This window comes from Procambarus clarkii, chromosome 1 (assembly GCF_040958095.1).
Source record: "Procambarus clarkii isolate CNS0578487 chromosome 1, FALCON_Pclarkii_2.0, whole genome shotgun sequence".
NCBI lineage: Eukaryota > Metazoa > Arthropoda > Malacostraca > Decapoda > Cambaridae > Procambarus > Procambarus clarkii.
Window position 1 is genome coordinate 18,566,584 of NC_091150.1, and position 288,358 is coordinate 18,854,941.

General features: G+C 47.2%; 4 protein-coding genes across 4 annotated transcripts; 3 read left to right on the top strand and 1 right to left on the bottom strand.

Moving 5' to 3' along the window:
* The first annotated feature begins 16,334 nt into the window (after nt 1-16,334).
* On the top strand, nt 16,335-55,462 carry LOC123758057 (salivary peroxidase/catechol oxidase). The gene is made up of 18 exons (XM_069320910.1): nt 16,335-16,360; nt 16,499-16,631; nt 19,117-19,306; nt 23,013-23,177; nt 28,450-28,577; nt 30,209-30,354; nt 31,321-31,535; nt 33,676-33,849; nt 39,036-39,235; nt 39,352-39,535; nt 41,123-41,320; nt 43,102-43,249; nt 43,733-43,913; nt 51,125-51,277; nt 51,817-51,926; nt 52,620-52,708; nt 53,961-54,066; nt 54,851-55,462. The coding sequence occupies exons 1-18, from the start codon at nt 16,335-16,337 to the stop codon at nt 54,924-54,926; spliced, it is 2,622 nt and encodes an 873-aa protein (XP_069177011.1). The 3' UTR covers nt 54,927-55,462.
* Nucleotides 55,463-55,492: 30 nt separating this feature from the next.
* On the bottom strand, nt 55,493-60,445 carry LOC123758187 (uncharacterized PPE family protein PPE24-like). Its single transcript, XM_069320940.1, has 3 exons — nt 60,366-60,445; nt 59,364-59,389; nt 55,493-56,838 (listed from the first exon to the last, which is right to left on the bottom strand). Exons 1-3 carry the CDS (start codon nt 60,443-60,445, stop codon nt 55,493-55,495), a joined length of 1,452 nt encoding a protein of 483 aa, XP_069177041.1.
* Nucleotides 60,446-61,958: 1,513 nt separating this feature from the next.
* LOC123758260 (chorion peroxidase) lies at nt 61,959-141,836 on the top strand. The gene is made up of 24 exons (XM_069320967.1): nt 61,959-61,995; nt 62,406-63,017; nt 65,705-65,809; nt 65,903-66,047; nt 102,412-102,552; nt 102,758-102,938; nt 103,768-103,951; nt 104,417-104,539; nt 104,794-104,893; nt 105,419-105,642; nt 106,391-106,518; nt 106,741-106,886; nt 110,296-110,510; nt 115,233-115,406; nt 116,185-116,384; nt 116,505-116,688; nt 119,850-120,047; nt 120,573-120,720; nt 123,156-123,336; nt 133,350-133,502; nt 134,230-134,339; nt 134,542-134,630; nt 137,142-137,247; nt 141,271-141,836. Exons 1-24 carry the CDS (start codon nt 61,959-61,961, stop codon nt 141,347-141,349), a joined length of 3,963 nt encoding a protein of 1,320 aa, XP_069177068.1. The 3' UTR covers nt 141,350-141,836.
* Nucleotides 141,837-235,219: 93,383 nt separating this feature from the next.
* Nucleotides 235,220-278,455, top strand: LOC123753946 (salivary peroxidase/catechol oxidase-like). Its single transcript, XM_069321000.1, has 13 exons — nt 235,220-235,791; nt 236,464-236,719; nt 239,097-239,296; nt 240,353-240,536; nt 242,052-242,249; nt 243,965-244,112; nt 252,045-252,497; nt 252,584-252,741; nt 254,236-254,423; nt 257,006-257,115; nt 257,570-257,658; nt 273,976-274,081; nt 278,263-278,455. Exons 1-13 carry the CDS (start codon nt 235,375-235,377, stop codon nt 278,333-278,335), a joined length of 2,580 nt encoding a protein of 859 aa, XP_069177101.1. The 5' UTR covers nt 235,220-235,374; the 3' UTR covers nt 278,336-278,455.
* Nucleotides 278,456-288,358: the final 9,903 nt, after the last annotated feature.

Sequence of the window (288,358 nt, forward strand, 5' to 3'; positions counted from 1 at the left end):
CTACCATCCCTAGGATGGTGGGCTACCATCCCTAGGATGGTCGGCTACCATCCCTAGGATGGTGGGCTACCATCCCTAGGATGGTCGGCTACCATCCCTAGGATGGTGGGCTACCATCCCTAGGATGGTCGGCTACCATCCCTAGGATGGTCGGCTACCATCCTAGGATGGTGGGCTACCATCCCTAGGATGGTCGGCTACCATCCCTAGGATGGTGGGCTACCATCCCTAGGATGGTGGGCTACCATCCCTAGGATGGTGGGCTACCATCCCTAGGATGGTCGGCTACCATCCCTAGGATGGTGGGCTACCATCCCTAGGATGGTGGGCTACCATCCCTAGGATGGTGGGCTACCATCCCTAGGATGGTGGGCTACCATCCCTAGGATGGTGGGCTACCATCCCTAGGATGGTCGGCTACCATCCCTAGGATGGTGGGCTACCATCCTAGGATGGTCGGCTACCATCCCTAGGATGGTCGGCTACCATCCTAGGATGGTCGGCTACCATCCTAGGATGGTCGGCTACCATCCCTAGGATGGTCGGCTACCATCACTAGGATGGTCGGCTACCATCCCTAGGATGGTCGGCTACCATCCCTAGGATGGTCGGCTACCATCCCTAGGATGGTGGGCTACCATCCCTAGGATGGTGGGCTACCATCCCTAGGATGGTCGGCTACCATCCCTAGGATGGTCGGCTACCATCCCTAGGATGGTCGGCTACCATCCCTAGGATGGTGGGCTACCATCCCTAGGATGGTCGGCTACCATCCCTAGGATGGTGGGCTACCATCCTGCTCCACCTTGACCACCACGAGCCTCGCCACACAGGAACACTGCTGGCATGGTCATCGCCACACAGGAACACTGCTGGCATGGTCATCGCCACACAGGAACACTGCTGGCATGGTCATCGCCACACAGGAACACTGCTGGCATGGTCATCGCCACACAGGAACACTGCTGGCATGGTCATCGCCACACAGGAACACTGCTGGCATGGTCATCGCCACACAGGAACACTGCTGGCATGGTCATCGCCACACAGGAACACTGCTGGCATGGTCATCGCCACACAGGAACACTGCTGGCATGGTCATCGCCACACAGGAACACTGCTGGCATGGTCATCACTAAACCTCTGCACGTTGCTCTACAACTCGCTAGTCATCGCCCGGAGCTTTTTCCCGCTGCTAAGTTGGTCAGAGGCAAACACTTACAGCATCACCCAGGTATACACAGGTAGACTTACAGCATCACCCAGGTATACCCAGGTAGACTTACAGCATCACCCAGGTATACACAGGTAGACTTACAGCATCACCCAGGTATACCCAGGTAGACTTACAGCATCACCCAGGTATACACAGGTAGACTTACAGCATCACCCAGGTATACCCAGGTAGACTTACAGCATCACCCAGGTATACCCAGGTAGACTTACAGCATCACCCAGGTATACCCAGGTAGACTTACAGCATCATCCAGGTATACCCAGGTAGACTTACAGCATCACCCAGGTATACCCAGGTAGACTTACAGCATCACCCAGGTATACCCAGGTAGACTTACAGCATCACCCAGGTATACCCAGGTAGACTTACAGCATCACCCAGGTATACACAGGTAGACTTACAGCATCACCCAGGTATACCCAGGTAGACTTACAGCATCACCCAGGTATACACAGGTAGACTTACAGCATCACCCAGGTATACCCAGGTAGACTTACAGCATCACCCAGGTATACCCAGGTAGACTTACAGCATCACCCAGGTATACCCAGGTAGACTTACAGCATCATCCAGGTATACCCAGGTAGACTTACAGCATCACCCAGGTATACCCAGGTAGACTTACAGCATCACCCAGGTATACCCAGGTAGACTTACAGCATCACCCAGGTATACCCAGGTAGACTTACAGCATCACCCAGGTATACCCAGGTAGACTTACAGCATCATCCAGGTATACCCAGGTAGACTTACAGCATCACCCAGGTATACCCAGGTAGACTTACAGCATCATCCAGGTATACCCAGGTAGACTTACAGCATCACCCAGGTATACCCAGGTAGACTTACAGCATCACCCAGGTATACCCAGGTAGACTTACAGCATCATCCAGGTATACCCAGGTAGACTTACAGCATCACCCAGGTATACCCAGGTAGACTTACAGCATCACCCAGGTATACACAGGTAGACTTACAGCATCACCCAGGTATACCCAGGTAGACTTACAGCATCACCCAGGTATACACAGGTAGACTTACAGCATCACCCAGGTATACACAGGTAGTCTTACAGCATCACCCAGGTATACACAGGTAGACTTACAGCATCACCCAGGTATACACAGGTAGACTTACAGCATCACCCAGGTATACACAGGTAGACTTACAGCATCACCCAGGTATACACAGGTAGTCTTACAGCATCACCCAGGTATACACAGGTAGACTTACAGCATCACCCAGGTATACACAGGTAGACTTACAGCATCACCCAGGTATACACAGGTAGTCTTACAGCATCACCCAGGTATACACAGGTAGACTTACAGCATCACCCAGGTATACACAGGTAGACTTACAGCATCACCCAGGTATACACAAGTAGACTTACAGCATCACCCAGGTATACCCAGGTAGACTTACAGCATCACCCAGGTATACACAGGTAGACTTACAGCATCACCCAGGTATACACAAGTAGACTTACAGCATCACCCAGGTATACACTGACTGCAGAGGTCGAGAGGAAACGCACCGCGCGCTAGGCTGGAGCAACCCGTCACCTCTGCACCAGCCGTCACCTCTGCAGCAGCCGGCACCTCTGCATCAGCCGTCACCTCTGCAGCAGCCGGCACCTCTGCAGCAGCCGTCACCTCTGTAGCAGCCGGCACCTCTGCAGCAGCCGTCACCTCTGCAGCAGCCGGCACCTCTGCAGCAGCCGGCACCTCTGCAGCAGCCGGCACCTCTGCAGCAGCCGCCACCTCTGCAGCAGCCGTCACCTCTGCAGCACCTGCCACCTCTGCAGCAGCCGCCACCTCTGCAGCAGCCGGCACCTCTGCAGCAGCCGGCACCTCTGCAGCAGCCGCCACCTCTGCAGCAGCCGCCACCTCTGCAGCAGCCGCCACCTCTGCAGCAGCCGCCACCTCTGCAGCAGCCGCCACCTCTGCAGCAGCCGCCACCTCTGCAGCAGCCGCCACCTCTGCAGCAGCCGCCACCTCTGCAGCATCCGGCACCTCTGCAGCAGCCGCCACCTCTGCAGCAGCCGCCACCTCTGCAGCAGCCGCCACCTCTGCAGCACCTGCCACCTCTGCAGCAGCCGCCACCTCTGCAGCACCTGCCACCTCTGCAGCAGCCGGCACCTCTGCAGCACCTGCCACCTCTGCAGCAGCCGGCACCTCTGCAGCACCTGCCACCTCTGCAGCAGCCGCCACCTCTGCAGCACCTGCCACCTCTGCAGCAGCCGGCACCTCTGCAGCACCTGCCACCTCTGCAGCAGCCGCCACCTCTGCAGCAGCCGCCACCTCTGCAGCAGCCGCCACCTCTGCAGCACCTGCCACCTCTGCAGCAGCCGCCACCTCTGCAGCACCTGCAACCTCTGCAGCAGCCGGCACCTCTGCAGCAGCCGGCACCTCTGCAGCAGCCGCCACCTCTGCAGCACCTGCCACCTCTGCAGGAGCCGCCACCCCGTGTGTGTGTGTAGAGCCGCCGGCACCTCTGCACCAGCCGCCACCTCTGCAGCAGCCGCCACCTCTGCAGCAGCCGCCACCTCTGCAGCAGCCGGCACCTCTGCAGCAGCCGCCACCTCTGCAGCAGCCGCCACCTCTGCAGCAGCCGCCACCTCTGCAGCAGCCGCCACCTCTGCAGCAGCCGCTACCTCTGCAGCAGCCGCTACCTCTGCAGCAGCCGCCACCTCTGCAGCAGCCGCTACCTCTGCAGCAGCCGCCACCTCTGCAGCAGCCGCCACCTCTGCAGCAGCCGCCACCTCTGCAGCACCTGCCACCTCTGCAGCAGCCGCCACCTCTGCACCAGCCGCCACCTCTGCAGCAGCCGCCACCTCTGCAGCAGCCGCCACCTCTGCAGCACCTGCCACCTCTGCAGCAGCCGCCACCTCTGCAGCAGCCGCCACCTCTGCAGCACCTGCCACCTCTGCAGCAGCTGGCACCTCTGCAGGAGCCACCACCCCGTGTGTGTGTGTGTGGAGCCGCCTGACCCAGACTGGTCCCATCACCTGACACACACCACCAGCCGCCACCTGGTATACTGTAGTGATGGTCATCTCCGCACCCCGAGGACCAACATCAGGAAGAAACACATGACGCTTCCTGACTCTTGGTGATGTGTGGTACATCTTCCTGCGTGACAACACATCTTCCTGCGTGACAACACATCTTCCTGCGTGACAACACATCTTCCTGCGTGACAACACATCTTCCTGCGTGACAACACATCTTCCTGCGTGACAACACATCTTCCTGCGTGACAACACATCTTCTTGCGTGACAACACATCTTCCTGCGTGACAACACATCTTCCTGCGTGACAACACATCTTCCTGTGTGCCAACACAGACACTACCAAAGCCAGTTACAGTTAACGCTAATTACAGAAGGCCAGACTGAGGGAACCCCCAAGGAAACTGACCTTTACGTCATCATATATAAAGCAAGAAGAAGCTTCTGGGAATTCAACTGACGTTTGTGTAATTTTATATGAACTATAGAATCCTTAGATCATTATTGGAAGATCTAGCTATAATTATTACATCTTTTGGGTGATTAAATTTTAATGCATGTCTTAACCACTGACTGAAGTAGTTGAACTAGTGGGAGGGGTGGGGGGGGGGGAGGGGCTGTTTGTCACACCTCTTTCTTCACAAATTCTAATACTTTAGGTCCAGCTGTAGGTAGAGATCATAAAGATAAACTGGTGATCAGTCTGTCGGTCAGACGTCTTCCACTCTATATAAACGTTCAAAATTTATATTCATCATTTTTAATTCCAACTTTGATTGACATTTTCAGGACCCAATATTTATGTACAGAACTGTTTACCTTTCAACAACCCGTGTATATAACGCGACCATTTGTAATGACAGGTGTGTGACCGTCCTGAACCTTATGGAGTCTCACCGGTGACACAGGAGCCATGTAATGGCTTCCTTCTCTCTGTAATTCAGTCCCAACCTTTCATATGAACGGTTAGGCTCCGTGTGTTCAGCCAGGTTGTTGTGACGTGTTCTCTGCATATATCTCCCTAACCACAGTCTCTCTTAGGGGAGTAAATTAGAATTGTTCGTCTTATCATAAGGAATGTTCCCGATGCCAGGGACCACCTTAGTTCCTTCCCTGGATATAAGTCATTATATATTATATAGCTGATCTATATAATCCAATTTGGATTTCACATTAACAGGATAAATTTGAATAACTCACCACCCAACACATCACCACCCAACTCATCACCACCCAACTCATCACCACCCAACTCATCACCACCCAACTCATCCCCACCCAACACATCACCCAACTCATCACCACCCAACACATCACCACCCAACTCATCACCACCCAACTCATCCCCACCCAACACATCACCACCCAACTCATCACCACCCAACTCATCACCACCCAACTCATCACCACCCAACTCATCACCACCCAACTCATCACCCAACACATCACCACCCAACACACCACCCAACTCATCACCACCCAACTCATCACCACCCAACTCATCACCACCCAACACATCACCACCCAACACATCACCCAACTCATCACCACCCAACTCATCACCACCCAACTCATCACCACCCAACTCATCACCCAACACATCACCACCCAACACATCACCACCCAACTCATCACCACCCAACTCATCCCCACCCAACACATCACCACCCAACACATCACCACCCAACACATCACCCAACTCATCACCACCCAACTCATCACCACCCAACTCATCACCACCCAACTCATCACCACCCAACTCATCACCCAACACATCACCACCCAACACACCACCCAACTCATCACCACCCAACTCATCACCACCCAACTCATCACCACCCAACACATCACCACCCAACACATCACCCAACTCATCACCACCCAACTCATCACCACCCAACTCATCACCACCCAACACATCACCACCCAACACATCACCCAACTCATCACCACCCAACTCATCACCACCCAACTCATCACCACCCAACACATCACCACCCAACACATCACCCAACTCATCACCACCCAACTCATCACCACCCAACTCATCACCACCCAACTCATCACCACCCAACACATCACCACCCAACACATCACCCAACTCATCACCACCCAACTCATCACCACCCAACTCATCACCACCCAACTCATCACCACCCAACACATCACCACCCAACACATCACCCAACTCATCACCACCCAACTCATCACCACCCAACTCATCACCACCCAACTCATCACCACCCAACTCATCACCACCCAACTCATCACCGCCCAACTCATCACCACTCAACACAGATCAACTATCACACAGATAACGAATCCTGTCTTCACAAAACACACTTCTATTACACAAATGGGTAAATGTGCTGAACCTTCACTCCAAACATTCTCTTGTATTATTTACATATACATATTTATATATACATATACATATACATATTTATATATACATATACATATACATATTTACACATACAACGTCACTCCTCAATACCGTCCAAGAACTGCAACTCATGCAAGAGGGACGTCAGGAGCCGTTAACGTCATACAAGACGTAAATATATCTATAGTTACGATATATCAGATATATTTACTATATCAGAAAGAGGTAAATATATCTATATTTACGTCAACATGTTCCCCAAGTCCAGTTAGTCACCAAAGTCTGAACTATGACAACCTATTCTGACGTCTTGTTTATATATAATAAAGTAAAATAAAAATAACAGAAATTCTCATCAGACTTTAATTGTCATCTTGCTCTCTGACACCAGTGACGTCACTCTCTGACACCAGTGACGTCACTCTGACACCAGTGACGTCACTCTCTGACACCAGTGACGTCACTCTCTGACACCAGTGACGTCACTCTCTGACACCAGTGACGTCACTTTCTGACACCAGTGACGTCACTCTCTGACACCAGTGACGTCACTCTCTGACACCAGTGACGTCACTAAGAAACAAATGACATCACTTTTACTTTATGATAAAAGGGACGTCACTTTTACTTCTGAAACTAGTAGCGTCGCTAATACTTCCTGATCCGAGTGACGTCACTTGTACTGTATGAAATCAGTGATGTCACTTGTACTTTCATATCAGTGACGTCACTTGTACCGTGTGAAGTCAGTGACGTCATACAAAGAAGAGTTCACGTGCACAAACAAACAAACAAAAGAGTCAGAGTGTATAATAAAAACAATAACAAATTATAAACTCAACAACAGATTTTTATCAACAAAAGACAACAGTTATCAGCCCTCAAGTGTGTCATTGTATACACACTTCGCTCGAGTGCCTCACATACGGCCAGAAATTGTCGTACAACGAAGTGGAGGCTGGTCGCGAGTGACGGAGTGTCCCGTTTTCTATGTTGTGTCCTCTGGTGGGTTAGGAGAGACCACTTTAAAGTGATCGTTTTCTGGAGGTTGGGAGACCACACGTTTTCTATTCATAGATTGGTTAGGTTAGGTGGGTTGGGTTCGTGTGTTTAAGTACCCTGTATGTTGTACGTTGTGAATGACTTGGCTTCGTATGTCTATGGTTAGGTTAGGACGTCGTAGTCTGAACGTTGCGACAAATCAAGAGAGACGGCGGACCTCCTCGGTCCATAACGGATTGGCAACGTTTCCTTTCACCTGATGCGTCTGTTCACCTAGCAGTAAAAGGAGGTCACTTCACTGAGGAAGATGTCGATTTTATTCATATATTATATCAACATCACATGTTGGCACATATCAACACATGTTGATATAAGATATCAACATGTGTTGATATCTTGCGTTGATATCAACACATGTTGCAAGGATCAGTGTGTACTAACACACACCTGGACCGATAATACAATCCTGAACCAAGAACAGAAACCACAACACCTTATATAAAATTATATTATAAATCCATCATGCACAGTGAACATAAAATAAGAGAAACGAATAATGAAAGAAATAATCCGTAAAGGAGTAAAAAGCATAACTGCTAACCAAAACATAGGCCTAATCATATTCTATAAAACAAAGAAGACTATACCGACCTCCTTATTAAAAACAGGCGGAAGCCGACGGAGAACCCTCTACAGCAGTCAAGCGTTGTATACATGTACACTTGCCCCCTGTATACATGTACACTTGCCCCCTGTATACATGTACACTTGCCCCCTGTATACATGTACACTTGCCCCCACGAAGGATGTAACCTTCACTCTAAGTACATAGGTATGACGTCGACCAAGCTGACGAGGCGATTGACCTGTCATCTTCAATCCGGTGCCCCCAGGAATCACATGAGACAAGCCCATGACATCACTCTAACAAGAGAAATGTTAAATATAAGCACCTGGATAACAGACAAAACCCAAGATGTAAGAAGATTAAAATTTCTTGAAGCAATTCATATAAAAGCCGAACAACCCGCCATAAATACCCAAATAAGGGAACTATTCACTCCAGCCACCATGAGAACAAGTGGGTAGTGAGAACAGGACCGGAACGTGAAGACGCCACCGTAGACGACACTGCTCAAGACACCCGTCCACTACACCTGATTAATCTCTGTATGTGCTTCCTCCCTCTTTTCTGCTTCATCCCTCCCCCATTTATGCCCTATTCTTCTCCCCGCTTATGCCATACTCCTCACCTATTTGTATTATGTACCTCACCTCCCTATTGCTATAAATCCAATTCGCCCAGCACAGTCCCAGTCACGGGAGATGTCACGGGAGACATCTCCCGTCACGCAGGGTGCAGTCGCACCTCCACAGATCTCCAGTATCATCTATTGATACTGGTGATGGCTCAAAAGGGCCACCACTTACGAGCTATTCATGCCCGTGCCACCTTTTGGGTGGCTTCATCTTCATCTTAAACACATTCACAAGGGAGACATCTCCCGTCACGCAGGGTGCATTCGCACCTCCACAGATCTCCAGTATCAGCTCTTGATACTGGTAATGGCTTAAAATGGCCACCACTTACGGGCTATTTATGCCCGTGCCACCTTTTGGGTTGCTTCATCTTCATCTTAACACATTCATAAGGGAGACATCTCCCGTCATGCAGGGTGCATTCGCACCTCCACAGATCTCCAGTATCAGCTCTTGATACTGGTAATGGCTTAAAAGAGCCACCACTTACCGGCTATTCATGCCCGTGCTACCTTTTGGGTGGCTTAATCTTCATCAATCAATCATCACAGTCCCAGACCATTTGGTCACCATTTGGTCCGGGAGACATCTCCCGTCACGCAGGGTGCAATTGCGGCTCCACAGATCTCCAGTGTCATCTTTTGATACTGGTAATGGCTCAAAAGGGCCACCACTTACGGGCTATTCATGCCCGTGCCACCTTTTGGGTGGCTTAATCTTCATCAATCGATCACAGTCCCATCACTTGAGAATAAACCATGTAGGTTCGAAACGTTGTGTAAATTTATAATTAGTGTAATGCATTCTACAGTTAATTATTCTTATAGTTTATCTCGAAAAGAGATGACTTTTGGAGAACTTGTCTTCCAGTTACACCCGGATGCATGAACACTGGTCAGAGGGGTAGAAGCCCTAAACAAGAAAATAATCAAGACAGAACATGCAGCCATATTAATGAAACATGTATCAATGAAAACCTGCTGCCAGTTTACACCAAAAGAAAAATAGAACACCAAACCGCAGCACTAAACTGAACAGGTTTAGATTTGTGAAACACTTGGGTAAATACTGGTAAATATTGCTTAACTCTTATGTTAAACAATAAAACCATTAACTGGAATCATTGTGTACATTTACTAAGAATAATTAATGGTGCTGGTAAGGACCGTGAGAGGGGGGGGGGAGGGCAGACAGATGGGTGAAAGTGTTGAGGGAGTGAAAGTTGGCTCCCCACAGGAACATATGGGGGGGGGGGAGTGAATGTATTTATGTGAGAACATTGAAGGAGGAGTTGCTGGCTGATGGACCTCTCTGAGGGACAACGACTGAGGTCCCGGGTTCAATTCCCGCGGCAGGGCGGAGACGTTTGAGAGCACGCGTGCTTTCACCTGGTGCACCTGTTCTCTCAGCAGTGTTAATTAACAATGATGCGGGAGGAAATTAAGTGACTCCAGGGTCGAAGGAACTGGAATGTTAGTGGCACAGTAGGCTTTGTTCTCGACTCCAACTCGGGGATCCCGAGTTCGATTCCTTTGCAGAACAGAAATAATTGAGCACGTTTCCTTTCACCTAATGCATCTATTGAGGCATACCCATGAGTCAGGCAACTGTTGTGGGTTGCATCCTGCAAGATCACCAGGTCGATCTTAGAGGGACCTTGATTTAAGCCTAAAGTATATATGTCAGGGTATGAAGTATATATATAAGGGCTCCCGGTACGTACAGTCGGGATTATTCTCGACGAACAATCGGGAATTCCGGGTTCGAATCCCATGTGGGACAGAAACAGTTGGGCACATTTCGTTTCACCTAATGCTTCTGTTGACCTAGCAGTAAGTAGGTACTGAGGAGTTAGTCAACCCATTGGTGGTGGCAGTTGTGGTGTTGGCTACTGGCTGTAAGTGTAAGTGTAAGTTAATGAGGAGTGTATTGTTTAAGTTGTATAAGTTCGCGAGTGTAATTGTGTGTGTAAATGATCACGTGACGTACATATTGTTGGTAAATATTTATGCAATTTATGTAAAAGTGAAGGAGTCATGGGTATTTTAAGTTCGTATTTGTATAAGTTTGAAAATGTAATATGAATGTTCTAGTGTAAAAGTTTAAGTGTAAAAGTGGAAGTGTAAAAGTTTAAGTGTAAAAGTGTCTGAGTGTAAATGTGTTGTCTGAGTGTAAATAATGAAGAGTTGATGTTTCAGAGACTAAGACTATGCTTTAAGTAAGGTTTGTTAGGTAAGTTATGTAAGCTAAGTCAGGTCACGATGGGTAAGTTACGTCAGGTTGGGTAGGTTAGGTTAGCTAAGTTAGGTTATGTAAGTTACATAATGTAGAAGAGGACAGGTAAGTTGGGTTAGGTAAGTTATGTCAGCTAAGTTAGTAAGATATGTAAGTTAGGTTACAGAAGTCATGTTATGTTCCATCAGGCAGGAGAGGATAGGTATGTTTGGCTAGGTAAGTTACATTAGGATAGGTTAACTCAGGTGAGTCAGGTTAGGTCGGTTAGGTCGTTAGTGGGAGCTGGTCGGCCGAGCGGACAGCACGCTGGACTTGTGATCCTGTGGTCCCGGGTTCGATCCAGGGCGCCGGCGAGAAACAATGGGCAGAGTTTCTTTCACCCTATGCCCCTGTTACCTAGCAGTAAAATAGGTACCTGGGTGTTAGTCAGCTGTCACGGGCTGCTTCCTGGGGGTGGAGGCCTGGTGGAAGACCGGGCCGCGGGGACACTAAAGCCCCGAAATCATCTCAATATAACCTCAAGATAGGTAAGGGAAGGGACGTTAGGATAGGCAAGTATGGGTAACTTAGGTTATGTTGGATAATCCACTGTTGCTTCAGCCAACAGTCTAAGATAAAGTTAATGAGAAAAACATTTTTAACAGAATAATTAATAAACAGAAATGTAAGTTTGTTAAGAAAATGTTAACTATTTACTTGAAGAATCGTGTTTTGTCACTTACATAATAAATGTTATTAACAAGTTTTGACTGTAAAATGTTTTACTGAAACTTTTACTGCTACATAAAGATAGGTATTTTTACTCATTTTACATGACGCGTAAGTTTATTAGTACATACAGTTACACATGTTTACTTTGATATAATACATATAGTTCTTTGAGACTACATAATGCTATGTCTTAGGTTACATATGTCTTGAAAAGTTTCCATTGACTACTTTATTGAATATAAGAATAACGTTTGTCTCGTTTGAGAGTTTATCTGATGCTTGAAGAAGTCCTAGAGATTAATTCTTTTATATAAATGAACAACTCCACAAGGGCCGTGATGAGGATTCGAACCTGCGTCCGAGAGCATCCCAGACGCTGCCTATATAAAGTCTTTTATATAAAGTCGCGTTAAGGAGTGCAAATGACAGTTAAAATGATCTAGGAACTTATTATTGTTGTCTTAGAGGGATTCTTAAAATGGCGAAGATGACTTAGAGAACAACTTTGGTGCTCGAAGATGACTTAGAGAACAACTTTGGTGCTCGAAGATGACTTAGAGAACAACTTTGGTGCTCGAAGATGACTTAGAATGTTTCTTTGATGAACAAAAGTGAGTTTGATATTACCTTTGATGACTCTGAGAATATATTTTGTTGTCTCTTGAGAATAACTTTGATGGAATGAATAGTATTGTTAATGTTTCCGAGGTTACCTTTGATGACTCTGAGAATAACTTGTGAAGGCAAGAATAGTATTTGTTGTCTCTGAAAATAACTTTGATAACTTGAATAGTATTTTGATCTCTATGAGTGAGTGTCATTGATGAATAAAGATCACATGAGAGCAACATTTCACGCTCAAAGACTTTCGGAGAGTAACTATAGTTAAGAAATGATGTAAAGATGATGTGCTCGACAATTTTTAAGTTGAATGAAGCATAATAATAGTTAAGAAAGTGTTGAAAGAAGTTACACTTGACTATTTTCAGTTGATGGACGAATAATTTTAGTTAAGAAACGACAAGAAAAGAATGTCTGGGTAAATCTGTTACTATATAAAGTGCAGATTTGTTTAAGATCACTATTTTCACTATTTTTATATATTTCACTATTTTCATTATTCACATAAATAGAAAACACTGTTTTATTTTCTTACTACGTTTAAAATGGGACTGTTTTAAATTGGGATAAAATTGGGCTATTAGTAGCAAACTACACTTATAAACGTCTAGCGCCGGTCAACGACCTAATTTCTGAGGAAATTTTAAAAAATATCTGCTTAAATCCGTAGAATTTAATTACATCTATAATTTGTTATCTCTTTTTAAGACCGCAGGTGTTAATAAAACTGAAAATAAATAAAGCCGGGTCCAAGAACTAACGTCTGTTATTGTGGATTACTTAAAAAAAACTTAAGTCCGAAGAGTTTATCTTTCTCCATAAGAACTGTTTAAGACCGAAGGTGTAAGTAAAACTCTGACAAAAATTGGTCTTAAACTGGAATCTGTCACTTACTCTGACAGAGGAAAAGACAGTGAATTTACAACGAATGTTACAAATTCACATCATGGAGCAGACGTAACGCATGACCCGGGAATCGTCTTGAGCACACGCACGAGCACACACACACACACACACACACACACACACACACACACACACACACGCACACGCACACACACACACACGCACACACACACACACACGCACACGCACACACACACCCACGCACGCACACGCACACACACCCACGCACACCGCCAGACGCAGGGATCACACCGACGATCACACAACATTAATCACTCAACGCCTGAGGAACTCTGATGAACTTTGTGCACCACGAGTGAAGGTCAGACGTCACTCACTGACTGTCCTGGGCCCTCAGGTGGCCACTTACCTGGGCCCTCAAGTGGCCTGGGCCCTGGGCCCTGAAGGCATGGGCCCTGAGGGACTCGGGGCCCACTTACCTGGGCCCTGAGGCCCTCAGCCCAGTGAAGGCCAGCCTGCACTAGGCCACAGCAGGCCACACCTGAGACAGGGGCCATGGCCCTGGTGGCACCAGAGGGATTTAGGGTGTGGCACTCACTTTCATCGACTCTCGTGACACACTCAGACCCTGAGGGCCACACCACAGCCTCACGTGATGGCCTCAGGCACTTGCACTTGGCTTTACAACACTCGACTGTGTAGGTCTAGCAGCTGGTGTATGTATAAACTTTGTCGCGCCAGCACGGTGCTGCTAACTTAATTTATAAGATGACAGACAAAGTTTGGTTTAACATTATCTCCATGTATTACACCAACCTCACAGGAGGAACTGTTATACACGGGGCGGTAGATTATGACCACTAAGTGTCCACTCACACTTGTGAAGAACTTCAGTACTTACAAATCTTCACATATTTGGCACAACCAACATTATCTCTAATATGCCACCTTCTTATCCCATAATCGCTGACACCTGCACTCATATTCACTAGCCATTAGTGGCATCTGTAATTACATAAACACAAGTCCCCACCAAGTTCTAATAACCAGGAAACTTTCCCACCAGCCGGCTTAAACCAGCCGGCTTACGCCAGCCGGCTTACACCAGCCGGCTGGGCCAGGAGGCAAGGCAGACGAGGTCTGGGGTGTAACACATCAGGAACATAGCAGCATCAGCTCTTTCAAGCTTGGCAAAAAGATATCCAGAGACATTGCAGTAGCCATACACAGACTCAGACTTGGTTACAAGTGCTGCTGGGAGGTAATGAACCCAATAGTTAAAGAGTGACACATCTGTGGAACAGAAGCAGAGGCGCCACTGTTGCACTACTTACTGGAATGTGAAGCTACTGAAGCCCTGACCATCAAACTAAACATTAACCCAACGACAGCAGCTGCATTAGATGCACATTCCACAGCCACTACAATGATTAGAAAAACAGTTAAAGAATGGGACTCACTAGTGAACATTCTGCATCTACATCCGCCACCAAGATAATGTTATTAAAACACGACTAAAACAGAAGCGAAAAAGAAATAGGGAAAAAGGAGGAAACCCCACCTCCACTTAAAACCTTGACCCAAATATCACAGTAACAAGGTTATCGCAAATAACCGAACCCAATTACGGGCTCACTAAAGCCAGTGGTACACGGACACTTCGTGCTGAGCTCTGGCCCAGCCCTCACTCAAGCTTTCTTCCTCCGACCTCGCTCAAGCTCTCGGTCTCCGGCTTCCTGTAGCACAGCGTCCTACCTGACTCCGCCAGCAGCGTTGACTGCGTCAGTAACTTTAACAGTCATATTATGCTGAAGACTCCTAGCTCCAGGACACCTGGAGTGTCCAGGGGTGGGGGGCGTGTTACCTGGCTACCACTGGTACGGAGCACCAGGTAACACCTGGAGTGTCCAGGGGTGGGGGGCGTGTTACCTGGTGTTCCGTACCACTGGTACGGAGCACCAGGTAACACCTGGAGTGTCCAGTGGTGGGAGGCGTGTTACCTGGTGTTCCATACCACTGGTACGGAGCACCAGGTAACACCTGGAGTGTCCAGTGGTGGGAGGCGTGTTACTTGGTGTTCCGTACCACTGGTACGGAGCACCAGGTAACACCTGGAGTGTCCAAGGGTGGGGGGGCGTGTTACCTGGTGCTGCCTACCTCTGGTACGGAACACCAGGTAACAAATCTCTCCGTCAGTGTTATCGACCCAACCTCAGTAACGATACAACGTCGAAAGTTTTGATTCAATGTTTGAAAAGAACCTGAGAGATAAATGGAGTGAGAGAAAATTGGAGAGAGGGAGGGAGAAAGGAAGGGGGGGGGGAAAGAAGGAATTGCCAGGGGAAAGCGCAAAGCCATTACGACTACGTAGCACTGGGAAGGGGTCATGATAAGGATTAGGGATGGGACGGAGGGATGGAATGGTGCCCAACCACTTGGACGGTCGGGGATTGAACGCCGACCTGCATGACGCGAGAACGTCGCTCTACCGTCTAGCCCAAGTGGTTCACACATAGAGAGAGAGAGAAACAGCTCTATTATCGACCAATGTTTAGGGACAGTACACTTCGTCAATGTATCAGACTGACCGCGCCCGGCATTATTCTCTATGTAACAGACAATATATCTGAAGTGATAAGTCTATGTGATTTCCTGGTAATATCAGTAACCAAATGTCTCAAATGTTTGTCAGAATGTTACAGTTAACATGATGGTATATACTTTTCCTCTGGTGTTTCAGGGTTACAGCGGCCGCCTTGTTACTGCTCCTGGCTGGCCTGGCTGCTGCTGCTGCTGCTGCTACTGCTGACGACGACGACGCCTCCACGGAGGTGCAGGAGGAGGAGGACGACGGTGGTGCCAACTCTACCGTGGTGGGTGAGGCTGAGAGGGGGAGACGTCAGGCCTACCACCAGCGGCTCCAGGCTTACAGGCGAGTCACTCGGGACACACTTGGTGGTGGAGGAGACGACGGGTGTTAAAGACCAAGGTGCTGTAGCACATGTCCTACACAGGTGCTCTACAGGTGTAATACACACCTGTTGTACAGACGTGGGTGTCAAATATAGAGGGCAAAGAGCGCAGTTAGATACATATATTATACGTCCAGTTGTAAGTTTGGTAGAGCTCTTGTGTACCTCTGACCTCCGCCCTCCTCCCTGGCAGGCCCTACAGCGACCTGTCCGCCCACACGCCCACAGCGTCCTACTCCATCTTCGCCGCCCGCCCCACCTTCTCCAACGCCCACGCCCTGGCCGGGGTCCCCGCCTCACCGCTCCTGCCGGAGGTCAGGCCGGAGGTAAGAGTCACGATGTATACTAGATCATTTTAATTTTGCCCCGAGAGGCGAGTTTATTAGGCAGCGCCACTCATCCTGTGAGTGGACACACCGCCATAGTGACAGTATTAGGCAGCGCCACTCATCCTGTGAGTGGACACACCGCCATAGTGACAGTATTGGGCAGCGCCACTCATCCTGTGAGTGGACACTCCGCCATAGTGACAGTATTGGGCAGTGCCACTCATCCTGTGAGTGGACACACCGCCATAGTGACAGTATTGGGCAGCGTCACTCATCCTGTGAGTGGACACACCACCATAGTGACAGTATTGGGCAGCGCCACTCATCCTGTGAGTGGACACACCGCCATAGTGACAGTATTGGGCAGCGCCACTCATCCTGTGAGTGGACACACCGCCATAGTGGCAGTATTGGGCAGCGCCACTCATCTTGTGAGTGGACACACCGCCATAGTGACAGTATTGGGCAGCGGCACTCATCCTGTGAGTGGACACACCGCCATAGTGACAGTATTGGGCAGCGCCACTCATCCTGTGAGTGGACACACCGCCATAGTGACAGTATTGGGCAGCGTCACTCATCCTGTGAGTCGACACACCGCCATAGTAACAGTATTGGGCAGCGTCACTCATCCTGTGAGTGGACACACCGCCATAGCAGCATGTACAACACTCCCCAATAGGAAGAAAACCCGCTGGGTTGTTCATCCTGTCACTTGTACCCAGACACAGCTGGGACTTGCTTAAATGTCAAGTGAACAGCTCCTCAAACAAGAAGATTAACATTTGTCAACCCTTAAAATCATACGTTATCTTGCGAGTGTAAAATGGGGGACTCTTTAAGAACAGCATCAATATTTGACATAGAGTATTTTCCTTAATCAGTATTGGGTTTAATATTCTACACACATTTCTAATGACTCTTAGATGTTCACATTCTCTCAGGTAGTGGTCAAGGCGGCGTCCGTCACTCTCACCACAGACTCTGTAACTGTTCTCCATAATGTTACTTTTACTGATGTTACCTCTAAGCGGGACACTCGAGGCTCATATGTGTTCCATCATGTCCCTGAATATTAGGTCCTCATCCAATTTTGCCTCTTCCTCCATTCTCAAAAAATATATTGCTTTTACAGTCACTTGGTACTGAGTTATATAGTCAACTGCACAGGCCTCCTTGTCCGGGGACACTTTCGCTTCATATTGACAGACACACTCACTAGGTAGAGTGGTTAATAACCCATCTTCATCTTCAATTGACGGAACCAGCAAATTTAAATTCACAATTGAGAAGGCAGAACGGTGTTCTGCCATTTTCTACACATCATGAGTCATAGAGTCGGTAGGAATTTCAAATTCACTGTATATAGGAAAGCTACCAATGTGTGCTCGTATGTTCAGGTTAAGAGGGCAGTATTGTCTGGAATGGTTCCTCAGAGTCCTCAGAGTTTGCAGTTTGGAATTTTCTGATGATGAAATAAAAAAAAAAAAATATTTGAAATTGGGAAGAAGTTAAAATACCCAAAATCGGTCTTGGATTTCGTGTTTGGTCAAGCAATAAAGACGTTCTACAAACAAGCTCCCAAGTCTAAGCCAGAAATAAAAATTTCGTTGGTATTACCATATTTTGATGGACTAGTACATCTTGCCCCAGCCCTGAAAAAAATTAATATTAACCCAGTGTTCAAAAATTATAATACAGTTAAGTCGAAGTTAATTATGAACTCTCCCTCGTCTGTACCAGGTGTGTACTCCACCCGTGTAATGAGTGTGCATGTGTTTACATCGGCCAGACTGGTAAATCTCTTGCCTCACGTTTAAAACAACATTCATATGCTATTCGTACAGCCCAGCACTCCAGTGCATTGTATTTACATTCCAGTTTACGTGATCATGCTATCGACTTCAAAGAGGGGCGAAATGTTTTGTTAAAAGTAAGGGTTTCGTTGAACGAAATGTGATCGAGTCTCCTCTGATCAAATACTGTAACAACAGCCTTAATGTGAGCCCTGGCATGTACAAATTAGATCCCCATATAAGCTTCAATATAGCACGTCAATACAATATAGTGTAACCCCTTTTAACCATTTAACCCCTTTTTCGTCCCCTTTTATCTATATGTTTCATTCCCCCTTTTTTTTACTTGTATATAGGTCAATAGGTCTATATTCTTATTGGTGGTGAGGTGACCTGCCCTCGCGGGTATGATAAGTCTGCCTTCCACGTTTCTTTCTTCATTCTAAAACTGCTCTCAAGAAGGCCAATTGAGCCGAAACTACACCTGACATCCTTACATGTTAATACAGGTAAAGTTCTGGTATTTGTCTTGAGGAAGCTTCATGTGAGGTGCACAACATGTCACTAAACCTAACCTGGGTTTAACTGTTCACAACCTTTTGTATAACGAGTCCGAGTATAATGTGGAGCTGTTGTCAACGTTTCTAATGTCATGGATTTATTAATTATTATTCACTCTTGGTTAGTTCTACAAGCCGTCCGTGAAGCCAACGGTGACGAAGGTGCCGCCGAGCCACAAGTATGTACAGAGGTACAGCCCGAGCCGCACCCCTGCGGCGGCCAGGCTGCCCTTCCTGCACCCCGGCCACCACAAGAAGGTCACCCCCGTGCCTCACCACCTCCGGCCAGTGCAGCCTCCAACTCACACTTACGGAGGTAATCAGAGTTCCACTGTTTAGTTGGGTTCCAAATCTAAAATTTGTGTCTACACCAGAATAGCCAGATGCCACAGACAGTGGCATCTGTCCATACAAATATTGGAATGGGTTTCAAGGGCGTTACAAGGGAAGGATAAAGGCAACATCATGACTGTGACACACGTCAGTTGACTTATAACGGTAAACCATATTTGACGTTAATTTACAACAGCCATATACAGCCCATCCTCCTGCTCTGTAGCACTTATGGTAACGGTGTTAGGACCATTGTGTATATACTGACGTAAAACGAAATTAGAAAGTAGAAATCTGAACTATTGAGTTGTACAAACCGGAAAACTATTTTTAACTTGAGTTACTTTGACAAACTAAACTAACCTCTCCTAACCTCCCTAGGCCTAATACACGATAGCTAAGGCCTAATATAGTACACATGTGGGCTATACTAGGCCTGGGAGTATTTAAGTTTGTCTTTTAGCTTCATTTATTTTAAAAGAATTCCCTTCTAATCAGTAGACTACTATCTAAAAGTCAAGAACGTATGAATTCTGACTATTGACGATCGTCACAATAGTTACTATCTAAACAAGAGGATTTGTGGCAATATAATAACTCATTAGAGGATGGGTTTCTAATTTCTTTCTTCACTGAAGCAGGAAGTTGAAAAATTAACTCTCCAAAGTTCATTTTTACTTTTTATTGAGTCTGATGCCTAGTGATGTGTTTCACAAGGTCACTCCTCACATTCTCAAAGACAAATTCTACCATGCTTAGCACCTAACCACCATGTTACCTAACCACCTCATATATATATATATATATGAGGCACCCTCCCAAAGACAGCATCAATCAACGTCCCCACATCAGCAGTCGGTGAAAACTCCAACAGCTTCATTTCGACTGAGAACCTACTAGAAGCCATCAAAGCGATATCGGTTGAAACCTTGCGGCACATCCCCAAAGCTGCCCGGCCCCAGGCAGCAGCCAAACTATCCAGCCTCTTGAAAAAGGTTAATGACTCTCCCGGAACCATCCAAGCGTGGCGCAACCTTCTCCTGTTTGGTAACATATGCCTAGCTGTCCCTGCAAGGAGAGACAAATCACTAGCTTCCTCAGTCATTAGGGTTATAAATAGTATTCCTAGAGAGGACAACCAGGTACCCCTCCCCACCCGTGCCAAAAACACCCACCACAGATATGGTATTAAAAACAAAACCGAGGCATCCAAAAACAGAGCAACAGTCAGCAAGAAATTAGAAGAAGGGAACATAGTAGAGGCAATCAGAGTCATCACCAGCGAGGACACAGTTGCCACCAGAGACGCCAATACAACACAAGCCCTGAGAGAAAAACACCCATCCAGAGCCCCACGTGACAACAGTGTTCCACTAGTTGGTGTCATCAGAGCAGAACCCCTGTGTGTGGTCGAATCCGTGGTGCTTAAAGCAGCTTTATCCTTCCCACCACGATCAGCAGGCGGGTTCACAGGACTAACACCCAACCACATCAAACAAATGCTGAACCCTGCACTGGGAGACATTGCACAGGGCCTCCTGGTGAAACTAACAAGATTTTCCAACACATGTCTAGCTGGCAACATACCAGAGACCATACGGCCTCTCTTTTTTGTCGCTACCCTCTGTGCCCTGAGGAAAAAGGATAGAGGAATTAGACCAATAGCTGTGGGCAATTTACTCCAGTGCCTCGTCGCTAAGGCTGCTGCTAGAGCAGTTAGCCAGGCAGCAGCCGACATGCTGAAGCCAAAACAGCTTGGGTTTGGCATTCCCCAAGGGTGTGAGGCAGCGGCTCATGTAGCTAGAGCCTACATTACAGAAGAAAAAACCCTGATAAAACTGGATTTCAAAAACGCTGTCAATCTGGAAAGAAGGGATGCAGTAATCAGTGCGGTTCATTGGCTTTTTCCTTCACTCTACCCGTTTGTAAACTTATGTTACAGCAAGAATCTAACTCTGTTATTTGTGGAACATGAAATCGAATCACAAGGTGTCCAACAGGGTGACCCCCTTGCTCCTTTTCTTTTCTGCCTAGTCATCAAGGAAGTCACCGATAACCTGTCCAGTGAGCTCAACATTTGGTTTTTGGACGATGGTACTCTAGCCGGCTCCCCAGACTCTCTCCTGGATGACATAAGAATAATTCAGGAGCAAGTCTAGGCCTCACCCTGAACTTTTCCAAGTGCGAAATAACCTCCACCAACCAGCACTTAATAGAGCGAATAAAGGATGTTTTGCCTGATATCCATATAACCAACCCTGAGGACAACACACTCCTAGGCGCTGTTCTTGGAAGGAATGCCATCGACGGGGTCCTTGGTAAGAAGATCTCTAACCTGAGGAGGATGAATGAGAGGATTGAAGACACTGATGCTCATGATGCACTTTACCTCATCACCAGATGCTTGTCCCTCCCCAGGCTGACCTATTTTCTTAAATGTTCGCCATCTTTCAATAATATTAAATTAAAAGAGAAAGACAGTTTGCTGAAATCTATGTTAGAAAAGGCCCTCAACCTTTCTCTCAGTGGAAACAGGCCTCCCTTCCTGTCAGACTCGGGGGCCTCGGCGTTCGCACAACAACGCAAATTGCTGTACCAGCGTTCCTGTCCTCTTCAGTGGCCTCTGACAACCTGGTGAAGGAAATCCTACCTGATTACCTAGGTCAACAGGCAGTGGTACAAGATCCCATCTCTATGGTCTGCACCACCAAATGGGTCTCTGTTGCAGGACCAGCACCCCAACCACCACCTTCCTAAGTTCACAAGCAAATCAGCTGCGATCGCGCCATTGTCGACCAAGCAGCTGCGACATACCTAGAAGCTGAGACAACACCACATGACACTGCCCGACTTAGAGCTGTAGCAGCTCCCCATGCAGGTGACTTCCTATTAGCAACCCCAATGTCAGCACCCGGCACATGTCTCACACCACAGGCCGTCCGCCTCGCTGCCCCAATCCACACTGAATATAGGTGTATTTGCAGCGAGGCAGTGGTCGACAGGTACGGCTGGCATGGCCTTCTCTGCCAAAGCACAGGAGGAGCAGAAAAACACGACGAGGTTAATGACATTATTAAAAGGAGCCTTACCACTAATAAGCCTTATGGCTAATTGAAACAACTAGAGACCCTAGAGCTGCCCGTTTCCTCTTGCAGCGCCTCAGCGTGGCAACCCAGAGCGGAAATACACATTGCATCCATGGTTCTTGCCCGCTTTCTGAGGAGCTGGAGGAACTCGACAACCTGTGACACGTAGCCTTGTACCTTGCATGTAACCAATGTTGTAGCCGCTTTTTCTAGAATAAAATTTTAAATAAAAATAATATATATATATATATATATATATATATATATTATCAAGAGCAAAAATTTATTAATTAAACACATGGACAGATGGTGCTGCTCCCCTTTCACTTAAGTCTCTCAGACCTGACACATGTTGGGACACCATCATTCTGAATGAGTTGATGACCAACTTACCCAACAGTCCTGGCTCGTTCGCTCTGTGGTTGACCATTCCTGGCCACCAGCAGCCGGCTTCCTGTACATCGGTGTCTATGCAGTTCCCAGAGTGCTACCAATACATTTTGAGTCACTGAGACTATGTCCATTTTGCATTTTTAAACTGTGAATAAGATTCTCAAACTAATGAGATATATTAATAAATGTTAACCTGACACGTTCCGCCAGCTCCGCCTCCCTACCCTGGACCAGGAGAGTGCCCGGACGGCCTGCAGTGTGTGCCGCTGGTGAGCTGTGCTCCCTGCTACCACCAGGTGGAGAACCAGCCCCAGCTCTCCTGCTCCATCTACGGTGGTGCTGTTGGCGTCTGCTGCCCCGGACAACCCAATAACAGTACGTGTTTATGTCTTCATGTTCTCTGCTGTCTCTTGTTCCAGTGTACTGTGTTCTGCGGGAGTCTGCTGCCCCGGACAACCCAATAACAGTACGTGTTTATGTCTTCATGTTCTCTGCTGTTTCTTCTTCCAGTGTACTGTGTTCTGCGGGAGTCTGCTGCCCCGGACAACCCAATAACAGTACGTGTTTATGTCTTCATGTTCTCTGCTGTTTCTTCTTCCAGTGTATTGTGTTCTGCGGGAGTCTGCTGCCCCGGACAACCCAATAACAGTACGTGTTTATGTCTTCATGTTCTTTGCTGTTTCTTCTTCCAGTGTATTGTGTTCTGCGGGAGTCTGCTGCCCCGGACAACCCAACAAAAGTCCAGTAGATGCTTGTCTTCATGCTTCAAGCTTCATTTTCTCATGCCTGTGTATTTATGCTACGTATATATGTATATATTATCGGTGCGCACGCGAGCGTACGCGAGCGAGGGTGTCAGTCGTAATATAATTTTCTTATCTTTACTTATGCTATCAGCAGATATGTATAATTTATGCACCTATGAGTATAATTGATTAGCATTTCCATATTGTGTGTGTGTGCGGGTTCTTGTAAAGCTGCAAGTATTTGTACTGAATTACAGTAACATTGATCAATTCCCAGACACCTTTGAGTGTTTAAGGAAACAGAACACAGGTAAGATACTGTAAGGACAAATTAGGTGGAGTCAGACGGGTCACAGGAGGGAAGCTGTAGCAGAATGTTGGAGCCAGTCTACTCCATTAATGGATGTGTATTATTGCCGCCAATGTGAGTAGCTTCACAGCCACGGTGGAAGTGGCTAAGAAGCCATTTTGTTCAGCAGGAACCTTTGAGTTAGCTTTCTCTTCTAGAGACATTAATTGATCCACATTATATTCACCTAGTTGTGCTTGCGGGGGTTGAGCTCTGCTCCTTCGGCCCGCCTCTCAACTGCCAATCAATCAACTGTTACTAACTACTAATTATTTTTTTCACACACACCCAGGAAGCAGCTGTCTAACTCCTAGGTACCTGTTTACTGCTAGGTAACAGGGGCATTAGGGTGAAAGAAACTCTGCCCATTTTGTTTCTGCCATCACCTGGGATCGAACTCGGACCCTAGGATTACGAGTCCAGAGCGGTGTCCACTCAGTTATTCGGCCCCCAGATTGTAGGATGTGTGGGTCGTGTTCACGGAGGCTGTGTACACGTGACTCTGTAGCTCTGACAGTCAGGACACTGGTGTAGCCACACTGGGGTCGTGTTCATGGAGGCTGTGTACACGTGACTCTGTAGCTCTGGCAGTCAGGACACTGGTGTAGCCACACTGGGGTCGTGTTCATGGAGGCTGTACACGTGACTCTGTAGCTCTGACAGTCAGGACACTGGTGTAGCCACACTGGGGTCGTGTTCATGGAGGCTGTGTACACGTGACTCTGTAGCTCTGACAGTCAGGACACTGGTGTAGCCACACTGGGGTCGTGTTCATGGAGGCTGTGTACACGTGACTCTGTAGCTCTGACAGTCAGAACACTGGTGTAGCCACACTGGGGTCGTGTTCATGGAGGCTGTGAACACGTGACTCTGTAGCTGTGAGAGTCAGGACACTGGTGTAGCCACACTGGGGTCGTGTTCATGGAGGCTGTGTACACGTGACTCTGTAGCTCTGACAGTCAGAACACTGGTGTAGCCACACTGGGGTCGTGTTCATGGAGGCTGTGAACACGTGACTCTGTAGCTGTGAGAGTCAGGACACTGGTGTAGCCACACTGGGGTCGTGTTCATGGAGGCTGTGTACACGTGACTCTGTAGCTGTGAGAGTCAGGACACTGGTGTAGCCACACGGGGGTCGTGTTCATGGAGGCTGTGTACACGTGACTCTGTAGCTGTGAGAGTCAGGACACTGGTGTAGCCACACTGGGGTCGTGTTCACGGAGGCTGTGTACACGTGACTCTGTAGCTGTGAGAGTCAGGACACTGGTGTAGCCACACTGGGGTCGTGTTCATGGAGGCTGTGTACACGTGACTCTGTAGCTCTGACAGTCAGAACACTGGTGTAGCCACACTGGGGTCGTGTTCATGGAGGCTGTGTACACGTGACTCTGTAGCTGTGAGAGTCAGGACACTGGTGTAGCCACACGGGGAGTCCCGGGAGACAATGGGGCGTCCGTCGCTAATCTTCGCCGCCAGTAACTCGGCTCCGTATCTTCAGGCACGACCAGGCAGCCAGTCACACAATGATGCCTCACATCACACCATTGTTTGAAACTGCAGTTGTCTGGCGGACCGGCGGGTTGTTCCTGTCGGTAGAGCGACGGTCTCGCTTCATGCAGGTCGGTGTTCAATCCCCGACCGTCCAAGTGGTTGGGCACCATTCCTTCCCCCCCCCCCCCCGTCCCATCCCAAATCCTTATCCTGATCCCCTCTAAGTGCTATATAGTCGTAATATAGTCGTATATATAGTGTTATATAGTCGTATAGCCCTGATAATTCCCTTCCCGGCACCACCGTCCCGGACAAGGGATGGATGGAAAGGTCCAGTTGCTATCCTGACAATTTGATATCGCCGCTGTTTAAATATTTTATTCCGATTGACACAAGAGGGAAGACACGAGGAAGGGAAGTATGAGGAGAAAGTGCCCAGCCATTACCACTATATAGCACTGGGAAGGGGTCAGGATAAGAGTTCGGGATGGGACTGGGGGAAGGAATGGTGCCCAACCATTAGGACAGTCGGGGATTGAACACCGACCTGCATGCAGCGAGACTGACGCTCTACCGTCCAGCCCAAGTGGTTGGGCACTTAGGCTGTACAAGACATTTTACTGCAGCGACAAGTGAGAGCTGCGGGGAAACAACCTTTACACATAGACAAAAAGAACCTTCGACTGCAAGAAAGAAAGTTGTTATTGAAGTGTGCAAGTGTCAGGTGCCTCTGGCCTACGGTGTCTACGGTGTCTACGGTGTCCTCGGTGAGGGGGTCTGACAGCTGGGTGGACAGCGCTCGCGATTCGTAGTCCTGAGGTTCAGGGTTCGATCCCCGGTGGAGGCGGAGACAAATGGGCAAAATGTTTCTTTCACCCTGATGCCCCTGTTACCAAGCAGTAAATAGGTACCTGGGAGTTAGTCAGCTGCTACGGGCTGCTTCCTGTGGGTGGAGGCCTGGTCGGGGACCGGGCCTCGGGGACACTAAGCCCCGAAATCAATCATCATCATCTCCAGATAACTCCCCAACCTCTCCTCTTACACATTTACCCGTATGGCCGAACACTGACGTAATTTGAAAATGGAAAAAAGATAAAATAAATTTGGGATTTTTCCCCCTAAAACAGTAAGTTAAGGTCCTGTGGTTGGTTAGGAGAGCAGGAAATTCTTCTAAAGTTTCAAAACATCATGTATTAAAAGTGTCCCTTCCTAACCTAACAGACTAAGATGGAGACCAAAACAGAAAACGGGACAGTACATCACTTTCGTCAGCCGATTTCATCTCAAATTACGTCAGTTTTTGGCCATAGCGCGAGCGCATACGAGCGAAAAGCGACGTTATTTAGAGAGGATGGGATGTCTAAGTATAGAGACGTTATCTCCAAAAAGATATATATGCTTTTGGGAAATTTCAACACAGAGCGACAAAAATCATCCGAGAACTATGTCGAATCTGACATAGGAACACTTGAGGGCCGCAGGGCTAACACCACCACAAACCAGATATGACAAGGCTGATCTCGTCGATACCTTCAAAATAGTGAACAATTTGGAGGATATTAATCCAGACCTCTTGTTTAACAGGTCAAGTGTTACACATACAAGGGGGGGAGGGGGGGGGGGTTGGGGGAGGGGACGAGCTCAACCAGCCACAGTGAAGGACTGAACACTGGGGACGCTGGTCACCCACTCGGGTATAAACCCACGGAACCGCTTACCCGCAGAAGACATAAGCGCCATGACATTACTTCTGTATAAAATTTAGCTGGACAAAATTATCAGGAATGGAGGAGCCATAAACAAGTCAACCTGTCCTCTTAAAAAGACCGTCGCTTTTGGCGGTTTACCCGTATGGCCGAATATGGACGTAATTTGAAAATGAAATAAAAATGAAAATAAATTTTGGATTTTTTTTTCAACAACAGTAAGTTAAGGGTAAACTGGTAGATTAGGTGGGCAGGAAATTCTCCTATAGTTTCAAAACGGTATGAAAAACGTTAATGAAAACTTTCCTCTCCTAACCTTACTGAGTAAGCCGGACGACTCAAACAGAAAACGGAACAGAACGTCACTTTTGTGAGTCGATTTCATTTCAAATTACGTCCAAATTTGGCCACAGCGCCGCGCATACGGGAGGAAAGTGACATTATTTTTCAGAGGACGGGTTGTAGCCCCCGGCTTCCTGTCCCGTCGTGGTCAATGGAGAGAGGAGCCGTTAGGTAAATTTAGGTAAAAACGTGATGTAAATGTATACATCTTAACTCGTACTCTGGCAGCCGTTATCTTGAGATGATTTCAGGGCTTAGCGTCCCCGCGGCCCGGTCCTCGACCAGGCCTCCTTTTTGTTATACATCCCCTGAAAGCACCCGGACACAGCTGTCTAACTGCCAGGTACCTATTTACTGAAAGGTGAACAGGAGCATCAGGGTGAAAGGAACTCTGCCCATTTGTTTCAGCCTCCACCGGGGATCGAACCCGGAACCTCAGGACTACGAATTCCGAGCGCTGTCCACTCAGTTGTCAAGCCCTTTTCCGTTCAGGGCGTTTAATTTCTTCGAAATTATCCCCCCCGTGTGACGCCCCCCCCCCCGTGTGACCCCCCCCCCCCGTGTGACGCCCCCACCCCCGTGTGACGCCCCCCCCCCCCCGTGTGACGCCCCCTCCGTGTGACGCCCCCCCCCCGTGTGACGCCCCCCCCGTGTGACGCCCCACCCCCGTGTGACACCTCTTGTGTGACGCCCCCCCCCCGTGTGACGTCCCCCGTGTGACGCCCCCCCCGTGTGACGCCGCCCCGTGTGACCCCCCCTGTGACGCCCCCCCGTGTGACGCCTCCCGTGTGGCCCCCCTCCCCGTGTGACGCCTCCCGTGTAACCCCCCTCCCACAGAAGATGTTAAGATCGATCACATTATTATAACAAATTAATTTATAACAAATGTTTTTGTCCATATATCCTAGTGAGGTGATGTATGTGTTGAGTGTCGTGAATAATGAGGTAAAGAGTGTGTGACTCTCGGAGTTATATAGTGAGTGTGTACTGAGGGCCGCCTCCTCCTCCACCAGGGAACCTCCGCCAGCTGTTCACGGCGCCGGTCATCGAGGTCCCTCAACTGGGCTTCAGCGAGAACATCATCGACGAGGCTGCGAGGGTCGGCCTCTGGCAGCTGGCCGAGAAGGACCTCCTCGAGCGGGTACACTTCTCCCTTCACGTCCTCCTAAGACACTTCCCCCGTAGTGTGAAGATAATAAGATAGGAACAAATCCACAAAGGCCGTGACGAGGGTTCGAACTTGCGTCCGGGAGCATCCCAGACGCTGCCTTAATTGACTGAGCTACGACATGGTCAAAAGAATGGCAACTAGGATTTTACACAATTTCCCCATGGGAATTACTCCCTTTAAAATCTTGGTTTGTGTCTCGGAGAGGCTGCAGGATCCATGTAGGGTCAGTAGAACTTCTGGTTGCAATTCTTTTGACCATGTCGTAGCTCAGTTGATTAAGGCAGCGTCTGGGATGCTCTCGGACGCAAGTTCGAACCCTCGTCACAGCCCTTACGGATTTGTTCATTTGATGCATCACGCTATTGTGATTTCTGTGTGTAATAAGACAGGATCATTGTAATGATATTCCGCCCCTCTGGGAGACCTGACTTAAAGTTACCTCTGCTAATGTCAGCCAAGTTTTTCCTCATTTTGGAATGTCTCTGTTTCTGTATTGTTACTTAAGAGTTTGTGAATGTGCTACTGTATATATATATATATATATATATATATATATATATATATATATATATATATATATATATATATATATATATATATATATATATATATATATATGCAGGTGTGGCTGGAGTAAACAGGTGTGGCGGAAGTAAACAGGTGTGAGCTGGAGTATGCAGGTGTGGCCGCCAAGGGTGAGACAAGTATTGTGGGCAATATTCTGGGAAAGTTCACCAGCTGGCCAACGGTGTCTTCGCCTGCAGGCTTCCTGTCCCCATCTATTGGAAGCATAAGATGAAGCAAAATATTCCTGGTAGAAAGGGCTACTATGAGCTTACTAAAGTCACCCATATATATAAACTTTTCAGTTTTCTTCTATAACAAGCTCAAGCTTTTGATGGTAGACTCCAGTAAAATTCTCTCGTACATTAAAATGTTTACATAATAATTTAATAATGATAATTTGAATTGATACAAAATACATCTCAAACATGATACAATGGACTATGTGTTGGTAATATTGTACATTGTATACATTATTTAAGGCCACTAATTGGCTCGTTCAAGACTACTCCTTATTGTAGTCACCTAAACTCATAATATTAAACGTTAATAATTAATTTTGCTAGGAGCAGGAAGCCTGTGTATATACATATATATTTTAACGTATGTATCGAGGTTCCCCTCAGGTCGCACTAGTGACCCTCCTCAAGGGTGCAGCCTCACAACAATTTAACTCCCGGGGACCTATTTACTACTAGGTGGAGAGATGCATTAGGTGAAAGAATGCATGCCCAACTATATCTGCCCGAAAATCGAGCCCGGGGTCCCGAATTGTGATTCGAGAACAAAGTCAGCTGTAGCAAGAGAGGCCATAACCACGTCTAACCTACACTTGAAACACTCCAGATACCCCCCCACGTCAATTACTCCGTAATGTGTTCCAAAACTCAACGGCTCTGTTGCTTAAGCAATGTATACTCAGGTCTTTCAAACACACCAACATTGAAGGATGAACTAAATTAGTTAAAAGTATTAACTTTTTCTTTATAATTAGGATTATGTTTAGAGTAATAAGTTGTAGCGTGACCCGCCCACAGGAGCTGCGGGCCCGAGGCATCCAGGTGGCCAACTACACGGACCCGGCCTTCGCTCACCTTCAGTTCTTCAAGACCTCGCCCCTGGCCATCCACCTGGCCCGCGGCGCCTTCGTCAACGCTGAGGCTGGAGACTTTCTCATGACCAAGTGAGTCTTCCTTAACTCGCCGCTTACTCATCTAATTCCACTCAACAAATTATTAATTTGCGTGTGCGACATGTGAAGTTAGATGGTGACAGACGATGGGAGAGGCCTCATCCACTGATGAGGATTGCAGCTTTATGGATAAAAATGATGAATTTAATGATGTAAACGCACATCACGATGGCTACTTCACCATGACGACGCTGAGGAAGCTTTACTGTGGAATAAAGCTGTGAAGACCAAACTCAATACATGGATGTAAAATTAGAAATGAGAGCCTAGCGGCACCACACGAAAAACTTATATATATTTTGATATTTCTCGAGCGCAACCTAACCATAGTAGGAGTATCTTGCAAATTACAGGTTTTAAACTGTGGAATGACTTCCCTAATGAGATTAAAATCTGAACTTCTCTCAACCTGTCTACAAGAGAGAGTAAGAAATGCTTTACAACCATCATGAAACCAATTCTACCTGCACGTTAACCTTTGATCAACTCTTATTGTGAACATTAATTGTGCACCGGTTCTGTTGCTAAACTGCAGTCTCTAAATATCACTTAAGACTGTAAATTATTTGATAAATCTCTTTAGCAACTCTCATATGTTAAGTTACTTCTCGTTTGTTTTTAAGTGTAAGTTAATCTCCAATTATGTTTACATTTTGCCCAAAACATGAAGGTATTAGTGGGTTGATGTAGCGAGGAGTCCTCAGTATCACGTAACAAATGTATGTTCTTTATATAGATAAAATATTGTTATTATTACTATAATTACATGGGGGGGGGGTTAAGTAACAAGAACACCATTCAATTAAATGCCAAAACTCGGATCCCAGGAGTCAAAGCTCGATAATTACATGACTAGATTGTAATTATAATTACGCGGACACAACACAATACAGTGGAAGAAACCACTTCCTTGCTTAACCAAGTTAAAAAAGGAAATTATTTTTCTCCGGTGAACAGGTTTCGTCTGAGTGGTTTACAGGCTGGCTTTGGTCTGCAGCAGTTTGACCTGTCCAACACCATCATCGCCGACACCTGCCCGAGGGAGCCCGTGTGCCGGGAGAGGGACAGGTTCTACCGCACCATCGACGGCTCCTGCAACAACCTGGACAACCCCATGTGGGGCCAGGCCAGGACCACCTTCCAGAGGCTCCGTCCCCCACACTACAGTGACGGTGAGTGTTGTCACAGTCCTCACTACAGTGACGGTGAGTGTTGTCACAGTCCTCACTACAGTGACGGTGAGTGTTGTCACAGTCCTCACTATACTACAGCGACGGTGATTATAGCAATTATCAGCACAGACAAACATAGTAAACTTGATCAACACAAATTACAAGTCTAACAACTCACATCAGATCAATGAGGATGAAACACAGGCCGTCATCCCCAGGGAACACCCAGACACTGACCAGCATCAACATGTCAAGATACAAGAACACAACACATGTGTGGGATATCTGGGGCTTCACTCATACATTCAGTTATTTACTTATTGGATTTAATAAATCGAAGGACCACCCACTTTTGAGAAAAGAGGGGAAACTAATAGAAGTGATCATTAGAATAACACTAGGGAACCAGTGTCTACGGATAATCATTAAAAGAATAATCACTTGAAATAATGAATGGACTGTATTATTAATTAATTAAAGTCAGAGCCTCAGAGACCTACATTGGGGGGGGGGGTATTTCTAGAAATTCATATACATCTAGGAACCAGTGTGGTTCGCCACCAGTTCATTGTTGAGTAAATGATATAATAAATCTAAACTACTATAGATTCAAAATATGAGAACTCAAATTGTGAATATTAAAGATCATGAATTACTGAGCAACAGTCAGAGCAAACACATTAATTACCAATCATCATTTATGGTAACAATCTATTCAATGCAAAGATTCTACAGGAATTATAAAAGAATCAAAATTCATATTAAATAAATTTGTACGAAAAATGTCTTAGCTTTAAGACGATTTCTGTAACATCATTCCCGCCAAACACACACCGAAACTACGACGTTAGTACAACGTTCGAACAAGTTTTAACACCTCCTAACCAGTTATAACAACCAATATAACAAGTTGTAACTACGTTCTAATACGTCATAAACACGTTAAGCCAAGATGTAACAACTTTATTACAAGTTGCCACAAGCGGAAAATAGAGACAGTTTCGGCTTGTGTTTCCAGGGTTTCGTCATTCGTCCTCGTGTTCACAGGATCTCCACAAAGAAAGAACTCGAGGTGAATATCACGAATGATGAGAAATAACTTGATGACTCCTCGCATACACGCTGAAATCGGAGAAATTTAAGTAGCATTTGAATAGGCTACGTTTTATTTTCAATATTCATGAAAACGGAGGAAATTGTCGAAATTTTACTAACGTTGTATATTGGGTATCCTCGCTATATGATGACAAACTACTCACAAATATATAATCTAGGATGATGCATCAAACGAGAAACATATACTTATCGTGAGCGTATTGAATACTGAGGTCTGCCGGAACCGCGTCAGCCAGTCCCTGGCGTCCACTGCTGTGTACGTGTAGTTACGGGTCTTGGCTTCAATTGTTGACGCGTTATTAACTTGCTGGGCACTATAGAACACGTGGATGAGTAATTATTAACTGTTGACCGAGTATCAGCGTAATTCTTGCCGATAAATTCCCCAGTCACTACCACGTGTCTCGCCACTCTTCACGCCAGGGCTGCCTCCTCTCGCACAATGGCGTCGCCGCCTCCCTCAACCCGTCTCTCGCATTCACCACAGAAATTATTAATCACGAATAATTCTTTTCCACGCAATTATGGATGTAATACGTTAATGAGAACTGGGTTGCAATTATAGGGATTTAAATATTATCATATTCTCGTTTTATGGTGTTAAACGAGAAATGGAGAAGATTTTATTTTCTCCATGACATTCGTGCGTAACAGAAAGGACTGCTAATACATAACAATTTAGTTAATAACTCTCGGTTTGTGATTATTGGGAGTTATATTATCCGTGAGTAATTATTACACGGAATACTGATAATTTTAGAGAACCACATTCAATTCTCTAACACATTGGTAATAAATGTGTCTAACTGGACATTATCTGACGCAATGTTGCTACTTGATTTCATGAGAATTCTAGCATTAATACGCAGATGCAATGGTTAATTTATGTTGACACTACTGTTAGTGAAATTAGTAACTACTGCAGTTAGTATATAATGATAATGATTTATTATAATACAATAGTAGTTTATTAGTGTTGGAAATTTCCAACAACATGTGTAAACAAACGATGGTGTTGTTACAGGTCTGTCCCGGCCGCGCGAGAGTGTCGGGGGAGGGAGCCTGCCCTCCGCCAGGCTGGTGTCGACCAGTGTTGTGGGCGACCAGGACCGACCCAGCCCTGACCTGACCCTCTCCGTCATGCAGTGGGGGCAGTTCATCGACCATGACCTCACTCACACCCCCATCAACAGGCTCGGTGAGTATTGACCAGTCTTCATTGTGTACTGTAACACAAGCGTGTCCCCTCGTGCTATTTCTCACAACGGTTGTGCGCTGTTGGGGACAGGAAGTGTGTACTGGGTACACTGAGGTCTCTTCTTGTCCACTGCTGACCTGTCCCAAGATGCAAGCCACAATAACTGTAACTCCCAAACACATATTTACGGCTACCTCAGCCGAGGCATACAGTTAAGGAAGACATTGCCCAAATACTTCTGCCACCTCGAAAATTTAACTGTGATCCTCCGTTGTAGACCACTGTGGTAGCCAAGTTGTTAATATGTCAGTATCATGAATGTGGCGATTGTCTTTGCTAGTGTTGTCACGTCCATTTATTTTCACTTGCTGTTGTTGTGGCTTAATATAGGTCTTGTATTTGCAGCGTGAGACTCGCGGTAACTCTCCTGGGCTGCACAAAGTGTGGCTCCAGGTCCGCGGCACCAACTCTACCACTGGTCTAAGACTGGTTGAGCAGTGCAGTGTTCTTTGTTTAGGTTCAGAAAGGCTGTTCTTATGCCTTCTAACTTTGTGAGTGGTTTCTAATTTGATACTATTTATATGTGTGTTTCTGTCATGAGCTCTGAATGATGTTCAGCATTAGGTTTTCTGTTCTGCTGAATTCTCTTAAGCTGTGATTTACTGTTGTAGTCCTGCAGCAGTCTACAGTCCTCTCGTAATTCAGTTTCTAAGTGCAGGCGATGAGTCATAATAACGTGGCTGAAGATATGATGACCATATCAAACCACAAGATGGTGAGACGGCGACGTTTCGGTCCGTCCTGGATCATTATCAAGCCGATGGACTATTATCAAAATCGACTTCATAATGGTCCAGGACGGACCAAAACGTCGTCGTCTCTTCACCTTAAGTTTCTAAACGTAGTATATCTACATGGATCTGAAACATAAGGGGACCCATTATTGATCCTCGCGGAACCCCGCTCATCAGTTCTCTTCTGATAATGTTTATCTCATGATGACTGTGTTTTCCATCAAGATATTTCAGATCTAGTCTGGTGCCGTTCTTATTATGGCAGATTGTTTCTCTTCAATCCCATGTTGCCCAACTGGTTGCGAACCGTTCCTTCCTTATCCTCTTATTTCCCAGCTCCTTGTCCCCATTTTCCAAGCGTTTCTGACTATTGTGTTCAGGCGTTGCAAGGGATGATTGTCTTCGTCAGTTTAGAGTTAAATTCTCTAGTTAGTGACTAATACAGTCTCCACACCGCCTTCTTTAGTATCCGTGGCTAAATCTGGTCCGAGACCGCTGGGTCTGATACATACAGGTGGACCAGTTAGGTCTTCTGTATTCTTCCAGCTGTGACACGAGAGTCTCGCCTGCACTTACCCCTGTCAGTACTGTAGCTGACAGCTCTTAAAGTCTCACTTTCATACTGCTTTAAATTTTCCGATTAGTTCTCAGCAAATTTCCTGTTTTTGTTAGTTAATTATCTTCCTTCATAGTGAACAAATCCACAAGGGCCGTGACGAGGGTTCGAACCTACGTCTGAGAGCATCATTCTCTCAACCCTTTTCAGAATTAATTTGGTACCATTGTCATGGAAAGAACTCTCGTGGGCCATGGCTCCCGTGGGCCATGGCTCCCGTGGCCATGGCTCCCGTGGGCCATGGCTCCCGTGGGCCATGGCTCCCGTGGGCCAGCCTTAATCTGACTAACCAAATAACGCGTACATTCTCTACCAGGCGAGGAACAGACTCTACCATGTCAATAAACAAGTGGGCCTGTTCGTCATGGGGACCTGGAGAGCAGATATGCAGGGAAATTACTCAGACACACAGGTGTCAGCTGATCACAATTTAGATGGCCATTACATTGAGTTACATTACATAGATGTGTAGCAACTAAGTTCAACTGGGGAAGCCTATTAATTATCTGATATTTTCTATTTGTTTTTAATTATAAAACATAATCGAAAATTTCAATGCTCATTGACGCTTAGTTGTCTGATTTTGGTAAATTTTATATTGTCAAGTAAGCATCAGTCTGAGCTGCATCCTAACAGACCAGATCATTGTTGTAGTGTAGTGAATGTATTTATGTACTAATGATGCATTCCATCAACGTTATTTATCAGGTCAAAGATAATTACATGAACATAATACATATTGAGTTTGAGGTATATTAAGGAGCATCCAGTACTAACCAGCCTAGTGTATGGCAGACTGGCGAGCACTGTGTTACGGCCTCACTCAGGCAGCACCCGGACTCTCTTCACTCAACTTTCTATAGGGCCTTAGTGCCTCTTCTGACCAGACTTATCCCCGAGTCTGGATTACGTTATTAAGAACTTATCAGTAACAGACAATCCAACGAGAATGGAGGTAAACAACATTAAACAAAACTATCACTACACGTACTTCAATCTTATTTACACCTATCTTGAGACGATTTCGGGGCTTAACGTCCCCCGCGGCCCGGTCTTCAACCAGGTCTCGTTTCTGTTACACCTCCCCACCCCCCAGGAAGCAGCCCGTAGCAGCTGTCTAACTCCCAAGTACCTGTTTACTGCTAAGTAACAGGGGCATCAGGGTGAAAGAAACATTTTGCCCATTAGTCTCCGCCTCCACCGAGGATCGAACCCGGAACCTCAGGACTACGAATCCGAAGCGATATCCCCGCAGCTGTCAGGCGCTATTACACATATTATACATATACAGCACAGATAGCACCGTATGTATCACTTTCACGCAAGACACTACAAAAGAAATTCTGCAATCTTGTATTACGTTAAGTCCTCCTTCGTCCAACACTCAAGGTTCCATCCCTGAACCTGTCTTCTGAGACACCCACACTGGCCAGTCCACTTTTCTTGGCAATTGACGGGTCAGTCCTCCACAGTATCATCACAGGGTCTAAACACAGCCTCGAAACACAAGCACTACACTGGCTGGCGTCCTCTAAAGGCTTCAAGTCTAACAAGCCTCAACTTAGAGAACAGACAGACGCGAATTCCATCTATTAACACAACTGGGCCACCCCGGGATGCATCACTCCAGTCACCAACAGCTGCTGGCTACCACAGAGAAGTCACCGCCTCCACCGACCAGGCCCTAATTGTTCCCACGGAAACATGTGTTGCATTAAGGTCTGTCCTTGCTGGCCACTCCTGGTGGACTGTCCTTGCTGGCCACTCCTGGTGGTCTGTCCTTGCTGGCCACTCCTGGTGGTCTGTCCTTGCTGGCCACTCCTGGTGGTCTGTCCTTGCTGGCCACTCCTGGTGGTCTGTCCTTGCTGGCCACTCCTGGTGGACTGTCCTTGCTGGCCACTCCTGGTGGACTGTCCTTGCTGGCCACTCCTGGTGGTCTGTCCTTGCTGGCCACTCCTGGTGGTCTGTCCTTGCTGGCCACTCCTGGTGGTCTGTCCTTGCTGGCCACTCCTGGTGGTCTGTCCTTGCTGGCCACTCCTGGTGGTCTGTCCTTGCTGGCCACTCCTGGTGGTCTGTCCTTGCTGGCCACTCCTGGTGGTCTGTCCTTGCTGGCCACTCCTGGTGGTCTGTCCTTGCTGGCCACTCCTGGTGGACTGTCCTTGCTGGCCACTCCTGGTGGTCTGTCCTTACTGGCCACTCCTGGTGGTCTGTCCTTGCTGGCCACTCCTGGTGGTCTGTCCTTGCTGGCCACTCCTGGTGGTCTGTCCTTGCTGGCCACTCCTGGTGGTCTGTCCTTGCTGGCCACTCCTGGTGGTCTGTCCTTGCTGGCCACTCCTGGTGGTCTGTCCTTGCTGGCCACTCCTGGTGGACTGTCCTTACTGGCCACTCCTGGTGGTCTGTCCTTGCTGGCCACTCCTGGTAGTCTGTCCTTGCTGGCCACTCCTGGTGGTCTGTCCTTGCTGGCCACTCCTGGTGGTCTGTCCTTGCTGGCCACTCCTGGTGGTCTGTCCTTGCTGGCCACTCCTGGTGGTCTGTCCTTGCTGGCCACTCCTGGTGGTCTGTCCTTGCTGGCCACTCCTGGTGGTCTGTCCTTGCTGGCCACTCCTGGTGGTCTGTCCTTGCTGGCCACTCCTGGTGGTCTATCCTTGCTGGCCACTCCTGGTGGTCTATCCTTGCTGGCCACTCCTGGTGGTCTATCCTTGCTGGCCACTCCTGGTGGACTGTCCTTGCTGGCCACTCCTGGTGGACTGTCCTTGCTGGCCACTCCTGGTGGACTGTCCTTGCTGGCCACTCCTGGTGGACTGTCCTTGCTGGCCACTCCTGGTGGACTGTCCTTGCTGGCCACTCCTGGTGGACTGTCCTTGCTGGCCACTCCTGGTGGACTGTCCTTGCTGGCCACTCCTGGTGGACTGTCCTTGCTGGCCACTCCTGGTGGACTGTCCTTGCTGGCCACTCCTGGTGGACTGTCCTTGCTGGCCACTCCTGGTGGACTGTCCTTGCTGGCCACTCCTGGTGGACTGTCCTTGCTGGCCAATCCTGGTGGACTGTCCTTGCTGGCCACTCCTGGTGGTCTGCTCTTGCTGGCCACTCCTGGTGGACTGTCCTTGCTGGCCACTCCTGGTGGACTGTCCTTGCTGGCCACTCCTGGTGGACTGTCCTTGCTGGCCACTCCTGGTGGACTGTCCTTGCTGGCCACTCCTGGTGGTCTGCTCTTGCTGGCCACTCCTGGTGGACTGTCCTTGCTGGCCACTCCTGGTGGTCTGTCCTTGCTGGCCACTCCTGGTGGTCTGTCCTTGCTGGCCACTCCTGGTGGTCTGTCCTTGCTGGCCACGGTACCCCCCCCCCCATCCCCCCACATCACTTCTGAGGAACCAAAAGTGTATAGTAAGAAGGACACAACACAGGTGTCAGATCACAGCCTTCCACCGGGGAACAGAAAATGGGGTCAGGTGTGGTCAATAGATGGCGTTAGCATCGTCACAGTAGGCAGTAATGGCAAGGTTGTTGTTCTAGGCAGAAAGGTTAATATAGAGTATGGAATGTGATCATCACTCATGTGTAGAGCATGTGTAGAGTTCATTTCCATTATTTTCATAATATGGTCGCAGTCTATTAACTCTCCGGGAGAGATGGAAGTATTGTTGGCATTGTTCATTGGGGTGGATGACCATAGATTCTATAACATTCATTATTATCAATTAACTTTACTTGTTACATGTTTGTGTGAGTGAACGCAAGCTTTCTGGTGATAACAAGTGTGTTTGTTGGTTGGCCAGGGAACATGAGCGGCATCCAGTGTTGCAGTACCAACGGCCGCGGGCTGGTGGACGCCACCTTCCGCCACCCCGCCTGCTTCCCCATCGAGATCCCCGCCGACGACCCCTTCTTCGGCCCGAGTGGCCGCCGCTGTATGAACTTCGTCAGGTCCATGTTCGCACCCCGCGCCAACCCCTGTAACTTAGGATACGCTGAGCAGGTGAGTTATGTGGGGGCTGGAGTTACTTACACTGACTCACACATCTATAATCTCCCTTAACACATCACAATTATACCCCAAAACCTAGCTACATTTAGAGCACCTCTCCCCGCCAGATGAACCAGGTCACGCACTACCTGGACGGGTCCAACATCTACGGGTCGAGCCGCCAGGAGGAGCAGCAGTTGAGACTGTTCCGTGGCGGCCTCCTGAGGGTGCAGGAGAAGGACCTCCTCCCTCCTGACTTTGAGGCCATGGAGTGTGAGTCTGCCAGGGACGGAATTCCTTGTTTCATAGCCGGTAAGTGTGGCTTGTCTTCCTTGCCCTCGTGCTCAATTGTCCTCTCATGAAGAAATTCTGTGTTTTACAGAACAAATATATTTCTTTATACCTGTCCTCCGTCATTCATCCTCCAGTTTATCACTATGTTCTTCGTCTTTATCCAATCATTTGCTTCTATATCTTTCCATTTTCCAATTCGTCTGCTCAAACTTTCTCTTAGTTTCTGGGTTTATTGCAAATATGTACCAAAGAAACTTTTGGTTAAATAAATTACAATCACTGTGAATGGAGGACAGATTACACTGTCCTCTCAGTAGGGAAGCTACAGCACATCCCTTCCCAGCACACCCCTTCCCCGCACATCCCTTCCCAGCACACCCCTTCCCAGCACATCCCTTCCCAGCACATCCCTTCTCAGCACACCCCTTCTCAGCACACCCCTTCCCAGCACACCCCTTCCCAGCACACCCCTTCCCAGCACACCCCTTCCCAGCACACCCCTTCCCAGCACACCCCTTCCCAGCACATCCCTTCCCAGCACACCCCTTCCCAGCACACCCCTTCCCAGCACATCCCTTCTCAGCATACCCCTTCCCAGCACACCCCTTCCCAGCACACCCCTTCCCAGCACATTCCTTCCCAGCACATCCCTTCTCAGCACACCCCTTCCCAGCACACCCCTTCCCAGCACACCCCTTCCCAGTACATCCCTTCCCAGCACACCCCTTCCCAGCACATCCCTTCCCAGCACATCCCTTCCCAGCACACCCCTTCCCAGCACACCCCTTCCCAGCACACCCCTTCCCAGCACACCCCTTCCCAGCACACCCCTTCCCAGCACATCCCTTCCCAGCACACCCCTTCCCAGCACACCCCATCTCAGCACACCCCATCTCAGCAAGTAAGGTCTCAGAGTTTCCTAGTGACATAAAGTCCAGTGTCCTCGTGTGTGGCACCTTTGGGGATCAAACACCAACGGTTACGAGGAGTTGAACAGAGGTTACAGGGAGGAATCAAACGGTGAAGATCAGAGCCGTTAATTAACGACCAACATTTACCAGTTAAGTGAGGTTAAGGCGCAGGGAGCGTTGCAATGGTGGCAGCGATGGGATATCACTGCTGCCACCATTTATAATGTATCTCAGGTATATCATTACTGATATCACCACCAAGCGAGTTGTTTACTAATTATGTAGTTTTACATATATTACATATATACAGCACAGATAACACCATATGTATCACTTTCACGCAAGACACTACAAAAAAATTATGCAATCTTCTATTACAGAAAGTCCTTCGTACAACACTCAAGGTTCCATCCGCAAACCTTTATTCTGAGGTTCAGGGATGGGCTGGTGGTTCAGGTTCAGGGATGGGCTGGTGGTTCAGGTTCAGGGATGGGCTGGTGGTTCAGGTTCAGGGATGGGCTGGTGGTTTAGGTTCAGGGATGGGCTGGTGGTTCAGGTTCAGGGATGGGCTGGTTCATGTTCTGCTGTAACAGCAGAACATGAACAGTTCTGCTGTTACTCATTCACTCATCTATCCATGGGAATTAGTTACGACTCAATCTTATCTGCTATTTAATTTGCATCACTTCACCAGGTGACAATCGTGTGAACGAACAAGTTGACCTGTCCGTCATCCACACCGTGTGGGTGAGGATGCACAACCGCATCGCCCGGGAGCTGGCCCGTCTCAACCCCCACTGGTCAGACGAGACCATCTACCAGGAGACCAGGAGGATAGTGGTGGCCATCTACCAGCACATCATCTACAACGAGTGGCTCCCTCTTGTCATTGGTAATCATTACTTTCTTTGTCTTGGTTCGGTACTAGAATTAGAAATAGTTCTGAATATTAGTAGCAGTCGAAAGCCCTAAGCCTGCTGAATTAGATGACTGAATTAATCGATTAAACTGGAGAGTGTTTTTTCCATACGGACTTCGTTTAAGGTCATTAAAACCTTAATGACCTTAAACGAAGAAATCTCTTCGTTTCTCTTCGAAGAAATCTCTGCAAATCTTTTCTTGAAGAGATTTGCAGAAATCTCTTTTGATTGGTTTGTTGAGCTCACCAACAGCTCAGGTTTGTAAGTCGACCAATGGATGATTAAAGGACAAAACATATGTACATTTTTCTCAACTATACGACACAACTTTAGGTTTAAGGGTGTGATTATAGATACGAACGACTCGACCTTAACTGACAAGGTCGTTTGTTGTCACAAACAGTGACAACAATACAAACAGTGGCCACAGTGTAGACAGTGGCAGCAGTATAAACAATGGCAATAGTAGTAGTAGTTATAATAGTTCACCGCACGTGGAATATAGTGGGAGAGGTAGTTGACTACAGTAGTTGACCACAGTAGTAGTTGTAGTTGACTAAAGTGTAGAAATAGTTAGATGGAACATTACTAATGACTGGAGCAGTTGAATAGAAGTCGCAAGATTTTATTTGCAGTAATATAAGCAGGAAGAGAGAGAGAGAGAGAGAGAGAGAGAGAGAGAGAGGGGAAGAGAGAGAGAGAGAGAGGGGGAGAGAGAGAGAGAGAGAGGGGGAGAGAGAGAGAGAGAGAGAGAGAGAGGGGAGAGAGAGAGAGAGAGAGAGGGGGAGAGAGAGAGAGAGAGAGAGAGGGGAGAGAGAGAGAGAGAGAGAGAGGGGGAGAGAGAGAGAGAGAGAGAGAGGGGAGAGAGAGAGAGAGAGAGAGAGAGAGAGAGAGAGAGAGAGAGAGAGAGAGAGAGAGAGGGGGAGAGAGAGAGAGAGAGAGAGAGGGGAGAGAGAGAGAGAGAGAGAGAGAGAGAGAGAGAGAGAGAGAGAGAGACAGAGAGACAGAGAGACAGAGAGACAGAGAGACAGAGAGACAGAGAGAGAGAGAGAGAGAGAGAGAGAGAGAGAGAGAGAGAGAGAGAGAGAGAGAGAGAGAGAGACAGAGAGACAGAGAGACAGAGACAGAGACAGAGACAGAGAGAGAGAGAGAGAGAGAGAGAGAGAGAGAGAGAGACAGAGAGACAGAGAGACAGAGAGAGACAGAGAGAGACAGACAGAGAGAGAGAGAGAGACAGAGAGACAGAGAGAGAGAGAGACAGAGAGACAGAGAGACAGAGAGACAGAGAGACAGAGAGAGAGAGAGAGAGAGAGAGAGACAGAGAGACAGAGAGACAGAGAGACAGAGAGACAGAGACAGAGAGACAGAGAGACAGAGAGACAGAGAGACAGAGAGACAGAGAGACAGAGAGAGAGAGAGAGACAGAGAGACAGAGAGACAGAGAGACAGAGAGACAGAGACAGAGAGACAGAGAGACAGAGAGACAGAGAGACAGAGAGACAGAGAGACAGAGAGAGAGAGAGAGAGAGAGAGAGAGAGAGAGAGAGAGAGAGAGAGAGAGAGAGAGAGAGAGAGAGAGAGAAGAATGACTGAGTGTTCTCTTCTATCTAGTATCAAGCTACGGAATTTTAAGTATCATAATTAGTGCCAGCCTCTGTGGTTGGGTCACCGTGAGTGTGTCCTCAGGCCGCCACTGTCCTGCCATGACTGGTCTGCCATGATAGTCGCTGCCATAATATTATCAACCTCACAGGCAAGGACTACATGGCCGAGAACGGACTACTGCCGCTGCGATACGGCTACTCCAGGGACTACGACGGCGGCCTCAGTGCGGCTATATTGAACGAGTTCGCAACAGTGGCCTTCCGCTTCGGCCACACCCTCGTCCAGGGCATGATTCAGTAAGTGACGAATAAGATTATTTTCCCAGAAGACTAAACCTTGTTGCAGTCTTTTTCTTTATGCCCGGTTCCAACACCCTGTTGTGGTAAGACAGGAGCCATATCTAATAGCAGTCATTTTCTTGAAATAACACTGTTAAAATATTTAAACTTCATATCCATGTCTTCAAATTCATGTTTATTTTTTCTGCATGTTGAAAGTCTTAAAGTCTTTACTGTGGTAGTTTAACTGTAACCATCTGATCTGTGCTTGAAACTTTCCCGGGAGTTTGCTTCTATAATCTAATTTCATAACTTGTTCCAAAAGAATTACAGTCTAATTTTTGAGGGAGTTTCTAGTTTTAATTTATCTGAACCTAAATGTCTCCAATTTGAACATATTGCATCAAGTTCAGTATCTGATTGATATACAATGAACAGTGCAATCAGTATTAACTTTTCGGTGGAGTTATCATTCGCGTGATCTGGTGCGTCCTCCGGCAGGCTGGTGGGGAAGAAGGGGATGAAGGACGGAGGAACGCTGCTGCTGCACGACAACTTCAACAACCCGCGACAAATCTACACCCCGGGCAGACTGGACCAGTTCCTCCGGGGCCTGGCCACACAGCCCATCCAGCAGTTTGACAACTTTGTCACTTCTTCACTCACTAACAGGCTCTTCCAGGTGAGGTTTCCCTCTCGTCATTATGGCCGTTGGTTAGTGCGTCCGTCACCTGAGTTTGTAGTCACCTTTCCCTTCTAAGCCCACGACCCAATATGAGGCTGTCGACCGCCAGAGGGTGCAGACGTTCTCGGCCCTGCTCTGCAGTTTGCGCCCAGCTAGTGTTGCTGGTTGTTGGTGGTCGTGGGCGTTGCTGGTGCGGGGTGGGCCTGCGATATGGGGTCTCCCATGCCCCCGGTGAAGAGGACTACATCGGTGAGGCTGGATTTTTCTACCTCTGTGGACTATACGGCTCTCGGGGTGGCGTTAGTGGACGTGCTACATGTTGCCATTATGGATTTAATTGGTGTCCAGCTCCTCAGTGACCCCCGGGCGGTGGTTAAGTTCTAGTCGCAGTGTGTCTTCCTGGATTTTATTCGTCGTTATGAAGGGTGCTCTTTCCTGATGTTGGACGCGTTCTAGTAAATTTATATCCATTTTACAGTAAGACGACCAAAACTGAACTGCATAATCTAAATGGGGCCTAACCAGAGCAAGATATAGCTGAAGAACAACACCAGGTGTCTTGTTACTAACGCTTCGATTAATAAATCCCAGTGTCCTATTTGCCTTATTACGAACATTTATGCACTGATTTTTTAGTTTTATATTCTTACTAATTATAACTTCCAGATCCCTTTTGCAATCCGGCTTTGCAATCTCAACAATATCTAGCTCGTATATTGTAACTATCATCATGACCTAGCCTCAAAATCTTACATTTGTCAGCATTAAACTGCATTTGCCAATCTTTTGGCCATTTAAAAACCCTATTTAGATCGTCTTGAAGTGATAGTGAGTCTTTTCGTGTTAATTTCCCTGCCGATTTTTGTATCATCGGCAAATTTGCAAACGTTGCTACACAAACCTGAATCTAAATCATTTATATATATTATAAACAACAGAGGTTCCAGGACAGAGCCTTGAGGCACTCACTTACAACACTTTCCCACTCTGACTTAACCCCATTTATACTAACTCTTTGTTTCCTTTGGTATAGACATGCCCTAATCCAACTTTATATAGCACTCTCAATACCATGAGCCTCTATCTTTTCAACCAGTCTTTTATGTGGCACTGTATCAAAAGCTTAGCTATAGTTAAGGTACACAACATCACAAACCTTACCACTATCAACTGCCTCAACTATGCTGGAACAAAATGATAGCAAGTTTGTTAAACATGAACGGCCATTTGTAAAACTCTGTTGCGACTCATTTAATAATTTATGTTTAAGATGAAGATGAAGACGTTTTGAATTTATGTTTAGATGAAGACGAATGGTATTTGCAGTTATCGATTCAAGTAACTTTCCCACAATAGACGTTAAGCAAATTGGCCGATAGTTTGAAGCAAATGATCTATCTCCTTTCTTGAAAATTGGTACCACATTAGCAACCCTCCACGACTCTGGCACTCTGCCTGACTCAAATGAGTTATTAAATATGGTAGACAGTGGCTCGCAAAGCTCCTCTTTGCATTCTTTAAGCACCCTGGCAAACACTTCACCCGGCCCTGGGGATTTGTTTGGTTTGAGTTTTACTATTTGTTTAAGAACATCCTCCCTGGTAACTGCTAAAGTAGTCAACCTGTCCTCTTCCCCACCCACACAGACTTGTACGGCTGAAGGCATAATGTTAAGTTCGTTAGTAAATACAGAGATAACATATTTATTAAAAATATTACACATCTCTTCGTCATTATCCGCTATCTGACCTGTCTCAGTTTTTAATGGACCTATCCTTTCCCTAATCTTTGTTCAATATAACTCGAAAAACCCTTTAGGATTTGTCTTTGCTTGCTCTGCTATGCGAACTTCATAGTTTCTTTTTGCTTTCCTTATCTCTTTTTTAACACTTCTAACCAGTTGTATGAATTCCTGTTCTAAACTGACTTCCCCATTCTTAATCCTTTTGTATCACGCTCTCTTTTTACCTATAAGGTTCTTCAGACCCTTTGTTATCCATTTCGGGTCATTATTATTCGATCTATTCAATTTGTATGGTATACTAAGTTCCTGTGCTTTGCTTAAAACATTTGTAAATAAGTTATATTTTAAATCCACTTCGAAATCCCTTTTCATATCACACATCGCTGGGTTCATGTCTCGCTACAAGACCGGCCCACACCCCATGCCCAAGACTTTACAATCTATTTCACCCCAAAAATTTATTAGGCCATTAAAATCAGCTTTTCGAAAATCTGGCACTTCAACAGAATTTTCTCCTTCAAATCTGTTCCATTCTATGCTAAATCTGATTTCTTTGTGATCACTGTACCCTAGCTTACTCCCTTTTTATTTATTTATTTATATATACAAGAGTTGTTACATTCTTGTGCAGCCATTAGTACGCACAGCGTTTTGGGTTATTAAAGACGGAGGTTATTCGGGTTTATTAACTTCGGGTTATTAATAACATTTCGATGTTATTAATTTGTATTTCCTTGTTTGTTAACACTAAGTCTAAAATGCTATTTTCCCACGTTGGTTCCTTAATGTGTTGCGTAAGAAAGGGATCGTCAATTAATTCTAGAAAATCTTCTGCTTCATTATTCCCTGTTTTGTTAATCCAGTTTATTCCACTAAAATTAAAGTCACCCATGACACAAATACTGCTAGACCTAGATGCTTTAGATATTTCATTCCATAGGTGCTTTGCTTCCATTCTAAGTTTGGTGGCCTATATATAACTCCTATTTTAAGATTTTTAGCTTTTTCGTTTAATTCAATCCACATAGTTTCAGTGTGTGGCTCAGTTTTGATTCCCTCTTTGAGACTACATTTCAAATTTTCCCTAACATATATGGCTACTTCCCCTCCTTGTCTAATATATCTATCTGTGTGAAACAGTTTAAATCCATATATTTGATATTCAGCTAATAGTTCTCTATTTTCTACATTCATCAACGTTTCGATAAGTGCAATAATATATATTTTTTTTCTGTACAGACAAGAGCATTTAAGTCGTGTATTTTGTTTCTTAGACGTCTACTATTAGTGTAATATACCCTAAGTGTATTGTTATTTTGAGGCCCTTCTCTTTCCCTGATCATTTTGCCAATTCCTTTCTCCCACAAACACATACTTTTATTACCTCCTTCCTCCAAATCAATTCCCATACTACTATCTACTAACAGTTTAAACCCAAACAAACGCCTCCAATCACTGGTTCCAACGAGTTCGCAACAGCAACAACCCCAGCCCTCGATAGATGCACCCCATCACGAGCATACATTTCATTTCTTCCATAGAAGTGTTCCCAGTTATCATGGCAATTGACACCAAGTGCTCTTGACAACCATTGATTTCCAACTCCCTTTCTTGGAAGAATGTGACATATGATCGGGATTCCTCCATTGCTCCTAACCAATTCTATGGCTGTCTTAAACCTCTATCAGTGCCTCACTCCTAACTCATCCAACATCATTTCCACCGGCACTGATACAAATAATGGGTTTGTTCCCATTTCCCATCATAATATCATTAATGTTTCCAACAATATCACCAATTCCAGCTCCGGGATAGCAAACCCTTAACCTGTTCCCCCTATCTCTGGCACTAAACGTTCTGTCTAAATACCTCACCTGGGAATCTCTCACAACCAAAATTCGCTTGGTACTTCCTTTACGTTCTGAGCACCTTGAAGTACCTGCGCTACCTTCGTTGCCTTCCCTTTGGAACGTACTGCAGGCTCCCCACCGTACTCGTCTTCCAACACGGCGAAGGAGTTAGAAGTCCTTAGGACATCAGTAGGCGGCCTAGTCACAGTCTTCTTAAGACTCCTGTCTACAACATTCCAAGACGAAGAATTTCTACTGCTGCTCTCCCCCTCTTCTTCCTCTTGACATTGTTTCATATATTTTAGCTCCTGCATCTGTCGTAGCTCCTCCTGCAGGGACTCCACCTCTGCCCTCAGAGCTCCCCACAGCTCCCTCACCAGCACCAGTTCACTCACTACACCTTCCATTTTCAGAATCAAGACAATTGGAGCTCAGCCAACACACCCTCTCACTGTGATTCTCGCGAGGTGCAAGTCTAAGTGCAATTAGACTTGAGCCTAGTTATGAAGCCAGATAGGTGGTGTACGTAATAATCCTTCCAATGGCTCCTCATTTGATGTGTACTTCTGTGTATACGAATTGGGGTCCTGTTTTGCCCTTTTTTGTGTGTTGTTTCAGGTTTCTGTGAGTGTGTGTGGGTTCCTGTGGTTATATTTTTACCTTCTTTTGTGTTTCATTATTCTTTTGATAATTTTACCATTTTGTGTTACCTTGTGTTATTTACCATTAAGGTTCTTATTGTTATGTATTCCCTTCTGATTTCCTTTGTGTTTCCTTTGGGGAAGGGTCACGCTGTGTTTTAGGGGCAGGGTGTTTTTGGGTGTGTGTATGGTGTTTTATTTGGTTTTGATACACTGTCATTGCATTACTCTTCTTTCGCTCCTGTTCTAGAACTGTGTTATGTGTGACATTGTATATAGTATAGTTTTGGGGATTTTAAGTTTTTGAGTTTTGTGTACTTGGTTGTGTTCCTATGCTGAACCCAGCAGCTATATTTCCTTTATGGGTTTTCTTTTTATCTTTTCTTGGGGTTTTCTTACTAACAAACCCTAAATTGCCCACGACCTAACAACTATCAACCATCTTGTGGTGGCCTTAATCACCCTCTAGAGAGAGGGTGATCAACCTCAACACCAAACTGACAAGGTCTTCTTCTTCTTCTTGAGAGTAGGTGCAGTTTGCATGAAGTGTTTACCCTGCCGATGACTGCACCAGGACAGATGTTGGGAGACATGTTTGACGTTGAGGAGGATAATAATGTCAAAAGAGCTAGTTACGTTGTGCCGTAGAGAGAGGAGCGGCGACGAAAACAGAGGTGGATGGTAGAGGGAGACTTGCCGCAGCATAGGGCGGGACGACGAGTATATGGCGTCAGCTGATCCAAGGCGTAGCGTTGTGCAGAAGATGTCCACTAATATTTCTCCGGGAACTTGTATATCGGAAGGCGCAAGCAGTACGCTTCCCAAATCATCCACGTGTCAAAGGACACCCATCCACCAGGCGGCGCCTTTGGCCGAGACATCCTATCCGGTACCCTATAAAGAAACTCCGTTACCCATGGCACCCAGATAGTAGAAGAGCACCACGGGATCGGAAGCACCCGGGCATCCCGATAAGGGCCCAACACCGGACCTTCACAGGTCACAATCCTGGCAGCCAGGACAAGGATCCCCCCAGACTGGAGCAACAAAGGAGGGGAAACCGCAGGAGACACAGGCGCGGCAACGATCCTGGCACTGGGCACAGGAGCCGAGGCCCCCTGGCGTGCATTTTTCCGCAGCACCTCGACGAGGTCCCGATCATCAGAGGCAACCCCCACAGCGGGGATCCAACAGCAGGAGGCGCAGGGGGGGGGGACACAGAAAGCAATTCAGAGCCCCTCACAGCCCCGACATCTACGGCGGGGGACGTCAGAGCACCATACTCCCCCATTTTCTCCCAAGGCACACCATGAAGGGGAGACACACTCCGAGTCCGCCGCGAACGCTTCAAGACAGGCCGCACGACACCACTCCTACCAGGCCCCTCTGCAGGCACAGCCAGCATCTTCACATCCACACGGTCCATGCCCGCACCATCCGAAGAATCCACAGAGGCCACATCACCCACACTGTCCAGATCATCCAGAGGAAACAGCCTCAGAACACGATGCGCACGTTTCTGCAAAGGGACGGAAGCATCAGAACTACAGTCGCCGACACACACAGGCAAGGCAGGCACCTCCCCCTGCTGAAGCATCCCCTCCAAAACATCAAACAAAAACCCACATCCCCGAGAGCCACACTGGGACATCCTGCACTACACGCAGCGCAGGCGACAGCCCGACACCCACACACACCGGCTCAACAACCCCAGGGGCCACAGCAGTTACCAGATGTGTTGCACAGGACATAAAACTCGCCTCAACAGGTAGAGTAGCAGACAGGCAATCAGGCGCCGCAGGCACAGTACCCACCCCATCCTCAGTACCGTCTGAAAGCAACAGGGGCGGAAAATCATCCGCACAAAAAATATGCACCCGACCAGTTGGTCCCACGTCGCACGCTGCAGCCAGATGACCCTCAAGACCACACCTATAACAGGTGCATGGTTGCCACAGATACAGGCAGCGTAGCGTGTCACCCAACACGGACATCGACGACGGGACACTACACTTCAGTGACATCGTCAGGGGTGCGGGAGCCATCAAGCATACCAGAACAGTGTCCAGCAAGGACCTTGTTCCAACGAACACTTAACACTGTCCCAAACCGTTTAAAACAGGAGGTGAGAAATTCGTCTTGAAATTCGAAGGGGGCACCGTGCACTGCCACATACATCAAGGCGACACTAAGATTCACCACTTGAACAGAACCAGTAGTATCAGGGAGAGGGTAAACACGCCCTTCACACCGCTCGAGAAACGCCTGAACGGCAGCCTGAAGGCGAAACTAGACCACAGCACCGTTTCTCTGAAGCAGCTGAGCGCCCACTAGGTCCGACAGCTGCACATGTTGCACGTCCACCAGGGCGACACCAACCAACGGATGGTCCACCGGCACCGTAAATGCCAAACCAGCCGACAATGTCCTCTTCACTGGAGGTCGAGAAGTCCCCATGGCAAATCCAAACGCCACTCTGCCAGTGGCAAACCACCACCAGCAGGGCAACCAGCAATCGTCCAACATAAACACTAGCCAGGAGCAGAGACACCTCAGTAGCGTCCAACCCGGTCGGTGGTTGCCACTCAACTCCTCGGGATACAAGCTGACGAGGTCTGGCTGCTGGCTCATCGGATTCTATTGTGTAGTTAGTGCTGCCATCTAGTGATGGTCAGGTGGTGGGGAATTCACTAACAGGTAATTAGCATAACGATAATTGCCAATCCTGGTGACCCCCAATGATCGTTTGATGCATTTATTTAGTGGGTTGATTAAGTTTATTAATATGATAGAGAGCGGTTGCTGTGTGCAGGAATGAGTTAACTCCTCACTGTCTGGCCACTTAAAATGATTGACTTATCCAGATCAATTATATATGTGGCGTGTGTCAACATGGTTTGTGCAGGTAAGTATATTAGATTATTTGGCAACGCAGTCCATGAACAGTTTCAGCAGCAACTGTTGGTGTTTCAGACTCCACAGATGCCCTTCGGGATGGACCTGGTGGCCCTCAACACCCAGCGGGGCCGCGACCACGGCATCGCTCCTTATAATGAACTGAGAGAAGCTTGCGGACTTCCAAGGGCCAGGACCTTTGAGGACCTGCTCGACGTTATTCGGCCGGAGGTAAGGCTTGAAAATAAAGAGAGAGCAACAGTAGCTTATAATGAATATATCGTTTCCACCGAACATACAACAAATGCTTCATGTTGTCTGTAATAGTTACGCTCTACATATTAATCTTTTGGTTAGCTGAACACATTACAATGTAGCGATGTAAGGAACAACTGCCACCAACACCTCACCACCACTACAGTGCCCACCTGCATCCACCACCCTCTGTACACTGTGCACATAGAGAGACCTCCCACCAAACACGCAACACCACCAAGTATTCCCCTTTTATACCACGAATTAAGTTAGGTCACCATTACAATCATCAGTATATATGGCCTGGCAGAGCCCACTGAAACACCCTCCCACCGACACTACTAAAACAGCTATAACCATCTTCTCCTTTAATATACTCAACACTCCAGTCATTGCTCTCCCACATCACTTACCCCTAACAAGGACCTCCCACACCTAACACCAGGTGCAAGGGACTCACTAATCATCTCCCACCTGCAGCCTCCACTAAGATGAGATCACTGCTCCCTGTACAGGTGGTGAACGTGTTCCAGCAGCTCTACGCCTCTGTTGATGACATCGACCCCTTCGTGGCCGGTATCTCTGAGCGGCCCGCACCGGGGGCTCTCCTGGGACCCACCTTCAGGTGAGTGGGCATGGGAGGAGGGACCCACCTTCAGGTGAGTGGGCATGGGAGGAGGGACCCACCTTCAGGTGAGTGGGCATGGGAGGAGGGACCCACCTTCAGGGGAGTGGGCATGGGAGGAGGGACCCACCTTCAGGTGAGTGGGCATGGGAGGAGGGACCCACCTTCAGGGGAGTGGGCATGGGAGGAGGGACCCACCTTCAGGGGAGTGGGCATGGGAGGAGGGACCCACCTTCAGGTGAGTGGCAACAGGAGGGACCCACCTTCAGGTGAGTTGCAACAGGTGGGGACCCACTTTCAGGGGAGTGGGCATGGGAGGAGGGACCCACCTCCAGGTGTGGTGGGTCCTGATAAGCAGCATTATGGGAGACCTCTGGCAGGGGAAGCAGTGTCATGGCTTCCACTGCCAGTGGTCTGGCAGAGGAAGCAACCGAAAGAACTCTACACAAAAATTTTGTTATCCCTGGAACATAGGAATTATTGACAATTCATATTATTCCATTACAAAGGAGTTCATCACAAACGCATCTTTTCCCATCAAGCACAGGATTGTCTGACCACACACATGTTCTCACGTGATTGGTCAGTCGTCCCTCTGTGTGTGGCGACACACAGAGGGACGACTGACCAATCACGTGTTCTCCCGCCACACACAGAGGGATGACTGACCAATCATATGTTCTCCCGCCACAGGTGCATCGTCGGTGACCAGTTCATCCGCCTGAAGCGAGGAGACAGGTTCTTCTACGACCTGGCGGACATGCCCGCCTCGTTTTCTGAAGGTATGTTTACATCTTAATTCAGCTGACACATAAAGCAACTATAAGAAAAATATTAATTTATGTTAAGTTTACCAGACACGTATGTTACTGGCCATTTTGGATATAATATAACTGTTTTATAAACTAGTGCATCCACATTAATGAAACACAATAGTTATCCTTGATGTCATTTTCTATATACTAATAGAAGCACGACCTAATGTCTGACCTAATAGCCCAGACTAACCTAACCAACCATCAACAATGATGCATATCACACTTACAGTAACAACTCTACTATATTATCAAAATTCTTTTTTTTTTTTAGATATATACAAGAGTTGTTACATTCTTGTACAGCCACTTGTACGCGTAGCGTTTCGGGCAGGTCCCTGGAATACGATCCCCGCCGCGAAGAATTTACTGGGCGCAATTCCTTAACTGTAGCCTCTGTTTAACGCAACAGTAAAATGTGTACTTGGATGAAAAAACGATTCTTCGCGGCAGGGGATCGTATTCCAGGGACCTGCCCGAAACGCTACGCGTACTAGTGGCTGTACAAGAATGTAACAACTCTTGTATATATCTCAAAAAAAAAAAAAAAAAAACGGTTGTTACAACCAAGTACCCATTTTGCTGTTGAGTTAAACAGAGGCTACAGTTAAGGATTGACGCCCAGTATACACATACAACAATGATCACAAAAACACTGATCCAAGAACAAATCCACAAGGGCCGTGACGAGGACGACGGCCCTTGTGGATTTGTTCATTTGATGCATCACGCAATTGTGATTTGTGTGTGTACTGATCCAAGTATGCGGAAAAACCACATGTGAAAAATAGAGAATGCTTAACGCGTTTTCGGCTTAAATCGCCTTATATATATATATATATATATATATATATATATATATATATATATATATATATATATAGAAGGGAGTACCACCTCTAGCTGGAAGAAGGGGGACCCATAGCCTCGGAGGAAACCACGCATAACGCATTAGAGGGAATGTTTAGATCCCCTCCAATACAGATATATATATATATATATATATATATATATATATATATATATATATATATATATATATATATATATATATATATATATATATATATATTTATATTCCACAACAGAAACTGTCCATGTTGTGGAACACTACTTGAACTATGCTGTTAGGGTAGATACCATCTCTGGTATCTCTGCTGGAATTCAAAGTTATTGCATTATTTCCTTAGTAAGTGTATAATGCATATCACACTTGCAGCACAACTCTACTCTATCCGGCTGATGTCATGGGCGCGCGTCCTTTGTGAGACTGGGGACATGTTGGGCTACGTCCAGCCCCTCGCCTTCCGTCGGCCTCGAGGACTGTGAGTTACTTTGTATACATTACATTCAAATTAATTTTATTCGCTTAACCTTTTGTTTCTGACCAGACTGGCACCAAGAATTAAGTGTCTGTCTCTAAACATCTATTAAAATTAAGTGTTTTGGCCGAGAGCTATAATTGGTTTCCAAGATAATTTCGTGGTTTTGATTTTTTTAACCCCCTTGACTTACAAATGTGTTGACCTAAATGCCGTATGTAAATCTTTTTATGAGTTACATAATATTTGCGCACACTCTATATACTGCCATAAACATTTAATTTTGTTATCAAACAGCATAAGTTAGTTATTTCATAAATTTTTTTATTAAGAAAAACCTTGGATAAATTATGTTACTTTTTCTTGAATATTTAAATTATGCTATTAAAACTTGGTTGCCATGATGTAGATTAATATTATTTTATTTCTTAGCATTTTTAAATGTTAAATTTATCAATAAAACAAGATTTGATCATTCATCACTTCCTCTTTTTGGTTAAAAGTTTATTGGGAATATCAAATTTATTTGTATTATAGAATTTCCCCACAAAGAAAATCAATATATCTGAGGTGTAGATCATGTACTATACGCCGAGGGCATAATGCTAATGTTAGTGTTGCTTCACACCCACGACCCAGGCGGCCATGCCCTGGTGGCTGCTCTCTGCATTAATCATCAAGCACTTCAAGTATAGACACACAGTGGGAATGATTATATATTTTTACTTTTCCAGTTTTGAAGACAATTGGTGCTTATGTGTTGAAGTGTTGACTTTGTTTCTTTCAGGAACGAGAGAATTCCTTGTGACAGTCCCGGCATCCCGGGGCTCGACCTCTCACCATGGATCTCCCGGGCTGAGTGATAATGGCTTCGACACCCGACACCCGCTCCAAGTGTTGTGACACCCGACATCCGCTCCAAGTGTTGTGACACCCGACACCCGCTCCAAGTGTTGTGACACCCGACACCCGCTCCAAGTGCTGTGACACCCGACACCCGCTCCAAGTGCTGTGACACCCGACACCCGCTCCAAGTGCTGTGACACCCGACACCCGCTCCAAGTGCTGTGACACCTGACACCCGCTCCAACTGTTGTGACACCCGACACCCGCTCCAAGTGTAGGTCATGTGTAACACATTCACAGAGTGAAGTCGTTTATTTTGACAAATATATTAACAAAAAGTATGCTTACAGAACCAGTAACATTGTGTAACAATATTACTCACTTTAAAATGCTGTAATTATTAGACATAAATAAGGAAAACTGCTTATTAATAAGTGTAAACATTCAGCAAGAACATACATAAAGCTTATACAAAATTTTAAATTATATTTCAACTGATATATATTATGGAAGAGGGAGTCAGCTGGAGCAGTTAGCAGCAAAGTCAGCGGAGAGTCATATATGAGTCAGGTGACGAGGAATGTCAACAAGACGAGAGAACTGAGGCGGGAGGAGGGCGTTGGTCTGTGAGAGCTGGGTCTGTGAGAGCTGGGTCTGTGAGAGCAGGGTCTGTGAGAGCAGGGTCTGTGAGAGCTGGGTCTGTGAGAGCTGGGTCTGTGAGAGCTTGGTCTGTGAGAGCTGGGTCTGTGAGAGCTTGGTCTGTGAGAGCTGGGTCTGTGAGAGCTGGGTCTGTGAGAGCTGGGTCTGTGAGAGCTGGGTCTGTGAGAGCTGGGTCTGTGAGAGCTGGGTCTGTGAGAGCTTGGTCTGTGAGAGCTGGGTCTGTGAGAGCTGGGTCTGTGAGAGCTGGGTCTGTGAGAGCTTGGTCTGTGAGAGCTGGGTCTGTGAGAGCTGGGTCTGTGAGAGCTAGGTCTGTGAGAGCTGGGTCTGTGAGAGCTGGGTCTGTGAGAGCTGGGTCTGTGAGAGCTGGGTCTGTGAGAGCAAGGTCAGTGAGAGCTTGGTCTGTGAGAGCTGGGTCTGTGAGAGCTTGGTCTGTGAGAGCTAGGTCTGTGAGAGCTAGGTCTGTGAGAGCTTGGTCTGTGAGAGCTGGGTCTGTGAGAGCTGGGTCTGTGAGAGCTAGGCCTGTGAGAGCTTGGTCTGTGAGAGCTGGGTCTGTGAGAGCTGGGTCTGTGAGAGCTGGGTCTGTGAGAGCTGGGTCTGTGAGAGCTGGGTCTGTGAGAGCTGGGTCTGTGAGAGCTGGGTCTGTGAGAGCTGGGTCTGTGAGAGCTATGTCTGTGAGAGCTGGGTCTGTGAGAGCTGGGTCTGTGAGAGCTGGGTCTGTGAGAGCTGGGTCTGTGAGAGCTGGGTCTGTGAGAGCTAGGTCTGTAAGAGCTAGGTCTGTGAGAGCTAGGTCTGTGAGAGCTGGGTCTGTGAGAGCTGGGTCTGTGAGAGCTGGGTCTGTGAGAGCTGGGTCTGTGAGAGCTGGGTCTGTGAGAGCTGGGTCTGTGAGAGCTGGGTCTGTGAGAGCTTGGTCTGTGAGAGCTAGGTCTGTGAGAGCTAGGTCTGTGAGAGCTTGGTCTGTGAGAGCTGGGTCTGTGAGAGCTGGGTCTGTGAGAGCTGGGTCTGTGAGAGCTGGGTCTGTGAGAGCTTGGTCTGTGAGAGCTGGGTCTGTGAGAGCTTGGTCTGTGAGAGCTAGGTCTGTGAGAGCTGGGTCTGTGAGAGCTTGGTCTGTGAGAGCTGGGTCTGTGAGAGCTTGGTCTGTGAGAGCTGGGTCTGTGAGAGCTGGGTCTGTGAGAGCTGGGTCTGTGAGAGCTAGGTCTGTGAGAGCTAGGTCTGTGAGAGCTGGGTCTGTGAGAGCTGGGTCTGTGAGAGCTAGGTCTGTGAGAGCTGGATCTGTGGGTTATCTAGTGCTGTTATTCACTCCAGGTCTTGGAGCTTCGTGGGAATCTAAGCCTTATGACACCTTCACGCAAAGACTTTATTGCTATTGTGTTTGTATTTTTTTATACGTGTTCATATGTTACTTTGAAATCCAAAGAATATAATTTAATTTTGTAAATGTAATAAAACTAAGAATATATTGTATTTTAATACATGTTTATTATCCTTTTAATTGTGAACAAACATGACAATGTTTAACATTAAATGACAAAAACTTTAAAAAAGATAAAACAATAAAAGTATACAACTGATTACATACTATTATAAGGCCTAGGGTCTGGGTCGGTGCCTGAGATGAGAACCACACCACGACCACCACCGCGGGTCTTTGCTCCCGCACACTCGGGTGCCTCTGATCGCCCTGGGAGCCGCTACTCGCGATCCGGCCTTGTACCCGCGGTAGAGTGAAAACTCCATATTAACCTCCAGTCGTTGTTTCTGCAGCTACAGCACTTCCTCGTAGTCTTGCACGCCATAACAAAGCGTCACAGGTTACCTGTCACACACCTGTGTCACTCAACTAATAAGGTCGCCAGCTGGGTTTGAAACTCTGCCTCCCAGCAATGCAGCTCAGTGGTTAGACTCAGCGTTACCAGACAGTGGTACGTTGGTTAGACTCAGCGTTACCAGACAGTGGTACGTTGGTTAGACTCAGCGTTACCAGACAGTGGTACGTTGGTTAGACTCAGCGTTACCAGACAGTGGTACGTTGGTTAGACTCAGCGTTACCAGACAGTGGTACGTTTCCATTAATAACAATGTTACTCAGCGTTTCCAGTCACCAGAATATTAATAATAATAGTGTGGTGCAAAATATAGTATCACTGATGTTAATGCTCAAAGAGATGGAGGGCTCACTTAAACTCTGCAGTAAAGTTAAATATAAAGTTTACTGTACTAAGATCTACATTAAAAATGTAAGAAAATAAGTATATAGATATATATAAGTAAATGAACTGGAGAACGTTGGCAGCTCTCCTCTCGCCGCCTCTGGCAACTCGGACAAGAGGGTAAATTTAAAGGGGTGTTCGGGGCGCTCACTTGCCCCGCTCCTGTGCCAGGTAAGTCCACTACGGGCTCACTTGCCCCGCTCCTGTGCCAGGTAAGTCCACTACGGGCTCACTTGTCCCGCTCCTGTGCCAGGTAAGTCCACTACGGGCTCACTTGCCCCGCTCCTGTGCCAGGTAAGTCCACTACGGGCTCACTTGCCCCGCTCCTGTGCCAGGTAAGTCCACTACGGGCTCACTTGCCCCGCTCCTGTGCCAGGTAAGTCCACTACGGGCTCACTTGCACCGCTCCTGTGCCAGGTAAGTCCACTACGGGCTCACTTGCCCCGCTCCTGTGCCAGGTAAGTTACGGGCTCACCATAGCCCGTGCTACTTGGAACTTGTTCCGAGTAGCTGAATCTATAACAAGAACAACAACAACCCTCATAAGGCGGGAGGTCACGACCTCTCCGTAGGGTGCAGTCGCACCTCCACAGATCTCCAGTATCAACTAATGATACTGGTAATGACTCCAAAGGACCACCACTTACGGGCTATTCATGTCCGTGCCACCTTTTGGGTGGCTAAATCTTCATCAATTAATCACCTCACAAGAGGAGCTCCTCTGTCTGTGTAGACCTCTCGTCCACCAACTCTGCTACGCTCGTCCCACGCTGTCTTCTTTAGGTAGTAGGTAATATATGAGCTGATCTACAGCCTAGTCTACTCCTAACATAATACGTAATACACTAATAGAAATATATACTGGGCCTACCTAGCCTAGTATCAAGGGACAATGGGAGGGAAATAATGATCTACCTTAAGCAATCATGTCCACCGACGTCTGGCCTCCGATGGTTGAAGGGGCACACAGTTCCCACGTCGCTCCTCGGCGTTCCGGTTGTGCGACACTGGACCTCCGGGCGTCGTGGTGTCGCGTCGCCGCTATGCCTAGTTCCTGAATTCACTTCTTCCAAGCTTGTCCAGCCAGTGGCCACTGAGCACGTCGCTACCCTCACTCGCTCCTTCGCCGAGACGTTTCCTTATGGATCCAGACGCGAAGTTTCCCCTCCGAATCTTCAGTAGATGTGACCCGGTCACCGTAGCCCGCACGTCGTACCTGGGGGTGACCCGCAGGGCTTCCGACTGCCCTCCCAGCGTCGCCGCTCACCTCCGTCAAAGACTAACAGCACTTGGCGCTCCTTTCGCCCACTAAACTCTGCTTCTTCGTACTCCCCGGGAGTACACTAATCTTCTATGACGATGGTAGCCTGCTTTAGGCTGCACAATCCACTGAGCGAGGCTTCAAAAACCTCCAATCTTGAGAGCTCACTGATGCACTTCCGCTCGGGTCAAAGGTCCGTGAATCTCTGATGGCTCAGTGACCTGCAGGTCCTGAGCCAGGCCTCCCAGTGACGTCACAGCCTCCAGGAGCAGATTCTGATTGGTCACTTACGTCACGTGACCTCAACCAGCCAATCGCCAGCTTACTGGCGTCCTCACGATCTTGGCGCCTCCTGAAAGAGACGTCGCCATTTTGTATGTACAAGGGGCGTAAGCCCCCCCCCCCCCTCCTTATCTGCAAAACTTAGAATTGACAATTTCTACGCAATCATGTAATCTTCCCAGTTGCCTCCTATATCAAACGATTCCCTGTGTCTCAGGAAACCTGCAAGGTAAGAAGATATGACTCTTAACGCTGAGACTGAGGAGAAATTAGGAGAGGACACCATAACAATACTGAGGTGTGAGACTGCTTGATCTTACGTGATCAGGAGATGGACGATTGTGAGAATGTGACAACTACTTACTATCAAGTTTTCTTACCAGATAATATTTTATTGTGCATATTTGTCAATACATAAAATGGATGCTTTTGGTCCCCACCTCCCCAATATATTTACATGCCTCTAAAAAGATCTGAAAAATCACTTCAGTAGCATTTCCGAAGGTAGTGTTCCCCAAGGTAGTGTTCCCCAAGGTAGTGTTCCCCAAGGTAGTGTTCCCCAAGGTAGTGTTCCCCAAGGTAGTGTTCCCCAAGGTAGTGTTTTAAGCACTACTCCTCTTATCGAGGACCTTACTGATTTTCGCTCCTGCCATCCCACTGGAGCATTCTCAGCGCTTGATATAGACGACCTCACTCTCTGCTGTCACCATGATGACTTCTCCTTCATCCACCGCGTCGCCATCTTACAATGTTGTGTCGTCCTGGCTACCAGTCACGGCTTCTAGTACTCTTCGACTAAGCGTTGTTTTATGATCAAAAACTCAGAAATGCCTCATGTGGCGCACGTTATTACACTTCTTGCTGGCAATCGGACTGTCCTCAAGCTGTACACTGTAAGTGTACAGTCTGGAAAAGAAAATGACTCCTGCAAACACTGGAATCTTTTATTTTGTTTTGTAAGGCAAGTGTGGTGGCCCATAGGACCATCAGCACAGCTGAACGTGTGAGCTCACACTCCTACATCTTCACCGTTATTATTCTCTTACCTCCTCCTTTTATCTAGAAGAAGATCCGTAACTTTGCGGATAAATTTGTCCCAGGCAGAGAGCCCGTCCTTCACCTCCATGGTTCTATTATCCTGGATCCAGTGTTGGTCGTGAATGAACCAAGATCGCATCCTTCAGCCGTTAGTTCAGGTTCTCCTCCCTCCTAAGTTCTTTACTCGCCCATATTGAACTTCGCACCAGTATGGACTTTCACACTCGCCTCCACATGTGCCTATAATGATCTCTTCTCCCTCTTTGAATTCCAGTCCACTTCGTCTCATTGTAACTCTACAACGACGGACTCGGACGGTTTACACTCTGACATACTCTGTCATCTCCCTTTAGATGCCTCTCAGTATCTATTGCATATTTATAACAGTACTAGCTGTACCCTGCTACGCGTTGCTGTGGCTCAACAATGCGTGCGCATTGCCGAGCCACAGCAACCTTCCCCTGGCCCACAGTACTCCCCCACCACCCCCTCTCCCCGTCCCCTCGTCCTTCCCACCATCTCCCACTCCCGTCCCATCGGGAGTGGGAGATGCATTCCCAAATGATTTGATGTTCCCATCAGAAAATTGGGAACATCAAATGATCTGGTGTTCCCATCACTGAAAAATAAGAACAGTTAAAAAAATTAATGAAAAAATATGAATAATTAAATAAAAATAAAACTATACCCACGAAATAAACGGTGTGGTAAACAACACAGCTCAATTCCAACGCAATGTCACACAAAATAATGAAATCAAAATGAAAATAAATCGAAACCTATGAAATTCAATTTATCAATGCATTCGGAAACATTGAAATGGAATCGTAACATATTTAGTATAGCGTGTGTTGCTTTTACATGCAACAGATGGCGCTGTTTTTCAAAAAACGCACGTTTTTATCTATCACAGGTATGGCATCTATATAGTATGTATATAAAAACATGAGTGTATTCGAATGGAGCGTTGTGTCAAAATTTCAAAGCAATCAGTGAAGAACTTTCAGAGATTAGAGCGTGTGTTGCTTTTATGTCCAACAGATGGCGCTGTTTTTTTTTTTTTTTAAAGTATATTTTTACCTGGCACACGTTCGGCATGTATATAGTAGGTATATAAAAACACGTGTGTATTCGAATGCAACGTTGTGTCAAAAATTCATAGCAATCGGTAAAGAGGTTTTAGAGATTTCCCTCACATGAAAAACAGTTTAAAAAAAGCATGTTTTTATCTGTTACAGACGTGACATCTATATAATATGTATATAAAAACACGCTCATATGCGAATGGAACGTTGTGTCAAAAATTTCAAAGCAATCAGTGAAGAACTTTCGGAGATTAGCGATTTTGAACAAACGAACATTTCCATTTTCATTTATATAGATTAGGGTAACGACGTTGCCTGGTTCCCGAGGACTGGCTCAAGGAACATGTTCTTCCCATTAAGAGACCCAAGGCACTTTCCCTAAAGATTTTCTCCCTGTTGTCATCATGAATTGTGTCTGCGAACATTTTGAACTTATTGTTAATGTATGGCTTTTGTAGTGTTTGGAACACTGTTGATGCCTCTACCCCTCCTAATTTGCCTTGTGCAAGTTGCATCATGACCGACAACCTGGAGGACTTGGAGGTTTACATTGGTACTGCATTTCAAATGAATACCTCCATTGTAGCCATTCTTTTTACCTGGGAAAGGTTTATGATATGGTCCGGAGACAATGGTCAGACTACATTATTTTCACCTTCGTGGTGATCCACTTTTCCTTCAATGTTGTTTCAGGCACCGAGTGACTGTCTCAGGCAGGAAAAGGGAACGAGGGCGATCACAATGAAGACTGTCCGGAGGTTACTTTAGTGGGAAAGATTACAACGCTAAAGAAAGTGCTCAGGAACTGAGTCCTAAATTCCATCTAAATTAATAAGTTAAAGTCCTAAGCTAGTTACACAGTTTAATGAATTATTATATCAACAATGAGTTCGAGAATGACTATAATTACAGTCTCTAAGCTAAACAACTTACATATGTGGTAAGCTAGTGTCATAATTTAAGATGACATAATTTTTGACATAAGGGGTCAGCAGGGAGGACCTGTTCAAGATCCTGCACGAGATCGGATGTCCACCCAAGTTCCTCAGCATCACCAGATCTTTCCACGAGAGCATAAGGATACCGTGGTCTTTGACGACTCAACATCAGACGCCTTCGACATCCGAAGTGGAGTAAAGCAGGGCTGCATCTTGGCTCCAACCCTATTCGGGATTTTCTTCACAGTTATGCTGCAGCACGCCTTCGGATCTGGCAGAGAAGTTATCTACCTCCGGACCAGGTCGGATAGAAAGCTCTTCAACCTCGCCAGGCTGAGAGCTGAGTCAAAAGTTCAGCTGAGGTGTCTGCATGACTTCCTTTTTGCCGACGAAGCAGCAATGACCGCCCACTCAGCTGAAGACCTCCAACAGGTCATGACCCGCTTAAGCGAGGCCTCTCAGGCTTTCGGACACAACATTATCCTGAAGAAAACACAGGTCAAGGGACATGGAGTGGACTCCCCACCTAACATTGGCATCTCTGATTACAAACTGGAAGTTGTGGACGACTTCGTGTACCTGGGCTCCACAATTTCTGACTCCCTCGCTCTTGACATGGAGCTAAACATATGCATCGGTAAGGCATCTACATCCATGTCCAGACTGACAAAAGAGAGTGTGGGCCAACAATAAACTGACCGAGTACATAAAGAGCCTGCGTCCTGAGCACTCTCTTATATGGTGGTAAGTCCTGGACACACTACGTCTGACAGAAAAAACAGCTGAACGCTTACTTCATGCGCTGCCTCCGATACATCTTGGACATCACCTGACAGGACAAGGTGACAGCGTCCTGTGAAGAGCTGGAATCACCAGCATGTACACAATGTTGAATCAGACATGAATGCACTGGCTCGGGCACGTGGTGCAAAGGGGAAACGGCAAGCCATGGACGTCGATCTTGCTTTGTGGGAAACACTGGCCACAGACCGATCAGCCTAGAGCCAGTCTGTTCAAAGAGGTCTCTCCAAGTTCGAGGAGTCACTTGTCAAGCAATCGGAAGCAAAGAGACAGAGAAGGAAAGACGGTAGCCAGGAAAACAGATCAGAATACAACTTCGTTTGTGCTCAGTGTGGGATGGATTGCCATTCTGGGATTGGCCTCATCAGTCACACCAGACGCTGCACCAGGATTGACAACCAGAGCGCGACTCCATAGTCTCCCGATACTGAAGGATGCCTACTACTAATAGTGTCATAATTTGATTACTTATCATGCATAACTCCTTCCCCCGTCCCATCTAATGGGCGGTGATGGAACGGTTACAATTGGTTGGGAAGATGATGGACATCATCCCAGACGGCCTTTGTCTGGGAAAGGCCGAAAGTCAGAGAGGAATATAGGTCCTATCTTCGTCGTGAGGAGGAAGATAAGACTGGAAATCAGGAGGGTTAACAACAGATACAGAAAAACGAGAGGGTTTAGAAGTGAAACAAATATGGCAGACATGGGAAGGGTTGAAACATGGGAAGGGTGTAAGCAGAGTAACACCTCCGACTTTAGACCGCAGAGGGGCGTTACGACGCATTACGACGTAACTCGACGTAACACACAAGCATAAGACAAGTCAGAGAAGTGGGAAAGATATGAAACCAGGCATCCTGCCTCGGGGGGGGGGGGGAGTAAACGGTCTCCATATTTCAGGTTGAGGAAGCCCTGCTCAACATATCATTGCATAAATGACGGAGAGAAGACAGGGAGCGCATCAGCGCAGTTGATGCAATAAGAATGGGACGAAGAACAGTCCAACAAAGAATGGCGGGATCACCACACAAAGGTCAAAAAGGCTCCTGGCTATTGCACCGCGAGGTTCCATGCCCATATGCCCAGCACTTATCGTGGAGGCGCGGAGAGAGAATGTACTCCTGTACTGTGCATCTGGAACCAGCAAGAATTATTGCAGATGGGAGATCTCGACTTTGAAAGTGATCATTAACATGAACGGGTTTATGACGTCGACCGCGAGGTGCTTGTTGTAAACATATGAAGCAAGTGATAGAATGGCTTTGGACTTTGAGGATATAATTAATATCTTCATGGCATTCTTTAAGATCCCTGTCTTTTTTCAGCATGGGGCAGGAGGCACCAGAAAGGCTGACAACATAACTCTCCTGCCAGTAATTGAAATGGCAGTTAGGTGGTCAACCTCAGAAAGGGCCTCAACAATGCATGTGCCAGTTCGAGTGGATTTTCAGATAATATGTGACTCTACTGACTGAGCAAGGTGTTTATGCATGTGTAATCATCAATAATCATCATTCAGTTACGAGGAATGATGCAGGATCGAGTGCGTTTACGGCTACGAGCGTTTACGGTAAAAGGCAGAGCTGTAACAATCAGAAGGGAGTCACCCCAGATGGCGGATCAGTCACTACTGTGGACTTGGGATATGTCCACTAGCAAGAAAGCGGAGAGTATGGAGAGGATCACGAGGGTGGGACAACAACCTGTCCTCTTCAAAATAGCGTCGCCTTTCTCCCGTAAGAGCACTATGGCCAAAAATGGACGTAATTTTAAATTAAATTGGCTCACGAAAGTGGCATACTGTTCCTTTTCTGTTTGGGTCCTCTGGCCTACTCGGTTAGGTTAGGAGAGGAAACTTTCACTTAACGGTTTTCATGACGTTTTGAAACGTTAGAATGATTTCTTGCACTCCTAACCTACCAGAGGACCCTCAACTTGCAGTTGTACCAACAAAAAATCCAAAAAAGTGGTTGTGCAGTCCTTGGGTGGGTGTCCTGCTGCTGATGGCGTTCCTTGTGCTGTTGCTGTTCTTCCAGGTGCTCCTTCCCCGTCTTCAGCTTCTCCGTCTGCTACGCCTCCCCCCTCCGTCTCCTGCGTCTGTCCCTCTGCCTTGTCCTGCGGCTACTGTTTCTTCGTCCCTGCTGCTTGTCCCAGCTGTGGTGGGAGGTGATGTGGAGGCGGGGTCTCCTGCTGTGGTGGGTTCGGTCGCCCCTGTTGTTGAGGCTGCTGACGTCTTGCGCTGGGCGAAAGTGTGCAACAATCCCCCCCCCCCCCCCCCTGCGCTTCCCGTGCTTCTGGTTACATCTCCGATTCTGAAGATGTGAGGCCGGGTCCCAAGCGCTCGAGGCGTTCTTCTCCTTCTGCCTGGGCCGACGTGGGTGAATTTGATGCCTGCGAGTGTAGGTGAGGTGGTCCCTGGGGTGGCGGTGTCGACTACGACGGTGGTGGCAGAGGTGCACGTGCCTGTTGCTGCAGCAGATGGCCATGTATCTAAGTTAACTTCTGTTTCTTCTCCTGCAGGGGGTTCCTCGCAGTGGGCGGTGGTCCCTCCTCCTGTGGCGAGTGGTGCAGATGGTGATGAGGGCCAGGGCCTTGTGGTGGTCCTGAGGAAGGATGTACGACGTGGTGATGAGGGCCGGGACCTTGTGGTGGTACTGAGGAAGGATGTATGACGTGGTGATTCTGTGCCGGTGCCCGAACCTGTGGATGTTGTTACAGATGTGGCCCCTGTGGTGTTGCCTCCTGTGGCGGCGCCTCCCGTGGTACAACCAGCGGCGGCCGTGTCTGGTGATGTTGAACGGGACATTCAGTCTCTTAGTGATGCTGTTTTCCAAGAAATTTGTGCTCGAGACGAACCTTCGATGTGAGAGCGGGTGTTGACGAACCCCGTATGCCCAGATATTGTTTGGGTGCCTGATTCCCCATACAGTTATGGCCGGAATTCCGGATATGATGGCGCGTCCTCGTACGCCTGTTAATCCTGCTATAGCGGTTCTTTGGGAGGGGTATGGCATCCGGTTTCCAGTGGTGGACTTTCTGGAAAAGTTTGGATAGGTTTGGCGTTGCTTGCTCCCGACTCCCGCTTGTTATGTCTGCTGTAGGCCTTTCAAGCTTATGGTTGTGTGCCTTACGTTTCTTAATGTTCCATAGGTTTGTATTTTGTTTTTGTTTTTATACCTGAACTGTATTTTTATGTTTTGCTTTAACTTTTTTTATTTGTATTGTTTTGTTTAGTTCCGTTGTGGACAGACTACTGTCATGTGTTTTATGTGTTCCCTTTCATTGTTTACTGTAGGCCCTTCAGGCCTGTCATTGTTGTACCCTTGTGTTCTGTGACCCTTCAGGCGTATGGTTTTGTTCCTTTAGAATACAATACAATTTTATTTAGGTAAGGTACATACATACAATAAATTTATACAAGGATTGGTTGACTTATAGGTAGAGCTAGTACATACAATGCCTAAAGCCACTATTACGCAAAGCGTTTCGGGCATGATAAACTTAAATGACAAGCTTAATACTAATTGAGCATAATGAGTAGAATGAAAACAAGAAATGAAAACATAGATGAAAAAGCAGCACAAATATAATTATGTCGACAAACAGCGCTCTTTAAAGAAAAAACAGACATTGGTTGACAATAGAAGGGTAAGGTAGGTTACAGGGAATTTATTAGGTATAGCTTCGCTTTTAACTTAAACTGGTTGAGAGAGGTACAGTCTTTAACATGGTTGGGAAGGTCATTCCACATTCTGGGCCCCTTGATTTGTAGAGCATTTCTAGTTTGATTAAGTCGTACTCTAGGAATATCAAAACTGTATTTATTTCTAGTGTGGTGCTCATGGGTTCTGTTACAACCTTCTATGAAGCTTTTGAGATCAGGATTGGCATTATAGTTTAGCGTTTTATATATGTATAATACACATGAGAGAATGTGCAGTGACTTAATGTCTAACATATTCAGAGATTTGAGTAGGGGTACCGAGTGATGTCTGGGGCCAGAATTGGATATTGTTCTAATAGCAGCTTTGTGTTGAGTAATTAGAGGACGTAAGTGATTTTGGGTAGTAGAGCCCCAAGCACAAATACCATAGTTGAGATATGGATAGATAAGGGAGTAATAGTCACCAGGGCAGGGCGTGGTACATAATATCTGATCTTAGAAAGAATGCCCACAGTTTTTGAAACTTTTTTTGATGTTTAGAATGTGTCCCTGGAAATTCAGCTTGTGGTCAATGAGAATGCCAAGGAATTTGCCATCTAATTTGTTACAAATTTGGGTATTGTTTATTTTGAGATTTATTTGTTTGTTTTCATGCCCTTTGGGGTTCATTTTATATATATAATTATGTTATTTCTTCGCATGCAAAAATAACAAAAAAATCGATTACACAATTTGGCAACTTTGTGAAAGAGAAAACATGCATTCCCTTGAACATTATATTATAGAACGTCCCATATTGGTTAACTCTCACCCACCTGGGCTGAGGTATGCTGAACTCTGTAACTACTACATGAATACTGGAACACTTGATATATTGGACTTCTACCCAAGATTGACTATGTAATGCATCAGTTATACAATGTATGTGATGTATCTATAACCTGAACTTGTAAAAGCATCTTAATCACTGTCACGTAATCCCCTGCATAGCAGTGAAAGCTGCCTCTTCCTCCTACCTTCAACGCCCGTATGCTACAGTACACCTCTGTGACAGCAAAACCAGACAGCGGCCCCAGACAGACATCTGGATACCCTCCGCCTGGGTCGCCCTACCAGGCCCCGGGAGCCCACGCCAGATGTGTTCACCGGTGACCTGTTAGCTCCCGCTAATTGCTTGTCACCTCGCCGGCTCCTTACCAACTGCACCTTGCCACCAGACATGATGTCACCTGCACATATATATATATATTATATTATATTATATTATATATATATTATATATATATTATATATATATATATATATATATATATATATATATATATATATATATATATATATATTGTGACGATAATCTCTTTCAAGAGAGCCTGCTCTTTCCTACCTAAAGTTACATTAAGTCTACAAGTATAGATGCTACATTCAAGATACGTCCACCGGTAGCACAAAACGTTTTGACCAGGAGGCAAAACGTACCCTAAACCCCCCTACTCCACACACCCTCCATGCCGGCTCGTCATCAACCAGCCAACTACCCATCCCAGCCTGCCTGCTCCTGATTGGTGACTCGCCAACTGCACACCTGCACCCTGCACCTCAGCGCCATCTACTTGAGTCAACATCTGAGCCTGGACCAGCCATCAACTTCAGAATATTCTTTGTGCTCTAAAATTTGACATCTCTCTCTGGCATACTAGCTCTCTGGCGTTTGTATACTAAGGGAGGTCTCAGCCGTAGCCAATATTCTCAGCACCATTTCACTATTATTACTATTTGATCTATTGTGTTTTTGCATTTATCTTTGTTATTTTAATTGCACTTTTCATTGCCACGGAACTTGTCTTTATTTTCATTTATGTTTTAAGTAAATATTAAAGTTTCATTGTTCATACTTTGTGTTTTACGTGTTCCTCCCTCTCACTTGCCCCAGACAACAGGCAAGCAGTCTATATTTTTTTTGGTAAGTGTGACCAGGCATTGACACCTGCCATTGGAGGACTGCCGAACATCTACACTCCAACACTTTCCCGTCACAATATATATACACACACACCTGCCGGTGGCCTGGAACCCCCCTAGTTACAGCCCCGCTCCTGTGCCAGGTGAGTCCACAACGGGCTCACCATAGCCCGTGCTACTTGGAACTTTTTGTTCCCAGTAGCTGAATCTAAAACAACAACAACAGCCTGGAACAACAGACTACTTTTGGTGCTCCTGGGATCTACCTCTGCCTCCTTCACTCGCTGTGGTCTTGCTACGATGCTTGACGATGGTCGTGTGCACTTTATATATGATAATTTAGTCACCATTATTGTCTTTTCAAGTAGAGTAACCTACTCATTTGCGCTTTTATTTTGTAAGTATTTAAATCGCCAAATATTGTTTAATAAGCATAAACTAATATTTTCTGAATATTTAAGGTTACAGTAAATTATGTTAATTTTTCATCTGTTTATTGTTTAATCCTGCAACTTTCACACCGCCAGGCAAAGCAGCATTTTTTGTTACCTTTTTTATGTGAGTGAGAGCAGTCTGCCGCCTGGCCGGGATAAGCGGCGCTACTCAAACACCTCACGATCACCTTCAGTAGTTAACTGCTTAATAACACACTAATTTCTATAACAACTATAGCTGTATGTGTGTGTGTGTGTGTGTGTGTGTGTGTGTGTGTGTGTGTGTGTGTGTGTGTGTGTTTACTAGTTGTGTTTTTGCGGGGGTTGAGCTTTGCTCTTTCGGCCCGCCTCTCAACTGTCAATCAACTGTTTACTAACTACTTTTTTTTTTTCCACACCACACACACACACCCCAGGAAGCAGCCCGTGACAGCTGACTAACTCCCAGGTACCTATTTACTGCTAGGTAACAGGGGCACTTAGGGTGAAAGAAACTTTGCCCATTTGTTTCTGCCTCGTGCGGGAATCGAACCCGCGCCACAGAATTACGAGTCCTGCGCGCTATCCACCAGGCTACGAGGCCCCTAGAGGAGCCTAGGGTGTGTGTGTGTGTGTGTGTGTGTGTGTGTGTGTGTGTGTGTGTGTGTGTGTGTATACAGAATATGTGGAAGCACCCTATCTCAAGAACGGCGAAGGTTAGGTAGAGAAATAGAAACAATTGAACTCAAGCTACAAGAATCATACAAAACCCAGGACAGGCAAAGAGAGCAAAAGGCCATCAGTGAAATAGAAAGAAATCCGAAATATTTTTTCTCCTATGCAAAATCAAGATCAAAAACCACATCTAGTATCGGGCCCCTGCGAAAGGGAGATGGAACTTTCACCGATGACAACAAAGAAATGAGCGAGCTACTGAGGAAGCAGTACGACTGTTTTCAGCGAGCCATTAAACACACTAAAGATTGATAACCCAAATGAATTTTTTATTGATATGATACCAACATCAAATCATATATCAGACGTCACCCTGTCCTCACTGGATTTTGAAGAAGCCATAAACAGTAGGCCTATGCACTCTGCACCAGGCCCGGATTCTTGGAACTCCATATTCATCAAGAACTGTAAAAAACCACTATCGCAGGCCTTTCACATTCTGTGGAGACAAAGCCTAGATACTGGCGTTATCCCTGACATACTAAAAAACAGCAGAGATAACACCACTCCATAAAGGAGGAAATAAGGCAGAGGCAAAAAATTACAGACCGATAGCACTAACATCGCACATCATAAAAAATTTTGAGAGTGCGCTAAGAAGTAAGATCACAAAATACATGGAATCACAGCATCTCCATAACCCCGGACAACATGGTTTCAGAACAGGGCGCTCTTGCCTGTCGCAGTTGCTGGACCACTATGATATGGCATTAGATGCTATGGAAGACAAACAAAACGCTGATGTAATTTACACAGATTTCGCAAAAGCTTTTAATAAATGTGACCATGGTGTTATTGCACATAAAATGCGTTCAAAAGAAATTACCGGAAAAATAGGCAAATGGATCTACAATTTCCTGACTAACAGAACCCAATGTGTAATAGTCAACAAAATAAAATCCATCCCATCAACCGTGAAGAGCTCAGTCCCCCAGGGTACTGTGCTTGCTCCAGTACTTTTTCTCATCCTCATATCGGACATAGACAAGAACACAACCTATAGCACTGTATCATCCTTTGCAGATGACACTAGGATCTTCATGAGAGTAGGCAACATAGAGGACACGGCGAACCTCCAGTCAGATGTAGATCAGGTCTTTCTATGGGCTACAGAAAATAATATGGTGTTTAACGTAGATAAGTTCCAGCTCATGCGCTATGGAAAAAATGAAAATATATAAACGGAAACCACGTACAAAACTCAGGCAAATCATAACAGAACGAAAAGGCAATGTAAAGGATCTGGGTGTACTCATGTCGGAAGACCTTACCTTTAAAGAACACAATAAAGTAGCCGTCACAACTGCAAGAAAAATGACAGGTTGGATAACAAGAACTTTTCACACTAGAGATGCTGTACCGATGATGACATTTTTCAAAACGCTTGTGCTCTCTAGAGTGGAGTACTGCTGCACAATGACAGCCCCTTTCAAAGCTGGAGAAATTGCTGACCTGGAGAGCGTGCAGAGATTCTTTACTGCTAGAATTCACTCAGTAAAACATCTAAACTACTGGGACCGACTAAAGAGCCTAAATCTGTATTCCCTTGAGCGCAGGCGGGAGAGATACATAATAATCTATACGTGGAAATTAATTGAGGGGCTGGTCCCAAACCTGCACACAGAAATTACAGCACACGAGACCAGAAGGCATGGCAGGATGTGCAGAATACCCCTGTTGAAAAGCAGAGGTGCAACAGGTACTCTGAGAGAGAACTATCAACATCAGAGGCCCGAGACTGTTCAACACGCTTCCACTACACATAAGGGGCATAACTGGCAGACCCTTCACAGTGTTCAAGATAGAATTGGATAAGCACCTCCAAAGGATACCTGATCAACCAGGCTGTGTCTCATACTTCAGGCTGCGAGCAGCCGCGTCCAACAGCCTGGTTGATCAGTCCAGCAAACAGGAGGCCTGGTCGACGACCGGGCCGCGGGGACACTAAGCCCCGGAAGTACCTCAAGGTAACCTCAATGTAAGCAGGTCAGAATTGCACTTCACCTTTGTAAACGCACAGTAATAACATTATGTAAAAGACACCTCCAACACTGTTTATGAAGGACGTAATTCTGTATAGTGGTGTATTTACGCATATAGGTTAAATTAGCATTTTAAGAACACTACAATCATCTTCTGTGGTTCATTATTTCATAAATCACTGAATTATATGTTCAACATATCTCTTAACAAGAGGACAGAAGAAACTGTATATATGCTTGTTAGCACTGTAATTGTGTGGCCGCGTCTGTGGCAGGAGAGTAAGAGTGAGAGAGGGAGAAGGGATGTGACGAGGGAAAGGTAACGTGTCAAAATATAACAAAATTAAACTTCTCTGGCCTTGACGACACACACCACAGGGTCTAACGAGGGGAGGTACAAGCACCTGGGCAGCCTCACGGGTAACAAGCCTATATGAAGGGAAACAATGAAAGATCTGACTGGCAGCTCAGGGACCAATAGGGATACCGATACGTGACCCAATATTTGACCAGATCCACTTGCCAAACCAGCCGATTGATTCAGGCTGGTCTAACTGAGCCTCCTGGTGTACCCTGTCACCACTACGGCAGAGGTATGGTCCCCCCCACCAGGGCCACACCCACTGGGTAGATCACTACGACAGAGGTATGGTCCCCCCCACCAGGGCCACACCCACTGGGTAGACCACTACGACAGAGGTATGGTCCCCCCCACCAGGGCCACACCCACTGTGTAGACCACTACGGCAGAAGTATGGTCCTCCCCCCACCAGGGCCACACCCACTGGGTAGACCACTACGGCAGAAGTATGGTCCCCCCCCCCACCAGGGCCACACCCACTGGGTAGACCACTACGGCAGAGGTGTGACCCCCCCCCCCCACCAGGGCCACACCCACTGGGTAGATCACTGCAGCAGAGGTGTGGTCCCCCCCCCACCAGGGCCACACCCACTGGGTAGACCACTACGACAGAGGTATGGTCCCCCCCCCACCAGGGCCACACCCACTGTGTAGACCACTGCAGCAGAGGTGTCGTCCCCCCCCACCAGGGCCACACCCACTGGGTAGACCACTGCAACAGAGGTGTGGTCCCCCCCCCACCCACCAGGGCCACACCCACTGGGTAGACCACTACGACAGAGGTATGGTTCCCCCCACCAGGGCCACACCCACTGGGTAGACCACTGCAGCAGAGGTGTGTTCGCTCCAGTTCATTGCTAATAATGGACTAACTTCAAGAACGGACTCTTAGAATACTTCTCAATGGAACAGAACCCGGAACCACTTAACTGATGCCTGTGTACAGCCCGGCACTGTGCTTGGTCCTTTGGTGAGGAGAGTCTACTTCTCTGACTTACAACTCCTCATACCTGAAACTCATGTCTATGCTAATGACTACATTCTAACATTTATATATGACAAAGAAGAAATGCCAACTGCTATGAACCTCATTAATCACCAACTTGCAGCAATAGCTACCTGGAGAAGACGACGGCAAGTCACATACATTTGGGGAAGAAAAAGCACAAGTGTTGGCGGTAACTAGACCGCATGATACTACACATGATCAGGTATACAAATGAGTGGAAAAAGCCTAGTGTTCAGTGACGAAGTTGGCATCTTGAGAATAAAGTTTGAATCTTCAATGACCATTGAAACGGCCACTATGGGCCAGTAACGGGGTTCTTGCTGTTATGACCTCTTACTATACCCAACCCCAAGTCCGTGGTAAGCTTTCAAAACTGGCTGTGAAATGAATAAAAAAGGATGGAAGGGATAAGTAATACAGGGTTGCCAGATCCAAATTGCTAAAAGTAGCGAGCTGACGGTCAAAAAGTAGCGAATTTGCAAGTAGAGTAGCCCAATTTTTTGTTTAGTCAAATCGAATCATATCAAATGTTTATTCAGGTAAAAGTACATACATACAAGATGAGTTACAAACATAATGTTAGAGTTCTAGATAGCGACAGTACATACAGACAGACGACATTCAAATTTAGTAAGTTTATCTTCCTTCTTTGATAGAACAAACGATGCTCATCTGCTGATGACTTATCTCCGATATATTTTGTCTGTGTTTTAATGTTTCACTGTGTTTCTTTAAATCACTTCTATGAGCTCTTCTACAAACTTTACAATATGCCTTATTTCCATCTTCTTTCACTTCAGCCAACCACTTTCCAAACACGGGATCCTTAAGCCAGGACATCTGCCACGCTTCCTGGTATTTAGACCACTTCCCCATTTTACACTTCTTTATCTTAACACTTAAGCAAATTCTAAAAGTAACAGCGGTAACTTCTTTTCTATATGCGGTAACTTGTGTCGAACTATCCTTCTGGAGGTCAGAGCCACACAAACAATGCAAGCACAGATGAAGCTGCCAAGTTCACTGTATGCTAATCCGCTCTAACGACAGTCATTTGATTCTTGGAAACACCTAAAGGGAAACCTAATATTTACAGTAGGCAACAGTGGGAGGTCACTTAACATAGACAGTACCCGGGATGAAGTAGTAATGGCAATTAAGGTTGGGAAATCTATAGCCCCTGGGGAGGATTATCTTGCCTTGCGGTTACTTTTTCTTTCGGAAGTTCCTAGGATCAACGTCCCCAGGGGGTCGGTCTCTGACCTGGCCTCCTGCGGTAAGTGGTCTATTCAATCAAGCTGTTGGACGCGGCTGTGATTTGTACACATGACATTATAAAAAAAGCATAAAAATCATCATTGAGTTTCTTAACATTAATAGCCCAACATGTTTTTAAAGTAGCCCAAAAAGTCGCAAGTAGCGAAATTAAAAATTTGGGAGCGTAGGGCTCTGAAAAGTAGCCCAATTCGCTACTTGTAGCCCAATCTGGCATCCCTGAAGTAATACACATTTCCCTTCACCAATATATATATTATAATATTAAAGTATAACTGCAGCTATTTACAATGGTGTCTCATTCAAGCAGGACACAACACAACGACAGTGTTCATCAATCCCAGTGAATCCACATTCCAGGTACACCTTGTCCACTTATACTGGGCAACACTGGCGAGTTCACCTTCTACGTGGGCCAGTCCACCCACACAGTCTCATGATGTACCTACGCCCCACCTTCACTCTCCAGATACTCACTGGCAGAGGGCTTCAGCAACACGCTGACAGGGGGCCCAAACTAACACATACAGGGATAGCTAACACCCTGGCAGAAGCCTCTAGCAGCTTGATAGCAGCACTTCACAATAGACACATCACTGTCTTCCGTAACTCTTACGAGCCAACCTCGGGTACATCGATCTTTAAAAGCACTGCATATATCAGCAGCTAACACACTGCTCGGATCGACGGCAGCTACTTAGTCCTCTTGCAGGACCAAGCTAAGAGTTCGTGGACTGCCCAAGGTGAATTGCCCTCCTCAGCTCAATTGCCTCCATATGTCACCTCTGTGGACATAAAACGTCATTAGCCAGATTGACAGTACCCTGGGCAACCCTGGGATAACACTCGTCCACCCGGGAATTGACATTGTGACTTGCAGCTACAACCTAGATGGCGCTGATCTTGATACACCACCCACCAGAGGTCATCATCATCGACCTCACATTCTGACAGACAGGAAACCGGAGCCATTCATCTCTGCCGCGCCACCACCAACAGATGGCGTCGTCTGAGTTGCACCAAATACCTGGGAGTTGGAGTGCAGACCCATAGATGGCGCCGAAATCGCCACTCCACACTCCGCAACCCGTTCTCGCAAATTTAATAAGTCAATATTGACTTATTAAATTTGCGAGAACGGGTTGCACTCCGATGATGGTGTCGTTACCGTAACACCATGGAAAGGTAACTCCATAGTCTCCTGAGACCGATGGATGCCTACTATGGAAAGTTAAATGTTTACCCTGGCAAGCAAGGTAGCCTAGAAACTAACTGCCTTAAGGTGAATCTTGTACCTTCTTGACAGTAGGGGCTGCACAACCTTACATGAGTCCCACATTTCCTCGCACCTGAGCATGGTCCACACTCCTGGAGGGCTTCCTCCGTTGGTACCACAGTTCTGGACAAGGTGGAGGACCAAGAAGACTCACTTCAAGTCTTGACCCACTCAAGATGGATAGGTCAGCGCATCAGAGCCTCAAGACATGTCAGCGGACACCGTTACATACCAGGCAAATGTTCTCCAGCTTCCCCATCAATCCCAAGTTTATAGACAACCAGTAGTTGGCACTCACAATACAAGGTACTCAAACACCCTTATGTTGGTAGTGCCTTTCTTAACTTCCCTCCATCAGCGACCTTTCATTCCACGGGCGAGTCGTAGAACAACAGCCCTTAGCGTCCAGTTTCCTTATGAATCTTAGTAAATTCTTAATGAACCGTAGTATTAGTTTGAACAAGAGAGAGTGAGACAATGAGAGACAGACAAAGAAAGTATTCATTTTGACTACCGCGGGCATAACCCGTGTGGTATTTTCGAACTTTCTCACCCTGGGCTGACTGGTGCCAGGAAGAGCAGACTCTATATAAGGGCGGCAGCGGTGAAGAGCAGCCAGTCAGTGTGTGGATCTTGTGCATGAAACTGGTCGTGCCCACCTGTCTGCTGGCTTATTACCCGGTGCGTCCGTGTCTGCTGGCGTCCTACCCGGTGCGTCCGTGTCTGCTGGCGTCCTACCCGGTGCGTCCGTGTCTGTTGGCGTCGTACCCGGTCCGTCCGTGTCTGCTGGCGTCCTACCCGGTCCGTCCGTGTCTGCTGGCGCCCTACCCGGTGCGTCCGTGTCTGCTGGCGCCGTATACCCGGTGGGCGAGACCTAGACGCCACCTGAGGCACCAGGACCCAGAAAGATGACGGAGCGACGCTGGAGAAGTTGTACAATGTTGTGAGTCTTGTTGTTGTTGTTGTGTAGTACCCACAACACCGTCCGGGTTAACACCATAAACTCTTCACTGGTGATGGACTCACAACCTCGTCGGTCCAACATAATCACTGCGCCAGGTTTTGCTTTCCATCTTCAGCCTACAAACATAAATTAATTCGTATTGCCACATAAGTACAAGTTTTTTTTCGTGGAGAGAAGGATGGGGGGGATTATCAAGGGGAAAGCGCCAAGCCATTACGACTATATAGCACTGGAAGGGGTCAGGATAAGGATTTGGGATGGGACGGGAGGAAGGAATGGTGCCCAACCACTTGTGGACCGTCGGGAATTGAACGCCGACCTGCACGAAGCGTGACCGTCGCTCTACCGTCCAGCCCAAGTGGTTGAGAATGCTTGGAGTGGTTATCATCAATACAGGCTCGTTTATCCAACGTTAGTTCACAAATCCGTATATTGATATTTTTCTCGCCATAAATATAAATGGTTAACCCTGAAGACTTAACCTTGACATTGATAAAACTATTAACTTGTACACATTGGTAAAATTATTGTGATTTAGACATTGATAAAACCACGATGATTTAGACATTGATTAAACCACGATGATTTAGACATTGATAAAACCACGATGATTTAGACATTGATTAAACCACGATGATTTAGACATTGATAAAACCACGATGATTTAGACATTGATTAAACCACGATGATTTAGACATTGATTAAACCACGATGATTTAGACATTGATTAAACCACGATGATTTAGACATTGATAAAACCACGATGATTTAGACATTGGTAAAACCGTTGTGGTTTAGCCATTGATAAAATTATGACAGTTAGACATAGATAAACCACGATGGCTTAGACATGGTAATCTGTTGAGTCAGATTATCCAAGAGTTGGTGTTATACCTAATGACTGTACACTCGTTACAGTTATATAAGCTTACGTATAACTTAAGCTTTTGGGCAGAAGTGCAAATAATTTATGACATAATTTTTGTAATATAATGTTCCCAACTTTTTGAGTAGGGAAATGTTGGAGGTGTGGTGGGGAAATTTTGGCGGTGTTATAGGGAAAATTTGAAGGTATGGTGAGGCTATTTTGGTGTGGTTGGGGAAATTTTGGAGGTTTGGTGGGGAAATTTTGGAGCAGTCGTGGGGAAATTTAGAAGGTATGGTGGGGAAGTTTTAGAGGTGTGAGGGAGAAATGTTTGAGTTGAGGTGTGAGAAGGTAGAGGGCGGGTGAGGGAAGTACTGGAAGTAGGGTGAAAGTAAGGAAGCAGAGCTCAGCTCGGGTGAGAGAGGACGAGACTGGACCAGTTTTTAGTGATATAATTCAGCCATTGTTGACGGTCCTGTGATGCCAGCAGATGGCTGCTCCCCCCCCCCCCGGGGCCGCCTCCTGCTCCCCAGGGCCGCCTCCTGCTCCCCGGGCCACCTCCTGCTCCCCCGGGCCACCTCCTGCTCCCCCGGGCCACATCCTGCTCCCCCCGGGCCACCTCCTGCTCCCCCGGGCCACTTCCTGCTCCCCCGGGCCACCTCCTGCTCCCCCGGGCCGCCTCTTGCTCCCCCGGGCCGCCTCCTGCTCCCCCGGGCCACCTCCTGCTCCCCCGGGCCGCCTCCTGCTCCCCCGGGCCACCTCCTGCTCCCCCGGGCCACCTCCTGCTCCCCCGGGCCACCTCCTGCTCCCCCGGGCCACCTCCTGCTCCCCCGGGCCACCTCCTGCTCCCCCGGGCCACCTCCTGCTCCCCCCCGGGCCGCCTCCTGCTCCCCCCCGGGCCGCCTCCTGCTCCCCGGGCCACCTCCTGCTCCCCCGGGCCACCTCCTGCTCCCCCGGGCCACATCCTGCTCCCCCCGGGCCACCTCCTGCTCCCCCGGGCCGCCTCCTGCTCCCCCGGGCCACCTCCTGCTCCCCCGGGCCGCCTCCTGCTCCCCCGGGCCACCTCCTGCTCCCCCGGGCCACCTCCTGCTCCCCCGGGCCACCTCCTGCTCCCCCGGGCCACCTCCTGCTCCCCCGGGCCACCTCCTGCTCCCCCGGGCCACCTCCTGCTCCCCCCCGGGCCGCCTCCTGCTCCCCCGGGCCACCTCCTGCTCCCCCGGGCCACCTCCTGCTCCCCCGGGCCACCTCCTGCTCCCCTGAGCCGCCGCCTGCTCCCCCGGGCCACCTCCTGCTCCCCCGGGCCACCTCCTGCTCCCCCGGGCCACCTCCTGCTCCCCCGGGCCACCTCCTGCTCCCCCGGGCCACCTCCTGCTCCCCCGGGCCACCTCCTCCTCCCCCAGGGCCGCCTCCTGCTCCTCCGGGCCACCTCCTGCTCCCCCCAGGCCACCACCTGCTCCCCCCAGGCCACCTCCTGCTCCCCCGGGCCACCTCCTGCTCCCCCGGGCCACCTCCTGCTCCCCCCGGGCCGCCTCCTGCTCCTCCGGGCCACCTCCTGCTCCCCCGGGCCACCTCCTGCTCCCCCGGGCCACCTCCTGCTCCCCCGGGCCACCTCCTCCTCCCCACGGGCCGCCTCATGCTCCTCCGGGCCGCCTCCTGCTCCCCCGGGCCACCTCCTGCTCCCCTGGGCCACCTCCTGCTCCCCCGGGCCGCCTCCTGCTCCCCCGGGCCACCTCCTGCTCCCCCGGGCTACCTCCTGCTCCCCCGGGCCGCCTCCTGCTCCCCCGGGCCACCTCCTACTCCCCCGGGCCACCTCCTGCTCCCCCCGGGCCACCTCCTGCTTCCCCGGGCCACCTCCTGCTCCCCCACGGGCCACCTCCTGCTCCCCCCCGGGCCACCTCCTGCTCCCCCCCGGGCCACCTCCTGCTCCCCCCCGGGCCACCTCCTGCTCCCCCCCCGGGCCACCTCCTGCTCCCCCCGGGCCACCTCCTACTCCCCCGGGCCACCGCCTCCCATCCCCCAGGGCCGCCTCCTCCCCCCCCCCCCTGGCCGCCTCCTCCCCCCCCCCTGGCCGCCTCCTCCCCCCCCCTCCGGGACACCTCACTTTAACGGATATTTGTTCAACTTTTTGAGTGAACACTTTGCGTGTTAAATCACTTACGTCATGTGAGGCAGGGCCTGGGGGGGGCTCGAACCCAGTTCTCAAGCGGGGCGTTCCAGATTCCTGAGGAGATCAGGTTTGTGAAAGTGTCTTCGGAGGTTTTCTTGCAGTGTCATCCTCAGGGTGCGCTGTAATCACACTTTAGCAAGGGGGGGGTGATGACCAATTGGACTTCTGAAGTCAAGATGCCTTTTGTTCCTAAGGTGATTATCTCCCTCATCTTGCACAGTTGATGTCTGCTGAGGTCGCGGAGATGTCTGTTGAGCAGCGACGATGGTGGCGGGGGAAGTTTCCTGTACTTTCCCTGCCATACGGGATATTGGTACATGTATGTTGTCGCTACTGGCGTGATTGATGAAGGCTTCACCATAGTGTGGTGGTCGTGGCACTTTGTCTTCACTACACCCACCACCACCACTAGTAGTGTCCTACACCAGGCAACACTCTGCCAGTAGTGTCCTACACCAGGCAACACTCTGCCAGTAGTGTCCTACACCAGGCAACACCTCTGCCAGTAGTGTCCTACACCAGGCAACACTCTGCCAGTAGTGTCCTACACAAGGCAACACCTCTGTCAGTAGTGTCCTACACCAGGCAACACCTCTGTCAGTAGTGTCCTACACCAGGCAACACCTCTGCCAGTAGTGTCCTACACCAGGCAACACCTCTGCCAGTAGTGTCCTACACCAGGCAACACCTCTGCCAGTAGTGTCCTACACCAGGCAACACCTCTGTCAGTAGTGTCCTACACCAGGCAACACCTCTGCCAGTAGTGTCCTACACCAGGCAACACCTCTGTCAGTAGTGTTCTACACCAGGCAACACCTCTGCCAGTAGTGTCCTACACCAGGCAACACCTCTGCCAGTAGTGTCCTACACCAGGCAACACCTCTGCCAGTAGTGTCCTACACCAGGCAACACCTCTGCCAGTAGTGTCCTACACCAGGCAACACCTCTGCCAGTAGTGTCCTACACCAGGCAACACCTCTGTCAGTAGTGTTCTACACCAGGCAACACCTCTGCCAGTAGTGTCCTACACCAGGCAACACCTCTGCCAGTAGTGTCCTACACCAGGCAACACCTCTGCCAGTAGTGTCCTACACCAGGCAACACCTCTGCCAGTAGTGTCCTACACCAGGCAACACCTCTGCCAGTAGTGTCCTACACCAGGCAACACCTCTGCCAGTAGTGTCCTACACCAGGCAACACCTCTGCCAGTAGTGTCCTACACCAGGCAACACCTCTGCCAGTAGTGTCCTACACCAGGCAACACCTCTGTCAGTAGTGTTCTACACCAGGCAACACCTCTGCCAGTAGTATCCTACACCAGGCAACACCTCTGCCAGTAGTGTCCTACACCAGGCAACACCTCTGCCAGTAGTGTCCTACACCAGGCAACACCTCTGTCAGTAGTGTTCTACACCAGGCAACACCTCTGTCAGTAGTGTTCTACACCAGGCAACACCTCTGCCAGTAGTGTCCTACACCAGGCAACACCTCTGCCAGTAGTGTCCTACACCAGGCAACACCTCTGCCAGTAGTGTTCTACACCAGGCAACACCTCTGTCAGTAGTGTTCTACACCAGGCAACACCTCTGTCAGTAGTGTTCTACACCAGGCAACACCTCTGTCAGTAGTGTTCTACACCAGGCAACACCTCTGCTGGTAATGAACTGTCTCTTCATCCCTTTAATTTGGCAGTTTGTCCAACACACAAGACAAGGGGGCCATGGTTCACCTAGTAAGACAAGGGGGCCATGGTTCACCTAGTAAGACAAGGGGGCCATGGTTCACCTGGTAAGACAAGGGGACCATGGTTCACCTAGTAAGACAAGGGGGCCATGGTTCACCTGGTAAGACAAGGGGACCATGGTTCACCTAGTAAGACAAGGGGGCCATGGTTCACCTGGTAAGACAAGGGGACCATGGTTCACCTAGTAAGACAAGGGGGCCATGGTTCACCTAGTAAGACAAGGGGGCCATGGTTCACCTAGTAAGACACGGGGGCCATGGTTCACCTAGTAAGACAAGGGGGCCATGGTTCACCTAGTAAGACACGGGGGCCATGGTTCACCTGGTAAGACAAGGGGACATGGTTCACCTGGTAAGACAAGGGGGCCATGGTTCACCTAGTAAGACAAGGGGGCCATGGTTCACCTAGTAAGACAAGGGGGCCATGGTTCACCTAGTAAGACAAGGGGGCCATGGTTCACCTAGTAAGACAAGGGGGCCATGGTTCACCTGGTAAGACAAGGGGGCCATGGTTCACCTAGTAAGACAAGGGGGCCATGGTTCACCTAGTAAGACAAGGGGGCCATGGTTCACCTAGTAAGACAAGGGGGCCATGGTTCACCTGGTAAGACAAGGGGGCCATGGTTCACCTAGTAAGACAAGGGGGCCATGGTTCACCTGGTAAGACAAGGGGGCCATGGTTCACCTGGTAAGACAAGGGGGCCATGGTTCACCTAGTAAGACAAGGGGGCCATGGTTCACCTGGTAAGACAAGGGGGCCATGGTTCACCTAGTAAGACAAGGGGGCCATGGTTCACCTGGTAAGACAAGGGGGCCATGGTTCACCTAGTAAGACAAGGGGGCCATGGTTCACCTAGTAAGACAAGGTGAACCGCGCCTTGTTCCATCGCGGAGAGGTCATTAACCCTCCGGGTATGAACTGTCTGAGGTGATTAGGGCTCAACAACCACAGTGATTGTCTTCCCTCTCACCACCACCACCACCAGCACCACCACCACCACCACCACCACCACCACCACCACCAGCACCACCACCACCACCACCACCACCACCACCACCACCACCAGCACCACCACCACCACCACCACCACCAGCACCACCACCACCACCACCAGCACCACCACCACCACCACCACCACCACCACCACCACCACCACCACCACCACCACCACCACCAGCACCACCACCACCACCACCACCACCACCACCAGCACCACCACCACCACCACCACCACCACCAGCACCACCACCACCACCACCACCACCAGCACCACCACCACCACCACCACCACCACCACCACCACCACCACCAGCAGCAGCAGCAGGAAGTCTTCATGACCACCTCGCTCTCCAGGGCACAGTGATGGGTAGAGGGAGTCGAACCCCGTGAGGTTTCCCTTTTTATCGAACCCCATATTCACTATACCAAACGATATCTTAATAAATATATTAACAGGTAAGTTAGATGAAAGTTAATAATAAGAGAGAGGCGGGAAGGTGGTGCTGAGGAAGGGCAGGTGCGGCACACATAACAGGATGCGCTACTTGCAGAGTCATAGTTCAACTGCTATGACCAGTTCACTCTTCTATGGTCTACTTGGTCGACTTTCTTTTTTTTTCGTCTGGTGGTTGTTCAACTTTCACCGGTCGTCAGTAATGGCTGGCAGCCGTCCCAGCACGAGCCCTCACTGCTCCACACACAGACATAATACGTGGAGTTTCTTAATGCAAATTACATAGCTTAAGTTAGACTATATAGGGTTAGGTTAGGTTACTTTGCCGTGTTCTCGAGGATCAATATCAACCGGGCCCGGCCTCTTAGTAAGCTGTAAGACGCCGCTGCTAACACTGTGTCACAGCCCAGTTGGTCAAGTATCCTTTTGAACGCCGTGAGAGGTCAACTAGTTATGCCCATTATGTACAGCTGGAGGATGTTTAAATGTCTTGGAGCCTTAGTGTTTATCCAACCTGCCTCTCAGTGTGTCAACACTTGTACAAACTGGATCTCAGCTTATCAAAAGGTGTTTTCGTATATTCTCTCATGCTTTCTGATCTCGTTACGAATGATTTTGGTGCGCACATTTGGAACCATTGTTTCCAATATTTTAAAGGTGTAAATTATTATATATTTTTTAAGCAGTTCCAATAATTTGGATGTTTTTAATTGACTGATTCGGGCAATAAATTCTCTACCACGTCCTAAAGATCAGCAATTGCTCCAACTTTGAATGGGGCTGTTAGTGTGGTATAATATTCTCTCCTATACAGCACTCGTGTCTTTGTAAGTACTGTAGTTGGTTTAACATCTCGTGTTTTAAAGGTTCTTGTTATCAAGTCTCTTATTATTATTGCAGATAGGACAGCAAATATATTATATTATTTAAAGTTGAGTACTCAGTACTCAGTTGAGTATCAGTTAGGTACTCCTGAGACTCATCCTTGTCTTGTACATGCTGGCCTGGTTAGTAGGTGGACTCTCATGTTTCTCAAGCTACCAACTGGGGCTGTGGACGAACACTGGGACGAACCATCACCGGGGTGCCAACTCACGCTCCTCTAATGTTATTACTTCGTGACACGCTGTGCCTCCCGGCACCCCCCTCCCCCCACAGGGCACCAGCAGGGCCTCAGGCAAGAGAATGGCTGTCAATAAGAGCTGAAGGCCTCGAGGTGTGGCACTTGCTTGTAGTGCCTCACCTGGCAGGTCTTGGCACTGACACACGCCTCTTTGTGGCCAAAGTTTATGGTGATTGTTCTGGCAGGTTACGGTGGTGGCGTGCAGGCACGGTATGGTGGTGGCGTGCAGGCACGGTATGGTGGTGGCGTGCAGGCAAGGTATGGTGGTGGCGTGCAGGCAAGGTATGGTGGTGACGTGCAGGCAAGGTATGGTGGTGGCGTGCAGGCAAGGTATGGTGGTGACGTGCAGGCACGGTATGGTGGTGGCGTGCAGGCAAGGTATGGTGGTGGCGTGCAGGCAAGGTATGGTGGTGGCGTGCAGGCACGGTATGGTGGTGGCGTGCAGGCAAGGTATGGTGGTGACGTGCAGGCAAGGTATGGTGGTGGCGTGCAGGCAAGGTATGGTGGTGACGTGCAGGCAAGGTATGGGAGAGACGGGTGGAGAGGGAGGAGGAGGAAGGACGGGTGCAGAGAGCGAGGAGGAAGAGAGGTGGAAGAGAGGTGGAAGAGAGGGAGGAAAGGGAGGGGGGGGGGGAAGAGAGGGAGGAAAGGGAGGGGGGGGGAAGAGAGGGGGGGTAAAAAGACGAGGAATGTGAGACAGGTCGTGTTGCTGAGGAAGCATTACCCGTCAGGTCACTCCGCTCTGCCAAGGAAGCAGATATTTTTTTTCCGACACTCAAAATTAATATATTTTCAGCCAACTTGTAATGCCTCTTTGTGTGAATGTTGATAAAAATCATTTTTGTATTATGATTATTGTTACCACCTTTGTAATGATCACATACATATTTTACATGGAAACAATGCTAAACTCGGCGTTTGTTGCCTGTGTTGAGCAACCTTCTTACTTGATGGGGTGAAGGCGTCGGGTCCGGCGGCCGGTGATGGAGCTCCTCCGGTCCTCACTTTCTCTTTCCTGCCTCCTATTGTCTATGTGGAGTTACCTTGCTTTACCTTTGGAAAGACTTATCTGATGGGAACTTTGTGACGTGGTCACATGTGATGGGGACTTTGTGTAGTTAGGTACACAGAGAACTCTACCACCATCAAGGGCCCAAGACCTCAACTCTCCCCCACTACACATGAAGGGCATAACTGGCCTCTCACAGTGTTGAAGAGAGAACAATAAACACCTCCATAGGATACCTGATCAACCAGGCTGTGATTCATACGTCAAGCTGCGAGCAGCCGCGTCCAACAGCCTGGTTGATAGACGATCAACCAGGAGACCTTGTCAGAGACCGGGCCGCGGGGACATTAAATCCTTAGAGGGCACATCACGCCCTCCAAGTATAAGAGGTACGGCCTCGCCCTCCAAGTATAAGAGGTACGGCCCCGCCCTCCAAGTATAAGAGGTACGGCCCCGCCCTCCAAGTATAAGAGGTACGGCCCCGCCCTCCAAGTATAAGAGGTACGGCCCCGCCCTCCAAGTATAAGAGGTACGGCCCCGCCCTCCAAGTATAAGAGGTACGGCCTCGCCCTCCAAGTATAAGAGGTACGGCCCCGCCCTCCAAGTATAAGAGGTACGGCCTCGCCCTCCAAGTATAAGAGGTACGGCCTCGCCCTCCAAGTATAAGAGGTACGGCCCCGCCCTCCAAGTATAAGAGGTACGGCCCCGCCCTCCAAGTATAAGAGGTACGGCCCCGCCCTCCAAGTATAAGAGGTACGGCCCCGCCCTCCAAGTATAAGAGGTACGACCCCGCCCTCCAAGAATAAGAGGCACGGCCCCGCCCTCCAAGTATAAGAGGCACGGCCCCGCCCTCCAAGTATAAGAGGTACGGCCCCGCCCTCCAAGTATAAGAGGTACGGCCCCGCCCTCCAAGTATAAGAGGTACGGCCCCACCCTCCAAGTATAAGAGGTACGGCCCCGCCCTCCAAGTATAAGAGGCACGGCCCCGCCCTCCAAGTATAAGAGGTACGACCCCGCCCCCTCGGAACGTTCTCCCAGAATTAATTAATAGTTTTATAACTTGTTTATAACTTATAATCGTATAACTTAAACTAATTATGAGAGGTATGATGAGCCCTTATACCTAGAACACAGGATTCGAACACCGTATGCGAGTATTATCATTTATTTATAAATGTAATCCCTCCGAACATAGCAAGTGGCAGTATCTTTACATTTACTTTATATTCCAGAACTTCTTTTGATAGACAAATTGGCTGACGAACTTAAGCAAAGTCGCCCAGGAACTTCAGATGAACTTCAGCCCAGAGTAACCCGCACGCGTACACGATCCTCTCTAAGGATACTTTATAAATGTTCCAACGACGCATTGAAGCCAGCACGGGACTTAACTGGGGACTTATATACAAGTTGCTGCCTCGACCAGCAGGGAACAGCCGCATCAACCAGTCTGGCCCCAGTGACCCCCACAGTCACCAGCTCCAGGAGCAGCCGCATCAACCAGTCTGGCCCAGTGACCCCCACAGTCACCAGCTCCAGGAGCAGCCGCATCAACCAGTCTGCCCCCAGTGACCCCCACAGTCACCAGCTCCAGGAGCAGCCGCATCAACCAGTGACCCCCACAGTCACCAGCTCCAGGAGCAGCCGCATCAACCAGTCTGGCCCCAGTGACCCCCACAGCCACCAGCTCCAGGAGCAGCCGCATCAACCAGTCTGGCCCCAGTGACCCCCACAGTCACCAGCTCCAGGAGCAGCCGCTTCAACCAGTCTGGCCCCAGTGACCCCCACAGTCACCAGCTCCAGGAGCAGCCGCTTCAACCAGTCTGGCCCCAGTGACCCCCACAGTCACCATCTCCAGGAGCTGCCGCACCAACCAGTCTGGTCCAGTGACCCCCACAGTCACCAGCTCCAGGAGCAGCCGCATCAACCAGTCTGGTCCCAGTGACCCCCACAGTCACCAGCTCCAGGAGCAGCCGCATCAACCAGTCTGGTCCCAGTGACCCCCACAGTCACCAGCTCCAGGAGCAGCCGCATCAACCAGTCTGGTCCCAGTGACCCCCACAGTCACCAGCTCCAGGAGCAGCCGCATCAACCAGTCTGGCCCCAGTGACCCCCACAGTCACCAGCTCCAGGAGCAGCCGCATCAACCAGTCTGCCCCAGTGACCCCCACAGTCACCAGCTCCAGGAGCAGCCGCATCAACCAGTCTGCCCCAGTGACCCCCACAGTCACCAGCTCCAGGAGCAGCCGCATCAACCAGTCTGCCCCAGTGACCCCCACAGTCACCAGCTCCAGGAGCAGCCGCATCAACCAGTCTGGCCCCAGTGACCCCCACAGTCACCAGCTCCAGGAGCAGCCGCATCAACCAGTCTGGCCCCAGTGACCCCCACAGTCACCAGCTCCAGGAGCAGCCGCATCAACCAGTCTGGCCCCAGTGACCCCCACAGTCACCAGCTCCAGGAGCAGCCGCATCAACCAGTCTGGCCCCAGTGACCCCCACAGTCACCAGCTCCAGGAGCAGCCGCATCAACCAGTCTGGTCCCAGTGACCCCCACAGTCACCAGCTCCAGGAGCAGCCGCATCAACCAGTCTGGCCCCAGTGACCCCCACAGTCACCAGCTCCAGGAGCAGCCGCATCAACCAGTCTGCCCCAGTGACCCCCACAGTCACCAGCTCCAGGAGCAGCCGCATCAACCAGTCTGCCCCAGTGACCCCCACAGTCACCAGCTCCAGGAGCAGCCGCATCAACCAGTCTGGCCCAGTGACCCCCACAGTCACCAGCTCCAGGAGCAGCCGCATCAACCAGTCTGGCCCAGTGACCCCCACAGTCACCAGCTCCAGGAGCAGCCGCATCAACCAGTCTGGTCTCAGTGACCCCCACAGTCACCAGCTCCAGGAGCAGCCGCATCAACCAGTCTGGCCCAGTGACCCCCACAGCCACCAGCTCCAGGAGCAGCCGCATCAACCAGTCTGGCCCCAGTGACCCCCACAGTCACCAGCTCCAGGAGCAGCCGCATCAACCAGTCTGGCCCCAGTGACCCCCACAGTCACCAGCTCCAGGAGCAGCCGCATCAACCAGTCTGGCCCCAGTGACCCCCACAGCCACCAGCTCCAGGAGCAGCCGCATCAACCAGTCTGGCCCCAGTGACCCCCACAGTCACCAGCTCTGGCAACGACAGCGGCACGTCGTCCCGTTACCATCTTTAACAAATATCACTCTATATTATATATATTAACTTATTTATATTATTAACATCTTTATTGACAAAATTAATTACAATTTTGCCTAATCTGAGAATTTTGATAGTCTTATTAAAGTGAGGGTAATACTGGTATTCACTGTCACGCAGGACAGAGGGTCATACACAAGACAATAGGTCTAAACTGTAGGCTGAAGCACATATATATCATGGTTACAATCAATGTTTTAATGTATGGATATGTGAAAACAACTTTCTACTGTGCACTGCCACACAAGGGCAGGGATGGGTTCATAAGTGATGCAGCTTAGAAGTAATATAAATAAAAATTGTTCTTCATTCTTTAAAATGGACAAGCAAATTTTGGATAAATTGTTAGGATGTCGTCCAGAACACCTGAGTCAATGACATAGTTACACAGTTGGTGGTACAAGAGGCCAGGAGGTCTACAGTCCTTTACGGCTTCACATTCATCAATATAGTGTTCTAGTGAATGCATTAAAGGTTTATCACAGAGTTTACACTCTGAGTATTCTGGTAGTGGCTCAGCCTCACTAACCTGCCAGATGTGTCTATAGCCAAGGCGAATTACCGCAATGACTACATCACATTGCCTGGTCCGGTTACTGTGCTGACCATACAAATACCTATTATTACAAAACTTGTCATAACTTTTAATACTGCAGCTTGGGGATAACGTACTGGCTCCTCAATACTTAATTTCTGGTTTTCTTTCAAACTTCACACCAGCCAGCCAGTAGTTTACACCAGCCAGCCAGTAGTTTACACCAGCCAGCCAGTAGTTTACACCAGCCAGTCAGTAGTTTACACCAGCCAGCCAGTAGTTTACACCAACCAGCCAGCCAGTAGTTTATACTAACCAGCCAGCCAGTAGTTTACACCAACCAGCCAGCCAGTAGTTTACACCAACCAACCAGCCAGTCAGTAGTTTACACCAGCCAGCCAGTAGTTTACACAAACCAGCCAGCCAGTAATTTACATCAGCCAGCTAGTAGTTTACACCAACCAGGCAGCAAGTAGTTTACACCAACCAGCCAGCCAGTAGTTTACACCAGCCAGCCGGAAGCTTACGCCAGCCAGTAGTCTACAACAGCCAGTCGGTAGTTTACACCAGCCAGCCGGTAGTTTACACCAATCAGCCAGGCAGTAGTTTACACCAACCAGCCAGCCAGTAGTTTACACCAACCAGCCAGCCAGTAGTTTACACCAACCAGTCGGAAGTTCACACCAACCAGCCGGCAGTTTACACCAGCCAGCCAGTAGTTTACACCAGCCAGCCGGTAGTTTACACCAGCCAGCCAGTAGTTTACACCAGCCAGCCGGCAGTTTACACCAGTCAGCCAGCAATTTACACCAGCCAGCCGGTAGTTTACACCAGTCAGCCGGTAGTTTACACCAGCCAGCCGGTAGTTTACACCAGCCAGCCGATAGTTTACACCAGGCAGCCAGTAGTTTGCACCAGGCAGCCAGTAGTTTACACCAGCCAACCGGCAGTTTACACCAGCCAGCCATTAGTTTACACCAGCCAGTAGTTTACACAAGCCAAACGGCAGTTTACACCAGCCAGCCAGTAGTTTACACCAGCCAGCCAGCCAGTAGTTTACACCAGCCAGCCGGTAGTTTACACCAGCCAGTCGGTAGTTTACACCAACCAGCTGCCAGTTTACACCGGCCAGCCAGTAGTTTACACCAGCCAGTCAAACGTTTACACCAGCCAGCCGACAGTTTACACCAGCCAGCCGACAGTTTACACCAGCCAGTCAAACGTTTACACCAGCCAGCCGACAGTTTACACCAGCCAGCCGACAGTTTACACCAGCCAGCCGACAGTTTACACCAGCCAGAAGTTTACACCAGCCAGCCCGTAATTTATACAAGCCAGTCAGAAGTTTACACCAACCAATCGGTAGTTTACACCAGCCAGCCAGTAGTTTACACCAACCAGCTAGTAGTTTACACCAGCCAGCCAGTAGTTTACACCAGCCAGCTGGCAGTTTACACCAGCCAGTCAATAGTTTACACCAACCAGCCAGTAGTTTACACCAACCAGCCAGTAGTTTACACCAACCAGCCAGTAGTTTACACCAACCAGCCAGTAGTTTACATCAACCAGCCAGTAGTTTACACCAACCAGCCAGTAGTTTACACCAGTAGTTTATAAAGACCAAATCTGGTCATAACAGTAACAAGGATTTGATTGTTGCCGCTGGAGGCCGCTACATTATTGTGCACCCCATACTCATCCTGTGAGCCGTAGCGCAAAAAGGATTAGGGAGGGCACAAAAGGTTTTATAACCTCAACGGGGATTATTGCATTAACAATTTCATCTGTCCTTCACACCTTATAATTACAACGTCCGCCAGTTACAGAGAATGTTCTATTTTAAGAGCTATATATATATACAGTAAGTCATTATATACATTAATGGTAGATATTATCGCTAATACGTAAGTGTTGACCAATGGAGATATTACAGTCATAAGGGAGCTGGTGTTTGTTATTATTGGTCTTCACAATACACTACTTGCTTCTTAGTCTCGTATGTCGTTATCTACTGGAGATGAAGTATGGATACATTGTAAGGATTTCAAGTAGTTTATCTACTTATTACTTAGTATGAGTAGATAATAAGTTTATCTACTTATTACTTAGTAGTAATAATATGGTTTGTCACTTCATGCAACGTGAGTTTACCACCAAGGTTGGTACACAACATTTTGGTGATCATCATACAACGTCCCTCATATTATTTACCTGAATTTGCCTGAAGGTCCTCCAAGACTAGTGGCCTTGACGAGGACAGGAAGCCGGCGGCTTGTCGAAAGTTCCCTCATTTGATTTCATGATCTTTTCCAGGTGGATTTTAACATTTAACAGTTTTGGTCTTTACGGCTTCGGCGGGTAGGCCGTTCCTCGGGTTTATAACCCTGTGGATGGAAAAACATCTCCAGTTTTTAGTGCTACATTGTGGCTTGTTGAGCTTAATTCTGTTGCTCCTTGTTCGTTTATATCTGACCTTCTGAAGAAGTTGTCCGGATCAACATCCTCCAAATTGGTCAGTTTTTGTAAGTTTCAATGAGATCCGCCCTGTCATGCCTGGTCTGCAGTGTTGTAAGCCTTGTGGCCCTCAACCGTTCTTCATACGTGAGATGTCTTAGCTCTGGAAGGATTTTTTTTATGCCTAGTGTTGCACTTTCTCCAGAGCAGCCATGTCCTTCTGAAGATGGTCTCCATGCTTGCATACAGTTATCCAATGGGGCGCACCAGAGATTTATACAGTTGACTCATTACCTCCTTTTTCTGAAAGTCAAAATTATTCCAATTAATTATTTTAAATCAAAACAAGTATTTCAAGGGTTTGGTGTGTTTTTTTTACTGCTGCTCCCACTTGTTGTGCAACTTTCAGTGAGTTTTGGATTTTGACTCCAAGGTCCTTTTCTTCATCAATCTGCTACACTGTAATGTTATTAATTTGGTAGTCGTGGCGTGGGTTGCTATGGCGCACATGCATCGTCTTGCGTTTGTCGATATTACAAAGCATTTGCCAGTCTTCTGACCATTTGTGGAGTTCATGTAGATCTCTTTGTAAAGCTTCAATATCATTATTATTTCCCACATTACCATAAATCTTTGCCATAAATAAATATTTGTTCCATAAATTATAACACACACATTTGTCAGACTTTCCTAAGACTTAGTCACTTCATGCACTCAATTAAATAACAACAGCTACGTTGAAAGCTCTGAAAGGAACAGGTGGTAATGAGGCTCTCGGGCTCATCACCCTGGTAATAAATTAGTAGAAAATGATGCATGTTGAAGGTAAATAAAACACAAATCATGTGTGAGATCAGTCTCGTGAACCTTGGACATTACATTGAACATTTCACGTTTGTAAATATCAACAAAAAAGGCGCCAAGCCCGGGAGGTCGTGTATCACCGTCTGTGTCGCGGTATATTCTAAAGGAAGTACATATCAGTGTAAGGTTTAGGGTTCTCTTAGAAGACCTGCAATTCCTCCTGGCACTTGCAACAGTTCACTCTGAATTCCCCAAAAAGCTAACCACAAGACAACAACCTTCCAGTGGCAGAGATGATAGTCAGAAGATATAATCTCTTCCAGTTTTATGTACCAACCTTGTGGTCAGGTGTCGTTCTTCCCTAACGGAGTTCACTAGACGGCATAGAATGCTGCGGGTTATACATCAAATTTATATATGTGTCAGGCTCTAGTGCACTAGAGCCTCTGAGATGTGTCAAGAAATCAATTAGTGAATAATGGAGTTGAATAAGTTACTTGCGAGAGTGGTACTGGGAAAAGGATTTAATTGAAAGCGTGGGTAACTTAACACTAATTTATTAAAATAAATTACCACTGTTACACACTTGATGTTCGCAAGTTTGTCTGAGATAACACTAAATACGACCGGCTGCCCAGTAGAATTAGAAAGTTTTAAAGATGTTAATGTGACGATGTTAACTCCATCTGTTGAGCGCACTCGACCACGTTTTCTGTTGCCAGGTGGAAATCTGTGCAGTTTCCTTCTTAATATACAATTTTTACTCCTCAGAAGTGATGTGGATGGTACCTTGGTCGACAGGACTCAGCTCACAGAGGACAGTCCTGGACTCAAAACGTGTTCCACCGGGAACAATTGGGCCGAGTTGGTGTAAACTGTGATAACCAGAGATGTTTTGGCCAAGTTGAGCTACGAAACGGAATTAATCCGTCAGTTAAGGCTTGTTATAGTTGAAGCCTGTGTGTTGCTGGAGACCCCTGCCAGTGTTGCTGGAGACCCCTGCCAGTGTGTTGCTGGAGACCCCTGCCAGTGTGTTGCTGGAGACCTCTGCCAGTGTGTTGCTGGAGACCCCTGCCAGTGTGTTGCTGGAGACCTCTGCCAGTGTGTTGCTAGAGACCCCTGACAGTGTGTTGCTGGAGACCTCTGCCAGTGTGTTGCTGGAGACCTCTGCCAGTGTGTTGCTAGAGACCCCTGACAGTGTGTTGCTGGAGACCTCTGCCAGTGTGTTGCTGGAGACCCCTGCCAGTGTGTTGCTGGAGACCTCTGCCAGTGTGTTGCTGGAGACCCTCTGCCAGTGTGTTGCTGGAGACCCTCTGCCAGTGTGTTGCTGGAGACCTCTGCCAGTGTTGCTGGAGACCCCTGCCAGTGTGTTGCTGGAGACCTCTGCCAGTGTGTTGCTGGAGACCCCTGCCAGTGTGTTGCTGGAGACCCCTGCCAGTGTTGCTGGAGACCCCTGCCAGTGTGTTGCTGGAGACCCCTGCCAGTGTGTTGCTGGAGACCCCTGCCAGTGTGTTGCTGGAAACCCCTGCCAGTGTTGCTGGAGACCCCTGCCAGTGTTGCTGGAGACCCCTGCCAGTGTGTTGCTGGAGACCCCTGCCAGTGTTGCTGGAGACCCCTGCCAGTGTTGCTGGAGACCCCTGCCAGTGTGTTGCTGGAGACCCCTGCCAGTGTGTTGCTGGAGACCCCTGCCAGTGTGTTGCTGGAAACCCCTGCCAGTGTGTTGCTGGAGACCCCTGCCAGTGTGTTGCTGGAGACCTCTGCCAGTGTTGCTGGAGACCCCTGCCAGTGTTGCTGGAGAGTAGCAGGGGGTGTTTTGACACCGTGATGATACTGTAGAGGACTGGCCCATTATTTACTGATAAAGGTGGACTCGCCGGCGTGAGTACCATAGAAGACAGCCTCAAGGAAGGTACCTTGACTGTTGTATGAAAGAAGTGAACTCGCATGGAAAGAAGATTGCAGAATATCACTGTTTCACCCTTTTCAACTTGTGTAGTTAGGGTTATTCCCGCGAGTCTTCGTCCCCTCCGTGCCTGGGCGCGACCGCTCGCCCCGGGGCCCCTCAGTCAACCAAGGGCTGGCCCTGAATTGCACCCCTGGTGAGTGGGGAACCCCAACCTCACCTGTCCCTGGGTTGAATCTGCCCGCCGTCATACCGGAACTCTCTATCAAGGTCGCCAACTGGCTGTTTATATTCGTGTCCCAGCAGCACTTCTCAGTGGTCTCATTTGTTATCTCAAACCAAGGATTAAATATATATATATTATATATATATATATATATATATTGTCGTACCTAGTAGCCAGAATGCACTTCTTGGCCTACTATGCAAGGCCCGATTTGCCTAATAAGCCAAGTTTTCCTGAAATAATATATTTTCTCTAATTTTTTTCTTATGAAATGATAAAGCTATCCATTTCATTATGTATGAGGTCAATTTTTTTTTTATTGGAGTTAAAATTAACATAGATATATGACCGAACCTAACCAGCCCTACCTAACCTAACCTAACCTATCTTTATAGGTTAGGTTTGGTTAGGTAGCCGAAAAAGTTAGGTTAGGTTAGGTAGGTTAGGTAGTCGAAAAACAATTCATGAAAACTTGGCTTATTAGGCAAATTGGGCCTTGCATAGTAGGCTGAGAAGTGCGTTCTGGTTACTAGGTACGACATATATATATATATACATACACATACAGCCAGGGTAGGTTGATTCTCCCCTGAATCAACCTACCCTGGCTTTGAGCCCTGGTGAGGCCGACACCAGAGCGCAACTCCATAGTCTCCTGAGACTGATGGATGCCTACTACCACTACTACTATATATATATATATATATATATTATTAAATATGACCGAAAAAGTAAGAATAATAATTCTAACACGAATTTTCTCAATCTTTCGTACATTACGCTTCACTGTTGGAGGTAAATCAAAAATCACTTCTCCAAAATTCATTTTTATTTCTAGTCTGACGCGACACGGGCGCGTTTCGTAAAACTTATTACATTTTCAAAGACTTCACAAATACACAACTGATTAGAACTTACGTCTCTCTGATATTATATCTACATTTGGTGAGGTGGGAAGGATGATGTGGCATTAACACAAGACAGAACAGGGGATATTAATAGGGTATTAAAAGTATCAACACAAGACAGAACAGAAAACAATGGGTATTGAATAGAAGTGTTTGTAGAAAGCCTATTGGTCCATATTTCTTGATGCTTCTATATTGGAGCGGAGTCTTGAGGTGGGTAGAATATAGTTGTGCAATAATTGGCTGTTGATTGCTGGTGTTGACTTCTTGATGTGTAGTGCCTCGCAAACGTCAAGCCGCCTGCTATCGCTGTATCTATCGATGATTTCTGTGTTGTTTACTAGGATTTCTCTGGCGATGGTTTGGTTATGGGAAGAGATTATATGTTCCTTAATGGAGCCCTGTTGCTTATGCATCGTTAAACGCCTAGAAAGAGATGTTGTTGTCTTGCCTATATACTGGGTTTTTTGGAGCTTACAGTCCCCAAGTGGGCATTTGAAGGCATAGACGACGTTAGTCTCTTTTAAAGCGTTCTGTTTTGTGTCTGGAGAGTTTCTCATGAGTAGGCTGGCCGTTTTTCTGGTTTTATAGTAAATCGTCAGTTGTATCCTCTGATTTTTGTCTGTAGGGATAACGTTTCTATTAACAATATCTTTCAGGACCCTTTCCTCCGTTTTATGAGCTGTGGAAAAGAAGTTCCTGTAAAATAGTCTAATAGGGGGTATAGGTGTTGTGTTAGTTGTCTCTTCAGAGGTTGCATGGCTTTTCACTTTCCTTCTTATGATGTCTTCGATGAAACCATTGGAGAAGCCGTTATTGACTAGAACCTGCCTTACCCTACAGAGTTCTTCGTCGACTTGCTTCCATTCTGAGCTGTGGCTGAGAGCACGGTCGACGTATGCGTGAACAACACTCCTCTTGTACCTGTCGGGGCAGTCGCTGTTGGCATTTAGGCACATTCCTATGTTTGTTTCCTTAGTGTAGACTGCAGTGTGGAAACCTCCGCCCTTTTCCATGACTGTTACATCTAGAAAAGGCAGCTTCCCATCCTTTTCCGTCTCGTAAGTGAAACGCAGCACGGAACTCTGCTCAAATGCCTCCTTCAGCTCCTGCAGATGTCTGACATCAGGTACCTGTGTAAAAATGTCGTCAACATACCTGCAGTATATGGCCGGTTTCAAGTTCATGTCGACTAAGACTTTTTGCTCGATGGTACCCATGTAGAAGTTTGCAAACAGGACACCTAGGGGAGAACCCATGGCGACCCCATCTACTTGCTTATACATGTGCCCATCCGGGCTCAAGAAGGGTGCCTCTTTAGTACAAGCTTGGAGTAGTTTCCTCAGAATACTTTCTGGCATGTCAAGAGGAGTACAGGCTGGATCACGATACACTCTGTCGGCTATCATTCCGATTGTCTCGTCCACAGGTACGTTGGTAAACAGCGATTCTACGTCCAACGAGGCTCTTATCCCTGTGGCCCGTGTGCCCCGCAGTAAGTCCACAAATTCCTTTGGAGACTTCAGGCTGAAGGCGCAAGGAACATAAGGAGTCAGCAGGCCGTTGAGTCGCTTCGCCAGTCTGTACGTGGGTGTGGGTATCTGGCTAATGATTGGCCGAAGTGGGTTTCCAGGCTTGTGTGTCTTGACATTTCCATACGCATATCCAGGTTTATATTCCCCAATGATCTTTGGCAGGTGGAGTCCGGATTTCTTGGCGTTCACAGTTTCGATCAGTTTGTTGACCTTTGCTTTTAATTCGGCTGTAGTGTCCTTCGTTACCCTTTGGAACTTAGTTTGGTCAGAGAGTATGATGTTCATTTTCGCCAGATATTCGTCTTTTTTAAGAATGACATATATTGGCGACTTGTCACCTCTCCTGACAACTATCTCCTTGTTCTCACGAAGGCTTTTAGCTGCCGCTTTAAGCTCGGGGGACAGTATGGTGCTTCTGTAGTTGCCTCGATTCTTTCCTCCTTCTGCAATAAGTTCTGCTTGTAAGGTATCTTTGGTAGTGACCTTCTTTTGTGTCTCGAGGTCGAATATGTCGTCCAACAGAATTTCCAACTCTAATTGGAAACTAGTCTACAACTCTAATAATTAGAGTTGGAAATTCTGTTGGACGACATATTCGACCTCGAGACACAAAAGAAGGTCACTACCAAAGATACCTTACAAGCAGAACTTATTGCAGAAGGAGGAAAGAATCGAGGCAACTACAGAAGCACCATACTGTCCCCCGAGCTTAAAGCGGCAGCTAAAAGCCTTCGTGAGAACAAGGAGATAGTTGTCAGGAGAGGCGACAAGTCGCCAATATATGTCATTCTTAAAAAAGACGAATATCTGGCGAAAATGAACATCATACTCTCTGACCAAACTAAGTTCCAAAGGGTAACGAAGGACACTACAGACGAATTAAAAGCAAAGGTCAACAAACTGATCGAAACTGTGAACGCCAAGAAATCCGGACTCCACCTGCCAAAGATCATTGGGGAATATAAACCTGGATATGCGTATGGAAATGTCAAGACGCACAAGCCTGGAAACCCACTTCGGCCAATCATTAGCCAGATACCCACACCCACGTACAGATTGGCGAAGCGACTCAACGGCCTGCTGACTCCTTATGTTCCTTGCGCCTTCAGCCTGAAGTCTCCAAAGGAATTTGTGGACTTACTGCGGGGCGCACGGGCCACAGGGATAAGAGCCTCGTTGGACGTAGAATCGCTGTTTACCAACGTACCTGTGGACGAGACAATCGGAATGATAGCCGACAGAGTGTATCGTGATCCAGCCTGTACTCCTCTTGACATGCCAGAAAGTATTCTGAGGAAACTACTCCAAGCTTGTACTAAAGAGGCACCCTTCTTGAGCCCGGATGGGCACATGTATAAGCAAGTAGATGGGGTCGCCATGGGTTCTCCCCTAGGTGTCCTGTTTGCAAACTTCTACATGGGTACCATCGAGCAAAAAGTCTTAGTCGACATGAACTTGAAACCGGCCATATACTGCAGGTATGTTGACGACATTTTCACACAGGTACCTGATGTCAGACATCTGCAGGAGCTGAAGGAGGCATTTGAGCAGAGTTCCGTGCTGCGTTTCACTTACGAGACGGAAAAGGATGGGAAGCTGCCTTTTCTAGATGTAACAGTCATGGAAAAGGGCGGAGGTTTCCACACTGCAGTCTACACAAAGGAAACAAACATAGGAATGTGCCTAAATGCCAACAGCGACTGCCCTGACAGGTACAAGAGGAGTGTTGTTAACGCATACGTCGACCGTGCTCTCAGCCACAGCTCAGAATGGAAGCAAGTCGACGAAGAACTCTGTAGGGTAAGGCAGGTTCTAGTCAATAACGGCTTCTCCAATGGTTTCATCGAAGACATCATAAGAAGGAAAGTGAAAAGCCATGCAACCTCCGAAGAGACAACTAACACAACACCTATACCCCCTATTAGACTATTTTACAGGAACTTCTTTTCCACAGCTCATAAAACAGAGGAAAGGGTCCTGAAAGATATTGTTAATAGAAACGTTATCCCTACAGACAAAAATCAGAGGATACAACTGACGATTTACTATAAAACCAGAAAAACGGCCAGCCTACTCATGAGAAACTCTCCAGACACGAAACAGAACGCTTTAAAAGAGACTAACGTCGTCTATGCCTTCAAATGCCCACTTGGGGACTGTAAGCTCCAAAAAACCCAGTATATAGGCAAGACAACAACATCTCTTTCTAGGCGTTTAACGATGCATAAACAACAGGGCTCCATTAAGGAACATATAATCTCTTCCCATAACCAAACCATCGCCAGAGAAATCCTAGTAAACAACACAGAAATCATCGATAGATACAGCGATAGCAGGCGGCTTGACGTTTGCGAGGCACTACACATCAAGAAGTCAACACCAGCAATCAACAGCCAATTATTGCACAACTATATTCTACCCACCTCAAGACTCCGCTCCAATATAGAAGCATCAAGAAATATGGACCAATAGGCTTTCTACAAACACTTCTATTCAATACCCATTGTTTCTGTTCTGTCTTGTGTTGATACTTTTAATACCCTATTAATATCCTCTAGTGTTCTGTCTTGTGTTAATGCCACATCATCCTTCCCACCTCACTCAAATGTAATGCCACATCACCCTTCCCACCTCACTCAAATGTAGATATAAAATCAGGGAAACGCAAGTTCTAATCAGTTGTGTATTTGTGAAGTCTTTGAAAATGTAATAAGTTTTACGAAACGCGCCCGTGTCGCGTCAGACTAAAAATAAAAATGAATTTTGGAGAAGTGATTTTTGATTTACCTCCAACAGTGAAGCATAATGTACGAAAGATTGAGAAAATTTGTGTTAGAATTATTAATCTTACTTTTTCGGTCATATTTAATAATATATATATATATATATATATATATATATTAAACACATTGGTAAAATCAATAAGTTTACTGAAGAAAACTACATTGGATGTGCATGTTGAAATGATATATGTGGAGCTGTCAGACGGCGGCACTACTCACCCGCGTCTGGAACACTGTCAGCTGGGCGACCCACAAGCTCGCTCTGGGCCACTTGCACCCAGCCACTTCCTCCAGCTGCCCATAAGTCACCGCACCCACATATATATTTATACATCAACTCACGCCTACATGAGTAACCTGGCTCCTAGCCTAACTCTCTAGCACACTGGTAGTAATAATAAAAGACAATGTTCACGATATGAAAGATCACCTAGCTCACCTAGATCAAGGGGGGTTCGAAATTTATCTACCTTAATTCTTTCTGCTACGCAGCCGACCCATCCTCATGCGAGGGTTGCCGAGGTCCCCGGTCCTGGCGTTTGGTCCTTCGCTGATCAGGTCCCACACACAAGGTCCTCAGTCGACTGGTAGATGCGCGTCTTCGCCGTTCTCACTCTGCAGGCAGGTCCTCCTCCTCCTCCTCTCGAGGTACTGGAGACAGGTCCCTGAGCACGTCGCCTTCCTCCTCCCACACTGACACTGTAGACAACTTGCAGTCTGGTCCAGTGTCCCTTCTCGGTCTGCCAGTGGACTTGGCCGCAGCCGCAGCAGCTCGCCTGACGCGTTTGAACGTGGCCCGCTGGGCGTCCCAGACGTCCCAGCCCAACGTTCGTCTCTGCCGCAGACTATCAGTAATGGAGCTCGTGGCGCTCCAACACCAGCCACGCCCGGTTTCCGTGTACTCTACGGGAGTCGGGTGATGTCTGTCCCACGATGTCTGGAGTATCAATGTGGCTGCTTGGGTCCACTGGTTGGGGCTTCCTAGCCTCTAGATCGGGAGCTCACTTGAGCGCGGCCACCCTCTATGACGGGCCGTGACGTATTGAGCCCGCCAGGGCGCCTGGAGCCCTCTGCCTTGTGACGTTACACCGCCCGAGGGCTCCTCCCCATTGGTCCATGATGTCACGTGACCCTACCTGGCCAATCAACAGCCTGCAGGCATCACGCTCCTCTGGCGGGAAACTGAGCGCCTCGGCGCCATCTTGTAACTCAAGAGGGCGTAAGCCGCTTGTATAACCAAACTAAAACGGCAAATTCGCTGCCAACACGATAACGTTCCATACTCTCATATATGTCAAAATGTTCCCTGAACATCAGAGAACGTTCAGGTTGCAGATATGACTCTTGATGCCGGGAGAGTAAAGACATACGGGTGGGACACCATCACAAGAAGTAGTGTCTTTTGAAGTGTTCTGTGAGAAAGTGATACCTGAGGTGTTATGTACATATGTAAAAAGTGAATATAGTTAAGTACACATGGCGATGGGTTCGCTTAGTGTTGTTTATCCCTATTCCCGTTTAATTGACTATTACTGCTAGCTCTTAATAACTTACCTGTGACTCGGGGTTGGATCTGGTAAGAAGAGGCACCGAGGCCCCATATAAAGTTTGAAATGAAAAGAATCTGGTGACAGGCTTAGTGAAGCCGTAACACTAATGATGAAAAAAGCAAGTATTTGATTTCAACCAGCACAGGATGCAGAGGGCTTCAAGACTCCAGAACCACGAGAGCACTGCGAGAGTCAACCAGAAAGGCAAACGAACGTTGACACATAAAAAGTAGCAATGAAGAGGACACAAAACTAAATAAAGTTCTGCCATAAAGATGTTGGTCAGAGAATCATATCAATGGTTCATCCTTATTTATATCTATAGAAGAGAATGTCTGTCTGTTCAAAGTTGGATGCCAGACGCTGTGCGCGAGCCTCACTCAACCTTCACACATGACACATGTTGGGTATGGGAGAAACATAGGCCAGTCGGGATAGATTTTATTGCCCTACTTTAAGGAAAATAGTTGTCAAGATGATTACAGTGATGAGGATAGTCGAGTGTAGTATAAATAGTTTAGAAGGTTGTCTGTAGTGACGGTTAATGATGAAGATAGTATGAAGTAAAGATGACATCCTTCACCAGAACTTATCAGTACTCTTCTCTTACCTGCTCCTCACTTCTCATCTTACTCTTACCTTATATAATTGCTTGTACCTTCCTCTCTTCTCTCACACGACTTGATAGTGGTCCAGGATGGACCGAAAAGTTCTCCATCTTCTGAGTTGTGGTTTGGTCATTATCAGTATCATTATACAGAAGGGAACTTCCATAGAGCGGTGGGTGGAGGGGTGACACGCTTGCGAGTAAAAATAATAGAACAAGTCTTAGTCGATGAGTACTAGAAGCCGTGACTGTAGCCAGGACGACACGGTGGCGATTGCAAGTTGGCGTCGCGGTGGATGAAGGAGAAGTCACCGTGGTGACAGCAGAGAGTGAGGTCGTCTATATAATGTGCCGAGAATGCTCCAATGGTAATAGAGGGAGGTCACAGAAGCAACCAAGAAAATAGTATCACTTTAAGGCACTATCACAGGGAACACGTTCATGTTAAAAGTAGTACAAATGTCAAAGAGATGCGGAAAATGTGAAAAGCGGAGATGGCAGACAGAAAAACTAGCGCAGTGAAGTAAAATAGAATGTTGTAGAATAAAATAAATGACATCAAACTTATTACAATTGCAACCCATCCTTGACCCTGCTCTCCCAAGCTGCGGTCCACCCCAAAGATACATTCCAAAACATTTTGTCTTGAAGAAAATGATCATGGTTAAGTTTCACAGTTTGTGTGGTGTTTCAGGTGTGCAGTGGCCACAGTGGTGGTGCTCCTGGCTGGCCTCGGTGCTGCCGACGTGACCAGTGAAGGTGGCGCCAACTCTGCAGAAGCAGATGACACAGAGAGGGAGAGACGCCACTCGTTGCCGCTGACGCAGTCTTTGAGGTGAGTGGCTTGGACCGTCAGTCGGGACACACTTGGTCAGCCGGGGTTGACTCTAACATAAGAGGGGCAGAGATCTACCAAACTCTGTAGCAGAATAGATAAAGGTGGTGTCAGGGAGCCCAATTACAGACGAGTTAGCGATGGTGCACACAGTCATCAAGTTGTATAAGAGACGGATGATAACACTGCCTGTCCTCCCTAACAGACCCTACGGTGTCCTGCCACCCCACACGCCTGCAGCGTTCCTCACGCCCTACTCTATCTTCGCCTCCCACCCCACCTTGGTCAGCTCCCAAGTGTCCAACTCCCTCAACCTGGGCGGGGTCCTAGACAGGCCTGTCTCCACACCCGTCATCACCCCATTCATCAGGGAGAACAAGCTGACGGTAAGGATCCTGAGCGACACTGAACGTGTTGTCCGTAAGCCAGACACAGAGCGGAGCACCGCGCCTCCACTACTCGTTCTCGACACCACAACCTCTCTTGTCTGCCAGGAAATTTTCGGCCCTAAACCCGTTTTTCCTCTCCCTCGGCCCTAAAAATGTATATTGCTTACTAGTCACAAGATGCTTAGTTGTGACCAGTCAGTTGTGCATAACTACACCGGACACTCGGGCAACCTTTGGGTTCACAATCACCTTCCTGTCATATAATGACTTCATGACCAATGTTATCTCCAAAGCACAAATTATGCGAAGACCTTCTCTCTTTAATTTCCTCGCATCACACCTTTGTATAATCTGCACATATTCCAAAATTCTGCGATCCCATATGCTCTCTGATCCTATCAAATATGTCCTTTAATCTTATGTTTTAAAGCATCTTCCATAACCAGACAACAAATCTTCCAACACTTATGAAGTTCTGGCAGTTATTTTGAGTCCCTCTCAACCCGTCTCAGGTGAGCGGTCTCTCACTTGACCCTTGGAGTGGAACCTTTGTGTCCTCAGCCTCGAGTAGCTCGAGTCTCTGCGTGTGTGATACACATATAACCTCCAGGACACATACTGACTAATGAAAGTCAAATTAGTGTCAACTAATGAAAGCACAATTATAAATGGTAAAAGTTTAACAAAAAACTTTGTTATTTACCAGCTGAGTTGACATAGTTAACATCTTCTTCACCACACTTCTCAGCACCACCACACTTCTCCTCAGCTCCACCACACTTCATAATTCATAATAAGTAACTATAACAAAAATAATCCTCCTCAGATCAACCAGGCATCATTTAATCAACTGGCGGGAGGTCCCCTGTTAAACCAGGCCGTCTACACCCCCAGCCGCACCCCGGCGGTCACCCAGCCCTTCCTGGGCCCCGCCTCCGGCCTGGGTCCTCGGGTCACCCCCGTCCCTCACCACCTCCGACCTCTCCAACCTTCCATAAACACATACGGAGGTAAGCTGCATGTTTCGTGTTTAAAAATAAATCTTAATTTGCTTTTCCAAATTTCATACAAATCCGTAATATATCCGCCTAGCCAGACGCTATAAAAAATATTAAATGGGTGACACATGTTAAGACGCTATCAGTTAGTGTTCTTCGTGTCTTGAGGACTGAGGAGAGTCTCCTGCAAGAGTTGGTGACTTGAGGACAGTCAGACGAGTCGCGGAGTGAGGCGAGGAAGTTAAGGAATTGTCACAACATTATAATGTTAAAGTGGATGGTATCCATAAATAATCGTGTAATAAGATTTTCACGAAAAATAAAGGCTTTAGGAAAGGACCTTCGATACCTACTGTGAAGACCTCCGAGACATTTTCTGTATTAGAAGACAACTTACAAGAATGTAAGAACTCCTGTATATATAAATAAAACAAAATATAAAAATGTGATGAAGAGACGTATTTGTTTGCTCCTCAGTCAAGACATCCAACCAGTTCTTTATCTTTTCTCTGGTAAGACATCTAACCCAGTTCCCTAGCTATGCCCCAGTAAGAGATCACAGCTTGGATACATCAGACGATGAAGCGTCTCACAAGACAGGTCAGAGCTTGTTTGAAAGACAGGAATCAGCAGTTTGCACAACGGAGTGAAGTCCGAGAGGAGAATGTCATTGGTGGTATGATCCGGAATGTTTATTACGGCCCTTAGTTGTCCATAATGTCAATAACTTAGTTTTCCTTCTTCTCATATTTGTATATGAGAAGAAAGTGAGGTGAATAGTAAACTCGAATGAAAACTGCAGGATTCCTGAAAGCTCTCATTACATTGGAGAATTGTTTACAAAAATGTGGTAGCTGAAGTTGATAAATGCAAAGTCCTAAACTTGGGAGACTCCAGTGACATCATCTACTCGATGATAAACCATATTTGTGCACATTTAGTTGTGAAAGGCGTGTGGGTGATGACTGACAGTGACCCGAGACCCGGGCAGCAGTTTACAAATAAACATCACAAAGCAAACAGAACTCTTCGGTTTATAAACAGAAACATCTGCAATAAATTCAATAACATCGTAACATAAATTCACCAACTATGCTTGTCCCTGGCAAGTTCTTACTTTGACAACGCCCTCAAATTTTGGTCACCATATTGTCGAGTGGATACCAATTCCATCGAGAAATTCCAGTGTAGGACAGCCAGACAGATCCCTGGTATTTGGGCCTCGAGGAGAGAGTAAGGTCGCTCAGCCTTGATGCCTCGGAGAGGCGTACAGTGAGTGGGGGCGGTAGGACAGACATGAGCCAGGTCTTCAAACTATCAGACAAAGTCAGATCTTGTTATAATTACTATGAGCTATACAAGTTCAGATTTAGGAAGGATATAAAGAAAAATTGGTTTCCCAATAGTGGTAGAGGAGTGAAGTAAACTACCTGGTCGAGCCACATTATTTAAACTTAAGTTTCTTTTAAAATATGACAGATACTTGAATGAAACAGTTGAGAGAAAATATGACCTGGTATTATCTTATATTCGTACAGTAACGCCTCACTTCCCTGGGCAAACACATTGCCCGAATGGCCTGCAGTGTGTGCCGCTGGTGAGCTGTGCTCCCTGCTACCACCAGGTGGAGAACCAGCCCCAGCTCTCCTGCTCCATCTACGGTGGTGCTGTTGGCGTCTGCTGCCCCGGACAACCCAATAACAGTACGTGTTTATGTCTTCATGTTCTTTGCTGTTTCTTCTTCCAGTGTATTGTGTTCTGCGGGAGTCTGCTGCCCCGGACAACCCAATAACAGTACGTGTTTATGTCTTCATGTTCTTTGCTGTTTCTTCTTCCAGTGTACTGTGTTCTGCGGGAGTCTGCTGCCCCGGACAACCCAATAACAGTACGTGTTTATGTCTTCATGTTCTCTGCTGTTTCTTCTTCCAGTGTATTGTGTTCTGCGGGAGTCTGCTGCCCCGGACAATCCAACATAAGTTCGTGTTTTTCTTACACTTTTTTTCTTATATATTTCTGCAAATATTTTAGATGTTTCTCTCTTGTATACTTTCTCATTACTGTAATGAATTACGTAAGACTCCACAATATCATTTTTTTGTGCTGTAACTTCCTGAATATCGAATACCAACACTTGCAGAGTACACATTCCTGGTGGCCATAGGCACAACCTGCTGGCATATGTCACAGCAACGTTTCCTCTCACTAATTCTTGAGAATATATAAGAGGAATGAAATTTACACCAAATGTTTACTGAACAATATTTTCTAGTGATACTTGATTTCATCTGAAAAGGCTCATTGTTTCCAAATTTTTAAAGGTACTCCATAATTACCTATTAATTGTTCTCTCTAAGACATTTAAATGCTATCTACATTGCTCTTTAAACCTAATCACTTCGTGTGATGTAGTTGGCACCTCGTAGCTGTATACCCGACACGTATTATTTCCAGTTAACCTGCGACAGCTGTTCATAGAGCCGGAGATTGTGGTTCCTCAACTGGGCTTCAGTAATGATCTGATCAACGGGGCTGTTAGGGTCGGCCTCGGGCTGCTGGCGGAGGTGGACCTCTTGGAAGCGGTACATATTTTTCATCCTATATTTACATAAATTATTTTGATTATTATTTTTACTTATTGCCTATAGTAGTTTGTCTAAATTGGTATAATTTGACTCCATTGTTACCAGTTCTGTCTTCATGAGATATTGAACATCATGTTTTAGCTGAGGTTCCGGCAAAATAGCTGAGGTTCCAGTTAAAACAGATTTTACCCACATTGATGTGTCATTATCCTGCCTCAGGAACTGCAAGCAAGGGACTTCGAGGTGACGGACTTCAGAGACCCAGCTTTCGGTCATCTCCAGTTCTTCAAGACATCACCCCTCGCCATTCGACTTTCCAGAGGCGCCTTTGTCAGCGCTTTAGCCAGTGACCAACTCATGACCCAGTGAGTCACTTTCCTCATTACCTAACTCACTCATTATTTATTTATTTTATCCTCTATCCCAACGCAAATTTAAGAAGTAATTCCTATCAAATTCTACATAATGCAAGGTAAGGCTACTAGGGAAAACTTTGGCTTTACCCTTCGATTAAATGCTGCAACATCTCTCTCACTATCTCCCCAGATTACATTCTTTCATGTAACTCATTATATTCCTTTTCTCCATGCTAAATAAGCTGCTTTAATGTCGCTTTAGTGTCTAGCCTCCAACTCTGGACAGACAAACATATATGTATGTTATATATATGTAGGCATCCCTCAATCCCATAGGGTTATGGAGTTGTGCCCTGGGTTGGGTGTAAAGTCTGCTGTGGCTGTGAAGTTCAACCTGAGAACGGCAGTCCTGACTATTTTGAGGTTATCTTGAGATGATTTCGGGGCTTTCAGTGTCCCCGCGGCCCGGTCTTCAACCAGGCCTCCACCCCCAGGAAGCAGCCCGTGACAGCTGACTAACACCCAGGTACCTATTTTACTGCTAGGTAACAGGGGCATAGGGTGAAAGAAACTCTGCCCATTGTTTCTCGCTGGCGCCTGGGATCGAACCCAGGACCACAGGATCACAAGTCCAGCGTGCTGTCTGCTCGGCCGACTGCAGTAAACGCAGATAAACGCCGAAGCGGTTTTGTTTGTCAGTGGTCAAAATTTCCTCTGAAGCCTCTTTTCCTCCGCCCGCCTCTTCAGTTTGCCTTCGAATTGCTGGAGTCCATTCCTCACTTTGCATCTTCAGACAGATCTGTCCGCAGCTGATGCCTTCCAAGTGTTGATGTCGATGTTCAGCTACTTGAGGTCGCGTTTGCAGGCGTCTTTAAAATGCAGCTGGGGTCTTCTGGTGGGCCTCTTTCCTGATGCAAGTTCTCCATATAAGAGGTCCTTCGGTATGCGGCCTTCTTCCATGCGTGTGACATGTCCTAGCCACCGCATCTGTCTCTGCTTCAGGAGAGTGAACGTTGAAGGGTTCCTGTTCTCTCAAGCACTGTGTTGTTGGGGACGTGGTCTCTCCACGTAATGTCAAGGATGCATCACAGGTTCAGCATATGAAAGGTATTGAGCCGTCTCTCCTGGCGAGAGCGCACATGCCATGTAGACCTGCACCTTGGTGCGTACTGTCAGTTTGAATATTTGCTCAAACGCACTTTGTGAGTCTGGTCAGTGTTGTTGCGGCCTTCCCGATACTCCTGTTGAACTCAGTGTCCAGGAAAAGGGTGTCTGAAATTGTGGAGCCCAGGTACACAAACTCATGAACTGCCTCCAGCTCGCAGTCCGTGATGTTTATACAGGGTAGCTCATTCACATCTTGTCCCATCACCTGTGTCATCTTCAGGCTGATTTTCAGCCCGAATACAGAGCAGGCTGTGGCAAAGCACTTAAGTAGCTGCTACAGGACTTCTGCTGTGTGTGTGGTGATCGCTGTATTGTCGGCGAAGACGAAGTTCTTGAGGAGTTGCATCTGTACTTTCGTCTCTTCCCGGAGTCTGGATAGCTTTAGGAGTTTTCTTTCAGATCTTGTACGGAGATAGATGCCCTCTGTGGTTGTTCCAAAGGCATGCTTGACGAGGATCGCGAAGAAGATGCCGAACAGGGTTGGAGCAAGAACACACCCCTGTTTAACACTACAGTTGATGTTGAATGGTTCAGAAGTTGAGCTGTCGTACACGACTGTTCCCTTCATGTCCTCGTTGACCGATTGTATCATGCTGAGTAGGGTGGGTGGGCAGCCAATTTTGGCCAAGATCTTGAAGAGTCCGTCCCTACTCCCGAGGTCGAAGGCCTTTGTAAGGTCAATGAAGGCGATGTTCAAGGCTTTTCTCTGCTCCCTGCACTTTCTTGAAGCTGTCTCAGGGAGAACACCATGTCAGTGGTCGGCCTCTCAGCTCGGAAACCACACTGTGACTCGGGGTACACTCTTTCAGCAAGAATCTTTAGCCTTACCAAGATGACCCTGGCGAAGAGTTTGCCAACGACGCTGAGGAGGGATATGCCGCGATAGTTGTTGCAATCGCTTCTGTCACCTTTATTTGTGTAGAGAGTGATGATGTTTGCATCTCTCCTGCCTTGTGGCACCGAGCCCTCCCTCCAGCACTGGCACAGAAGTTCATGAAGCTCAGTTTTAAGTGTTCCTCGAGCGAACTTGAGAACTTCAGGCGGAATCCCGTCGTCTCCTGGGGCCTTCCCTGAAAAAAGTGAATCCACAGCTTTCTCAACTTCTTCTACAGTCGGTTCAAGGTAAAGTTCTTCCATGATGGGCAGGCACTCGATTGTATCCAAAGCCTCTACACTGACCAAGTTCTCTCTGGAGTATAGTTTAGAGTAATGTTCCACCCAGCGATTCAACGACTGATCACAATCTTTAATGATCTCTCCAATGGCTGACTTCAGAGGAGCTGTCCTGTTTTGTGTAGGGCCTGTTGCCTGTTTGATCCCTTCGTACATGCCTCTTATGTTGCCGACAGTGGCCGCAGTCTGGATTGTGAAACAGAGTCGAAGCCAGTAATCGTTAGCACAGCGCCTCGCAGTTTGTTGAACTCTACTGCAGGCAGTACGGAGGGCCTGTAGGTTCTTTTCTGAGGGCAGGTTCTTATAGATTGAGAGAGCTCGTCTCTTTCCTTTACGAAGGGCAACAGTTCCACTGCACTGGCCTCGCACCAGTCTGCTGACTTGTTCTGCCTCATACCAAAATTGGATATGGCAGTGATGAAAACGGTAGCCCTGAGGTGTGACCACCTCTCACTCGCGCTATTGCAGGGTTGTCCAGGAAGGGCGTTTTCCAGCGCAGCATTGAACTCTTCCACCTTGTGAGGATCACGGGTCTTGTTTACATTAATGCATGGTCTTCCCTCTTTTGCTCTGTTCATTTTCCGGGGTTGAAACTTTACTCTGCAAACGACGAGAGAGTAGTCGGTGTCACAATCTGCTCTCTGGAAACTGCGGGTCAGTTTGACGTTTCTTAGATTGCTACGCCCCGTAAGCACCAGGTCGAGTTGGTGCCAATGCTTAGACCTTGGATGTCTCCAGGAAACCTTGTGCTCCTGCTTGATGTCGAAGAAGAAATTGGTGACTCAGAGATCATGACGACAGCAGAAATCCAAATTCGGGATTTTCCTTTCCCTAGATGAGCTGCCTTCCCAGGCTTATGAGTCCCATATGCACAAAAAAAATATAATTATATTGACGTGCTATATTGAGACTTATATGGGGATTTTTATACGTAAACACACGTAACATAACAGACATACGTAAACACACAACTTTATTTATGTAACACTATTCGACGGAAGAGACCACTTATTTGTCTAACACAACCAGACATTTTGAAATCTGAAGTGTTATTTAGCTTTTTTTTCCTTGTGAACAGGTTTCGCCTGAGTCCCTTGCAGGCTGGCTTTGGTCTGCAGCAGTTTGATCTGTCCAACACCATCATCGCCGAATCCTGCCCGAGGAATCCTGCGTGCAGGGAGAGAGACGTACTCTACCGCACCATCGACGGCTCCTGCAACAACCTGGACAACCCCATGTGGGGCCAGGCTAGGACCACCTTCCAGAGACTATGTCCCCCATCCTACAGTGACGGTGAGTGTTGTCCCAGTCCTACTTATACTACAGTGATGGTGAGTGCTGCCAGAGTCCTACTTATACTACAGTGATGGCGAATGCTGCCAGAGTCCTACTTATACTACAGCGATGGTGAGTGCTGCCAGTCTTCTCCAAAGCCTTGTGGTAGTCATTCCAATATAAGTGGATCGAAGGTGACGTTTTTTATTGGGGCATGCAGAATGATATTCCACGTTTGATTGTTGGAGAGGGTTGTATTGTTTATTGGGGCTGTTCTGAACTATTATATCGGCAGTCCTTTTTTGTAGTAAATAATGAATTCTAATATTCAGTTTGGGGCTATCGCTTTTACTCCATTTGAAATAGTTTTTTAATATTCTTTCTTCAGTTTTGTATTGTGAGCGCATAGTGGATTTGCAATAGTTTTCTGGAAGGGGTTGTTAGTTGTTGCGGTTATTCTGTTATACCATTTTCCTAAATATCTCTGATATGGGTGTTGAGTTCACTGTTCGTGTACCCGTTGTTTATTAATACTTGAAGGCTTCTCTAGTTCCTTGTCGATGTTATGCCAGTCACAACAATGAGTTTAAGGGCTCTGCATAGAAATGAGTTTATTACACAAAGTTTATGTATGTCTGGGCATTCTGAGTGACCATTCAAACACATTCCAATGTTGGTGAGTTTAGTATAAACTTCTGTAGTAAAAGTGTTGTCTTTGGTAATGACGTAGACATCGAGGAAGGGGAGTGTACCATCGACGCCGAGTTATTGGGTAAAGTTAAGCACTGAGTTACAGGTAAGTTGATCCTTTAATAGTACCAGTTCCTGAAGGTCTCTCACACACACGAATATATCATCGATGTATCTGGAATAGATGCTAGGTTTCCTTGTGAGTTTCAAGAAGGTGTCTTCTAGTGTTTCCCATAGAGAAGAAAGCAGAGAGGACTTCTAGTCGGGAACCCCCCATGGCTGCTCCGTCCACCTGCGTATACATGTCGCTCCACGAGGTTGTGAATTGTGAAATCTCCAAGGGAATATGGAGGCCAGAGTCTGGAAGTTGGTGCCCTACGTAATCTAGGCCAAGAATAATCACAATATTGAAGCTCAAGGGGGCAATTCAAAGCAAATTTCAAATTTTGGATCTGAAATTTAATCTCAACTCCGGACAAGCACTATTAGACATGGTGCTGAGTGTCTCTCTGGGAAGGACAGAACACCAGGGGACGACAGAACAGCAGGGAAGGAGGGACAGAACACCAGGGAAGGAAGGACAGAACACCAGGGGAGGACAGAACACCAGGGGAGGAAGGACAGAACACCAGGGAAGGAAGGACAGAACACCAGGGAAGGAAGGACAGAACACCAGGGAAGGAAGGACAGAACACCAGGGAAGGAAGGACAGAACACCAGGGGAGGAAGGACAGAACACCAGGGGAGGACAGAACACCAGGGAAGGAAGGACAGAACGCCAGGGGAGGAAGGACAGAACACCAGGGGAAGACAGAACACCAGGGGAAGACAGAACACCAGGGGAAGACAGAACACCAGGGGAGGAAGGACAGAACACCAGGGGAGCACAGAACACCAGGGGAGGACAGAACACCAGGGAAGGACAGAACACCAGGGGAGGAAGGACAGAACACCAGGGGAGGACAGAACACCAGGGAAGGACAGAACACCAGGGGAGGAAGGACAGAACACCAGGGGAGGAAGGAGATAACACCAGGGAAGGAAGGACAGAACACCAGGGGAGGAAGGACAGAACACCAGGGGAGGAAGGACAGAACACCAGGGGAGGAAGGACAGAACACCAGGGGAGGAAGGAGATAACACCAGGGGAGGAAGGACAGAACACCAAGGGAGGACAGAACACCAGGGGAGGAAGGATAGAACACCAGGGAAGGAAGGACAGAACACCAGGGGAGGAAGGACAGAACACCAGGGGAGGACAGAACACCAGGGGAGGACATAACACCAGGGGAGGAAGGACAGAACACCAGGGGAGGGCAGAACACCAGGGGAGGAAGGACAGAACACCAGGGGAGGACAGAACACCAGGGAAGGACAGAACACCAGGGGAGGAAGGACAGAACACCAGGGGAGGAAGGATAGAACACCAGGGGAGGACAGAACACCAGGGGAGGAGGGACAGAACACCAGGGGAGGACAGAACACCAGGGGAGGAAGGACAGAACACCAGGGAAGGACAGAACACCAGGGGAGGACAGAACACCAGGGGAGGACAGAACACCAGGGGAGGAAGGACAGAACACCAGGGAAGGACAGAACACCAGGGGAGGAAGGAGAGAACACCAGGGAAGGACAGAACACCAGGGGAGGAAGGACAGAACACCAGGGGAGGAAGGATAGAACACCAGGGGAGGACAGAACACCAGGGGAGGAGGGACAGAACACCAGGGGAGGACAGAACACCAGGGGAGGAAGGACAGAACACCAGGGAAGGACAGAACACCAGGGGAGGACAGAACACCAGGGGAGGACAGAACACCAGGGGAGGAAGGACAGAACACCAGGGAAGGACAGAACACCAGGGAAGGAAGGACAGAACACCAGGGAAGGAAGGACAGAACACCAGGGGAGGACAGAACACCAGGGAAGGAAGGACAGAACACCAGGGAAGGAAGGACAGAACACCAGGGAAGGAAGGACAGAACACCAGGGGAGGAAGGACAGAACACCAGGGGAGGAAGGACAGAACACCAGGGAAGGACAGAACACCAGGGGAGGAGGGACAGAACACCAGGGAAGGAAGGACAGAACACCAGGGGAGGAAGGACAGAACACCAGGGGAGGAAGGACAGAACACCAGGGAAGGAAGAACAGAACATCAGGGGGAGGACAGAACACCAGGGGAGGACAGAACACCAGGGGAGGAAGGACAGAACACCAGGGGAGGACAGAACACCAGGGGAGGAAGGACAGAACACCAGGGGGAGGACAGAACACCAGGGGAGGACAGAACACCAGGGGATGAAGGACAGAACACCAGGGGAGGAAGGACAGAACACCAGGGGAGGAAGGACAGAACACCAGGGGAGGAAGGACAGAACACCAGGGGAGGACAGACAGAACACCAGGGGAGGACAGACAGAACACCAGGGGAGGACAAAACACCAGGGGAGGACAGACAGAACACCAGGGGAGGACAAAACACCAGGGGAGGACAGACAGAACACCAGGGGAGGACAGAACACCAGGGGAAGAAGGACAGAACACCAGGGGATGAAGGACAGAACACCAAGGGAGGACAAGACACCAGGGGAGGAAGGACAGAACACCAGGGGAGGAAGGACAGAACACCAGGGGAGGACAGAACACCAGGGGAGGAAGGACAGAACACCAGGGGGAGGACAGAACACCAGGGGAGGAAGGACAGAACACCAGGGGAGGAAGGACAGAACACCAGGGGAGGAAGGACAGAACACCAGGGGAGGAAGGACAGAACACCAGGGGAGGACAGACAGAACACCAGGGGAAGACAAACAGAACACCAGGGGAGGACAGACAGAACTCCAGGGGAGGAAGGACAGAACACCAGGGAAGGACAGAACACCAGGGGAGGACATACAGAACACTAGGGGAGGAAGGACAAAACACCAGGGAAGGACAGAACACCAGGGGAGGACAGAACACCAGGGAAGGACAGACAGAACACCAGGGGAGGACAGACAGAACACCAGGGAAGGACAGACAGAACACCAGGGGAAGACAGACAGAACACCAGGGGAGGACAGAACACCAGGGGAGGACAGACAGAACACCAGGGGAGGACAGACAGAACACCAGGGGAGGACAGAACACCAGGGGAGGACAGACAGAACACCAGGGGAAGACAGACAACACCAGGGGAGGACAGACAGAACACCAGGGGAGGACAGACAGGCTAGTCACGCAAGAACCGTAAAATACTGTCTTTTGAGATCTAATAAAAATAAAGCTTTCCATTATCATTGCCTCAAGTACAGGAGGTTCAGGAGTTACGACATGAATGCAGGCGATGAGTCACAATAACGTGTCTAAAGTACTTAGCCACGTTATTTAGTACTTAGTACCACGAACTTAGTACTTAGTTCCATCTAGTTAAGAAATGAATTTACGTGCATGTTGTTAAATAAAAGTGATCTAGTGTTCCTTGTGTTTAGACAATTTCCCTCAATATATTTCTGAGTCCTTGTTTTGAAGCGTTTTGGGAACTCCTGTGATCCACGTTTTGTCTTTATGAATTAAATACTTCCCCTTGTCTTGAGTAAGCAGTTTTAAAGGAATTACATCCATCATTTCAAGTAATTAAAGATCAAAATTCCTGCTAAATCCATACTAATTGACTGATCTTCTCCTGAGTCAATTAGCTTAATTGCCCCGAATTAGAAGTGATGGCAGTGTTATTATTAACTTGAGCACTCTTTGGTTACGATACTTTGTTGTAAGTATTGTGAGTGATAGTGATAACATTGTACACGTGGCACTTGGTGGTCGAACACCAAGGAGTACATGGGTGCCGGGTTAAGGCTTCAATGGTATTAGTGGTGTTCCATTGGTAAGTTACAATGGTAGCAACGGTGCACCATACTACCATTACATGGAGTTGAAGGTCACAGAAACAAAGGCCTACGTTTGAGGCCTGTGTTTTCTGTAATTAATCTTTAACAATAACGTCACATTTATAAATACAGCTTGGGTCAACTTATCTATAAACAAAGAATATTCTTATCATTATAGGTTTGTTCCGGCCTCGTCGGAGTGTGCTCGGCGGCCCGCTGCCCTCCGCCAGGCTGGTGTCCACCAGCATATCAGGAGACGTGGACAATCCCAGCCCAGACTACACCCTCTCCCTCATGCAGTGGGGTCAGTTCATCGACCACGACCTCGCTCACACCCCCATCAACAGGCTAAGTGAGTATTGAACAGTCCGTAGTGTATATTATTATACTAGCATCTAGAACATCTTTGGTAATGGATGTTTACCTTTCAGCGTTTTCATGAAGAGAAGATGAGCTCTTGGGTTAACTTCTTCACTTTCGGGCGCCTGGTATAGCAGTTTTACAGTTTCCTTTGACTACCGTATAGTCAAAGTCGTGGTTTCAATTGTCCTTAAACACTTGTTCCTTTGGTTTATTTCATACCGACACTCCTTACACGAGATCTCATGGAGAACTCTTTTTAAATTCGCCTTCTTCTATTTCTCAGAGTTTTTTCACATTATATCTGAGTGTGTTGTACTAAAGTACATATCATGTTTGGTACGTGATCCCTCAAGTGTGTGCAGTTCCATATGTTTAGCCCGACCATGTTGCTCAGGTCTCATGTTCCAATGTCTGTCAATTGATAAATGTTTGTTTGAATCTTCTAAATTCTAAATTTTACTTTTGTTTCGCGAAGTGCTGGTTAGACGCGAGTGTCGCATACTCGGGGCATGATCTAAGTGAGGCTCTCTAAAGTGCTCTGTAAGCGTTCTTTGTTTAGATCTTGAAATATTATTTTTGCCTGCTAATTGTTGGTCCCTTGTTGTTGACATGCTGTTTATGTGATTAATCTTCCTCCTTTTCATACCGGTTTAACCTTTCCATTGCTTCTGTACAACTTTAAGTGATGTAATACTTATCGTTGTCGCTGTGGGATGTGAAGCAATGTACACTTTACAAGGGTAACATGGCCACATTTCATTTACCAGGTAACACGAGTGGTATTCAGTGTTGTGGTAACAACGGAACGACTGTGGCTGAAGCAGCCTTCCTTCATCCCGCTTGCTTCCCCATCGACATCCCCGAGAACGACCCTTTCTTCGGCGGGACGGGCGACATCTGTATGAACTTCGTCAGGTCCATGTTCGCACCCCGCACCAACCCCTGCAGTTTAGGATACGCTGAACAGGTGAGCCATGTGGAGTCTGCTGTCACTTACCTTCTGTCTCATAAACAGCTTCACCTTTCTGGAAGCCTCACCACCATCCCCACAGCTTCCTCACACTCAACCCGCACCTCTCCTCGCCAGATGAACCAGATCACTCACTACCTGGACGGGTCCAACATCTACGGGTCGAGCCGCCAGGAGGAGCAGCAGTTGAGACTGTTCCGGGGCGGCCTCCTGACGGTGCAGGAGACAGACCTCCTCCCAGCTGACCCTGAGGCCATGGAGTGCGTGACTAGCAGGGACGGAATTCCTTGTTTTATGGCCGGTAGGTATGGCTGTGACATTTATTTACTTATGCAACCTATTCAAGTTGTTTTTACGATGAATTACCTTGCTTAAGAATGGGTTCTTTATCTACTGAATATTTGAGAAAAAGAATTTTGAGAAACACAAGAAAGATCGTGGCCTATGTCGATCTGCTGTTGATGTCTCGGAGAGGGTTGGAAGCACATATTATATTTCGCCTGTCAAATGTGGTAGACTTGTAACTAATATATCAATAATTATTTATTTCTTGGTATAATTATATATATATATATATATATATATATATATATATATATATATATATATATATATATATATATATATATATATATATATATATGAACATTTCATTCACCTGGACACTAGGAGCATTGAACACCCGACCTCCCACTTGGGAGACGAACGCTCTCCTAACTATGAGTTAGCCTCAATAGAGAAGGATTCCAGAGGCACTCTACGCCTTCCCCCGCCTGTCACTTGAACACAGATTAGGTGACCGACGCCGGAGTCCTAAACACTGACTTTTATTGACAGCAACACAACATAGATCTGTCAATGACTCCACACAAAGCAGCCGAGTTAAAACTCTCATAATGTCAGCTTGCTAAACCAAACGACCTTTTAAATTGGTCTGACATATTTTAGATATTTAATTAATGCTGAAAAAATATGAAGTGCTACAGACTGGAAATATTAATAAAAAAATTAAGCTATTAGTTGAGCACTAAAATACTAATAAGAGAAAACGAGAAGATGGCTGGAGAGGGTAGGACTCTGTACAATATTCATGTGCGATTTAATCTTGAGTATTCCATATAGTTTTGACCTCTGCATTTGAGAAAATATATTGACAATTAGGAACAAATTTATTGTTGTTTAGTAAATAAATCATAATAAAACTTCCTAATAGAACTAAAGTTATTCAGTCTCTTGTGAGTTGACTGAGTTTCTAACTCAAGTCTAGCACTGTACTGGGCAACAAGTGAGACTTGTTACCCCCCCCCCCCCCTCCCTCACAGACTCTCTAGCCCCACGCTGGGCGCCAGATGTGAGATTTCTAGTTATTGGGATGTGGATACGAATGTTTGCCTTCGACAAACAAATGAATACACTCCAGAGGCGTGATCAAGACGCCAAACATCTAAGTATTCCAGGTGGAGATGAAGGCCAGGGCGGTCTTCTATTACACAAGCAATACCAGATCTTCCACACTTTGGTCCTTCACAATGCAAGTTGCTTGCAAGCAAATCTAGCAGGTAGCAGATGGGTTCTAACACCGAATTTTATGTTTAGTGTTTGAGGCTCTGGGCTGGATCCTGAACCAACTCAAATTAATAGCAATGTTAAGTAGCAATTGATGAAATATTGGGGGGGGGGGAGTACTGCAGAATGATGAATAACAACAATCTCGACCCACTGGACAGGTCATGAACAAAAGTGAACTAACTGAACACTCTCTGAACACTATTGGCAATTACTGCACTCGCCGCTGGCAGTATCAAAACCCTTTACCATCACAACACATTTACACACGCACGTAAATAAATACAAAATAACACTGTCACCAAGACAGTCACCACATCAACAAGTAACTACTTTACTTTAACAATGTCACCAAGACATTAAATCACAACAAAGTAATTAACACACAATTAATCTACGATAATCACTGTCACCCCGACAGTGAACAATCAAAGACAATTAATTAACAACCTTACATTACCAGAGTCACTCTGACAGTGAACAATCAATTAGTTACGTTAACCACGTTGTCACTAAGTCAACAATCAATGATAATTAACGCTTCAATAATTATAATAATTAACAACACTAATTATTGCTCATGACACAGAGGAAGCAATAACAAGGTGTCACTCGACGCCACAACAGAGATAATCACACAATAATAATATAATATTACTATAATTACACCAGTTACTTAAGAGTCATCAAGATGACCGTAGTAATTAATCACTCCCAACACTTCCTGTAACAGATCTTAATCTTAAATGTGTTTAATAATATTGTTCACACACACAAAGGTCGTCAGTCACTCACCAGTGACACGACACTCCGAAGGTTAGAGACTTGTCACTCCTCAGTGAGTCTAGAGACTTGTCACTCATCAGTGAGTCTGTCAGCTTAACACTTCCACTCTCACTGGACTCCCACACAGAGTAAGCTCGCTCTGAGAGATACTCTGACCGAGTCCAAGATTGGGTGATCACAGATTACCAAAATTAACATGTGCACTTAACACAATCCAAGCCCGGGTATGAGTACTTACATTCATACTGCTGTTAGTGACGATCCAGGTGACAGTCAGACTGCGGGTTTAAGCGAGGGAGCCTAGCACTGTATCTACAACAATGCTGGAATAAAGCTCAGCCTGTAACTTCCAGATGGTAAGCCTATGGGGATAACTGGGATGCATCACGCCAGCTGGTCAATCACCTCAACACGACCATCAATAGTTCTAGTGTAAATTACTGCCCTCACTCAACGGTCTTCACAATGGTTATACTTTGACCCCACTTCTGGCGCCTGACAGCTGGGTGGACAGCGCTTCGGATTCGACAACAGTTCTTTGTCTACAATTTAATTTAAAGAAACTGATAAAGGCTAAACTTGAGTTTTAATATATTTTGTGGACTATTATTAAGATCCACAAACATTATGGATTATTCAGTATTAATTGTCTATGTTAGTATTATTATATATCTGGGAGAATCTTAATTATCCTTATCCCAGCTGCCTCGACGAGCATAGAGTATGTTTATATCTGAGAACAGTCTTTCCGTACGCACAGTCCCACTCCATATTACTGTGGGTACACACACACACACACACACACACACACACACACACACACACACACACACACACACACACACACACACACACACACACACACAAACACACACACACACACACACACACACACACACACACACACACCTGTGTATGGCTTCCAATCTTTAGAAAGGGATTGAGATGCATTCCTAATTTAAAGTAATACTTCCTTAAGTTCAGTATTAAGGACATAGATTGGATTAGTATTTTATGAAGTTTTCCCATATAATTTTGGTCATTTCTGGGGAATATCTCACAAGCTCTGACCAATACCTATTTGACCTTGATCTTGCTTCACTCCCGCAGGCGACAACCGGGTGAATGAGCAGATACTCCTCTCTGTCATCCACACCGTGTGGGTGAGGATGCACAACCGCATCGCCCGGGAGCTGGCCCGACTCAACCCCCACTGGTCAGACGAGACCATCTACCAGGAGACCAGGAGGATAGTGGTGGCCATCTACCAGCACATCATCTACAACGAGTGGCTCCCTATTATCCTAGGTTAATATCCGGTTCTTGGCCTCAATCCACTGATTGTTTAAGAAGTAGTTCCTAATTATTGCTGATTAGAAGTGATAGTTAATGCTGAATATAACAGATGTTGTAGCTGATTAGTAGTTGTACCTGTGTGCCCTACCCTGCCCCCCCGTGACCTTACCCAGGCATGACCTGGTGTGCCCTACCCTGCCCCCCGTGACCTTACCCAGGCATGACCTGGTGTGCCCTACCCTGCCCCCCCGTGACCTTACCCAGGCATGACCTGGTGTGCCCTACCCTGCCCCCCGTGACCTTACCCAGGCATGACCTGGTGTGCCCTACCCTGCCCCTCCGTGACCTTACCCAGGCATGACCTGGTGTGCCCTACCCTGCCCCTCCGTGACCCTTGGTGTGACCTACCCTGCCCCTCCGTGACCCCTGGTGTGACCTACCCTGCCCCTCCGTGACCCCTGGTGTGACCTACCCTGCCCCTCCGTGACCCCGGTGTGCCCTACCCTGCCCCTCCGTGACCCCGGTGTGACCTTGCAGGCAAGGACTACATGGCTGCCAACGGGCTCCTGCCACAGCGAGAGGGCTTCTCCAGGGACTATGACAGTGGTCTTAACGCAGCTGTTCTGAACGAGTTCGCAACCGCTGCCTTCCGCTTCGGCCACAGCCTCGTCCAGGGCATGATACGGTGAGTGACCAGCCTCGTCCAGGGCATGATACGGTGAGTGACCAGCCTCGTCCAGGGCATGATACGGTGAGTGACCAATACGAGTCTTCTTACAGAAGAGTATAGCCAACAAGAGTCTCTCCTTGTATGCTGGGTTCCAAAAGCATTCTTTTATTGTAAGTAGTTCTAGTAATTTATTTTTTCTGAGGTCACATTCTATTATTCTTAAAATGAGAATCCTGATGTAACGCGGGGGGGGGGGGGAAATAGCTCTATCTTGTCCATTATTCCAACCCCCAGTTAACTAACGAGGCCGGGGGGAAACAGCTCTCTCTAGTCCGTTATCCCGTCCCCAGTTAGCTAACTATTCTAGAGCACCTTTAGAGTTCCTAAGGCAACCTCTCTCGTTCAACACCTCGTAACCTAGGTATTTGACTACCTAGGCGCTAAGACTACAAGGCGACGTAACTGGATCAGTTACCCGAAACCCTAGAGAGAACTCTAGAATATATAATCATTGCCACAAACGTATAAGAGGAAACGAAAGGAAAGAAATGAATAGAGAAGTAATTAGTGAGGGTTTGGGGTGAGAGGTAGAGAGGTGGGAGGAGCGAGGAGGGTCATTAGTTGAAAGTGAGAGTTCCAAGAGAGGGGTGGAGGGAGAGGTGTAGATAGATAGTAGTAGAAGAGTAGATAGTAGAAGTAGAAGAGTAGATAGTAGAAGTAGAAGAGTAGATAGTAGAAGACGAAATGCTGCCACCATCCATTCATGATCATTACATACAAGACAAGGAATGGAACTTGTCCGTATCACAAAATTCTCAAAAGATGTTATCAAGGTCATTATTAGTATGTCCCATCTTTATCATGTACTCAGTAAAATCAGGGAACCAATAATCCCAGAGGCTTTCTCACCTCAACTCAACTCTAGGGGACACAGTTAAAGGCAATGTAAATAATAAATTCAATTATATTTCACATACTAAGTATCATAATTTAGGCAATGTTCAAGATATATATATGTAAAGTGAGTCATCCTCCAAGAATCTGAGAACACTACAACTGACTGCCCCTGATCATCACACAACACTTGTAAAACACGACCAAGTCACCTTAATGTTCAACTCACCAAGTGTCTGCCTATAGCTGGATAGAGGGGGGGGTCTATAGTTGACAGAGACTGTCCCGCCCTGCCGGCCGACAGCCTCCCTGCTAGGCCGTCTTCTCTGCTCTGCTGGCTCGTCTGCTGTTCTTCTCTTAATGCTCTCGAATCTATCGCTCTCCGAGTATATATTGGGGAACCTAGTAACTAACTCCGCCCACAAGTAGATAGCCTCAGGCACTCTACCAAGCCACTCCTTAAACGTCGGCATGTTTGAAGGCTACCAGGCTCCAATTATAAGATTAGTAGAAGTAAGGTGAAATTCGCATGATCTGACCTCAGGTCACTTGGTGGTCATTAACTCTTAGAGGTGTGAAACTCCGGCCGACAACTTGGCGCCTTCTCAAATCCCTGTCTGTGACTCATGTACTCTATGTATATATTAAATACAACTAAACCAAACACTTTTTACAGTGTTACACTGAGTCCTTAGTAAGAATTGTGAAAAGGAAAAGAAATTATCATTGGAAAGCACTAGAACAGTGTGGCTTTACCAGCACTTGGAAAGCAGAAGTAGGACGAGGAACTGGGATAGGAGGAGGGAGTGAAGGAACGGTGCCCAACCACCAAACATCCAGGTAGGAACGACATGCAGCTAATATGATTGTTCAAACATTGGTGCAGGATCACATTCGTTCTTGGGAGTAAGTGGAGAATACTTTATCCTGTTGATGACTACTGAAGGTTAATACAAAGTATCAAAAATCTTCCAAGACTTCTTTTTGTATCAGCGGTGACTGCCATCGATGGCTCTCGTTAACTCCCAGATGGACGACCCGTCCAGCACCACAGATTATCACAAAGTGGCAGAACTGTGGCTACCTCAGCGACCACTTACTCCTACCACTTTGCATCCTCACTGACCTTTACCCAGTGCAGTCGTAGGCTGGAATTGTACTGAAGCGTTACACGTGTTTACGTCAAGCCACCTTATTAAGTACTGCTACTCGCACTATGTTCTAGGCATTGTAATGCTCCCGTGTCTTCAACACTCACTAAAGCTTATCAAATCACATACAAGCAAATTCATGAGAACGCAATGAGAATTTTTTTAAGTTCTTCATTCGCATTAAAGATATTCTCACGACCAAAGTCAATCTTGACCTGATGAACACCTCTGAGATGGAATACCCTTCATGACTAATATACCAAGATTTTGTACCCATTGTTCTCATAGTTACTGAATTTCAACAGCTTTTCTTGAGCCTCGTGGCATATGCAAATTGGTGACGTTGCAGATAATTGGTTAGAAAAAAAGTAATATTCTACTGTAATGTGGTGCGTCCTCCGGCAGGCTGGTGGGGAAGAAGGGGATGAAGGACGGAGGAACGCTGCTGCTGCACGACAACTTCAACAACCCGCGACACATCTACACCCCGGGCAGACTGGACCAGTTCCTCCGGGGCCTGGCCACACAACCCATCCAGCAGTTTGACAACTTTGTCACTTCTTCACTCACTAACAGGCTCTTCCAGGTCAGTTGCTTTATCTTATATCTTATTATTGTATTACATCGTTAGTGTCAGTCACCAGTCCTTGGCGACCCTTCCACCATCCTCGACTCTAATAGCCCTCAAGATATTAGGGTTCAGAATTAGGGACATATTAAATAATCAGGGTCATATCTTGCTTATGTTTTCAGTGATACATTAACAATATTAATTGTATATGTTACTGCCTTTCCGATCAAACATAAAGACATATTGAAGAAACCTTACATGAATGATATACCACAGAATTGTAAGTGAAACAAACGTTCACTTTTAAACTAATTCAAAGATTAAAGCAATTTAGAAATAACGGTAAATTTTCCGGGTCTGCCATCTCTCTCACTAGTTCCATTTTCTACATAAAGGAAACGACACGGGTACCATTACACGCCCTTTTTATTCATTTTCTGTCAGCTAATCTTGTCAATGATTTGCAAAAACTAAAGGTCTCTAAACGTTTCATTCTCGATGCTCATTATTGGAAGACTATTAAGATAATCTTCTATCCCAACCAATCTTCAGACCTTGTCCATTCCATCCAGCGGTCAGCCCTAAAGACACATTCATACATGTTAACATGCTGTTCTTTCAAAATAGGCATTTTCTCAAATATAAATAAATAGTGTTATAAACTAGCATACTGTGCATATTTAGGCATTGGTTATGTTAGGTGTTGTTGTTGATTTAGGGGCGACGACGATCGTGGGATCGGATACGCCCCAGCGTAGCCACGAAGAGTGAAGAGTCAATCGCAAACCCAGCAAGGTGAAACGCCAAGCCTAATCGCGAAATGAGTGATGCCAATCACTGGAAACTAATATGCCTCGTGGCAAAGAAACGCAGACAGGCAGATGATTGGGGAGCTCCAGGAGTCCCTCAGGGTGACAAGCACCGGCCCCGCCCCACACAGAGAACACTGGGTAGCAAAACCAAAAACTCGGCTCCCAACTAAAACACAAAAGTTATCCAGTGATTTCCCCCCCCCCCCCCCCCGACAGAGCATAAGCCATCTGCCTACCACTGCTGAGGGCACGCCCAAAGCCCACCAAGACCCACCAACTCCCGGCACCTCTCGGCCAAGACGGCGCCGGACACTGTCACCCCGCCAGGAGAACCAGCCAGAACACGTAAAAGAAATCTATCAATAACCCGGTGACCAAAGCGGTATATGCGCCACTCCACAAGTGATCATTTGAATTTCATCATGGAATTCCAATTGACTTATAATCGATCCAGCAATGCTGCTCAGTGTAGGAAAAGACCATCGATACTGGATACTAGTTCTGAAAGTGACGGCGAGTGGCATCACGTGAATAAGGCAAACAGGACAAGCCATTCCATGACGACCCATCGCCCATTAATCTCTCCAGCTTCTCCAGCTCTCCCAGCGCCTCAGACTAGATCTACGCTTCCAATCTTCAAAGTGCAGCACACGGAAGGTAAGTCTTCCTACGCTACTGTAGTGGACCTGGAAAAAGAGTACCCCCAGCTCCAGGTCAGAGCAAAACCTAATCTCAAAGGAGAATACATTCTGAGGCCTAAAGCCGAGTCGGCCGCTACGATTCTAAAAAATTACGCAAAATGTGAGGAACTGAAACCAGAGGATAAAATAAGTAAAATCATTGTCCTCCACTATCCCTTGCATATGACCCTTGGCCATCTCGAAAAGCTGAACTATGTGGTGTCAGCAGAGAGATGCCAAGTACGAACCACAAAACAGGAAACTCGACACGTCCTTCTCACAGTAAGAGGACGCATCCCGGAGAAACTTGACCTTGGAATCTGGGGCGTGTTCCAACACAGGCCTTACACCCCAGAACCCCTAAGATGCTTTAGATGTCAGAGATTTGGGCATCACAAAGATGGCTGCCAACGCCCAGTGAGGTGCGGAGTTTGCAGCCAGCCCCATGATACAAAAACATGTATTGATAAATTCAAGGCAAACCACCCTATTCAGGCAAAATGCCCAAATTGTTCCAAGGCACATTATGCCTGGAACTTAAAATGCCCTGAAAGGCTCAAAAGGCTTCAAACGAACCCCACCACGCCTACAGCGGAACCGAAACCCCCACCAAAACGAATACCAGCTCCCATGCCCACTAAAACCGCATGGGGTCTACCCATTCAGGAAGAGGGGGCACACGGCCCTTCACCATCGGCCATGGTGAAGGGTGAGAAGACAGTACAGGACAAAAAGAAAGATGGAGGACACAAGAATCATGTTCAAAGCAGTCGGCCTCCCATTTCATCCAGCAAGCACACTGGGGCCAATAGGAGTAGCAATTCCAGTGTCAAAGTTACCACCGAGAAGGATCTAAAAGCTACTAGGCCCCAAACCTGCACAACATTAAATAGTTCTCCCACTGAACTGGACGCTCTCTGGCCAATGCTCAAAACTTTGGTCACTGAGTTGATCGAAAGTCTGCTGTCTTCACATGGAATCAAGCAAACCACTGAGACTCGGAAGACAATTGAGCACAAGCTCAAAAAATTCGAAGATGTAATATCCACACCGTCAAGACAGCAGGGCAGGAGACACCCCCATAAAAAACAGATAGAGTCCAGCTCGTCGGAAAGCGACATTGATGAGACAATTTCAGGTCCATTAAGAACCTATACACCAATTGCAACTTCCATGGCGTGTTCACCAGCTTCCATGGATACCACGGAATTATCAGCAAATTCCAAGAACCTAGAGGTCTAAAGATCCTGCAATGGAATGCGCAAGGACTGCGCACTAAATTGCAACACTTGCAATGCATTGCAGCAACCAAGGGCATAGACATCCTGATACTACAGGAGAGCTTGCTTCGAGCCGGATTAGAACCTAAAATCTCAGGCTATCGAGGCTTCTTCCTTCCATGGATCAATGGGCAATCCAGGGGATGTGCAATCTATGTAAAATGTGACCTGATCTCCAAATCCATAACCAGCCCACCCAATTGTGGAGCAGGGACAGAGGTAATGGGAGTCACCATTGAGCTAAGACACGACAAACTTGAAGTATTCAATGTGTACAGGTCTCCACAAGCCGAAATGGATCTCTCTGTGTTATTTGGACACGCGACAACAACAAACACAATCATTTGTGGAGATTTTAATGCCCATCATCGATTGGCACTGGGCTCGAACAGAACAAATGAAGCCGGCATACACATTACACATCTACTGGACCAGCTTCCAGAAATACAAATCCTAAACAAGAATGAACCTACCCACATCCTAGGAGGCAGATTAGACCTAACCTTCGTTTCAGCCTCCCTAAGAGATGCAGCAACATGGTCAGTTGAGCCCACACTCACAAGCGACCACTATGGGGTCCAAATTGATCTTCAGTTAGACCTACCCACCCCACCTCCGCCTCCATCTGAAGCCTGGAACTTTGCTTTAGCAAACTGGGACCTATTTCAAAACCTCATTTCAGAGTGGCAAAGAAACTATGATCTTCCCGAAGACATTAATCAGGCAGAACAAGAATTTGTCAAAGCTATTCAAAGTGCAGCCAACCACTCAATCCCACTGAAAAAACAGTCCACCGGACACCATAAAGATCATTGGTACTATTGCAAACGTGTCAAAGAACTCAACCATAGACTCAATAGAACAAGAAAGCTATACAAAAAGCAGCCAAGTGACCGCAACAGGATCTTACTTTGTGAGGTCAAGGAACATGTACATCGAGAGACCAGACAAATAAAAGAACAAAAGTGGCTGGAATGGTGTTCACACCTGAATGAACACACCTCTCTCGGAGAGATGTGGCAGCAAATTCACCGAGCCAAAGGGAATAAAACACCTAAAGCTCCACACCCCAAGGATCCTCAACAGGAAGCCGAAGTACTGGCAACCAGGTTTGCAGAGAGAGCAGCCAGCAATCAACTTCCACCAGATGTATTAGCAGTACAAACCGGACTAGAGGAAGAAAAGTGGCACAGAATCCTTACAGCATGTGAAGAAGTCTCTGACACTAATGCCCCCTTCACACTGGATGAGCTCAATCGGGCTAAGAAAAACTCCAAGGATACATCCCCTGGAGCCGACAAATTAACCTATAAAATGATTAGAAACCTCGGCCCAGAGGGAGACGCTGCATACCTAAGGTTAATTAATTTAGCCTGGACTTCTCAAACTAGACCTTCTGCTTGGAATAGAGCAGACATAGTGCCGATCCCAAAACCCAAAGATCCAGCTAATCCCAGGCCCATCTCTCTCCAAAGCTGTGCAGCCAAAACGGCCGACAGAATGGCACTCAACAGACTGGAATGGAAAATGCCTAAACTGTACCATGATATGTATGCCTATAGAAGAGGGGTTGGCACAGTGGAATGTATTACAACTCTGTTAGCCCACTTGAATGACAGACCAGGAATGCTGATATTCCTGGACCTCGAAAAAGCCTTTGAACTGGCTAGCGTCCCAGCTATTCTCTGCTGCCTCATTGACAAAGAGGTCAGAGGCAACCTGCTCTCCTGGACCAAAAACTGTCTCATAAACAGAGAAGCAAGAGTAAAACTTCATGGCACAGTCTCTGAGTACAAAAGACATGAAAATGGTACACCGCAAGGAGGTATTCTCAGCCCTCTTCTCTTCAACTGTTTAATGGAAAGAATAATGAGGTTGAAACTCCCACATCACTGCAGGCTGCTAAACTACGCGGACGACTTTGTCATCATCATAAAAGGAAGGGATGCGGCGCGCCTTGCACCCAAATGCTTAGACTGCATCAGTAAGGAGGCAAAACAGATTGGGATCAAACTCAACCCCTCAAAGTCAAAGGCCATGCCCATAAAAATAGCGAAGCCCAATATCCAACTCACAGTACAGGGTCAACCAATAGAATGGGTCGACACATATCAGTATCTAGGAATCATCCTGGACACACACATGAATTTTAATGCTGAGGTCACTTACTTGAGAGAGCGAACTGCGGCCCGGACGGCAATCCTCAGGTCGCTAACCTCCCTTTCTGGAGGAGCCAATCTGCAAGTCCTTCGCACATACTATGTACAGGCAGTCAGATCAGTGATCGATTATGCCGCACCTGCACTCACAAATCTATCACACCAACAGTGGAAAAAGCTTGAAGTTGCCCAAAACAATGCTATGAGAGCTGCACTGGGAGCCCCCATGTGGACCAGGCTTGAAACTCTTAGACTGGAGACGGGTTTGCCCTCTCTACAAGAAAGAATATCACAAAGGACAGCAACAAGTATCAGTAAGATAATTATTTCTTCTGATCCAATCCCAGTACGGCAGGCCTTGGTGGTTGGACTAGGCCAAAACAATGGAAACTCTTGGGTTGCAAGAGCAGGAAAAGTCCTAAACAGACTACATTTAAAAAACATGATTCTTGATAGAGAGGGTGATCATCCACACCCAAATTACACTCCTTCCGCGCCGTGGGAAGAGCCTACTTTCAAAATAGTAATAGAAAGTCTCCCAATGAAAAAGGCTGCCTATGATCCGACAATCCTAAGGCGCATAATAGAAGAGCAAATGTATAGCATAGCAGTAGCAGGAGCCACCCACATCTTCACAGACGGATCGGTGGACACAGAATATGAGAGTGCTGGCGCTGCTCTTTGCACGACCAGCGTACAGGCATATTGGAGACTGGGAGGACTAGTATCATCAACCCAAACTGAGCTGTTTGCCATACAACAGGCATTCGCATATGTGATTGCACAAAACACTCAAAATGCAATCATACACACAGACTCAAAAGCTGCACTTCAAATACTAGGACAAAAACAGTGGAAAGATAATGTGGAAATAATTACCACCATTTTGTATCTTGGAGCAGTCGCTAAAGGCAAAGGACTCGACATAACTTTAAACTGGATCCCATCCCATATTGGAATCCCATTAAATGAAAAAGCTGATGAAATTGCTAAATTGGCAACTCGTCATCCAGTGATACATAAAACAATTCAACCCAGCCTAGAGAACATAAAAAACATCATCACCAAAAAACTCTCACATCTCAACAAAGCCTACCTGCACCAGAGAATAGCTGAAGGTTCGCCATCTGCAACATGGTATCTTTAGGCTACCAAATTACAAAGGTTAAATATCCCAAAAGGAATCCACAGGGAAATAGCAGTTAGGTTATATAGACTACGTCTAGGTTACAGATGCAACTGGGAGATTGGTGAACCCCGACAGAGAGAGTGCATCTTCTGCCAAACTGTCACAGAAAAGCCATTACTTCACTATCTTCTGGAATGTGAAGCAACCAATGACCTTAGAAGAGCTTTAAGAGTTCCTGAATCATGCAGTGGCCACCCTGAAGCCATCAACACAGCCACTCTCCTGGTCAACAAAGGTGTCCAGCAGCTGGACACCCTCATAAAGACTGTGGAGCAGTGTCCTCCCCCGCGATAACAGCTTGATGGTTAAATGCAACCTCAGAATACTGAGAAAAAAAAATTGTACCACTTACGGGCTATTCATGCCCGTGCCACCTCTTGGGTGGCTTAATCTTTATCAATCATCAATCTCCTTATCATAATCGACTTGAGAATGGTCCAGGACGGACCGAAACGTCGTCGTCCCTTCAACTTCTAGTGTGTGGTCTGGTCAACACCCCAGAAAATACCTTCTTCTAGTTTTCAGCCTCAACACTGACAAAGATATCCTATATTGGCTTGTCAGTGATCCATCGGCTGGTTTCGTTAATGAAGACCGTTCTTGCGACCCGGAATTAGCGTGGGAAGTGGGTCTTGAGGTGCACTTCCTTGATGGCGTTGTAGAGGGTCAGAAGCCTTTCAAGGTCCTTCTCATACTCAAAGTAGAGTACATAATTCCGAGTGTAGTGGTCGTACAAAACAAAGTACGACCATTACACTCAGAACTGTGAGCTAACCGAGGACAAATGCAGCATCTGCACACAGGAGCATCACTACAAGGACTGTCAGTCGACCATCCAACTGCATCACTTGCGGTGGGTCCCACACCGCTATTTCCATGGATTGCCCATCAAGAACAGAAGTAGGCACCTACGAGGCCAACCACCAATCAGCCTGCGAGCTTCAACATCCAGGCCGCGACGTTCCCAACACTTCCAAACTCAGCTGCTACGAGCTTCTCCGCACCAGCTCCTGGTCCCCCCCCCCCCTCCACGTCATCGCCAGCACACAGGCGATGACGGCCCAGATCACCAGCCAATCAGCAGCGCCGGCCGCCATCACTTTGGTCCCTGTACTGATCCACCTTGCGAAGAAACTGTCGTAAACAGATATCACCAAGTACGTGAAAGTACTCAACAGAATGCCCTCTGCAAACGGGCTATCCATGATGTCAGTTCCGGCGGACCTACTGCAGACTCCACACGCTACCCCCAACCCAACCAGAACGGACCCCATCACCAGAAGCTGTAGCAACGACATCGACTAACACCACTTCGGACCTGGAGGATCATCATCCAGTGGCAACCTCAACTCCCTCCGCCAGCACACGACCGAAATCCAAGAAGACAAAACAGGAGTCTTCAACTGTAGCAACACCAGTAACCGAACCAACCAACAACGAGGACTTAGAAGTCACCTACACCGATCCGACGACGAGGAATCCAACGAAGGATAAAGAAGTCCCTGTTATGCCCACTATGTTCATACGGGAAGGGGGGGTTTCAGGCATAACCGCACGACCAGACAGCAACTCGGTGTTCGTCCACTCCACCGCCATGCACTTCTTTCTGGTCCTCACTATCCTGAAGAAGGAGTACTACAACCTGGACTTCAATAGAAGATGCCCTGATGAACCATTCGATTTCCAGGAAGAGGAAGAGGCTTCGGAAGGAACCAAACTGCCAAAGTTATGGTGCGTACTAATCAAGCGCCACCTGGAGCATGAACGCCGATCATCAAAACAAATGCAGTAGAACAGCAAGACGTGTACCACCTCACATGGGAAGACATACACCTCCTCCAAGCCAGACACAGCACCTCACCTACACCACCATCGACACCAACCGCAAGCCCACAAGCCCCCTGCCACAGAAGTAGAACTCAACAACAAACTCCACTCCGAGATCTATACTTGATGCCAACCTATGGTGGATAGGCCTTCGAACTTTCAAGCCTCCTCGTTTCCCATCTAAATCCTCCTCAAAAATTTTAATTCCTCATCCTCCTTCCTCTCCCCATTTTTTCCAAGCCCTTTGGATACCGACGTCAGAAGTCGGCTCGCGAAACTGACATACTGTCTCGTTTTCTGTTTTGAGTTCTCTGACAGATTAGGATAAGGGCACTTTAGTACGAGGGTTTCTTGACGCTGAGAATGTTCTTGACAATGTTGGTGATAGGGAATGCAATAATGAACGATGTGAAAACACTTTAATCAGAAATAAGCTATTTTTGAACAAGATAAAAATAGGTTGCACAAAACATTAAATGATTTAGAAAAGACAAAGCCTGCAGCTCAACTTATTTTATTATAAGATGAGCTGATTTCTGATTAAAAGGAAGTTTTCATGTTTTACGTTGCACATTCATTATCATTTCAACAGCAAAAATAAGTAGGTTTGGGTACGTATTGGAACCATTATGTTGGAGCTGGCTAACCCTACGGACCCAACACTAGGAGTTTATATATATTTATTATTTTGTGTATACTTTTTATTTTTATAGATATGTTTTCTCTGCAATGTGCCACATTTAATTATTTATTACAACAATTAGCACCTCTGAGTAAAAAAAATAAATTTAACACTTAGGATTAAAATATTCTCAATGTTTTATTTGCTAAACAATTTATCACTTTTATCTATCTAGTTTCTTGAAAAGGTCTAGATAATTAACCCAGTCTTATCTTTATAATCCGCCTATATATAAGCTGAAAAGTTAATTGTCTTAACTATTTAGTACAAACACAAAATGACAAAGAGGAAACCTTTATAGGGAGGAAAATTCAAATTAAGTCATTGTGACCTAATCTAGACCTAGGCTAGCATAACCGAAGCTTAATATAATCTGATAGACGCCTACCTAAGCTTAGGTGAAGTTATTTTAGGCATAGGCTATACTAGGTTAGGCTAGATTGGGTTTTGATTTTCGTTTTGACCACTTATAATATTTTCTTTCTCTATTTCATTTTTTTTTTAACCGAGTTGTTTAGTTAAAAAAAATAAAATCAACGCAGTATGTTACCAAAATGAAGATGGGTTCTTATAACATATACTTAACATAAACGTTATATACATAACATTATATGCATAACGTTTCCTTTACATAAGAGTAAGGGAAACTGTAGGAAGCCTATATTAACCTATACAAGGCTAGTAGCAACCAAACCTGAATGCAGCAATCAGTATATCCTAGGCTTCAAACAATCATGAGATCTGTTATGTTTCCTGGTAATCTACCCAACCATTTCACGGGAGACATCTCCCGTCACGCAGGGTGCAGTCGCACCTCCACAGATCTCCAGTATCATCTCTTGATACTGATAAATGGCTCAAAAGGGCCACCACTTACGGGCTATTCATGCCCGTGCCACCTTTTGGGTGGCTTAATCTTCATCAATCAATCAATCACCAACTATTTGGGCTGGACGGTAGAGCGACGGTCTCGCTTCATGCAGGTCGGCGTTCAATCCCCGACCGTCCAGGTGGTTGGGTACTGTTCCTTCTTTCCCCCGTCCCGTCCCCAAATCCTTATCCTGACCCCTTTCCCAGTGCTATATAGTCGTAATGGCTTGGTACTTTCCCTTGAAAACTTCCTCCCTCCCTTCACGGTAATCAGTTCCACAAATCAACAACCTTGCTCTCAAATCAGTATTGACCCAAATCTTTCCAAAATCTAAACTTATGAATGCATTAAATCACTATTTTACTCCTGGAGATGTAAGCTACAAATTAAATATCACATCTAAATGACAATCAGACTTGTTGCTTATGTTCCTCCGTGGTGTTAACATAGGGGTATAAAGGTATGTATATTAGGTTGTTTGGCAACGCAGTCCATGAACAGTTTCAGCAGCAACTGTTGGTGTTTCAGACTCCACAGATGCCCTTCGGGATGGACCTGGTGGCACTCAACACCCAGCGGGGCCGCGACCACGGCATCGCTCCCTATAATAAACTGAGAGAAGCTTGCGGACTTCCAAGGGCCAGGACCTTTGCAGACCTGCTCGACGTTATCCGGCCGGAGGTAAGGTTTGGAAATAAAGAGATAGAGATGCACACATATATTTCAAGAAAATAATTCATTATTATATCCACTTATCTATTTCTATACAAGAGAGAATGTCTGTGTGGCCACGTTGAGGGCCAGACACTTGGAGCTAACCTCAGTCAACTTTGCTTGATGGTGATAGTGTACATAGGCTGGTCAGGGTCTGCCGCAGTATAACGGGTTCGGCCTTCGTGTCGACCTCTACGAAATCGGTGGAAGGTTGCTGACCGAGACCCTGGTTTTATTACTTTACTTCACCTTAAGTCATATAAATATAGATCAAGGTTTGTCATAGGTGGGTCGAGGTCGGCCCTTATGGCAACAACCTTTTGCTGCCCTCCGCTTAAATGGCGCAACGTTTTGGAATCAATCCGGGCAATGCCCGGTACACCATTTAGTAAAAACATAAAATGAATGAGTTCTGTCATCATTGACACCATCTACACCCTATGATGTTGTTACTACAATCACTAAGGTAACGAACACCACCATATTCGACATCCCAGAACTCTCCTACAAACCTCACCTCAAACATGGCTCTCCAGCCACTAACATGGATGTCACCCATGGGCCTCCAAGCGTTAACATTGGCCTCCCACCTAACTTATGGTGTGTGAGACCCACTAGACATACCAGGGAGGCCCGGGCCACACATCTCCCACCTGCAGCCTCCACTAAGATGAGATCACCGCTCCCTGTACAGGTGGTGAACGTGTTCCAGCAGCTCTACGCCTCTGTCGATGACATCGACCCCTTCGTGGCCGGTATCTCTGAGCGGCCCGCACCGGGGGCTCTTGTTGGACCCACCTTCAGGTGAGAGGGCATGGGAGGAGGGTTTTATTTATATATATAGAATTTGTTGTTTAATCCATCTGACTAGTGCGCTTGCACTTGGTTTAATTGGAAGAGGGTTAAAGTATTCTCCCGCCACACACACAGAGATGTTTGACCAATCACGTGTTCTCCCGCCACACACAGATGGATGACTGACCAATCACATGTTCTCCCGCCACAGGTGCATCATCGGCGACCAGTTCACCCGCCTAAAGCGAGGAGACAGGTTCTTCTACGACCTGGCAGGCATGCCGTCTTCATTTTCTGAAGGTCTGTTTACATTTTATTTCTTGTGACACATCACGCAATTACAAATAAAATTAATAGTTTATTTTTATTTTAACTGTTGTACAATAGAGGCCCTTTTCATTACGGTGTAAGGACTCGCTGAAAACAAAATTTTAATCTGCCAACCACCAATTTCTATACATAGAATGAGTGAAAATATTGTCTGGTGCTAAGATGAACAATTGCTGAATCCTGCCACACGTAACGTGTGGCAGGATTGTGATACAAGTGTGACGTGTGGTGGAGTTACTAAAGTAATGTTGCCTTAACGCACATTTGTGGTACATATGGCGTGGAAAAAATGCCAGGATAAATTAAAGAAGAGAATTATATGGACCGGAAATTAATTAATAATTACTCTACATTAAGCATGCAAGATATGACTAAATACTTTAGCTTTTACAAAAGTCCTTAGATGGGTTGTAAATCCATCTCCTCTATCCAAGGAAGGAAAGTGGGCTGTAGGGGGCAGGAAGAGTTCCTTAAGGGTGATCTTTGTTTCTGATTGGAAAAACAAAATCTACTGAAGGCATTTCAGCATTGTATTTTATACAATGAATGAAATGATGTACGCAGTTCTATGACTAAAGACTGGTTCTGCTCTATAATGAAAAGATCTGAACACTGTACACAGTCTAGCCTAGCTCTGAGATCTTACAACAATAATGAAATACTAGTAATTATCACAACAAGTAGTTGAATTATACAAGCAAGAAATTATATGCAAAAATGCTAAACTACTACAATAAATTGATGTTAACTATGATAGAAATTGATAAACTGCTGAATCTGATAAATTATATATATGCAGATATTTATATATATATAATCAGATTAGTTACCCCGCTTTGTTACTATTAACAATTTATATGGACATTAAGGATTTAAGCAGGCAATTGGCCAATTTACACTACAAAACAATTACTTATTCAAAAATTGAGAACTGAAGCCTATCTGAAAAGTTGTCAGATTATATAGATTTTTTGATGAGAAGATTCTGCATTTTGATGAAATATGGCAGCTTTGCTGTTGGATATATTCACTTATAGCAGTTGCAGTGATAAGATTATGATGATGATGGAAGCGTGGCAAGTCCCTTTACACATGGACTCGTCCTCACTCCTCTTAAGATGAGTTATTATGATTGATTTATAGATTAGATTATAGTTCAGGAACTCCCAGATTATCTAGGAAGCTATCACAGGATTAAGATCAGTTTGTGCAGTATTGTCTCGTGGAAGTTGTCTTGAGCACTGCACACGTGTACACACTGTTGAGTGTAAACACAGATCTTGTGCTCCAGGCGGTGGGGGACGCTTGCTCTCTGAAGCGGCTCTTCCCTCTTTCCAGGAGGAAAATCCTTCAATGATTATTGATTGGTTATTTTTATTGTCTAGACAGATTATTGAGGTAAATATATATTGGATTCAATTATTATAGGTAGCACTTATAGTATCTGGTTGATGGGGTTCTGGGAGTTCTTCTATTCCCCAAGTCCGGCTCGAGGCCAGGCTTGACTTGTGAGTTTGGTCCACCAGGCTTGGAGCGGCTCGCAGGCCCACATACCCACCACAGCCCGGTTGGTCCGGCACTCCTTGGAGGAAACAATCTAGTTTCCTCTTGAAGATGTCCACGGTTATTCTGGCAATATTTCTTATGCTCGCTGAGAGGATGTTGAACAACCGTGGACCTCTGATGTTTATACAGTGTTCTTTGATTGCGCCTATGGCACCTCTGCTCTTCATTGGTTCTATTCTGCATTTTCTTCCATATTGTTCACTCCAGTACGTTGTTATTTTACTGTGTAGATTTGGTACTTGGCCCTCCAGTATCTTCCACGTGTATATTATTTGGTATCTCTCTCGTCTTCTTTCTAGATAGTACATTTGGAGAGCTTTGAGACGATCCCAATAATTTAGGTGCTTTATCACGTCTATGCGTGCCGTATATGTTCTCTGTATTTCCTCTATTTCAGGAATCACTCCTTCTCTGAAGGGGGAAGTGAGTACTGAGCAGTACTCAAGACAGGACAACACAAGTGACTTGAAAAGTACAACCATTGTGATGGGATCCCTGGATTTGAAAGTTCTCGTAATCCATCCGATCAATCGTACAAATCGATTCCTTGTAATAGATTTGGAATATCCATCACCGAAAGTCAATTGATGTTACAATAATTTTTTAATTAGGATACGATTCTTCTCGAAGCTACCAGAGCCTTGAAGCCACACGGACAAAGTCACGTAGGCACCTATGGGCCCAACGGTGGATGTGACCATGTAGTATTCATTTAGGATTTATGTATGATCAATAGATGTAGAATTTTGATTCTGATGTAGGATATAGATGTGATATATAAATAATTATTTCTTAAATTATGATATTGAAATAGTGGGTGGAATTTCCCACATATAAAGTCACACTTGTACCACAACTGTGTCAAGGCAATATTACCTTAGTAACTGACATATATATTCTGTAACATTCTTGCAGCACAACTCAACTCTATCCGGATGATGTCATGGGCGCGCGTCCTGTGTGAGACTGGCGATATGATTGGCTACGTCCAGCCCCTCGCCTTCCGTCAGCCTCGGGGACTGTAAGTTACTCTCTATATTGTGTCTGGTTACGTCCAGTAGTCGGATTTTTGTATAAAAGTTGTATCTGGCCTGTTATAGACTCGTATATATTGTCACGGGGGAGTGGGCCGGGGCTCCGCTAGCACTCGGCTGCTAGGGGCTCAGAAGGCAGAATACACAGCCCCTCCGACTCCCGGGATTCACCGGAGTCTCCTTGGTCCCACAGGAGAGGACCAGCAATGCCCACCACCGCAGGTCTTTGCTTCCACCACTAAAGGGGGTGCCACTGATTCACCCTGGAAGCCCTTCAGTCAACCACGGGGAAACTGCTATCAGCAGTTCCGACCTAGACCCGTGGAGAAGTGAAGGAAGACTCAGGCTTACCTTATAACAATAAATTCCCCTGAGTCTTGCCTGCCAGACAAAAAGGTTGCAGGAACTCCTTTCCCGCCTGCCTTCTCTATCTTCTTCTTAACAAGGTCGCCAGCTGGGTTAGTATATCTGCACCCCAGCGATGCAGTTCAGTGGGTGTATTCTATACTGTTTGTTGCCAGAGTGTTGCTACTCCCATAGATCTGCTATTGGACTGTCGGCCCAGGGTACTCTCCCATAAAAGTCTGTGTGGCTTTACCTCTCTCCAGCCACTACGTTACCTGTTGCCACCAGTCAGGCTCTGATACTAGCCGGATGGCTAAGGGCAGCACACTCTTATATAAGTCTGTGCTGCTTTACCACTCTCCAGGTGATAAGAACTTCTATAGAAAACACGACGTTCCCTCGGTGGTACTATGATAACCCACATGTATGCTCATAGAGAATGTTATAATGGAGGCACACTTAAACACAATGGTAAAATGTGTGAATTTACCGACACAATTACATGATCAAACATACAATCACACGCAATACATGAAAATGAAAATAAGGATAATAAAACTGGAGATCTTCAGCAACTCTTCTTTCACAACCTCCAACCACTCCTTCAACTGGGCGGATTAGACAGGAGACACACTCTCTCACAGAAGGGGCCTCTTCGCCACGTGGGCACCTCTTCTTCAACTGTCCTGCCGTCCACACACACTGTCCTCTCCAACAGTCCTGTACACAAGCTGCCCTGCAGCCTATTCTACTACTAAAGTATTAATGTCCTATTGCCACATACATAAGTAAATATTGTGGCCTAACTAGCCTACTCACACAAGGGGTAATGGGAGGGAAAATTGATCTACCTTACATTCCTGGCTCACGACGCCTGTCCCTCGATGGTGTGAGGTTCCCACGCTTCCTGAGTCGATCCTTGACGATCCAGGAACGTTCCACAGGTCCTCAGGTGACGTGAAGCCTTCGCGTCGTCGCCGTTCCAATCCCAGAGATTCAGCTATCCCAATCCTGGTTCACCAATGGGCACTGAGCTAATCACTATATTCACACACTCGTCCCTTTCACAAGGCGTTGATCCTCGTCCTAGGAACGGTGTCGTCCTTCCAAAACCCTCAGTGGATGTGACCCGGTCACAGCTAAGCCTGCCCGCCGCACCTTCCAGACCTCAACGTCCAGCGGCGCCGCCCAGCGTCGTCGCCGACTATTTTCCAAGTTTGGCACTCCTTTGCTCAATGAACTTGATTCCTTTTTGCTTCCCAGAAGCACAGGGTCTCCAATAACTCATGGTGGACTACGATGGCTAGTTTAATCCACTGAATAAGGCTTGTAGAGCCTCAAATCCTCGAGAGCTGACCGAGGCGCATCCTCTGACCTCCACAGTCAGGTCAACTCTGACGTTGGCGCCGCTCGGGGCACTCGGTGACGTCACGGCGGGCTCTGATTGGTCGCCAGCGACCTAAGTCGGCCAATCCACAATCGGCTAGTGTCCCTTACAAAACGTCATATCTGCAGTAGGGTTGTTGTTGTTAAAGATTTAGCTACTCAGGACGAAGTGTCCATGTAGCACGGGCTATGGTGAGCCCGTAAAAAAAGTGCAGTAGGGGATACTCTTTCATTTTATATCAGGGCGCCACTTTCCCCTTACCTACAACTTATAATGTAAATTTCTCCCTTATATGTGGCGATCAGACCGGCCGCCAGATATCAACAGATTCCCTGTACCTCAGAGAATCAGTAGGGAGAGCTGATATGACTCTTAAAGCAGGCAAACGAAAGAAATAGGAGAGGGCACCGTAACAATATCGGGTCGTAATCGTTTAGTGCTGAAGGTCCCACGCGTTCTCCGTGCAGAGAGAAAAAACGGCGAATCAGGACAATTAAAGAGTAACTCAACTAAAACCAGTAATATATTCCACGGCCCATAATACAATTAATCTTCAAACATACACTCTCATTAGAACACGTAACCGGTCCAGTATTTAGGGCCAAATCAGGTGAACATAAAGTAACAAGAAAGGCCGACTAGCGCTCCACAGTAGCTACACATTTGAATAACACCTACTTCTATCCTAGTTATACTGAAACAAAACCAACTTAAATGAGCAACTGCTCTCAAGAGATCACTAGACTATCTTTCCTCGCTTCACGCCGTCCCGAGTACAACTGGCGAAAAACGCGCGCTCTGAATCCAGGCGTTTGAAGGTAACTGTGTCCGGACAAATGCGTTCGGGTGCTTAGGCCTAGGTAACTCACTACTAACATATCTCTCAACTCCCCATTCATAGATACTGCTAAGATACACAATATATTTGTAATTTATTTAAGATGTTTTAAAAACTATACAGCTCATCCTCCTGTTTAGGTAGTACTTGTAGTAACGATGAGGACCCTCGCGAATATATTGACGTAAAATGCAATTAAAAAGTTGAAATTGGTCCTATTGAATTTGGACAAACCGGAAAATGTTTTGTATTTATGTTGCTAAGAAAATTTAAACTAAACTAACCTAACCTTCCTAGGCCTAATACCGCTATCTGAGGCCTAATATATATATATATATATATATATATATATATATATATATATATATATATATATATATATATATATATATGTCGTACCTAGTAGCCAGAACTCACTTCTCAGCCTATTATGCAAGGCCCGATTTGCCTAATAAGCCAAGTTTTCATGAATTAATAGTTTTTCGACTACCTAACCTACCTAACCTAACCTAACCTAACATTTTCTGCTACCTAACCCAACCTAACCTATAAAGATAGGTTAGGTTAGGTTAGGTAGGGTTGGTTATGTTCGGTCATATATCTACGTTAATTTTAACGCCAATAAAAAAAAATTGACCTCATACATAATGAAATGGGTAGCTTTATCATTTCATAAGAAAAAAAATTGAGAAAATATATTAATTCAGGAAAACTTGGCTTATTAGGCAAATCGGGCCTTGCATAGTAGGCTGAGAAGTGAGTTCTGGCTACTAGGTACGACATATATATATATATATATATATATATATATATATATATATATATATATATATATATTATACTAGGCCTAGGAATATTTAAGTTTGTTTTTTAGCTTTATTTTTTCGGACTGTAAAATGAATAGTACCAAATTCTACTATCTAATTGCATTTTACGTCAATATATGTACAATAGTCCATATTCTCACAAAAAATACTATCTGACCATGAGGCTGTGATGTATTATAGTAACACATACTCGGTTGATATAGACGTTCTGTGTTTGTTAATAGTTGGTTGTCTTAATGGGCTTTGAGAAAATCTCAGTTACTAATTTGTTATGTTACTTTCCTCTTTTTTTTCCATTTCATAGTAATTTAGAGTTTCTCACGAAGTATAAACAATATAAATGCATAAAGTAAAGCCCTCAGTGCATGCCTGGAGTTAGTGATGTGTGGGGATCACGTTGTCTGAAAAAAATAATATTGGTGTTGTCTGACACACCGTGAAAGTCTTACTCCCATGATGTCTGTTAATAGCCTAGTCAAATTAATCAATTGTGATTTCAAGGTTCAGGAATCGGGGCACAAGTTGGACGGATTATATATTTTAGATTAATTTATATATTTTGGTTTATTTATGCGTAGGACGTGCGTTAAACTGTTGACTTTGTTTATTTCAGGAACGAGAGAGTTCCTTGTGACAGTCCCGGCATCCCGGGGCTCGACCTCTCGCCCTGGATCTCCCGGGCTAAGAAATAATAGTTTATACCGACACCCCGACACCTGCTCCAGGTCTTGCAACACCCGGTACTCTGACACCGCTCCTAGTGTTGTGACACCCCCGACACCGCTCCTAGTGTTGTGACACCCCGACACCGCTCCTAGTGTTGTGACACCCCGACACCGCTCCTAGTGTTGTGACACCCCGACACCGCTCCTAGTGTTGTGACACCCCGACACCGCTCCTAGTGTTGTGACACCCCGACACCGCTCCTAGTGTTGTGACACCCCGACACTGCTCCTAGTGTTGTGACACCCCGACACTGCTCCTAGTGTTGTGACACCCGACGTCCCAACACCCAAGTGTTGTAAACAAAAGACAAACACGTTGCCAATATCGACAGGAAGTGCTATCAGAGTTGTCCTCAGTGATATTGTACAGTGTCGCAACTAGCTCATTTCGTGTTAAGTGTTATCAAAGTTTTCACTTAGTGATAATGTTCACTAATGCCCCCACGCAAGGCATTCTTCAGGTGTAGTAAAGGTCTACTTCCTTACCTTGTGAGATAAACGCTCGACCAACACCAGACAAACACTCTACCACACAACCCACTCAAATGCCAGTTAAAATAAGGAGACAGCAGTCATTTTGCTTCTATCATAGCACCATCTCCACCATGTTAGTTTCTATCCTTTAACATCCTTAGAATGTGAATCAAGGTTTAAATTTTATCTGTGATATAAAGCTGTATATTTTCCTACTCTAAACTCTCACTCTAATCTTCAGAATTAAAATTAATAACTTAATCTTCTCAGTATATAATACCATTCAGAGGACATATACATGATACTTGCAAAATTCCAAAATAAGTCCAAGCTATTAAATTGCTTTCAAATAAAGAGTGGGACAGCGATCAAGAAAATATTTTTTGCAAAGCAAAACGTTAATTACCATCACCACAAATGATGTAACAGTGACCAAAAAGATGATGTTCATGTGGCTGACATATATATCTCCACACCATAGAGACCTATATAATTATAAGTTATTTTATAAGAAATGTATAAATGTGTCACAGATGTGTGTGTGTATATATATATATATGTGTGTGTGTGTGTGTGTAAATCACGAAAATTAACACGTGATGAAAAATGTGACAGTGTCAGACCACGGAAAAAGAATTGAAACAGGAATTTCCTTAAGTACTTTCGTATATTAATACATCTTCAGAAGGAAATGAAGTTTTTCCTGTTTCAATTCTTCCTCCGTGGTCTGACACGGTCACATTTTTCATCACGTGTTAATTTTCGTGATTTACACACGTATATATATATATATATATATATATATATATATATATATATATATATATATATATATATATCAATACAGAGGTATAACAGATGTTTTGATACACATTAAACATACAATATTGCAAATATTTTTATTATCCCATTAAATAAACAATACCAAGTCAAAATATGTTACAAAGCAATGTGAAGAAAAGCTTAGTAATCAGCCTATGTTAGTGGTCAGTTGATGGGTACTGCCTGTGTTAGTGGTCAGTTGATGGGCACTGCCTGTGTTAGTGGTCAGTTGATGGGTACTGCCTGTGTTAGTGGTCAGTTGATGGGCACTGCCTGTGTTAGTGGTCAGTTGATGGGTACTGCCTGTGTTAGTGGTCAGTTGATGGGCACTGCCTGTGTTAGTGGTCAGTTGATGGGCACTGCCTGTGTTAGTGGTCAGTTGATGGGTACTGCCTGTGTTAGTGGTCAGTTGATGGGCACTGCCTGTGTTAGTGGTCAGTTGATGGGCACTGCCTGTGTTAGTGGTCAGTTGATGGGCACTGCCTGTGTTAGTGGTCAGTTGATGGGTACTGCCTGTGTTAGTGGTCAGTTGATGGGCACTGCCTGTGTTAGTGGTCAGTTGATGGGTACTGCCTGTGTTAGTGGTCAGTTGATGGGCACTGCCTGTGTTAGTGGTCAGTTGATGGGCACTGCCTGTGTTAGTGGTCAGTTGATGGGCACTGCCTGTGTTAGTGGTCAGTTGATGGGCACTACCTATGTTAGTGGTCAGTTGATGGGCACTACCTATGTTAGTGGTCAGTTGATGGGCACTGCCTGTGTTAGTGGTCAGTTGATGGGCACTGCCTGTGTTAGTGGTCAGTTGATGGGCACTGCCTGTGTTAGTGGTCAGTTGATGGGTACTGCCTGTGTTAGTGGTCAGTTGATGGGTACTGCCTGTGTTAGTGGTCAGTTGATGGGCACTGCCTGTGTTAGTGGTCAGTTGATGGGTACTGCCTGTGTTAGTGGTCAGTTGATGGGCACTGCCTATGTTAGTGGTCAGTTGATGGGTACTGCCTGTGTTAGTGGTCAGTTGATGGGCACTGCCTGTGTTAGTGGTCAGTTGATGGGCACTGTCTGTGTTAGTGGTCAGTTGATGGGTACTGCCTGTGTTAGTGGTCAGTTGATGGGCACTGCCTATGTTAGTGGTCAGTTGATGGGTACTGCCTGTGTTAGTGGTCAGTTGATGGGTACTGCCTATGTTAGTGGTCAGTTGATGGGCACTGCCTATGTTAGTGGTCAGTTGATGGGTACTGCCTGTGTTAGTGGTCAGTTGATGGGCACTGCCTATGTTAGTGGTCAGTTGATGGGTACTGCCTGTGTTAGTGGTCAGTTGATGGGTACTGCCTGTGTTAGTGGTCAGTTGATGGGTACTGCTGGTGTTAGTGGTCAGTTGATGGGTACTGCTGGTGTTAGTGGTCAGTTGTAAGAACCAAAGAATGGTCGTGTGTGGTGTAGATGGTTACAGTGAAGATGGTCGTGTGTAGTGTAGATGGTTACAGTGAAGATGGTCGTGTGTAGTGTAGATGGTTACAGTGAAGATGGTCGTGTGTGGTATAATCTGTTATGTCGCTGTGGTCGTGCTACCTTCATAGACATTATAATCTCCCAAGAAATATTATACTGCAAGCCTATCTAGGGATATGGGGGGGGGGGACACTACTATATTAACGATAGCAACAATTTACTTATAAGGATCAACACAAAATATTATAATGCATTTTATTTCTTAATGAAATTGGCAGACTGATTAAACACACTGAAGCTAAGAACACCACCATACAATACTTTACTGACAAGATATGTTGACACCAGCCGCCCCCAGATGCTACTGAAGGTCACCCTTCCAAGCTGCCTCTCACACACACACACACACACACACACACACACACACACACACACACACACACACACACACACACCCAGGTCACTGGAGACGGGAGACCTACCAGAAATATGGAAGACGGCGAATGTGGTCCCAATATACAAAAAGGGCGACAGGCAAGAGGCACTGAACTACAGGCCAGTGTCCTTGACTTGTATCCCATGCAAGGTGATGGAGAAGATCGTGAGAAAAAACCTGGTATCACATCTGGAGAGAAGGGACTTCGTGACAAATCGCCAACATGGGTTCAGGGAGGGTAAATCTTGCCTGACAGGCTTAATAGAATTCTAGGACCAGGTGACAAAGATTAAGCAAGAAAGAGAGAGCTGGGCGGACTGCATTTTCTTGGATTGTCGGAAAGCCTTTGACACAGTACCGCATAAGAGGCTGGTACATAAGCTGGAGAGACAGGCAGGTGTAGCTGGTAAGGTTCTCCAGTGGATAAGGGAGTATCTAAGCAATAGGAAGCAGAGAGTTACGGTGAGGGGTGAGACCTCCGATTGGCGTGAAGTCACCAGTGGAGTCCCACAGGGCTCTGTACTCGGTCCTATCTTGTTTCTGATATATGTAAATGATCTCCCAGAGGGTATCGATTCATTTCTCTCAATGTTTGCGGACGATGCTAAAATTATGAGAAGGATTAAAACAGAAGAGGACTGTTTGAGGCTTCAAGAAGACCTATACAAGCTGAAGGAATGGTCGACAAATGGTTGTTAGAGTTTAACCCAACCAAATGTAATGTAATGAAGATAGGTGTAGGGAGCAGGAGGCAAGATACAAGGTATCATCTGGGAGAGGAAATTCTTCAGGAGTCAGAGAAAGAAAAAGACTTGGGAGTTGATATCACGCCAGACCTGTCTCCTGCAGCCCATATCAAGAGGATAAGATCAGCGGCATATGCCAGGCTGGCCAACATACAGAAACTTGTGTAAAGAATCATTCAGAACTTTGTATACCACATATGTCAGGCCAATCCTGGAGTATGCAGCCCCAGCATGGAGTCCATATCTAGTCAAGGATAAGACTAAACTGGAAAAGGTTCAAAAGTTTGCCACCAGACTAGTACCCGAGCTGAGAGGTATGAGCTACGAGGAGAGACTACGGAAATTAAACCTCACTTCGCTGGAAGACAGAAGTTAAGGGGGACATGATCACCACATTCAAGATTCTAAAGGGAATTGATACGGTAGATAAAGACAGGCTATTTAACACAAGGGGAACACGCACAAGGGGACACAGGTGGAAACTGAGCGCCCAAATGAGCCACAGAGATATTAGAAATAACTTTTTTAGTGTCAGAGTGGTTGACATATGGAATGCATTAGGAAGTGATGTGGTGGAGGCTGACTCCATACACAGATTCAAGTGTAGATATGATAGAGCCCAATAGGCTCAGGAACCTGTACACCTGTTGATTGACGGTTGAGAGACGGGACCAAAGAGCCAGAGCTCAACCCCCGCAAGCACAACTAGGTGAGTACACACACTATGTGTGTGTGTGTGTGTGATGCTAAGATAATAGGAAGGATAAGAAACTTAGATGATTGTCATGCCCTTCAAGATGACCTGGACAAAATAAGTATATGGAGCACCACTTGGCAAATGGAATTTAATGTTAATAAATGCCATGTTATGAAATGTGGAATAGGAGAACATAGACATCACACAACCTATATATTATGTGAGAAATCTTTAAAGAATTCTGATAAAGAAAGAGATCTAGGGGTGGTTCTAGGTAGAAAACTGTCACCTGAGGACCACATAAAGAATGTTGTGCGAGGAGCCTATGTCACACTTTCTAACTTTAAAATTGCTTTTAAATACATGGATGGCGATACTAAAGAAATTGTTCACGACTTTTGTTAGGCCAAAGCTAGAATATGCAGCGGTTGTGTGGTGCCCATATCTTAAGAAGCACATCAACAAACTGGAAAAGGTGCAAAGACATGCTACTAAGTGGCTCCCAGAACTGAAGGGCAAGAGCTACGAGGAGAGGTTAGAGGCATTAAATGTGGGAACCGACCTGTGAGATTTATATTTATTTAATTTATATGAATTTATATTTACGTTAATTTATATACTTCGATAGCAATTTGTATAATGTTAAGTGGACTGTATTTCTGCAATAATCTCAATCTCACAAATCGATCCTCTACACATTAGGGGGGGTTTATATTACACATATGCAGCCAATCAAATTACAGTTACTACATACATTGAAGAGGTTCCTTATCTTATAGTACAGCAGGTTAGTCCACCAGGTATAACTAGGGTGTAGACACCAAATTATCCTCTTTGAGGTAGCTTCCATATCACCCAGTAACTGGTGCACAAATCTTGCATCCTCGTCTTGACCTGTCAAAAGTGCGCTAGCTGTGAAGCCAGAATCCTATATATGACAAGTATATCAGAGAAAACACTATACAGTACATGGAACATGAAGACCTGGCTTAATTACCTTTAGTTTGAGGCGATTTCGCGATCTAACCGGGTCACCCTATATCCTGACATTAATGGCCATAAATGAATGATAAACGGGTTTCGGATAGACACTTAACTTGAATTTGTAGACAGCGTGTTGACAATGGTACACTTCTGGTTTCCATAACACTACGTCCAAGTAAAATTAACAGGAGCCGAATTTGCTCCCGTGTGAGCCTCTGGTCTCTATATAAACAACAATGGCTGCCCTCCTTCCCCACTCTGACGCCTGGCCTACTTTGTCCAGATTTCAGAAAGTGATAGAAGGGTCACATTTACTCTACTTTAATATTGATAATTAAGTTAATTTATATAAGATGTTTTTATGATGGTAAAGTCCAAAGACTAATGTATTTAAGAATAATTCCCAGCAGAATAGCTGGTGAATTATAATAGTATGTGGTGATGATATCCCGTTTTCTTTAGACGGTAATTCCACTACAAGTTACGTTTTCTATGGGTAACTTGTTTATACAATACAGCTATTATCTGTATGATTATTAAATGGTGTCGGATTTTCCGACATAATTCCCCAGGGGGCTGCTCACGGGTCGAAGTCCTATTTAGAACAGACGAACACCGATACTCCTCCTTCGAATTATTAGATTAATTTGATGTTAGTAGTTAATAATCACACGTTTGTGTGTCTGTTCGTACAGGACGGATGTCCCGTACTAGAGTTGCAGGGGTTAGAAGTCTAATGCGATTTCATTTCCCTGTCAACTTTTGAAAGGCTAATATTCAAGCCTTATTACATATTATTTAACCCAGAAGACTGGATGTGATCAAGTACTACAGTCAAGTATGATTCAGGGACTGCAGTGAGATCAGTGACATTAGATATAACTTGAAGTTTCTTCAGGTAACTGGTCACTGATATATAAACACTGAGGCCCATGGAATACATCTTGATTAAATAATAAATGTATCAAATCAGTCATCAGATTTATTGGGGTTTTAATTTAGTTAATTGATTCAGAAGATTGAATAGCTCATCATTAAAGTAAAGTATAGTTCTGAGACTGCAGTGGGTTCAGTGACATTGGTCGCAGTGACTTGTAGCTGTTTTAGGCTACTGTTCACTGATTTGCCACTGAGGCCTCATGAACTCATCTTCAGCTTCAAATGATGATACTAACATCAAGCTCTGTTGGTATAGTCAGCTGTAATCTCCTTAGTATAATGCTACTGGAGAAATATAATCAGCTGACAAATTTAGATTTCTATTGGTATTGTTTATCTGCAGGCATAGGTCTCCTCAGGCTTGATACTGGGCCTGAGAGTAATTTACCTCCTGCAGAGTTTAACATGGTTATGCCCTGATATTTAGTAGGGCTACCGATGAATCGATGGCAATAGTCTGTCCCAACAAGGAGACCGAAGTCAGTGAGGTGATCAGACTTAATATTATCTGCCAATTTTATTCCTCTATTTCTCAGGAATTTGGCTGTTGCTCTCAGACCTTGAACTTGTAGGTCTACTGGTATTTTGTCCACCACAATGGCTTGTACTCGACAGATGTACCTGCCTAAACGTACTGATGGTTGTACCACCTGGTAGACTTCAGGTCCTGCATCTGTTACAAACCCTGAGATGTTGAATGACATCTGGGCTACAGGCCTTAATTGTAGTTCATCTGCCAACTTTTGAGTGATATATGTTCTCTGGGATCCTTGGTCAAACAACCCACGGGTATGGACCTTGGCCCTCTTATTCAGGATGGTAATTTGGGCAGTAGGCAAAGTCGTATTACCTTTAGACTTTGCCGATTGGACACTCTTTGTTTGTTGCACCTTGCAGTACTGTACTGTGGTGGGAATGCTATCTTCCACCTTGGGGTTTGGAGACGTTGTTTTGGTGTCTCTGCACAATGCTGCATGGTGCTGACCTTTGTTACACCTATTACAAGGGTGTAATTGGGTATCACAATCCTTGATGTTATGTTTCCTGAGGCACCTCGTGCAATGTTGCAAATCTTTGAGTCGCTCAACACGGGCGTCACTATCAGGAAAATTAGAGCAGTGGTACATTGAATGTTTCTCATTGCAGAACAAACATGTTCCATAGCTTCCAGTACCCTTTGGTGTCACGTTCTTGGGTGATACAGTAACTATAGGCTTGGAGGGTCCCACTGCATATACGCCCACACTGCTACTGTTCCACTTTGGTGTTGAATTATATTGTCTAGATTGATTTGGAGTACCTTTGGTACTCTGTGGTTTACTATTATTGGTTTCTGAGGGTTTACTTGGTGGTTTTAATTTGTCATGTGTTCGTAATTGATGAACTACTGACTTTAAACCTTCAGATATTTCATTCATGGATAAGATGCTTTTATTGTAATGAGCACTTATTTGTCTCAATATGTCCCTAGGTATTTTCTCCTGGACAATTATTTTCAAGACCCACTCAGCCCCGTTTGTATCTGCTGTCAGGCTGAGGGCATTGATCAATGATTCTACCTCCAGCTTGAAGACTTGGAGTGAATCAGCTGAAGCCTCCGGTGGGGGTAAATGCAACAGCTCATGAACTAAATGTGATGTTCTTACTTCTGGATCAGCATAATTATCCTTGAGGAGTTTTACTGCCAGATCATAACCGTCATTAGTTAATCTCAGATGGGATACTACTGTTTTAGCCTCACCTGATAATTGGCCTTGTAAATAAGAGAATTTACTACTCTTTGGTAAAGATTGTTTTGAGTCTACAAGGTCAACGAATTTGTTCCAAAATTCATCCCAATCTTCCTCATCTTTTCCTGAGAAAGTGGGTAAATTAATTGGAGGGAGTCGAGCTTCTGCTTGACTCGTATTAGATGCAACTGTTGTTGTTGTTGCTGTTGCCTTGTTCTGGGCAATTAATTTGACATAAGGCTGTAACGTGGCCTGAGTGTGATCTTCATAATTCGCAAGATCAACCATAATGTCGTCTATTTCTGTTTCTGATAAATTGGTATTGGCAAGTTCAGCCACATATGTTGCTATTTGACATTTGATTTGCTCAAATTTACCTGCAGCTGCTTGATAATAGCTTTCCAGGTCAGCATAATCAACTGTTGATTGTTGTGACAAATCTTCACATTTCTTGATCTGTCTTGTTAAGTGGCCTTTAAGACCTGCAAGGGTTCTTTTCATTCTCCCTGCATTATCCATACTGGCTAGTTGGTAAAGCCTTGTGGGGCTTGTACTTGGGCTGCTCATAATACTGAACAAGCACTAATGGTAGCCTAGGGTAAATTCTGCACTCATTAGGCAATAATCCTACCTCTACTAGAGGTTAGCACTTAAAATTAATACACATTATATATATACAATCATACACACTAATGATTTGAGTGAAAAACCAGTGTCACTGGAAGTACCTTTAGGTTAGCTCTTCTATATCACCCTAGGATGGTAGAGACACTAATTAATCACTCAAAGGTGTAATGATCATAAGTAAATTATTATATATACAACTCAATTCGAGTTGATAAAAATTACACCCAAAATAGGGTCTGGACCATTCATTAATGGTGTTAGGTTGTTCAATATAGTACAACTGACTATAGTAATAATGGGACTAGGATGAACAATAATAGTTCAACTAGTCAATGGTTAATATCCTACCCTGTTGTGGGTTGGCAATTAGTAAATATTATACTGTGATCACTAGTGCAATATATATTAAATAATTCTCTATTTTGGAGAAATAATATACACAATTATTGATAATAGCCTCTTAATTAGCCTCTATGAAACTTCTAATATTATCTAGAAGTATTAAATGTTATTAGTGACCTCGCGAAATAAACTCCACAAAATTCGTAGATAATCTCTCGCGAAATGTAACACCACGAAATCCGTGAACAATCTTGCGACAGTCACTAATTGGCTGGCTTCTATATTAGCGCTGTCATTTCACGAAATAACACGCCACCAAATATCTGTGGGTGTGCATGAAACCGCTGACGAAGCTGAACTGGGCTGAGGGAGGCTCCTGAGCTCCCTCGAGGCTAGGCTGCCGTCTTGACTGCTGGCCTTTGTTTAAATCACACTGCACTAGTATATTTAATGAATCCACTGGATAACTGGTTCATCCGGTACTAAGATGACCAAATGTGGGTTCATAGGACCGAATATTCCGGTTCCGAAGGTCCAAATAATGTGGGAACCGACCTGTGAGATTTATATTTATTTAATTTATATGAATTTATATTTACGTTAATTTATATACTTCGATAGCAATTTGTATAATGTTAAGTGGACTGTATTTCTGCAATAATCTCAATCTCACAAATCGATCCTCTACACATTAGGGGGGGTTTATATTACACATATGCAGCCAATCAAATTACAGTTACTACATACATTGAAGAGGTTCCTTATCTTATAGTACAGCAGGTTAGTCCACCAGGTATAACTAGGGTGTAGACACCAAATTATCCTCTTTGAGGTAGCTTCCATATCACCCAGTAACTGGTGCACAAATCTTGCATCCTCGTCTTGACCTGTCAAAAGTGCGCTAGCTGTGAAGCCAGAATCCTATATATGACAAGTATATCAGAGAAAACACTATACAGTACATGGAACATGAAGACCTGGCTTAATTACCTTTAGTTTGAGGCGATTTCGCGATCTAACCGGGTCACCCTATATCCTGACATTAATGGCCATAAATGAATGATAAACGGGTTTCGGATAGACACTTAACTTGAATTTGTAGACAGCGTGTTGACAATGGTACACTTCTGGTTTCCATAACACTACGTCCAAGTAAAATTAACAGGAGCCGAATTTGCTCCCGTGTGAGCCTCTGGTCTCTATATAAACAACAATGGCTGCCCTCCTTCCCCACTCTGACGCCTGGCCTACTTTGTCCAGATTTCAGAAAGTGATAGAAGGGTCACATTTACTCTACTTTAATATTGATAATTAAGTTAATTTATATAAGATGTTTTTATGATGGTAAAGTCCAAAGACTAATGTATTTAAGAATAATTCCCAGCAGAATAGCTGGTGAATTATAATAGTATGTGGTGATGATATCCCGTTTTCTTTAGACGGTAATTCCACTACAAGTTACGTTTTCTATGGGTAACTTGTTTATACAATACAGCTATTATCTGTATGATTATTAAATGGTGTCGGATTTTCCGACATTAAATATGCCAAAACTAGAAGACAGAAGAAAAAGAGGTGATATGATCACTACATACAAAATGGTAACAGGAATTGATAAAATCGATAGGGAAGATTTCCTGAGACCTGGAACTTTAAGAACAAGAGGTCATAGATTTAAACTAGCTAAACACAGATGCCGAAGAAATATAAGAAAATTCACTTTCGCAAACAGAGTGGTAGACGGTTGGAACAAGTTAGGTGAGAAGGTGGTGGAGGCCAAGACCGTCAGTAGTTTCAAAGCGTTATATGACAAAGAGTGCTGGGAAGACGGGACACCACGAGCGTAGCTCTCATCCTGTAACTACACTTAGATAATTACACACACACACAGTTACCAACACTTGACATAACTCTTATCTAACACACAACATACGGAACACTAAGGGTGCAGTGATTTGCACCGATTCGAAAGCAGCACTGCAAAGCCTAAGTAAAAATCAGGCAGAAAATCTTGCAATAGTCGCTGAAATTAAGAGCTGTGAGAGTACTTACCAATCAGGGAAGAGTCATCAAGTTTCTGTGGATCCCATCCCATGTTGGAATATGTGGGAATGAACGAGCAGATGTGCTGGCTGCTGAAGGCGCTGAAGGAGACCATATTGAATACTTCATACCCAAGACTTTACTACAAATTAGAGGTATTGTCAGGCAACATCACCGTGACAAGGTAACTGAGGAAAGGAGGATAGAAGCACAAACCAGTGAATCTGTACGATGGTACAACATGGTTGCAGCTGGCAATCCCAATCATTATGGCCGAAGAGGAGGACGACGAGGGAGAGAATCAGTAATAGCGAGAATCCGTCTTGGGTACAAATATCCATGGAGATTTGGAATGGAAACAACAGTTGATCAGCAAAGTTGCAGAATCTGTGGTGAGAGTGATGGACACCGCCTTGACCGCTATCTACGTGAATGTGAACACCTGAGAGACATTAGGAATATGTGTAGAATAATAAACCCCACATTGTTTGAGTTAGGAAAACACTATTTGTCAAATATTGATACTGTTCTTAAAAGATTTCCCCATTTTGCACCCGCAAGATAACGTAAGGTTTTAAGGGTTGATAAATGTTAATCTTCTTGTTTGAGGAGCTGTTCACTTGAGACAGTTAAGCAAGTCCCAGCTGTGTCTGGGTACAAGTGACAGGATGAACAACCCAGCGGGTTTTCTTCCTATTGGGGAGTGTTGTACATTCTGCTATGGCGGTGTGTTCACTCACAGGATGAGTGGCGCTGCCCAATACTGTCACTATGGCGGTGTGTCCACTCACAAGATGAGTGGCGCTGCCCAATACTGTCACTATGGCGGTGTGTCCACTCACAGGATGAGTGGCGCTGCCCAATACTGTCACTATGGCGGTGTGTCCACTCACAGGATGAGTGGCGCTGCCCAATACTGTCACTATGGCGGTGTGTCCACTCACAAGATGAGTGGCGCTGCCCAATACTGTCACTATGGCGGTGTGTCCACTCACAGGATGAGTGACGCTGCCCAATACTGTCACTATGGGGGTGTGTCCACTCACAGGATGAGTGGCGCTGCCCAATACTGTCACTATGGCGGTGTGTGTCCACTCACAGGATGAGTGGCGCTGCCCAATACTGTCACTATGGCGGTGTGTCCACTCACAGGATGAGTGACGCTGCCCAATAAACTCGCCCCTCGGGGCAAAATTTAAAAATTTATACGGAATTATCCACTCTCGAAACGACTCAATCACACTAACATATTATTCCATACATTCTAAAAAGTTAACTAAAATCATAAACATTCTTATAAGCACATAGTTGTCTGAATTATGAAACAAGGTGACAACACGGCCCAACCGGCCTCGTCCTCACCTCACAAGAACGGGACACGTCCACAACACACGACACCCACACCCGCTCTCATACAAACATACTATACTGCCACACCCTATCACAAAACATAATACAGCAGCCACACCATAATCCAGAGATTATAATCATAATCTCTGTGAGAATCAGGTGTTCTGAGTGGTAATAGTGTAGAGGGTTACAGTGAAGATGGCCGCGAGGAGTGTGTACGTGGCTTGTGTCACGGAGCGTGTCGGGAGATAATTCAGAGTGAGAGATCCTTGCCGGGTAATGTGTGTGAGTAAGGTAGTTCTACACGGTGAGTGGTGAGGGCACGGTGAGTGGTGAGGGCACGGTGAGTGGTGAGGTCACGGTGAGTGGTGAGGTCACGGTGAGTGGTGAGGGCACGGTGAGTAGTGAGGGCATAATGAGGGGGAAGAGTTAAGGAGGGTGAGTCAGTGTGGCAGCTGCCTGTCATGTTAGAAACAGTCAAGATTCCGAGAGTAAATTCTGCGAAGACCAGGACCCGGATTCACGAATCAGTTACACAGGTACTTACGAACGTGTCCATCTTTCCTCAATCTTCGACGGCTAAACAGTTTACAAGCATGAAAAATTCACCAATCAACGGTTGTTATTGTTATAAACAGTCTCCTGGTGCTTCGGAGCTCATTAACTGCTTAATAATTGTAAACAAAGCCGCCAAAGATTGAGAAAAGATGTACAAAATCGTTATTTCTTGCGCAACTGCTTCGTGAATCTGGGGGTCTGTCTATCCAGCATAATTGACTGTCCCGTCATTAGACCTCCAGTCGCCCCGGCCCGAGATATCTGGAGCTGTATAATAATTGTTCCTCGCATGATCTTGGCAATATGATAAAAATAAATGTAAAGTTTGCCAGTTAATACAATAAACATAAATATAACTCTGTTGCTCGGGCAGAAATATTGCTGTCGGGTCGGCCACATCCCCAGAGGTCGGGTCGGCCACATCACCAGAGGTCGGGTCGGCCACATCCCCAGAGGTCGGTTCGGCCACATCACCAGAGGTCGGGTCGGCCACATCACCAGAGGTCGGGTCGGCCACATCACCAGAGGTCGGGTCGGCCACATCACCAGAGGTCGGGTCGGCCACATTACCAGAGGTCGGGTCGGCCACATCCCCAGAGGTCGGGTCGGCCACATCACCAGAGGTCGGGTCGGCCACATCACCAGAGGTCGGGTCGGCCACATCACCAGAGGTCGGGTCGGCCACATCACCAGAGGTCGGGTCGGCCAAATTACCAGAGGTCGGGTCGGCCACATCACCAGGCAACACCAGAGGTCGGGTCGGACACATCACCAGACAACACCAGAGGTCGCGTCGGCCACATCACCAGAGGTCGGGTCGGCCACATCACCAGAGGTCGGGTCGGCCACATCACCAGAGGTCGCGTCGGCCACATCACCAGACAACACCAGAGGTCGCGTCGGCCACATCCCCAGACAACACCAGAGGTCGCGTCGGCCACATCACCAGACAACACCAGAGGTCGCGTCGGCCACATCACCAGACAACACCAGAGGTCGCGTCGGCCACATCACCAGACAACACCAGAGGTCGCGTCGGCCACATCACCAGACAACACCAGAGGTCGCGTCGGCCACATCACCAGACAACACCAGAGGTCGCGTCGGCCACATCACCAGACAACACCAGAGGTCGCGTCGGCCACATTACCAGACAACACCAGAGGTCGGGTCGGCCACATCACCAGACAACACCAGAGGTCGCGTCGGACACATTACCAGAGGTCGGGTCGGCCACATCACCAGGCAACACCAGAGGTCGGGTCGGCCACATCACCAGGCAACACCAGAGGTCGCGTCGGCCACATTACCAGAGGTCGGGTCGGCCACATCACCAGACAACACCAGAGGTCGGGTCGGCCACATTACCAGAGGTCGGGTCGGCCACATCACCAGACAACACCAGAGGTCGGGTCGGCCACATCACCAGGCAACACCAGAGGTCGGGTCGGCCACATTACCAGAGGTCGGGTCGGCCACATCACCAGAGGTCGCGTCGGCCACATCACCAGAGGTCGCGTCGGCCACATCACCAGACAACACCAGAGGTCGGGTCGGCCACATCACCAGAGGTCGGGTCGGCCACATCACCAGAGGTCGCGTCGGCCACATCACCAGAGGTCGCGTCGGCCACATCACCAGAGGTCGCGTCGGCCACATTACCAGAGGTCGGGTCGGCCACATCACCAGAGGTCGCGTCGGCCACATCACCAGAGGTCGCGTCGGACACATCACCAGACAACACCAGAGGTCGGGTCGGCCACATCACCAGAGGTCGCGTCGGCCACATCACCAGAGGTCGCGTCGGCCACATCACCAGAGGTCGCGTCGGCCACATCACCAGACAACACCAGAGGTCGCGTCGGACACATCACCAGACAACACCAGAGGTCGCGTCAGCCACATCACCAGGCAACACCAGAGGTCGCGTCGGCCACATCACCAGACAACACCAGAGGTCGGGTCGGCCACATCACCAGACAACACCAGAGGTCGCGTCGGCCACATCACCAGACAACACCAGAGGTCGGGTCGGCCACATCACCAGACAACACCAGAGGTCGCGTCGGCCACATCACCAGACAACACCAGAGGTCGGGTCGGCCACATCACCAGACAACACCAGAGGTCGCGTTGGCCACATCCCCAGACAACACCAGAGGTCGCGTCAGCCACATCACCAGACAACACCAGAGGTCGCGTCGGCCACATCCCCAGACAACACCAGAGGTCGCGTCGGCCACATCACCAGACAACACCAGAGGTCGCGTCGGCCACATCACGCCACAACAGAGGTCGGGTCGCTTGCCTCGTGTGCCAAGTGTTGCCTGTAACCTTCAACGTGGCGTCAACGTGGCGTCAACCTGCCTCAACAATAGTCTCCAACGCCTGCCCTCTCACTGCTCACTTTCCCAACACTCAGCTCCTCGTGTTCCTCTTGCTACCGGGAGCTGCTCACTCGCTAGCTGAAGGTTTTTATGTCCGTCTGGGTCGAGATATTATCTCCATTCCTCGTGTCGTTCCCACCCCTCCTCCTCCTCCCTCCCGACTCTCGCTTTCAACCATTCTAACCGGTTTCCTGGCTTTCACTTCTCAATCCCCCTCTCTCTTCCACCCCTTGTAATCTCTCTCTGCATTCCCATTTTCCCTCTCAATCAACGCTTCCCAGTCACAATTATTCGAGCGGCTGGAAAGTGTTTCTTCCTGCCAGCGTCGGCGGCGACAACCGCCACCACACACCTGCAGGCGGAGGTGTGGCCGCCTCGCGAGTCCATCATACCGTCGTGGACTACTGCCACATGTGCTGCTACAGCCGCCCCAGCACACACCTGGTCCCTCCAGGCGGTCATCTGCCCTCATGGTGGAGGCCGCCCCAGCACACACCTGGTCCCTCCTGGCGGTCATCTGCCCTCATGGTGGGGGCCGCCCCAGCACACACCTGGTCCCTCCAGGCGGTCATCTGCCCTCATGGTGGAGGCCGCCCCAGCACACACCTGGTCCCTCCAGGCGGTCATCTGCCCTCATGGTGGAGGCCGCCCCAGCACATACCTGGTCCCTCCAGGCGGTCATCTGCCCTCATGGTGGAGGCCGCCCCAGCACATACCTGGTCCCTCCAGGCGGTCGTCTGCCCTCATGGTGGAGGCCGCCCCAGCACATACCTGGTCCACCAGGCGGTCATCTGCCCTCATGGTGGAGGCCGCCCCAGCACACACCTGGTCCACCAGGCGGTCATCTGCCCTCATGATGGAGGCCGCCCCAGCACACACCTGGTCCCTCCAGGCGGTCATCTGCCCTCATGGTGGAGGCCGCCCCAGCACATACCTGGTCCACCAGGCGGTCGTCTGCCCTCATGGTGGAGGCCGCCCCAGCACACACCTGGTCCCTCCAGGCGGTCATCTGCCCTCATGGTGGAGGCCGCCCCAGCACACACACCTGGTCCCTCCAGGCGGTCATCTGCCCTCATGGTGGAGGCCGCCCCAGCACACACCTGGTCCCTCCAGGCGGTCATCTGCCCTCATGGTGGAGGCCGCCCCAGCACACACCTGGTCCCTCCAGGCGGTCATCTGCTCACCTCAAGAATGCTCTTCTTACAACAAATGTTCGAACGGGAAAAACTAAGTCTGTCACGACAGGTCGTGATGCACCGGTTATCTTCTTCATCAGGGAAGAAGATATTCTGGTTTACTTGCTTAATAGTCTGCTTGGGGGGGGGGGGGTGTTATCTGGCGTAACCTGGGTCCATCTGTCCATCTATCTATCTATCTGTCCATCACTATGCCCATCTTTCCGTATACCTATCCAGCCATGTCGCTTTCTGTCCGTCTATCTGTGCATCCATCTATCCATCCATCTATCCACGTAGCTTTCTATCCATCTAGCTTTTCATCCATCTACCTTTCTATTCACCTATCTATCCCTCTAACTTTGTATCCATTTATCAATCCACGCACCTACTCATCTTTCTATCCATATGTTTATTCAACGATGCATCTAACTATCCATTTATCTATTCATCTACCTATCCATTCACCTTTCCATCGATCTACTAACCTGTCTATCCATCTATCTCCCTCACTTGGGCTAGATGGTTGAGCGACGGTCTGGCTTCATGCAGGTCGGCGTTCAATCCCCGACAGTCCAAGTGGTTGGGCACCAATCCTTCCCGTGTCCCACCCCAAATCTTTATCCTGATCTTTTCCTAATGTGATATAGTCGTTTGCATTTATCTTTCATCGATCTATGTAGTGTACGCCCTCTGTGTCTCCTCTGCCAGTCTGTCTTTGTCTATCTCTAGTTCATTGTGTCTCTCTCTGTGTCTCTGTCTTTAGCTCTCTCTGTCTTGTCTGTATGTCCTCTCTTGTAACAAATATAATGGTTTAATGTGTGTGGGTCGCCGGTGAGAACGGCTCAGTGGTGTTGAAAGGAGGATAAAAACAGCAGTTACCTCTTACTCTGAAGAAGCAACAGCACTTGAGAAACCTTTGAAGCTGTGGAAGGATTGCTGTTGTATGCTAAAATTGGGGAAATTATTGATAGCAGGGAAATTTATTAATTTTCCCAAGATCGGTGAATAATGGTGCATATTAATACTATAAGATTTTATTTTTAATATATAGCTGTGTAGCCGGTGGGCAGTAAAAAAAATCGTCGCGGGGGTCCGAATGAGACCCTGGCACGCTGTTCTCTTTAGAATTCTGACAACAGCATCCAGCCTATGTTCATCCCGCACACCAGACCATTCCCACTGCCAATTTGGGTGATGTTCGCACCAACCATGTGTCCTCCAACATTAAAAAGACAGACAGACACTGTCTATTAGAATATAGATGATTAGCTGTTTTGTTTTGGGCCCAGAAACACGTCCTCAGACACACGACATTTATCACGTGGAAGGACGTGTCTCCTAGGGCAGTCAAGGTGTCTCAGCACGTGGAGGACGCCAGGATAATATAGCAGGTGGAGGACGCCAGGATAATATAGCAGGTGGAGGACGCCAGGATAATATAGCAGGTGGAGGACGCCAGGATAATATAGCAGGTGGAGGACGCCAGGATAATATAGCAGGTGGAGGACGCCAGGATAATATAGCAGGTGGAGGACGACAGGATAATATAGCAGGTGGAGGACGCCAGGATAATATAGCAGGTGGAGGACGCCAGGATAATATAGCAGGTGGAGGACGCCAGGATAATATAGCAGGTGGAGGACGCCAGGATAATATAGCAGGTGGAGGACGCCAGGATAATATAGCAGGTGGAGGACGCCAGGATAATATAGCAGGTGGAGGACGCCAGGATAATATAGCAGGTGGAGGACGCCATAGTGATGATGTTTGTGAGGCTGTGTTTAGTGAAGATGCTGAGTACTGAAGACCGTGGATAGTGAAGATCCTGTGTAGTGAAGATCGTGGATAGTGAAGATCCTGTGTAGTGAAGATCGTGGATAGTGAAGATCGTGGATAGTGAAGATCCTGTGTAGTGAAGATCGTGGATAGTGAAGATCGTGGATAGTGAAGATCGTGGATAGTGAAGATCCTGTGTAGTGAAGATCGTGGGGAGTGAAGATCGTGGGGAGTGAAGATCCTGTGTAGTGAAGATCCTGTGTAGTGAAGATCGTAGAGAGTGAAGATCCTGTGTAGTGAAGATCGTGGGGGAGTGAAGATCCTGTGTAGTGAAGATCGTGGAGAGTGAAGATCCTGTGTAGTGAAGATCGTGGAGAGTGAAGATCCTGTGTAGTGAAGATCGTGGAGAGTGAAGATCCTGTGTAGTGAAGATCCTGTGTAGTGAAGATCGTGGAGAGTGAAGATCCTGTGTAGTGAAGATCGTGGGGAGTGAAGATCGTGGGGAGTGAAGATCGTGGGGAGTGAAGATCGTGGGGAGTGAAGATCGTGGGGAGTGAAGATCGTGGGGAGTGAAGATCCTGTGTAGTGAAGATCGTGGAGAGTGAAGATCCTGTGTAGTGAAGATCGTGGGGAGTGAAGATCGTGGGGAGTGAAGATCGTGGGGAGTGAAGATCGTGGGGAGTGAAGATCGTGGGGAGTGAAGATCCTGTGTAGTGAAGATCGTGGAGAGTGAAGATCCTGTGTAGTGAAGATCGTGGAGAGTGAAGATCCTGTGTAGTGAAGATCCTGTGTAGTGAAGATCCTGTGTAGTGAAGATCGTGGGGAGTGAAGATCCTGTGTAGTGAAGATCGTGGGGAGTGAAGATCGTGGGGAGTGAAGATCCTGTGTAGTGAAGATCGTGGGGAGTGAAGATCGTGGGGAGTGAAGATCGTGGGGAGTGAAGATCGTGGGGAGTGAAGATCGTGGGGAGTGAAGATCGTGGGGAGTGCAGCTACGCCCAGTGACTAAGGAAGGGTCCACCCAGCAGCAGCACAGTGCGGGGAGAGGGTTGGAGACGGAGCCTTGGACGGTGACCTCACGCCCCTCACCTCCACAACACCGCACACTTATCCTAACAATGGTCGGCTTACTTCTCCCGTCCTACCCGACACGTTGGGGGGGGGAGGGAGGGAGGGAGGGGGGGGGAGGGAGGGGGGAGGGAGGGGGGAGAGAGAGAGAGAGAGAGAGAGAGAGAGAGAGAGAGAGAGAGAGAGAGAGAGAGAGAGAGAGAGAGAGAGAGAGAGAGAGAGAGAGAGAGAGAGAGAGAGAGAGATAGAGAGAGAGAGAGAGAGAGAGAGAGAGAGAGAGAGAGAGAGAGAGAGAGAGAGAGAGAGAGAGAGAGAGAGAGAGAGAGAGATAGAGAGAGATAGAGAGAGATAGAGAGAGATAGAGAGAGAGAGAGAGAGAGAGAGAGAGAGAGAGAGATAGAGAGAGATAGAGAGAGATAGAGAGAGATAGAGAGAGAGAGAGAGAGAGAGAGAGAGATAGAGAGAGATAGAGAGAGATAGAGATAGAGAGAGATAGAGAGAGATAGAGAGAGATAGAGAGAGATAGAGAGAGATAGAGAGAGATAGAGAGAGAGAGAGAGAGACCGACCCAACGACCCTAATGAACCCATGGTTGTAGTATGAACAAAAACAGAGAGGGTCAAACTACTATCAGAGTCCTCGCTGGTCAAGTTCTTGTTCTAGGTCTCCTGGTTCTTCAACTTTCACTTCCCTTAATCAACAAAAAATCCTCCATAGTCGAACAACCAAAATTTATTCGGTAATATTAAATATAATGTGTACAAAAATGCAGCTTTTTATTGGGGTAAAATTAGGGGTTTGTGGGTAATTAGACCTAGATAAGATATGATGTTTTTGTTACGTTGATTTAAGGCATATTTACTGTACAAGCTGGTTGTACGAAGCCTCTCCTCAGTGTCATGTACGAATAATGGTTCTGCGGATGCTACGTTACGTACTAACTTACGTAGATTTTAAAGTCTGTTTTTAACAAATACGTCATGAAACTATCCTTGTTTTGATAATGGTCTGACGTGTGGATAGTAAGGCAGGAGAGAACGCGCGTCGCATGTCATCAACACGGTTCCGGGTCCGTAAGTCCAAAGTGGACCATAATAGAAAGGGAAAGTGTGTATCCGACTCTTAAGTGTGGTAGAAGCGGCGAGGGTCTGGTGTCTCCCTTACTGTATATTCTGCACGCTATACAGTAAGCCAGCATGTTGTTGTTGTTTAAGATTCGCTACTGGGAACAAAAAGTTCCAAGTAGCACAGGCTATGGTGAGCCCGTTGTGGACTCACCTGGCACAGGAGCGGGGCTGTGAAGCCAGTATGTTTGTTGTTTTAAATTTAGCTACTCAGAACGAAGTGCCCATGTAGCACAGGCTATGGCGAGCCCGTAAGAAGCCAGTATGTATATACTGTACGTATATACTAGTGGGAGGCTACAAGAGGGGTGGGGGTAATGAGAGGTTGTGGGGGGGGGGGGATGTTGGAGGTTCAGGGTTGTAGTAAACTAACAATGACAAAGGGGGAAGACAGACACGTTATGTTCACTTAGGTTATTATGAACGCCACCGTCCGGGCGGGGGTGACCATAGCCTCACCGACCAACACAATATGTTAACCAACTCAACCATGATATCTTTAATTTACATTTGTGTTTTAGTCCCCAGTGGGTCAGGGGTAACACACTCGCCCCGTGCTTCACGACCGGTTTGGCTTAGGTTCGTATCCAGGCCAGGATGTCGTCCATTCTTGTACGCTTGTGGACAAAAAATTACACTTTCTTTGGGCGTCGTTCGGTAACCATTTTTTTTAGGGGGCGTGGAAAGGTTTTTTCCATGATTGACCTGAATGACAAATTATAGTTGGTCAAGGTCATAGTTCATGGCGGGGGCGGGGGGGGGGGTTGTCACAGGGGGGTCCTCAAGACTATAGTGAGGGGGAGGGGTCGAAGTTTTGTTTGTACCACAGACGTGGCCAGACATTCACAATGCTAACCAGCATATATACATTTTCTTCTGTCCTCCTTGGACAGGGTGAGAGATCTGTTAAACATATAGTTCAGGGATTTATTGAACAATCAACCACAGAAGGTGATTGTAGTGCTGTTAAAATGCTAATCTAATCTACTGACATAAATACACAGACTTACGTCTGTCCTACATAAACAGTGTTCGAGGTGTCTTTTACATAGTGTCATTAAAGTGCGTTTACAAAGGTGAAATGCAATTCTAACCAGCCTCCACATATCCTGTATACAAATACACACACATGTACATATATACACATATACCTACACATATCCATATCTATATACATACACCTATGTCTCTCCTACTGTGACAGGATAAGATAGCTTCTATATAAACTAGTGCGAAATTAAACTCGTAATCACTCAAGGTGATTAAGATGCTCGTTCGTCAGAGTGAGGTCATCAGGGTAATACTCGGGGTCGTATTACAGGTCGTCAAGCTCCATAGTAAGGACGGGAGGTTCCAGAGTCGTAGCGGAGGGGTGCGGGGTCGATGCCGGTTAAGGTCTTACAAAGAGGTGAAGGGTTGTACGGGGCCATCAATTCGTTGCGAGGGTGTGAGTGGGTGCAGGCTGGGTGGCAGGTGCAGGCTGGGTGGCAGGTGCAGGCTGGGTGGCAGGTGCAGGCTGGGTGGCAGGTGCAGGCTGGGTGGCAGGTGCAGGCTGGGTGGCAGGTGCAGGCTGGGTGGCAGGTGCAGGCTGGGTGGCAGGTGCAGGCTGGGTGGCAGGTGCAGGCTGGGTGACATTCAGGAACAACATGGTACAAGAGGGCGGCCGTAGTAAAGATGAACCCGAAGAGCGCCCCATTACGCCATGAGAGGTCAGCTGAGTGTGCCCCCATGCGTGTGTGGGGTGGTGATGGTGGTCCCCCATCCGTGTGTGGTGGCCCCCATGCGTGTGTGGGGTGCTGGTGGTCCTCCCATCCGTGTGTGGTGGCCCCCATGCGTGTGTGGGGTGGTGATGGTGGTCCCCCATCCGTGTGTGGTGGCCCCCATGCGTGTGTGGGGTGGTGATGGTGGTCCCCCATCCGTGTGTGGTGGCCCCCATGCGTGTGTGGGGTGGTGATGGTGGTCCCCCATCCGTGTGTGGTGGCCCCCATGCGTGTGTGGGGTGCTGGTGGTCCTCCCATCCGTGTGTGGTGGCCCCCATGCGTGTGTGGGGTGGTGATGGTGGTCCCCCATCCGTGTGTGGTGGCCCCCATGCGTGTGTGGGGTGGTGATGGTGGTCCCCCATCCGTGTGTGGTGGCCCCCATGCGTGTGTGGGGTGGTGATGGTGGTCCCCCATCCGTGTGTGGTGGCCCCCATGCGTGTGTGGGGTGGTGATGGTGGTCCCCCATCCGTGTGTGGTGGCCCCCATGCGTGTGTGGGGTGGTGATGGTGGTCCCCCATCCGTGTGTGGTGGCCCCCATGCGTGTGTGGGGTGGTGATGGTGGTCCCCCATCCGTGTGTGGTGGCCCCCATGCGTGTGTGGGGTGGTGCTGGTGGTCCCCCATCCGTGTGTGGTGGCCCCCATGCGTGTGTGGGGTGGTGATGGTGGTCCCCCATCCGTGTGTGGTGGCCCCCATGCGTGTGTGGGGTGGTGATGGTGGTCCCCCATCCGTGTGTGGTGGCCCCCATGCGTGTGTGGGGTGGTGCTGGTGGTCCCCCATCCGTGTGTGGTGGCCCCCATGCGTGTGTGGGGTGGTGATGGTGGTCCCCCATCCGTGTGTGGTGGCCCCCATGCGTGTGTGGGGTGGTGATGGTGGTCCCCCATCCGTGTGTGGTGGCCCCCATGCGTGTGTGGGGTGGTGATGGTGGTCCCCCATCCGTGTGTGGTGGCCCCCATGCGTGTGTGGGGTGGTGCTGGTGGTCCCCCATCCGTGTGTGGTGGCCCCCATGCGTGTGTGGGGTGGTGATGGTGGTCCCCCATCCGTGTGTGGTGGCCCCCATGCGTGTGTGGGGTGGTGATGGTGGTCCCCCATCCGTGTGTGGTGGCCCCCATGCGTGTGTGGGGTGGTGCTGGTGGTCCCCCATCCGTGTGTGGTGGCCCCCATGCGTGTGTGGGGTGGTGATGGTGGTCCCCCATCCGTGTGTGGTGGCCCCCATGCGTGTGTGGGGTGGTGATGGTGGTCCCCCATCCGTGTGTGGTGGCCCCCATGCGTGTGTGGGGTGGTGATGGTGGTCCCCCATCCGTGTGTGGTGGCCCCCATGCGTGTGTGGGGTGGTGATGGTGGTCCCCCATCCGTGTGTGGTGGCCCCCATGCGTGTGTGGGGTGGTGATGGTGGTCCCCCATCCGTGTGTGGTGGCCCCCATGCGTGTGTGGGGTGGTGATGGTGGTCCCCCATCCGTGTGTGATGGTGCCAACATGCGTGTGTGGGGTGGTGGCGGCGAAGACCAGCCAGTGATAGTGTTTGTCTAGTGCAGTGAGGAAGTGTGCTCGTCCGTGTCTGCTGGAGCCTTACTCTGTGCGTCCGTGTCTGCTGGAGCCTTACTCTGTGCGTCCGTGTCTGCTGGAGCCTTACTCTGTGCGTCCGTGTCTGCTGGAGCCTTACTCTGTGCGTCCGTGTCTGCCTGCTTCTCACCCTGTGTGTTCGTGTCTGCTGGCGTCCTACCCGGTGGGGGAGGACACCTAGACTCCACCTGAGGCACCAGGACCCAGGAAGATGACGGAGCGACGCTGGAGAAGTTGTACAATGTTGTGAGTCTTGTTGTTGTTGTTGTTGTTGTTGTGTGTTGGACCCACAACACCGTCCAGGTTAACAACACTTGTATCTTGTGTTGTCGCGGGGAATTTTCCCTGCTGCTGAATTAATTTAAGTTTGTTTATTAAATTATTTCTAAATTTACTTGAATTATACTCAACAAAATGTACAGTATTTAAATTGTTTCTTCTGCTGGGTGTTATCTAATCCACATACTTAGGGAGTTTATAGGTACATAACCTCTAGGTAATTTATAAAATGGAATAACAATAGGCTTCTGAAATATTATTAAATTAGCCTACTACTAAATATATTAGTGAATATACATGACACAGCTTAGCTGTTAAAAATGATCAGTAGATTCTCCACTCTTACACCTGTACTGAGCAAGTGCTCAGTACAGGTGTACTGAGTACACCTGTACTGAGGAAGTGAGCCACACCGAGTATCCTCAGATAATATGACGTCCGGACAAATATGGTAGGCTATTACTCATTGTAGCTATCTCCCTTGCTTTGAAGTCACCTGTGAAATATTTACATTGTGTGCAGACGAGGAGTCACAATAACGTGGCCAATCACAATATGTTGACCAAACCACACACTAGAAAGTGAAGGGACGACGACGTTTCGGTCCGTCCTGGACCATTCTCAAGTCGATTCTCACAATCGACTTGAGAATGGTCCAGGACGGACCGAAACGTCGTCGTCCCTTCACTTTCTAGTGTGTGGTTTGGTCAACAATTACATTGTAATACAAGCAATAATCCAAGAGGCATATGATCAATGGGACCCTGATATCTAATTAATGGGTTTGGTGGGTAGCTTGCGTCCTAACCGTTTGATCTATTGGACTTGTGACCACTTTAACTTGTCTTATGCTCCCTGTTGTGTGCACAAATGTGGCGTCAAGTATAACAAGAGTGAGCACGTCTGAGTGGCCATGTGCGTCCTGTGTGGCAGTGCCCCAGAGCCGCCCTTCCTCCTCACTCCAGCCTGGTCGTGTCCAGTTTTCTGTTAGTCTAATTTAATTTTGGGAGAAAAAACGCTTATTTACTAAAGATTTTAAATAAATCCAGTTTTAATAAGAACTTTCCTTCATATTTTTAATATTTAGACTGGAAATATTAAATACTTATTAGGGGGAAATATTAGGTGTCTCGGCTTCTTAGCTGACGCAATACCTTCCCATTGAGGCGTGAGAGTCACTCGGTACTCTCTGAGAAAATTAGCATTATTAGGAAATACCTGACATAATCATTCTAATTAGGTATGTCAAGGGTTAGTAATTTGATGTCGGAATCTCTGACATAACTCGGGGAAGAGAAACACGGGTCGGAGTTCACTTTTTAGGACTGACGTACACTGATACTCCCCCTCGGAATTAAGATCATAAGAATAATGGTAACTGTAGAAGGAATATTGGCCCATACGAAGCAGCTCTTATTTATAACCACCCAATCCCACTCATACACATGTCCAACCCACTCTTGAAACAATCATAAGAACATAAGAACATAAGAACAAAGGTAACTGCAGAAGGCCTATTGGCCCATACGAGGCAGCTCCTATTCTATAACCACCCAATCCCACTCATATACTTGTCCAACCCGTGCTTGAAACAATCGAGGGACCCCACCTCCACAATGTTACGCGGCAATTGGTTCCACAAATCAACAACCCTGTTACTGAACCAGTATTTACCCAAGTCTTTCCTAAATCTAAACTTATCCAATTTATATCCATTGTTTCGTGTTCTGTCCTGTGTTGATACTTTTAATACCCTATTAATATCCCCCCGGTTATGTCCATTCATCCACTTGTAAACCTCTATCATGTCACCCCTAACTCTTCGCCTTTCCAGTGAATGCAACTTAAGCTTTGTTAATCTTTCTTCATATGAAAGATTTCTAATTTGGGGAATTAACTTAGTCATCCTACGCTGGACACGTTCAAGTGAATTTATATCCATTCTATAATATGGCGACCAAAACTGAACTGCATAATCTAAATGGGGCCTAACTAGAGCAAGATATAGCTTGAGAACCACACCAGGTGTCTTGTTACTAACGCTGCGATTAATAAATCCAAGTGTCCGATTTGCCTTATTACGAACATTTATGCATTGATCCTTTTGTTTTAAATTCTTACTAATCAAAACTCCCAGATCCCTTTCGCAATCCGACTTCGCAATCACAACACCATCTAGCTCGTATCTTGTAACTCTATCATCATTACCTAACCTCAGAACTTTACATTTATCAGCATTAAACTGCATCTGCCAATCCTTTGACCATTTCAAAACCCTATCTAGATCAACTTGAAGTGATAGTGAGTCCTCCTCCGAATTAATTTCCCTACCGATTTTCGTATCATCTGCAAATTTGCAAATGTTGCTACTCAAACCTGAATCTAAATCATTTATATATATTATAAACAACAGAGGTCCCAGGACAGAGCCTTGAGGCACTCCCCTTACAACATTTTCCCACTCTGACTTGATTCCATTTATACTAACTCTCTGTTTCCTTTGGTATAGCCATGCCCTAATCCAGCTTAATATAGCACCCCCAATACCATGAGACTCTATTTTTTTAATCAGTCTTTCATGTGGCACTGTATCAAAAGCTTAAAGGTGGAGGTGGGGTCCCTCAATCGAGGGACCCCACCTCCACCACGTTACCCGGTGGGGACGAGGACAGGTTGACTAGTTTAGCAGTTACCAGGGAGGATGTAATTAAACAAATAGTTAAATTCAAACTAAATAAATCCCCAGGGCCGGATGAAGTGTTTGCCAGGGTGCTTAAAGAATGCAAAGAGGAGCTATGCGACCCACTGTCAACCATATTTAATAAATCAATAGAGTTAGGCAGAGTGCCAGAGTTTTGGAAAGTTGCTAATGTGATACCAGTTTTTAAGAAAGGAGATAGATCACTTGCGTCTAACTATCGACCAATTAGCCTAACGTCTATTGTGGGAAAGTTACTTCAATACATAAGAACATAAGAACAAAGGTAACTGCAGAAGGCCTATTGGCCCATACGAGGCAGCTCCTATCTATAACCACTCAATCCCACTCATATACTTGTCCAACCCGCGCTTGAAACAATCGAGGGGCCCCACCTCCACCACGTTACGCGGCAATTGGTTCCACAAATCAACAACCCTGTTACCGAACCAGTATTTACCCAAGTTTTTCCTAAATCTAGAATTATCCTATTTATACCATTGTTTTGTGTTCTGTCTTGTGTTGATACTTTTAATGTTGTTGATGGGGTGCATCTATCGAGAGCTGGGGTTGTTGCTGTTGCGAACTCGCTAGAAGAAGTGGTTAGAGGTGTTTGTTTGGGTTTAAACTGTTAGTAGATAGAGGTATGGGAATTGATTTGGAGGAAGGAGGTAATAAAAGTATGTGTTTGTGGGAGAAAGGAATTGGCAAAACGATCAGGGAAAGAGAAGGTCCGCAAAATAACAATTCACTTAGGGTATATTACACTAACAGTAGAAGTCTAAGAAATAAAATTAACGAATTAAATGCTCTTGTCTGCACAGAAAAAATAGATATTATTGCACTTACCGAAACGTGGATGAATGTAGAAAATAGAGAACTATTAGCTGAATATCAAATATATGGATTTAAACTATTTCACACAGATAGATATATTAGACGAGGAGGTGGAGTAGCCATATATGTTAGGGACAATTTGAAATGTAGTCTCAAAGAGGGAATCAAAACAGAGCCACACACAGAAACTATTTGGATTGAATTAAACGAAAAAGCTAATAATATTATAATAGGAGTAATATATAGGCCACCAAATTTAGACAGAATGGAAGCAAAGCATCTATGGGATGAAATATCTAGAGCATCTAGATCTAACAGTATTTATGTCATGGGTGACTTTAATTTTAGCGGAATAAACTGGTTGAACAAAACAGGGAATAGTGAAGCAGAAGATTTTCTAGAATTAATTGACGATTGCTTTCTTACGCAACACATTAAGGAACCAACACGGGAAAATAATATTTTAGATTTAGTGTTAACTAACAGGGAAACGCAAATTAATGACATCGAAATAGGGAGTGAGCTAGGGAGCAGTGATCACAAAGAAATCAGATTTAAGAACATAAGAACATAAGAACAAAGGTAACTGCAGAAGGCCTATTGGCCCATACGAGGCAGCTCCTATTCTATAACCACCCAATCCCACTCATATACTTGTCCAACCCGTGCTTGAAACAATCGAGGGACCCCACCTCCACAATGTTACGCGGCAATTGGTTCCACAAATCAACAACCCTGTTACTGAACCAGTATTTTGTTATTCCAAAATTCTGTTAAAGTGCCAGATTTTCGAAAAGCTGATTTTAATAGCCTAAGAAATTTTTTGGGTCAAATTGATTGGAAAGGCTTGGGTATGGGGTGTGGGCCGGTCTTGGAGCGAGACATGAACCCAGCGATAGGTGACTTAAATGGGGATTTCGATGTGGATTCAATATATAACTTATTTAAGAATATTCTAAACAAAGCACAGGAACGTAGTATACCATACAAATTGAATAGATCGTATACTAATGACCCAAAGTGGATAACAAAGAATTTGAAGAACCTTATAGGTAAAAAGAGAGCTTGGTACAAAAGGATTAAAAATGGGGAGGTCACTTTAGAACAGGAATTCGTACAACTGGTTAGAAATGTTAAAAAAAGAGATAAGGAAAGCAAAAAGAAACTATGAAGTTCGCATAGCAGGGCAAGCAAAGACAAATCCTAAAGGGTTTTTTCAGTTATATCGTACTAAGACTAGGGAAAGGATAGGTCCATTAAAAACTGAGACAGGTCAAATAACAGATAGTGATGAAGAGATGAGTAGTATTTTTAATAAATATTTTGTATCTGTATTTACTAAAGAGGAACTTAACAATATGCCTTCAGCCGAACAAGTCTATGTGGGTGGGGACGAGGACAGGTTGACGAGTTTAGCAGTTACCAGGGAGGATGTTCTTAAACAAATAGTAAAACTCAAACCAAACAAATCCCCAGGGCCGGATGAAGTGTTTGCTAGGGTGCTTAAAGAATGCAAAGAGGAGCTTTGTGACCCACTGTCAACCATATTTAATAAATCAATAGAGTCAGGCAGAGTGCCAGAGTTTTGGAAAGTTGCTAATGTGATACCAGTTTTTAAGAAAGGAGATAGATCACTTGCGTCTAACTATCGACCAATTAGCCTAACGTCTATTGTGGGAAAGTTACTCGAATCTATAATAGCAAATAAAATTCGTCTTCATCTTGAAAAACATAAATTAATAATTGAGTCGCAACACGGTTTTATAAATGGCCGTTCATGTTTAACAAATTTGTTATCTTTTTATTCTAGCATTGTTGAGGCAGTTGATAGTGGTAAGGATTGCGATGTTGTATACCTTGACTTTAGCAAAGCTTTTGATACAGTGCCACATGAAAGACTGATTAAAAAAATAGAGTCTCATGGTATTGGGGGTGCTATATTAAGCTGGATTAGGGCATGGCTATACCAAAGGAAACAGAGAGTTAGTATAAATGGAATCAAGTCAGAGTGGGAAAATGTTGTAAGTGGAGTGCCTCAAGGCTCTGTCCTGGGACCTCTGTTGTTTATAATATATATAAATGATTTAGATTCAGGTTTGAGTAGCAACATTTGCAAATTTGCCGATGATACGAAAATCGGTAGGGAAATTAATTCGGAGGAGGACTCACTATCACTTCAAGTTGATCTAGATAGGGTTTTGAAATGGTCAAAGGATTGGCAGATGCAGTTTAATGCTGATAAATGTAAAGTTCTGAGGTTAGGTAATGATGATAGAGTTACAAGATACGAGCTAGATGGTGTTGTGATTGCGAAGTCGGATTGCGAAAGGGATCTGGGAGTTATGATTAGTAAGAATTTAAAACAAAAGGATCAATGCATAAATGTTCGTAATAAGGCAAATCGGACACTTGGATTTATTAATCGCAGCGTTAGTAACAAGACACCTGGTGTGGTTCTCAAGCTATATCTTGCTCTAGTTAGGCCCCATTTAGATTATGCAGTTCAGTTTTGGTCGCCATATTATAGAATGGATATAAATTCACTTGAACGTGTCCAGCGTAGGATGACTAAGTTAATTCCCCAAATTAGAAATCTTTCATATGAAGAAAGATTAACAAAGCTTAAGTTGCATTCACTGGAAAGGCGAAGAGTTAGGGGTGACATGATAGAGGTTTACAAGTGGATGAATGGACATAACCGGGGGGATATTAATAGGGTATTAAAAGTATCAACACAGGACAGAACACGAAACAATGGATATAAATTGGATAAGTTTAGATTTAGGAAAGACTTGGGTAAATACTGGTTCAGTAACAGGGTTGTTGATTTGTGGAACCAATTGCCGCGTAACATTGTGGAGGTGGGGTCCCTCGATTGTTTCAAGCACGGGTTGGACAAGTATATGAGTGGGATTGGGTGGTTATAGAATAGGAGCTGCCTCGTATGGGCCAATAGGCCTTCTGCAGTTACCTTTGTTCTTATGTTCTTATGTTCTTATTTAGGAAAGATTTGGGTAAATACTGGTTCAGTAACAGGGTTGTTGATTTGTGGAACCAATTGCCGCGTAACATTGTGGAGGTGGGGTCCCTCGATTGTTTCAAGCACGGGTTGGACAAGTATATGAGTGGGATTGGGTGGTTATAGAATAGGAGCTGCCTCGTATGGGCCAATAGGCCTTCTGCAGTTACCTTTGTTCTTATGTTCTTATGTTCTTATGTTATGTCCATTCATCCACTTGTAAACCTCTATCATGTCACCCCTAACTCTTCGCCTTTCCAGTGAATGCAATTTAAGAACATAAGAACATCTTGAAAATCTTCAAGATGAAAATCTATCTTCATCTTGAAAAACATAAATTAATAATTGAGTCGCAACATGGTTTTATAAATGGCCGTTCATGTTTAACAAATTTGTTATCTTTTTATTCTAGCATTGTTGAGGCAGTTGATAGTGGTAAGGATTGCGATGTTGTATACCTTGACTTTAGCAAAGCTTTTGATACAGTGCCACATGAAAGACTGATTAAAAAAATAGAGTCTCATGGTATTGGGGGTGCTATATTAAGCTGGATTAGGGCATGGCTATACCAAAGGAAACAGAGAGTTAGTATAAATGGTATCAAGTCAGAGTGGGAAAATGTTGTAAGTGGAGTGCCTCAAGGCTCTGTCCTGGGACCTCTGTTGTTTATAATATATATAAATGATTTAGATTCGGGTTTGAGTAGCAACATTTGCAAATTTGCCGATGATACGAAAATCGGTAGGGAAATTAATTCGGAGGAGGACTCACTATCACTTCAAGTTGATCTAGATAGGGTTTTGAAATGGTCAAAGGATTGGCAGATGCAGTTTAATGCTGATAAATGTAAAGTTCTGAGGTTAGGTAATGATGATAGAGTTACAAGATACGAGCTAGATGGTGTTGTGATTGCGAAGTCGGATTGCGAAAGGGATCTGGGAGTTATGATTAGTAAGAATTTAAAACAAAAGGATCAATGCATAAATGTTCGTAATAAGGCAAATCGGACACTTGGATTTATTAATCGCAGCGTTAGTAACAAGACACCTGGTGTGGTTCTCAAGCTATATCTTGCTCTAGTTAGGCCCCATTTAGATTATGCAGTTCAGTTTTGGTCGCCATATTATAGAATGGATATAAATTCACTTGAACGTGTCCAGCGTAGGATGACTAAGTTAATTCCCCAAATTAGAAATCTTTCATATGAAGAAAGATTAACAAAGCTTAAGTTGCATTCACTGGAAAGGCGAAGAGTTAGGGGTGACATGATAGAGGTTTACAAGTGGATGAATGGACATAACCGGGGGGATATTAATAGGGTATTAAAAGTATCAACACAGGACAGAACACGAAACAATGGATATAAATTGGATAAGTTTAGATTTAGGAAAGACTTGGGTAAATACTGGTTCAGTAACAGGGTTGTTGATTTGTGGAACCAATTGCCGCGTAACATTGTGGAGGTGGGGTCCCTCGATTGTTTCAAGCGCGGGTTGGACAAGTATATGAGTGGGATTGGGTGGTTATAGAATAGGAGCTGCCTCGTATGGGCCAATAGGCCTTCTGCAGTTACCTTTGTTCTTATGTTCTTATGTTCTTAACATAAGAACAAAGGTAACTGCAGAAGGCCTATTGGCCCATACGAGGCAGCTCCTATTCTATAACCACCCAATCCCACTCATATACTTGTCCAACCCATGCTTGAAACAATCGAGGGACCCCACCTCCACAATGTTACGCGGCAATTGGTTCCACAAATCAACAACCCTGTTACTGAACCAGTATTTACCCAAGTCTTTCCTAAATCTAAACTTATCCAATTTATATCCATTGTTTCGTGTTCTGTCCATAAGAACATAAGAACATAAGAACAAAGGTAACTGCAGAAGGCCTATTGGCCCATACGAGGCAGCTCCTATTCTATAACCACCCAATCCCACTCATATACTTGTCCAACCCGTGCTTGAAACAATCGAGGGACCCCACCTCCACAATGTTACGCGGCAATTGGTTCCACAAATCAACAACCCTGTTACTGAACCAGTATTTACCCAAGTCTTTCCTAAATCTAAACTTATCCAATTTATATCCATTGTTTCGTGTTCTGTCCTGTGTTGATACTTTTAATACCCTATTAATATCCCCCCGGTTATGTCCATTCATCCACTTGTAAACCTCTATCATGTCACCCCTAACTCTTCGCCTTTCCAGTGAATGCAACTTAAGCTTTGTTAATCTTTCTTCATATGAAAGATTTCTAATTTGGGGAATTAACTTAGTCATCCTACGCTGGACACGTTCAAGTGAATTTATATCCATTCTATAATATGGCGACCAAAACTGAACTGCATAATCTAAATGGGGCCTAACTAGAGCAAGATATAGCTTGAGAACCACACCAGGTGTCTTGTTACTAACGCTGCGATTAATAAATCCAAGTGTCCGATTTGCCTTATTACGAACATTTATGCATTGATCCTTTTGTTTTAAATTCTTACTAATCATAACTCCCAGATCCCTTTCGCAATCCGACTTCGCAATCACAACACCATCTAGCTCGTATCTTGTAACTCTATCATCATTACCTAACCTCAGAACTTTACATTTATCAGCATTAAACTGCATCTGCCAATCCTTTGACCATTTCAAAACCCTATCTAGATCAACTTGAAGTGATAGTGAGTCCTCCTCCGAATTAATTTCCCTACCGATTTTCGTATCATCGGCAAATTTGCAAATGTTGCTACTCAAACCTGAATCTAAATCATTTATATATATTATAAACAACAGAGGTCCCAGGACAGAGCCTTGAGGCACTCCACTTACAACATTTTCCCACTCTGACTTGATTCCATTTATACTAACTCTCTGTTTCCTTTGGTATAGCCATGCCCTAATCCAGCTTAATATAGCACCCCCAATACCATGAGACTCTATTTTTTTAATCAGTCTTTCATGTGGCACTGTATCAAAAGCTTTGCTAAAGTCAAGGTATACAACATCGCAATCCTTACCACTATCAACTGCCTCAACAATGCTAGAATAAAAAGATAACAAATTTGTTAAACATGAACGGCCATTTATAAAACCATGTTGCGACTCAATTATTAATTTATGTTTTTCAAGATGAAGACGAATTTTATTTGCTATTATAGATTCGAGTAACTTTCCCACAATAGACGTTAGGCTAATTGGTCGATAGTTAGACGCAAGTGATCTATCTCCTTTCTTAAAAACTGGTATCACATTAGCAACTTTCCAAAACTCTGGCACTCTGCCTGACTCTATTGATTTATTAAATATGGTTGACAGTGGGTCACAAAGCTCCTCTTTGCATTCTTTAAGCACCCTAGCAAACACTTCATCCGGCCCTGGGGATTTGTTTGGTTTGAGTTTTACTATTTGTTTAAGAACATCCTCCCTGGTAACTGCTAAACTCGTCAACCTGTCCTCGTCCCCACCCACATAGACTTGTTCGGCTGAAGGCATATTGTTAAGTTCCTCTTTAGTAAATACAGATACAAAATATTTATTAAAAATACTACTCATCTCTTCATCACTATCTGTTATTTGACCTGTCTCAGTTTTTAATGGACCTATCCTTTCCCTAGTCTTAGTACGATATAACTGAAAAAACCCTTTAGGATTGTCCTGTGTTGATACTTTTAATACCCTATTAATATCCCCCCGGTTATGTCCATTCATCCACTTGTAAACCTCTATCATGTCACCCCTAACTCTTCGCCTTTCCAGTGAATGCAACTTAAGCTTTGTTAATCTTTCTTCATATGAAAGATTTCTAATTTGGGGAATTAACTTAGTCATCCTACGCTGGACACGTTCAAGTGAATTTATATCCATTCTATAATATGGCGACCAAAACTGAACTGCATAATCTAAATGGGGCCTAACTAGAGCAAGATATAGCTTGAGAACCACACCAGGTGTCTTGTTACTAACGCTGCGATTAATAAATCCAAGTGTCCGATTTGCCTTATTACGAACATTTATGCATTGATCCTTTTGTTTTAAATTCTTACTAATCATAACTCCCAGATCCCTTTCGCAATCCGACTTCGCAATCACAACACCATCTAGCTCGTATCTTGTAACTCTATCATCATTACCTAACCTCAGAACTTTACATTTATCAGCATTAAACTGCATCTGCCAATCCTTTGACCATTTCAAAACCCTATCTAGATCAACTTGAAGTGATAGTGAGTCCTCCTCCGAATTAATTTCCCTACCGATTTTCGTATCATCGGCAAATTTGCAAATGTTGCTACTCAAACCTGAATCTAAATCATTTATATATATTATAAACAACAGAGGTCCCAGGACAGAGCCTTGAGGCACTCCACTTACAACATTTTCCCACTCTGACTTGATTCCATTTATACTAACTCTCTGTTTCCTTTGGTATAGCCATGCCCTAATCCAGCTTAATATAGCACCCCCAATACCATGAGACTCTATTTTTTTAATCAGTCTTTCATGTGGCACTGTATCAAAAGCTTTGCTAAAGTCAAGGTATACAACATCGCAATCCTTACCACTATCAACTGCCTCAACAATGCTAGAATAAAAAGATAACAAATTTGTTAAACATGAACGGCCATTTATAAAACCATGTTGCGACTCAATTATTAATTTATGTTTTTCAAGATGAAGACGAATTTTATTTGCTATTATAGATTCCAGTAACTTTCCCACAATAGACGTTAGGCTAATTGGTCGATAGTTAGACGCAAGTGATCTATCTCCTTTCTTAAAAACTGGTATCACATTAGCAACTTTCCAAAACTCTGGCACTCTGCCTGACTCTATTGATTTATTAAATATGGTTGACAGTGGGTCACAAAGCTCCTCTTTGCATTCTTTAAGCACCCTAGCAAACACTTCATCCGGCCCTGGGGATTTGTTTGGTTTGAGTTTTACTATTTGTTTAAGAACATCCTCCCTGGTAACTGCTAAACTCGTCAACCTGTCCTCGTCCCCACCCACATAGACTTGTTCGGCTGAAGGCATATTGTTAAGTTCCTCTTTAGTAAATACAGATACAAAATATTTATTAAAAATACTACTCATCTCTTCATCACTATCTGTTATTTGACCTGTCTCAGTTTTTAATGGACCTATCCTTTCCCTAGTCTTAGTACGATATAACTGAAAAAACCCTTTAGGATTTGTCTTTGCTTGCCCTGCTATGCGAACTTCATAGTTTCTTTTTGCTTTCCTTATCTCTTTTTTAACATTTCTAACCAGTTGTACGAATTCCTGTTCTAAAGTGACCTCCCCATTTTTAATCCTTTTGTACCAAGCTCTCTTTTTACCTATAAGGTTCTTCAAATTCTTTGTTATCCACTTTGGGTCATTAGTATACGATCTATTCAATTTGTATGGTATACTACGTTCCTGTGCTTTGTTTAGAATATTCTTAAATAAGTTATATATTGAATCCACATCGAAATCCCCATTTAAGTCACCTATCGCTGGGTTCATGTCTCGCTCCAAGACCGGCCCACACCCCATACCCAAGCCTTTCCAATCAATTTGACCCAAAAAATTTCTTAGGCTATTAAAATCAGCTTTTCGAAAATCTGGCACTTTAACAGAATTTTCTCCTACTGGTCTATTCCATTCTATGCTAAATCTGATTTCTTTGTGATCACTGCTCCCTAGCTCACTCCCTATTTCGATGTCATTAATTTGCGTTTCCCTGTTAGTTAACACTAAATCTAAAATATTATTTTCCCGTGTTGGTTCCTTAATGTGTTGCGTAAGAAAGCAATCGTCAATTAATTCTAGAAAATCTTCTGCTTCACTATTCCCTGTTTTGTTCAACCAGTTTATTCCGCTAAAATTAAAGTCACCCATGACATAAATACTGTTAGATCTAGATGCTCTAGATATTTCTTCCCATAGATGCTTTGCTTCCATTCTGTCTAAATTTGGTGGCCTATATATTACTCCTATTATAATATTATTAGCTTTTTCGTTTAATTCAATCCAAATAGTTTCTGTGTGTGGCTCTGTTTTGATTCCCTCTTTGAGACTACATTTCAAATTGTCCCTAACATATATGGCTACTCCACCTCCTCGTCTAATATATCTATCTGTGTGAAATAGTTTAAATCCATATATTTGATATTCAGCTAATAGTTCTCTATTTTCTACATTCATCCACGTTTCGGTAAGTGCAATAATATCTATTTTTTCTGTGCAGACAAGAGCATTTAATTCGTTAATTTTATTTCTTAGACTTCTACTGTTAGTGTAATATACCCTAAGTGAATTGTTATTTTGCGGACCTTCTCTTTCCCTGATCGTTTTGCCAATTCCTTTCTCCCACAAACACATACTTTTATTACCTCCTTCCTCCAAATCAATTCCCATACCTCTATCTACTAACAGTTTAAACCCAAACAAACACCTCTAACCACTTCTTCTAGCGAGTTCGCAACAGCAACAACCCCAGCTCTCGATAGATGCACCCCATCACGAGCATACATTTCATTTCTTCCATAGAAGTGTTCCCAGTTGTCTATGAAAGATATTGCATTTGATTTGCAATATCTTTCCAGCCGGCAATTGACACCAAGTGCCCTCGATATCCATTCATTTCCCACTCCCTTTCTTGGAAGAATGCCACATATGATCGGGATTCCTCCCTTGCTCCTAACTAACTATGGCTGTTTTATACCTCTGAATCAGTTCCTCACTCCTGACTCGACCAACATCATTTCCTCCCACGCTAATGCAAATAATGGGATTGTTCCCATTACCAGCCATAATATCATTCATGTTGTTTATAATATCACCAATGCCAGCTCCGGGATAGCAAACCCTTAACCTGTTCCCCCTATCTCTAGCACAAAACGTTCTATCCAAATACCTTATCTGGGAATCTCCCACAACTAATGTTTGCTTAGGTACTTCCTTTACTTTCTGAGGGGCCTGCGCTTCCTTTCTCTTCGTTGCTTTCCCTTTTGCGCGATCCACAGTCTCTCCACAGCACTCGTCCTCCAAAACGTCAAATGAATTTGAAGTTGCTATGGCGTTTGAAGGCGGCTTTATCAAAGTCTTCTTAAGGCCCCTGTCTTTCGCAACTCTCCAAGACGAGGTCCCTTTACTGCTGGTCTCCTCCTTCGTTACTTCTCGTTGTTTTTTAAGCTGACGCACCTCCTCCCGCAGAGAGTCCAACTCTGTCCTCAGGGCTCCCACTAGAGTCACCAGGTCCTTCACTACAACTTCCATATTGCTATGATAATATAACAACACTCAAATTTAAGCTTTGTTAATCTTTCTTCATATAAAAGATTTCTAATTTGGGGAATTAACTTAGTCATCCTACGCTGGACACGTTCAAGTGAATTTATATCCATTCTATAGTACGGCGACCAAAACTGAACTGCATAATCTAAATGGGGCCTAACCAGAGCAAGATATAGCTGAAGAACCACACCAGGTGTCTTGTTACTAACGCTTCGACTAATAAATCCCAGTGTCCTATTTGCCTTATTACGAACATTCATGCATTGATCTTTTTGTTTTCACCAATACCGGAGCTGGTATTGGTGATATTATAAACAACATGAATAATATTATGGCTGGAAATGGGAACAATCCCGTTATTTGCATTAGCATGGGAGGAAATGATGTTGGTCGAGTTAGGAGTGAGGAACTCATTCAGAGGTATAAAACAGCAAATGAATTAGTTAGGAGCAAGGGAGGAATCCCGATCATATGTGGCATACTTCCAAGAAAGGGAGTTGGAAATCAATGGATGTCGAGGACAATTGGTGTCAATTGCCGGCTGGAAAGATATTGCAAATCAAATGCAATATCTTTCATAGACAACTGGGAACACTTCTATGGAAGAAATGAAATGTATGCTCAGGATGGGGTTCATCTATCGAGGGCTGGGGTTGTTGCTGTTGCGAACTCGTTGGAACCAGTGGTTACAGGCGTTTGTTTGGGTTTAAACTGTTAGTAGTGTTACGGTGCCCTCTCCTATTTCTTTCGTTTGCCGGCTTAAAGAGTCATATCAGCTCTCCCTACTGATTCTCTGAGGTTCAGGGAGTCTAATGACATATGTGGCGACCAGACTGGCTGCCATTTTATGGAAGGAGGTTATATTATAAGTTGTAAATAAAGGAAAATTGGCGCCCTGTTATAAAATGAAACAGTATCCCCTACGGCAGATGTGACCTTTTGGAAGGGACATTAGTCGATCGCGGATTGGTCGACGTAGGTCGCGGGCGACAAATCAGGGCCCGCCATGACGTCACCGAGTGCCCCGGGCGGCGCCAACGTCAGAGTTGTACTGACCGTGGAAGCGACAGGACGCGCCTCGGTCTGCTCTCAAGAATTGGAGGCTCTGCAAGCCTTGTCCAGTGGATTGAGCTGACCATCGCCGCCAACATAGTTATTGGAGACCCTGCGCTTCTGGGAAGCCAAAGAGGAACCAAGTTCAGTGAGCAGAGAAGTGCCCAAACTTGGAAAATAGTCGGCGACGACGCTGGGCGACGACGCTGGGCGGCGCCGCTGGCTGGACGTTGAGGTCTGGAAGGTGGGCGAGCAAGCTAGCTGTGACTGGGGTCACATCCACTGAGAATCTTGGAAGGACGACACCGTGCCTAGGACAAGGAGCGACGCCCTGTGGGAGAGGCGAGTGTGGGGAAAAATAGTGATTAGCTCAGCGCCCATCGATGAACCAGGACTGGGGCAGCTGAATCTCAGGGATTGGAACGGCGACGACGCGAAGGCTTCACGACACCTGAGGACCTGTGGAACGCCCTGGATCGTCGAGGATCGACCCAAGGAAGCGTGGGAACCTCACACCATCGAGGGACAGGCGTCGTGAGCCAGGAGTGTAAGGTAGATCATTTTTCCCTCCCATTACCCCTTGTATGAGTAGGCTAGTTAGGCCACAATATTTACTCGTGTATGTGGCAGCAAGACTTTATTACTTTAATAGTAGAGTAGGCTGCAAGGCAGCTTGTGTCCAGGACTGTCAGAGAGGACAGTGTGTGTGGATGGCAGGACAGTGAAGAAGAGGTGCCGACGTGGCGAAGAGGCCCTCCCGTGAGAGTATGAGACTCCGGTATTCCTGCCCATTTGAAGGAGAGTTGGAGGTCGTGGAAGAAGAGGCTGACGATCTCCAGACTTATTATCCATATTCCCATATTCATGTATTACTTGTGATTGTGTGTGTGTGTTCATGTAATTTGCGTCAGTAAATCCACACATTTTATTACTGTGTTTGAGTGTGCCTCCATTTGTGATTTTCTCTATGAGCATACATTTCTGGCTACAAACGATATATGATACACCCACTGAACTGCATTGCTGGGGTGCAGATACAATAACCCAGCTGGCGACCTTGCTAAGAGGAAGATAGAGAAGACAGGCGGGAAAGGAGTTCCTGCAACCTTTTTTTGTCTGGCAGGCAAGACTGGCAGGCAGGAGGTTATGGTTATAGGTAAGCCTGAGTCTTCCTTCACTCCCCCACGGGTCTAGGCCGGAACTGTTAACAGCAGTTTCCCCGTGTCTGACTGAAGGGCTTCCAGGGTGAATCAGTGGCACCCCTTTGTGGTGGAAGCAAAGACCTGCGGAGGTGGGCATTGTTGGTCCTCTCTTGTGTGACCAGGGAGACTCCGGTGTATCCAGGGAGTCGGAGGGGCTGAGTATTTGGGCCTTTTGAGCCCCTAGCAGCCGAGTGTTAGCAGAGCCCCGGACCGCCCACCCCCACGTGACAAGAGAACTGGCGACCTTGCCAGGATTCGAACCCCGGTAGCCAAGAACTGGGAACCTCGCCAGGAAGCGTGGATCAAGCTACAGTGTGGACCAAATTTCAAGACAAGTGTTGCCAGGGTACTAATACAGTGTGGCCAGTGAATTCGGTGGTACTGTTACTCAACCGGCTAAGGGACTGAAACGGTGAAATTAGTGCCTACTAACTTGTCTGTGCTGTCGTGTATGCTCAATGATATAGAGATGGAGGAGGACAAAGTAAAGAAATTTATTGACACAAGGGACGAGAGAATTTTGGAGGAGTGTACCAAGGCCCAGCTCCAACAAGTGGCAAACCACTTTGGGATCAGGTTGAGGACGACTAAGGTAGCAGAGCGAAGGATAGAGATCATGGCACAGCTCACAGCTCGAGAGGAAGCGACGGGAGAGGAGCCATCTCGAGAGGAGCCATCCCGAGGAGAGCCATCGCAAGGTGAACCGTCCCGACTAGGGCCTCCCCAAGCGCCTACCAGTGTGGAGAGAATTCACAGTGAACATGGGAGCAGTGGAAGGTCCAGCTGTAGTAAGAGGAGCCTGCAACTGGAAATAATGAAGATGCAACTGGAAGCCCAGCTGCGACGAGAGGAGAGAGAAGCACGGCTGCAGCTGCAGCGAGAGGAACGTGCGGCTGAGCTGCAGCGAGAGGAACGTGCGGCTGAGCTGCAGCGAGAGGAACGTGCGGCTGAGCTGCAGCGAGAGGAGCGAGAAGCTCGGCTGCAGCGGGAAGAAGGAGAGAGACAACTGCGACTGGAGGAGATAAGGGCAAAGAAAGAAGTCGAATTGCGTCGCGTTGAACGTGGTCTGCCCTCACTACCTGCACGGCGGGATGACCTCAAGGTAAGGGAACGTGACTTACCTACGTTCGAACCACAAGAAGCTGAGGCGTTCTTCGAACACTTTGAACGGATAGCAACTCTGAAGGAGTGGCCGGAAGATGATTGGGCTGCTCTGGTCCAGGGCAGGTTGACTGGTGAGGCCCGGGAAGCCTATAACATGCTGGACCTAGAGGAGTGTACTAGTTATGACGCGATTAAGAATGCGGTTCTCCACTCATTCCGGCTGACTCCGGAGATGTACCGGAAGCGGTTCAGAGAGTGTACAAGAGCGTCGGGAAAGACTTACGCCGAGACCGCCAGGGATATGGAACGGAAATTCCTACGATGGTTGAAGGCGGAGGAAGCGGAGTCGGTGGATGATATCAAACGACTGATAGTGATGGAGAAGTTTATGTCAGTGCTCCATCCTGAGTTGCGAGTAAGGTTGAGAGAAGCAGGTATTAAGGACCTGAAGGCTGCAGCGGACCGAGCCGACATGCTGGAGGAGGCACTACATATCAGGAGGGAGGGGCCGCCCAGACACTCGCCTTACCCCAGGTCGGGAGGGAACCTTAGGAGTTCAGGAGGAGCGAGGACGGGTGGGGACTCTCCCAGGAGTAGTGTGCCTGATGAAGTAACGTGGTTCAAGAGCTCAAGAGACGCGGGGAGGAAGCCCCAAGCTGTGAGCAGTGGACCTAACTCGGGAGCAAGTGCTGCAGTCCCGGATGCGACGTCAGGGAGTCCAAGGAGGACCCAGGGAACGTCTGCAAGTGGTACCGCCAGAGTGACTAGCGAGTGGCCGCCCAGGGGAGGCAGCCGATGCTACAACTGTGGTGTGAGAGGACATTATGCCCGCGAGTGTGAGGAGCACCAAAGGAATGTAGGATTAATGTTGGAAGAGGAGAGAGTGTTTGTTCACACCCCATATTATAGTGGACCCAACGTGAATGGTTGGGAAATGAAGTTGGGTGAACATCCCTTCGTTTTCGGGGCCAACGTGAAGTTTGGAAAGTCAGACCCAGTGGAGGTTGCCGTGCTTCGAGATACGGGTGCTGACATAAGTATGGTGACCAGGAGTATTCTCCCCAAGGAATTTAATGATTCACCTGTGGGAGTGGTGAGGATACGCAGTGTGGGGGAGGAATACAGGTTGCCACTTCACGAAGTACAGCTGATTGCCGACTGCGGAGTCGAGAAAGCTATAGTAGCTGTAGCCCCTAAGTTACCCCTAGAGCATGTACAGATGGTGCTGGGTAATGACCTCGGAGGAGGCAGGATACAACCCGATTGGGCCAGGAGTGCCTATGTTGCAAGCAGCGGTACAACCCTGCCAGGTGAGGTATCGGTCGTTCCAGATGGTCGTGAGGAAGCCGACTTCGCCAGGGAAAACGTCGCCAGAGACGACGACAACGAGGGCGAGAGTGCAGAGAGGTCGTCGGAGGTTGTGGAAAACCCCGACGAAGCCCTCCGACTAAGCCTGATGATGCGTGTGGAGGAGTGGCGAGGAGCAGCTGTACAAACGCCTGGGGCGGTGAAGAGGCTGCAGACCGCACTCCCTCCATACAGAAACGTAAATAAAGTAAGCTCAGTGGATGAGCGAACGGCAGTGAGGGGCAGAGTGGAGGAACCACGACGCAAGGCACCCTATGCCGGCCAGATGAATAGTGGTAGGTGCAAGGCGAACCACCGTGGTGAGGTGAGCCACAGGGAGGTGGATGAGCCCAACCACGAACCGAAGAAGACGTCTGCAGGGAAGAGAATCTCATGGAGGAGTGAAGGTGTTCGTCGGGAACGAAGGAGCGAGTGGTATAGGAAAGGCAATACGAAGAAAGCAGGGAATAGGTACACCCAGGGTAGGCGCCAGCCTAACCAGAGGGGCATTGGGCCATCGCAAAAGCCTAGTGTGGAAGAGAGGGAGCTGCTGGATGGAGTACAGGTTACGAGTGCCACTGTGAGGAGACAACGCACCTACGGGAGAAGAGGAACCGAGAAGAGAGAAGATTGGCGAAGAGGAGATCATGGGAGGAAACATGGAGTACCTGTAGGACGCAATGGAAATGCAAGACTATCTCGGAGTGCACGACGCGGTGGAGGCGCTGCATGCACCGAATCTTACAGTGGTAACGAGCCGTGGGAGTACACTCGTAGCCACGGAGAGAGGATTTCTTGTAGGTGTTCAGGGAACACCCGTCACACCCGGTACTATGCGAGGTGGAGATACAATGAGGCAAGTGACTGGCAAGGTGGTACGAGCCACGTCACCAACTGGAGGAGTGACACTTCAGGAACGGAGGGAGCAAGAGTATAGATTGCCCTCTTGAGTGCTGCTCTTCCGATATGACTCTTATTTTAAGGGGAGGGGTATGTTACGGTGCCCTCTCCTATTTCTTTCGTTTGCCGGCTTAAAGAGTCATATCAGCTCTCCCTACTGATTCTCTGAGGTTCAGGGAGTCTAATGACATATGTGGCGACCAGACTGGCTGCCATTTTATGGAAGGAGGTTATATTATAAGTTGTAAATAAAGGAAAATTGGCGCCCTGTTATAAAATGAAACAGTATCCCCTACGGCAGATGTGACCTTTTGGAAGGGACATTAGTCGATCGCGGATTGGTCGACGTAGGTCGCGGGCGACAAATCAGGGCCCGCCATGACGTCACCGAGTGCCCCGGGCGGCGCCAACGTCAGAGTTGTACTGACCGTGGAAGCGACAGGACGCGCCTCGGTCTGCTCTCAAGAATTGGAGGCTCTGCAAGCCTTGTCCAGTGGATTGAGCTGACCATCGCTGCCAACATAGTTATTGGAGACCCTGCGCTTCTGGGAAGCCAAAGAGGAACCAAGTTCAGTGAGCAGAGAAGTGCCCAAACTTGGAAAATAGTCGGCGACGACGCTGGGCGGCGCCGCTGGCTGGACGTTGAGGTCTGGAAGGTGGGCGAGCAAGCTAGCTGTGACTGGGGTCACATCCACTGAGAATCTTGGAAGGACGACACCGTGCCTAGGACAAGGAGCGACGCCCTGTGGGAGAGGCGAGTGTGGGGAAAAATAGTGATTAGCTCAGCGCCCATCGATGAACCAGGACTGGGGCAGCTGAATCTCAGGGATTGGAACGGCGACGACGCGAAGGCTTCACGACACCTGAGGACCTGTGGAACGCCCTGGATCGTCGAGGATCGACCCAAGGAAGCGTGGGAACCTCACACCATCGAGGGACAGGCGTCGTGAGCCAGGAGTGTAAGGTAGATCATTTTTCCCTCCCATTACCCCTTGTATGAGTAGGCTAGTTAGGCCACAATATTTACTCGTGTATGTGGCAGCAAGACTTTATTACTTTAATAGTAGAGTAGGCTGCAAGGCAGCTTGTGTCCAGGACTGTCAGAGAGGACAGTGTGTGTGGATGGCAGGACAGTGAAGAAGAGGTGCCGACGTGGCGAAGAGGCCCTCCCGTGAGAGTATGAGACTCCGGTATTCCTGCCCATTTGAAGGAGAGTTGGAGGTCGTGGAAGAAGAGGCTGACGATCTCCAGACTTATTATCCATATTCCCATATTCATGTATTACTTGTGATTGTGTGTGTGTGTTCATGTAATTTGCGTCAGTAAATCCACACATTTTATTACTGTGTTTGAGTGTGCCTCCATTTGTGATTTTCTCTATGAGCATACATTTCTGGCTACAAACGATATATGATACACCCACTGAACTGCATTGCTGGGGTGCAGATACAATAACCCAGCTGGCGACCTTGCTAAGAGGAAGATAGAGAAGACAGGCGGGAAAGGAGTTCCTGCAACCTTTTTTTGTCTGGCAGGCAAGACTGGCAGGCAGGAGGTTATGGTTATAGGTAAGCCTGAGTCTTCCTTCACTCCCCCACGGGTCTAGGCCGGAACTGTTAACAGCAGTTTCCCCGTGTCTGACTGAAGGGCTTCCAGGGTGAATCAGTGGCACCCCTTTGTGGTGGAAGCAAAGACCTGCGGAGGTGGGCATTGTTGGTCCTCTCTTGTGTGACCAGGGAGACTCCGGTGTATCCAGGGAGTCGGAGGGGCTGAGTATTTGGGCCTTTTGAGCCCCTAGCAGCCGAGTGTTAGCAGAGCCCCGGACCGCCCACCCCCACGTGACAGTAGATAGTGGTATGGGAATTGATTTGGAGGAAGGAGGTAATAAAGGTATGTGTTCGTGGGAGAAAAGAATTGGCAAAATGTTCAGGAAAAGAGAAGGGCCTCAAAATAACAATTCACTTAGGGTATATTACACTAACACTAGAAGTCTAAGAAATAAAATAAACTATTTAAATGCTCTTGTCTGCACAGAAAAAATAATTATTGCACTTACCAAAACGTGGATGAAAGTAGAAAATAGAGAGCTATTAGCTGAATATCAAATAATTGGATTTAAACTATTTCACAGAGATAGATATATTAGACGAGGAGGGAAGAGTAGCCATATATGTTAGGGACAATTTGAAATTTAGTCTCAAAGAGGGAATCAAAACTGAGCCACATACAGAAACTATTTGGATAGAATTAAACGAAAAAGCAAATAACATTATAATAGGAGTTATATATAGGCCACCAAATTTAGACAGAATTGAAGCAAAGCATCTATGGGATGAAATATCTAGAGCATCTAGATCTAACAGTATTTATGTCATGGGTGACTTTAATTTTAGTGGAATAAACTGGTTGAACAAAACAGGGAATAATGAAGCAGAAGATTTTCTAGAATTAATAGACGATTGCTTTCTTACGCAACACATTAAGGAACCAACGCGGGAAAATAATATTTTAGATTTAGTGTTAACTAACAGGGAAACACAAATTAAGGACATCGAAATAGGGAATGAGCTAGGGAACAGTGATCACAAAGAAATCAGATTTAGCATAGAATGGAATAGATCTGTAGGAGAAAATTCTGTTAAAGTGCCTGATTTTCGAAAAGCTAATTTCAATAACCTAAGAAATTTATTGGGTCAAATAGATTGGAAAGTCTTGGGTATGGGCTGTGGGCCGGTCTTAGAGCTAGACGTGAACCCAGCGATAGGTGACGTAAAAGGGGTTTTCGATGTGGACTCAAAATATAACCTATTTAAAAATATTCTAAGCGAAGCCCAGGAATGTAGTATACCATATAAATTGAATAGATAGAATACTAATGATCCAAAGTGGATAACAAAGGATCTGAAGAACCTTATAGGTAAAAAGAGAGCGTGATACAAAAGGATTAAGAATGGGGAAGTCAGTTTAGAACAGGAATTCGTACAACTGGTTAGAAGTGTTAAAAAAGAGATAAGGAAAGCAAAAAGAAACTATGAAGTTCGCATAGCAGAGCAAGCAAAGACAAATCCTAAAGGGGTTTTCCAGTTATACCGGACAAAGATTAGGGAAAGGATAGGTCCATTAAAAACTGAGACAGGTCAAATAACAGATAGTGATGAAGAGATGAGTAGTATTTTTAATAAATATTTTGTATTTGTATTTACTAAAGAGGAACTCAACAATATGCCTTTAGCCGAACAAGTCTATGTGGGTGGGGACGAGGACAGGTTGACGAGTTTAGCAGTTACCAGGGAGGATGTTCTTAAACAAATAATAAAACTCAAACCAAACAAATCCCCAGGGTCGGATGAAGTGTTTGCCAGGGTACTTAAAGAATGCAAATAGGAGCTTTGCGACCCACTGTCTGCCATATTTAATAAATCAATAGAGTCAGGCAGAGTGCCAGAGTTATGGAAAGTTGGTAATGTGATACCAGTTTTTAAGAAAGGAGATAGATCACTTGCGTCTAACTATCAATCAATTAGCCTAACGTCTAGTGTGGGAAAGTTACTTGAATCAATAATTGCAAATAATATTCGTCTCCATCTTGAAAAACATAAATTAATAATTGAGTCGCAACATGGTTTTATAAATGGCCGTTCAATTTGCTATCTTTTTATTCCAGCATAGTTGAGGCAGTTGATAGTGGTAAGGATTGTGATGTTGTGTACCTTGACTTTAGCAAAGCTTTTGATACAGTGCCACATGAAAGACTGATTAAAAATATAGAGGCTCATGGTATTGGGGGTGCTATATTAATCTGGATTAGGGCATGGCTATACCAAAGGAAACAGAGAGTTAGTATAAATGGAGTCAAGTCAGAGTGGGAAAATGTCGTAAGTAGAGTACCTCAGGGCCCTATCCTGGGACCTCTGTTGTTTATAATTTATATAAATGATTTAGATATAACATTATTATAGCAATAATGGAAGGATTAGTGAAGAAATTGATGAATCTAGTTGGGACTCTGAGAGCAGAGATGGATTCCCTACGAGAGGAGGAACGACAGCTGAAACATCTGGAAGAAACGAAGGAGGAGACCAATATTAACAAGACCTCGTCGTTAATAATAAATAAACTGAGGAGATAATAAAAGTATGTGTTTGGTTTCTGGTCTTACCAACATGTGGCTCCTCCCAGCAGGCGACACAGCCTTCTCATTGTGGACCCAAGGTCCCACAGGCTCCTTCACAGCCCCCTGCATCACGTGCAGGTATTATCCCTGGTCTTCTTAAACTAGCGGAAAGGCTAGCAGGACCAGACAACCAGCGCTTTGTCAGTGAACTAAACGCATTATACATAGACAATGGCCTGGCCCCCATCATAGCCACTGGCGTAAATCTCACTGCCTCCTCTACCACTCCGGAGACTACCACCAGGACGACATTGTGGTCAACTTCAACACCGACTCCAGAACCGCCCATGACCCGGGCGACACAAACAGAGGTAATTCCTTCTCCAGCTCCCAACACTCCTACCATCACTATCTCAGCAGACGCGCTAGCAGACGTGCTGTCTACAAACGATAACAGCACCACCAGCGCTCCTGAAATAGCTACAACTACCAATCAACAACACCTAAACCTACCTAAGGCTGCGAGGCGAAAGACAAAAACGCCCACTACGGAGGTTACGGACTCCTCAGACGAGGAAATCATAGTAGGAGCTCCACCGCCGCATCACAAATACGACACCTACACGGTTCAAGACTTCCTTATGGAGGCCACGTCACCAAACTCTAACAACAGCACTGCTCAGCCAAAGTCGCAGGCAAAGAAAAAACGAAAACCTAGAGGTCTACACTAACTCCACCAGCTCCATAACTGGTATTGCCAGCCCTCCAGGCTGAAAACCATCATGAAGACCCCCATCCATCGCCACATCTCTAGTATCAGCCACTGATACAAATAATGGCTCCAAAGAGCCTCCACTTACGGGCTCACCATAGCCCGTGCTACTGGAACTTATTGTTCTGAGTACCGAGTCTTAAACAACAACAACGGTGGTATGGGAGTCGATAGGGAGGAGGGAGGTGGTGGAAGTGTGTGTTTGTTGGAGAAGCAGATTGGCAAAGGGATCACGGAGGGAGAGGGGCCTCAAAATAACAATTCACTTGGGGTATATTACACTAGCAGTGGAGGTCTGGGAAACAAAGTAAACGGGTTGGATGCACTTGTCTGTACAGAAGAGATAAATGTTGTTGCACTTGTCGAAGCGTGGATGGGTGTCGAAAGTAGATAACTATTAGCCGAGTATCAGATGGGTGGATTTAAACTGTTTTAAACAGATATATATATTGGACGAGGAGGGGGGTGGCCATGTGTGTTGGGGAGAATTTGAAATGTAGTCTCAAAGAGGGATTCGAGGCTGAGCCGCATACGGAGGCTGTTTGGATGGTGTTGTGTGAGGGAGCAAGTAATCTTGTAGTGGGAGTTATGTACAGGCCACCAAACTTGGGCGGGGTACCTGTGGGGTGGGATATATGGAGCATCTGGGTCTAACAGTGTTTGTGTTATGGGTGACTTTAATTTCAGTGGAATGGGTTGGTCTGGCAGAACAGGGAATAATGAAGCGGAAGATTTTCTAGAATTGGTTGGCGATTGCTTTCTTAGTCAACACATTGAGGAACCAACGCGGGAGAATGATACTTTTGATTTAGTGTTGGCTAGCAGGGAAACACAGATTGGTGGCATCGAGGTTGGGAGCAGTGAACGCGGAGAAATCAGATTTAGCATGGAGTGGAGTGGACCTGTGGGAGAGGGTTCTGTTGGGGTGCCAGATTTTCGAAAAGCTGCTTTCAATAGCCCGGGAGATTTTTTGGGTCAGGTAGATTAGAGGGTCTTGGGCATGAAGGGTGGGCCGGTCTTGGAGTGGGACGTGAACCCAGCGATGGGTGACGTGGGGGGGGGGGGGGAGGGATTTCGATGTGGATTCAAAGTATAACTTGTTTAGGAATATTCTGGGCAGAGCACGGGAGCGTGGCATGCCATGCAGGTTGAATAGATCGAATGCTGGTGACCCGGAGTGGATGGCGGGTGGTTTGAGGAGCCTTATAGGTAGGGAGGGAGCGTGGTACGGGGGAGGGGGGTGGGGAGGTCAGTTTGGGACGGGGGTTCGTACAGCTGGTTAGAAATGTTAAAAAGGAGATGGGAGGGCAGAGAGAAACTGTGGGGCTCGCATAGCAGGGCGGGCGAGGACGGGTCCTGGTTCTTTTTTCATTTGTATCGAGCTAAGACTGGGGAAAGGATAGGTCCGTTGGAGGCTGAGACGGGTCAGGTAGCGGATGGTGGCGGGGAGATGAGTGGTGTTTTTGATAAATATTTTGTATCTGTATTTGCTGGGGAGGAACTTGGCAATGTGCCTTCAGCCTAGAAGGTCTATGTGGGTGGGGACGAAGACAGGTTGACTGGTTTGGCAATTACCGGGGAGGATGTAGTTAAACAGGTGGTGGAGCTAGGACCAAGCAAATCCCTCGGGCCGGATGAGGTGTTTGCCGGAGTGCTTGAGGAGTGCAGGGGGAGTTTTCCGAGCCACTCTGCCATATTTGGTAAATCAGTGGAGTTGGGCGGAGTGCCGAGTGTCATGGAAGGTAGCTAGTGAGCTACCAGTGTTTTGGAAAGGAGATAGATCACTTGTGTCAAACTGTCGGCCAACTGGCCTGACGTCTGTTGTGGGTGTGAGAGTTTAAGTCAAGTGAGTGGAAAAAGTGAAATGGTTGAGGAATTGAGCTGGGCTATCACAACAATAATTTATTGTTGTGTGGTGCCGTATATTTGGTCCAAAACCCATGAAACAGTCTCAATTTTAATAGTCGAGTGTGAAGAACACTTGCATAACAATAATAATGTGTGGGGTGTAACGAAAAGACAGTGTTAACCATAACAACTTAGTTTATTCAATAAAGTACTAACTGCTACAAGAAAAACAAAATTAATGTCAATGACGTTACTCGAAATCCTTCCTTTGACACTATCAATGACAGCTAGACACCAGCCCCTCGGACTGCATAATGAACTAACTCGAACATAAGCGTGACCACAGAGGAATCAACAAGAAACAAGAACTAACAGATCTATAATCACAATTACAACAAATGACACAGTGGGTTCTGAAACACGTCTCCAGTAACCTCCTAACTGTTCTACGCCTCAGTGCAGTCTACACCTGCAATAGTGGTTGCAATGCAATAAAATCAGTAGTCTTTCAATGACAACAATAACTAATGGGTTCACTGGCAACTCCAGCACCCTTCCTCAAATTAATTCTTACGTTAACACTCCGTCCCACGGACGATCAACAATCAATAACAATTTGATTTACGTTAATAACAAGGTAACATTTACGTTAATAACAAAGTAACATTTACGTTAATTTAATAACTTACAACTATCACTAGTAACGCGGAAATTACACAAACACTCAAAATTACTAATTGAATTTTACTATTCTTTTTATTATTTACTATTTTACCAAATTACTATTGGAAATTACACAACACTCTACCCGTCGAGCATTCAGTGAGTAAATCCCATTAATCCCTGTACTACCAGACAGCTGATTAATCTCTTTACTAGTTACGTTAATCGGTTACTAATCACTCAGCGATGGTAAACTCTGATTTACAATGTCCAAAGTGCTAAGAGAACGGTAATCACTCGTGATTACCTTTAGAGTAATTAATTACTATCCTCAAGATGAATAATTAAACAATTAAATACGCAACCTTTCACACTGGCTCAGCAATTTACATTAAGGTATGAATTCCGTCTAAGCCTTCCATACTCACACCAATTCAGGCGGCTAATAACAGTAATTAGCCCCACGTTTAGGTTATTCTAAAATGACGTTACTCCTCCCACGAGTCAATCAAGTGCCGGTACTTCCGGGCAGATAAATAACGACGTTACGTTAATGGAACAATGGAGCCTTCGTGTGAGTCGATCAAACTAGGATCGAAGTTAATTACTTTGACTTCCTGAAACATGCCAATTACCCGGCCCACTGACCGTTAATTACGACAGACAATACTCTAATTCTTATCTGGCTGATGGCTAGGCTCCTTGAGATTACCGTAGTTGCTTGGCAGGAAAGTAAATTAACCCAAACGTATTCTACGTTACTCAAATTGTCAAAGAACAAATTATCTTCAAGCAATGGGTGTTCCCTTGGTTACGTTATATTAATTGCCTCGTAATCACCTCACTGAATACTGGACTTCGATGTCCTACCAGATAACCAGGAGAATATATTTGTATCCAAGTACTCGTCTACAGCCGAGTTCCCCCACGACAATGACAAATCACACTAACAAATCACAGTGATTTACGTTACAATCCGGTTGTAATGACAATACTGCAGAACCTAGTAAAATAACATACAGGACATGAACCCTCTAGAACACTGCCCCACAATGACTTTACTGAACTGCAATCACATCCCATTGATTGACCAACACTTGTAACAATCACCATCAATAACAACCCCTTTGCAATAACATTCACGGCACGTGCACTAAATCAAACTATATTAGTACACTGCCCAACACTTACTGTTGCAAATGACCCCAGTGCTCTAAATTACCACTTAGAACATAGGTCCACACATTGCAATCACCACAGTAATTAACACAATAACACTGGGCACCGTGACACTACGATCACATATATATAATTACTGCTGACACATGTAGCCTACAGCTATCAAACGTTAATGGGAACAATAAGATCTCGCACTCCTTAAATCACATGGGTGAGTGATTTATTGATCCGGCAGGCCGATAAACACTCCCGAGAATTACCTTACTCGACAGAGCGACGGCTGTCACTCCCGACAGCCTCGTCACTCACCAAATTCTACCAAAATTACATTAATACTGCAACCACAATATATATATATATATATATATATATATATATATATATATATATATATATATATATATATATATATATATATATATATATATATATATATATATATCACACTTGTCACGGTCCTGGGAACAAAACAAGAAATTAGTACCACAATCTGGTATCACTCCACAATAATCTATTGCCAGAATTTCTTGAGGTTACACTGACACTAACCTGAGCGCTCAGTACTTGGAATTCCACACCTGCAAGATTACACATGGAATAATATCACTCCGTCCCACGGACGATCAGAAATGGAATATAAAGTATTACATGGATTTCCCAATTTTGCACCCGCAAGATAACGTAAGCTTTTAAGGGTTGATAGATGTTAATCTTCTTGTTTGAGGAGCTGTTCACTTGAGACAGTTAAGCAAGTCCCAGCTGTGTCTGGGTACAAGTGACAGGATGAACAACCCAGCGGGTTTTCTTCCTATTGGGGAGTGTTGTACATTCTGCTATGGCGGTATGTTCACTCACAAGATGAGTGGCGCTGCCCAATAAACTCGCCCCTCGGGGAAAAATTAAAATTAAAATATGGACATCCTCTCAGTTCTTGGCTAATCTATGTATACTGTGTTCCCGTGTGTACCCATACCCACACACACGCACACACTGTATGTCTGTGTACACAAGACGTAAGTCCCTCTGGACTGACAAGATGACAACAAGGGTGATTATCTCCTCGTCCACACTTCACTTCACCTCCACAGGTGCTGTTAGTGGACAATGCGACGTTAACACTTGACTTCGAATTTAGGCTTAAGAGAATATATATCACCAGAAATACACACATAGATACTTACGCATTTGTACAGCCGGCTTACACACACTCACACAATCGTCCTACCCTACAATCAGGCACCCTGCCGCGGGTTGCTGGCTCAGCGGTGGTAGGTGGCGGGTGGTAGGCTTAAGTGAAGACCTCCCCCCCTCCCGAGCAAGCGTAGCGCTCCCAACACTTTGGCGCCAAAACATTGACTCGAGATTTCCAGAAATTACTATGAGAAAAACTGCCACTGAACACTTGGCACGAATTTCCCCCTTACCATCGACTGCTACAGGCCTATTAACTTACGTCAGAAGTGATTTACCGCACATTCTTGTGAGCACGTCACACAATGTACACACACAGTACCATCACTTTCATGTACAAACTACAGCAGGCCACTTTTCATTCCTCAACGTATATGCCACAAGCCAGAAACTCAATGTAACATTGTTCCCAGATCTAGACATACATGGGAGATTTTAATGCTAGACATATTACGCTGGGAGACAGTACTAAACAACGATAATGGATGCAAATTTATAAAATATGTTTATGACAACAGATTAACCGTGTATACTACGGATACCCAAACTCATTTATTGGGAGGCAGACTTGATTATGTAATGGGTAGAAACCTTGTGCAGGATAGGATGGAATGTTCGTTGGTAAATCACTTGGTTAGTGATCACTATGCAGTTTCTGCTTCCTATGAGGTACAGTGTGATGTACCTAATAGAGATCAGAGACGGAAAATGAAATTCCATATGGCTTACGCTTACACCCAACCTAACTTAACCCTAACGCTTACACCCACCGCCTCCCCCTCCGCCCCCCAGACACCCCCACTTCCCCCTCTGCCCCCCAGACACCTCCCACCTCCCCCTCTGCCCCCCAGACACACACCACCTCCCCCTCTGCCTCCTAGACACCCCGACCTGCCCCTCTGCCCCCCAGACACCCCCCACCTCCCCCTCTGCCTCCTAGACACCCCCACCTCCCCCTCTGCCCCCCAGACACCCCCCACCTCCCCCACTGCCCCCAAGACACCCACCACCTCCCCCTCTGCCCCCAGACACCCCCCAACTCCCCCTCTGCCTCCCAGCCACCCCCCACCTCCCCCTCTGCCCCCCAGAAACCCCACCTCCCCCTCTGCCCCCCAGACATCACCCCCTCCCCCTCTGCCCCCCAGACACACCCCACCTCCCCCTCTGCCCCCAGACACACCCCCACCTCCCCCTCTGCCCCCCCCACACACCCCACCTCCCCCTCTGCCCCCCAGACACCCCCCACCTCCCCCTCTGCCCCCCAGACACACCCCACCTCCCCCACTGCCCCCCAGACACCCCCCAACTCCCCCTCTGCCTCCCAGCCACCCCCCACCTCCCCCTCTGCCACCCAGACACCCCCCACCTCCCCCTCTGCCTCCCAGCCACCCCCCACCTCCCCCTCTGCCCCCCAGACACCCCACACCTCCCCCTCTGCCCCCAGACACCCCCCACCTCCCCCTTTGCCCCCCAGACACCCCCCACCTCCCCCTCTGCCCCCCAGACACACCCCACCTCCCCCACTGCCCCCCAGACACCCCCCAACTCCCCCTCTGCCTCCCAGCCACCCCCCACCTCCCCCTCTGCCACCCAGACACCCCCCACCTCCCCCTCTGCCTCCCAGCCACCCCCCACCTCCCCCTCTGCCCCCCAGACACCCCCCACCTCCCCCTCTGCCCCCAGACACCCCCCACCTCCCCCTTTGCCCCCCAGACACCCCCCACCTCCCCCTCTGCCCCCCAGACACCCCCACCTCCCCCTCTGCCTCCCAGCCACCCCCCACCTCCCCCTCTGCCTCCCAGCCACCCCCCACCTCCCCCTCTGCCCCCAGCCACCCCCCACCTCCCCCTCTGCCCCCAGAAACCCCCACCTCCCCCTCTGCCCCCCAGACACCCACCACCTCCCCCTCTGCCCCCCAGACACCCCCCACCTCCCCCTCTGCCCCCCACACACCCCCCACCTCCCCTTCTGCCCCCAGACACCCCCCACCTCCCCCTCTGCCTCCCAGATACCCCCCACCTCCCCCTCTGCCTCCCAGACACCCCCCACCTACCCCTCTGCCTCCCAGACATCCCCCACCTCCCCCTCTGCCCCCAGACACCCCCACCTCCCCCTCTGCCCCCCAGACACCCCCCCACCTCCCCCTCTGCCCCCCAGACACCCCCCACCTCCCCCTCTGCCCCCCAGACACCCCCCACCTCCCCCTCTGCCCCCAGACACCCCCCACCTCCCCCTCTGCCCCCAGACACCCCCCACCTCCCCCTATGCCCCCCAGAAACCTCCACCTCCCCCTATGCCCCCCAGAAACCTCCACCTCCCCCTATGCCCCCCAGACACCCCCCACCTCCCCCTCTGCCTCCCAGACACTCCCCCACCTCCCCCTCTGCCTCCCAGACACCCACCACCTCCCCCCTCTGCCCCCGAGACACCCACCACCTCCCCCTCTGCCTCCCAGACACCCCACACCTCCCCCTCTGCCCCCCAGACACCCACCACCTCCCCCTCTGCCCCCCAGACACCCACCACCTCCCCCTCTGCCTCCCAGACACCCCCCCCCTCCCCCTCTGCCCCCGAGACACCCCCCACCTCCCCCCTCTGCCCCCCAGACACCCCCCACCTCCCCCTCTGCCCCCAGACACCCCACACCTCCCCCTCTGCCCCCCAGACACCCCACACCTCGAAAAGGCTCGTAGAGCATCTGGAGGGAAATAACTTTGTAACGCACCACCAACATGGGTTCAGAGATGGTAAATCGTGCCTCACAGGTTTAATAGAATTTTATGACCTGGCAACGAAAATTAGGCAGGAAAGAGAAGGGTGGGCCGACTGCATTTTCCTGGATTGCCAAAAAGCCTTTGACACAGTACCCCATAAAAGGCTGTTAAAAAAGTTGGAGCAACAGGCAGGAGTAAAAGGGAAGGTGCTCCAGTGGATAAGGGAGTACTTAAGCAACAGGAAACAGCGAGTAACGGTGAGGGGGAAGACATCAGAGTGGCGAGATGTCACCAGCGGAGTCCCACAGGGCTCAGTACTTGGACCCATCCTGTTTCTAATATATGTGAACGATCTTCCAGAGGGTATAGACTCATTCCTCTCGATGTTTGCTGATGATGCAAAAATTATGAGAAGAATCAAGACGGATGAAGATAGACAGAGACTACAGGATGACCTGGATAAACTGGAGGAATGGTCTAGAAAATGGCTGCTGAAGTTCAACTCTGGAAAGTGTAAGGTGATGAAATTAGGCGAAGGGAGCAGGAGGCTGAACACAAGGTATCATCTGGGAGGGGAAATCCTGCAAGAATCAAATAGAGAGAAGGATCTGGGGGTTGATATCACACCGAACCTGTCCCCAGAGGCCCACATCAAAAGAATATCATCAGCGGCATATGCTAGACTGGCCAACATAAGAACTGCCTTCAGAAACTTGTGTAAGGAATCTTTCAGAACCCTGTATACCACTTATGTAAGACCAATCCTGGAGTATGCAGCTCCAGCCTGGAGTCCATACCTAGTTAAACACAAGACAAAGTTAGAGAAGATTCAGCGGTATGCCACCAGGCTCGTCCCGGAACTGAGAGGATTGAGCTACGAGGAAAGGCTAAAGGAGCTGAACCTCACATCCCTGGAAAACAGAAGAGTAAGGGGAGACATGATAACCACCTACAAAATTCTCAGGGGAATTGACAGGGTGGACAAAGACAAACTCTTCAGCACGGGTGGGACACGAACAAGGGGACACAGGTGGAAACTTAGTACCCAGATGAGCCACAGAGACGTTAGAAAGAATTTTTTCAGTGTCAGAGTAGTTAATAAATGGAATGCACTAGGAAGTGATGTGGTGGAGGCTGACTCCATACACAGTTTCAAATGTAGGTATGATAGAGCCCAGTAGGCTCAGGAATCTGTACACCAGTTGATTGACAGTTGAGAGGCGGGACCAAAGAGCCAAAGCTCAACCCCCGCAAGCACAATTAGGTGAGTACAATTAGGTGAGTACACCTCCCCCTCTGCCCCCCAGACACCCCCCACCTCCCCCTCTGCCCCCCAGACACCCCCACCTCCCCCTCTGCCCCCCAGACACCCCACACCTCCCCCTCTGCCCCCCAGACACCCACCACCTCCCCCTCTGCCCCCCAGACACCCACCACCTCCCCCTCTGCCTCCCAGACACCCACCACCTCCCCCCTCTGCCCCCGAGACACCCCCCACCTCCCCCCTCTGCCCCCCAGACACCCCCCACCTCCCCCTCTGCCCCCCAGACACCCCACACCTCCCCCTCTGCCCCCCAGACACCCACCACCTCCCCCTCTGCCCCCCAGACACCCATCACCTCCCCCTCTGCCTCCCAGACACCCCCCACCTCCCCCTCTGCCCCCGAGACACCCACCACCTCCCCCTCTGCCCCCCAGACACCCACCACCTCCCCCTCTGCCCCCCAGACACCCCCCACCTCCCCCCTCTGCCTCCCAGACACCCCCCCACCTCCCCCTCTGCCCCCCAGACACCCCCCCACCTCCCCCCTCTGCCTCCCAGACACCCCCCACCTCCCCCCTCTGCCCCCGAGACACCCACCACCTCCCCCTCTGCCTCCCAGACACCCCCCACCTCCCCCTCTGCCTCCCAAACACCCCCCACCTCCCCCTCTACCCCCCAGACACCCACCACCTCCCCCTCTGCCCCCCCAGACACCCCCAACCTCCCCCCTCTGCCTCCCAGACACCCCCACCTCCCCCCTCTGCCCCCGAGACACCCACCACCTCCCCCCTCTGCCCCCGAGACACCCACCACCTCCCCCCTCTGCCTCCCAGACACCCCCCACCTCCCCCTCTGCCTCCCAGACACCCCCACCTCCCCCTCTGCCCCCCAGACACCCCCCACCTCCCCCCTCTGCCTCCCAGACACCCCCCACCTCCCCCCTCTGCCCCCGAGACACCCACCACCTCCCCCCTCTGCCTCCCAGACACCCCCCACCTCCCCCTCTGCCTCCCAAACACCCCCCACCTCCCCCTCTACCCCCCAGACACCCACCACCTCCCCCTCTGCCCCCCCAGACACCCCCAACCTCCCCCCTCTGCCTCCCAGACACCCCCACCTCCCCCCTCTGCCCCCGAGACACCCACCACCTCCCCCCTCTGCCCCCGAGACACCCACCACCTCCCCCCTCTGCCTCCCAGACACCCCCCACCTCCCCCTCTACCTCCCAGACACCCCCCACCTCCCCCTCTGCCCCCCAGACACCCCCCACCTCCCCCTCTGCCCCCCAGACACCCACCACCTCCCCCTCTGCCCCCCAGACACCCCCCACCACCCCCTCTGCCCCCCAGACACCCCCCACCTCCCCCTTTGCCCCCCAGACACCCCCCACCACCCCCTCTGCCCCCCAGACACCCACCACCTCCCCCTCTGCCCCCCAGACACCCACCACCTCCCCCTCTGCCCCCCAGACACCCACCACCTGCCCTCCCAGCCAAATCTTACCTTCTTCAGAACAGGAACGTCTTTGATAAGAGAGACGCGTAGCAGCCACTCAAGACAGCGTAAGACAGCTAATACCAGGTTAGCTAGACGTGGCCGACACACCACAACATTAACAGTCTTCATCGACCTAGCAGCAGCTTTTGATACAGCAAACAGAGAAATCATACTGGAACAGCTTGCCGAGCTGGGAATACAAGGAAAATTACTGAAATGGGTAAAGGGCTATTTGTCTAATGGAACAGCATATGTTTTGTTTAATGGTGTTAAAAGCACAGAGAGCAAACACTTTGAACTGGGAACTCCACAAGGAGGGGCCTCAGTCCCTTGTTGTTCGACGTTCTGATGCATAAACTTATTAAAGATCTTCCAACTAATAATGAAGACACTGTCATTTGTTATGCTGATATATGTTTACAGGCTGCCACCGAGCCTAGAATGCAAGTTCTGCTCGACGCTTTTGCTACTAGAGCTGAGGAATGTGGCCTCCTTATCTCTGTACAGAAAACTCGTGCCCTCATTCCATGTGGTATTCCACCAGCCAATTATCATATAGATGGGCGAGCACTCGAGAACTGCGAGTCTTTCAGATACCTTGGTGTCCCCATTAACGACCCTGGGTACCTTTCTTCTCTCAAGAGGAGACTTTGGGAGAGATTAAAGCCCTTGCGGGTCCTTGTTGGTGTCAATCATGGACTTAACGTGAGACTTGCTAGAATGTTTTATGTATCATTTATACGCTCTGTGATTGACTACAATGCTCTACATCTCACACTGTATACTGACAAAGAGCTGAAATCTCTTGAAACCTTGCAAAATGAAGCTATGCGTCTCATCCTTGGGGCTCCAAAGTCCACGAGAATAGTTAATATGAGAGCAGAGTTAAAATTACCTACCATAAGTGAGAGAATTTTGTCTATTAGCACAGTTTTCGGCGTGAAGGCATTGAGTAGATCTAGACAACACATGAAGTTTCAAGCTAAACTTTCTAATATGCTGCATTCACCTGAGGTCTATAGAAGAAGAACGAAATCTGATTATGTATATTGGTTCTACAAGGTAGCCAACTCCATCAAAATATTAAAAATGTACCCAACTCAACTAATGATTAATCAGCCAATTACTCCATGGGATAACTGGGATCTATCAGTTGATTTTGTAAATGCACCCAAGAAAGATAGTGTGCACACTACATTATTAAAACAGTTAACACTGAAAAGCATCACTGAAAGTACTCAGAGTATGGGTAACGATGTGTATCAGTGCTATACCGACGGCTCTGTAGAAGAAGGTGGACGATGTACCGGATGTGCATGTAACATATTTGAACAATCTTCTCTCGTACATACAGCAATGAAGCGCGTCAATGACTGGGCAAGTACAACTCAAACCGAACTTGCAGGCATATACCTTGCCACTGAATTTTTAAAAGACAAAGGCAGACTTATATACTGTGACTCGCAGAGTGCACTCCTGGTATTGAACGCACATAGTAGTGACACCCAGAAAATAGTCAGTGATATTCGAATGAATGTTTTAGCTGCTAAAGAAAACAGATTTGAGATTAAATTCCTATGGATACCATCACATGTTGGCATCTCAAGGCATGACACTGTTGATATGCTTGCTAAGACAGCCTGCAGAAAACAAGTGGTAGAAATTGATATGGGTGTTTCATTAGCAGTGACAAAGAGAATACTTAAACAAATATCTAATGAAAATCTCACCGACCTAACAAATTCACAAAGACCTGAAAGTTGTAGCATTAAATATTATGATAGATATCGTGAGGAGACATTCACATATGGGACTAATAGAACAAGAACCCGGCAATGTGATGTTATAGTGGCCAGAATACGTCTGGGATATAGACGTATCTGGCAGCTTTCTCAAAACCCAAATGTCGAGTACACAATGTGTCAACTTTGTGAAAGAGAAAACATGCACTCTCTTGAACATTATATTGTAGAATGTCCCATACTGACTGATTTTCGCCCTCCTGGGCTAAGGTATGCTGAACTCTGTAATTACTATATGAGTACTGGAGCACTTGATGATATATTGGACTTGTATCCAAGATTGACCATGTAATATATCAATTATACAATGTATATATATGATGTAACTATATAACCTGAGCTTGTAAAAGCACCTTCAGTGATTAAGTGCTTAATTGCACACTAGTTTCTTTATCAGCTATCTCACCCTGTCAGAGTAAATGTGACAAATGTATGTGAATGCATGTGTGTGTGTATATATGTATGTATATGTGTGTATGTATGTATATGTGTGTGTGTATGTATATGTATGGGTATAAAGTATATATGGAAGCTAATCAGAATTACATTTCACCTTTGTGAATGTACATTAATGACACTATGTAAAAGACACATCGAACACTTTATGTAGGGAATACGTAAATCTGTGTATCTATGTATTTACGTATGTAGGTTAGGTTAGCATTTTAAAAGCACCGAATCACCTTCTGTGGTTGAGTGTTCAATAAACCCTTGAACTATATGTTTAACACTTCTCTAACCCCTGTCCATGGAGGACAGAAGAAAATGTATATATGCTGGTTAGCATTGTAAATGTGTGGCCACGTCTGTGGTAGGAAAAAAAAAAAACTGTACGTCTGTGTACACAAGACGTAAGTCCCTCTGGACTGACAAGATGACAACAAGGGTGATTATTTCCTAGTCCACACTTCACTTCACCTCCACAGGTGCTGTTAGTGACAATGCGACGGAACACCTGACTTCGAATTCAGGCTTAAGAGAATATAAATCACCAGAAATATACACATAGATACACTAGGCGCAGTGTGGTCACAATGCGACCCAAACGTCTTAAGGTCAGAACTACTCCACTTGACGGTCATGCTATCGGAAGAAGCAATACTTTAAAGGTCCTGAAGGACGTAACTGGCCTCAAACCCGCTGACATTAGTCAGGAAGGTGAAGATATCGTGCTCTACTTTTCATGTGAAGAGGAGCTAGAAAAACTCCTCACTAACGATGCCATTCTTTGCAAAGAGCACTACCTACATCCTCACTTCCCACGTCAGTTCCTGGCTGGAAGAACTGTTTTTACCAGCAGGACCAGCCGGTGGATCGCTGAGCGACCTCAACATCATATCATAAACAATATCGAGGACGAAAATCCAAACCTGTCGGTATTCAACCTAGAGTTCTGCAACACCGACAAAACATCAATGAAGATTACGTTCACCACCATAGCTGCGGCCACTCAGGCTGCCACACAAGGATTCTACTGCTTCGGCCTAAAAATACCACCCCACCAAATAAAAAAGGAACGATACCATGAGATCCAGCAGTGCTTTAGGTGCTACGAGTTATCCCACCCGACCAACAAGAGTCATCACCCTGTCCAGAGGTGCAGCCTGTGCGCACTGGACCATCACTACTCCATATGCAAGGCAACAGTCCATCACTACTTGCTCTGTGATGGCAATCGCCCTGCAATTTCCTACCGCTGCCCCCGCAGACAGGAAATCATCAAGGCCCAAGTTGAAGCCAAAAGAAACAACTCGTCTATCTCCTCGACCAGAGCCCCAAGCGTTAAACCCACCACCTTAGCTGTCACTAGTCGACTAGAAGACTTTCCGGTCTTACCAACAGGTGCCTCCTCCCAGCAGGCGACACAGCCTTCTCATTGTGGACCCAAGGTCCCACAAGCTCCTTCACAGCCCCCTGCATCACGTGCAGGTATTATCCCTGGTCTTCTTAAACTAGCGGAAAGGCTAGCAGGACCAGACAACCAGGGCTTTGTCAGTGAACTAAACGCATTATACATAGACAATGGCCTGGCCCCCATCATAGCCACTAGCGTAAATCTCACTGCCTCCTCTACCACTCCGGAGACTACCACCAGGACGACATTGTGGTCAACTTCAACACCGACTCCAGAACCGCCCATGACCCGGGCGACACAAACAGAGGTAATTCCTTCTCCAGCTCCCAACACTCCTACCATCACTATCTCAGCAGCTGCGCTAGCAGACGTGCTGTCTACAAACGATAACAGCACCACCAGGACGGAAGGAAGCCTCGTATTGAGAGTGAATGAGGCTGCGCCCGCCAATCAGAGCAGGAAACTAGCTCCGAGGTGGCGAGGACCCTATAGAGTAATTAAAAGGGCGGGGCCGGTTAATCTTGTTATAAAAGGAGTGTTCGAGGACCAGGTGGAAAGGACAATTCATGTAAATAAATTGAAACAATATCATGCTAGAGAGGAATTAGAACTGCCTTCAGCGGGTCTAGTTCCTGACTCAGCAGTGCTGACTCATGGCTTCACCGACGAGTCAGAGGATGAGGATGACCCTCTGTCATCGCTCATTAGTAGTCAGGTGCAGTCTCGCCACCCTATGGTGACGAGATCTCGCGCTATACAGTAAAGTAACTTCCTTGGTTAGTATAATTTAGTATTCATTAGATTTTCCTGTAAAGGCAATGAGATGTACTATGTCTATACTTGACTCAGGTAGCAACTTTTACCGTGCTCTGGGGTTCCACCTCCACCAAACCCAGAGTATATCTATGCTTCCGCTGTGTTGTGTCTGTCTGTTCCCAGGTCTGATTGGTACACCGACCCAGTTGTTCCAGCCACACGTGAACCCTTGTCTGTAAAGACCGAGGGGGGAGGCACGTTACACAAAGCCCTCCCCCCACCAGACCCAGTAACCCATACATCAGTTACTGTGGGGAGGAGTGACTGTCCAAGAGTCACCCGGCCGACGCCTCACGTCACTAACGAGGTTGTCAGGGCCAGCGAGCTGTCCACATTATAGCAGTCACCGGAGGTGCCATACAACGCCGGGGTAGCTGTCTCGAGATCACCAATACCCACCTGCTGCGTCATCAAGACTGCAGCCATTCCAGCAGTATTGGAGGAGAGGTCAAGAAATGGAAAGCGCGTAGCAGTACTCAAGAGTTTCGCCGGAAGATTAACGATTACGTCATCTGAAGTAACAAGAAAGCGGAAATAAGGCGGTCACAGGTGGAAGGCACGGTTTCCCTACAGAGTACCGGGACTCGCCAATAGAAGGTCGCAAAATTGTCTCCTTTGGCCTAAAGTCGGCGGTACGAGGGTATACACAGTTGGTGTTTACGGCCTAGTAACCTGGTGACATCAAGAAACGCCTGAGATGACGTGAGCAATGATGGAAGACGAGATTCACCTGTTCTGCAAACAAGCAACCCGCCTCTACGACCTTCTGACACCACTCCTGCTAAGAGACACCGTTGGTACATCCAGTCCTGCTCTGCTGTGGTCATCTGCGCCGTCAAGTTTAACATCAAGACTGCCGTGTGAACTGTGATTGATATGAAGGCGTGTGGACTGTCGAGAGCAAGATTAATGGCCGAAGTAACAGTATTCTACAGCTGTCACTTGGCACTCAGCTCTACTACACTCTGTCGTCATTCAGTAGTACCGGATGGGAGTACAAGAGGACCAGGTATTGATGTCTACACATGAGAAGAAGCAAGATCGACACCGTCATCGTCAGCGACTACATTCAGCATCCAGCAGCATCGATTTTTTTTTCTCGTTTACTCAATATGAACAATTGATACAAACAACAAAGTTGGCTCTGAACATCTGTGTAAAGAACATCTGGACACTTTTGTTTAAATGTTGAAAAACAGATTTAGAATCAATACTTTTTAAATGTTGAAAAACAGATTTAAAATAATTCTGGTATAATATATGAAAATTTTACTCTATAAATTGGTCAGTAATCAAAATCGAAGCCCCTGTGACATTGTTTAAGCCCTGAACAAACGGTTATGGAAAATTATGTTGTGCTATTTTTTTCAGAATGTTTGAACACAGGAGAGGCGGACCAATATAAACATTGACACTTCTAGTGAGTGAGAACACTTGGCTGTACAGTCAGCTGAAACCTGTGATATAGTATAGGAATTTTTTTTTTTATTTTTAGATACATGTAATAAACATTAGGTGTGTTCCTTAACATGTCAAGGTTGACATTGATGGGGAGTGGTTAGTACGCGGATGTGTACCTGATAGTTCCGTAGTACGCTCCCGGATGACTGAAAGTTCAGTCTGATGATATAACTTTAATGTTTGTTTGAGCACGGTGTGGCCGGCTCTAGAGGACACATGGACTTGGCTAGTGAAGAGCCAAGAGAGTTTAATAGCTAGTCTTTGATGATAGAGTAGGGCCATGTTATTTAGCTATGTCAGTAAGGATAGGATGTATGTTTCCTGATATTAGAGGATTGCTGTCAGTTGACAGCTGAGAAATTTACGAAATATGAACATAGTTATTATGATGTTGGACTATTATTTGTCAAATTTTATTAGTTAGGTTAGCTTTTGTTTGTGGCATGAGTTGAATTGTGGGTTTGGATACTAAACCTCGTGAATTTTAACAAATTAACAAGGTTTACTAAGTGCTTGTGCGGGGGGGGGGGGGGGGTTGTAACAAACTAGGCTGTTGTAAGAATTATCCAGAGTGGTTTATCGACAAAAGAGGATGGGAAGCTGAGCCCGCATGGTGACCTGAGGACCTGACCCCCAGGGGAATTCGCGGTGGAAATAACCAACGCTTTGTTCATAGCTGCGTATAATGAACCATCCTATAGTATTCAGTAATTTAGAGAAAATTAGCCTTTATTCATTTTGTATTAAAATTGTATTGTATAATAGTACTGGGTACAACATCAAGAGTATTCTAATTATTGAGTTTAAGTCACCATCAGTGACGTCACGAATCAGATCTAACTTGTAAAGCGGAGTGACCGGCGGTCATAGGTCATCAGGGGTTGACAGGTCTACTATTTCTCAAAGTTTTAATAACCATTTTTGTGATCGGGAACAGCTCTGCCGTTAGATGTTTGTAATTTAATTCAGTAAAATAATTCAACCAGTCTGGATCAATTAAGTACAACAGAGGTTAATTGTTATAACTTAAACCTGGCTAGTAACTTGGTAAAACTTTGACTAGGCGGAAGGATACAATGTTCTAGTCTGGGCTAGGCCAGACGAGGACAAGTCAGTGTGAATACGGGAGCAGCTGGGAGAGGTCAACCATCTTACCTCTCCCCAAGACCAGCCCAACATCTAGAGCTGTGGTCGCCCAAGGTATAGTTGCTATTGTTAATTATAGGGATAGTCTTCTCATTTGCCACTCAGGTCAAGTAGGGAGTGTTAAAGTGACAGGGAGTGAACATATTTAGATTTTGTTTTAGTTTTCTTTTAATAAATTAAATTTGTTAATATTTTGCATTTCATTATTTCCATGTGTTTTATGTGTAAACTTGTCCTGGTCACGTGGTCCACACGAGGTAAAGTTGGATTGGGCGCCGATTCTAACATCGAATCGGAATTATCATTACCGTGTAATTTATTCCACACTCAAGGTCATCGTATATAGTGGGGATCAAGCCCCTAGGTTGATTAATTAGCGTGATCGATCCAGACCTCGATCATTGCTCTTGCGTTACTGGTCTGGTGGTGGCAGCGTAGAGGCGACTCTAGGGTTTTGCTCAGAGCCTAGGTCACGTCATACTGGGTGTAGAATCCTAAGTCGGTCAATCGTCTTAGGACCACGTGGCGTGGAGTTGGCTTTGGTAAAAGTTTTGGAGTCCCTTGGTAGAGAATAAAAAGTAAGAATACGGGTAGAGGGAGTAGAAGGAAGAGAAGTAGAGAGAGGAACCCGAACCAGTGTTACAACCAGTGCTCCTGAAATAGCTACAACCACCAATCAACGACACCTAAACCTACCTAAGGCTGCGAGGCGAAAGACAAAAACGCCCACTACGGAGGTTACGGACTCCTCAGACGAGGAAATCATAGTAGGAGCTCCACCGCCGCATCACAAATACGACACCTACACGGTTCAAGACTTCCTCATGGAGGCCACATCACCAAACTCTAACAACACTGTTCAGCCAAAGTCGCAGGCAAAGAAAAAACGGAAAACCTAGAGGTCTACACTAACCCCACCAGCTCCATAACTGGTATAGCCAGCCCTCCAGGCTGAAAACCATCATGAAGACCCCCATCCATCGCCAGATCTCTAGTATCACCCACTGATACAGATAATGGCTCCAAAGAGCCTTCACTTACGGGCTCACCATAGCCCGTGCTACTGGAACTTATCGTTCTGAGTAGCGAATCTTAAACAACAACACATAGATACTTATGCATCCATCGCCAGATCTCTAGTATCACCCACTGATACAGATAATGGCTCCAAAGAGCCTTCACTTACGGGCTCACCATAGCCCGTGCTACTGGAACTTATCGTTCTGAGTAGCGAATCTTAAACAACAACAACACATAGATACTTATGCATTTATACAGCCGGCTTACACACACTCACACAATCGTCCTACCCTACAATCAGGCACCTTGCGGCGGGTTGCTGGCTCAGCGGTGGTAGGTGGCGGCACACTAGGTGGCAGGTAGTAGGCTTAAGTGGAGGCCTCCCTCCTCCCGAGCAAGCGTAGCGCTCCCAACACTTAGGCGCCAAAACACTGACTCGAGATTTCCACGAATTACTATGAGAAAACTGCCCCTGAACACTTGGCACGAATTTCCCTGTTCCCATCGACTGCTACAGAGCACTAGCAGGACTTTGAACGTCTATATTCACTGGTATGGGGATCCATGAGTCTGTTACTGCTCGTATGCAAATTACCCACGTTCCAGATTTTCTCACTCGTTTCCTATCTTTCTACCCCTCGACGAGGACTCCAGCTGGATTTTGACTGTGCAGCTGGCGGTCTTGGTGGAGGCGGCAGTGGAGAAGTTGAGGAGACAGTCACCACGACGTCGTCTTGCCCAATTTGGCCGAATGGGCAAGGGAGACGTCAGGCTATGGTGGTGACTGGAGCAGAATGATCCTTGAGGGAGAAACAGTGGCGAGTCCCGCGTCCTCCTCGAAAGAACCAATGAGAGGGAGGCACGCAATGGCCTAACCCTCTCAACCAATCAGCGATGGAGTAGCATGGCCCCTAGAGCAACTTCAACATGGCGGCTCAAGATGTTTGCTAAGATGGCGGCTGTTGCCATGACGACGAGTCAAGTGGCTGGCGGGAGGCCCACAGCTCGCCCACACATGCGGCCTAACTGTTCCCGCGCGGACTTGAGTCCTCGCTCAAGCCATACAATGAAATGGCTCTATCTCTGTCCACAGACGTGCTACCCCGGCCAGGGTAGAATGGAATGCTTATGACTGGGACTCTCACATGAGCCCAAACACAAGATGTTTTGGGTACAGGTTACCAAACTTAAGTCCGCGCACTTAACAAGTGTACTGACCTCCACAGGCAGAAGAGCACCATTGTAAGTGAGCTGGTGAACCATTCCCTCACAGTGGGAGGGTTGCTTGAGTCGATAATTGCAAATGCAATTCTTCATCTTGAAAAACATAGATTGATGGATGAGTCGCAACATGGTTTTGCAAATAGCCGTTCATGTTTAACGAGTTTGCTATCTTTGTGTTCCAGTATGGTTGAGGCAGTTGGTGGTGGTAAGGATTGTGATGTTGTGTAACCTTGACTTTTGCAAGGCTTTTGTCACATGAAAGACTGATTAAATAGATAGAGGCTCATGGTATTGGGGGTGACGTGTTGAGGTGGATTGGGGCGTGGCTATTCCGGGGGAAGCAGAGAGTTAGTATAAGTGAGGTTGAGTCAGAGTGGGATAGTGGAGTGCCTCAAGGCTTTGTCCACGGACCTCTGTTGTTTGTAGTATGTATAAGTGATTTGGATTTGGGTTTCAGTAGCGGCGTTTGCAAGTTTGCCGATGATGCAAGGGTCGTTAGGGAAGTTGGTACGGAGGAGGACTCACTATCACTTCAAGTTGAGCTGGGTAGGGTTTTGAAATAGTCAGGGGATTGGTAAATGCGTTTGGTGCTGATAGGTGTGGGGTTTTGAGGCTGGGTAATGATGATTGAGTTGTAGGATGCGAGCTGGATGGTGTTGAGGTTGCGGGGTCGGATTGAGACGGGGATCTGGGAGTTTTGGTTTGTGAGAGTTTGGAACCAAAGGATCAATGCATGAATGTTCGTTGTAAGGCAGGTGGGACACTGGGATATATTAATCGAAGCGTTAGTGGCAAGACACCTGGTGTTCTTCAGCTATATCTTGCTCTGGTTGGGTCCCATTTGGATTGTGCAGTTCAGTTTTGGTCGCCGTGCTATAGAGTGGATGTGGGTCCACTTGAGCGTGTCCAGCGTGGGATGGCAGAGTTAGTTCCCCAAATTAGAAACCTTTCATGTGAAGAAAGATTGACGAACCTTAAATTGCATTCAATGCAATCACACTCATATACATGACCAACCCACGCTTGAAACAATCAAGGGACCCCACCTCCACTACATTTCGTGGTAATTGCTTCCACAAATCTACAACCCTGTTTCCGAACCAGTATTTACCCAAGTCTTTCCTAAATCTAAACTAATCCAATTTATACCCATTGTTTCGCATTCTGTCTTGTGTTGATACTTTTAATACTCCATTAATATCCCCTTTGTTATGTCCATTCAACCACTTGTAAACCTCTATCATGTCACCCCTAACTCTTCGCCTTTCCAGAGAATGCAATTTAAGCTTTATAATCGATCTTCACATGAAAGATTTCTAATTTGGGGAATTAACTTAGTCATCCTATGCTTGACACGTTCAAGTGAATTTATATACATTCTATAGTACGGCGACCAAAACTGAACTGCATAATCTAAATAGGGCCTAACCAGAGCAAGATATAGCTGAAAAACAACACCAGGTGTCTTGTTACGAATGCTTCGATTAATAAATCCCAGTGTCATATTTGCCTTATTACGAACATTCATGCATTGATCCTTTTGATTTTAAATTCTTACTAATCATAACTCTCAGATTCCTTTCGCAATCCGATTTCGCAATCTCAACACCATCTCTGCTCGTATCTTGTAACTCTATCATCATTACCTAGTCTCAGAACTTTACACTTATCAGCATGAAACTGCATCTGCCAATCTTTTGACCATTTCAAAACCCTATTTAGATCAACTTGAAGTTATAGTGAGTCTTCTTCCGTGTTAGTTTTCCTACCGATGATTTTTGTATCATCGGCAAATTTGCAAATGTTGCTGCTCAAACCTGAATCTAAATCATTTATATATATTATAAACAACAGACGTCCCAATACAGAGCCTTGAGGCACTCCCAATACAACATTTTCCCACTCTGACTTAGCCCCATTTATACTAACTCTGTGTTTCTTTGGTATAGCCATGCCCTAATCCCTCTTAATATAGCACCCCCAATACCATGAGACTATCTTTTTAATCAGTCTTTCATGTGGCACTGTATCAAAAGCTTTGCTAAGGTCAAGGTACACAACATCACAATCCTTACCACTATCAACTGCCTCAACTGTGCTGGAATAAAATGATAGCTAATTTGTTATACATGAACGGCCATTTATAAAACCATGTTGCGACTCGTTTATTATTTATGTTTTTCAAGATGAAGACGAATGGTATTTGCAATTATCGATTCAAGTAACTTTCCCACAATAGACGTTAGGCTGATTGGCCGATAGTTTGATGCAAGTGATCTATCTCCTTTCTTAAAAATTGGTACCACATTAGCAACCTTCCATGAATCTGGCACTCTGCCTGACTCTATTGATTTATTAAATATGGTAGACAATGGATCGCAAAGCTCCTCTTTGCATTCTTTAAGCACCCTGGCAAACACTTTCTCCGGCCCTGGGGATTTGTTTGGTTTGAGTCTTACTATTTGTTTAATAATATCATCCCTGGTAACTGTTAGACTAGTTAACCTGTCCTCGTCCCTACCCACATAGACTTGTTCGGCTGAAGGCATAGAGTTAAGTTCTTCTTTAGTAAATACAGAGACAAAATATTTATTAAAAATACTACTCATCTCTTCATCATTATCCGTTAACTGACCTGTCTCGGTTATAATGGACATATTGTTTCCCTAACCTTTGTTCGATATAACTGAAAAAAAACTTTAGGATTTGCCTTTGCTTGGCCTGCTATACGAACTTCAGAGTTTCTTTTTGCTTTCCTTATTTCTTTTTTAACATTTCTACTCAGTTGTGCGAATTCTTGTTTTAAACTTACTTCCCAATTCTTAATCCTTTTGTACCACGCTCTCTTTCTACCTATAAGGTTTTTCAGATCATTTGTTATCCATTTCGGGTCGTTTGTATTTGATCTATTCAATTTGTAAGGTATACTACTTTCCTGTGCTTTGTTTAGAATATTTGTAAATAAGTTATATTTTGAATCCAAATCGAAATCCTCCTTTACATCACACATCGCTGGGTTCACGTCTTGCTCCAAGACCGGCCCTCCCACCCCCCCTGTGCCAAAGATTTTCCAATCTATTTGCCCCCAAAATTTCTTAGGATATTGAAATTAGCTTTATGAAAATCTGGCACTTTAACAGAATTTTCTCCTACAGGTCTATTCCATTCTATGCTAAATCTGATTTCTTTGTGATCACTGTTCCCTAGCTCACTCCCGATTTCGATGTCATTAATTTGTGTTTCCCTGTTAGTTAACACTAAATCTAAAATATTATTTTCCCGCGTTGGTTCCTTAATGTGTTGCGTAAGAAAGCAATCATCAATTAATTCTATAAAATCTTCTGCTTCGTTAGTCCCTGTTCTGTTAATCCAGTTTATTCCACTAAAATTTAAGTCACCCATGACTCAAATACTTTTAGACCTAGATGCTCTAGATATTTCATCCCATAAATGCTTTGCTTCCATTCTGTCTATTCAATTTGGTGGCCTATATATAACTCCTATTATAAGATTATTTGCTTTCAATTCTATCCGGATAGTTTCAGTGTGTGGCTCAGTTTTGATTCCCTCTTTGAGACTACATTTCAAATTGTCCCTAACATATATGGCTACTTTTCCCTCCTCGTCTAATATATCTATCTGTGTGAAATAGTTTAAATTCATTTATTTGATATTCAGCCAATAGTTTTCTATTTTCTACATTCATCCACGTTTCGGTAAGTGCAATAATATCTATTTTTTTCTGTACAGACAAGAGCATTTATTTCGTTTATTTTGTTTCTTAGACTTCTACTGTTAGTGTAATATACCCTAAGTGAATTGTTATTTTGAGACCCTTCTCTCTCCCTGATCATTTTACCAATTTCTTTCTCCCACAAACGCATACTTTTATTATGTCCTTCCTCCATATAAATTCCCATACCACTATCTGCTAACAGTTTAAACCCAAACAAACGCCTGTAACCACTGGTTCCAACGAGTTCGCAACAGCAACAACCCCAGCCCTCGATAGATGCACCCCATCACGAGCATACATTTCATTTCTTCCATAGAAGTGTTCCCAGTTACCTATGAAAGATATTGTATTTGATTTGCAATATCTTTCCAGCCGGCAATTGACACCAAGTGCCCTCGATATCCATTCATTTCCAATTCCCTTTCATGGAAGAATGACACATGTGATTGGGATTCCTCCCTTGCTCCTAACTCCTAACTAAACGTTTCCTGTCACACGTTTCCCACCAAAGGTTTCTACCAAACGTTCTGGCCTGCAAAATTAAAACGAATCTGAAACTCTCTCATCAGTTGATCAGTCTTCACACATCTCACCTCATGTTCCTAATGGTCCCTTCATCAGCTGTTTCTTTCACAAGTTTATTTAATATTTGTAGTGCCATTTTAACCTAAGTTGTTCTCCCTTAATGTCCGTCTCCTTAACAACTCAACAATTACAGAATAGTGTAGTTTCAGTTCCAAAGTCTCTCAGTTCGGTCTTTAAGGGTTAAGAATGGTGTGGTTCCGTACATGTGTGCTCGTCACGTCGGTTAAGGCCCACTTATGCCTGTACAGTTACTGGCTGGGTGATCGTCCAGACTCTGGCTACTAATGGTATACCGTAAATTACAGGACACAATTCTGATGGTTTTGTCCATCTTTCCTATTGTGTCTGTATGCATGTAATCGACTTCTATTTCTCGTCACCATCTGCTCTGTCCACCTCCTCCTACCTAGAAGTTTCTCTCACTCTTTCGCCACTCTGCCTACCACAACACTCCTTCATATTCTTAACAATACTCCAGCAATATTACCGTGGTATGAGGTACCACGGTAATGTACCACATTTCTGGCCAGTGAGAGAGAAGTGACATTTGTCTGGTATTTCAGGAGTATAGCGGCCATATTGCTCCTGGCTGGCCTCACTGCTGCCAACCTGACCAGTGAAGGCAAGGACGACAGGGCTGCCAACTCTACAGATGCAGAGCAGAAGAGCAGCAGCGTCAGTGCTGCAGGAGACGCTAAGAGGGACAGACGTGCGGCGAACCCTCGGCTCCAGGCTCGCAGGTGGGTCGGTCAGGACTCACTTGGTCCGCTGTGGTATAATCTCCTCACAAGAGGGAGGAGATCAGCTACACTTGGTTGTAGAGGAGATGAAGGGTTGTTAAAGACCAAGATGCATGTACTACACAGGTGTAATAAACACCTGTTATACAGACGAAGTTAGATACATGTATTATACGTCCAGTTGTAAGTTTGGTAGAGTTCTTGTGTACCATGCAGGCCCCCTGACCTCCGCCCTCCTCCCTGGCAGGCCCTACAGCGACCTGTCCGCCCACACGCCCACAGCGCCCTACACCATCTTCGCCGCCCGCCCCACCTTCCTCAACGCCCACGCCCTGGCCGGGGTCCCCGCCTCACGGCTCCTCACTCCCGCCGTCACATCATTCGCCAGTGAAGGCAAACAGTGGGTAAGATTCTTAGTGATCTCTGCCCGCAGTGATGTGCACAGGTCTTGTGGGAGAGGTTGTGAGTGTCAGCCCCTGGACTGTCAGCCCCTGGACTGTCAGCCCACTGGACTGTCAGCCCCTGGACTGTCAGCCCAACGCACCATTCTCACATCAGCTCATCTCGGGACGATAAAGCCTGATGACATTTTCTCTCGCCTTAACTCCTGTTTTAATGTAATTGTTTTAGCCTGTAAATCGACGACTTTTATTCTACCATTCTAAATTAAATTTGAATTTATTATTATTAGCTACATATTTTAATTATATTGGTTTTAGAGTGACATTTTGATTGATCATATGATTTTTATCCCTGAGGCACTCACACCTCACCGACCCCGTCACCACCGCCAGAGTAACACAAATATGGAGGACCTTTACATTACCATTTGTAATGTTGTTCATATTCAATATTCCCGTTTTGTGCTCCGGATGACAATTTTAAGGTGTTGAGCCGGCCTGTGGCACTGAGCCCTGAGCTGCCCTCACAACAACCATACTCTTGCTCACCTTTATGGTGTAGTTGTGTCGTTGTAATTGTTGGAGGAACTCCAACCTCTTTACAGCACTCATCCTTCTCGTTCCTAACATTCACAGTACCACCCCCACACACCCCTACACACCCCCAACATTCATAGCACAATGGATGGGCACTGTCACTGTCAGGGAAAGTGAAAACCCTCAGGGTCCTGGGTGACGAACAGCCAACTCACCTCAGACGAGGAAGATTGAAGTATACTCTTCTGCTGAATGCACAGGAACGGATGCCAGTACACACATTGTGCACAGTTTATGTAGTGACCACCGAGCACTGATTACCACCGTCGACATGAGCAAGAAAAGATTAGAGACAAATAAAAGTAAAAGGTTATCACTCGGACCAGATATGAGGCCGCACTTCATAAACAGGAAGAGTGACTGGTTCACGGAATACCAAACCCCAGAAGACACTGATAAATTTGTTGATGACCTTAATAACCAAATTGAGCACTGGCTCAGAGTTCCGCGCCGCACGCCTGGGCGAAGTAACCCTCAGAAGAAGAAAATAAAATGGTATGAGAACGATTACATAAAGATGCTCAATGCAAATGTTAGGAGCATGAGTAGAGAGTACCGGAGACATCCCACTGAAAGTAACCAAGAGCTGTTTAAAACTGTGTGTCAAGTAGCCAAGGAAGAGAAGATTAGAGAGCGGGAAAGACAATGGCTTGAATTCATTAGCTCTTTTGGAAGGAAAACATCTGCAAGACAAGTGTGGGGCAAAAATTCAGATAGCTAAGGGGGGCAGAACCCGGCCTGCAGCTCACAAAGACCCCCAGGGTAAGGCTGAGGAACTAATTCACAAGTGGAGTGATGCAGCCTCCTCCTCCTCCCTCCCTGCAGAAGTCAGCAGGGAACAGCTCCTCCGGCATAAGGACAGAAGAATGAGGATAACAAGAGCACAGTCTAGTGATGACGAGAATGGGGAACCAATCACAGCCCAGGAAGTAAATAGGGGCTATGAAAAAGGGTAAAAGTACAGCACCTGGTGAAGATACCTGGTTGATGGGGTTCTGGGAGTTCTTCTACTCCCCAAGCCCGGCCCGGGGCCAGACTTGACTTGTGAGAGTTTGGTCCACCAGGCTGTTGCTTGGAGCGGCCCTCAGGCCCACATATCCATCACAGCCCGGTTGGTCCGGCACTCCTTGAAGAAAACAATCTAGTTTTCTCTTGAAGATGTCCACAGTTGTTCCGGCAATATTTCTGATACTCGCTGGTAGGACGTTGAACAACCGTGGACCTCTGATGTTCATACAGTGTTCTCTGATTGTGCCTATGGCACCTCTGCTCTTCACTGGTTCTATTCTGCATTTTCTTCCATGTCGTTCACTCCAGTACGTTGTTATTTTACTGTGCAGATTTGGGACCTGGCCCTCCAGTATTTTCCATGTGTATATTATTTGGTATCTCTCTCGCCTCCTTTCTAGTGAGTACATTTGGAGAGCTTTGAGACGATCCCAATAATTTAGGTGCTTTATCTCGTCTATGCGTGCCGTATATGTTCTCTGTATTCCCTCTATTTCAGCAATCTCTCCTGCTCTGAAGGGGGAAGTGAGTACTCCACAAAGATGGTGATACCTACGACATACTCAATGTACTGTGTGAAGTGTCTGGGAATCCACTACTCCACCTGTTTAACAAGTCATTCCTAAGTGGTGTGTTGCCCACACAATGAAAATATGCAATAATTGTTCCCATACCGAAGTCCAATGGCCTTGGCAATTACAGACCTATCAGTCTCGTGTCATGCACTTGCAAGATGCTTGAAAGGATCATCTTAAACCGACTGTTGTCCAAAATAGGCAGGTTAGGGGAGGGGGTCAATGAATTTGTTAAAGGACGGAGCACAGCAAATTGTATACTTAATTACTTGGCTAATGACACGGGTAGGTACTCTGTATTTGTTGACATCAAAGGAGCCTTCGACAAAGCACAGGGGATTGCGATCTTGGACGAGCTTGCATGCATGGGTGTCAAGGGGAGACTCATGAAATGGGTTGAAGACTACCTCACAGGAAGGAAAGCCAAGGTTTGCTTCAATGGAGCAGTCTCCAGAACAATGAATATGGAACTCGGAACCCCCCAAGGCGGAGTCTTAAGCCCTACACTATTCAATGTACTTATGAACGCCATTGCAAATATTGATTTTCCAGGAGGTATGCAACAAGTGGGATATGCAGATAATGTCCTAATACAAGCCCCAACCTTTCGAAAAATTAAACAATCCATTTAAATCCTTGGGAGGAAATGTATTGAGCTCAGTTTCACTCTCTCTCTACAAACAAAACAAAAGCAAACCCTCAACACAAGCGGGGAGAAAATGAAGAACTACAAATTAATGGTGTAACACTTGAATGGGTTGACCACTATCGGTACCTTGGCGTCACTGTCGGCTCTAACAAGGGGAAAAAAGAGGAGTTCAAACATCTCATAGGAACATGCAAAAGTCGACTCAGGGCACTGAAAGCTATGACCTGGAATGGACATGGAGCCTCTATTGCCATGCTTAAAATGATGTACACAGCCTATGTGCGCTCCATCATAGACTATGCCGCACCAGTTTTATGCACCTACTCCCAAAGCGATATGAAAAGGCTCGAAAGCATACAAAATGAAGCCATGACAATCATTCTTGGAGTTCCAAGAACTGCCAAAACATCTAAACTTCGAGAAGAGCTGTCCCTCCCCAGTGTTAAAAGCAGAATTAAGGAACTAAATGAATGCAATTAGGATAGCCAAAGATTCCCATTACAATGATGTTGCCAAGAAAAAACTGAGTTCTGTGTTACTCATAGGAGGACACAAGAGAAGCAAAAAATGGCATCACAGATCAGTCTGCAACCTGGAAGAGCTTCACCTGCTTGAGCAAGCCCGTGAGCTCCTGCCTGTAGAGAGGTTACCTCCCTGAGAGGATGACTCATGCAAGATTATCATCAATGAGATGATAACGTAAAGGTCAAACATGATACCACAAGAAATGAGGCACAAGTATCTCGAGGAAATTTAGAAAGAAGCCGGAGATGAACTAGATCAAATCTACACTGACGGGTCATCTAATCCTGTCAAATGACAGGGCTGGTGCAGCATACACGGTAATTAAGGATAATGCTTTTCAACGCAGAAATGAAGAAAAAGCGCGTATTGAGAACTATGCCTCTTCAACGCAAGCAAAGCTAACTGACATTGTTATGGCGTTAAGATTCCTTGAACGAAACACTAATGGTGCAGTGATTTGCACCGATTCGAATGCAGCACTGCAAAGCCTAAGTAAGAATTAGGCAGAAAATCTTGCGATAGTCGCTGAAATTAAGAGAGCTGTGAGAGAACTTACCAATCAGGGGAGAGTCGTCAAGTTTCTGTGGATCCCCTCCCATGTTGGAATATGTGGGAATGAACGAGCAGATGTGCTGGCTGCTGAAGGCGCTGAAGGAGACCATATTGAATACTTTATACCCAAGACTTTACTACAAATTAGAGGTATTATCAGGCAACATCACCGGGACAAGGTAACCGAGGAAAGGAGGATAGAAGCACAAACCAGTGAATCTGTACGATGGTACAACATGGTTGCAACTGGCAATCCCAATCATTATGGCCGAAGAGGAGGACGACGAGGGAGAGAATCAGTAATAGCGAGAATCCGTCTTGGATACAAATATCCATGGAGATTTGGAATGCAAACAACAGTTGAGCAGCGGAGTTGCAGAATCTGTGGTGAGAGTGATGGACACCGCCTTGACCACTATCTACGTGAATGTAAACACTTGAGAGACATTAGAAATGTGTGTAGAATAATAAATTCCACATTATTTGAGTTAGGAAAACACTATTTGTCAAATATTGATACTGTTCTTAAAAGATTTCCCCATTTTGCACCCGCAAGATAACGTAAGATTTTAAGGGTTGATAGATGTTGATCTTCTTGTTTGAGGAGCTGTTCACTTGAGACAGTTAAGCAAGTCCCAGCTGTGTCTGGGTACAAGTGACAGGATGAACAACCCAGCGGGTTTTCTTCCTATTGGGGAGTGTTATACATGCTGCTATAGCGGTGTGTCCACTCACAGGATGAGTGGCGCTGCCCAATACTGTCACTATGGCGGTGTGTCCACTCACAGGATGAGTGGCGCTGCCCAATACTGTCACTATGGTGGTGTGTCCAATCACAGGATGAGTGGCGCTGCCCAATACTGTCACTATGGTGGTGTGTCCACTCACAGGATGAGTGGCGCTGCCCAATAAATTCGCCCCTCGGGGCAAAATTTAAAAATAAAATTTCACCCCCACAACATTTACATCACTCAAGGTATCTCCCTAAAACTGTCTTGGTCCCACAAGGTCTCCAGAAAACCAACGCTGACGAAGGCGGTTCCTGTCTTGAAGTCTGTGGCCCACTACACCCCCAGCCAGGCCCACTACACCCCCAGCCAGGCCCTCTACACCCCCAGCCAGGCCCTCTACACCCCCAGCCAGGCCCTCTACACCCCCAGCCAGGCCCTCTACACCCCCAGCCGCACCCCGGCGGTCACCCATCCCTTCCTGGGCCCCGCCTCCGGCCGTCCGGTCACTCCCGTCCCTCAACACCTCCGACCTCTCCAGCCTCAGCCTCCTACACGCGGCTATGGAGGTAAGGTCCAAACATTCTTGTTTTCACAAAAGCCATATTTTTACCGACATTTCTTAATGTGGTAAAATAAAGATCTTTTTCAGTTGTAGAATACTGCCGACGGCCAAGTTTCCTGTGCGGATTGTTGACAATATTCAGAGATAAATTTGTTCTTTTTGCAAGCGATGAGTCTCAATAACGTGGCTGAAGTATGTTGACCAGACCACACACTAGAAGGTGAAGGGACGACGACGTTTCGGACCGTCCTGGACCATTCTCAAGTCGACACAATCGACTTGGAGAATGGTCCAGGACGGACCGAAACGTCGTCGTCCCTTCTCCATCTAGTGTGTGGTCTGGTCAACATAAATTTGTTCTTATGAGTTGATATTCCTTTAGGATGAAAATGAAAAAAATTGTACTTCTCAAAGTAAAGAACATTAAAAATACATACTAATTAAGGAACTGCAGAAGGCCTATTGGCCTGTACGTGGCAGCTTCTGTTTATATCCACCCAAACACATTCACATACATGTCTAACCTACCCTTGAAACAATCAAGCATTAATCACGTCTATTATATTAGCCGCTAATTACTTCCACAAATCCAAAACCTTGTTACGAAACCAGTATTTAAACTGACTTTGCTAAATCTAAACTTATCCAGTTTATGTTAGTATCGGTCAGGTCTATAATTGTTTAATGTTCTATCACGTCACAATAGTTACAAAAACACAGGATCCGGTTATATGTGCCATTATATAGTAGGAAAATGGAACGAAAATTCCGACTGTTTTTGTGTTTCATCCCATTAACAAGGAAATGGCTGTATTTCATCCCATTAACAAGGAAATGGCTGTATTTGCTTGATAATGTGAACAAACACACAAACGTTCCGGGTTTCAGCTTCATGTTCCTAGTGGATACTTACACATAACCGAATACTGTGACTATCTTGTATTAAGTGTTGATATATTTAATACCTTATTAATATATCACGTGTTATGCCCATTTATTCACTTCCACACTACAGTCATGTCCTCACTAACTCTTCACCTTAAACACTACAGTCATGTCTCCACTAACTCATCATCTTCCACACTACAGTCATGTCTCCACTAACTCATCACCTTCCACACTACAGTCATGTCTCCACTAACTCATCATCTTCCACACTACAGTCATGTCTCCACTAACTCATCATCTTCCACACTACAGTCATGTCCTCACTAACTCTTCACCTTAAACACTACAGTCATGTCTCCACTAACTCATCATCTTCCACACTACAGTCATGTCTCCACTAACTCATCACCTTCCACACTACAGTCATGTCTCCACTAACTCATCATCTTCCACACTACAGTCATGTCTCCACTAACTCATCATCTTCCACACTACAGTCATGTCTCCACTAACTCATCACCTCAAACACTACAGTCATGTCTCCACTAACTCTTCACCTTCCACACTACAGTCATGTCTCCACTAACTCATCAACTTCCACACTACAGTCATGTCTCCACTAACTCATCATCTTCCACACTACAGTCATGTCTCCACTAACTCATCAACTTCCACACTACAGTCATGTCCTCACTAACTCTTCACCTTAAACACTACAGTCATGTCTCCACTAACTCATCATCTTCCACACTACAGTCATGTCTCCACTAACTCATCACCTTCCACACTACAGTCATGTCTCCACTAACTCTTCACCTTCCACACTACAGTCATGTCCTCACTAACTCATCACCTTCCACACTACAGTCATGTCTCCACTAACTCATCAACTTCCTAGATAATGTAAATCTTGTCAAATGAATGCTTACTAATTCCTGGCATTAACTTACACCATCCTACACTGACGCGTTCTGGAAAATTTATGACTATTCTATAATATGACGACCAACACTGAACTGCATAGTCTAAATGGGGCCTAACAAGAGCAATATATAGCTGACATTATGGGCCCTAACAAGAGCAAGATATAGCTGACATTATGGGCCCTAACAAGAGCAAGATATTGCTGACATTATGGGGCCTAACAAGAGCAAGATATTGCTGACATTATGGCCCTAACAAGAACAAGATATTGCTGACATTATGGCCCTAACAAGAGCAATATATAGCTGACATTATGGCCCTAACAAGAGCAAGATATAGCTGACATTATGGGTCCTAACAAGAGCAAGATATAGCTGACATTATGGCCCTAACAAGAGCAAGATATAGCTGACATTATGGGTCCTAACAAGAGCAAGATATAGCTGACATTATGGCCCTAACAAGAGCAAGATATAGCTGACATTATGGGTCCTAACAAGAGCAAGATATAGCTGACATTATGGCCCTAACAAGAGCAAGATATAGCTGACATTATGGGTCCTAACAAGAGCAAGATATAGCTGACATTATGGCCCTAACAAGAACAAGATATTGCTGACATTATGGGTCCTAACAAGAGCAAGATATAGCTGACATTATGGGCCCTAACAAGAACAAGATATTGCTGACATTATGGGTCCTAACAAGAGCAAGATATAGCTGACATTATGGGTCCTAACAAGAACAAGATATTGCTGACATTATGGGTCCTAACAAGAGCAAGATATAGCTGACATTATGGGCCCTAACAAGAACAAGATATTGCTGACATTATGGGTCCTAACAAGAGCAAGATATAGCTGACATTATGGGTCCTAACAAGAGCAAGATATAGCTGACATTATGGGTCCTAACAAGAGCAAGATATAGCTGACATTATGGGTCCTAACAAGAACAAGATATTGCTGACATTATGGCCCTAACAAGAGCAAGATATAGCTGACATTATGGCCCTAACAAGAACAAGATATTGCTGACATTATGGGTCCTAACAAGAGCAAGATATAGCTGACATTATGGCCCTAACAAGAGCAAGATATTGCTGACATTATGGGTCCTAACAAGAGCAAGATATAGCTGACATTATGGGTCCTAACAAGAGCAAGATATAGCTGACATTATGGGTCCTAACAAGAGCAAGATATAGCTGACATTATGGGTCCTAACAAGAACAAGATATTGCTGACATTATGGCCCTAACAAGAGCAAGATATAGCTGACATTATGGCCCTAACAAGAACAAGATATTGCTGACATTATGGGTCCTAACAAGAGCAAGATATAGCTGACATTATGGCCCTAACAAGAGCAAGATATTGCTGACATTATGGGTCCTAACAAGAGCAAGATATAGCTGACATTATGGGTCCTAACAAGAACAAGATATTGCTGACATTATGGCCCTAACAAGAGCAAGATATAGCTGACATTATGGGTCCTAACAAGAACAAGATATTGCTGACATTATGGCCCTAACAAGAGCAAGATATAGCTGACATTATGGGCCCTAACAAGAGCAAGATATTGCTGACATTATGGCCCTAACAAGAGCAAGATATAGCTGACAACATGGCCCTAACAAGAGCAAGATATAGCTGACAGTAGACGTCTTCTTCCTAACCATTCAGGAAAGAAATCCCAGTTCATTTTCTTTATTCAGAACATTTGAATTTTTGGATTAAAATTTGTTATTTTTGGATTAAAATTATTACTAATCATGGACCCAGATCTTTTTCGCAATCAGATTTTGTAATTTAAATGATGTCACGACCCTGATAAGACGTCAGGACCCTGGGAAGACGTCAGGACCCTGGGAAGACGTCAGGACCCTGGGAAGACGTCAGTACCCTGGGAAGACGTCAGTACCCTGGGAAGACGTCAGTACCCTGGGAAGACGTCTGGACCCTGGGAAGACGTCAGTACCCAGGGAAGACGTCTGGACCCTGGGAAGACGTCAGTACCCAGGGAAGACGTCTGGACCCTGGGAAGACGTCAGTACCCAGGGAAGACGTCTGGACCCTGGGAAGACGTCTGGGCCCTGGGAAGACGTCAGGACCTGGGAAGACGTCTGGACCCTGGGAAGACGTCAGGACCCTGGGAAGACGTCTGGACCCTGGGAAAATGATAGGACCCTGGGAAGACGTCAGGACCCTGGGAAGACGTCAGGACCTGGGAAGACGTCTGGACCCTGGGAAGACGTCAGGACCCTGGGAAGACGTCTGGACCCTGGGAAAATGATAGGACCCTGGGAAGACGTCTGGACCATGGGAAGACGTCAGGACCCTGGGAAGATGATAGGACCCTGGGAAGACGTCTGGACCATAGGAAGACGTCAGGACCCTGGGAAGACGTCTGGACCATAGGAAGACGTCAGGACCCTGGGAAGACGTCAGGACCCTGGGAAGACGTCAGTACCCAGGGAAGACGTCAGTACCCAGGGAAGACGTCAGTACCCAGGGAAGACGTCAGTACCCAGGGAAGACGTCAGTACCCAGGGAAGACGTCAGTACCCAGGGAAGACGTCAGTACCCAGGGAAGACGTCTGGACCCCTGGGACGACGTCTGGACCCCTGGGAAGACGTCTGGACCCCTGGGAAGACGTCAGTACCCAGGGAAGACGTCAGTACCCAGGGAAAACGTCAGGACCCTGGGAAAACGTCAGGACCCTGGGAAAACGTCAGGACCCTGGGAAGACGTCAGGACCCTGGGAAGACGTCAGGACCCTGGGAAGACGTCAGGACCCTGGGAAGACGTCAGGACCCTGGGAAGACGTCAGTACCCTGGGAAGACGTCAGTACCCTGGGAAAACGTCTGGACCCTGGGAAGACGTCAGTACCCAGGGAAGACGTCTGGACCCTGGGAAGACGTCAGTACCCAGGGAAGACGTCTGGACCCTGGGAAGACGTCAGTACCCAGGGAAGACGTCTGGACCCTGGGAAGACGTCTGGGCCCTGGGAAGACGTCAGGACCTGGGAAGACGTCTGGACCCTGGGAAGACGTCAGGACCCTGGGAAGACGTCTGGACCCTGGGAAAATGATAGGACCCTGGGAAGACGTCAGGACCCTGGGAAGACGTCAGGACCTGGGAAGACGTCTGGACCCTGGGAAGACGTCAGGACCCTGGGAAGACGTCTGGACCCTGGGAAAATGATAGGACCCTGGGAAGACGTCTGGACCATGGGAAGACGCCTGGACCATGGGAAGACGTCAGGACCCTGGGAAGACGTCTGGACCATGGGAAGACGTCAGGACCCTGGGAAGACGTCTGGACCATGGGAAGATGATAGGACCCTGGGAAGACGTCTGGACCATGGGAAGCCGTCAGGACCCTGGGAAGACGTCTGGACCATGGGAAGACGTCAGGACCCTGGGAAGACGTCAGGACCCTGGGAAGACGTCAGGACCATGGGAAGCCGTCTGGACCATGGGAAGCCGTCTGGACCATGGGAAGCCGTCTGGACCATGGGAAGCCGTCAGGACCCCGGGAAGACGTCTGGACCATGGGAAGACGTCAGGACCCTGGGAAGACGTCAGGACCCTGGGGAAGACATCAGGACCCTGGGAAGACGTCAGGACCCTGGGAAGACGTCTGGACCCTGGGAAGACGTCTGGACCCTGGGAAGACGTCTGGACCCTGGGAAGACGTCAGGACCCTGGGAAGACGTCAGGATCCTGGGAAGATGATAGGACCCTGGGAAGATGATAGGACTCTGGGAAGACGTCTGGACCATGGGAAGACGTCAGGACCATGGGAAGACGTCAGGGCACTGGGAAGACGTCAGGGCCCTGGGAAGACGTCAGGACCCTGGGAACACGTCAGGACCTTAGGGAGACGTCAGGACCCTGGGAAGACGTCAGGACCCTGGGAAGACGTCAGGACCCTGGGAAGACGTCAGGACCCTGGAAAGACGTCAGGACCCTAGGGAGACGTCAGGACCCTGGGAAGACGTCAGGGTGACTGAAAGTGTCATATTCAAGATCAATTATTCTAGCAAGATTTTTCTCGATTTTCCTGTTTTTCTTCACATAAGAAGGAAGTTGGAAAATTAACTACTCTCTAAATTTCATTTTACAATTTGATTATTGCCTGACTAAGAAATACGTTTCTTTGACCCTTGTCAACATTATCAAGGGGAAAGTTCAAGGAAATCCAAGTGTTTGAGCTGCCTGATCCTCATCACCAGAGATCCCTGACCAGCAACACCAAAATAATCGCCAGATACAGCAACAACAGAAGACTGGACAAGAGCGAGGCATTATACACCAACAAACCAAGCCGTCTGTCACCAGCCAACCTGCACCAAGTTACACACTGCCAGAACACGACGGAACATACAACATAGTGCACCAGCCGTCATGGAAACATTGCGAGGTTGGTAGGTTGTTATTTTAGGTCCAGATACTCGGAACAAAAAGTTCCAAGTAGCACGGGCTATGGTGAGCCCGTAGTGGACTTACCAGGCACAGGAGCGGGGCTGTGTGGACACTGGTAAGATGCAATGGGTGCATTGCCACATGAGTGAGGTGCTTCACATTCACCTCATCCTTGGTTATATTTCCAGCTATAAAGTAAATTTTCAATTTCCTTCTCAAGTGAAGAAAAAAAGAATATTCGTGCTAGAGTCCTTGATCTCACCCTTTCAGTCACACACACACATATATATATATATATATATATATATATATATATATATATATATATTATATATATGAATGAAAACTCACACCCCAGAAGTGACTCGAACCCATACTCCCAGGAGCAACGCAACTGGTAACTACAGGGCGCCTTAATCCACTTGACCATCACGGCCGTCAAAAGGAAGTGATAGCCAAGACTATTTGAAATGAAATGAAATATTTGGTGAAATGCTATGCCCAAGATTACCATCCGAGTTGCCGTCGGGGAAGTGGCTCAAATAGCCTTGGCTATCACTTCCTTTTGACGGCCGTGATGGTCAAGTGGATTAAGGCGCCCTGTAGTTACCATTTGCGTTGCTCCTGGGAGTATGGGTTCGAGTCACTTCTGGGGTGTGAGTTTTCATTCGCATATAGTCCTGGGGACCATTCAGGCTTGTTCGCATATACATATATACATACATATATATATATATATATATATATATATATTATATATATATATATATATATATATATATATATATATATATATATGTTCTCATGTGTGACCACACTGAGCATATATTCTTGTGGTTATTGAGTGTCACAGGTGTAGGAGGAGGGTGTAGGGTGCCGTCCACAGGTCAAGGTGTTGTACACCCTTCAACACCACTATGAACATATAATATTCAACACCGAGTACCACTGTAATAATGTTATGTGTAAGATATTTGTTAAGGAAGTTCTGAAATGTAGCCGTGTAGAAATTTCCTTGTGTGAGGAGGAAGCCCAGATCCTTAACTCTCCCTCTCAGGTACTGATACAACACCACCAACACACTCAGCTCACTCTTAGTCTACTTCTACTCTGCACTTATAAACAGTAAAATAGAGTATTCAGGCCAATTAGACATGTTAAAATCAGTCTCAGTGTTAACCTGACACGTTCCGCCAGCTCCGCCTCCCTACCCTGGACCAGGAGAGTGCCCGGACGGCCTGCAGTGTGTGCCGCTGGTGAGCTGTGCTCCCTGCTACCACCAGGTGGAGAACCAGCCCCAGCTCTCCTGCTCCATCTACGGTGGTGCTGTTGGCGTCTGCTGCCCCGGACAACCCAATAACAGTACGTGTTTATGTCTTCATGTTCTCTGCTGTTTCTTCTTCCAGTGTATTGTGTTCTGCGGGAGTCTGCTGCCCCAGACAACCCAACAGAGCAGTGCGTGGAGTCACGCCCGACACAGAGTCAGTGCGCGGAGTCACGCCCGACACAGAGTCAGTGCGTGGAGTCACGCCTGACACAGAGTCAGTGCGTGGAGTCACGCCCGACACAGAGTCAGTGCGTGGAGTCACGCCCGACACAGTCAGTGCGCGGAGTCACGCCCGACACACAGTCAGTGCGCGGAGTCACGCCTGACACAGAGTCAGTGCGCGGAGTCACGCCCGACACACAGTCAGTGCGCGGAGTCACGCCTGACACAGAGTCAGTGCGCGGAGTCACGCCTGAAATGTTCCGAATTCAGTTCCTTCAACAAGAAAGCATAACGTGGGAACCGTTTCCTTTCACCTCATGTCTCTGATCACCTAGCTGCAAATGGGTTCCCGGGAGCAATGTCACTGTTGTGGGTTACATCCTGGGGAGGTCAGTGAAGGCCTTAAGAGGACGTCACACCAGATGCCTCTGTTCACCCAGAAGTGTAATATGTAACCGGGATTTAAAGAGCTGTTGTGGGTGGCATCCTGGGGAAGCTCAACAGTTGTCTTACAGGAGACATTGATAAGCGTGTTGTGGACCTGTCCATATACCCGCTGGGACACTGTACAGTGTTGTGGACCGGTCCATATACCCGCTGGGACACTGTACAGTGTTGTGGACCGGTCCATATACCCGCTGGGACACTGTACAGTGTTGTGGACCGGTCCATATACCCGCTGGGACACTGTACAGTGTTGTGGACCGGTCCATATACCCGCTGGGACACTGTACAGTGTTGTGGACCGGTCCATATACCCGCTGGGACACTGTACAGTGTTGTGGACCGGTCCATATACCCGCTGGGACACTGCACAGTGTTGTGGACCGGTCCATATACCCGCTGGGACACTGCACAGTGTTGTGGACCGGTCCATATACCCGCTGGGACACTATACAGAGCTAGTTTTCTTCTCCCATGTTTATTATGTATCATCTGATACACAGGCGCTTGACAGCTGAGTGGACAGCGCTTCGGATTCGTAGTCCTGAGGTTCTGGGTTCGATCCCCGGTGGAAGCTGAAACAAATAGGCAGTTTTTTTTACCCTGATGCACCTGTTCACTTAGCAGTAAATAGGTACCTGGGAGTTAGACAGCTGCTACGGGCTGCTTCTTGGGGATGTGTAACAAAAAGTAGGCCTAGTCGAGGACCGGGCCGCGGGGGACGCTAAGCCCCGAAATCAAGATAACCTCTGTGTATCACCACGTGAGCCTTGCTATGTATCATTGACCTCTGTGTATCACCACGTGAGCCTTGCTATGTATCATGGCCAGAGTTGAGTGTGTCAGGATGAGTGGATACATCACCAGTAATGCCTAACACGGGTGTGGTTCAACAGGCGGGTCCCGGGAGCTAAGAAGAGCGCCGAAGGTCAGACCACCGGGGCCGGGCTTCACTACTGAGGTCAGACTACTGGCACTGGCCTTCACTATTGACGTCAGAGTACCGGTGCTGCCCTACCCTACTGATGTCATCCACGAGGCCGTCTGGGCCGGCCTCGAGGCCCTGGCTGCCAGGGACATCCTGGAGAAGGTAAACACATTCATCTCTTCATTATTTACGAAAATCATTTAAAAGCAAATTCTATGTTAATGTTCCAATAACATTTTTCTCAAGTAAATATTCTCATGTCAACCATCGTCACTAATAATTGGCTCGTCCAAGACGCTTGTTACCGTGACTTCGCTAGTTAGGATCACGAAGATGACCTGCGGTGTATCCAAGATGACGTGTTGGAGACATTCCTTCAGCCTATCCCAGCTCCTTGTCCTCATATCCCAGCTCCTTGTCCTCATATCCCAGCTCCTTGTCCTCATATCCCAGCTCCTTGTCCTCATATCCCAGCTCCTTGTCCTCATATCCCAGCTCCTTGTCCTCATGAGGGCACCTGGCACACGTGCGGGCCATCTTTCTGGCAGCCTCATACACGGCCTCACATCTACATCATCTAGACATTAACTTGCCGGCCAAGTTAATGCAGGTAATATATGAATTAACGTTTGGCACATGGTAACATCACGAGCCCCGGAGGTAGACTAAAGAGACATTGTTGCCCTGACGCAGGAGCTGCAGGAGGCGGCCGAGGTGATGGAGGCTCCGTCTTATGCCCATCTCCAGCAGTTCAAGACCTCGTCCCTCGCCCTCAGGCTGAGTCGGGACGCCTTCGTCCACCTGATGGTCGCCCAGTACCTCCTGAGGAAGTGAGTCTCAACCACCTGTCTTCTCATCTGCAAGATTCACCGCACGAAACACTGAGTTTTTCTGAGTGTGACGTTACTGGCGTCTGACTGGATGGGTGACCGTATTACTCTGTCGTCCTCCGTAACACCTCAGGGACACCTTAACCCATCAACCATGATATGCTGAAGATTATTTAATCTGGGATTCACTCGAATCTTCAATTATCTTGAGCATATCATGGTGGGTGGGTTAAGGCTGGTGTTACCCTGGGCCAGATTCACGAAGCAGTTAAGGATGTGGGAAAATCCTTATCACATAATCAGAATATTAATAATAATGAGAATAAATTTCGATAGCTGCGAAGGACCTTTAGATAAAAGGAAAAAATCTGAGAACCAGGGCCTATGGATCTCTCAATAATTAATAATGAAATATGACAGCATTAAGTGAACTGTAAATTGAAATTAAATATTGAGGTGACTCGCACCATCCACTTTGGGGAGTTAATTGAGGTAATACTTGTAGATAATTCAAATACAAATTACTACAACATGAATATAAATCATAAATTATAAAATATATGTGAAATATAAGATCTTATATTGAAGATCATCAAATAAATGATAATTAGTATTCGACTAAATCACGAAACTTGACAACAGCTTAACTGTGTGGAGAAATAGTAGTAAGGATCTGGGAAGAAACAGTAGTAAGGATCTGGGAAGAAACAGTAGTAAGGATCTGGGAAGAAATAGTAGTAAGGACCTGGGAAGAAATAGTAGTAAGGACCTGGGAAGAAATAGTAGTAAGGACCTGGGAAGAAACAGTAGTAAGGACCTGGGAAGAAATAGTAGTAAGGACCTGGGAAGAAATAGTAGTAAGGACCTGGGAAGAAATAGTAGTAATGACCTGGGAAGAAATAGTAGTAAGGACCTGGGAAGAAATAGTAGTAAGGACCTGGGAAGAAATAGTAGTAAGGACCTGGGAAGAAATAGTAGTAAGGATCTGGGAAGAAATAGTAGTAAGGACCTGGGAAGAAATAGTAGTAAGGACCTGGGAAGAAATAGTAGTAAGGATCGTCCTTGTCTCTAGGACACAAGCTGAAATATGGATAGATTGTAAAATTTGCCTAAATGGATATTATTTTACACACATTTCTAAGTGAAATGTGGTAGCGACCTGAAACAAGAACTCACTTGTTGATTGTTAGTGGCGATACGGCTTGACGACAAACATCCTACCTGCTAAAATTTGTGATCACAAAAATAACAGCAATAAGGAACTTAGAGTTTACCGAGCCTAGTGTCTGAGTAATAACGAAGCCGCTCTAGCACGCTGACATCCGCTGCTGCTAGGATGACGTAATTACGGGTCTTTGCACGCTTCCAGGTACTGCTCCTCTCTGGGAGCATAATGGCTGCTTCTCCCTCTCCTTCCCTCTCTCGCCCGCGCATGCCCAGTAATACGGAGTGTTGGAACGGAAGAATTAACTCCTATAATTTACTCAACTATGCGAGATAATAAGGACAAGGTTTATAAAAAAAGAGAGCTAATATTAATTAAATTCTCGTCATAAACCAATATGAAATGAAGTTCATATAGACGAAAAGGTTATAGGAAAAATTCTGTTCACTGTGAATTTTGTTGATAACAGTGTCAACTGTGTATAGTGATCTCAGCAAATAATGCTATATCATGTGATCACTGGTAAATATATTATCAGCTAATAATTCTTGCAGAAGAATGCTGATATGAAGGGAAAATTGAACACAATTCTCTTAAATGTAGCCTTTTCCCTCAGTCGGTCTGGCTGACGTAGCCTCGCCTTGGAAACCTTTGGCGTGGTTACTACGCACTTGGAAATGAATTAATATTATTACTCTACTGATTAGTAGTATTAGTAAAACATAATGGTTAGTACAAAGATTATTTATCGAAGTACTAAAAGTGAGAAATAAGTGTTGGATATTTCCTACAGTTACGCAAGCACTTACGAACGTGTACATCTTTCCTCAATCTTTGACGGCTTTGGTTACATTTATTAAACAGTTTACAAGCATGAAAAATTCCCAATCAACTGTTGTTGTTGTTATAAACAGCCTCCTGGTGCTTCGGAGCTCATTAACTGTTTAATAATTGTAAACAAAGCCGCCAAAGATTGAGAAAAGATGTACAGGTTTGTAAGTGCTTGCGTAACTGCTTCGTGAATCAGCCCAGGAGGCTGGGTCCATCATATCACCTCGCTCTGATGACTTTCTCATTGATGTCTCACCTTGTTGAATTGTCCTTGTGTACTGTGTACTATGTATGGTGTACTGTGTACGGTGTAATGTGTAATGTACTGGGTACTGTGTATGGTGTAATGTGTGCTGTGTACTCACCTAGTTGTACTTGCGGGTGTTGAGCTTCGGCTCTTTGGTCCCGCCTCTCAACTGTCAATCAACTGGTGTACAGATTCCTGAGCCTACTGAGCTCTATCATATCTATATTTGAAACTGTGTATGGAGTCAGCCTCCACCACATCACTGCCTAATGCATTCCACTTGTTAACTACTCTGACACTGAAAAAGTTCTTTCTAACGTCCCTGTGGCTCATTTGGGTACTTAGTCTCCACCTGTGTCCCCTTGTTTGCGTACCACCAGTGTTAAACAGTTTATCTTTATCTATCCAGATAAAGATTTCCTCGTTACGAGGAAAGGTTACGAGCCTTTCCTTGAAAACTCATGCCTCTTTGTTCTGGGACTAGTCTAGTGGCATATCTCTGAACTTTTTCCAGCTTCGTCTTGTACTTGACAAGGTACGGGTTCCATGCTGGGGCCGCATACTCCAGGATTGGTCTTACATATGTGGTATTCAAGGTTCTGAAGGATTTCTTGCACAAATTCCTGAAGGCTCTTCTGATATTAGCCAGCCTCGCATATGCCGCAGATATTATTCCTTTTGATGTGGGCTTCAAGAGACAGGTTTGGTGTGATGTCAATTCCTAGATCTTTCTCTCCTTCCATTTCATGAAGGCCTCCATCTCCCATTCGGGATCCTGTGTCTAGCCTCCTGTTTCCACTGCCTAGTTTCATTACCTTACATTTACTTGAGTTGAACTTTAGTAGCCATTTGTTGGATCATTCATTTAGTTTATCTAGGTCATCTCGTAGTCTCATACTATCTTCCTACATCTTAATCCTCATAATTTTTGCATCATCAGCAAACAATGAGAGGAACGATCTCCCTCTGGGAGGTCATTTACAAATATCAGTGTTACGGTACCAGCACCGTTGCTGGAGTAAGGAGTGGCAATTTTGGCGCCATCTATGGACCTGCACTCCACCTCCAGGTATTTGGTGAGGTGCAAACAATGCCATCTGTTGGCGGTGGTGTGGCGGTGGTGAATGACTCCTGTTTCATACATCAGGAGGTGAGGTCTATGATGATGACCTCTGGTGGGTGGCATAACGATATCAACACCATCTAGGTTGTGAAAGCAATTATAATTTCAACTCCCTGGTGGAAGGGTGTTATCCTAAGGTCACCCAGTATACTGTCTGTCTAGCTAATACTGTTTTATGTTCAGAGAGATAACGTAAGGACGCGGTTGTGCTGAGGAAGGCAGTTCACCTTGAGCAGTCCAGAACTCTTGACTTGGTCCTGTGAGAGGAGGAAGTGGCCGCCGTCGGTAGTAGCAGTGTGTTAGCTGCTGGATATATGTAGTGTTGTGTGGACCGACATACCCGGGAATTGGTTAGGAGTTACAAGACGACAGTTGTGGTTGTCTGCTGAGAAGTACTGCCAGTGTGTTGCTAGAGACTTCTGCCAGGGTGCTAAGGGGACCCACGTATGTGATTATCTGAGACTCCTGTCAGCGTGTTGCTGAAGCCCTCTGCCAGTGTGTGTCTGGAGAGCGGATGTTGGGTGTTGGAACATCGTGACAATATGGCATCCCATTCGGAATGCCAGCATTTTGTTTTCAAGTCCCTTCCTTTATTTCATTAACCCTTCGACCAGATACTCAAACATCAGTACACTGTGATTGTTCATACCTATTGGGGCCTCGAAGCTGATTTCCCTTATGTCGGAGTCGTTCAGAGTAAAGACTAGGTAGAGTCTCGCTGGTTCATCATTTCCCCTCATTCTTGTGGGTTCCCTGACATGCTGGCTAAAAAAGTTTTTTGTTGCCACCTCCAATAGTTTAGCTCTCGACGTTTCCTCCATGCTGTTCCTTGTTCTCCCAGTCTATCCTTCCGTGATTGAAGTCCCTCATGATGAGCAGATGGGATCGAATTCTAGAGGCAGCAGAGGCTGCCCTCTCAATTATGTTGTTAACTGTCATGTTGTTGTTGTCATACACTTCCCTGGGTCTTCTGTCGTTTGGTGGAGGGTTATATATCACTGATACTACTACTATTGGTCCTCGCATCGTCATGGTGCCTGTTATGTAGTCTCTGAATCCCACACGGCCTTGGTGAACCATTTCCTTGAAACTCCATTCCTTTCTCATGAGTAGTAGTAGGCATCCATCAGTCTCAGGAGACAATGGAGTTGCCTACTCCATAGTAGTACATTGCTTACTCATGAGTAAGGATTGTACTTACAGTGTATGTACTGAATGCTGTGTGCTGTGCGGGTTGTGTATTGTGTTCTGTGTATTGAATGTTGTGTACTGTGTGCTATATGCTTTGTGCTGTGTACCGTGTACTGTATATTGTGTGCTGTGCATTGTGTGTTATGTGATGTTTATTTACTATTTGTGTCTGCAGAATCGAGCTATTAGCTCTTGGACCCCCTCCTTTCGTACCAATGTATTTTTCCTCTTTTATATCAACTACATTAATTTTTTTGTAACACACACACACACACACACACACACACACACACACACACACACACACACACACACACACACACACACACACACACACAGCGGAGTAGCGTACTCAAGTCATGGAATAAGGAGCTATGCATTATCCCGTTCAAGTGAGGGTCGGGCTCTCCACACCAGCCTGGTCCCCACACGGGCAGGATACGTCCTCACACACACACCAACACCTGTACCGTGTGCAGGCACTTGTGACGAGAACACTTGTGAACTAGTATGATGTACGGTGGGAACAGGTCCAGGGTGACGGGGCCGCAGGGTGAGGAGGACCTGCAGGAGGTGACACTGGCCAACACCGTCATCGCTGCCACCTGCCCCAGGCACCCCAGGTGTGACCGGCACCTCCTCTACCGCACCCTCGACGGCTCCTGCAACAACCTGGAGCACCCGTCCTGGGGCCAGGCTAGGACCACCTACCAGAGGCTCCGTCCCCCACACTACAGTGACGGTGAGTGTTGCCCCAGCTCCTCCCCCACACTACAGTGTTGCCCCAGCTCCTCCCCCACACTACAGTGTTGCCCCAGCTCCTCCCCCACACTACAGTGTTGCCCCAGCTCCTCCCCCACACTACAGTGTTGCCCCAGTTCCTCCCCCACACTACAGTGTTGCCCCAGCTCCTCCCCCCACACTACAGTGTTGCCCCAGCTCCTCCCCCACACTACAGTGTTGCCCCAGCTCCTCCCCCACACTACAGTGTTGCCCCAGCTCCTCCCCCCACACTACAGTGTTGCCCCAGCTCCTCCCCCCACACTACAGTGTTGCCCCAGCTCCTCCCCCCACACTACAGTGTTGCCCCAGCTCCTCCCCCACACTACAGTGTTGCCCCAGCTCCTCCCCCACACTACAGTGTTGCCCCAGCTCCTCCCCCACACTACCGTGTTGCCCCAGCTCCTCCCCCACACTACAGTGTTGCCCCAGCTCCTCCCCCACACTACAGTGTTGCCCCAGCTCCTCCCCCACACTACAGTGTTGCCCCAGCTCCTCCCCCACACTACAGTGTTGCCCCAGCTCCTCCCCCACACTACAGTGTTGCCCCAGCTCCTCCCCCACACTACAGTGTTGCCCCAGCTCCTCCCCCACACTACAGTGTTGCCCCAGCTCCTCCCCCACACTACAGTGTTGCCCCAGCTCCTCCCCCACACTACAGTGTTGCCCCAGCTCCTCCCCCACACTACAGTGTTGCCCCAGCTCCTCCCCCACACTACAGTGTTGCCCCAGCTCCTCCCCCACACTACAGTGTTGCCCCAGCTCCTCCCCCACACTCCCACACTATTGCCCACGGGAGAAGGCTTCCATGCACCATAGAATGAAACCCATAATGACAACATCTTCCCGTTCCGCAAACTGTTTTTTAACATAAAAATTAATTTTTGTCGTGATTCTGCAGGACTTTCAGGTCCGCGTGTGAGTGTGGGCGGCGGCCCGCTGCCCTCCGCCAGACTGGTGTCCACCAGCGTAGCTGCCGACGAGGACCGACCCAGCGCTGACCTGACCCTCTCCGTCATGCAGTGGGGTCAGTTCCTGGACCACGACCTCGCCCACACCCCAATCAACAGGTTCGGTCAGTACTGACGCCCTTAAATGGCAGCTCTTGCCACTCTCCCGCCAGTTTCCCCCCCAAAAAATTCATATATTCATTAAAAAATTAGATATTTCTAATTTGAATCCGTTGTTTTGGGTTCTTAACATGACTTCATAGTTTCTACAGCTTGCACATAATTATTTTGTTGATTTCATTCTTTTGTGTATTTTAATGTTTCTCTCCCTCTGGCTATGCCTTTCAAGGGAATTAAAAGTGAGTTTTTATTTATCTTTAGAATGATGCTCATGTTAGTGTTTAGTTCTAACATCACTACTACACCACTACTCGTCCACTACACGTCACTACACCACTACACGTCCACTACACGTCACTACACCACTACTCGTCCACTACACGTCCCTACACCACTACACGTCCACTACACGTCCCTACACCACTACACGTCCACTACACGTCCCTACACCACTACACGTCCCTACACCACTACACGTCCACTACACGTCCCTACACCACTACACGTCCCTACACCACTACACGTCCACTACGCCACTTGATAATATTGGTGAGGTGTGCCAGAGCCACATTCTTGTCATAAGGATTCAGATTTATGTAAAGTGAATGGCATTTTGCAGATTTTCATTTCAGATTAACTGAAGACTTGATGTAGTTCCGCTCAATATTGTGTTGGTGGTACACAGTCTGCCCAGCTTGGTGTGTGTGTTGGTGGTACAGTCTGCCCAGCTTGGTGTGTGTTGGTGGTACACAGTCTGCCCAGCTTGGTGTGTGTTGGTGGTACAGTCTGCCCAGCTTGGTGTGTGTTGGTGGTACACAGTCTGCCCAGCTTGGTGTGTGTTGGTGGTACACAGTCTGCCCAGCTTGGTGTGTGTTGGTGGTACAGTCTGCCCAGCTTGGTGTGTGTTGGTGGTACAGTCAGCCCAGCTTGGTGTGTGTTGGTGGTACAGTCTGCCCAGCTTGGTGTGTGTTGGTGGTACAGTCTGCCCAGCTTGGTGTGTGTTGGTGGTACACAGTCTGCCCAGCTTGGTGTGTGTTGGTGGTACACAGTCTGCCCAGCTTGGTGTGTGTTGGTGGTACACAGTCTGCCCAGCTTGGTGTGTGTTGGTGGTACACAGTCTGCCCAGCTTGGTGTGTGTTGGTGGTACAGTCTGCCCAGCTTGGTGTGTGTTGGTGGTACACAGTCTGCCCAGCTTGGTGTCTCATTACAGCTGTATTTTGTAGCATTAATCTGTTGTTACAAAAGCCGCTTTTTACCAGTTTATCCGTCAATGTTATGGACGGTCTTCCTTAAGCTATTCACAGAACTAAATAAACTAAAATTATTTAGTTTAGTTCTGTGGTGAGTTGGTTAAATGACACAACCGCGTGTGTCTCATGCGTCAACCGCATGTGTCTCGTGCGTCAACCGCATGTGTCTCGTGCGTCAACCGCATGTGTCTCATGCGTCAACCGCATGTGTCTCATGTGTCAACCGCATGTGTCTCATGTGTCAACCGCATGTGTCTCATGCGTCAACCGCATGTGTCTCATGCGTCAACCGCATGTGTCTCATGCGTCAACTGCATGTGTCTCATGCGTCAACTGCATGTGTCTCATGCGTCAACTGCATGTGTCTCGTGCGTCAACCGCGTGTCTCGTGCGTCAACCGCATGTGTCTCGTGCGTCAACCGCATGTGTCTCATGCGTCAACCGCATGTGTCTCATGCGTCAACCGCATGTGTCTCATGCGTCAACCGCATGTGTCTCATGCGTCAACCGCATGTGTCTCATGCGTCAACCGCATGTGTCTCATGCGTCAACCGCATGTGTCTCATGCGTCAACCGCATGTGTCTCATGCGTCAACCGCATGTGTCTCATGCGTCAACTGCATGTGTCTCCTTGACTTGTATACATTAAGGGGGGTAACTTCTCTGTCACAATTACGTTACAAAGCAATTTCTTGTGCATAGTTTAATTTAGTTATTCGATCTAATTATCCTCGCAGTAGTATGCAATTGCTTTCATTCATAACCTCATTATGTTAGCAGCATCAAGACATATACTCACGCAGTTTTATATTCCACTGTGGCAATAGTTATTTACACTATACACTTTAGTAGGGGCTGGTGGCCGAGGTCCTGCACATCAAACCACTTCCATGATGACAATGTCTACGACGCGATATATATAAAGGTGTGTGTTGACTAGACCACACACTAGAAGGTGAAGGGACGACGACATTTCGATCCGTCCTGGATCATTCTCAAGTCGATTTGAGAATGGTCCAGGACGGACCGAAACGTCGTCGTCCCTTCACATTCTAGTGTATGGTCTGGTCAACTTACTTTAGCCACGTTATTGTGACTCATCGCCTACAATAAAGGTGTGTGTGTTGGGCAGGAGACATGGGCGGCATCCAGTGTTGTGGTGAGAGCGGCCGACACCTGGTGGACGCCGCCGTCCGCCACCCGGCCTGCTTCCCCATCGAGATCCCCGCCGACGACCCCTTCTTCGGTGGGACTGGTCGCCGCTGTATGAACTTCGTCAGGTCCATGCTCGCCCCCCGCGCCGACCCATGTACTCTGGGACACGGTGAACAGGTGAGCAAGGTGCAGGCTCGAGTTACTGTGTCTCTAATATTGACGCATTATAATCAGCTCACCGTCGCCGCACTTAACTCTGTAGAGTGCAAGTGTTCCACTCAAGATGTAGGCGATGAGTCACAATAACGTGGCTAAAGTATGATGACAAGTCCCTTCACATTCTAGTGTGTGGTCGACGACGTTTCGGTCCGTCCTAGACCATTCTCAAGTCACAATCGACTTGAGAATGGTCCAGGACGGACCGAAACGTCGTCGTCCCCTCACATTCTAGTGTGTGGTCTTGTCATTCCACTCAAGATCCTCCAGCTTGAGCAACTGGTACAGTGTAAAGCTTACAACCCATCAACCGCGAGAGAGTTATCAACACCACACAAGCTCAGTAACCAACCACCAAGTGTACTTGAGTGCTGGAAATACTCCCAGACTAAGGCAGACACTTGGTGTGTATAGTCACGGGTCATGAAGCTTGGGAAGAAGCCTATATATCTCTGTTCTGCAATTATAACACAAATCAATTTTTATTTTATTTTATAAAGTTCTGCTTTTCACATGAGTTAAAAATATGCAAAATATTGAAAAATATATTTACATAAAATTCCGTATATCTTAAATATACAGAAATTTATAAAAATATAATTACAATTTTAACTTACCAAACTCAAACAATTTAGTAAGAATACAATCCATAATTTCCTGATTTCTCTTATATGAATCATTGGAGAGCACAAATAAATATGGTAGACCAGGAAAAAGAAGCCTAAAAAAAAATATCTTATACTAAACCCGTTTGCATCAATATGTTTGAGTGTGAGGAATTGCCGACATCCTCAAAAATACTTTTAATTAATGACTTTTATATGTAATTAGACAGTTTACCTTATTATTATGTAACAGTTACGTCAACTCTTGTTAATTTCAGAGATTTAAAGGCACAATGCAATTATTATAACTTTATGTAGTTAAACACGTCAAAAGACATACAATGTTGACCTTGGACGAACCCTTATACATCACTTGGCATTAGCCGCACGCTAAGGTACCTCTCCCCGTCAGATGAACCAGGTCACGCACTACCTGGACGGGTCCAACATCTACGGGTCGAGCCGCCAGGAGGAGCAGACGCTGCGACTGTTCCGTGGCGGCCTCCTGGTGGTGCAGGAGCGGGACCTCCTCCCTCCTGACTCGTCAGTCACGGAGTGCCAGTCCACTAGCCACGGAAATTCTTGTTTCAAGGCTGGTAAGTATTTTTGTTCTCTGTTCAACGGTTCAGTCTTGCCTCTGCACCAACCCTAAGTGTTCAGTCTTGCCTCTGCACGAGAGCTAAGTGTTCAGTCTTGCCTCTGCACGAGACCTAAGTGTTCAGTCTTGCCTCTGCACGAGACCTAAGTGTTCAGTCTTGCCTCTGCACGAGACCTAAGGGTTCAGTCTTGCCTCTGCACGAGACCTAAGTGTTCAGCCTTGCCTCTGCACGAGAGCTAAGGGTTCAGTCTTGCCTCTGCACGAGACCTAAGTGTTCAGTCTTGCCCTAAGTGATTCCACACATAAATTCCTTATTTCCAGAGCTGTTAACTTGTCTTCTTCAGCTTCCATGTTGTACTTTCGTTCATTAGTTCATCTGTGTACACGTTCCATACACTCACTTGTTCACCTGTGTGTATACGTTCCATACACTCACTTGTTCACCTGTGTGTACACGTTCCATACACTCACTTGTTCACCTGTGTGTACACGTTCCATACACTCACTTGTTCACCTGTGTGTACACATTTGTTCATCAATCCTTCGTTAGTCTTACACTACATGCATCTCTTCATCCATAGATTTAATAGATTGATGAAGATTAAGCCACCCAAGAGGTGGCATGGGCATGAATAACCCGTAACTTTCCTTGAGTATAAACAAACTATTTCAATGTTTCTTTGTAAGATTTGCATCATCTTCAGAATGATTTCACCGTGGCTGGTAATTACCTAACTACATTGTGCGGCGCCTTGAGAGCCACGTCGTCTTGCCTATATATTGAGTGTTGATGCGGGCCGTCCCCCAAGTGTTCATATGAAGCCATGGATTCTAAACAGTCTCCGTGGTGTAGTGGTAAGACACTCGCCTGGCGTTCCGCGAGCGCTATGTCATAGGTTCGTATCCTGGCCGGGGAGGACTTACTGGGCGCAATTCCTTAACTGTAGCCTCTGTTTAACGCAACAGTAAAATGTGTACTTGGATGAAAAAACGATTCTTCGCGGCGGGGATCGTATTCGAGGGACCTGCCCGAAACGCTACGCGTACTAGTGGCTCTACAAGAATGTAACAACTCTTGTATATATCTCAAAAAAAAATTTGTTCAGAAAATACACAACGTCAACGCTACATCAGACATTATAATTTCCTCAGGCAAACAGATCACCAGGAGAGTCCTACAGAAACACAGTAATAATACAACGCAATACAAGACGGTTTTATCTGTTAGTCTTATGATTCCAGACTTGTGTGACACACTGTATAATGCATTTTCTGTACATTATTCTGTATCGAGGGAAAACTCGATCATTATGGTTTATGGCAAATTTTGACATCCAGGGAATGATATTTTTGCATCATTCTTGAAGCTGTCTCTCCTATTATGGCTTTAGGAGCTTGTCTGTCGCTAGAGAGACTTTAACTCTCACAGCCAATACCATTGTTGTCATGTAAAATCTCTCTCTTACACGAAGTTATGGTTCCAGAGATATTAAAATCAATCATCCACTGGCAGGAGACGGTCGCGTCAATCAGCAAATAGAACTGGCCATCATCCACACCGTGTGGGTGAGGATGCACAACCGCATCGCCCGGGAGCTGGCCCGTCTCAACCCCCACTGGTCAGACGAGACCATCTACCAGGAGACCAGGAGGATAGTGGTGGCCATCTACCAGCACATCATCTACAACGAGTGGCTCCCTCTCGTCCTAGGTCAGTGGTTACCAACCTTTTATATACCTCACCTGTAGAAAATTTGTGATTCACGTTGGGAGCCGTGCAGAGGTTGTATCCCATTTGAAGATGAAGTTAAAACTCATATTTTAGAACCATATACATTATTGCGGGTAAACAAATTCAACGCAAAATATAAGATTTTAACTCGGTGCATAAAATTTAGATATAAGTTGAGCAATTAGAACAAATTATAAACGTTAAAATTAATCCCAGTTCTGAACATAAAATTCAGTGACTTCTTTGTTCCTGCTTATCGTTCACGATTGTGTCAAAACAAGGAACTTTCTTGCAGATTGCAATCCGCAAGCTGGCTGTGGTCTCGGGCGATTTCTAGATTTTGTTTTGAGTGTTAAAACGAGAACTGAATCCAGATTCTCACAAGTACGTTGTTGCAAATAATTTGAGGACACAGGGTGCTTTTCCACCATGTCTTGAGAACACATTCAAAACTCTTTGAAGGAGTTTTGAACAGTAAAACTCCTTCGAAGTCTAGCTTTCAAATTGCATTTTGATGTGTATGCAATCAATAAAAATCTTCCTTCAGTTCATCATCTCACATTTTCTGCAAATTGAAGAAACATGGATTCATCATCCGCTACGAGGCTACAAACATGGATTCATCATCCGCTACGAGGCTACAAACACAACTCCATTTCCTTGTTCTTGACATGATGAAGGTTTACCTGCTGAACATAACAAATATATGAGCTAAACTACCTGACCAAAGAGTCCATTTTGACAAATTCTATGTCCAAACAATACAACCAAAATAATATTATATAAAAGTCATATGACATACATGATAATTTAGGACAGATCCAACAAGTAAAAATTGTCAACCTGCTTTTCCTGAGAAGATCTGTGAAAATTAACCCATAAGGGAGAAGATTCTCGATTTCAACCGGAAATCGTTACTAATTTTAAGTGTTTTAGTTCTGTTAATTTTGCATATATTATTTCCAAAATGTTATGTTCCTTATTTAGTATTACTTGCCTCTTAACATTTTTAAAGGAAATTCGGCGATGATTAAGTATTTCATATTCTACCTTTTTGTGATCTTTAATGATTTTGTTGACAAGAGTTTGACACCTGGGCGGAACATCCTGACATTCTGATAAAGAGATCTGGTCGAGGACCGGACAACGGACCCTGTTAATTGAGCCCCGAAATCATCGCAAAGTAACCTGTGCCAGCCTCCCATAGCAGGTTTTACTGTATTCGTCAGCGGATTAAATCTGGTAAATGGGGACGCAGCCTAACTCTCAGTCGCAGCCCCTGAAGGCTGCGTACCTTCAGGGACTGCATGCCCCTGGGAGTACAGCGCCCCGGGTTGGGAACCCCGGTTCCACGTGGAGATCCTTCTCCTTGCCTCGGCTACTGTTAGCAAGAGAGGCATTACCTGACTACTTGTAGTTACTGTTGGTGATTAGTGGTAATAGTAGTGATTGACTAGTTAGATCTAACAAGCAGCTGCGGGTACCACTGAGTGACGCCGCCCAGAACTCGTATAGTGACCACCTTCAAGTTTTGTTTCCGTAGTGTTTCCGGATCACAACTACATGTACTAGGCCATCCTGGGGTGACATCTTCCGTGGCACCGGCTCACCACGATGTGCAGGTCCCTCCCTGACGTGACCCCGGGTGTCTGTGACCTCCCGTGACCTGACCTGAACCTTGTGTGACCTCACAGGGAAGGACTATATGGCCGAGAACGGACTACTGCCGCTGCGGGAGGGCTTCTCCAGGGGCTACGACAGCGGCCTTAACGCGGCTTTATTGAACGAGTTCGCCACAGTGGCCTTCCGCTTCGGTCACTCCCTCGTCCAGGGCATGATTGAGTAAGTCGCCAGTATGATCACTTATATTAATAACACTAACAGTGTAATAACCCATAACAACCTTTCATAACTTACTGCTAACCAATAACATCTACTTCTTACTAATCTTCATCCAATAGCAGAATTTCCCTCGCTGCTCGACAGTCGTCCCTCACATAAGACGACTCAGGATGGCGACTGTGTAGATGCTTCACTACATCACATAAGACGACTCAGGATGGCGACTGTGTAGATGCTTCACTACATCACAAATACGACTCAGGATGGCGACTGTGTACATGCTTCACTACATCACAAATACGACTCAGGATGGCGACTGTGTAGATGCTTCACTACATCACAAATACGGCTCAGGATGGCGACTGTGTAGATGCTTCACTACATCACAAATACGACTCAGGATGGCGACTGTGTAGATGCTTCACTACATCACAAATACGACTCAGGATGGCGACTGTGTAGATGCTTCACTACATCACAAATACGACTCAGGATGGCGACTGTGTAGATGCTTCACTACATCACAAATACGACTCAGGATGGCGACTGTGTAGATGCTTCACTACATCACAAATACGACTCAGGATGGCGACTGTGTAGATGCTTCACTACATCACAAATACGACTCAGGATGGCGACTGTGTAGATGCTTCACTACATCACAAATACGACTCAGGATGGCGACTGTGTAGATGCTTCACTACATCACAAATACGACTCAGGATGGCGACTGTGTAGATGCTTCACTACATCACAAATATAAAATGTTTTGATATAATCTGTCTTAAGAAAAATCTGGTTATACCAGATAGTCTAAATTCTGATATAACCAGAACTTCTAATTAACCTAACTCAACCCAACCCAACCAAACCTAACCCTATCCAACCCAATCCAGCCTAACCCTATCCAACCCAATCCAGCCTTACCCTATCCAACCCAATCCAGCCTTACCCTATCCAACCCAATCCAGCCTAACCTAACCCAAGCTAACCTAGCCTGGGTCTACCTACATATAAACTTACAAGTTGTGATATTATTACTTTGATTTTTAAGAAATACCATTTATTTTTAGCTCACCAACTGAAATATTTGTCCAGCAAGTCTAATGCCAAGTGTATTCATCCAGTGAGTCAATGGTCAAGTGTATTCATCCAGTGAGTCAATGGTCAAGTGTGTTCATCCAGTGAGTCAATGGTCAAGTGTATTCATCCAGTGAGTCAATGGTCAAGTGTGTTCATCCAGTGAGTCAATGGTCAAGTGTATTCATCCAGTGAGTCAATGGTCAAGTGTATTCATCTAGTGAGTCAATGGTCAAGTGTATTCATCTAGTGAGTCAATGGTCAAGTGTATTCATCTAGTGAGTCAATGGTCAAGTGTATTCATCCAGTGAGTCAATGGTCAAGTGTATTCATCCAGTGAGTCAATGATCAAGTGTATTCATCTAGTGAGTCAATGGTCAAGTGTATTCATCCAGTGAGTCAATGGTCAAGTGTGTTCATCCAGTGAGTCAATGGTCAAGTGTATTCATCCAGTGAGTCAATGGTCAAGTGTATTCATCCAGTGAGTCAAGGCTCAGATGTATTCATCAAATACAGCAGATTGATGACGAAAAGAACCTTAGAGTTAAAATCCACCACTCAATGAAAATTGTACAACAGGTGGGAGCAGCTCTCAGAAAAGCAAAATAAACACTTGAAATAACTGAGTGTACTTTTGACTTCAAGGGAAGGAGGTAGTGATTCAACTGTTTAAAGCTCTGGTGCGGCCCATTTGTATTGCTGTATCCAGGCATGGAGACCTCATCATCAGAAGAACACAGCTTCTCTCGAGAAGTGCAACACCGGGCAACAAAAATCATTCCAGAGATAAGTCAGCTCACGTATCAGGAACGGTTGAGGGCCATGTCGGAAAATCCGACACCATTTAATATATCATAAAGATAATAGCTGTATTACCAACAAGTTAACCCATAGAAAACGTAACTTGTAGTGGAATTACCGTCTAAAGAAAACGGGATATCATCACCACATACTATTATATTCTCCACCTATTATGGTGGGAATTATTCTTAAATACATTAGTCTTTGGACTTTACCATCATAAAAACATCTTATATAAATTAACTTAATTATCAATATTAAAGTAGAGTAAATGTGACCCTTCTATCACTTTCTGAAATCTGGACAATGTAAGCCAGGCGTGAGTGGGGAAGGAGGGCAGCCATTGTTGAGACTAGACCAGAGGCTCACAGGAGCAAATACGGCTCCTGTTAAATTTACTTGGACGTAGTGTTATGGAAACCAGAAGTGTACCATTATCAACACGCTGTCTACAAATCAAGTTAAGTGTTCTTTCCAAAACCCATGTATCTTCATTTTTGGCCATTAATGTCATTATATAGGGTGAGCCGGTTAGAGCACGTGGAAGCCTCAAACTAAAGGTAATTAAGCCAGGTCTTTATTGTTCCATGTATAGTGTTTTCTCTGATATAGCTTGTCATATATAGAATCTGGCTTCACAGCTAGCGCCCTTTTAACAGGTCAAGACGAGGAAGCAAGATTTTGTGCACCAGTTACTGGGTGATGGAAGCTACCTCAAAGAGGATAATTTGGTGTCTACACCCTAGTTATACCTGGTGGACTAACCTGCTGTACTATAAGATAAGGAACCTTTTCAATGTATGTAGTCTAATTCTGTAGTTTGATTGGCTGCATATATATAAACTAATAAACCCCCCCTAATGTGTAGAGGATCGATTTGCGAGATTGAGATTATTGCAGAAATACAGTCCACTTATCATTATACAAATTGCTATCGAAGTATATAAATTAACGTAAATATAAATTCATATAAATTAAATAAATATAAATCTCACAGGTCGGTTCCCACATTATTTGGTCCTTCGAACCGGATTATTCGGTCCTATGAACCCACATTTGGTCATCTTAGTACCGGATGAACCAGTTAACCAGTGGATTCATTAAATATACTAGTGCAGTGTGATTTAAACAAAGCCAGCAGTCATGACGGCGGCGTTGACTCGTGCAAGTACACGAGCCCCGCTCAGTTCAGATAAGCCTTAGTCAGCGGTTTCATGCACACCCACAGATTTGGTGGAGTGTTATTCTGTGAAATGACAGCGCTAATATAGAAGCCAGCCAAATTAGTGGCTGTGTCCTCGCAAGATTGTTCACGGATTTCGTGGTGTTAAATTTCGCGAGAGATTATCTACGAATTTTGTGGAGTTTATTTCGCGAGGTCACTAATAATATTTAATACTTCTAGATAATATTAGAAGTTTCATAGAGGCAATTAAGAGGCTATTATCAATAATTGTGTATATTATTTCTCCAAAATAGAGAATTATTTAATATATATTGCACTAGTGTTCACAATATAATATTTACTAATTGCCAACCCACAACAGGGTAGGAAATTACCATTGACTAGTTGAACTATTATTGCTCATCCTAGTCCCATTATTACCATAGACAGTTAGTTGTACTATGTTGAACAACCTAATACCATTAATGAATGGTCCAGACCCTATTTTGGGTGTAATTTTTATCAACTCGAGTTGAGTTGTATATATAATAATTTACTTATGATCATTACACCTTTGAGTGATTAATTAGTGTCTATTCCATCCTAGGGTGATATAGAAGAGCTAACCTAAAGGTACTTCCAGTGACACTGGTTTATCACTGAAATCATTAGTGTGTATGATTGTATATATATAATGTGTATTAATTTTAAGTGCTAACCTCTAGTAGAGGTAGGATTATTGCCTAGTAAGTGCAGAATTTACCCTAGGCTACCATTAGTACTTGCTCACAATTTATGAGCCAGTGGTGCTCAATTAACAAGTCACCATGACTAATCCACAGAAAGCAAAGCGTGCTTTAATAGCAAGCAAACGCCAACTAACAAGGGATCTCAACCAATATGAACAGTTGTTATATGAGCCTGTAATTAATTATCATCGGTTGAAAATACCACTGTTACAGATTCAAACCCAATTGCATATATTGAAAGCAAATAGGAAATCTTACCAAAATCAAGTCCACGATGACGTAGTAGTTGAAGATGTGGAACCATTCCTGTCTGACCTAGCACAATATGAAGAAGAAACTCAAGGCAGGTTGGAACATTTACACAGGATAATTGAATCAGAACAAATAGCAAGTACATCAAATAAAGTAGATAATGTTATGGATGATCTGGATCTTTTTGAGAATAAATGTAAAGCCAGATTAGATCCTTTAATCAACAAGGATAAAGCTTCACCCAGTAAAGCTTCACCCACTACAGCTTCACCTAATATTATACCACCAGAAATTAAGCAGTTTTCAGACAATTTATCCACAGTCTCTGTGGTTTCTGAAAACCCAATACCTGAAGCTACTAAGTTAACATGCCTCCAAACTAGAGGTGAAGCTGAACCAGTAGTAGAAAATGTAAATGAAAATAGCGACAGCACTAATTTCCCAGTCCAGCCTCCTAGGAATAATGCTGGCAATGAGAAAACTGTCATACATCTAGTACTACAATTGCTGGATTTACCTCAACCTGATCAGACTGCTGACTCATTACAATCCTTCAGCATGGAGTTTGAGTCACTACTAAGAACATTCAGTCTTAAGGTTGATATAACTACAGGTGAATGGATGACCAAAGTAGTCCTTCAACGAAAATTGTCCAGCGATATACTAGATGAATTATATGCACATCAACATAACACCATCCTGACAGTACAGGACATCACTGAAGGTTTACATTCCATCATAAACAAACGACGAGCAAATGAGGAAGTTAAAGCCTCATGCAAGCCTTCAGAAATAGAAAATAATAGTCAATTAAAGGGTAAAACAACTACCCCAAATAAACATCAGTCAATTACTCAAACATCAATTTGCAGAAAATCTGACAATGCAGCAGCATCCTCCAAGCCTACTGTTACTAGTTCACCCAAACCGGTAACTTCCAAACGTGCAGTAGGCTGGAGGACATGTATGTTCTGCAAAAAGAAACATTCAACATACCGTTGTGCTAATTATCCAACCAGAGACACTCGTATGGAGCGACTCCAGGAATTAGGGAGATGTGCAAGGTGTCTCAAGTCACACAACATAGACTATTGTGATACCCAATTCAACACCTGCAACAGGTGTAGAAGAGGTAGACACCATGCAGCACTGTGCAAATATACGAAATTAACGTATTCAAGACCCAAGGTGGAAGATAGCATTCCCACCACAGTACAGTACTGCAAGGTGCAACAAACAGTGTCCAATCGGCAAAGTCTAAAGGTAATACGACTTTGCCTACTGCCCAAATTACCATCCTGAATAAGAGGGCCAAGGTCCATACCCGTGGGTTGTTTGACCAAGGATCCCAGAGAACATATATCACTAAAAAGCTGGCAGATGAACTACAATTAAGGCCTGTAGTCCAGACGTCATTCAACATCTCAGGGTTTGTAACAGATGCAGGACCTCAAGTCTACCAGGTGGTACAACCATCAGTACGCTTAGGCAGGTACGTCTGTCGAGTACAAGCCATTGTGGTGGACAAAATACCAGTAGACCTACAAGTTCAAGGTCTGAGAGCAACAGCCAAATTCCCGAGAAATAGAGGAATAAAATTGGCAGATAATATTAAGTCTGATCACCTCACCGACTTCGGTCTCCTTGTAGGGACAGACTATTGCCATCGATTCATCGGTAGCCCTACTAAATATCAGGGCATAACCATGTTAAACTCTGCAGGAGGTAAATTACTCTCAGGCCCAGTATCAAGCCTGGGGAGACCTATGCCTGCAGATAAACAATACCAATAGAAATCTAAATTTGTCAGCTGATTATATTTCTCCAGTAGCATTATACTAAGGAGATAGCTGACTATACCAACAGAGGTTGATGTTAGTATCATCATTTAAAGCTGGAGATGAGTTCATGAGGCCTCAGTGGCAAATCAGTGAACAGTAGCCTAAAACAGCTACAAGTCACTGCGACCAATGTCACTGAACCCACTGCAGTCTCAGAACCATACTTTACTTTAATGATGAGCTATTCAATCTTCTGAATCAATTAACTAAATTAAACCCCAATAAATCTGATGACTGATTTGATACATTTATTATTTAATCAAGATGTATTCCATGGGCCTCAGTGTTTGTATATCAGTGACCAGTTACCTGAACAAACTTCAAGTTATATCTAATGTCACTGATCTCACTGCAGTCCCTGAATCATACTTGACTGTAGTACTTGATCACATTCAGTCTTCTGGGTTAAATAATATGTATAAGGCTTGAATATTAGCCTTTCAAGAGTTGACAGGGAAATGAAATCGCATTAGACTTCTAACCCCTGCAACTCTAGTACGGGACATCCGTCCTGTACGAACAGACACACAAATGTGTGATTACTAACTACTAACAACAAATTAATCTAATAATTCGAAGGAGGAGTATCGGTGTTCGTCTGTTCTAATTAGGACTTCGACCCGTGAGCAGCCCCTGGGGAATTATGTCGGAAAATCCGACACCATTTAATATATCATAAAGATAATAGCTGTATTACCAACAAGTTAACCCATAGAAAACGTAACTTGTAGTGGAATTACCGTCTAAAGAAAACGGGATATCATCACCACATACTATTATATTCTCCACCTATTATGGTGGGAATTATTCTTAAATACATTAGTCTTTGGACTTTACCATCATAAAAACATCTTATATAAATTAACTTAATTATCAATATTAAAGTAGAGTAAATGTGACCCTTCTATCACTTTCTGAAATCTGGACAATGTAAGCCAGGCGTGAGTGGGGAAGGAGGGCAGCCATTGTTGAGACTAGACCAGAGGCTCACAGGAGCAAATACGGCTCCTGTTAAATTTACTTCGACGTAGTGTTATGGAAACCAGAAGTGTACCATTATCAACACGCTGTCTACAAATCAAGTTAAGTGTTCTTTCCGAAACCCATGTATCTTCATTTTTGGCCATTAATGTCATTATATAGGGTGACCCGGTTAGAGCACGTGGAAGCCTCAAACTAAAGGTAATTAAGCCAGGTCTTTATTGTTCCATGTATAGTGTTTTCTCTGATATAGCTTGTCATATATAGAATCTGGCTTCACAGCTAGCGCCCTTTTAACAGGTCAAGACGAGGAAGCAAGATTTTGTGCACCAGTTACTGGGTGATGGAAGCTACCTCAAAGAGAATAATTTGGTGTCTACACCCTAGTTATACCTGGTGGACTAACCTGCTGTACTATAAGATAAGGAACCTTTTCAATGTATGTAGTCTAATTCTGTAGTTTGATTGGCTGCATATATATAAACTAATAAACCCCCCCTAATGTGTAGAGGAGCGATTTGTGAGATTGAGATTATTGCAGAAATACAGTCCACTTATCATTATACAAATTGCTATCGAAATATATAAATTAACGTAAATATAAATTCATATAAATTAAATAAATATAAATCTCACAGGTCGGTTCCCACAGGCCACACAGCTAACATCACTAATAACCAGGCATGATAGGGCGAACCTTATTAAAACTTTTAAAATGCTGAACAATTTGGAGAATGTTGATCCGGAAAAGATGTAACACAAACAAGGAGCGACGGTGTCACGCTTAACAAGCCACAATGTAGGACTCGGAACAGGAGACACTTTTTCACCCACAGGGTTATTAACCCATGGAACCGCTTACCCGCCGAAGCCGTAAATGCTAAAACTGTTAAAAGTACAATTGAAAAAGATTATCAAGGCAAATGAGGGGACCTTCGACACGCCGCCGACTTCCTGTCCTCACCGAGGCCACTAGTGCTAGTGGCCCTCATACCCTTATAATGAGTTCGGAGTGAGTATATTATTGGGATAATCTACTCGCTACAAATATGATAAAATACAGTTATGACATAACTGTATTTTACATAACGGGCATACACTCGGGGGATGTTAGCAGCTTACGCGAGAAGGACTTGAAGCTTGTGTGTATTAAAGATGTGTGTATAATGTATGTATGTGTGTGTGGCGGCAGGCTGGTGGACGCGACGGGGGCCGTGCAGGACGCCATGCCGCTGTATGAGAACTTCCACAACCCGGGACCCGTCTACACCCCCGGCAGGCTGGACGACCTCCTCCGCGGCCTGGCCACACAACCCATCCAGCAGCTGGACAACTTCGTCACCTCTTCACTCACCAACAGACTCTTCCAGGTGTGTAGACGATCGTGGAGGCTGATGACTGATGACCCAACCACACACCAGAACATGAGACGACGACGACGTGTCGGTCCGTCGTGGACACGTCATGATATTGGTCCAGGACGGACCGAAACGTCGGCGTTTCTCCATCTTGTGAGGTGAGGTCGGTCGTGATGTCTTCCCCGGGTGTTCTCGCCACTCATAGTATTATTAAGTGACAACAACACAGTAACAACTACCTAAGACGACTAGACCACGACATGGCACAAGTAATGCAACCTGGGATTCGACTGAACCCTCGAGGGTTCCTGAGGCTTCCACTGAAGCAGTACCCGGGTGTTGACACACGCCCGCTGCCACGCTCTGTCGTCCAGGACCTGTACCCACCAAGGAGGTCTCTTGGTACTAACACATTAAATAACCCTTCAACAATTTCGGCTTCGCGTGACGCCAAACAGGAAAGGGAACAATAATGGTTCACTTTCGGGGTAAATAAATAAATCATATTATTACTTAAACATTAACTTAATGTTACAAAAAAAATAATACTTTAGATAACTGTTAGCTCGGATAAACTGGGTAGTTACCAGCTAAATATCAACAGTTAAAGAGAAGTGGGCGCCGCTGGCCGCCCTCACGAGCACCACCTGGGGGCCAGGGAAGCCACCTGGGGGCCAGGGAAGCCACCTGGGGGCCAGGGAAGCCACCCGGGGGCCAGGGAAGCCACCTGGGGGGCCAGGGAAGCCACCTGGGGGGCCAGGGAAGCCACCTGGGGTCCAGGGAAGCCACCTGGGGTCCAGGGAAGCCACCTGGGGTCCAGGGAAGCCACCTGGGGGCCAGGGAAGCCACCCGGGGGGCCAGGGAAGCCACCCGGGGGGCCAGGGAAGCCACCCGGGGGGCCAGGGAAGCCACCCGGGGGGCCAGGGAAGCCACCCGGGGGGGCCAGGGAAGCCACCCGGGGGGCCAGGGAAGCCACCCGGGGGGCCAGGGAAGCCACCCGGGGGGCCAGGGAAGCCACCCGGGGGGCCAGGGAAGCCACCCGGGGGGCCAGGGAAGTCACCTGGGGGGCCAGGGAAGCCACCTGGGGGCCAGGGAAGCCACCTGGGGGTCAGGGAAGCCACCTGGGGGGCCAGGGAAGCCACCTGGGGTGCCAGGGAAGCCACCTGGGGGCCAGGGAAGCCACCTGGGGCCCAGGGAAGCCACCTGGGGCCCAGGGAAGCCACCTGGGGGTCAGGGAAGCCACCTGGGGGCTAGGGAAGCCACCTAGGGGCCAGGGAAGCCACCTGGGGGTCAGGGAAGCCACCTGGGGGCCAGGGAAGCCACCTAGGGGCCAGGGAAGCCACCTAGGGGCCAGGGAAGCCACCTGGGGGTCAGGGAAGCCACCTGGGGGCCAGGGAAGCCACCTGGGGTGCCAGGGAAGCCACCTGGGGTGCCAGGGAAGCCACCTGGGGTGCCAGGGAAGCCACCTGGGGGTCAGGGAAGCCACCTGGGGGTCAGGGAAGCCACCTGGGGGTCAGGGAAGCCACCTGGGGGGCCAGGGAAGCCACCTGGGGGCCAGGGAAGCCACCTGGGGGGCCAGGGAAGCCACCTGGGGGTCAGGGAAGCCACCTGGGGGGCCAGGGAAGCCACCTGGGGGTCAGGGAAGCCACCTGGGGGGCCAGGGAAGCCACCTGGTTTAGACAGACACCGTTACGTCAATGACTACTGATAATTACTTATCAGTAATACGACCACTGATAATTACAACGACCATGATAATTACTAATCAACAGTTTAGCTAAAATATTAACAAAACTTTACCAGCATTATTCCTCCACAGACATACATTCTGTGATATATCTTACTACTCTGCTAAGTGGGTGACATGTTCTTGATATATATATTCATAAACAAAAGGAGAAGAGTTTCAGCAGCAACTGTTGATGTTCCAGACTCGAGAGATGCCCGTGGGGATGGACCTGGTGGCCCTCAACACCCAGCGGGCCAGGGACCACGGGGTCGCCCCCTACAATGACCTGAGGGCAGCGTGTGGACTCACAAGGGCCAAGACCTTCCAAGACCTGCTGGATGTTCTTCCTCCCAAGGTCAGGTTTTATAAGAATTTATATAAAGAAGGTTTTGTATGTTGATATGGAACCTATCTTCTAACCTCACTAACAACTTCGAACCTGTTGCCCGGCGCCTTCTTCTTGAAACCCATAATTGTTTTATGGACCTCTTGCAATGGTTGTGTTTCATAAGGTGGCAGTCCTCGAGTATGTTGTTAAGGTCTATTGTTTGCGTCGGGAGTAGTGCTGCAGCTCTGTTATCGACTCGAGTTGTAATTTCCCTTTCATTAATGGAGCAAAAAATTTAATTTTCTTCCGGGTTTATCCTGAATATTTTTTCCCAGAACTTCCTGTTCTTGTTCTCTCTCCTCATAGAGTTTATTTCCTGAGGCGTCTATGATGTAGGGTGTTTCCTCAGAAGAGCTTCCCATCAGGGTCTTTACTTTTTTCCAGAACTTTCCTGGGTTTCTGGAGTCGACTTGGATTTTGCTTATTAGGTCATCCCATTGTTTGGTGTACTCTGTTTTGCATAGTTCCTGCAGCTCATCTTGTAGTTCAATACAACACAATGATAGGGAGCTGGTCAAGACACGTGCTGGTCCGGTCTTCACATTCTGTCCAGGTCTTATTACAGACTTCGTGAGAAGCTGTAAAATCCACATGGACACAAATATGTTGTTGGGAGACGTGAAGGAGAAGGAACAGCTTCCTCAGCATCACGTGGGAGTGACCAGGATGTCTTACACTACACCTTAATAACACATTGTTTCTCTAAGAGATCGCAAGCATTAAAGACGGCCACAAGGTCAATAAGTTCTTCAATATAATCTTTATATTTTCTAACTAGCTGAAATCCGCTTCAGAAATATCTGGGAAGTATATGTAAAGTTTATCTTGCAGAGAAGAAACTTGTGGCAGTATTGACCTTGCTGCCTGAGTATTGATGACCAGCATGCCAGCAGCAAGGGTCATAAACCTGTCAACCTGTCAAGCTGTCAACCTGTCAAGCACTTGTCTTGACCTTTACTTCCATCTGCATCATTTATAATTTCACTACAAAACTATTCTATCCAAAAAATTCTGCTATAAGGTTAGCTCCTTGTAAAGTTTTGTTGAGAATATTTAGGGGAGTATATGTATGAAGAGGAGGAGCTATGTGGTGTGTAACTCACTTGGGACCACTGAACTGTGCCTGATGAAGAGGAGCTATGTGGTGTGTAACTCACTTGGGACCACTGAACTGTGCCTGATGAAGAGGAGCTATGTGGTGTGTAACTCACTTGGGACCACTGAACTGTGCCTGACACTGCTCACATTCCTTCTCCACATTACTGCAGAAGAACTCTGAGTTGGTCCTGTAGGTCAGAACCATTCATGATAACACTTCCTCGAGTTAAACACTGAACCTCTGTCAATGTCTTCACTTCCTCAGCAGGCAGTCTTACAAGCTGCAGCTTGCCTGTGTACCAACAGTGTTACAGCTTGCCTGTGTACCAACAGTGTTACAGCTTGCCTGTGTACCAACAGTGTTACAGCTTGCCTGTGTACCAACAGTGTTACAGCTTGCCTGTGTACCAACAGTGTTACAGCTTGCCTGTGTACCAACAGTGCTACAGCTTGCCTGTGTACCAACAGTGCTACAGCTTGCCTGTGTACCAACAGTGCTACAGCTTGCCTGTGTACCAACAGTGCTACAGCTTGCCTGTGTACCAACAGTGCTACAGCTTGCCTGTGTACCAACAGTGCTACAGCTTGCCTGTGTACCAACAGTGCTACAGCTTGCCTGTGTACCAACAGTGTTACAGCTTGCCTGTGTACCAACAGTGTTACAGCTTGCCTGTGTACCAACAGTGTTACAGCTTGCCTGTGTACCAACAGTGTTACAGCTTGCCTGTGTACCAACAGTGTTACAGCTTGCCTGTGTACCAACAGTGTTACAGCTTGCCTGTGTACCAACAGTGTTACAGCTTGCCTGTGTACCAACAGTGTTACAGCTTGCCTGTGTACCAACAGTGTTACAGCTTGCCTGTGTACCAACAGTGTTACAGCTTGCCTGTGTACCAACAGTGCTACAGCTTGCCTGTGTACCAACAGTGCTACAGCTTGCCTGTGTACCAACAGTGCTACAGCTTGCCTGTGTACCAACAGTGCTACAGCTTGCCTGTGTACCAACAGTGCTACAGCTTGCCTGTGTACCAACAGTGCTACAGCTTGCCTGTGTACCAACAGTGCTACAGCTTGCCTGTGTACCAACAGTGCTACAGCTTGCCTGTGTACCAACAGTGCTACAGCTTGCCTGTGTACCAACAGTGCTACAGCTTGCCTGTGTACCAACAGTGCTACAGCTTGCCTGTGTACCAACAGTGCTACAGCTTGCCTGTGTACCAACAGTGCTACAGCTTGCCTGTGTACCAACAGTGCTACAGCTTGCCTGTGTACCAACAGTGCTGCAGTTCCTGACGAGAAATAATGTAAGGTGTTACCCTTCCTGTGGTCCTCAGGGCCACCCTTCACACCCCAGGCGCCTCCCCTTATAACCACCGAGGCTTGAGGCGGCCCGGGCCACACATCTCCCACCTGCAGCCTCCACTAAGATGCCATCACCGCTCCCTGTACAGGTGGTGAACGTGTTCCAGCAGCTCTACGCCTCTGTTGATGACATCGACCCCTTCGTGGCCGGTATCTCTGAGCGGCCCGCACCGGGGGCTCTCCTGGGACCCACCTTCAGGTGAGAGGGCATGGGAGGAGGGACCCACCTTCAGGTGAGTGGGCATGGGAGGAGGGACCCACCTTCAGGTGAGTGGGCATGGGAGGAGGGACCCACCTTCAGGTGAGAGGGCATGGGAGGGACCCACCTTCAGGGGAGTGGGCATGGGAGGAGGGACCCACCTTCAGGTGAGTGGGCATGGGAGGAGGGACCCACCTTCAGGTGAGTGGGCATGGGAGGAGGGACCCACCTTCAGGTGAGTGGGCATGGGAGGACTAATGACTGACCATTCACGCGTTCTCCCGCCACACACAGATGAATGACTGACCAATCACGTGTTCTCCCGCCACACACAGAAGGACGACTGACCAATCACGTGTTCTCCCGCCACACACAGAGGGACGACTGACCAATCACGTGTTCTCCCGCCACACACAGATGGATGACTGACCAATCATATGTTCTCCCGCCACAGGTGCATCGTCGGTGAGCAGTTCATCCGCCTGAAGCGAGGAGACAGGTTCTTCTACGACCTGGCGGACATGCCCGCCTCGTTTTCTGAAGGTATGTTTACATCTTGCTTCTTGAATTGTCAAGCCTGGTAACTGTCAAGCCTGGTAACTGTCAAGCCTGGTGATTGTCTAGCCTGCTGATTGTCTAGCCTGGTAATTGTCTAGCCTGGTGATTGTCTAGCCTGGTGACTGTCTAGCCTGGTGATTGTCTAGCCTGGTGATTGTCTAGCCTGGTGATTGTCTAGCCTGGTGATTGTCTAGCCTGGTGATTGTCAAGCCTGGTAATTGTCAAGCCTGGTGATTGTCAAGCCTGGTGATTGTCAAGCCTGGTGATTGTCAAGCCTGGTGATTGTCTAGCCTGGTGATTGTCTAGCCTGGTGATTGTCTAGCCTGGTGATTGTCAAGCCTGGTGATTGTCAAGCCTGGTGATTGTCTAGCTTGGTGATTGTCTAGCTTGGTGATTGTCTAGCCTGGTAATTGTCTAGCCTGGTGATTGTCAAGCCTGGTGATTGTCTAGCTTGGTGATTGTCTAGCCTGGTAATTGTCTAGCCTGGTGATTGTCGAGCCTGGTGATTGTCGAGCCTGGTGATTGTCGAGCCTGGTGATTGTCGAGCCTGGTGATTGTCGAGCCTGGTGATTGTCGAGCCTGGTGATTGTCGAGCCTGGTGATTGTCGAGCCTGGTGATTGTCGAGCCTGGTGATTGTCGAGCCTGGTGATTGTCAAGCCTGGTGATTGTCAAGCCTGGTGATTGTCGAGCCTGGTGATTGTCGAGCCTGGTGATTGTCGAGCCTGGTGATTGTCGAGCCTGGTGATTGTCGAGCCTGGTGATTGTCGAGCCTGGTGATTGTCGAGCCTGGTGATTGTCGAGCCTGGTGATTGTCGAGCCTGGTGATTGTCAAGCCTGGTGATTGTCAAGCCTGGTGATTGTCAAGCCTGGTAACTGTCAAGCCTGGTAACTGTCAAGCCTGGTAACTGTCAAGCCTGGTAACTGTCAAGCCTGGTAACTGTCAAGCCTGGTGATTGTCAAGCCTGGTGACTGTCAAGCCTGGTAACTGTCAAGCCTGGTAACTGTCAAGCCTGGTAACTGTCAAGCCTGGTGACTGTCAAGCCTGGTGATTTTTAATGTAAATTAATGATCATTATTTTAATACAACGGTTTGAAATATGTTGAGATTCTATGTAGTGTTTGGTTGAGGCTCTGCTCTATGTATACTGGTGCTTGAGGCTCTGCTCTATGTATACTGGTGCTTGAGGCTCTGCTCTATGTATACTGGTGCTTGAGGCTCTGCTCTATGTATACTGGTGCTTGAGGCTCTGCTCTATGTATACTGGTGCTTGAGGCTCTGCTCTATGTATACTGGTGCTTGAGGCTCTGCTCTATGTATACTGGTGCTTGAGGCTCTGCTCTATGTATACTGGTGCTTGAGGCTCTGCTCTATGTATACTGGTGCTTGAGGCTCTGCTCTATGTATACTGGTGCTTGAGGCTCTGCTCTATGTATACTGGTGCTTGAGGCTCTGCTCTATGTATACTGGTGCTTGAGGCTCTGCTCTATGTATACTGGTGCTTGAGGCTCTGCTCTATGTATACTGGTGCTTGAGGCTCTGCTCTATGTATACTGGTGCTTGAGGCTCTGCTCTATGTATACTGGTGCTTGAGGCTCTGCTCTATGTATACTGGTGCTTGAGGCTCTGCTCTATGTATACTGGTGCTTGAGGCTCTGCTCTATGTATACTGGTGCTTGAGGCTCTGCTCTATGTATACTGGTGCTTGAGGCTCTGCTCTATGTATACTGGTGCTTGAGGCTCTGCTCTATGTATACTGGTGCTTGAGGCTCTGCTCTATGTATACTGGTGCTTGAGGCTCTGCTCTATGTATACTGGTGCTTGAGGCTCTGCTCTATGTATACTGGTGCTTGAGGCTCTGCTCTATGTATACTGGTGCTTGAGGCTCTGCTCTATGTATACTGGTGCTTGAGGCTCTGCTCTATGTATACTGGTGCTTGAGGCTCTGCTCTATGTATACTGGTGCTTGAGGCTCTGCTCTATGTATACTGGTGCTTGAGGCTCTGCTCTATGTATACTGGTGCTTGAGGCTCTGCTCTATGTATACTGGTGCTTGAGGCTCTGCTCTATGTATACTGGTACTGGTGCTTGAGGCTCTGCTCTATGTATACTGGTGCTTGAGGCTCTGCTCTATGTATACTGGTGCTTGAGGCTCTGCTCTATGTATACTGGTGCTTGAGGCTCTGCTCTATGTATACTGGTGCTTGAGGCTCTGCTCTATGTATACTGGTGCTTGAGGCTCTGCTCTATGTATACTGGTGCTTGAGGCTCTGCTCTATGTATACTGGTGCTTGAAGCTCTGCTCTATGTATACTGGTGCTTGAAGCTCTGCTCTATGTATACTGGTGCTTGAGGCTCTGCTCTATGTATACTGGTGCTTGAGGCTCTGCTCTATGTATACTGGTGCTTGAGGCTCTGCTCTATGTATACTGGTGCTTGAAGCTCTGCTCTATGTATACTGGTGCTTGAAGCTCTGCTCTATGTATACTGGTGCTTGAGGCTCTGCTCTATGTATACTGGTGCTTGAAGCTCTGCTCTATGTATACTGGTGCTTGAAGCTCTGCTCTATGTATACTGGTGCTTGAGGCTCTGCTCTATGTATACTGGTGCTTGAGGCTCTGCTCTATGTATACTGGTGCTTGAGGCTCTGCTCTATGTATACTGGTGCTTGAGGCTCTGCTCTATGTATACTGGTGCTTGAGGCTCTGCTCTATGTATACTGGTGCTTGAAGCTCTGCTCTATGTATACTGGTGCTTGAAGCTCTGCTCTATGTATACTGGTGCTTGAGGCTCTGCTCTATGTATACTGGTGCTTGAAGCTCTGCTCTATGTATACTGGTGCTTGAAGCTCTGCTCTATGTATACTGGTGCTTGAAGCTCTGCTCTATGTATACTGGTGCTTGAGGCTCTGCTCTATGTATACTGGTGCTTGAGGCTCTGCTCTATGTATACTGGTGCTTGAGGCTCTGCTCTATGTATACTGGTGCTTGAGGCTCTGCTCTATGTATACTGGTGCTTGAGGCTCTGCTCTATGTATACTGATGCTTGAGGCTCTGCTCTATGTATACTGGTGCTTGAGGCTCTGCTCTATGTATACTGGTGCTTGAGGCTCTGCTCTATGTATACTGGTGCTTGAGGCTCTGCTCTATGTATACTGGTGCTTGAGGCTCTGCTCTATGTATACTGGTGCTTGAGGCTCTGCTCTATGTATACTGGTGCTTGAGGCTCTGCTCTATGTATACTGGTGCTTGAGGCTCTGCTCTATGTATACTGGTGCTTGAGGCTCTGCTCTATGTATACTGGTGCTTGAGGCTCTGCTCTATGTATACTGGTGCTTGAGGCTCTGCTCTATGTATACTGGTGCTTGAGGCTCTGCTCTATGTATACTGATGCTTGAGGCTCTGCTCTATGTATACTGGTGCTTGAGGCTCTGCTCTGTGTATACTGGTGCTTGAGGCTCTGCTCTATGTATACTGATGCTTGAGGCTCTGCTCTATGTATACTGGTGCTTGAGGCTCTGCTCTATGTAGAGGCGGTCACAGGGTGCAGTATAAACCTCTTGTTTACCTCCACACTGCCATAGTGAACACCGTAGGACTCATTAAGTATGACTTAAGTATGACTCATTATAATAAGTCATATAAGTATGACTCATTAAGTATGACTCATTATAATAAGTCATATAAGTATGACTCATTACCGTATGACTCATTAAGGACACTAGCAGGCCGGCCATCAACGGTTCAATACGCTCTTGCTACCTTTGAACATAACGAAACCACGCCTAACCTAACCTTGAGGGAGCCGAGCGGACAGCACGCTGGACTTGTGATCCTGTGGTCCTGGGTTCGATCCCAGGCGCCGGCGAGAAACATTGGGCAGAGTTTTTCACCCTATGCCCCTGTTACCTAGCAGTAAAATAGGTACCTGGGTTTTAGTCAGCTGTCACGGGCTGCTTCCTGGGGGTGGAGGCCTGGTCGAGGACCGGGCCGCGGGGACACTAAAGCCCCGAAATCATCTCAAGATAACCTAACTTTACCTTACCAAACCTAACCTAACCTTTGCAAAGACAAGCTATCCAAGAACATCTTTTTCTGCCCTACCATAGTATAACATGCCGAGGGGCAATGATAACCACCTGTTCATTAACGCTGACCGCCAGGTGAGAGGCAGGTGGCCGTGCCCCGCGCGGCCTGGCCACCACCAGCTGTTGAACACCCTACAGACATTACCACCATTTATGTGCACGAAATAAAACATTACAAATATTTAAGTTATGTAACTGCCTTGCGACATAGTTAATACAGGATGCAAGTGGAGGGAATGAAGCCTAATTCGGACTTTTTGGTTTTAGGCAAATGTCTGAATTTGGCTTCAGGACTTTTTAAGATCTATCTAAAGTCTGGTCAACTTGTACGCGGACGAATTCAGGTCTTAAATCTAATATTCTAATTTAAGAGCTTCAACTTCAACCGCTTCCTTCCCCGTGTCTTCGTCTTGCTCTCAAACCCTCTACTGACAGGCCTTTGTGTGCTCTCAGTCCTCACCCGGCGCCAGCACCAAGCCTCACTACTCCAGCCTCGTCACTCAACCCGTAATGAGGTCCCGCCCTCATCAACACGCCCTCACGCTGCTCACTATCACCACGGCCACACACACACCACTATTCCGGGGACCACAGGCCCGCACCCTCACCTGTCACCACACCCACCAACAGTGACAGTCACCACACCCACCAACAGTGACAGTCACCACACCCACCAACAGTGACAGTCACCACACCCACCAGCAGTGACAGTCACCACACCCACCAACAGTGACAGTCACCACACCCACCAACAGTGACAGTCACCACACCCACCAACAGTGACAGTCACCACACCCACCAACAGTGACAGTCACCACACCCACCAACAGTGACAGTCACCACACCCACCAACAGTGACAGTCACCACACCCACCAACAGTGACAGTCACCTCTGCTCTCCCAAACACCACCACCACTATACAACATTTAGCACCACAAACACCATTAATCAGGTTGACGTCTACCACAGTTTGGACCCCAGAAGGCGCTGTAACAGCAGAGTGCTTAGTTGCTACATCTTCATCTGTGTACATAACTACCGCACTTTGTGTTATAGAATTATCTGAATGTGTCCCTTGTTAGACCACATTATTTGGCCCGCCTACAACCACCTCCGGCTCAGTCCTCCACGAAACCTGACCTGTCAGCTCACCTCTGGTTAGCTTGGAGGCTTGACACCACTTGCTGGACGTATTTCAGCCAACAAGTGCGCCTCCACACACACTCATACAGCCCCGCTCCTGTGTCAGGTAAGTCCACTACGGGCGCACCATAGCCCGTGCTACTTGCCCCGCTCCTGTGCCAGGTAAGTCCACTACGGGCTCACCATAGCCCGTGCTACTTGCCCCGCTCCTGTGCCAGGTAAGTCCACTACGGGCTCACCATAGCCCGTGCTACTTGGCCCGCTCCTGTGCCAGGTAAGTCCACTACGGGCTCACCATAGCCCGTGCTACTTGGCCCGCTCCTGTGCCAGGTAAGTCCACTACGGGCTCACCATAGCCCGTGCTACTTGGCCCGCTCCTGTGCCAGGTAAGTCCACTACGGGCTCACCATAGCCCGTGCTACTTGGCCCGCTCCTGTGCCAGGTAAGTCCACTACGGGCTCACCATAGCCCGTGCTACTTGGAACATTTTGTTCCCAGTAGCCGACTCTTAAACAACATTACCAAATCGCCTCCACACCCCCAGTACACAGAACTACCGTGCCCCGGGTACCGTTCCCCCAGGGGCCCGTTCTCCCCCTACACTACGGTTCCTGGCACTCAACACTTGGCGACTCCCCCGGCTACACCCAACTGACACTTACACCAGTCACCAGAGACAGTGTACCTCTGGTAACTGTCCCCCGGACGGTCCTACTCCACGTCACAGCTCCTGTCTGGTGCTCACCAATATAATGGTAACTGAAAGTACTTCGTCTGTGAAGTGACTTTGTTATCACAGTTTTCTTACGTCGGGATTAATTACCACACATCATAATATGGCAACAATGGCAACAGGAGGAAATTGTTACGTACCTTGAAAATTGGTGGATTTCGGCCCCAAGATGAGCTGTTAATAATTTACCTGAAATATCATAAAAACTAATTATAGTCTTTTATGCACGTCTTTATATATTAAAATTATCATATATCACGTGAGTAATTATATTTTAATCAACGTATATAAGCATGGAGGTGTTGCTTACCTTGGCCTGAAGGTCAGGCTGGGTCAGGAGCACCTTGTGTAGTGAGGTCAGGCTGGGTCAGGAGCACCTTGTGTAGTGAGGTCAGGAGCACCTTGTGTAGTGAGGTCAGGAGCACCTTGTGTAGTGAGGTCAGGCTGGGTCAAGGGGGTGACCCAACACTGCCACCGACACGCTCCCTCACACAAGTGTATCAAGACGACGTAATATTTCAGCACAAGACGAGGAACACTGCACCAAGAATTATAGACACCGACACGTGGACAGTTTTGTAAGAGGCGTTAAGGCTTGTCACCGTCTAATATTTCCTGTCAAACACTCAAGTATCTCCCGTCTACACTTGGCCCCGAGTATGACAGGGGCGGCGTTATCTGGCCCTGTTTGTCGCACGTAACTCAATGATAGTTTCAGTACACTTTCACGTGGTCATTGGCAGACAAGAATCGAGAAATAGGGTTCCAGCAGCCTCTAATATTGCAGTTGTGTTGTACACAATCAGTCGTTAACATCACAACGTCTTCTCTTAAATCACTTTGACTAAACAGGCATTTTATTATCCGTCAGAAGCAATAAATATTTGAGATAACATTTTAGTATGTCCGTCACAGCACAGCACAGCACAGCACAGCACAGCACAGCACACACTGACCATACATAATGACACTCTACCAGCCGTCCTCAAGCTCTACTGGTCCACGCGGCGGTCCACCACAACGACACATTAACCTGTCGTTTACACAAAACTGCGTTTTCTCATAAATAAATTAATGCTGGTGTATATTAGAACTCGCTGCATAGTTATGTCTAGGTTTGGTTGGGAATTATTGGCTGAAGCATTTACCAGTGCGATTCGAACAGAGAACATCAACAAAGCACTGTTCGAGGAAAGTTCGAACGTCATCTGAAGTGTGTCGTGTGTAAAGTGTTTTACGGTTTCAAGTGGAGTTTGACTGACGAGTGTTTGGCTTTTGTTCATGAGGACGGCTCAGGGGCCAGATTCACGAAGCAGTTACGCAAGTACTTACGAACGTGTACATCTTTCCTCAACCTTTGACGGTTTTGGTTACATTTATTAAACAGTTTACAAGCATGAAAACTACTCATTCAACTGTTGTTATTGTTATAAACAGCCTCATGATGCTTCTGAGCTCATTAACTGTTTAATAATTGTAAACAAAGCCGCCAAAGATTGAGAAAAGATGTACAGGTTCGTAAGTGCTTGCGTAACTGCTTCGTGAATCTGGCCCTGACCTGCCCAGCAGAAGTAAAGGGTTCAGGTCTGCCTTCACGAGACGGATGGACAGACTCACGAGGCCACGGACGACAGGCGGCGACTCACCACACTGTCGCACCAAAACATCAGACAACTGCATCATTCTTGTCGTATTTTCCAAGCGCACATTACCTAAATATTTCACCCACGTAATTTTAACATGTAATTCAGTTCTTTCTCATAAGCCCGTAATTATAAGCCTCGACACTCGTTACATTGACCTCAAAAACACATTCGTTACTTTTAATAAAGTATGTAACCAAAAACTATATTTTCGCGAATAGAAATGTACATTTATGTATATTAAAATGTTGGCATTTGGAAGCATTTGGACAATGTTTTCACCAGTCCGTCCTCATAAACAAAGGTTAAAAGTGATTCTTTTTGGGAATGGACTTTTGGTCTTTTGTTCCCGTTCTCTCTTCTGGAACAAGTGCTTCGCTGACGACTTTTGTTCCAACCACAACGCAGTAAATACTTCATTCATTCGCCAACAGTGGCAAAACCAACCCGTCCTCCAAATAAAGATCCAAAAGTGATTCCATGCACCCGCCAAACCCCCTGTTTATGAATGAAAAGCGGTTTACACACGACTCACAACTGCTGACGTTCGAACATATCCGGAACAAGTGTTTCACTGACGAATTTTGTTCGAATCACAACGCTGTAAATGCTTCACCCACGTACTACAAATACAAATAATCGCCAACAGAACCTAAACACCTAACCTAACTTATCCAATGCCTATATATACACAATATGCTAATACATTATAATATTAATTTATATTTGAGAAAATTCCCGTTTTGAATAAACAGCATGTTAAAATTTATGAACAGCGTCTGTGGGGTTGACCGCTGAATGTAATGGACTTGAGTCGAGGACGGGTTGGTCCGTTCAGTACAGTGATGTGTGTGGTGGGAGCCGGACGCACTGTGCTCAGTGTGGAGCCGGACGCACTGTGCTCAGTGTGAGGGACGCGAGGCGTAAGGCGGACATCAGGCCAGCACACCAGATATCATACTCGGGGCCAAGTGTAGACGGGAGATACTTGAGTGTTTGACAGGAAATATTAGACGGTGACAAGCCTTAACGCCTCTTACAAAACTGTCCACGTGTCGGTGTCTATAATTCTTGGTGCAGTGTTCCTCGTCTTGTGCTGAAATATTACGTCGTCTTGATACACTTGTGTGAGGGAGCGTGTCGGTGGCAGTGTTGGGTCACCCCCTTGACCCAGCCTGACCTCACTACACAAGGTGCTGCTGACCCAGCCTGACCTCACTACACAAGGTGCTCCTGACCCAGCCTGACCTCACTACACAAGGTGCTCCTGACCTCACTACACAAGGTACTCCTGACCCAGCCTGACCTCACTACACAAGGTGCTCCTGACCCAGCCTGACCTCACTACACAAGGTGCTCCTGACCCAGCCTGACCTCACTACACAAGGTGCTCCTGACCCAGCCTGACCTCACTACACAAGGTGCTCCTGACCCAGCCTGACCTCACTACACAAGGTGCTCCTGACCCAGCCTGACCTCACTACACAAGGTGCTCCTGACCCAGCCTGACCTCACTACACAAGGTGCTCCTGACCCAGCCTGACCTCACTACACAAGGTGCTCCTGACCCAGCCTGACCTCACTACACAAGGTGCTCCTGACCCAGCCTGACCTCACTACACAAGGTGCTCCTGACCTCACTACACAAGGTACTCCTGACCCAGCCTGACCTCACTACACAAGGTGCTCCTGACCCAGCCTGACCTCACTACACAAGGTGCTCCTGACCCAGCCTGACCTCACTACACAAGGTACTCCTGACCCAGCCTGACCTCACTACACAAGGTGCTGCTGACCCAGCCTGACCTCACTACACAAGGTGCTCCTGACCCAGCCTGACCTCACTACACAAGGTACTCCTGACCCAGCCTGACCTCACTACACAAGGTGCTCCTGACCCAGCCTGACCACACTACACAAGGTGCTTTTGACCCAGCCTGACCTCACTACACAAGGTGCTCCTGGCCCAGCCTGACCTCACTACACAAGGTGCTCCTGACCTCACTACACAAGGTGCTCCTGACCTCACTACACAAGGTACTCCTGACCCAGCCTGACCTCACTACACAAGGTGCTCCTGACCCAGCCTGACCTCACTACACAAGGTGCTGCTGACCCAGCCTGACCTCACTACACAAGGTACTCCTGACCCAGCCTGACCTCACTACACAAGGTGCTCCTGACCCAGCCTGACCACACTACACAAGGTGCTTTTGACCCAGCCTGACCTCACTACACAAGGTGCTCCTGGCCCAGCCTGACCTCACTACACAAGGTGCTCCTGACCTCACTACACAAGGTGCTCTTGACCTCACTACACAAGGTACTCCTGATCCAGCCTGACCTCACTACACAAGGTGCTCCTGACCCAGCCTGACCTCACTGCACAAGGTGCTCCTGACCCAGCCTGACCTCACTACACAAGGTGCTCCTGACCCAGCCTGACCTCACTACACAAGGTGCTCCTGACCCAGCCTGACCTCACTACACAAGGTGCTCCTGACCCAGCCTGACCTCACTACACAAGGTGCTCCTGACCCAGCCTGACCTCACTACACAAGGTGCTGCTGACCCAGCCTGACCTCACTACACAAGGTGCTGCTGACCCAGCCTGACCTCACTACACAAGGTACTCCTGACCCAGCCTGACCTCACTACACAAGGTGCTCCTGACCCAGCCTGACCTTCAGGCCAAGGTAAGCAACACCTCCATGCTTATATACGTTGATTAAAATATAATTACTCACGTGATATATGATAATTTTAATATATAAAGACGTGCATAAAAGACTATAATTAGTTTTTATGATATTTCAGGTAAATTATTAACAGCTCATCTTGGGGCCGAAATCCACCAATTTTCAAGGTACGTAACAATTTCCTCCTGTTGCCATTGTTGCCATATTATGATGTGTGGTAATTAATCCTGACGTAAGAAAACTGTGATAACAAAGTCACTTCACAGACGAAGTACTTTCAGTTACCATTATATTGGTGAGCACCAGACAGGAGCTGTGACGTGGAGTAGGACCGTCCGGGGGACAGTCACCAGAGGTACACTGTCTCTGGTGACTGGTGTAAGTGTCAGTTGGGTGTAGCCGGGGGAGTCGCCAAGTGTTGAGTGCCAGGAATCGTAGTGTAGGGGGAGAACGGGCCCCTGGGGGAACGGTACCCGGAGTACAGTACTTCTGTGTACTGGAGGTGTGGAGGCGCGTTGGTATTGTTGTTTAAGAGTCAGCTACTGGGAACAAAATGTTCCAAGTAGCACGGGCTATGGTGAGCCCGTAGTGGACTTACCTGGCACAGGAGCGGGGCAAGTAGCACGGGCTATGGTGAGCCCGTAGTGGACTTACCAGGCACAGGAGCGGGACAAGCAGCACGGGCTATGGTGAGCCCGTAGTGGACTTACCTGGCACAGGAGCGGGGCAAGTAGCACGGGCTATGGTGAGCCCGTAGTGGACTTACCTGACACAGGAGCGGGGCTGTGTACTCACCTAGTTGTGCTTGCGGGGGTTGAGCTCTGGCTCTTTGGTCCCGCCTCACAACCGTCAATCAATAGGTGTACAGGTTCCTGAGCCTATTGGGCTCTATCATATCTACACTTGAAACTGTGTATGGAGTCAGCCTCCACCACATTGCTTCCTAATGCATTCCATTTGTCAACCACTTTGACACTAAAAAAGTTCTTTCTAATATCTCTGTGGCTCATTTGGGCGCTCAGTTTTCACCTGTGTCCCCTAGTGCGTGTGCCCCTTGTGTTAAATAGACTGTCTTTATCAACCCTGTCGATTCCCTTGAGAATCTTGAATGTGGTGATCATGTTCCCCCCCTAACTCTTCTGTCTTCCAACGAAGTGAGGTTAAATTCCCGTAGTCTCTCCTCGTAGCTCATACCTCTCACCTCGGGTACTAGTCTGGTGGCAAACTGTGTGTGTGTGTGGGGGGGGGGGGCTCGCACTTGTAGGCTAAAATGCGTCCAGCAAGTGGTGGCAAGCTTCCCAGCTAACCAGAAGTGAGCTGGCCGGTCAGTTTTGGTGGAGGACTGAGCCAAAGGTCGCTATTGACAGGTCTGGTGAAGGGAGCACCATGACGGAAAACTGGTGCTGACCGACCACCTGCTACTTTGTTTGGTCTCTCAGGTATCTGAATTAGTTTGTGGCAAACAAGTGACTTTGTTATAAGTTTCCAAGTGTAAACGTGTTCCTAGAGGCACATACCGTGACACAGTGGACACATTCAGATAATTTTGCCACATTACGTACCAAATTATGTGGTCTAACAATGGGCACATTCAGATAATTCATTAACATAAAAATGGCAGTGAAACTATAAAGGGGTGAAACTAAATCTGGACTTTTGCTCGGACAATATAGACCCCGTAAGAACTGAAGCTGTAAGCGTGCTTGTTGCCCAGGCTTTAGAACCCCCTAAAAAGGCCTGAAACCAAATCTGGACTTTTGTTTAAAACCAAAAAGCCCAGACTTGGCATCATTCCCTCTACTGATAAATAATTCACACGGTGTATTTATGTAAAGAATTTAAATCCACCAAGTCTTTTGCACTCTGTTCAGTGCATTATTGGGGTCTGAGTGCACAACTCATCCTCCTGTTTACATAGTACCTATTGTGACAATCGTCAATAGTCACGAATTCGTTGTACTTAGCTTTAAGATAGTGGTATACTGACTAATAAGGAATTTGTTTAAATAAATGAAGATAAAATAATTAAATATTCCTGAGCCTAGTATAGCACACATATTAGGCCTTGGACATCATGTATTAGGCTTAGGAAGGTTAGGTTAGTATAGTTTGTCAAAGCAAGTATAAAAAAATATTTTGCAGTTTGTCCAACTCAATAGTTCAGATTTCTACTTTCTAATTTCGTTGTAGTTGGGTATATATATAATATGCTGCTCATCGTTACTATATGTACTACCATAACAGGAGGATGGGCTGGAGTACATGGTCTGAACAGGATTTACATCTCAATGCCCAATCGTTGGTCGCCGAGATGCAAGTCCTGTCCAACATATACACTCGGACCTTGATAACGCAATGAGCAGAGTGCGAAAGACTTGGTGTATTTCAGTTGACATAAACTACATAAATACATGTGTGGATTTCTTATTCTACAAATAATTATTATGGCGTTACTGTCATGACTGTTCCTGTTAAAGTAATACAAGCGTGGTGGAAGGCTTCCAGCCCGTCCTCACAAGTGGCCACAACCTCATACAAATGATGTACTAAATTGCCAGCTTCTAAAGCGGCCGAGAAGACACGAATGTAAAACGTGATATCGCGTCAATTTCGCGAGCCGCTGTGATGTGCAGTACATTGTATTTTGACCATTGAGGGATATATACGTCAAAATGGGACGTACTATTCTAGGGTTCCACCACTGTATGGTCTTCCTCGTCCGTGAAAGGGTGTATGTGTCCTCGTACATATCAAATAATTATATGGGAAGTTATGCCATTATAAGGGACAAGGAATCCTGTTAGGCTGAAGCAGATCACCATGGCTAGAGGCGAAGCTGGTCGCATGGTCACTCATCCAGTCACTGGCCAGACCAAACGGTGAATGACTGGTTGAGCAAGGGACAAGGCCTTCTGAAAGTCCTGTATACAAACAACTTTGGTAACCTTGTTGCATGGAAATGCTCTCACCTAGAGGTAAACATTTTATATATCTTATATTTAGAACACTTACCAGCTTAAGCACAGTGCTTTACTCTCGGTGGTCAGACACCACTCCCAGTCTGGTGCATTATACCGGGAAGAGATGGGAGGCCTCTTAAGCAAAATGCAGCCATCTGGTACTAAACCTGTGTACAATAATCTACTGGATCAAGGCACGATTCAAAGGGGACCGGGTCCTTACCCGGTTATAGATCCTGGACTTGATCCCTACAACAACTACTGTTGCACCACTGGACGTCGTCGACGACGGAGAACCCCAACTGCTGTTCAGCAGCGCCGCAGCATTACAGGGTCTGTTCGACCCCCACCCCCCTCTCTGTTCCTGAGGCGCACATGATCCTCACCCCCACCACCTCACTACCTAGCAGCCAGGACGGTGTTGAGAGAGTGAGCTCCCTACTCGCTGCAAAAGCTGCCACCGACGTCGTCATTAGCATTAACGAGCAGAACCCTTCCTTGACCGCTGTTACTGTTAAGTTCATTCCTGTACATGACAGCCATCTCTTCCTTTGGAACATGCTCTTGCTGAATACTAATAACATGTTATCACACATACAGATTCGAGAACTGCCATTGAAACCTTGCAACAAGAACACACATGTGACAACATCAATCTGATCACAAATGTCATGAACAAATCCACAAGGACCGTGATGAGGATTCGAACCTACGTCCGAGAGCATCCTAGACGCTGTATTACCATGTCGTAGCTCAGTCGATTAAGGCAGCGTCTGGGATGCTCTTGGATGAAGGTTCGAATCCTCGTCACGGCTCTTGTGGATTTGTTCATATGATGCATCACGCTATTGTGATTTCTGTGTAACAAATGTCATATCATTAGTGCAAACACTCAAGCATCAAGGCCGTCGGGTACTTATCAACTGGGTGCCAAGTCATTTAGGAATAATAGGAAATGACATTGCAGACGAAGCTGCAAAACTTGCAACTAAGAGAAGAAATGTGGACATTTACATACCACAGAGTCTATCACAGATTAAGAAAGTAATTATAAACAGAGCAATGCAAAAGATGTACAGTGACCACAACACAGCAGTTGCAACATCAGGATCTGAGGGTTGGTACAAGAATTCAACCAACTACGAACCCCTTAGTTTGATGAAAGGGAGCAGTAGAACAACAGAAGTACACTTACATCGCATCAGGCTTGGATACCCATGTACATGGGAAATAGGCTTACAGGTTCCGTAAGATGAGAGAAAATGTCAGCACTGTGGAGAAATGCCCGACAGACCACTGGAATATTATCTAACACAGTGCACAGTTGTTACAAACCCATTAAGATTTTAACTAAGATTCAACAGAGCAGAATAAGTTGTTAAACACGTAGGACAAAATCTTACTAAAGCGACCATACGAGTCATAAATACTCATACTCCGCCCAAGTAAAACAAAACCATTCAACGCTTAGTGGGCCAGCCAGAGGCTTAGGGCCCAAGCAGGAATGTCCCTACAAAAAAAAAAAGCCACCTCTCCACCATGAAGGTTACCTTTTCATCGCCTGAAGAAGCTACCTTTGCTGTTGACAACGGCTTCCGGTGCTTTGGTATCGCCAGCACACCTCGCCAGATCACCAAGGAGCACAACTACTGTCGTCTCCGCTGAGTGCCGCAGAAGACTTGAAGAAATAAAGAAGATGTCCGACGCCAGGCAGGCCTCCTAGCTTAACTCTCCTTGCATCAATGAGTTTCAACGTTCACGCCGCCAACTTCCCGGAGCTTCCAGGAGGTGGAAGAGCTAGTGTACCTGCAAGCCAATGGGGGCCCGGCTCCCAGTCCGCCGGCCACTCATCGACCCAGCAGCTGCCACCACACTCCGGCCAAGCATCAAGCCAACTTTCACAACAGGTGCCTGCTCCCAACACCGTTAATAGTACTGTTTATGCACTCGCATTCCTGGCTGACAAGATAGCGGGCCCAAACTTCAAGGAATTGGTCCGAATTCTCGGCAAACACTACGATGCAAATGGCTTCCCAACATATACTGTTCCGGAGGACTTCCTCATGGCTTCAACGTCTGCTACTACAACCTCTTCAGCTTCTGACATCACCGTCTTTCCTGTAGTACTCGCTGATCTCTCTCCTGCTGACCACCCCCCATCAACTTGCACCGGCCACGCTGCCTCCTGACTCTACCGCTCCTACACCTCCTCAGCATGACATCTCAACTGACTCAATGCAAACGTCTCCAGTACTAGCACCAGCTTATTTGTCACCTGACCTCCGCTCATCATCGGCTGATGATTCTACTGCCTCTGTTGATGTTGAAGCTCGCTCACCCGAGGCATCGAACCTCGAGTCTCCTACTGTGCAAGACCTGTCACTGCAACGAGACAAAACCGCTTATGGATCTCCTGAATTTAGGAAATGTGACAGCCGAATCTACAACAAGCAATATGAAGAACTCGGAAAGCACGACTCGGAACGGGCACGTGGGACCCACGTTCCTGCAGTTGCCATCCTAACTGAGTGTGACGAGTCCACTCTCCTACCAAACCTCATCCTTCCTGACCTGCAGGAACTAAAAGCTCACCATATGCAACTACGACAACAGAGAAAGATGATGACGATGACGTAAGAAGAAAGAAGAAAGAAGACACCACCAGAAGACAGACTGTCACTACCTAGAATGAAGAAGCACCGCCAAAGCTGCCCTTTCTGACCCGAATCAGCGCCTAGTCAGTTGTGGGGATGTTCCAGCATCAACTCAAGACACGCAACTGGGTTTAACCCTGACGCTTTCTCTACAACTTAAGCACTTCCTCTCACCAACTTCTCCATAGTTGTCCCCACTTCAATGCTCGCCCAACGAGTATCTTATCCTGTATCTTCGTTCGTTCGTTCGTGCTTAAGCCCTAAAATATATAAACATTACCTATGTAACTACACCATATAATGTCACACTTGTACCACAACTGTGTGTTAAGATAACATTACCTTAGTAACTACATCATATATATAATGTAACATTCTTACAGCACAACTCTACTCTATCCGGCTGATGTCATGGGCGCGCGTCCTGTGTGAGACTGGCGACATGTTGGGCTACGTCCAGCCCCTCGCCTTCCGTCGGCCCCGAGGACTGTGAGTTGTAATATATTATGTTGGGTTAGGTCCAGTCCCCTGGCCTCCATCTGCCTGTGAGTTACTCTCTATATTGTGTTGGGGTTAAAATAGAAGATTGCAAGCTTGCAACACACAGAACATTCTCCCATTATTAATTAAGAACATAAGTACATAAGAACAAGGTAACTGCAGAAGGCCTATTGGCCCATACGAGGCAGCTCCTATCTATAACCACCCAATCCCATGCTGGACACGTTCAAGTGAATTTATATCCATTCTATAGTATGGCGACCAAAACTGAACTGTATAATCTAAATGGGGCCTAACCAGAGCAAGATATAGCTGAAGAACCACACCAGGTGTCTTGTTACGAACACTTCGATTAATAAATCCCAGTGTCCTATTTGCCTTATTACAAACATTCAGGCATTGATCCTTTTGTTTTAAATTCTTACTAATCATAACTCCCAGATCCCTTTCGCAATCCGACTTCGCAATCTCAACACCATCTAGCTCGTATCTTGTAACTCTATCATCATTACCTAGCCTCAGAACTTTACATTTATCAGCATTAAACTGCATCTGCCAATCTTTTGGCCATTTCAAAACCCTATTTAGATCAACTTGAAGTGAAAGTGAGTCTTCTTCCGTGTTAATTTCCCTACCGATTTTTGTATCATTTACCGATCATAACCACCCAGTCTCACTCATATACATGTCCAACCCTCGTTTGAAACAATCGAGGGATCCCACCTCCACCACGTTACGCGGTAACTGGTTCCACAAATCAACAACCCTGTTACCCAACCAGTATTTTCCCCAAGTCTTTCCTAAATCTAAACTTATCCAATTTATACCTATTATTTCGTGTTCTGTCTTGTGTTGATACTTTTATCAGCACAAGATAAACATAATGGGTACAATCCCATTATTTGTATTAGCGCAGGAGGAAATGATGTTGGTCGAGTTAGGAGTGAGGAACTGATTCAGAGGTATAAAACAGCTATAGAATTAGTTAGGACCAGAGGAGGAATCCCAATCATATGTGGCAATCTTCCAAGAAAGGGAGTGGGAAATGAATGGATGTCGAGGGCACTTGGTGTCAATTGCCGGCTGGAAAGATATTGCAAATCAAATGCAATATCTTTCATAGACAACTGGGAACGCTTCTATGGAAGAAATGAAAAGTATGCTCAGGATGGGGTGCATCTTTCGAGGGCTGGGGTTGTTGCTGTTGCGAACTCGTTGGAAGAAGTGGTTAGAGGCATTTGTTTGGGTTTAAACTGTTAGTAGATAGTGGTATGGGAATTGATATGGAGGAAGGAGGTAATAAAAGTACTGTATGTGTTTGTGGGAGAAAGAAATTGGGAAAATGATCAGGGAAAGAGAAGGGTCTCAAAATAAAAATACACTTAGGGTATATTACACTAACAGTAGGAGTCTAAGAAACAAAATAAACGAATTAAATGCTCTTGTCTGTACAGAAAAAAATAAATTAATTTAAACTATTTCACACTGATAGATATTTTAGACGAGGAGGGGAAGTAACCATATGTGTTAGGAACATGCAAGTTGATGGAGAAGATTGGGCGAAAAAAGCTAGTGGAACATATGGAGCGAAGGAACTTTGTAACACAGCATCAACATGGGTTCAGGGATGGCAAGTCCTGCCTCACAGGGTTACTTGAATTCTACAACCCGGCAAGAAAGAAAGGGGGGTGGGCAGACATCATATTTTTGGATTGCCAGAAAGCCTTTGACACAGTACCACACAAGAGACTAGTGCACAAGCTGGAGTGAAAGGGAAGGTACTCCATTGGATAAGGGAGTACCTAAGCAACAGAAGACAAGTCACTGTGAGGGGCGAGGTCGGAGATTGGCGAGGCGTCACCAGTGGAGTCCCGCAGGGTTCGGTCCTTGGACCTATTCTGTTTCTAATATATGTAAATGATCTCCCAGAGAGGTATGGAATCGTTCCTCTCATTGCTGATGATGCAAAAATTATAAGGAGGATTAAGTCAGAGGAAGTTAGTATGAGGCTACAAGATGACCTAGACAAACTGAACGAATGGTCCAACAAATGGCTATTAAAGTTCAACCCAAATAAATGTAAGATAATGAAACTAGGCAGTGGAAACAGGAGGCCAGACACAGTATACAGAATGGGAGATGAAGTCATTCATGAAACGGACAGAGAGAAAGATCTAGGAGTGGATATCACACCAAACCTGTCTTCTAAAACCCACATAAAAATGATATCTGTGGCGTATACGAGGCTGGCTAACATCAGAACTGCCCTCGGGAACCTGTGTAAGGAATCAATTGGAACCTTGTTTACCACATATGTAAGACCAATCCTGGAGTATGCGGCCCCAGCATGGAGCCCGTACCTTGTCAAGCACAAGACGAAGCTGGAAAAAAGTTCAGAGGTATGGCACTAGGCTAATCCCAGAACTAAGAGGCATAAGTTAAGAGGAATGCTGCGAGAAAAGCACCTTACGACACTGTACGACAGAAGAGTAAGGGAAGCCATTATCACTACTTAAACAAATCTCAGAGGAATTGACAGAGATAAACTGTTTAACACTGGTGGGACGCGAACAAGGGGGGACAGGTGGAGACCGAGTACCCAAATGAGCCACAGGGACGTTAGAAAGAACTTTTTCAGTGTCAGAGTAGTTAACAAGTGGAATGCACTAGGCAGTGATGTGGTGGAGGCTGACTCCATACACAATTTCAAATGTAGATATGATAGAACCCAATAGGCTCAGGAATCTGTACACCAGTTGATTGACGGTTGAGAGGCGGGACCAAACGGAATATCTAAGATGTCAGTTCCAGCAGACTTGCTACAGGCTCCACAAGCAACCTCTGCACAACAAGTACAGTCACCAAACGGCATCAGCAACAGCAACTACGACAGCACCTCTGGTAGCGGCACCAACAATAGGGCTAGCAGCACCACCAACCCCATCGCCGACTACCTCAGTGAACCTCACTTCGTCGAACATGGCCCAGCATCACCCAATGGCAGCCCCAACCTCAGCTACCGGCACGCCATCAAGCACAAAGACACTGCTCAAGGTGCAACAAGCCCAGACCACACCTCCAGGTGCAGCAATAGTACCGGGCATCGAACCAGGCTACATCAAGGACCGTGACATCGCCCACATCGAATCAGACGACGGGAGAAGTCCCTGCCATGGCATCATGGTCCAAACGGAGGGGTTCAGGGGTAACCTCACCACCAGACAACAGCTGGCACACATGAGCAACGAGATCATTTTCCACAAGGACTCTACCGAACACCCGCTAACAATGTTCGTCCACGTCAACTCCATGCACTATTGCTTCGACCTCTCGATCCTGAAAAAGGAGTACCACCACCCGGCCTATGCCCTCGTATACCCCAACGGACAATCCGAATTCAACAAAGAAGACGAGGATCCAGAAGGAACCGAACTGTCGCAATTGTTGGGCACAAGAATGAGTCGCCACCTCGGGCAGAACCGCCGACCATCGAAACCCTTGCGCTAAAAAGTGCACTGCCACCATTGGGAAGACGCCGCCTCCAAGCCAGACAGAGCACCTCACCTAAGCCTCACCGCCACACCACTAGCCTATTTTTTCAGTTTCAGCCCTGCTCCTGTGCCAGTTAAGTACACTACGGGCTCACCATAGCCCGTGCTACTTGGAACTTTTTGTTCCCAGTAGCTGAATCTAAAACAACACCACCACCACTAGCCTCTTGCCGCTGAATAAGAACTCACGGTCAACAACGACAACAAAGCTCTAAGCCAAGATCTAAACATCATGCCAATCCATGGTGGATAGGCCACTGATGTTCGAGTCTCTTCTCTCCACATTCAAATCATCTTCCACAATTTCACCTCCTCCCCCATCTTTTCCAAGCCCTTTAGACATCAAATCCGAATCCTATATAATCTCCTAAACCAGGGGATTAGTCTGGTGATATACCTCCGAACTTTCTCCAGCCTGTGTTTGATTACATGAACTCCACAGCTTAACCCGCATACTCCAGGATTGGACTGATATATGTGGCATTCAAGGTTCTAAATGATTCCTTAGACAAGTAGGATGTGACTGTATTTAAGAAGGTTGCAGGATATGTGGAGAATGGGTGTGGGATGTGGATCCACGAACAATTTATGTAAAGCTGTTGACTTTGTTTCTTTCAGGAACGAGAGAGTTCCTTGTGACAGTGCAAGCATCCCGGGCCTCGACCTCTCGCCTTGGCTCTCCAAGACATAGCAATACTGCCGTCTACACCCAGCCCTGTGGCCACCAACACCCCCACAACCTCCAGGTGTTGCAACACACGGCGCCCCCCCGACACCCAGCCCGGCGCCCCCCCGACACCCAGCCCGGCGCCCCCCCCGACACCCAGCCCGGCGCCCCCCCGACACCCAGCCCGGCGCCCCCCCGACACCCAGCCCGGCGCCCCCCCGACACCCAGCCCGGCGCCCCCCCGACACCCAGCCCGGCGCCCCCCCGACACCCAGCCCGGCGCCCCCCCGACACCCAGCCCGGCGCCCCCCCGACACCCAGCCCGGCGCCCCCCCGACACCCAGCCCGGCGCCCCCCCGACACCCAGCCCGGCGCCCCCCCGACACCCAGCCCGGCGCCCCCCCGACACCCAGCCCGGCGCCCCCCCGACACCCAGCCCGGCGCCCCCCCGACACCCAGCCCGGCGCCCCCCCGACACCCAGCCCGGCGCCCCCCCGACACCCAGCCCGGCGCCCCCCCGACACCCAGCCCGGCGCCCCCCCGACACCCAGCCCGGCGCCCCCCCGACACCCAGCCCGGCGCCCCCCCCGACACCCAGCCCGGCGCCCCCCCGACACCCAGCCCGGCGCCCCCCCGACACCCAGCCCGGCGCCCCCCCGACACCCAGCCCGGCGCCCCCCCGACACCCAGCCCGGCGCCCCCCCGACACCCAGCCCGGCGCCCCCCCGACACCCAGCCCGGCGCCCCCCCGACACCCAGCCCCGGCGCCCCCCCGACACCCAGCCCGGCGCCCCCCCGACACCCAGCCCGGCGCCCCCCCGACACCCAGCCCGGCGCCCCCCCGACACCCAGCCCGGCGCCCCCCCGACACCCAGCCCGGCGCCCCCCCGACACCCAGCCCGGCGCCCCCCCGACACCCAGCCCGGCGCCCCCCCGACACCCAGCCCGGCGCCCCCCCGACACCCAGCCCGGCGCCCCCCCGACACCCAGCCCGGCGCCCCCCCCGACACCCAGCCCGGCGCCCCCCCGACACCCAGCCCGGCGCCCCCCCCGACACCCAGCCCGGCGCCCCCCCGACACCCAGCCCGGCGCCCCCCCGACACCCAGCCCGGCGCCCCCCCGACACCCAGCCCGGCGCCCCCCCGACACCCAGCCCGGCGCCCCCCCGACACCCAGCCCGGCGCCCCCCCCGACACCCAGCCCGGCGCCCCCCCGACACCCAGCCCGGCGCCCCCCCCGACACCCAGCCCGGCGCCCCCCCGACACCCAGCCCGGCGCCCCCCCGACACCCAGCCCGGCGCCCCCCCGACACCCAGCCCGGCGCCCCCCCGACACCCAGCCCGGCGCCCCCCCCGACACCCAGCCCGGCGCCCCCCCGACACCCAGCCCGGCGCCCCCCCGACACCCAGCCCGGCGCCCCCCCGACACCCAGCCCGGCGCCCCCCCCGACACCCAGCCCGGCGCCCCCCCGACACCCAGCCCGGCGCCCCCCCCGACACCCAGCCCGGCGCCCCCCCGACACCCAGCCCGGCGCCCCCCCCGACACCCAGCCCGGCGCCCCCCCGACACCCAGCCCGGCGCCCCCCCGACACCCAGCCCGGCGCCCCCCCGACACCCAGCCCGGCGCCCCCCCCGACACCCAGCCCGGCGCCCCCCCGACACCCAGCCCGGCGCCCCCCGACACCCAGCCCGGCGCCCCCCGACACCCAGCCCGGCGCCCCCCCGACACCCAGCCCGGCGCCCCCCCCGACACCCAGCCCGGCGCCCCCCGACACCCAGCCCGGCGCCCCCCGACACCCAGCCCGGCGCCCCCCGACACCCAGCCCGGCGCCCCCCGACACCCAGCCCGGCGCCCCCCGACACCCAGCCCGGCGCCCCCCGACACCCAGCCCGGCGCCCCCCCGACACCCAGCCCCCCCCCCCCCGACACCCAGCCCCCCCCCCCCCCGACACCCAGCCCCCCCCCCCCCCCCGACACCCAGCCCGGCGCCCCCCGACACCCAGCCCGGCGCCCCCCGACACCCAGCCCGGCGCCCCCCGACACCCAGCCCGGCGCCCCCCGACACCCAGCCCGGCGCCCCCCCGACACCCAGCCCGGCGCCCCCCCGACACCCAGCCCGGCGCCCCCCGACACCCAGCCCGGCGCCCCCCGACACCCAGCCCGGCGCCCCCCGACACCCAGCCCGGCGCCCCCCGACACCCAGCCCGGCGCCCCCCGACACCCAGCCCGGCGCCCCCCGACACCCAGCCCGGCGCCCCCCCGACACCCAGCCCGGCGCCCCCCGACACCCAGCCCGGCGCCCCCCGACACCCAGCCCGGCGCCCACCGACACCCAGCCCGGCGCCCCCCGACACCCAGCCCCGGCGCCCCCCGACACCCAGCCCCGGCGCCCCCCGACAACCAGCCCCGGCGCCCCCCGACAACCAGCCCCGGCGCCCCCCGACACCCAGCCCCGGCGCCCCCCGACACCCAGCCCCCCCCGACACCCAGCCCCCCCCCCCCGACACCCAGCCCGGCGCCCCCCGACACCCAGCCCCGGCGCCCCCCGACACCCAGCCCCGGCGCCCCCCGACACCCAGCCCCGGCGCCCCCCGACAACCAGCCCCGGCGCCCCCCGACAACCAGCCCCGGCGCCCCCCGACACCCAGCCCCGGCGCCCCCCGACACCCAGCCCCCCCCGACACCCAGCCCCCCCCCCCCCCCCCCCCCCCCCGACACCCAGCCCGGCGCCCCCCGACACCCAGCCCGGCGCCCCCCGACACCCAGGCCCTCATCAAAGTTTTCAATTTATAAAAAAGCTTTGTTGCTCAATGCCGAGGATGAGAGGCCGCCAGCCCGGCCACACCGCCCAGGAGGCGCCGACACAGCGGCGTTGTTCCTCACGTTCAACTGTTATTCCAAAAAGTCATTTACTTCAAAATGTTCAGTAAAGCTTTTCATTTGTTCAGTTATGTTATCCAGTACACTTGGAGTTATTGTCATATCGCCATAATGACTCGCATATTGTTTCTTCACACGACCCCAGCCCGGTGTCGTAATTTCTTGCCACTCCGTAAAAAATCCAACCTTTTAGACCTCAGCCACACAGGTACGACCCCAAGCAACCCCAAACCTAACCCATCGAGCCCCTTGCATAGAAAACGTAGATATTTGCGAGTCGTTACTTTTATTAATGGGTTGTATTTTTACCGTTGGTTAAGATAACGTAAAGAACGCGACGATATAGTGGATAGGACGGGCTCCAACTATTGGTCCCCGGCACACTTGTTGACAATACCTCATGTGACGCAGTTCTCTCTCTCCTGCTTCACTTCCTGCACCACTCTGAGTTATATCACTGATGGCTTTACATTATTGTTGAGATTATACAAGATATCTCAGACTGTGTCAGCTGTGTTATGGTGACCTACACACAACACCCGCCACAACACCCGCCACAACACCCGCCACAACACCCGCCACAACACCCACAACAACACCCACAACAACACCCGCCACAACACCCACAACAACACCCACAACAACACCCACAACAACACCCGCCACAACACCCGCCACAACACCCACAACAACACCCGCCACAACACCCACAACAACACCCACAACAACACCCGCCACAACACCCACAACAACACCCGCCACAACACCCGCCACAACACCCGCCACAACACCCACAACACCCACAACAACACCCGCCACAACACCCACAACAACACCCACAACAACACCCACAACAACACCCGCCACAACACCCACAACAACACCCGCCACAACACCCACAACAACACCCACAACAACACCCGCCACAACACCCGCCACAACACCCGCCACAACACCCGCCACAACACCCGCCACAACACCCGCCACAACACCCGCCACAACACCCGCCACAACACCCGCCACAACACCCGCCACAACACCCACAACAACACCCGCCACAACACCCACAACACCCACAACAACACCCGCCACAACACCCACAACACCCACAACAACACCCGCCACAACACCCACAACAACACCCACAACAACACCCACAACAACACCCGCCACAACACCCACAACACCCACAACACCCGCCACAACACCCACAACAACACCCACCACAACACCCACCACAACACACAACACCCGCCACAACACCCACCACAACACACAACACCCGCCACAACACCCGCCACAACACCCACCACAACACACAACACCCACCACAACACCCACCACAACACCCACCACAACACACAACACCCGCCACAACACCCACCACAACACCCACCACAACACCCACCACAACACCCACCACAACACCCACCACAACACCCACCACAACACACAACACCCGCCACAACACCCACCACAACACACAACACCCGCCACAACACCCGCCACAACACCCACCACAACACCCACCACAACACACAACACCCACCACAACACACAACACCCACCACAACACACAACACCCACCACAACACCCACCACAACACCCACCACAACACACAACACCCACCACAACACCCACCACAACACCCACCACAACACACAACACCCACCACAACACCCACCACAACACCCACCACAACACACAACACCCGCCACAACACCCACCACAACACACAACACCCGCCACAACACCCGCCACAACACCCACCACAACACCCACCACAACACCCACCACAACACACAACACCCACCACAACACACAACACCCACCACAACACACAACACCCACCACAACACCCACCACAACACCCACCACAACACCCACCACAACACCCACCACAACACCCACCACAACACCCACCACAACACACAACACCCACCACAACACACAACACCCACCACAACACCCACCACAACACACAACACCCACCACAACACACAACACCCACCACAACACACAACACCCGCCACAACACCCACCACAACACCCACCACAACACCCACCACAACACACAACACCCGCCACAACACCCACCACAACACACAACACCCGCCACAACACCCGCCACAACACCCACCACAACACCCACCACAACACACAACACCCACCACAACACCCACCACAACACCCACCACAACACCCACCACAACACACAACACCCACCACAACACCCACCACAACACACAACACCCACCACAACACCCACCACAACACACAACACCCACAACACCCACCACAACACCCGCCACAACACACAACACCCACCACAACACCCACCACAACACACAACACCCGCCACAACACCCACCACAACACCCACCACAACACACAACACCCACCACAACACCCACCACAACACCCACCACAACACCCACCACAACACCCACCACAACACCCACCACAACACACAACACCCGCCACAACACCCGCCACAACACACAACACCCGCCACAACACCCACCACAACACACAACACCCGCCACAACACCCACCACAACACACAACACCCACAACAACACCCGCCACAACACACAACACCCACAACAACACCCGCCACAACACCCGCCACAACACACAACACCCGCCACAACAACACCCGCCACAACACCCGCCACAACACACAACACCCGCCACAACACCCGCCACAACACACAACACCCGCCACAACACCCGCCACAACACACAACACCCACAACAACACCCGCCACAACAACACCCGCCACAACACCCGCCACAACACCCGCCACAACACACAACACCCGCCACAACAACACCCGCCACAACACACAACACCCGCCACAACACCCGCCACAACACCCACAACAACACCCACAACAACACCCGCCACAACACCCGCCACAACAACACCCGCCACAACACACAACACCCGCCACAACACCCACCACAACACCCGCCACAACAACACCCGCCACAACAACACCCGCCACAACAGCCGCCACAACAGCCGCCACAACAGCCGCCACAACAGCCGCCACAACAGCCACCACAACAGCCACCACAACACCCACCACAACACCCACCACAACACACAACACAACACACAACACCCGCCACAACACACAACACCCGCCACAACATCACCCGCCACAACATCACCCGCCACAACAATACCCGCCACAACAACACCCGCCACAACAACACCCGCCACAACACACAACACCCGCCACAACAACAACACCCGCCACAACACCCGCCACAACACACAACACCCGCCACAACACCCGCCACAACACACAACACCCGCCACAACACACAACACCCACCACAACACCCGCCACAACATCTACATAAGACATAAGACATACCTCAACACCAGATTCAGTATATTATTATTTTGCTCTCATGATATTTTTAAGTAATTGTCTATATAGTTACATCTAACTCATTTATGAATTAAGATGCTGTATATTTTAGTAAGTTATATTTAGTCTTCTTAATGTAATCTATTTATTTGTAATTAATATAGAAATAGTTTTGCAATAAAAATATTTTGACACAATTGTTTTTTTTAATTTAGCCAATACGCGAACAATAAATTAAATAAAGGAGGAAACAATTAAAAAAAATACCAAAAATATATTAACAAAATTATGCATTCTGAAGTAAGCCAATTCAACTTACATTGGTATAAGCTTACCATTTGAATTAGTTTATATACAAGGAAATATAGAAAGTAATGGCAGATGTAAAGAATACGGCTCAATGTCAGTTACTCGTCGTCGTCTGACCTTCCTCAGTATAGGCAGCTTAGTGAGAACTTTTGGTTTTCAGGTCAGACACTCTTCTCTAGACCCACATCACAGGACCGCCGCCCAATTCGTGACCGTGATCCAGGGAATCAGCAACTAGGAGACCCTATAACACCAAAGGAAATTCATGTTGCTCTCAAGGCTAGTAGCAATGCTACTCCCGGCCCAGACACTATCACTATACGTTTACTTAAAGCTATACCAATCAGGGTGTTTGCAAAGTTGTTTCATCTGTGGTTGGTAAACGAATCCCTGCCACAACCTTTTCGCAAGAATAAGACAGTGATGTTAGCTAATAAACCTAACCCAGACTCTCCTTCCCATTATCGCCCCATAACCATGTCGTCTACGATAGTGAGGCTGTTCCACAAGATTCTGAGCAGCAGACTCTCCGAGGCAGTCAGGATCGACAGGCGGCAGAAGGCCTTCGTCCCTGTGGACGGATGCCCTGAAAACCTGGTGATCCTGGATGGCCTCCTTGCTGAGGCTCGTGCGCTCAAGAACAACACGCACCTAGCGTTCCTGGATACAGAGAAGGCTTTCGATAGCGTCTCCCATCCGGCCATCCAGCGGGCCATGAAACGTAAAGGCATTCCGAAGCCTTTAAGGACATACATAATGTCGGGCTATGATCGGTCCTCAACCATAAAACCAGCCAAGGGGAGAAGTCGAAGGACATCCTGATCACTAGGGGGGTGAAACAGGGTGACCCCCTGTCTCCATTTCTCTTTAACCTAATAATTGATGAGGCAATTACTTGGGCTAAGGACTTGAGGCTAAGGGTTGGACTGGGGAGCGAAAAGGTATCAGCCCTGGCATTTGCTAACTATCTGGTTGTTGCAGCAGAAACGACTGCCGGACTACAGAAACTTATAACAAGTATTTACCACACACTGCGTGGCTGTGGCCTTAAAGTAAATGCTGCGAAGTGCCGTATGCTAAGCATAACAATCGATGCTTATCGTAAGACTTGGCATGCTCCCACCAGGAGGGCATACTACATCGGGGACGATGAAATTGATACTATGAGTGTGGCGGACGAGTATAAGTATTTAAGAATACTTATCGGGGCCGGGGGCAGACGCCTATCTATGGTTCCCTGTTTGAGGACGGCCTGACGAACATCACCAAGGCGCCACTCAAACCCCAATAGAGGCTATACCTACAAAAACACCACCTAATTCCCAAGATGAACCACCGGCTTGTTCTCGGACGCACAGAATTAGCGAGGCTTGACCTGAGGCATGCCATTCGTGGCTGGCTGCGACTGCCTCATGATTATCCTAATGCCTTTTTTCATGCCGACGTAAAGGATGGTAGACTAGAAATTCCCGACTTTGCTACATCAATCAGCCTACATAAGAACAAGCGGTTCGGGGCACTGGTAGAGTAGGAGGATCCAGTGGCTCTCCTACCCGTATTCCAAGCGTGAATGCATCGATGGGTAGACCCGACCACAGCCGCCGGAACCCCTACTAACAAAACGACTGAGCGCTCTAGAAGGTGGAAAGCAAAACTGTACAGCTTGGTTGATGGTGACGGCCTTGCGTCCTCTTGTGAGGTTCCTTCCTGCCACAAGTAGGTCGCATCCGGTACCCGTCTGCTAAGTGGAGAAGATTTTGCTCATGCCATCCAGATCAGGGCAAATGCTGTAGCCACTCCGTCTAGAGCAGCTAGGGGTAGACCCGAGACTTCTGGGCTCTGCGATGCCTAGAGCAGCTAGGGGTAGACCCGAGACTTCTGGGCTCTGCGATGCCTAGAGCAGCTAGGGGTAGACCCGAGACTTCTGGGCTCTGCGATGCCTGCCAGAAACCAGGGATCCTGGGCCACATATCCCAGGCATGCTACAAGACACACGGGGCTCAGGTCAAACGTCATGACGATATCACCCGGTTCGTAGCCGGCCGCCTGCGGCAAAGAGGTTTTGAGGTGGAACGTGAAGTCTGTATACCAGATGGAGGAACCTTCTGCAAGTCTGACATCATAGCCTGCAAAGGTGATGAGGCCTTTATATTAGACATCCATGTCTCAGCTGATAACTTCCCACTCTCCTGTCCACATCAGAGCAAGTGCGACAAGTACGGCACCCCAGAGATCCTTCAAAACGTCAGGGAATATACTGGGAAGCACACAGCATCCGCCTCTTCGATAAGCCTTAATGGGAGAGGAGGATGGTACAAGGAGAGTGCGGGTGGTCTACAGGATATGGGACTCACCAAGAGCGACCTTGAGATTTGCTCTGTGAAAGCCCTAACCTGGACATATTCCATCTACAGAATATGGTCCAAGACCACATCAAGGGGCAGACCACCTTAGTCCCAAGATCACCGTGCACAGGGTGCATAAGGGTTAATATAATCTCGCTTAGGTGAACCGCAGCCAGGATAGCTGGCAGCCAACTATCTAAGCAGAGTCATCTGGAATACCACTTCTCCAAATGCTGTCTCACAAGAGGGTGGATGACCTGGCCCACGAGTGGGTTCGGCGGCGGCCGTAGGGACCCGTATGCATATAAATGACAACCATCCCGTTCCGTGGCCTTGTTAGGAGCTTCCACTATGAATAATTTTTTCCATGTATGCCGATGTCAAGTCACCAATCCTGCCGCTTAGGCAGCTTGCTGGTTTTCCTTCAGCTTTAGTTCTTTTAATGATATACTGTGCACCTCTCCCTTTGTGTGCTGTGTCCCATATAAGAAAAAACGAAATATAAAGGAATTTTCCATTTTGTGTATGTTATCATGTTATTATTGTATGTTATTATTATCATCTTAACTCTTGTGGGTTGTCTTGATGAGATCTGCCATTATCCTTATCTCATTATCCTGATGAGATCTGCCATTTGTGTGTATTTTAGTTTATGTTTGATAGGGAATTAGGTATGCTTAGGGGTGCCTTCTCGCCATGCCCTGTGGCTGGGGGGATTGGTGCCCCTGAAGCTACATAAACACCCTATACCCCCCTAAGTGGCAAGGGGAGTTAGGGGACAATCATGCTAAGTTGCCGCCCTTAAAAGAGTAAAGGGTCTATTCTGGAAATAATTTGCGCAAAGTTGCCACCTGTTTTTGGGTTAAATTTTGTCAGTCTCAATTTTCCACTGCGGACAAAAAATATTTCTCATAGGAACAAAAATACGCTCAATACGCTCTTCCGTGTTAATGAATTCTTATGTTAAAACTGTACTCTCTCTACTGTACCATCAGTTTAAGAATGTTGTTACGGTCAGAGTAAGTCCATCTTCAGAGAATATGTTCATTACGAGTTTATTGGGTAATTTCTAGTGTCAGATGTTAATTCTTGGACCCGGCTTTGTATGTTTATAAGTGTAGTTTC

What these genes read in the sequence shown, in the direction of transcription:
- LOC123758057 (XM_069320910.1), top strand. Translation starts at nt 16,335, where the DNA reads ATGTCCTACACAGGTGCTCTACAGGT. An exon ending in TGCCGGAGGTCAGGCCGGAG is followed by an intron (nt 16,632 to 19,116) that starts GTAAGAGTCACG and finishes ACTCTTGGTTAG; the next exon opens with TTCTACAAGCCGTCCGTGAA. An exon ending in TCGACGTTATTCGGCCGGAG is followed by an intron (nt 51,278 to 51,816) that starts GTAAGGCTTGAA and finishes CTCCCTGTACAG; the next exon opens with GTGGTGAACGTGTTCCAGCA.
- LOC123758187 (XM_069320940.1), bottom strand. Translation starts at nt 60,445, where the DNA reads ATGGAGGTGAAGGACGGGCTCTCTGCCTGGGACAAATTTATCCGCAAA. An exon ending in CTTCTAGATAAAAGGAGGAG is followed by an intron (nt 59,390 to 60,365) that starts GTAAGAGAATAA and finishes CGTCTCTTTCAG; the next exon opens with GAGGCGCCAAGATCGTGAGG. An exon ending in CCAAGATCGTGAGGACGCCA is followed by an intron (nt 56,839 to 59,363) that starts GTAAGCTGGCGA and finishes GATAACCCACAG; the next exon opens with ATCCAGCTCTCACAGACCTA.
- LOC123758260 (XM_069320967.1), top strand. Translation starts at nt 61,959, where the DNA reads ATGACCGACAACCTGGAGGACTTGGAGGTTTACATTG. An exon ending in CCCCGGACAACCCAATAACA is followed by an intron (nt 105,643 to 106,390) that starts GTACGTGTTTAT and finishes TATTATTTCCAG; the next exon opens with TTAACCTGCGACAGCTGTTC. An exon ending in TCACTAACAGGCTCTTCCAG is followed by an intron (nt 123,337 to 133,349) that starts GTCAGTTGCTTT and finishes TTGGTGTTTCAG; the next exon opens with ACTCCACAGATGCCCTTCGG.
- LOC123753946 (XM_069321000.1), top strand. Translation starts at nt 235,375, where the DNA reads ATGATGTACGGTGGGAACAGGTCCAGGGTGACGGGGCCGCAGGGTGAG. An exon ending in GTGGCTCCCTCTCGTCCTAG is followed by an intron (nt 242,250 to 243,964) that starts GTCAGTGGTTAC and finishes GTGACCTCACAG; the next exon opens with GGAAGGACTATATGGCCGAG. An exon ending in CCCACCAAGGAGGTCTCTTG is followed by an intron (nt 252,742 to 254,235) that starts GTACTAACACAT and finishes CATAAACAAAAG; the next exon opens with GAGAAGAGTTTCAGCAGCAA.